At 42.7% G+C, this 288,358-nt stretch overlaps 5 protein-coding genes across 7 annotated transcripts in view; 4 read left to right on the top strand and 1 right to left on the bottom strand.

Annotated features, from left to right (window-relative positions):
• Positions 1 to 99,591, top strand: part of man1a1 (mannosidase, alpha, class 1A, member 1) — a 142,290-nt gene extending 42,699 nt beyond the window's left edge. Inside the window, exons 3-12 of the mRNA XM_079572019.1 lie at positions 18,672 to 18,787; positions 30,615 to 30,695; positions 62,593 to 62,687; positions 78,659 to 78,782; positions 78,858 to 78,951; positions 84,620 to 84,735; positions 88,507 to 88,726; positions 88,967 to 89,139; positions 89,639 to 89,754; positions 97,502 to 99,591. Of these exons, the coding sequence (XP_079428145.1) occupies positions 18,672 to 18,787; positions 30,615 to 30,695; positions 62,593 to 62,687; positions 78,659 to 78,782; positions 78,858 to 78,951; positions 84,620 to 84,735; positions 88,507 to 88,726; positions 88,967 to 89,139; positions 89,639 to 89,754; positions 97,502 to 97,628 (1,262 nt within the window). The 3' untranslated portion in view covers positions 97,629 to 99,591. The remainder of the gene's footprint in view (positions 1 to 18,671; positions 18,788 to 30,614; positions 30,696 to 62,592; positions 62,688 to 78,658; positions 78,783 to 78,857; positions 78,952 to 84,619; positions 84,736 to 88,506; positions 88,727 to 88,966; positions 89,140 to 89,638; positions 89,755 to 97,501) is intronic.
• A 15,499-nt stretch (positions 99,592 to 115,090) lies between these two features.
• On the top strand, positions 115,091 to 244,676 carry fam184ab (family with sequence similarity 184 member Ab). 2 transcript variants are annotated; one of them, XM_079572015.1, is made up of 22 exons: positions 115,091 to 115,845; positions 162,112 to 162,231; positions 164,776 to 164,934; positions 166,896 to 167,135; positions 168,121 to 168,204; positions 170,077 to 170,328; positions 180,592 to 180,727; positions 182,323 to 182,504; positions 185,607 to 185,792; positions 193,739 to 193,861; positions 195,562 to 195,723; positions 196,850 to 196,971; positions 200,577 to 200,727; positions 206,821 to 207,033; positions 214,967 to 215,120; positions 216,136 to 216,263; positions 221,397 to 221,581; positions 230,138 to 230,284; positions 236,574 to 236,691; positions 236,785 to 236,889; positions 239,955 to 240,208; positions 243,023 to 244,676. In XM_079572015.1, exons 1-22 carry the CDS (start codon positions 115,675 to 115,677, stop codon positions 243,105 to 243,107), a joined length of 3,477 nt encoding a protein of 1,158 aa, XP_079428141.1. In that variant the 5' UTR covers positions 115,091 to 115,674; the 3' UTR covers positions 243,108 to 244,676. The 2 variants fall into 2 exon arrangements, with proteins under 2 accessions (XP_079428141.1, XP_079428142.1); XM_079572016.1 differs by lacking the exon at positions 239,955 to 240,208 and having other exon boundaries at positions 115,092 to 115,845; positions 243,023 to 244,675.
• A 705-nt stretch (positions 244,677 to 245,381) lies between these two features.
• Positions 245,382 to 248,546, top strand: ptrhd1 (peptidyl-tRNA hydrolase domain containing 1). The gene is made up of 2 exons (XM_079572103.1): positions 245,382 to 245,610; positions 248,188 to 248,546. Exons 1-2 carry the CDS (start codon positions 245,401 to 245,403, stop codon positions 248,356 to 248,358), a joined length of 381 nt encoding a protein of 126 aa, XP_079428229.1. The 5' UTR covers positions 245,382 to 245,400; the 3' UTR covers positions 248,359 to 248,546.
• A 1,365-nt stretch (positions 248,547 to 249,911) lies between these two features.
• Positions 249,912 to 280,592, top strand: ncoa1 (nuclear receptor coactivator 1). 2 transcript variants are annotated; one of them, XM_079572256.1, is made up of 22 exons: positions 249,912 to 250,657; positions 258,657 to 258,833; positions 268,188 to 268,293; positions 270,324 to 270,490; positions 270,733 to 270,839; positions 271,303 to 271,480; positions 271,912 to 272,085; positions 272,227 to 272,316; positions 272,446 to 272,586; positions 272,852 to 272,999; positions 273,071 to 273,974; positions 274,117 to 274,332; positions 275,904 to 276,165; positions 276,914 to 277,078; positions 277,331 to 277,445; positions 277,544 to 277,712; positions 278,174 to 278,485; positions 278,772 to 278,873; positions 278,952 to 279,348; positions 279,504 to 279,666; positions 279,745 to 279,934; positions 280,019 to 280,592. In XM_079572256.1, exons 3-22 carry the CDS (start codon positions 268,205 to 268,207, stop codon positions 280,208 to 280,210), a joined length of 4,281 nt encoding a protein of 1,426 aa, XP_079428382.1. In that variant the 5' UTR covers positions 249,912 to 250,657; positions 258,657 to 258,833; positions 268,188 to 268,204; the 3' UTR covers positions 280,211 to 280,592. The 2 variants fall into 2 exon arrangements, with proteins under 2 accessions (XP_079428382.1, XP_079428381.1); XM_079572255.1 differs by having other exon boundaries at positions 249,913 to 250,657; positions 280,016 to 280,592.
• Positions 280,593 to 287,967: 7,375 nt separating this feature from the next.
• Positions 287,968 to 288,358, bottom strand: part of unc93a (unc-93 homolog A) — a gene marked incomplete at both ends in the record, with an annotated part of 7,141 nt that continues 6,750 nt past the window's right edge. The window contains one exon of the mRNA XM_079572564.1: positions 287,968 to 288,257. Coding sequence (XP_079428690.1) covers positions 287,968 to 288,257 — 290 coding nt within the window. The remainder of the gene's footprint in view (positions 288,258 to 288,358) is intronic.

The raw sequence follows: 288,358 nt of genomic DNA, 5'->3' as shown, positions 1-288,358 counted from the left end.
CTCTGCAGATCATATTATTTAAATGAATAAATACACAAGAGGTCATGGAGGACCATCACCAAGGCACTGACTCCACCTTATAAAATGTATGTATATGTGTTTATGTAAACACAGACACAGGGTTGATTCAGTAGAAGTCGTTTCACTTTTTTCAGAAGCTTCACAAGAGCGAAAACCTGCTTATTTAGATACAGCAGGCTTACACGTTTTGGGCACAATATGCGAAAATCCAACTTTTTCAGAATCGATAAGAGATGTTTGCGCCTTAGTCTCATTGTCATGGAGCTTGTTGTAGCTTTCCGTGTACGACAAAATACGAAAAGAACCGTTTTACTTAGGGATGCACAGATCTGATACTGGAAGTAATTCGATATCAGGTATCGGCTACAAATATCCGATACTGAACCGAGACCTGTTTTGTCTCTCACCGCTTTAAAGACACAAGTTTCACCAACTAAACCTAAAGTCAATATGCCGTATATCATTATGGAGCCCAGAACCTGGAGAATTCAATCAGCATAATGTATTTTTGATCAAAATGCCACGGCTAGCAACAGCATGCGAGCAGCTAGCGGTAGCATGCTAATGCTAACGAGAGCTAAATCAAGGCTAGTTCAGAAAGTAAGAAAGAAATTGCTAAAGAAGCTTAACAAAATAAAATCATCACTGCTGGAGCGGAAAAGTGTAGAATAACTAATCTAACATATTTGTAATGATCAGATCACTTTATGTGAGTTGTTATTAATGCAACCTGAAAGCCTGTCATGTAGCCAAAGATATGAAAAAAGTCCAGTAATCCTTGTTAAATATTTTCCATTTGTTTATTAATAGATGTGACTGATAATTGAGCTGTAACATCATGACAAGAAAAGATAAGACTTTACTGATCTTAAAATGGAGAAAAGATTAACTTTGACTTTTTCACTTAGAGAAAGACACTGTCTATCAGTATCCGAAGCATCGGTGCATCTCTAGTTCTACTGTTTTAATTTCATACAACTAAATGTTCACTATTCAACCAGTGATGGGTTGCTCTTATGTCCGCTCCAGATCTTTTGTTAGAGGATGAGAAGTTATTCCAGGACATTGCCGGTGCCCATCTGCCCCTATCATGTTTTTCTAGAACAAATACTGTCTGGTGTCGTGGCGGCAGTGCATAACAAAGTAAATAGAGGTGTTTTTATGGAAGTCGAGGTTAATAAAGAAGTCGAAAAGGAAAGTCTGACGGAACAAAATACCTGGCCCCCTACGAGGCCCGCGCTTCTGCGCAACACGGCTCGTTTCTTTATCATTACCTTCTTATGTTTAATGAGGAAATTCAATCAGCTTTGTGTAAATTCCATCCACTGTTTCATTACCGGGATTTATCACTCGCATTTGCGCGCGGAGCCGGAAGAGGCGCGCCGAATGCTAATTGCTAGATTAGCTGTGTGCTCCCCGACCATGCGTGCTGTCTGCGCTATAGGAAAAGTAAATAGGTTTTAGTCGGCTGCTCCCACATCCAGTCCCATCAGTAAATAAGACAGCGTGGCCCCAGGCGTTGTCAAAGCTGTTTCCCCACTGCTATGATGTATGACGAGGCGGCGGGACTGACTTACAATATTATGCAACCAGCCTCCCTCGCTCTCTCTCTCTCTCTCTCTCTCTGAAGGCCACGAGCTACTTTCAAAGCCTGCATTACAAATCAAGGAAGTTCACAGTTCAAGTTTTAGGATGTGTGAAGTGTCCCTCTTCTGGCATTTTAATGGACAAGCTAGTGTTTTGCTCACACTGGTCAGGCGATCTTTCTGACCTCACCTGAACTTTGGTGAACACTAAAGAGTCCTGCCACTTTGTCTCAAGAGCAATCATGTTGTTGCAGTCTGATGATTTGGTTACTTCAGCAAAAACAACCAGAGAAGGGACTGGGGTTTAGGAAAGCAGTGCAAAATGTAACAAGTGGTTGATGTTGATTTGAACGGGCTCGATCCTAGATTGATATTGCTCTGCTAATGTTTTTGGCACTGTAAGATCATTCTAGTTTCCGCCGGTTTTAATGCTGAGCAGCTGATCAACGGGAGTGGGAGTGGGATGCGCCAAAGCTCGTGTAGCTATTCCAATCGACGGTGCATAACTTTAAATCATAACAACGCCGCCCAAGAAGTGACGTCCTGTTTCGGTCCAGCACGCCAAAATAAAAGCACCATCTTATTCATTAGTTCAGCAGTTCATTAGTTCCACTTAGCTATTAACAGACAAAACACTTAAAATGTGTGTATTTAATTATATTCTTGTAATGTTGCAAGTACCTGCTGAACAAATCAATGAGACGAGCTGTGTGCTTTTATTTTTGTGCTGGATTGAAACAGGAAGTCCCTTCATGGGCGGTGTTGTTATGATTTGAAGTTATGCACAGAGACGATACGCGGATTCGGCATCTCACCGAGCGCAAAGCATGCTGGTCCAGGTTAAAGGTCAGGACTGCCCAGATCGTATCCCAAACTGTTATCATGACCGAGTGTGACACGGATATTGAATATTTTGAGCGTTGAAAATCGATGTTTTAAAAGAATTCTGTAAGAAACGGGGACACAGTGTTACTGGGAAGAGAAAAGGAACTTGCTAAACCAATAAAAAAATCTAAAACAGTTGTTGTATTAAGTAAATAGCCATATTGGTTACAAATAGTATTACTAGTTAGCTATATGTCAAATATACTAATTCATTCATGACGTTCTGGATCTTTTCTTTCAGTAGGAAATGTGATGAGTACATACGGCGGCTCGCATATACAACACTGTGAGCTTCCTTTATTGCACTCGTGAATAGAGCAAAACTCTTCCATAGAAAACCACTTTAAGCGACGCAATAGTCACTAAATAGCCGGTTGTTCTACTATGCTAGTGTGGTTTTGATGGGCTTTGTTGACACTGTGGGGAGTTGTGAACTTTGATCACTACTGACAATGCTGACTTGGCTCATTGATTTGATTTCTAGACAACTTCCTTAAATACCGTATACTATTTTTAGTTGTAACATGTGGTACTTGGGCTTCTTCAGGGTGTACTTTGGGTCATCCGCAATTTTAGACTGTATTCATTTTGATAAAAGATGTTTCTTAAGATTTTAGTTACTCATCTAAGTTTGGAGGTTTTTTGCCTTAAATGTAGATATAATTTAGCCCAATGTGTTTTAAATCCTTTTTTAAGACCCGGATTAGTCCTAATTTGATCAAGATCTGTGCCTTATAGTTTCCTAGAAGGTCAAATACTTCATGAGGCGATGCTAATGTTTGAGAACCATTGCTTTAGTATCCATCAATAGTGCTAACTTCCCAAATGTTCCCCCTGATGGAGCTTTCTTTCGAGCGTCTTTATCGAGGCGAAATAATTCTGAATCCAGACTTTTGACAGCGCGTCTCTGTTACGTGAACATCAATATCTTGTTTTAAATGTTGGATGTTGTTGTTGTTGTGTGAAGAGGACGTTTATGGACAACCTGCTTTCTGACAGAAGATCAATGAGCGGCGCCGGGCCTGAGCGGCTCATTTCCTGCACTCTCCGTTGGATCGGAGATGGACCGTGTTCAATGTGTCTGCGCCGTGGTCGTTTGCTGAAGGACGGGGGGGGGGGGGCCTTTTATGTCCGACGCTGATTTAACAACCGCCCCAACGCGTCCTCCCGGATCTGATACCAGGAGTAAACATGTTAATTGAGCAAACTCACTTCTGCTGCTTTATCTGTTTGCATAAAACGGAAGGTAGACCCAAGTAGAGCATCATTGATGAAAATGTACAAGGTTACTGGCATGGCGTTCCCAAACCAGTCTTTATAATATCTGGAATAGAAATCCACTGTGAAGGCTTTCAGGTGAACAAAGATAGCTTTAATACCTCACATGGATAGAGATGTAATAACTGGCGTTTACAATTGTAAGTTGTATCATTACTGACTGATTGTAACTACTTTTCAGGGCCACGTCGAGTTTATTTAGAACATGAAGGACCATTACTCACTCCCTCACTCTCTCTCGGCTCTTTTCGAATCAAGTAACAACATTTTTTGTAAAAAGCACATTGTTTTCGTATGTGAAGTGAAGGGGGCGGGAAAGAATTTGGTTTTGGGCTCAAAACAGCACTAAAAAAGTGAAATAAATATAAATCACATATAAATCACAACCTCATCGCTCCATCTATTTGTTGCACACACGATTACATTTGATTAAGCAAAACTGAAGCAATAATAGGTTAGTGATGAGTAAAAGCTGTAGGAAAATGGAAACTGCACTGGTATAAACTGCGTCTAAAGAGAAGCGTTTTTGCTGAGCCTTTCGCTGTTCCAGTCACGTGTTCCATTTTTGGCTATTGGTAATAATAATGTCTTTTATTTTATATAGGGCCTTTCAAGATGTCTTCAAGATGATCTGTGAGGGTTTTGTCATGTCGACCATAATCTCTCCCTCCTTTATGTATAAGCCTACACTCTCTATAGTAAAAGGGTTGAGTGGTTTTATCTTCCATTGCCCTAAATGTTTAATGACTGAATTTGGAAACAATCCACGAGGCTCTGTGAACTCTTGTCCATTAGCCCTCGTCGTCTTGAGCTGATTCACTGAAAGGCTTTTGTGCCAGATGTCACGCACCGAGCCACTGAAATGTTAAATATCCCCTGGAAGAACTAATTTCGCCAGTTCATTTGGAAGTCTCTCACATCTGGGTGGGCGGGACTGTTCTCTTTAGCCTCGAGCTGAATTCTGATTGACATTACGGGTTTATAAATGAACCTGCCTCATTATTCTCCATCGAGATTCAAGACCAAGGATTGTACCAAGAGCTATATTTGGAAATTGTGCCATCTCGACAATGTCTTGAAAATAGATAAATACCGAGGCTTCCAGAAATTCATCCCGGCCTTTTGAAGGTGTGTAATTGGGTGCTGTGCTTTGGCGGTGCAGGTTGTCCGCGATCCCTGTGTAACTGACTGCTTTGACAGGTCACTAGCTGTGCTTCAGAAGAGCCCTGACAAGCGAAAGGTTGGAGCCCAGTCTCTCCTCCCCTCTTTCTCCTCTTGTTCTCAAAGCAAAGGCCAGAGCGCGGGGGATGCCTCTCGCGTGTGCAGCGGTGCGGTAAACCCTCGCGGCGGCTGCAGGGCTTGTCTGTCTCTCCGCGCTCTTGCACCAGCCCGGGTCCGCGAAAGGTCAACGCAGAAGAGGAGAGAGGACCGGGCAATCTGAAGTGCGGTTTGTCCCATAGCCAAATCTGACCCCTTTTCCCGAATCACGTGGGGGGGGTGAGTGTGAAGCGACTTGGCGTCTGTCTCCTTTGACGTGTGCCCTGGGACGCTGAGTCAGAGCATGCGAAGGCGAGAGGGATTTCAGGCAAATTTCAGGCCGCGCGTTTGGGAGGAAGTTTGCATTTAGGCTTTGGAGTAGCTTCTTAGACACGCAAATTCAGTGTTGAGTGTGTCATCCGGTTCAAGGCACTCTTCTTTGTGGGGAATCAAGTTCTTTGCTTGAGTTTGTGATCAGTTACTGCTTGTTTCGCTGGTCCAAACCTCAACCAAGCAATTACTTTTTTATTTGCTTTTGTCTTCAACCAGTAGTGTGTAGCTCTACCACACAACTTTTGCTTGGACGGAGTAAACGTATAATGGACGGGTTAAAGTGAGGCTTTTCTCAATCTGTTTGAACCTGCTTTAAACTGCATGTGATACATTTTTGCTAAACCATATCAATTATATTTGAGATTTTGCCAAAAAATGGACACAATTTTCTTTAGTTCGACAATTTTTGTGATGTCTATAGTTTCACTTCCTTATTTGACACTGACAGGAAGTGACACAGATAGAGGCAAAGAATTTTAAATTGTTGCCCTGTCGACAATGGGCGAGGAAAGTCCTTCTCTTTGGTCCTCATGTGAGGGAGCATTGCTGTAATACCACCCCCTGGTGGCCAGGGGCGACTGCAAAAGACACTTAGTGAACGGGGTTCCAATGGTGACTTTGCACCTCCCTTACACTGCTTTAAAGCCTGGCTCCAAAGAGTTTTTTTTTTTCCTAGCAAATTGCTATGACCCATGTGACAACGGTGGGGTAGGCGTCATATTTTTAACCACCCTGGTTTATGTACATCAGCACTAAAAAGTGGAAGCCTAAACCTATGATTGACAAGCTCTGGAGCTCTGTGGAGGCTCTTAGCCGATCCACCCACCGCACAAGGCCAGGGCATCCCGCATTTTTGCCCTTTTAAAGGGGCTAGATGCAAGTTAGCCATTTTATATTCACTACTGCCACCTCAGGTCACAATTCAGCCCCGAAGTAAAACTTTTTGAGTGACAAGGAAAATACATTTTTAAACTCTGTACAGTCCCTTTAAAGAACATGCTTCGTAGGAGGAGAGTGAGCAGCCATTTCACAGACCACTCGGGCTCATTACTGTGGTGAATGGGCTGAATGGAACACTGGCTATCTCTATATCTTATATCTATGCGTACCTTACCTCTATGTCACTTCCCAACATTTCTTAAATTAAAATTGCCGATTCACTAAAATAAAATTCTAATTATGACTTACAACAGATGTTATCCTTCGAAATAAGTCCTATTTTCAACAGCACTAAAACCTGTCATATGCCCTTGAAGGTCTTATGTCATGCTTGATTCAGGCTTTATATTTGCTGTATATGTCCAGCTTTTGTCTCCAAAATTCCACAGCAGAAGAAATAACCCATTATGTTATTTGATCAAGTTATTACCGAGACGTCATCTTTAATCTTACATACCTCTCCTCTGGGCTCTGTCAGAGTTTGCCGTTTGCGGGACGTCTGAACGGGACAGTACTGGGGGCGGTGGACTGAAGAGGCGTGTTTATCTGCGGCGATGGCTCCGGCCCGCAGCAGCCTGGCCCGCGGGTGTGTAAAAAAGGCCTGTGGATGAATGCGAAGTGTCGCCGCAGTCGCCGCCAGGGCCCGGAGATGCTTTCTTTTCATTATGGTTGTTTTTTTGCACCCGTCTCCCGTGGCATTTCCTTTGCGCCAGAGCTCTCTATGGCTCGCTGTTCCCCCGAGTGACGCTGCAGATACTTATATCACCGAGCTTTAGCGGCTGCTGTCGGGGCAGTGCTTTTGTGTCACCGGCGATGTCAAAAAACTATCTTTGAGATGGTTAGAAGTTGTATTTAAACTCTTTCAAAGTGTTTATTTTCCCCCCCTCTCCGATTTTGGACACTGTCGCGGACAAATACAAACTGCTGTGTCATTCTGCGCTGAAAATGAACAAACCTGGAATGTCACAAATGAATGTGTATAAATAGCGGTTCAGCTGCAAGAGGCTGATTGCTGAAGCTTAGAGGTGCCATTGGCTCATGCGCCTCACACTGTTTCCAAACCACTTCGCGCTTTGGAGGCAGGAGTTTTTGCGTCCCCATAAATCTGTTCACAATACATTTCATTTCCTATTTTTAAGAATATAACTTTTCATCTCTCCAGTGTTCGACATGAGTAATTCTAGAACCCGCTGTAGACTTTGCGTTCATTGTCTGAAGCATTACTGGTGCAAATGTTTCCCATTTGACGTTAATCCTCAGCAGTAAGTGCAAATCCACAGGGCTGCGGCTCCAATCCCGCCTGTGCCAGAACTGATTTTTGGTTGTTGGTTAGATTCCAGCACAGATGTCTATTTAACCGGCGCTCAATGTCTCCCAGCTGGCCCTCTCCGAGCCCGTTTGGACCGTGCCCTTGATTTCGACATTGGTCTTCGTTTACAGAAAAGACGGATCGGACGAATGCCGCTAATATAATTTAAAAAGGCCCTCTCTAGTTTATCAGCGCCGTACTTCCTGAATTACTCTCCCGAAAGAGTTTGGGTCGGAGTGAGTGCACCGGCTTTGAATGGTTAAATCAATGAAAGGGGGAAGAGAGGGAGAGCTTTTTTAATCAGATCTTTATAATGCCACCCACTTGTGCTCGAGGACTTCGGGGGAGGACACAACAGATATAATTGAGAATCTAACTTAGTTTGGACTAGTTTCACTGTGGAACTGACAAGGGTTTTGTAATCAGCACAATCATTCTCCAACCGTCTTGAAAAAGTTCCCAAATCGACCGGATCTCTTATTCCTCCTTGTCCCTTATACGCCCAATGACATCAGTTTTTGCATCCATTGAGGCAAGAGATTTCAACACTAACAATTAAGGACGTAATTGCCTCATTGCACGAAGATCCAAGGTGGAATTCTCGGAGAATGGGGCCTTTTTTTGTGATCTTGTGCTTACATGATGTTTCCCTTATCAACACAAAAGAACACAGGACACTGTCGGTAATCCTGTCCAAGAACTGTTTTTTCCATTTTTCAACTATTTCAATTTGATGGATGGATGGATGGATGGATGGATGGATGGATGGATGGATGGATGGATGGATGGATGGATGGATGGATGGATGGATGGATGGATGGATGGATGGATGGATGGGTTTTGGATGGATGGATGGATGGATGGATGGATGGATGGATGGATGGATGGATGGATGGATGGATGGATGGATGGATGGATGGATGGATGGATGGATGGATGGATGTTTTCGATATATGTTTCAAAATCAAGATTGCCATGTAGCCATGCATTTGAGAGAAATGTGAACTGCTAAACTCATTGTGCCATCCTACTCAACGTAGACGTTTTGATCAGACAATGGAAATAAAATGTGGATTTAAAAACAAAACTACTCAACAAGCAACACTTACTGACATCTGTATGGTCAACAGAATAGTCTAGTGCCAAAACCATACTTATCTTTGCTGTAAACCTGGACCCCATTCATATTTTCCGGTGCTTTCTCTCACTGTCACTTAGATAGATTTGCTCGGGGAGTTTGCTTCTTGTTGTTGCCGCCAGGGTTACAAACACATTTATTGCCCACCGCTCGGAAGGCTAATATTTTTTGGTTGTCGTGCTGCTTCCAGATAAGTCATTTAGCCTGTGATATAATTTGACGTGGAGTCCTGGCCCTGCATGTGTCTGGATCAGATTTTCGCTCGCTGTAATTGAAATGGATGGAGTAATTCCGCGGGTGCCCCTCCCTAAGGTTCCTGCGTTGCTGGCAGCGCACGACTGTATTAGCAGTGATGTGAATGGCCGGGACACTGCTACTGGCTCTGCTAAAACGGGAATGTCTAATTAGGGAAATGTATTGCTCTGGCTTTGTTTTGAATGTTTGTTGGCATAAAAAGTCTTCAAGGTTGATAAAGTCTTGAAATTGATGAACTGTTGTATTGTTGTTGATCTCTGTGATTGGCTTGGGGAACTATAAGCTCATCTCACATTGGTTTGAGAATGTACAGTGTACACTGGCTGGAACTGAAGCGTGTCCCTCTCGAGAGCGGTGTTTATTTCCACAGAAAAGTGAACGAGAAAGGTAAATGCAGTCCGTTCATAGCCGGGGACTGCTGCTCTTTGGCTGGCGGTGTGTTTTTGTCGATTACATGCCTGACAGAGATTGAAGTTGCAGTGAAAGAATGGCTCACTCTCTGCGAAACAGCATTTACAAACTTTCAGACGCATGACACCATCATCGATGATCGTACGACGGTTCTGATTTTCATCCCGTTTCACTGTAGGAGTTTTTGAACTATGACAAAAGACTTTTCCCAGGACAAATTTCGTCACAGAGGCACACAATTGTGGCATATACACCAGTGACATTATTTCCGTTATTCTGGATCAAACACAAAACCAAGCATATACCTACTCATTTTTATAATCGTGGTGTAACTATTGCATATAATCTGTTTTAATAATAAGCTTCTTAAAATCCCCGATATAACTGTTCCCGTTTTTTTTTCTTTTCCCATTCTTTTCTACCTCAGTGCCGCATCAGTATTAATTAATCATGCACACACACACACGTTTGAGCAAAACAACAAGTCTATCCACCGGGGCTTTGGCTTCCCTGAGGCCTGCAAAACTCGGCAGCGCCAACCCTCCGCCCAAATGAGCACACTCCCACAGACCCTGAGTGCATCCTCCAGGGCAGCAGCCATAAATAACTAAAGAGGCAACGCCAGAGGGGCCGGACCTGCGCCGCCTGAGACGGTCACTCCGAAAAGCCAGTCCCCGAAGACGGCCAAGTTTTGACACAAATAAATGACTGCAGACTCTGCAGGGTTTGGATGTCAAGGAAAACTATTTGAGGAAAGTTCTGCTCATAAGAGATAATGGTTTGTGGCAGCAACGATTCATCACAAAATGTTAATAAGATTTTATCATTCAACACAAATTTGTTGAAAGTCATTGGGTATGCAAAATGTAACAATACAATATGGGAATACACAATATGAGAAAAATGTGATATTCTGTCTTGAATTTCACAACAATGGTGACGATTGGCAGTGGTGCTTAATTTACGATATATTGTATTGCGATATATCAATTGTGCGTCGCCTGATATTGCGAGTTTGACGAGTGTGAATGACCGGAAGTTGGGACATGTTTGGAACAGGTGTAAATGAGCCAGAACTGTAGAAATATTTACGTACCAGGGGTAGGGCTGTGCAATTAATCGAAATTCGATTACGATTTTGATTATTACACTAGACAATCACAAAAATAGCATAATCGAGAACAAACGATTATTAAGGATCCGCTCGTCCATCCAAAGCGCAAAAAGTCCGTCCTGCGCAGTTTGTGTGAAGCGTCTGATCAGCTGAAACACCAGCGCAGCGTGTCAGAACTGTAAATAATATCGTACTAATATTTTTTATACCTAACTCTTGAGATAGCGCCACTGTTAAGTGCTCACCTTGTGATGAAAGGAGAACAGCTGTTTTAGAAGCCTCGACATCCTTTGCTCATGCCCTGGTTTTGTTTAGTAGAAAAGTCTAAAACTCTTCTTCAGGAGCAAATCTCAACGGAGCTCAAACAAACTCTTATTACTTCATGCCACTGAGATGATTGTTTCTGTTCCCTTCGTATTTCACGAGCTAAAGGCTCATGCTTTGGTCTGACATAAAAACATTAGCGCTGTGTGATGATGTTATCAGGCCGTGCGGCTCTGTTGGACAGGTGTGAGGGCTGGCCAGCAGGGGGCAGGTATCCCTATAGAATTAGTTTAGAAACGTGAACATATTTTAAAGAAAAAAATGCTTTTATTGTCCAAAGAAAATGTAGTCCATCGTTGTTTTTTAAAATAATAATAAAAATGAATAAATAAAATAAAGATTTTTTTTTAAGGCAACAAATAATCGTGATTTCAATTATTACTAAAATAATCGTGATTATTACTTTTTCTATAATCGAGCAGCCCTAACCAGGGGAATCACAGTCAAAAAGCATCTCAATTTATCATATTGGGTCCTACTGTCAGATATCTCTTTGTACAACAGTCATGATTCTATAATCGATGGATAGGCTAATTGCAGCACATTTGCTAATGCTAACGCAGCTAATGCTAACGCAGCTAATGCTAACGTCCATAGGCGCTTATTACACCCACTGAGGAAAGGCTTGTTTCCTTTGCAGTGCTTCCATCTTGCCTTCAGAGCAGCGTCAGGCTTTGGTAGCTTCGAAACACACAGTTGTTATCGGGAACTCACATGGCTACTTGACCTGCATGCCCAAACAGACGTAGTTCTGTAGACGTTAGCACTAGCTGCGTTAGCATTAGCGTATGTGTTGCGATTAGCTTGTTTATTTATTATGGAATCATGACTGTGCTACAGAGATGGTATGGCCTTACATCCTGACCCAATATGATCAATTGTGATGGGTTAGACTGTGATTCCCCTGTCATGCGAATATTTCTACAGTTCTGGCTCATTTACACTTGTCCCAACAATGTCACAACTTCCAGCCGGTGTTTGAGGCTAGCAGCTCAAAGCAAACGAACACGTATTTCGGAAATGCAGAATTGATTAATTGTTTGATAAGTTGCATTCAAGAACATTTTGAATTCAGTTCAAACATTTAACAAAACATACATTTCTATCAACTCTTTCATCTTTTAAAAACATAGCCCAAGGAGGAGACCACACTGAAGCGACTTATATGGCGAAAGGTTATGATAACATGCTTTTGTCCTTATCCGTTTTCACGCTGAGCCAAGAGCTGAAAATTACATTTAAATCCATCTGACATTGCCTTTGTGTTCATTTTTTTTTTGCCACTCTATTGATAAACTCCGATAAACTGTTGTGACAAAAACGGTTTCCGCTCAACCCGCAAACCCGCAAATCTCCAGCATCAGCTCTAATCCTTTTTGTAATTCTTACTCAGCGTATAATGGTTGCTATTGCTGAAATCCCTTCCGCTCCGTCACTGCTAAACTTCTGCATGAGCTCGAACGCCTTTGAGTCCAACCTTGACAAAAGTGTTGACGCTCGAGTATCTGGCAGCAGGAGCCAATAGGTTAATACACTTTGGGACTGTGTGCGTCAAGACTTTCTTTTTTTTTTTTCTTACAATAACACGATTAGCCCAGAAGCTTCGCCATCAGTTTTCCTTTCCCTCCCCTCCATGGTCTCTGTTGGTGCAGTACGCCGTGTGGTTGGGAGGAGTAGATGTAGAGCTGGGAGCGGGGGCTAAATGGGATCACCGGGTCTGAGATCTGGATGAAAATGTAGGATTAGGGATTAGACCTGGAGTTTGCATGGAGTTTGCATTGTAAAATCACACCGAGGGGACAAGTCGGCGTAAGAAAGGCAGCCAGCAGAGAAACGCTTTCACAAATCTTTCCGTTACACACCGACTTCTTGTATACGATGTACACAATGAAACTTTTGTGAATATTGAAAGCTGAGAGGTTAATGTAGTTTTGTGGAGCTGTGCCTCGATTTTTTATTACAAGCAAAGTCAGTTCCCTGTAAACAGGTATGTATAGAAAAACATTTTGGATGCAATTCCTAAAGAAAGACCGGCATCCCAGAACAGCAAAGAAGCTAAATCTTTTATCGTGTAGTAAATGGCTAATGTCCATGTTTTTGTCGTAAATTGTATTGATGTTACTGTGAGCCTTCCTATGGCAATGCCAATAAAAAACTATTCTGATTCTGTTTTTTGTAGTACGTTTATCTGCCCCATGGGAAAATGTATTGGTTTTGATTGATTTGATTCCAAGTGCATACATAACAGGTACATGCACGGGATAGAGAGGAGGGTTGTGTCACATAAGACATTTCCTAGCTTTACTGCCAAGGTTTTTAACATTTTGCATTCTCTCTTGAACAATGAGCTCAGTCCTAGGGTTGGGTCATTATTCTGAAGGGTTGACACTAACATTATCTATGACAGGATGGTATCTTACAGAATTTGCATTGCTTATTTGGTAACAGTTAGAAGATTGAAACATGAAACAGGTCCTTCACAAAGAAAACTATATTTTTTTTAAACATAGACCCGTAAATCCGCGTTTGCCATTACTGAACTTGACTTACTCAAGGTGATGAGCACTAAGATCTACAGGAAACATAACCTACAGTACCTCCATAAAGGGGAGCAGCATTAGAACAACAGTCTCTGGATCCAGAAGTTCTAATAAGGTCTTCCTGGTCTGGGTTTGCAAATAAAACAGAAGATCCACAATAACAGACTATCCACCACTTCACTTCACGTCACTCCATAACTTGGGTACTTCACCAAAACACAATACCAGCACTGTTGGGCAAGTTACTGAAAATTGTAATATATTTTATATTGGTGATTACAGCTTTAAAAATGTAATAAGTTTGTATTACACATTACTGTTTTAAAAATGTAGCTGAGTTACACTACTTTGAGTTACTTTTGGTAAAATGTAAACTGAATTTAGTAAAAATGCCACCGAGCAAAAGTGCAGAGGGAGATTTCTTTTTCCTTCGCTTTCCCCCATTCTCTTGTGTTTTGTAAATGCAGACTAATACACCAGTGTCCAACTTGATTTGGCATGTTGCTGGTTATTTGAGGGGAGTTTGGCATTTTTTCATTCATACATTGAAGTTTGAGTTACTTGAATTGTAATGACTAATATATTCCCGTATTTTCTCTCAGTAATATGTTATATTCCTTAGTTACTGAAAAAAGCAATTTATTTTTGTAACTAGTTACTTTTGTAATACGTTACCCCAACACTGAATACCTGGTGTCAAGGGTGAAAGGCTTGGGACATCAAAGTCTTCTGTGTGACCGAACGCTCCCCACATTATTCGACCCAGTGCTCCCTATTCAGCCATTTTGTACTTTTTCACCTCGAACGAAAAAACACAACGGCATTCGACTTCGCTTATGTCTATTCATCCTGGAAATTATGAGGAATGAAAGTCATTCAATGTGAAAGCTGAGTCACACATGACAACCAGTTTTAGTTTTAGTATGTTTTTAGTTTGTCTGCTCTGGTTTACTCGTCTTTCAGGCAGCTGCCGTCCAGCTTCTATAAACATTAAGTGACATCAAACTCTCTTATTAGCTCTTCCACCATTTCAACTTAGCATATTTTGTCATTTATACCATCGGCTATTGTTTCTGTGTGGATTGTGCACGTTTCTATGCTGATACCCAAACATCATCTGACCTACAGTGGAATAGAAAATATAATTTGCTATATTTGGCTTACACAATAATTGCACTTCAAGGGTTGTAGTCTAGTGTGGGAGTTTTGGGTCAATTTTCTATTAGCGGCTCTTCTTTCTCGCCACATTAAAAAGTAGGATATTTCACAAAATACAGGCCTGGTTAGCGGAGCCGTGGAGGAAGCAGCAGCAGAAAACTAAAAAGAGAAATGCACAAATTGTGAGATGGAAGTTGCACTGTATGTAAATGCATCTTTCCGCGAGATCGTGCGGAGAATCCATCGACGTGAACGTACTTTGGATTTCGGTTAAAAGCTTTGTCAGCCTCTCAGTCATCCTAACAGCTGCCTTCGCCGCCTGATTGCGCAAAGTGACGGTTGTTTAGTAGCGAACCTGCGGCTGTCGGAGGTACAGCCCACGTTGGTAGCCGGCGCTGATGGACACTAATGGGGTTCAGCAATCAAAAGGCACCTGAACACGACTGAGTGAGTGGTTTCTTAACAGCACAGAACATGTCTCAAATCTAAATTGAAAAATTCCTAAGTCACGGTATGGAGCCATGTGGTTCAAACAGCTTTGAGTTTCTAGGATTCCTGGCACAGTTCTTCCGAGGCTCTTTATGCTACATTTTCTCGATGATGGCTAATTTTAGTCTATGGACAGTGTTTGCTCGTACCCTTTGACGGATTTCTATCATAAAGTTCCTTACATTCCTACCCAGTTAACTTCCCAAGTCATAAAACATACAGCCCTTTGAGCTATGGCAAGAGTAGCCTTTCCACAACTGCTGGGGTCACTTTTATCTCTAAAAACCAATCGCAAAGTTTTAAGAAATAAAACAAGAAAAAAGTTTTAGAACTCTCTGAATTTCCCCAAGCCATTCCTGAGCTATTGCATTTACCGAGGACAGACAGACAAATGGACAACCCAAGGTCCGGCCCCGCAGCCCGAGACGTCCGCAGCTCGGAGGCAGAAATATAAAAAGTGCCTTCAGAAGACAGGAGCCATTATCCCGGGTGGACGGAGGGGGGAAGAGCAGGGAAAAGGGGGGGGAAGCGGCGAAAGCCCAGAAGTCGTTAGCGAACAGCGTCGGTCCCTCCATTACAGTGTCTCCAAAGACCATCTATCACATTGTTCTGTACATCCGCCGCGCTCCCTCACGACACATCCATCTTTCACCTCTGTTGTTTTATTCTGAAATAAAAGAACTTTGGTTCAAATACTTGACAATCCCAAACCTATGTGCAAGACCAAAAAAAACCTTTGTGTTTAAGAAAGATTAGAATAGGAAGCATTTCACTGTGGCTTTCAGGCCTTGTAACATTTTGCAGTCCATACAGATGTTCTCTAATTTGTTTGATTTCATTTTTGAAAGTCATTAAGAACTCAAGAATCCAATTTCTGACTAGCCCAATTTCAGTGTTTTGGGAGTTCCAGTTAAACCACACCTGTCGCAGTATTTAGCTTCATTCACACAAGTTTAAAACCCCCGTTTGCCTGTTTCTTTCTCAACTTCACAAATCATTTCACATTTTGTTGTGTAATAAATGAACCATGGATGTGTCTTCAGAAATCACACACTTTCCGAGCAATTCAGTTATGTCTTTAGCCTCAAAAAAGGAAATCTTGTACTTTTTTTTTTCACCTTGGATCGTTCTCCTTGTTGCCAGCAGAAAGCACTCGAAGCATGAAAGAAGCTGCATAGAAGAGACGAGTAGTCCTTACTCATATTATGTCTCTTTCCATCATAAAATGTGAAACATAAGTGCGGAGGTGGCAAAAACTATGACGGCTGTAAAAACCGAATGCCCTATAAAACATCTGGTTGTGATTATGGATTCATAATGAGTTTACCTGTCGTGTTTATTGGTGGATTTCGCATTTCTTCTGCTCATAAAATGTGTTGCTGATCCCTCTTTAACTCTCCCACACGGTCTCGCCCATATCGTCCTGTCAGTCTCTGTGCCACAGATGTCCTCTCCTCCCCGGCCGCCTGTCCAAAAAGCCTCGGCTCTCACATTATCTTCTCGCGTTCGTCTGCTTTTTTACCGAACGGCCGCACTAGAGTCCTCGCCGGCCGCTGCTGTTTCATGTTTAACGCAAGCACCGTGCACAGAGCCATCTGTTCTTTCAGAAATACCCCGCTTCGGCCATCCTGGACAACTCCGATATCCTTGGACTTTTGGTCTTGTGTGCTTTCAGGCCGCACACGAATTTCACTTTTGCTTTAAAACTGGCAGTCCGTCTGGAGTCCAATCCGAAGCAGACGCGGAGCTGGCGTTAAAGAAGTTTTCAGGATGTCTCCGTTGTTTTTTTTTTACTCCAAGGAAACAATTCCCTGTTCCTTAATTCTGGCAGCAGTGGACAATTTTGGCGAAGTGGATGGATGTCGTGACTGACTGCACTGAATTGTCTCTCCTACATTACAACTTTGAAATATGAGTCAACATCTAGCTATAACTTCGTCTAGAGGATTTTATGGCACTACAGCCATTAGCCAAGGGGTTACTTTGCCAATCTAATAAAGCTCACGGTCCAAATACGAAACCACATCTAAGCAGCACATTTCACAATAATCCCAAAAAATATTCATTGAATTTTACGGTCAGTAAAACATTTCTCGCCGACAAATGTGAGGAGGAGAAAGAAAGAAAGCGCTGTAGACTGACAATGATTCGAGCTGCAGTCGCCGAGTTGAGATAAAAGCTGGGGGTTTGTTATTATGGTGTGAATTCTTGGCGCTTATGTCTGAGTAAAGTGGTGGGAGGATTTAAACGCGGCTAAAAGCTTTCTATTAGAGTCTGAATCATCAGCCGCTAGCACAGAGCCAGCGCTGCCCTTCAAAAACTCTGCCCACCGTCAACAATGCAGCACTAACTACTCGTTCAGCTGGCATCGAGAAAACTCACGTTTCCTCCTAATATCGGGCTAATTGGTTGCGTTCGTGTAGCATAACATTCGTCAGTCTGTAGTTCGATATTGATGTTCTGATCAGAGTTTTATGGTAGAGTTTATCTCATATTGGACCTCGATTGTCTCGGTAATCACTGGGCCAAACCGCATGAAGCAAAACTGGCACAAACCTCAATCCTTCTCTGTTGGCGAAAACGGCTTGAGGCGAAATAGTTTGTCGCTGGAGTACGAGGAAACTATGGCGTCCCATTCTTTAATTCTTCAACACCATAAAGAGATCGTGTCCTCTGTATTAGTCCATTGCCGATGTCCTTGCTGAGCTTGTGTTTGATGTACAGATGGTCAGAGAGTGAACTGAATAGTAATGTCCTGGAAAAAAAGGAAGAAGAAGACAAAGGAGGATACAAAATAAATCTTGCGAGGAGTTCAACAGAAGCAGATGGTGCTGATTTTCATATTGTTTGAAAATCTTACCAAGCCTTTTTACGGCGCAGACAATAAATACTGACGTGACGCCGGGAATGTAGAAATGGGAAGATGTGAAGGGTGGCATTAGCATTTCATTTGCATAAAGAGGCATGCAAAGACTTAAACTGTGGAGATTTTAGCTTTCAGTGGAGGAATGCCATTTCGAGATTTAAATTGGTTCCTATTAGCAAACCTTTAGTCGCTGTCCAATAATTCTCTTAAGTTCCTCTAGCGGCTGATATATCGGGGCACCCACTTCACTTTGTTTGTCTCGGTTCCATCAAGTTTGCGCGAAGAGGCCTTTCTCGTCAGTTCGTCCGCTGTTGGTCCACACGCTCCTGACTTTTGACCTCTTGTCAGATTCGCCTCGGGCTCTGTGTAGTTCTCGATGGGGTGCTTTGCCCGGAGCTCCTTCACCTGCCTGACTGAGGCGAAGGGGAGCTGCAGGCCTCATTAGTGTTTGGGGTAAAGACACTTTGAGATCCCAGTTTTGTGCTCCTCGGCGACTGCCTCCCGCTTCGGGGCTAATCACTGGAGACGAGACTCCTGACGTTTCATCAGCGCTCGTAATCGCAGCCAGCACCATCTGCTGAGGAAAATCACTTTTTTTTTTTTTCCCTCCTTGTAAACAAAACTTCTTCAGTTTACTTCTCTGGCGGCGTACGTCATCCATACCTAAAAAGCTACAAGCGATGTCTGTGTTTAAGTGCGCTGTTGAAGGGGGGTTTTGTTTTGTTCACATCATGGTCTGAGACTTTCTGCTTTCTCTGTTTCTTCCAGGGAGCATAAAGGGAGCGACGATAGTGGATGCCTTGGATACGCTCTACATCATGGAGATGTTTGAGGAGTTCGACGTTGCCACTGACTGGGTGGAGAAAAACCTCGACTTCAACATGGTAAGAATCAAAGAAATGTGTTTCATCTAACTTCACTTCAAGCTGGAGTCTGTCTCCGGAGCATAAGTTGGGTTCCAGGTCATCGAAGGGCTGACATTCATGCATAGAATTTGGCTATATATTGTGAATTCCTATTTATAGACATCAGTGACAATGATTTCTACAACACCAGATTTGTCATCTTTATTTGGAGTTTCTTATGACTCATAGAGAACATAAACATGCATTAAAATATCCCGAGTGATCTTAGCACTTCTGTCTTTGTCCTTAATCCGCTGTCGTTAGAAAGTTCCTGTTGTGTGCAGCAAACTCAAACAAACAAATATGCCTCTGGTGTCTTTGTTTACCGTCAACATCAATAATTGAAGTTCTGCGGGAAACGGTAAGGTGTACAATAATGTGTTTAAATCAAAGTATACCGTGGCCCCATTGTGCCATCCGCTGAATGTGTAATTAAACCCCGTCGCGCAGATGAGATGCATTGTTACCGTCAGTTTCGTTTTAAACAGCTTTCACTCCGCATTTCCCCGAACAACTGAGGCACCGCTCGTTACTGCTCAGAGGATTCCTCAAAGCTCTCTGCCAAGGACACACACGGCACAGCGCACTCTCAGGACCTGTAAAAGTTGGATTATGAGCTTGTGAAGTGCAGAGAATGAGTATTTACAACAGCCGCACCACGCCACTTTGTAGGTAAAACTTCAGGGCTTGGACGAAAACTTTTTGCGCAGCTCCTAGTCTCAAGGAGAGCACTTACAAAGTCACAAGCTGAAAGAAGTTCGTCCCGGAGAGTGGAGTTCACCCTTTGCATTCTCGGTTAGGTAATAATTGCGCAGGTGTACGCTGTCGATCTCTCAGGAAAAGTTGCGGATGTGTGATGCAATTCTTAACTACAGAATTGTCAGACAGTTAGATTGGTGCACTCTTATGTGTGTGGCTCTGGTCTCCCCTTGTCAGTGCCTATTGGAGTTTACATTTTAACCAAACCTCACTTCTCTGCTAGCATATGTCAACCATACCTAAAAAGTATTGAATAAATCGTTATTTAATGAACTATGGTTAAAGCAGTACTAAGTAACTTGTTTAGCTTAATAAATCCTTTTCGTAGTCCCTCTGGGGGTAATACAAGTGTTAATGGGATGACTGGGGGGTCTTTCCTCTCCCCCTGATGTCTCTCACTTTCCTGCCTCCGGGTCGGAGTCACCAATACACACTAATAGAAGAAGAAGCTAACATGCTAACAGGCAAAGCTAACTGCGGGCTAGCTCCCTTTGCCTTTTCTGTCAGCGTAGTATTTTCTCTCATGGACAATTAATGAGTAAAAAACAACGCAACATGCTACGACACCTGCAGTGGCGCTTATGGCCTCTAGGGGCATGAGTTACCAGTACTGCTTTAAAGCTGATGTGCCTGACTATTTTTTTAGTTTTAGACTTAATTTCTTTTGTCCACCATTGAGTATATTGTTTCCTGCAATGTAAGAAGAAAAACGTCCAAAAATGTGCATAGAACTGTTTATATTAAGGTTTAGGTGCAATTTATTTTCCGCGCATGGAATTTGTCCTCTTTGTTTAATCTATCCTTCGATGCCGCTGGGGCGACCTGTAAGGGGCAGAGGGCGACCCATCTCCAGATATCGAGCCCAGCTGATGGTCAGAATCACCTGGCTGGAAGATTAAACTATTGTGCATGTTTTTGGTTAATGAAGGAAACCAGAGCACCCGGATGAGGAACATACAAACTCCGCACAGTCCAGGAATTGAACTCAGGAGCGTCATGCTGTGAGTCAAGAGCCACCGTGCTGCCCTTAGAGCTAGTAATGAGTTAGGGCCACGGCCAACAGTTTAAACTATGCCTTGAAAGTCCAGCAATCTATCTTTAAGTGGCTTTCGAAAAACCTACTACCAGCTCACGTTCAACAGCACTGAGAGCTGTTTGAGAAATGAAAACTTCATAAATGCAGAAAGTTCCAGTGAATTGGTTTATCTCGGTACGCTAGTCAACGGGGAAAAAAAGTAATAATGCAACATTTGTACTTTCTTAATTCAAGCATGACTTGTTCTTCAGTCAGATTTCAAATTCACATAAATTACCGAATCAAGCCTTTTAGCAGCAACTGTGGAAATGAAGCGTGACTCGTTTCAGATTTCCGCATAATTCGAAGGACTGTCATGTTTTTAGATTTGTTATTTCAGGCCCTTTTCCGGGGTTCCTTCAAGTGATTTAAAGTCCTTCAAAAGCTTGTTCTTATCCGTTTTTCTTTCTTTTTTTTAAAGATATGTTCGTCTGGGTGGAGACACAGGCGTTAAGACTCCACAACATATTCTTCCTCTTGTCTTTTCTTATGTGATTACCGCCTTTACTCCAGCGTGGTTGTTGCTTTAACTTTGGTTTGGTTCATCCACTCTAGATTTGTTGTGACAAATGGTGCCTCGGAGAAGACGCGTAACACAGCCTCGCTCGACTTGCTCGCAGTTTCATGTCCTAAAATGACAATTCAAAGCTACATCTCCACTGTAAGGACATAGCTGTAGATGCAGACGGCTCTTCATGAAAGCGGGGGGATTTTCATCTCTGTGAATCACTTTTTGTGTTGCATTGCTCGGAGACACAAACACATCCCTGGGTACTGTCAGAGCTGCCAGACTTTCTCCACTATCCCCTGCAGTGCTTATTTTAGCTGCTCTTTGACTCTTCGTGAGTTTGGAAATCACAACTTTCTGAAATTCTAGACATTTTTTTCTTTTTTTTCTTTCAGGGGGTTCACGATCTGTTGACAGAATAACATAAAAGTTCTGACATTTCGATGGGGGGCATTTTCAACCAAAACTGACTCATGATATTGTGGGATAGACACAAATATACTCCAGCCACTAGAGGTCAGTAAACAACTTAAAGCAGTACTTTTTAACTTTTTTTTTTACTCATTAATTGTCCCTGAGGGTAAATACTACGCCGACAGAAAAGACAAAGGGAGAGAGGGACATTGTACATCCAATTACACAATGGAAATATTTTATTTCACTCAGACTTGGCTGTAAACACTGTTTAAGTGGCGCTAGCCCACAGTTAGCTTTGCCCGCTAGCCTGTATTTGTGGTTTTCTGGCCAGAGACACCAGGAGGAGATGAAAGACCCCCCAATCATCCCATTAACACTTGTATTACCCCCAGAGGGACTACGGAAAGGATTTATTAAGGTAAACAAGTTGCTTAGTACTGCTTTAAACGCTTAATTTTCTTTGGGAGATTTTTCCATTGGGCTCCAAATGATAACTAGCCATTCAAAATTCTAAAGTATATAATAGTTTGTATCAAAGAAATAAAAAGGACAAGCGGTGTTAGATCCTAACATATGCGTACAGACGACGGCTAGTTCCTTTAGCCATTAGCATTTAGCCGTCAATCATCGCAAATCGAGGATCGAGGATTAACAATGGTGTTCGAGAGGATAGATGAAAAATGTCTTATACAGGAGACATTTATTTTTCATCTGGTGCGGGACCCGGAGACATGAACTCGAGACATTGCGCTAGTCCTACCATTCAAGTCTGTCTATGCTTCCACAGAAAAGGGATAAATACCCTCTCAGAGCGTCATGGCGCCTGAGCACCACAGTCAAGGCTATGACAGAGATAGAGCGACTGTACAGCTTGACCCAGTATGATAAATAGCGATTTAATGTTATCCTCTAACAGTCTGACCAGGTCAAAGCCTCGTCAGGAATCATGAATGAATGCACAGACCTGGGATTGGACTTTAGATAAGAATTAGTGTAAAACGGTGGCCTTTGAGCTAAATGATATTCAGTAAGGTTTCTGCTCTTGTGGGGCCAGATACACACACAATTGTCACAAAACATCATCTTTTCATATGTCATTGATGGAGAAATCACAGAAATTATATATATGTCATACCTCGTCATACTTTGATACAGGGCCTGGCTTCACCATTTATTATTTGTATGGGGAACGCTCAATTCAAACAGGTCCGGGAAGTCGCTGGCTGATTGTAGTAGTCATATGATATACTGTGGGGAAAAAAGTATTTGGTCAGTTTCCTATAGACTTTCTATTGGATTTTGGCCAAATGTTTCTTTCCCCACTGTATATACAATAACTTTGTGGTTTGTATATATTTTGTATTCATGGAGAATTTGAGTCACCTCTGATCTGAACTAGATCGGTGATGTGTTTTTTTTTTACCCATTTTACCTTTCACAAAGACTTGCGTGATGATAGACTACTTACTCTTGAGGAATGCTGCTTATCTGAGCACCTTTCATTGTACTTTGAAATAACGGCCCCCTCTGCATTCACATAAAAATGACTTACTGGAAAGCACAAGATGCCACAAAGATGTCTCAAAGGTAAGCTATATACGACGTACAATTACCTTGCTTCAGAGAGGATGCAAAACAATGGGTTCCCTGCCGAGAGCGAGCGGCTTGAGTGACAGGACGACTGCTGGCAAACGCATATGAATAAGGCTGGATTATGCACAGAGCGCTGCTGGAGATAAATGCATGAAGTAACAGTTTGAAAGGATACAGTAAAGCGGATTGAAGCGTTTCCTGACAGCGCTAGAGGTTGCGTAACAACAGGCGAACATGCTTCTCGAGCCGGGCCTTGTCTTAGATCTGTAAACATATTTGTATTCAAAAGACAAATCCTCTGTCTTTCTAATGAGCAGCTTGAAGCATAATTAGGCTGCTTCTACAATGCAGGCCGACTTCAAAGGAGGAGAACGCTGCCCGTGCGAGTGGCTCTTTCTGGCTTATCAGCAGTAAGGGCGAGTCTGAAGATGTCCAATTTGAACATAGCTTTTTGATTGATGATATTGGTGCAAAATGGTCCGCGGAAGATCAAAGGCGAGAGATGTTTTTGGTTCTATAGGACTATTGATTCACCCCAAGATCAAAAGTCGTGGAGCTCGAAGCGTAATCTGCAAACATTTATGTGAAGGTAGAAAAGTATAAACATTTCTTAAAATCAACTTTCTGCTTAAGTCATATAGTTACACAAGTGAAAGTGGTCAGTGAAAGTAGCTCATGGGGTAAAAAGTTTGGAGACCTCTGTATCACAATGTAGACAGGAAAAAGATGAAATGAGCTCATTGAACTGATTCACAAATCTAATTGCACTTACGACTAGATGTTCCTCCACAGTCGTGCTTCCCTGCTCGCGTGCAGCTCTCGGGAGACTTGACTTCTGTCTTTGTCTCACCTTTTTCCAAAGCGTCTGTTATTTCTTTTTTTTACGACAGGAAGTGTTGACTTTTCTTTCTTGTTCCGACGCAGCTGAAGATCATAAGTTTCCCTTCCCGAGCGCTTCATTTCTGACAGGTCATCTCTCTGGAGGCCTATAAAACCTCGTCTCTTGCTCCTCGCCTTTAAATAGATTTAAAGGTGTTGCTCTGTTTGGCTGGAAATAAATGGCAGTGACCCGCAGTGTTACGTGCCCGGGGATTTTGTGCGACTTACGGCTACAGTCGGCTCACTTTTTCTCACGTCTTTTCTCTTGTTTGAAGAAGAGTCTTTCTCTCTTGAACTTTTGAAGTCACTAATCTACATTTAGCTCTTCATGATCCGTGTGATTCATGGTTTCACAATGTATAGAACAAGGGTTCAAGGTTTCATTACAGATTATTGGCACTGAAAGTCACTGTTAATCTGGACGCATTGGTTGATCTCTTTGTTTCCCTATCATTGCTTGTTGATAAGGATAAACCAATGCATCCCTTGAATTGCCCTGTAGAAGTGAGTAGTGTTATGAATGAGTGTCTCGATTTCAATGCAGACAAACATTAGACAAGGCATGCTAGGTGCAAAAACCTGGCGCTTCCAATATCAGTTTATATTAGATATCAGTTGTTTACATGGGTGACGCTCGAATAACGGCAATGAATGAACCGCGTTTTTTTTTTTTTTATTGCGAAACTAAACACTCTAATACACCTTATGTGTGATTTTGGTAGCTCTGTGATGAACAGAAGTGAAATAAATAACGATCGAAAACTTGCGAAAAGTCACGATCTGGACATTTTATATATTTTTGCATTTCTTTTCTCTTTTTTTTTTAGTCCGAGGGGCGTGGTGTTGAGTAGTGAACAGCTGTAAACCCAACACTTCTCTCTCGCTCTCTGGAGCGCGTTTGACAAAGCAGAGCGGCTTCCCATGTACAGATCGAAACAGTGAAGATTTTAACATTTCTCTGAGTTTTTAAATGCTTCAAATCGGTCCAGGGACGGCTGAGAAACATCCTGTTAAATTCTTCAAGCTGAGAACCAGGCTGTTTAAATGCACACGCGATCGATGACACGCGGTGTTTCAAAACCTGTGAACAATGTTGTCTTTGAAAATTGACTTGAAACAGAGATATCTAGGCATATGCCTCTTCCCATAACATTAGTGTCCGTCCAGAGAGGATAGAGGAGGAGAGGAGGAGAGGAGTTAATCAGAAAGGAGAGTGTTTCATAAAACACCAACTATCTCTGAATCTAAAATAAAAAAATTAGCCTCTGTTTAGCTTAGATTTGTCAGGAATCGAGGCACGTAGAATTAAACTGTTTTCACCTACGGAGAGCTTAGAGTCTCGTCTTTCGAACGAGCCAAAGCATGTGTCCGTAGCTATAACATAGAATACGCCGTGGTGCTACAAATATCATGAAAAATGGTCTGGATTGTTGTCACTCTACAGCTAAATCCCTAAAACTGCGCTGCACTCAACGGTAAGGCTTGAAAATAGGATGCGGCGCCTATTTAAGGAAACTCACTTTGAGGTGAACACTTAGCTTCTACAATTATGCAGGCCAACGTTAGCTATGTAAATGTACTTCTCGATCTTGACCCTCTCAACAAAGTTTACTGCGCTTTCTTTGGTCAGGCATAAGAGACCTGACTGTTTCACTGCAGAAGTGCAAAAAGTATGAATTTTCCTCGCCGCATCTGGATTCTGCAGGTGCATTCTTGATCTCAACTTCGGACCATTTGTCTCTCTGACACACACAACCGTAAGTGTCATCTATACTTCTGAAAAGAGTGCGCACATGCCTGTGTGTATGAAAATTGAAGTCCTGGATTGTTGGTACTTCTATTTGTTTTGTATTCAACGACGCAACACGATGGCATTATGTTGTTTGTATACGAAATCCGTCTATTAGACCTCAGCGCATCTGTGCCACCGGCTTTTATTGACGCCACTGTAAAACATGAGCCTCGACTCGTCAATGCACTCGTTTGCCTTTCAGACTGACAAAACACGTCTGACTCAGTGGAGGCGGACACTTCCTTTTGCTGATCGTTAAACCGTTATCTGTTGAAATCCGCCTGCGTCTCGCTCAAGCAAAGCGTACACTTAGCTTTATCATTGTTTTAATCATCCATAAAATGACGGAACATTTGGAGCACATTGTACAGCCCTGCCGTCTAACAAACAGACTTCCTCCGCAGCACGGTGTTCTCGTACCAACAAAAAAACCCTCGCAGGACGTGGTGCATTGACTCGTTCCAAACCTAATCAGGCCTGTGTGAGGAAACAGCAGTGCTTAGTCAGTTCCCGTTCCACTGTGTAAGGCTGAAAGTTGCAGCATCAGGAGACCGGAGTGCCCTGGACCCATCGTTTGTCAGGCCCCTTCAGTGCACAACAGATAACGTCAGTCTGCTGCCTACTCAGAGGAACGCCGTCTGACACTACAGCAGCGAGTACAAGTCTATTTCAGCAGTGTAAAGGTAGTCTATAGGCTGGATATAGGCTGTCTTAAGCACATGGTATTGAATAATCCGTAGGGGCATAAGATTATTTACTGGAAAATGCAGTTGGAATGGTAGAAATGAGCAAATTGAAAAAGCAGCACTTACAATAGAATGCTCTCAGCAGGGGGTACAATCTCCTTGCGCCTCCATTGAGTCTTGTGTACAAAACCTGCTGTTGTTTCCAAATGCATGCAGTTTTTTTATATTAGTTCAATGGGTAAGGGATCCAAATTGCAAGAAAGCGGCAAACCCAGGCACTCAAAAACAAATGACAATTCCTTTTGCGAAACATGTCAGATAAAATCACAGACATTTTTTTCCTAAAATCACTCTGCACTGCTAATGAGCTCTGGGGGGTACGCCAGCACTTAGCAGGGGGAATAATTTCAGATTAATTCATTCAGAAGAAAAAACAAATAGTACTTATGTGATATTTTTAAAGGAAAGTCAATAAGAAGACAGCTTGCAGTAAAAGGTCTGTGTTTTCAGAGTGTTTTGGCTTTGATTTGAACACAGCCCATCGTGTTTTTACTGCTAAATAGTAAGTGGTCGACCACTTTCCATATATCTGGCCAAGGGGTACACGAGGCAAAGAAGGTTGGGCTCCAATGGCCTGTTGCTTAAAACCTAAATATGATAAGGATAAGCATGTCTTTACTGGCCTTTGCTGAAATTTTAAAGCAGAACTAAGTAACTCATGCTCCTGGAGGCCAGCATTTTGCGTTGTATTTTTTTTTACTCATTAATCCGTGAGAGAAAAGACAAAGGGCGAGAGGGAAATTGTACATTGTGCCACAAATTAATTACACAATGGAGTTTCATTTCTGGCTGTAAATGCTGCTAAAGTGGCGATGGCACGCAGTTAGCTTTGCCCGCTAGCCTGTTAGCTTCTTCTTTGTGATTCCATTAGTGTGTATTGTGCCTCTGAGGGAAGTTGCATCATCCCATTAACACTGTATTAACCCCAGAGGGACTACAAAAAGGATTTGTTAAGGTAAACAAGTTACTCTTTAAAGTTGCATTATGCAACTTTTTGTGAGAAAAAAATAAGTTGATATTTGGGTATATTTGATCTTGTGACCTAGAGACTGTATGAGTGGTCAGAATGGCACCTTTACTTTCCATCACAGTGGTCTCTTCAATGCTCCAGGATCAATTGTTTTGTAGGTTTTCTGGTGAGCAGAGAAAACCTTTCTAACAACTGATCTTGGAGCATCATGAAAACAACTGTGATGGAATTAAAGGCGCCATTCTGACCACTCATACAGCCTCTGGGTCACAAGGTCAAATTCGCCGAAATATTAAAGAGGGGGTATTATGCTTTTTTCAATCACATAGCACCAGTCTATAGCACACTACAATGATGATGAAACCTTCTGTTGGTCTTTAAATGCAGTAAATTAGAATAACTGCCTTGTATAAAAGTGCTCTCTCAAAATGGCTGTAGTGAATGTCTTGAAATAGGCCTCTGTCTCTTTAAGAACCTCTGACTCTTTCCGACATGCCCCCTCCACACGCTTTCTGTGGCATCAGTGGGGAGGGGGTTCTGCTGAGGAGCAGTGGTTGGTTACTCGGCTGGTGATGAAAGCTCGGAGGCGTCTCCAGGAGGTGGGGGCGTTCCTAGGAGGACTCAGGCAAACCTATCCCTAAAATGGCCGCCATCAGATTTTTTACAGATTACTCAAATATACGTGAATGTGCCAAGGCAACACTTCAGGCATGTTTTTAATGAGGGAATGACATAATAACATGATGTAGATCTTGAAAAAGTCGATTTTGCATAATACCCCCGTTTAACTTTTTTTCCCCACATAAAAAGTTGCATAATGCACCTTTAAATTCAAGTCATTTACCCAAAACACCGGGACAACAACTCTGAGTTCTTGGCCAAACCTACAAAACCTCCAAGTTAATCCCTCAACATTGACAACATTTCTTTCATATCCCTTTCTGCCCGTTGGAAACCGTTAACGGCGAGATGTTGGCGTCTGTGTTCAGTAGTGTAAGCTGTGAGGCCGGGCCATTACTGGGCAGGAATCGCAGGGAAATGGCTAATTGCTTACATTTTATACATTTGCTTATAATACAGCAGTGGGAAGATATAATTGTCTTTTTTCCTTTCATATAAATTGAATTAGGATGACTCAATGGCATTGTCTGACTGCGCTAATGGCCGCTGAAAAGACATTAACTAACAGGACACATTTTGTCTTTATAGTGCTTTTCGCTCGCTATTGTCCTATCTCTCGTCGACAGCAGTGAATTATGAGAGCTGTCACTCCAACACCAAAAAAAAAAGAAAAAAAAGCCTCCAATTGTCCATAAAAGGGCTTCATTGTTCTGCAGCTATGACAAATGGCTTTGCAAACTTCCCTTTCTTTGATTTTTCTCCCAATCTGTCTTCAAACAAACGTCAGGGCAATGTATTTTTATCCACTATTCATTGCGGGCCTTAGTTTGCAGAGTAGGGATTTATTTTTCAAGTTTAAAGTTGTTTGAAGTTCAGTGTTCCCGTTTAGATACTTGTGTATAACGTGAAGTTACTTGGGCTGTAAAACATACTGAAGCTGTGTGATCTTCGTTTTAATCCTGTCAAACATATTCTCTGTTATTTATGGGCCACTGCATTCCCTGAGCTGCCCCGGTGCTATTAGTGCACATTTCTGCACACGCAGGAACGCAAGATTTCAAAACACGTCCTCATTTACAAGAAACTTCCAAGTGACTAGCTGAAAACATTTTCTTATTTGCTTAATGCTTGAAATTCATTTAAAGAAAAAAATGCTCAGTTTCCAAGTGAAGTGGCTACTTATGAAAGAGAGATTTACAACCTCTTTAGCCGCTAATTACAGCTCACACCTTTAGCCCTGTGTGAAGTAGCACGATTGACCAAAGTAAATGGTGCAAACAAAGATATAGGGCTGCACAATCTGTTTTTGAACAAAGTCGAAAAACAAGGCAGTGAAACCACAGATCAGTCATAAACTCTGCTGTCTCAGCATTCAAGCACTGCTTTGTCTCAGTTACAGAACTATAGATGATTACCTCTGTCCCATCACTTTCAGATCTTACCATCAGGGCACAGATTCAGACTTCCTTATGCCATTGACTTATTGTATATCCTTGTCCTTGATGGAAATTAGCCATGGCGTGCTTAAATAGTTTAGTTAAGTTATAGTTTATATAGTTTATAGTTATTGAGAAGTTTGTTCTCTGCATTTGACCCATCCTCAATGCCACTGGGGCGACCTGTAGGTGCAGTGAGCTGCCAGCGTGGGCAGGGGCTCGGCCATCTCTGTTTTTAATGGTAGGGGAAACCGGAGTACCCAGAGGAAAACCACACAGACACGGGGAGAACATGCAAACTCCACACAGAAAGGCCCCGTCCAGGTGGGAATGAACCCGGGACCTTCTAGCTGTGAAGCACTCATGTATTCTTTGACATGCACTGTCAGTTAAACTATAAACAAAGCAATAAATAAACAATAATAATGTTTGGAATAGCAAGTTAAAGCCAAATGATTTGCCATTGTGTCATTGATTTTGCCAAAGAGATTTATACATTTGCTGCCAACACAGCCTAAAACCCATTGTAGCTTAAAATTGTGCAGAAATTCATTTGACACAATGTGGTGGAGGAATAAAAGGTTTATGATTTCTGCCTAATTTGGTTTAGTAAAATTTTTGCAATAATGTTATTCAAAATGGTTGAATCCTTTATATATGTGTCACCTATTAAATCTTTATATTTCCATTGTTCCATTTGGTCTGTCTGAATACAAAGTTAGATCATTTAGAGACCGAGTCCAGACATACGTATAGCCCAGTGAGCGGTGGCGGTGTGTTTTGGCCATTATAATCCAAACTTCAAAGATAGAGAAGTCCGTATAATCTTCAGTGGCACAGGTCGCACTAATGAGGGACCTCTGCTGACCATATCTAATAAACACAATCAGCTGTTCCGTCTCAGTACAAAGGTCCGTTTCCATTATAATGCCACCATCTGGGACTGTCCCTGTTAAATGTATATTACTTCTCTCCTCATCTGTTGTCTATTATTTTTCTCTTTGTTGCAGAACGCGGAGGTGTCGGTGTTTGAGGTGAACATTCGTTTTGTCGGAGGCCTGCTCTCCGCCTACTACCTGTCTGGGAAAGAGGTAAGGACTTGCTCTGTGCCTTTTTATCAGCGTATCTGTGCGTCTGTGAAGCAGGAAGTGAACGGCAGGCTGCGGGCTGGCTGATGGTGCAAATGATGGAGAGTTCAGGAAATAAGCTGTGTGTTTGAAAAATAGCTGTGGTGGATGAACCTGAGCCTTCTACTGTGTATTTCACACGACTATGGCTTTTTATATTTTAGCCTCTGGGGCTTGGAATGTAGTTACACAAAACGGCAACAGAGGGTGCTAGTGTGTATGGGCAAACACAGTGAAAAGAGAAACTGTTTGGAACAATGTAATAAACATCTAAAAAACTAAGCATATGCACACATTAGGAGGCATAGAGGGAGGGAAGGAGGGAAGGAAGAGAGTTCAGCTTCCTAACAGTTTAGTACAGGGGTTACCAAATGCTTTAGGTCGTAGCCCCCAAAGCTACTCATCCAACAGCTCGATACTCGGCAGATTTTACCCAAATCTTAAAGCTTCTTGAAAAAAACATTAAAGTAGCGACACAAAAAAAAAAAACGTAAAAAAAAAAGAGCAACAAATAGGCGACAAAAATGGTTAAAAAAAAAAGCAACAAAAAGGTAGCCTGGGAATACCCATGCTGCTTTGTGAACATGAATCATTTCGAAGGGCCGGGCCTTGGGGACCATGGCCGAAATGTTCATATGGATTTGGGATCCAATTACAGAACTGGGAGGGACGACAAGACGATGACGCACCATTCGACATGCGTAAGCTTGTGGTTTGTTTACGGATCCAACATGACAGCAGCAGACACAATGCCATCTCAATGTTCTCAAAAGTTTAGCTCGAAAGTTTATTTTAAAAGAAGAACAGCGGGTACGTCATACGTCATCGGCTACAATTAACACAATTGCCTATGGGCTACGTGCACTAGGGCTGAACGATATGGACCAAATTTCATATCTCGATATTTATGCCAGATATCTCGATATCGATACAATACGATAAAACTATGGGTTTGGTGAAAACCAAGCATTTAAAAAAAAAAAAAAAAAAAACTCACAATACAAAAGAGCGCAGTTTTATTGATGAAATCTGTATTGTTTATATCTTGCTTTTTCGATGATAATATCTTGAATGTTAAGCTATATCGATACAATAACCACACCTCTTTTAAGAGAAAATGAATGGGTTTTAAAAAGTGACGACAACAAAGCAGCAACGCAAGGGAAAAGATCAGTTGGGATTAGTTTTGTTGGTCTTGGCTTTCAAATGTGATGTTACACGGGCCTATAGCTCTCCAGTCAAGGAACTTTTAGATTTGGGTAAAGCCACCAAACTAGAGAAAATGCACTTTGTTCAGGTGGGAGAGTTCAAGAGGTTAAGGAGACTACATGCAAGTTGGTCATTTTATACTCACTACTGCCACCTCAGGTCTTACGCGTAACTGCAGTCTCTATATTAAGCTTGTGCATGACGGCACTTCAGACCCAAAGTAACAACTTTTTGATTGACAGTGCAGGATTTTAGAGGCAGTTGTGGTGAACAGGTCTGGGATCATTCTACACATTAGGACATGGCTGGAACATGTAGGGGGAGGAAAATAATAAATCTGGATTAATTATGTTAGTTTCGATGCTTTATTTTGATATTTGGCACCCTAAAATAACTTTATCCTCCAAAAGTAAGAAAAGTACAAGCATGATCAAATGTAGCCGATAAAGTCAGCTCATAAATATTCAGCGTCTCGTTCTTAAAAGACTATTTGTGATAATTATGCAACACATTCCTTCTGGGCGAATCCAGTTTTGTTTTTAGGTCTCTCAGTCTGGTCTGAAGATATTTCCGTCCACCAAGGCTCCTTCAAACACTGATAATGTGGAAAGATTACCTGCGAGACCCAGACTGTTGTTTTGTTTTTCCTCGCGCGTTTAATCTCACATCTTTGGCGACAGCGGTGAACTCGCGCCGGCCTTAGAACCGTCATTTTTCACTTTTGTACTTTGCCGAGTTTTGGCGGGCGGGCGGGGGAAGGTGAATCCGCTCAGCCGTAGGGGGCACAGTTTGTCACGGCGCGTGCGAGCGCTGACAAATCACTGCTTCAGATGAGATTTATACAGAAAAATGAGAGAGGGAAGGCGTCGCGTAGCTCTGTCTATAGCCGACTGTGTTCAATGTGCTTAGCGACAAGAGACTGTGAAAATGACATCAGCGGGGCATTAGCTCTGATCTGCTTCTGCCAATAGAGGCTTTCACAAAACCTGCATTTCCCCCCCCCTTCTCTCGCTTTTACATTTCAGCGCTTGCCAAAACACCTGCATAAAAAGGCTCTGAAATTGCCATTGGGTAGATACTGAACAGTTAGGACACGGCTGAAACATTGTCTGACAGGCACAATGAGCTATGGAAGTGGAGGCAGCAGGGGGCTAACAAGAGCTGTGCGGCTAAGTGCTTTTGCTCTGAGTAGATGCATACAGACAGGTGTCGCACACATGCTGGGATATGTAAGGCTAGAAACACAAAGCGGGAATAGCGTTTTCCTGGTAGCTTTCAGAGGTATATGGTGGACATGGGTTTCACTGGAGTCAGACTCAACAGCAGTACGTTGAAGGAAAGTCTATCCTGCAATGTACCTGTAACCTGTGTTTTACTCACACAGATCTGGCACATATTTTCCGAAACTATAAGGTCTTAGCTTTCAAATGAGGCATTGCTGTGGCCTATTGGCGGTAGACAAAAGCGCAACACAGACGTGACCAAAAAGCAACAAAAGAGCCACAAAAAGTGACAAAAACATGGGGGGAAAAAAGTTTGTCAAAACTGAAAAACAAAAATAGGACAAAACAATGCTGGAAAAGCATCAAAAAAGCCACAAAGAATCACCGAAAACAATGCGACACAAAGTTTGGATCAGTTTTGTATGCAGGGGTCCCCAACTGGCGGACCTCGGTCCAGATCCGGACCTCCAGAGGCTTTAGCCCGGACCCCTAAGCCTTTTCATCCTCTCAATATACTTAATTTCTAAGGCTGAATTAAAAATGATCTAAATAATTTGAACAACATTGAAATAGAATAACATTTTTGATGAATTAATCAGTTCTGCTTTGGAAATAGACAACCTGTGTTTTAACATTTTCAAGAGCAATGACTGCTTACGTATGTCCAGACCATGGATATATGTCAAAAGTTACGAAAGAAAAGTTTGCGGACCTCAAGCTGATTTAGTTGGACACCCCTGGCCTGTTGGCTGTAAGCGCCAGTCAATAATCTTTTAGATTTGGGTAAAGCCTGGAGAAAATGCGCTCAGTTAAAGTGGGATTAAAAGGTTAAAAGGCCATAAATAAGCACAATCTCTGACATGCATGTACTGGAAATTAGGTTTTCATCTTTGGCTACTGGTTTAAAGATGACCTTACTGCATTTCAAGAATATTTTTATCTTTCTGAAATTTTGATGGTCATTCGTCTTGTTTGACAGATTGAAAATCAAAATAAAGACACATAAACACCCAAGTTTATTTATTCACATTTCTGCAAAATTCGTGTTCCATGACTCCGCTCTGATCATGTTTAGTTTAGCTCCATTTATCCTGCAGTCTCACATTTTTCCCAACATAAACAATATGCAGCCTATATACAGGGTATAAACATGTCTTAAAAATGCTTATAATGAGAGATTAATTCATGACAGAAAGAAATAGCTTATGACTTTTTACAACCCTGTCCATCAAAATGAAGGAGAGAAATTATCCCTAGCGAAACCATCGGTCCAGACAGCATGCATTTTGCTTCCAGAAAAAAACATTTCTTGCTAATATGAAGTAGATTCACTTCGAGGGGGGGCGAGGAGACATCTGGACATCATTTACTGTCAGACATTCAGGTTCAAATACACATGTGGGTCGAAGAGGTTTACGATTGTAGTAGTAGTAGCGTCAAATGTAAAAACATACACGAAAACAAGGTTGTCCATACTATGCATTACAGCACCTTGTAATTCTTGTCTTTACAGCATCTAAATCGCTGCCGAGTTCAGGTTGATACCACCAGGTACACTCTGAATTATCCAGCCTCCCCGAAAGCCACAAAAATGAAGCAAACTCGACGTTATTATTCTGACATTTTGGAGACGCGTGCACACTGTTCATTATCAGCTCTCGTACATGCGCTTTGGTGACAGCATGTCTTTTACATGATCCGAAAGCCATAATCCTCTCCAGATGAAAGACAGGTTGTGGTTTTCTCATCAGTTCTCAACAGGCACTTGAACTCCCATTTCTCCTTTTAATGAGACTCCATCAGTCTAAGGCTTTCATCACGAGGTCACACGTCACGCTGGGTCAGGGAGCAGAGATGGAAAGATGGAAAGATGGAAAGATGGGCTCCAGAAATGTCTACTGTCCTTGTGTGATACAGACAAGAGGGGTGGAGCCTGCTTTATCAGGGATGCAAGGCAGTTTTGTGGTCATACAATGTTTTTTCTTTTTTTTTTTCTTATCGTCTCTTTAAATGGACTACTCTGATATTTTTCTCTCGACTCTGATTTCCAGTCTCAAGAATCAAAACGGCACAACAACAACAACAACAGCAAATAGCTTTTAGGGACTCAGGTGGGGTGCTGAACAGTGGTGTCCTTGTCTAAATGAATGCCCGAATTTTTCCTTTTTTTCTGGAAGGAGACATGGTTGAAAAAGCTTTGGTCGTCTGCTCGCCTGCAGTTGGAAAACGTAACAGAAGTTAAAAGGTTATCATGGAAACAAACTATACGGTAACACTTTATAATAACCACACTTTATTTAACCTTAATAAATGATGAGTTAACACTTCATTTATGATCATGAACGATTAAAACTTAAAGTGCATATGACAGGTTTTAATGCTTTTGAAATATGACTTATTTAGAAGGATAACATCAGTTGCGTAATTATCCTTTTATTTCAGTGAAGCAGTAAATTTAATGAAGAAGTGGCAGGAAAGTAATTTTTATTAGATTTTTTGAATATGCTGACAGGAAGTGACATAGAAGAAGGTGAAGTTCTATACGTTTGTTGACGTCACGACTTCTACTTCCGGGTACTAGCAGACCGGCAAATATGTGAGAAAAAAACATTAAGAACTCTTAAAAACAACAATTAGTATTTCTGAAACTCAACAGAGAGTTACTGAACCTACTTATTTCTCAGACTCATTAGCCAAAAATGTCACTACTTCCGGGGTTAGCGTAGCTGCTGCACCTTTTGCATTTTTCTCCGCTAACTCGGATGTAGCAATTTTGGTAAATATTACTTTTATAGCAGTAGGTGCAACATTTTTGGCTAATGGGCCTGATAAATAAGTATGTTTAGTAACTCTCTGTTGAGTTTAAGAAATATTGATTGCGGTATTGAAGAGTTTTTTTGTAGTTTCTCGCACATCTGCCGATCTATGCGAACCTGGATGTAGAGCTGTGACGTCACCACTTAACAAACGTGTAGCAGTTTGACTCATTTCCCATTGACTTAATGGTTGGTTGGCACGGCAACAGTTTAAAATTGTTTACCTTCATCTATGTCACTTCCTGCCGGTGTCCAGTAAGGAAGTTAAACTATAAACATCACATGGCCAAACTAAAGACCGCTGGGTACAATCTTTAGCAAAATCTTAAAGCAGTATTAAGTAACTCTTGCCCCTAGAGGCCATAAGCGCAACTGCAGGTGTCGTAGCAAGTTACGATTTTTTTAACTTTGGAGAGTAAATACTACGCTGACAGGAAAGGCGAAGGGAGAGAGGGATATTGTACATCCAATTATACAATGGAAATATTTTTTTTCACTCAAACTTAGCTGTAAATACTGTTTAAAGTGACGTTAGCCTGCAGTTAACTTTACACTTAGCATGTTAGCTTCTTCTTTGTGATTCCATTAGTGTGTATTGGTGGCTCCGGTCCGGTGGCAGTCAAGTTGCAAACATGGTTTTCTGGCCAGAGACACCAGGGGGAGATGAAAGACTCTCCAATCATCCCATAAACACTTGTACTACCCCCACAGGGACTACGAAAAGGATTTATTGAGGCAAACACGTTACTTAGTACTGCTTTAAATATAATATTGTCTAATGTGTCATATGCACTTTAACTAATGAATTGTTCATGATGACTTAAGTGTTAATTCATCATTTATTAAGGCTAAATAAGGTGTAATTATTATAAAGTGTTACCTACAATTCAAATGAGTATCTACAACAGGATCTGCTTCATACCAGCCTTGATAAAAAGAAATGAAAAGTCATGTCTCGTTCTAGTATTCACTGACAAACTCCTAGTGTTTATCACGTCAGACGCCTTTTACTACGACCACAGTCATTTGGATTTTGTCTTTCCAATTGGCCTGTCCATGGGTCCAGTATTCTGTGCTGTAGAGATCATCATCCTCACCATCTGCAGCAGCCCGTCTGTCCAGCTGCTTGTTGATGCTTTCGGCCTTGTTTTAGCAAAACCAATTAAAAGAGCTATTTTGGATTCTGTGCGCGAATCAAATAAACTTTTATCCAACCCAAAAAAAAGTTCCTTCTGAAGAGATTTTTGTAATTTTGAATCTTAACACACCAATTAGAAGTGCCCTGTTAAGGAAATCGACTGCCTTCATCCAATTACACTTTGAACCACCGCATTTAGTCTTAATGAATTTCGCCGGCCTCCCTGCAAAATAAAAATAAAAGCACTAGTTGCTGTGTAGATGGCGATAATAAAGTGGCTAATTAAAACGCGTTACGCAACTCCTGTTTGTAGTCTGGGCTGCCGACCTCCCGAGAAATCTCTGGAATTCAAATCGACCTTTGGAGACAGTCACGATTTCAGCCTCTTCATCTCAGCCCTGCATTTATTACAAACAATCCATTAGAGACGGCGCTGTATATCAACAAGAACACCGCGTAAAGGTATAATTTTACCTCTTGCCGTGAGACTTTCTTCCCGCTTTCGTTCTCAGGGACTTGACGTTTTGATGAAAATTTGATCAGTGGAAGTACTAGCGCTGCGGACTTTTAACATCCCCGTCTTAGAAACTACTACTGAAAGCCAGGGGGGGGGAAAGGAAGCCATAAGATGAGGGACAGTCATCCAAATGAATAATGACGCTTTCGGCTGAGCAACAGTCTGAAACGGAGAGGAAGTAGTATAAGTAGGAGAGTATCTCACAAAAAGAAAGATTGTCACATTTAATGAAGTACTTTTTAGAGTTTTACGTGAGTTTTTAGTCTAAGAGTACAACAAGTATACAAGTATAACAGTGTACATAAAGGATTATTTGTAGTATAGTATTGTCATATTAGCTGTGTTTGCTTCTTATGTGCTTGACGTTCTCATTTTATCTTTATCTGTGGTTTTAGAACGTTTACAGCGGACAAATCATGCAGTGATGCCAGTAACAAGTTGCTTAGTGATGAGTTACTCTAATACACGAACACTTTTTCAGTAACAAAATCAGATTTGCTTATTTTTTCACATTTTCAGCATGAAGACAACTCACAACATAAACATAAGCAACAATAAAGGAGGAGAGAGATGGAAATGTGGCACTTTCTGAATCTATGGCAGCTTTATTGATTGATTCAAATGCACTTCCATTAACGCGAGTGTTGGTAAAACCAGTTCATTTGCATTTTGAGACGGAGCTGATGAATGTAACTAATAAAGTAACTTGTAATTTAACATAGTTACTTTTTTAATCAAGTAATCAGTGAAGTAACTAAGTAACTTTTTTAAGGAGTAATCAGGAATCTGTAATCACTGCATGCATAGTTGCTGCACTTACAATATTTACTTACAATAATGAGCATGAAAAAGTCACTGAACAGATTATGTTGGTTTGCATCTGAAAGTGAAGTTGGAGTGCCCTCTGCATGCAACAGTGTGACTTGTATTTAGACTGTACTTTATAAACTGTAGTTTATTTTTGTGTTTGGTGTGCCAGCAGATCAATGGCGTTGTTTTCAAAGCAGTTTGAGTGCAGTTTGAGTGGTTTGGTGTAGTTTTATGGCTTTTGAAATGCAGAGGACCATTCTGTTTTAACTAGTTATACTGTAAAATCCAGAAAACTCAGAACGGAGAGGTTCTGCAGCAGAAAATGACCAAATTAAGCACAAACCTTTTTGGTCAGACAGTGTATCTAAACTTAGGAAGATAAAGCATTGTGCATAATTGCAGCGATACAAATATCACTAATGCAGTTTGTCTGAGTTTGGGAGCTCTTCCGAGATGAGCCGCTCCAGACGCCAGCTCTTCCTGTTAATGATTGGTCTCCACGAAGCGTCCTCAGCACGAGCACGTACCTCTGCTGCACTCTGCTCTGCAATCAGCCATGCATTCATCTTCGTCTTCCTTTTTTTTTTTTTCTGATGTGAAGCTTTCATGATCAGATCGCACAATTACCCATCACTAAGACTGTTTGAAATGGACTGAGTGCAGCACAATGGAGTCTCATTAGCTCAGGGCTTTTGAACAAAATAAGAGCTTTGTTCACAAGGATATGAGGTTACTCTCCAAAAGCTAACTCCTGCAGTTCCAAACCATAGGATCATGTCGCGAACAAAATAGACTGGAATTATGGTGTACCCCGATGTGCAAAACAGTATTTTTGTAACTAACAAACATAATTTTTGGAGGGCAACCTTGTAAAAGCTTGTTCACGCTGTCACGCAAGATTGAAGTTGTTATTGTTATGTGAGTCATGAGAATGCTACAGTGATAGAGTTTGAGCATCCTCGATTACTCCAGTTTCACAAGGTGTGAAAAAGGTAGCAATGGATGGAAATAAAACTTTTTTTTTTTACAGAACCATAGTGTAACATAACCCCTTTTTGATCGTTCGCTCTGACACACCTATAAAGCCCAAGACTGTCTCGTGACAACTATTCCGTACCGGAGTTACGACGGGGTGGAGCCGACCGAGTCCTTCTGTCTCCTACCCTCAGGAAATCCCATTCACTCGCCGAGAAAATTGGCTTTGCCCGAGGCGTGCATAGAGAAAAACAAGCTCTCCATCCCCTCTCTCCCTTTGGCTCCCTGCTGCGCTCAAGTGAAGGCGTCTCACACATCCACACATTCACTCTCCCCGAGCCCACTGTAGCTTATTTACCAACCGAGGAGAATGAATTTCCTGGATATCCATCTTAATCTGTTTCCCCCGACTGGTAATCTGCTCCGAGATGGAAATGGGAGGAGTTTTACGGCTGCAGAATAACAACCGAGCCTTTTAAAAATTACAACCGCACTGCCTCATCTTTTGAAACGCCGAATTGTTCGTGCGACTTTGCCTAATTTAGGCTCCGCACCGGCATGGTTCCATCTTCCATGCTCATATATGATGCTAAACAAACGTCACGAAGGTCCTATACCTGCTCAGCAAGCCACTCTTCGCACTCTGCACTCACCAGATGTGGATCCCGCCTGCTGATACTTGTCAGTGGCAGTTATTTCTATAATCATAACTGGATTTTAGAACTAGGTGTGACTGCAGTCCAGAATGTCTCCCCAAACTCTTGACAAGTTGAATCACGAAGTGTCTAGTTGACTTATCGCTACATCGGCGACAGTTACTGGATTAGAAAAAGATCTAGACTCTTTGATTTATGTCTGTAATTTGAGTCAGTGGTGAGTAATAAATGAACTGGACTCTTGTTGAAGTAAAATCGAAGTAAAAATGATTTGGAGACGTATTTCAGCCTTGATTTGTATTATTTAGTTAGCTTGGCGTTGTCAAGGAGTCAAAATTTCTCTTTCATGCTTATCCAACGAGCTGTCAGGGAATCTAGCAAATTGTCTCTGCCTTAGGTGAAAAAAGTTGGCTTTTTTTATTTTTAATTCTCAGTGTTATCCATCCAAGTCTATGTCCATGTGTTTACCATCGGAAGACAGGCCACCTTCTGCATACTGGGGGTATGTAAAGTGGAGTTTGGTCGATTGAACTTTGTAGATGGGGGATGCGAGGAGTCCTTTATTATCTCTGTGCGAGTGAGCTGCGACTTATTCTGTTTATCTGTACACTTAGGGAGTTGGGTTTTACTTTTGAGGCTGAGTGACCAATCCCATTTCAGATTAAACCGCTGCTCAGTGGCTCAGAAGATGGAGAAAACACACAGTCAAGACACGTTTCCCCGTCTTTACGAGGACGCAACTGTTTTTCTCAAGTCCTCACTCGAACCTGGATAAAAAAAAGGCCCAGGTTTTAGTGTTTGCGCCTCAACAGGAACGGTCCGGTACCTGGACTTGCCTTTTCGCTTCAGAGCCCAAGAGGGAAAACGGGGCTGAATTGCTTTTCCGAGTTTTTTTAACGCTGGCCTTTTTAACCTCATTGTAATTCCCCGTGGAGTCAGTGTGGTGATAAGTTTAGATTGAATTAGACTGGGCTGTGATACAACTCTGCGCAAATGTCGACCCTCTTATGGTGCATGCAGAGATTAAAAGGTCACGGAGATATAAAATAATTGTTTGGATCGCTGCGTGAGAGGCGGAAATAAGACGTGCCATTAAACTGAGCAAGAGGTGTTTACCGAGAAGACATCTGTCCTTTTCAGCGGCTACATTTGCAATAAAGTTGTAAATGCCACAATACAAATAAACCTACAAGCCTGCACATGCAATGTCGGAATGTATTGTAGAAGAATAACATTGACATTCAAACATGAGGAGGCCTTATTGTAATGACGCCACTGACTGTATATCGTCTGTATCTTGCATGAATGAGATCTTGGCCCATCCCGCGGCTCTACCATTTGTGAACTGTTTCGAACGCTGTAGAAATCCTTTGAAAACATGTTCCTTCTAAAAGCATTCATTCATTCCCATCTACGGCCCTCGAGATCCTATAGAACCAGTTTGGAAATTACATTGAAGGTACTCTCTTCTCTTTTCACAATCCCAGCACCTCAATCAGTCCACAGTCAAGTCCATATGAATGCTAGGCCTCCCTTTGTTAAAGAGGGGTATTGTGCTTTTTTCAATCACATAGCACCAGTCTATAGCACACTACAATGATGACGAAACCTTCTGTTGGTCTGTAAATGCAGTAAATTAGAATAACTGCCTTGTATAAAATTGCTCTCTCAAAATGGCTCTAGCAAATGTCTTGAAATAGGCCTCTGTCTCTTTAAGAACCTCTGACCCTTTCCGACACGCCCCCTCCACACGCTGTCTGTCCATAGACTGTAAAAAAAATGGACGTCTTATGCTCACTCCTCTCCTTTACCATAATGACCACGGTTGTGGGGAAATTCATGGCGGATTTACAGACTCCCCCTCCCCAGCTCTGACGAAGCATGTTCCTAAAAAGGACATATGGGCGGGATCTTCACCGTAGACTCGGCCCTTGCGTGACGTGTAGCTTGCGCTGCTCCAATGTTCCAATGCTGACCCTCATTAAAGCAGTACTAAGTAACTCTTCCCCCTAAAGGCCATAAGCGCAACTGCAGGTGTAGTAGCAAGTTACGATTTTTTGATTTTTTTATTGTCTTGGAGAGTAAATACTACGCTGACAGAAAAGGCGAAGGGAGAGAGGGTTACTGTGCACCCAATTATAAAATGGAAATATTTTTTTTCACTCAAAGTTGGCTGTAAATACTGTTTAAAGTGACGTTAGCCCGCAGTTAGCTTTGCCTGTTAGCATGTTAGCTTCTTCTTCGTGATTACATTAGTGTGTATTGCTTTCTCCGCACCGGGGGCAGTCAAGTTGCAAACATGGTTTTCTGGCCAGAGACACCAGGGGGAGATGAAAGACCCTCCAATCATCCCATAAACACTTGTATTACCCCCACAGGGACTACGGAAAGGATTTATTAAGGTAAATAAGTTACTTAGTACTGCTTTAAGTACGAGATTTCAAAAATTCATATTACGAAAACCAGCCTGGTTTCATATATTGTGATTAACCCAGCGTTATCTCAGGAGGAATATCTAGCTTAGTCTAGTGTTGAAACAATTGAAACCAGGCTTTAAAGTAGTTTTTAACGTGTCTAAAGTCCAATGCTTTTCAATGGGGGCCTAGCGGCGATATGGAGGTACTACAGCAACGGCGGAGCAATGGCGGCCCCCACGTTTGTGGTCAAAAAGCAGGGCAGCCAGCGGCCATTGTGTCTGTGGCATCAGTGGGGAGGGGGTTCAGCTGAGGAGCAGTGGTTGGTTACTCGGCTGGTGACGAAAGCTCGGAGGCGTCTCCAGGAGGTGGGGGCGTTCCTAGGAGGACTCAGGCAAACCTATCCCTAAAATGGCTGCCATCAGAGTTTTTACAGATTACTCAAAAATACGTGAATGTGCCAAGGCAACACTTCAGGCATGTTTTTAATGAGGGAATGACATAATAGCATGATGGAAAGCTTGAAAAAGTCCATTTTGCATAATACCCCCCCTTTAAAGCTCAATGACGACGCCTTCAAATGGGGAAAGACATGTTCACATAAAACTAATGCTCCACATCTGCGGCTTAGGGCAACTCAAGTTCAGTTGCGTGTTTTTCAAACCACTAAAAGTGCATCCTGCCAATATCTATAAAATCTTGTTCAAATCTAGTTGAGATGACGTTGCTCCTTATCACATATTGCTTGTGAAACCAGAGGCAACGTTTCATCAGTTTTAGTAGAATTAGATTTCTAGAGCAGAAAACACTGTTCTCCTACAAACTACAGCGTCTTATGTTTTGTTTGCAAACTCCCATCTTTGTACGCTGTTAACAATACGCAGCACCCTCCACTGACTCCCCATGGGCCGCTGGGGCTGTTGCATTTCCCTGGTACATTATAAGCCCACTCTTTGCTGTATAGCGGCGCGACGCATAACACGGCGAGCAGCCATGGTCCGCTTGACAAGGAGAAAATTGCTTTGGTCAACGGTAGCACATTTGCCCTGCTCTTTCTTTTCTTGCTTTTATCATTCCCAACAGTTTTGGCGAACGGCTAATGCACAGACATTATGCACAGAAATCACACTCTTCCTGTGACGGACTGTGTAATTGCATCATCGCACCGTCCCCCTTTGTCCTCCATCTTTCACAAAAGAGGTTAGGGAAGGTTACCACAGCTCCATAGATATTCATCCTGCTTAACACTTGAGCCGCCGCCAGCAGGAGCAGCGCCGTACGAGGCTCGCAAGCAACGGACCACACGGCCATTCACAACGATGTGGCCGAGTCATTCAAGTCGCACGAGGGAATTCCTTTCACCACTTCTTGTTGGCACTTACTTTTCAGCGGACTCTGAAGTGTGTTAAAGGTTCCTCCCACCTGACGCTGTTGAGTTAACTGAATATCCATGTCCGTCTTGTTTTCACTAGGGATGCACCGATCCCATACTGGTATCACCCCATCTGACCTTACCGTTTAAAAACACACCTTTAACCAACTAAATCTCGGTGAATATGGACATGCAATAAGTCATTGTGAAGCTAAGAAACTGGAGAACCTGTGCAAAATGCCGCTAGCAACAGTAAGCTAATGCTAACGTCAACTAATCAAGGCCGGGACAGAAACTATGATTGAATGACCTGAAGTAATAAATCGACCAATGCTGGAGTGGCCAAGTGTTTGTATTTTAGTTTATGAAAAAACTGATCTAACATGTTTGTAATGATCAGATCACTTTATGTGTGTTGTTTAGATTAATGTAATCTAAATAACGTGCCATTTACCCGAGGACATTTAGTGTAGAAATTACATTTTATTAATAAATAGCCTCTAATTGATACTTGACATCTTGTTTGCAAGAAAATATCAGACTGTATCACAATGGAGAAAAGAGACGTTCACTTTTTCACTCAGAGAAAACCACTTTTGAGACAAAGCCTCTTGGTATCGGTTAATATCGGTATCAGAAGGAAAAAGCTGGATCAGTGCATCTCTAGTTTTCACAGATCTGCTGACAGCCAGTGCTTCGACAGGTTTTACTTATTAATAAGATGCCAACATAGAAATAAACATACTCTGCTACATGTATTTACACAAACAGCTTTAAATGAAACTTTAATGTTGCCGCTGTAGCAGCGGTTTATGCTTGCATTAGCAGCAATGATGCAATTTTTGTGATGAAATCTTTGAGATTTTCTACCCTCAGTGCACCGCTGTTTAATAATTAAGAAGCTAAACAGAAATATGTGGAAAGTGCTTATATGTTTTATGTGCAAAACTGAAACATAGTATTAATGTCAAAACATATACCATACATTAAGTTACTATTGGGTATAAGGGAATGTCTGGGTCAAGCGTAATGACATATGTTAATGTGGCACTGAATTATTCAAATTGAGTTTCCTTTATTTGAAATTCTTTTGTACTTCTATTGTACTTAAATGAATTGCCACATTTAGGAATGCATCGCTCTTCCCCTTCCCTCGATGTAAACCTCCGTACAGACGTATGCTCACAATAGAAATAGCTCCCGGTCCCGGAGGTCTTTCGAGCGACTGTTGCAGTGTTGGTTATTGTCGGAAACACTCCGAGGTCTCTGGAGTTCACGTGTTGGGGCTGTTTCTCATCTCTCGTATAGTCGGCCTGAAGGGAGACACTTTGCCTCCCAAGACCCGCTCTCATTGGCCCTTATCTGGCTCCCTTCGAGGGAGATAAGAGGAAGAAGCTATTTGCCTTGTTAATCGACTCCCCCTCCGCTCCATCGGGGCACTCTCGGCTCTCTGAGTGACAGAGGAACAACACAAGTCCCCTCCTGTTGCTCGAACATGTCAGCGTTATCATTATATTTTCTCTCATTAGCATTAAGCTCAGATGTGCCCATTGTGTTGCTACCCATTACCCTTCAATATGCGTCATCAATTGTCTTCTGTGATCTGATTTCACACTTTGAAATAGCGTTAACCAAAATTGAATGTCACTTTTAGTCATAGCATTTGCTACCTTTAAATCATTTTCCACGGCTTCTTATTACCGAAGTGTATTGCCGCGTTTAATTGTTTTTCTTACAGAACCTCCACTTTTCTCGCTTCACAAAATATTCAGCATTTGCCAAATCAGTCAATCTCCGTCTTTTGTTTACATATAATATACGATGTTACTGGTTGTGGCATCAAAGTCTTTAGGGGCAGTAATCTCCTCATTATGTTCCCCCACATTTCTAGTTATTTGTCTTGCCAGCAGCCCCCACCCCCGCCACAAGGGGTCATTAAAAACACACTTAAGGACAATTTATCGAAGTCGGGATTGAATCTTCAAAATTGAACGTTACTAGGGATGATACCGATACCACTTCTTCCAATGCCTGTGCTTTATTCATTTACCTATTTTTATTTAACAATCGTATTCGGATGGTTACTTATTACTGCAGCTAAATGGTCCCTTTTCGCCTTTACTACTACTACTACTACACCACTACACTACTACACAACTACTACTAGCTACAGCATTTTGATTGTTTTGCTCAATTTCTCTCAATATGGACATGCTGTATCTCTTTACTTGGGATTTTCTGAGTTCTTTTTAGTTGCTGGGTTAGTTTTTTTAGATGAATAAGCCCCTGGGCATAAAACGGCGTAAGAATCGGCAGAACTGTTAGCCGCGAGTTAGCAGCTAGTTAGCAACATTAGCCTGTAAACACTGCAGACTCCACGCTGCAGCGCTAACAACATTTAGCTCTGGTTAAATCCAGCACAGACTCTGATTTAGAGAGCGCCGTCTGTAATAAACTCAGCTCTATGTGGAATATTGTATTTCCACTAAAGAATTCTCCAGTTTGTTGCTATTTTCTCTCCTCGGTGGAGTAGACGTGGACATAAGTATGAGTACAAGCATGTGGTATTGGTATTGGTGCATCCCTAAACGTTACCATAGATGTCCACCTTTTTAGGGGGTGCTAAGCGTTGGTCAAACATTAACAAGAGCCATGGATGGTTTATTATCGTGGAACGCGACTGGGACCGACACAATCCTGAGCTCTATTACAACCGACTAGACACACATTAGTCTGCCCTGCACGCCGCTTCACTGCCCTTTTGTCGCCTTCCCTTTGTCCAGTTCGGTCCCATTGAGCCCGTCACACCTGATGCAACCGAAAGCTACGGCGTGATTTATTACAGAGCGTGGCGATCGTGCAAAATAACTCATTAGTATCTGTTGTAAACTTTGAGAAGTGTTTACGGGCTCCAAACGTCTCTCCTAAAAGCCCATGTAATTACTATAATACATGTCCCAACCACGGAGCGCTCCATCTGAGTCCATTGTTTTAGCTTCACATTTCCCTCCTCATTTCCTTCCCAAGTTTCTCCCAAAAGCTGTTGACCCAGAGTGTTGGAACGGGCGGCGGAATGCCACCTCGGTGTTTTTAATTACACATGGAGTAAGCCGCTGTAAACGCTGTAAATGGAGATTCAGCTGTCGTTTGCGTTGCGCAGCCACGCGAATAGGCCGTGAGCTTCCTTGGGCTATATAAGCCTCGGGCACTGCCGACTTACAGCGTACGGCAGCCCCCCATCTGAGTCAGCGAGAGATTGTAAATGGTTTTGGACCGAGAACAGAACGAGACAGATGGATTTTTAGGTGAATGTGAGAGGGCTGTAATTGCAAATGTCTTCGAGTAATTAAAGCCCATTTATAGCTTTTTCGGGATTTGCAACAACAATATTGTTTGTAGAATGGGTCCCTTCTCCCGACTTGCTTATTGTAAGTAGAATATGACTTGCTGGGTTTGCACCTGTTTGTCATAACTGGTCTACCCTCATTAGCAGAAGCTAGTTGGCAAATCAGTATAAAGTTCTGGGCAAGTTTTTAATGTGTTCTACAAAGCAGTGAGTTGGATGTAATTACTAACCTTTGTAGATGAGATGATCCGGGAGCAGAAAAAACATAATATTAAACATGGTTGACAAATCCTAATATTCAAGTACTTATATTGAAAAGGCCACTCAAGGGGGTCACATAATATTCTTGCTATATTGGAAATCCTTGCAGAAGAGGGAGAGAAGTTCGACAGTCCAACAGCCACAGGTATAAGGGCCCCCTGTGGTGCTGTGTGCTGCTCTGTGGCAGGTTCGCCCTCCCGCTGAAGGTGCTCTGGTTGGAGAGCAGGCTTTCATGCAGGGGGTGGGACAGGTTGTTCCGGATACTGCATCCTCATCCTGCTCTAAGCCGTCTCCCCGAAAAAGACTGAGGCTTCACACCAATAAAAATATAACAACTGTATTGACTCTAAAAAGTTTCTCCCTTCACTCTCATCCCTCCACCATGCGTCCTTCATTTTCTTCTTCCTCCAAGTCGCCGGCCAGAACGAGGCTCTTTGGGGTCAGCTCTTGAGATGAACCAGGCCTGATGTTTGTATCGTCTTTTGCCTCTAAAGACTCCGCCTTTTCCTCTGGGTTAAAGTGCCCAGTGCCCTGCGGCTCCGCGCTCAATATGAATGCCCCGTCCTGCAGCAGACAGCTCGCCTCCGCACGGGCCTTACAATCCAATTACATCAGCCCCAGACTCGCTTTGTTTCTGCGGGCGTCTGTTCGAGAGCGTATCAGTACATCGCTGTGTCCGAGTCCCCCTCTGATGTCTTTTTGATGCTTTTAAGGCCCCGTCTCGACACGGTGTCCAACCTGGCTTTGTGAGAGAAGGGAAAGTACTTGGCAAGTGTTGCGCAGTATGGGTGCTGTCTCGCCGCTGAGAGCTTGATGTACGGATTTTCCCCCGCTTTTCTGAGAGGAGGGTTTGATCTTTGTTGTACTCTTGTGCTGTACACACGGTCTTTAAAGGTCTGTTTGTCAGTTTAGCTGTCAACCAACTGTGTGCATGATGCTTTAGCAGTTTTACCCCGAATTCACACAATGGCTCATCAATAAGGCTGGTTTATTATAAGCCCAGTGCCAAATGTCAAACGTCAGTGCCAATCAGAAGCAAGTGGCACAATGAAATAGACAATAAACACCTTCTATCTTTCACTTTCAAGCTACCTTATTTAATGCAGTTTCTTAGCTAACAGTAACTTAGTGTGCATGCAAATGATCTAACTTTTTTTTAATAATATCACCTAAAAAAGAACGCCCTAAAATTAGTTAGGTGTGTTGCCCAATGACACAAGAAGTGTTAATCTCTAATGTTGCAAATGTTTAAAGACATATGGGGTTTAAAGCAGTACTAAGTAACTTGTTTACCCTGATAAATCCTTTCCGTAGTCCCTCTGGGGGTAATTAAAGTGTTAATGGAATGATTGGGGGGTTATTCATCTCCCCCTGGTGTCTCTGGTCAGAAAACCACAATTGCAACTTGACCAATACACACTAATGGAATCACGAAGAAGAAGCTAACAGGCTAACGGGCAAAGTTAACTGTGGGCTAGCACCACTCTAAACAGTATTACAGCCAGGTTTGAGTGAAAAAAATCATTTCCATTGTGTAATTGGATGTACATTATCCCTCTCCCCCCTCGCCTTTTCTGTCAGTGTAGTATTTACTCTCACGGACAATTATTGAGTTAAAAAATCGCAACATGCTACGACACCTGCAGTTACGCTTATGGCCTCTAGGGGCCACGAGTTACTTAGTAGTGCTATAAAAACAATATTTTGGTTGCCTCCGCATTGTACTTTTTATAATTTGAATATGTCTCCGTATTAATGAAATAAACAGGCGCAGGCAGCTCCCCCTGCAGGCAGCCGTGGTAATAACTTGGCTACAAAGTAACTTTCAGTTTCGATTTACGGTCTGGTTAACGCAGAATGCCTTCAATGGAAGGATTACTCAAATTACTTCTCCAGGTATGTTTTAACATGGTTTAAGCCCAAAAAAGACGATTTTTCACTACAGATATTCTTTTTACTGGCATCTCATTTACAAACAAACATCAAAAGTTATAGATAGAATTTTAAATCACACTGTAATCGCTCGGACGTACCAATTATTCTTTTTGAAAATATTTCTAACTATTAGTGTGTGAGCTCGTCTTCAGCATCTATCAGCTGCCCATATTTAGACTGTCACTTCCCCGTCTCGCCTGACAGTACAAAGCCCGTCGCAGAAAGCTTTTAGACTTTTCACAAACAAAGAACATCAACATGTCAAATCCACGAGAGACGCCTTTTGTCTAAATTTATCTGCTCTAAATAAAGCCATGTGGACTCCGAATCTCTGCGGGCTCCCAGCAGTTTTCCAAAGCAACACATTTCCTTTCACATACCAAGATCGTACCGCTGTAAAAGTACATGAACAGGAGATGTGAAGAAATCAAGACGATTCCGGGATTGATGTGACGGCTTCGGGGTTTTTACGGCATAGGGGCACTGACGGTATTTCTGGAGATTCTCCCCATTTTTGCTTTTAGCTGGTTGCTCAAAAAGCATATTCGTTTAAATTATTGATTGTCACAAGACGCCGATCTATTTTTAAACACGCCCATCCACTCAAAAACCTGATGAACTCTTCAAATCAAGAACCGCTTTAGTAACATGTAAGCAGGTTATGGCAAAATCAAAGATGATACATTAGATTTACAAGTGTCAGTGTCTATTATGGGGCTCGTAGCTTTTGAATGTGCACTTTGATCTTCATCATTAAAGTAAGAATCACATATTTTTACCAAATTGTTCAGCCTTTTGTCCAAATTCCCTCACATTACTTGGCTTGATGTAGTAGTTTTCCACCAGTGTTGTGAAAAACAACTATGTCTTTTTCCTTTCTACATCCCCTTCTTCTCCTGTATGCAAATTCCCACATTGGTATTCCTCTCCTGATCCTTCTGGCCTGACAATAAAAATGGCAGGTTTTGTGTTTTGTCAGCAGTTGCATTCTTCCCGGAGAATAGGCCTCTGAATGTGAGCCGTACGGCCCAATCTAATCTCGAAGCGCCCACTTGAGATACCGCTAAAATGTCAGGTGCGATTGCGTCTCAGCTGCTCAGGTGAACAAACAAAACAAAAAAATGTTTTAAGTTCCCCACTGACGCTTAATTTCACTCTTGCGTAGTTATGGAGCTCCGTGTTCACTAAAACGGCGGTATTAAAGGCGCATTTCCGAATGACACAGCAGTAAATTAAATTCCGCTTGTTGCTCACCTTGCAGTTTTCAATCCCCGGGCCCATCTCCGTGTTTCGCCGCCGCAACTTTCCTACGGAGATGGCAATTTTATATGTTAATGCCCCGCGCTCCGGTCCTGTTCATTTCCATAGCAAGTCAAAAAAAAGGGCCCAACAGGAAGGAGGATGCCGACTCAGCGAAGAAGACGACCGAATGTTATCAAGGATGCGGCAGATGGATATTGTCAGTTACACAAGGCTAGGCTAATGCTACATGGAAACATTGGTGTCTGTCAGAGGTCTCCAGCGTCGCTCAGTGTAAGACATGAAGCTAACATCGTGTGAGCGCAGTGAGGATGGAGGGAGCAAAAACATGGCTGTTCATAAAGATAGAATAGCACAATCGATGTGGATGGGCCAACCTGGGCCAAGTCACACATCTGAGGCAATAGATAGATAAAAGTCCTTTATTTAGACAGATTAAACTATTGTGTGCCCTGATGACGACCAGTTTCTTTTTTGCATATGACCCACTGATTCTTCTCCCAAAGTAAACTCGATTTGAATTGGCCCGACGACAAAAAAAGAACAGTAGTGTTTTAATTTGTTGGTTATCACCAGATTAAAAGTGTGCCTTTTCCTCGGCGGGCCCCCGAGCTGCTCTCTGAAACTACCTGCGAAAAGCAAACCTTATTTTGTAGCCAAGACTTTGAGTTAATAACTTTGAACAGACCGTTTTATTCATGAGCCGGGCGGCGAGAGCAAAGTAAACTAAAATAAACTTTGGAGGCATGCGTGAGAAGATTCAGGATGTTTTGGGACCTGGGCTGAGGCAACTTCTGTGAAATTCGAAATGTGGACGAAGTTTGAAAGTCTTTGGTTGGGGTTGCGAAGCACTTCATCATCTGATCTCGACAGGAAAATTTTAAACTAGTCTTTAAACACATCTGAAGATAAGAGCCACCAATTAAACAAAGATCATTATGTAATGCTACAGTAGCTCCAGGTCAAATCTCCCTTAAAAACCTCAAATTAAAAAGTTTCCGAAAACGAGTTTGCCTTTTCTAACATTGTTTCTTCTACTTAAAAATAGTCTGTGCCCTTATGTGATTACCCTTTAAGACAACCTTTTATAAGCGCTGGAATAATAGCAGGATTGACCCTTCAGCAGCCTTACAACACAAGAAAAAGAGTTTTAAAAGACCTTATTCCTAATCACTTTTCAGGCACATGTTGGTGATAAGCTCAACTTAAAGCCATGTTGCGGAACAGTCAAGACTGCTGCTACGACACGAGGGCAACTTTACTGTTTGTAAACTCAAAACATTCATCCCAGGGATGCCAAACATGCTCCTTACCATCAAATACACGCCAGCATAACATACAGACGGCAATGAGTCATACAAGGAGGCGTGGCCTAGCTGAGGGGGAAGAAAACCTCTTGTGGGAGTCGCAATTTTTTCACTCACTCTTTTTAGCCGTTTTCTGGCAGACCATAAATATATCAATCAGCCAAATTGTATTTGTATGTCGCCTTGCAACAGCCAGAAGGTGCCCAGGGCGCTTTCCAGTATGAAAACAAGAATCCCAAAGCATCAATTAAACATCAATAAATAAAAACACAAATGTACTTAAAAAACATCTGTCACAAAAGCTTGTCTGCAGAATAGATGTGTCTTAACTGTGATGTAAAAACGCTCAAGTCAGTGATGCTTCGAAGGTGTGCTGGTGTGGGCAAGTGGCCGGCCTCCAAACTTTTTAGATTTGATCTTGGGAGTGACCAGCGAGGTGTGTTCAGAGGAGCGCAGAGTTCTGACTGGTCTGTAGACCGTTACTAATTCGTCGAGGTGGGCCGGGGCCAGACCATTAATGGCCTTGAACACAAACAGCAGGACCTTAAACTCCACCCCACGCCGCCCCAGGACCAGTGGAGCGAGCGGAGGACTGGGGTGACGTGTGAGCGTTTGGAGGTGTTGGAGAGGAGACGTGCTGCCGCGTTTTGTACCAGTTGAAGTCGATTGAGGAGTGAGTGGTTAAGTCCAGTGTTGAGGCCATTGCCGTATCTATCCTCGAGCTGATGAAGGCGTGAACCGCCTTTTCAAGGTCAGCTCGGGACAAGAATGCTTTGGTAAAAGCTCGCCTTCACAACTGCACTCATCTGTTTGTCATAAATCATGCTGCTGTCAAAGATGACACAGGTTACGCATGGCAGGAGCAAACTGAGGTGTTAGCGGACCAAAACTGGGGGAATATATTTATCACATTCCAATAAAGTCAAGCCAAAGTCGGGTGGATGTTTTATCACTGCAAAATGTGAGAGAAACGACACTAACGTTAGCATATGTAGCATGAAGCCAACGTTAGCTTCCTGGTTAGTATTGTCCCTCTTGAAGCACTTTGCTCCTCTTCATGTCTCTGTATCTTTATTAGGTAGAAACATATATTCATAATTCAGCATTTGTTAAAGGGGCTAGATGCAAGTTGGCCATTTTATACTCACTACTGCCACCTCAGGTCATATGTGTAACTGCAGCTTCTATATAAAGCTCTAATGGTGGAGAAATGGAATAAAGTTAAGTTTTTTTCCCCTTCTTTGTTTTCCATGTTCTTCAAACATGACCATATATTGATTTATTGAGCATGTGCAGTCGTAGGCAGTAAAATGTAGCACATACATTCCTGTAAACAGTCAGCGCAGTGTGTTTAGATTAGTAAAGATGTTTACAACTGAGCACTCTACTTCTCTGCTTTGTATGGGTGTTTGTCCCGCACTGCTCCACCGTCTGACCCCCCTCACCCAGACGCCGCAGTACACTCAAACACAAACGTCTCAAAGGTAATAAAACGGTTGCTGGCCAAGTGCCTCCAGGCGAAGAATGCCGTCGACAAACCTCTCACCTGAATCGTAAGGTACAGAGCGTGACCCCTTGTGCCGGCTGCTTTTGTGGCGGCGCTTTAATGCATTCTCTCTGGGTCACTGTGGTGTTAAATGGAAGATTCTTCCATCTATGAATACCTTTTACTGTCCGAAATAATTACCGTCTCGCCCGGGCGCGATGAGCGGCGAGAGTGTGAATGTAAATGAGACGGGAGCGGAGAGGATTCGGCGGGTTTCGGCGCGGCGGTGTGTGCGGGTGTGGGGCACCTGTCAGCTGTGATAAAACAGAAAAGGACACGCAGCCTTTGAGTCGGAGGTGAGGACACAATGGGACAAAGAGGGAGCGCCGAATGAGAACGATGTCTGGGACTGCGCGGAGTTTGAATAGCCGACTGGGAGAGATTGTACTAAAAACACGAAAGGAACCATCATCAATCAGGCGGCATGGATTTCCATAATTTTAAGACATATTCGAGAGCAGACTGTGCTTGGTGCTCCACACAGGAAAGTAGTGTACATTTCTTGTCTTTTGACTAGATTTAGTAGTAATGTGGCTCAATAGTGCTACGTATATGGACTCTGTAGCATCGTTGTATGTCTTAATGTAGGTCCATAGGTTTTTATTGTTCACCTGAATTTGTCAGCACCTGGTTCCAAACTTTATCAGAGCGTTGTTATGGCTTTAGCATTTGATCAGATTACTTAGTTTTTAAGGAAGTGTACTTGTCTTGAGTAGTGTTAATGATTACTGTCAAATCTCACTGACTCACAACAAGGAAGAATGTTTTTCCCTGTCCCAAGTTGATTTTCATCGCTCTTTTTTCAACGGATTTGCAGTTTCTACTTTGAATACCTCAGTATTTCCACAGCAAATACGCAAGTAAAAATTTGACTGTACAACTAGGCCTGTCACGATGACCTGAATGAATTTGAAGTTCGATATATTGTGGCGGGAAAGTATCACGATAAACTATATTATTGACTATAACGATACTAGATACTGTCAACTCTCAGGCATGAAAATGACAGTAAACCTCAGTTCTAAAAGTGCATCATCATATCCTAAAATACCACACAAGCTCAATTTGTTTCAAGAAAGAAAAAAATAGGGGAAGTGGGGACAATAAATATCGAGCTCAAAAATGTATCGTTTATCTGTTATTTATTGAACGATAAGTCAATATAGTAATTATCGTGACAGCCCTATGTTCAACTGTTACTTATATTGGAGTAATACTTGACCAGTAGTATTTATACTTTTACTCAAGTTATGAAAGAAGTACTTTGGCCACCTCGGACCAGAGGTTTAACTTCATCCCTTTCATAATCTACTTCCTTTTTTTCACGTTTTGACCCTGATTCACAGTAGGTTGTTGTTTTTTTTGTTTAAGATTTTCTTGAATATTGTCAGCCTCATGGGAACATTGCCTAAGACATTGCCTAACCTTCATTCTACTCTCCAAATACTCCTTGTCGTAGTAGTATCACAGTTGTGAGTGGTGAAAGTTACGGTATTTGTGAATCACCTGTTTCCTTTGGAGTTTGGCGTTTGTTTACAATAGCGAGGGAGTGCGATATGGCAGCGGCTGTCACGTGGCCTTCAAAAAACCAACACTGAGACCCATTGCCCACTACAGTGTGATGAGACGCGTCGTCCAGTGCAGCTGAAGTACAGTAGGCGATGTGCTACGAGCGCGGACCTGCCCTGTGAACTGCCTGTTTGTGTCCACAGCTGTCAGACTCTCCTCGCCCGCGGCCCACAGTCATCAGGCAGCGCCGCTCAAGCACATGTATAATTCACCTGCTGAAATACGACACGTCTGGACCGCGCGGCGACACTTGAAATAGAATACGATGAAGCGGATGATCAATTTTTCACTCCAAAAGAACATAAAAGATTAAGACGGCTCTTCTACCCGCGATGCAGAGGAACGGCTGCTGATCTGGGTTTAGGATGTGTTGGATTTGGGGTATTTCTATAACCGGTGGTGCTTATGAGTACTTTTTGCGTTCATGTTTTCTTGATTTTGTTCGATAAAAGGGTGTTTTTATTTCTCCGCATTGGTCTTGCTTTAGTTGTAGCTAGTCCTGTTTACTTTGTTGGTTTGTTATTGATCTATAGCTTTATCATATGGGATTAGAACTACCTAGGGACCTCGATGATATCTTGGATTTTGCATTGCTCATAAAACAGCTGTAGCTTTTCTCTTTCAATCCATTCGCTCTGATACAGCCTCCTCCATCTAAACTTTGCACCAAACCTTACCCAAAAAAAACACCATTGACAGAACTTGAGTGGCATAATGTTATTGATTGGCAGTGTTGGGCAAGTTGCTTTAAAATTGTGATATATTCTATATTCGTAGTTGCAGTTTTAATAATGTAATATGTTTGTATTACATATTTAAAAAATGTAACTGAGCGACACTACTTTGAGTTACTTCTGAGTTACTTTTGGCAAAAGATAAGCTGAAAATAGTAAAAATGCCACTGAGAGAAAGTACTTTTCCTTCCTATCCTCCATTCTCCTGTGTTTTGTTTTGATGACATTAGCTACAACTGCAGAACTTATTTTTTCGTTCATACGTTTAAAGGAACAGGCCATGCTAAGATATGTTCTTACCTGATCTTAGACCAGTTGATGCGTACAGGTCTCGTCTTTATGCGCTCAGTCACGCAAAAAGACCAAAGATGTTGTTCGCATTCAGCCTCTCCTCTATGGGGCCTAATGGAGTGAAGTTAGAAGCGACCAAGCTCTTCCACGTTTTCCCTGGAATACCGGTACGTGAGCAGTCACACAATCCAAGAATAGATTTGCCGTCAGCGCAGTAATCACCAATATATTACTGTATTTTGTGTAAGTAATATGTTATCTTCCTTAGTTACTGAAAAAAATATAATTTGTTACCCCCAAAACAGTTGACAGGACTGATACTGTTGGACGTCTGAAAAAGTACTGAATCATATGAGGTGTTGTGGATGCCGTCTTCATGCTGTTGCGCTAGACTCCTCGCCTGTGTGAATGTGTGTAATTAATAATTAATACCACGAGATCACTTTATCGAACACTGAATTGAGAGGAAAAGTTTGAATCCAGATATTTTTGTGGAGTCACTGGAGGCAAAGTCACACAGATCTTCACGCGAGCCGAACAAAAACGAAGTGACGCAAAAGAAATGTAGTCGACACCACTTCATCCCAATGTTTTCCCCGTATTGACTTTCTGCCCTCTAGAGCTACACTAACAAGCGGCCGCAACATGGTGCAGAATGAGACTTTGGAGCACGGAAATGTCAACACTTGCTGCTTTGAAAGAGGCCTGGGTGGGGATTGGGGAGGGGGGACGGTCCAATGGGGGAAAGTGACTGTTGATGTAGATTAGGTTCAGATAGTCGGGAAAGGGTGTCCCGAAGGGGCTGCTGTAATCTGGGCCACGTGTCGCATCGGGAGGAGGTCGCCCACAGCCGGCACCGGGACATTCGTCTTTGTTAGGGAGCTGTCCGAGCGGATGGCGACGTCTCATTGTGCTCACAGTCTATAGATCCCAGCCCTCGGAAGCGGAAAATCTGAACTGCACGCAGGTAAAAACAAATTAAAAACAGACTATGTGTTTAGCTAGTAGCGTATTTGACAACACACATTTGGAGCTCCTCGTCTTCTTTTGACCAGTTATAATATATATACGTGTAATAGGCCTTTTTAATGTTCACAGGAAGCAAGGTTTACAATGAGGCAATCTCTTTTTCCTCCAACTCTTTTGTAAAGTCTTTGAAAGAAGCCCCTTGTCTTTGAATAATTCATTTTTGTGCAAACCTATAAATCTATACCTTTGCAGCAACAGCTCGACAGAAACCTTGGCTAACTTTAGTGTAGATGTATAATGGTTGCGCTGCCTGTCTGGGTTGTGTTTTCCAATACATTCTCCTGCTTGACTGAAAGAACAGGTGAGAGTAGATCCATAGCCTTCAGGAAGTGCTCAGTCATGTCTGTGTTGAAGGAGTATTGACTTATCGGATGAGCCTTGATGTTCCTTATTAAAGCCTTGTTTACCGACCTGCGCTTCATTCACACCTAATATTATTGGCCGTTATTGTGGACTAAAACACCCATAATGATCTTTAACATGCACACTAAAATGTTTGGAGCTGTCCATTATCAGATTGTGGTCATTAGCAGTTTTAGACTTTGCTCATTTTTGTAAGATCATTTCTGTTATGCTTTAGCAATGCATCTACTGGGAAGGTTGAATATTTGATGTGATGATACTTTGTGTCGAAAAGTTTGGATCATACGATTTGTAGTGAGTGGGCTTTTTTCATGCAGATCAGCACTACAGTTTAATGACTAACTAAACATAAAACGTAACTAAAGATAAAAACGCTGCAAAAAAAGCGACTGAAACACAACAAAACAGGCAATGAAAACATCACAGAAATAGCGGGAAAATAGCAACAAAAAGGTGACAAAAACGAGACTGAAAACTACAATAACGCAACAAAAACGTGACAAAAAAGCACAGGAAAAGCGTCAAACTAGTGACAAAAAACAGATTTGGGTAAAGCCGAACTTGAGAAGATGTGGGCATGGGTTAGGAGGTTAAACATGTTTACTTACAGTGCCTCTCGAAAGTACTAATACCTTGAACTTTTGCACATTTTGTCATGTTTACAACCAAAAACATTAAGATTTTATTTTGAATGTTTTAGTAAAAGTTCACACACAAGTAACAGACAGCTGTGAAGTGAAAGCAAAATGATCCATGATTCTGTTATTTTTCAAAAAATAGAAAAGTGAAAAGTGGGGTGTGCATAAGTACGTTTGTGAACAGCAGTTTTCAGGTCTTTCCACAGATTTTCAATAGGATTTAGGTCAGGACTTTGACTGGGCTGTTCTAACGCATTAATATGTTGTTGTTTTTTAAACCATTCCATTGTAGATTTAGCTTTGTGTTTAGGGTCATTGTCCTGCTGGAAGGTGAATCTCTGCCCCAGCCTCAGTTCTCTTGCTGACTCCAGCAGGTTTTCCTCCATCCATCTTCACAACTATTCTTATAGTCTCCCCAGTCCCCACTAAGGAAAATTTGACACTGGGGATGGTAATAATAATAATAATAATAATAATAATAATAATAAATTTTATTTATATTGCACTTTACATTTCAGCGAAACCTCATGGTGCACTCAGGATGATGAGCAGTGTGCTCCTTGGCCTTCATGATGTTGTTTAGTGACCACAGCTCTGAGGCCCTCACAGAAAAGCTGCAATTATACTGAGCGTAGACTACGCACAGGTGGCCTCTATTTAATGGTTAGGGCAAGGTGTGAACATTCTGCAGTCATTAGGAATGTTATAAAGGCAATTTAATGCACTCAGAAAAATGTGTATGAATACTTATGCACGCCCCACTTTTCACTTTTCTATTTTAAAAAAAATAACAGAATCATGTTTCATTTTCAGTAAAAAAAAAGAAATCTATATGTTTAGGGTTGTAAACATGACAAAATGTGCAAAAGTTCAAGGTGTATTATTACTTTTGAGAGGCCCTGTATTTGGGGACACAGGCGTGGTTTATGAAACCTTGAAAAGCATACTCTAATTTTAATTGCCCAGTGAAGCGATGCATTTTCCCTCGGCTTTGTCATCCAGCCTGTCTTCCATTTGCTTATTGAAGTCGAAGAGAATGCAATCAGCTTTAATTCCGTGAAAACAACTTGCTAAGCTTATATCCAAATGCTTTAGGAAAGTGAAAAGTAAACAAAGGCAAGTGCGCATCCTCCCGAGATGTGAAATAACACTTGTCCTGCTTTAGATCCAGCCTGTTACAGAAACAGAGCAGCCTGTTAGCATTATCAAGGGACGCAGTGTCTTTGGTCTGTCAGAAGATAAGCCGAGGAGAAACTGTAACAATATCCCACAAGACTCTGGCAGTCTATATTAAATTATTCGCTGTTGTCTTTGGACAAAACTACATGGATCGAGGTAAGAATAATAATAAACTAGTTTAACTTTGGGCTTCAAACTTCATGAAGATGTTCTGAAATAAACAATTCATGCATCTGTTCATATTCTATTCTTCTCCCAAGTAAAGCCCTTTGCTGAATGTTGATCGCAAATCTCATCATGACTGCAATACTTGTCTGACAACTCACAAGTTTGTCTAAAAATGTTCAGCTCTATCAACAACAAAGTCAGAAGGAAGTGTGTTTTGGAATACACAATTTTTCTGTCTTTTTTAGCTGTTTTCTTACAGAATATAAAGTTATTTTTCACACACAAATAAAGTAAAGTGCAAATCGGGTCCATATGGATGTTTTTTCACAGCAGACTGTTCAGTAGAAGCAAAAAAAAAAAAAACAGCAGTCATAGCTAGCGCTAGCATGTAGCATGAAGCGCCATGTTAGCATTCTCTGTTATTTATGTATTTATGGGCTGTTGAACTACTTTGCTCCTCTCCGTGTCTTTATATCTTTATTAGGTAGAAATCTATATTGACAATTCAGCTTTTGTTAAAGTAGTTTTAGAGTAATTATTATAGAAAGTTTAGATTTTTCCCGTTCAACAGCTTCAAACATGACCATATATGGGCAATTCCAGAGATGCCGTCTGTATCTATAACAAATCTAATAACTTAAAGGCACAGAACTAGAGAATATGTGTATTTCTAACAACTAGACTAGCTACAATTGCAGTCTTGACATGTTGGCTCCTCTTTGTTAAGCTTCTGTGAGCAGCGCACTTGCAGTCTTGAGAGTGTAGCACAAGGTTGCAATACAACATTCGATGCAAACAAATGAGATTTTGCTTTTTTTTCTTACAGGTGGGTTTTGAAACGCGGCGCGTGGCTTGAATCCGAAGTGTTCAATAGCATTAGCGCGCCCATATCGGCCGAGGCTACAGCACTATATTGTTGTAAAGGAGAGGGGTCCGGGGCCGCACTCGTAACCAGGCGTCAGATCCCACTGATTAATGCCTTTAATAATGCCAAGAGCACACTGAGGGGAAGAATAAAAGCACTCCCCGGGACACGCAGTCGAATAAATTAAACACACCCTGTGTCCAGGACCATCAAGCAAACTGCCAACAAGCTTTAATAAGCAACTGAATTATACAGAACCCTGGACCAGGCCTTAGTGGGGAAATGCTGAGGATTATTGCATTTCTCTCCTGTTCACCTCTGAGCAGCATGCGGCCGTCACCATCATGACGATGATGAGGAGCAGTTTTTAAATGTCATCATGCATTATTAGGGCTGAGTACTGTAAAAAAAAAAATAATAATAAACTTTAGTGCTAAACTATTTAGAACAAGGTCTAAAGCTTGATCCAAAGATGGCGTCGCGTCTGCTGCTGTCATGTTTGATCCGTCCCTCCTCGTTCTGTGATTGGTTCCCAAATCCATGCGAAATTTTCGGCCATGGTCCCCAGGCTGCTGTGCAGTTCGAAATGATTCGAGCGCACACAGCAGCATGGCGTTAGCCAGGTTACCAATTTACCATATCGTGTTCAAATCCAATGTCAAGAAATGTGTGAAATATGGGAAATAATTTGGTGAAAATTGGGAGAAATTGTGGCAGAAATAAAGAAAAAATGTGGATAAACAATTTGGAGAAAAAACTGGGAAGAAAAAAACTGGGGAAAAAAAATAAAAAACAATAATAATAAAAAACAAGCAAAAATGAGAGGGGAAAAATGGGAAAAACAAGAAAAAAATGGCCAAAAATAAAATAATAATTTATTTGAGTTGAAACGGTCACTCCCTTTAATTCTGTCCCTGGACCAACAGTGGGTCTGCAGTAGTACCTAGACTTTTTTCTGGTACCATACTGGTATCGTTTAACAGTACCCAGCCCTACTCATAATTCCGGCTTTTTTAATGACTTTTGGCAATAGATTGATAATAAACTTCTGGAACTAATGTCCTGCTCTGGCGGCCATGTTGTGTTGTCCTTCATATTTACGTGCTTTATATGTTACTTTCTGCTGCTCTTGTGTCGACGACCTGTAATAACCTGCAATATTCCGCCGTGAATTTAAAGTAAGACAATAAACCAGACAAATACTGATGTGAAACTGAACTCAACCCTTTTCCACAGAGCATTACTACACACAAACTCCCACAGCATTTTGTTTTAAGCCGTGAATCAGCAGTTGAGTGTCAAACATTCCCAGTGATGTTGTTTAGTTCAACATCGCGCTCAGCCGCTGTGATCCAGCTCCCTCTCAAGTCTACAGTCCACTATCTTATACACACACACACACACACGCGCACGCACACACAAAGCAAACAGTATGTCAGAAATCTGGCAGCCCAGCAGCGCCTCGAGAGATGCTCCACTCAGCGGGGTGTGAGAGAGACGGGGCAGAGGCGAGAAAGGATGGGGGGGGGAGGGGGGATAGAAGTGAGGCTCAGGAGGGCACTTGTCAAAACACTATGGCAACCCGCAGCTGCTCCTTTAAGAGTCCGAGACGTAAAAAGGTTACGGCGAGTCGTGTGAGGTGAGGGGAGGGAACTGGGGTTCGCCGTAGATAGAAAGGTTTCCATCGAGTGTGGAAAAACAAAGTGTCCCAGATTTGTGAATGTCCGTGCCATTGCCCACCGCGACATACTTAAACTTCGCGGAGGTGGGATTGCATCAAAACCAACTCCTGCATATTCCGTCTTTGCCTGTGGCCTCTTTCAGCGATGAAACCCACGGGGGCGGTTTTAGAGAGAAGTGTCCAATGCACCGGAGTGAATCCAAGTCCTTCACTCTGTATATTGTCACCCACTTCCAGCCCTAATTTATATCCTGTGTGTCCTTTGGCTCGAGTCTGAGCGCTGAATATTCATGCAGGTATTTAAAGCGGTGCCGGTCTTTCATTTGGTTTTTGGAATAAGTGCCGCTGTGCAAAAACTCACTTAGGTTGAACTTTTTAGTCTCCAATAATGATGGGTTTGACTCCTGCTTCTCCTGTTCACATTGTTAAAATGTCTTTGGTCTGTACACTGGTTTGTGTGAGAGCGTGATCAGTATTATCCACTGACTGAAAAGCCTGTTCCACTGTCTAGTATAACCCCCCCCTCTCATGTATTAATATTCTGTCTGTATTTTGCCAGGTGTTCCGCAGAAAAGCAGTGGAGCTCGGAGAGAAGCTGCTGCCGGCCTTTAAGACGCCCACTGGGATCCCCTGGGCCCTGCTCAACCTCAAAAGGTACGTCCTGCTGCTCCCCCCCTCACAACTCCCCATGTCCATCATCTTATGTGGAAAAGCAATCAACAGCATCGCAAACCCCTTATATGCATTCAGGATTGTTTTGACTTTTTTGCACTCCACATACCTCGCTGTGTTTGCCCGCGGAGTTCGGCGGCTGCTTCGCGAGCTCACACCAGAGGCGGTCTCCGAAGCTGCGCAAGCTAAAACTTTTGAGTGCTGTCACAGGGTTAGAGGCCGCGGCGGCTCCTATTATTACTCTGTGTCGCTGTGACAGGACTGTCCCAATAGTGTCCCCGCCGCTCCACACAACAAGCCCGCTCCGGAGCTGCCCCCAATATAATCCACTTTACATCATTATTACGGCCCCGCGCTACATCGAATACTAATCGAGGCGAGCGCAGAGAATTATATAAATATAATGTTCTTGTCTCTGGCCTTTTAGATCTACTAAATCCCACTGTGAGAAGCTTCATCATCAGATATTAGGGCTTTGAAGGCTTAACTTTCTGAAAACTTGCCGTGTCACTCTTAAAACTTTCTTTACGTAGTTATTTCCGAGTGCCGCTTTATCAAATCCAGGAGAAACTACAAAAGGGAGAAGTTGCAAAGAGGAGGGGGGAAAAAAAGCATCCTTTTGTCTGTGTGTGACCGGACTGTTGATTGATTACCAATGAGCGTCTTTTCATGTAGAGCCCACATATCGAGTCATTCTAAATTAAACCATTTGGAGCGCTTAGTTGCCGCTGCTATTTTGAGCCTGCCATTGTCGTCGATAAAAGTTCTGTGTTTTGTATTATTTAGATGGCGCCGTGACTAATTCATCGTCTCCACGTTTAATCACAGTGTGAGTCGCCGCATCATCTGTGCCGAAATACCCACATACTATTAATCCACTGAAACAGAAGGGCTCGGTGTCAGGGTCGGAGCCTCTCCCCCCCCCCGCGGTGCACCCCCAGCCTGCCCTGTCAATCAACCCGCCGTCTCGATTCACTTTTATTTCTACCCCGCGCTTCCCCCCCCCCCGAGAGAGAGACAACGGCGCTCCTCTGTTTGTCAGCCGGTAATTAAAAAGCGGCGTGTCAAGACGATAAACGCGCTGTAACAAATTAATTTTCTCTGCGTCGGGGACGGGTGACTGGACTCGGGCCCCGCTGTCACTCTCTCACGGGGGAGGGGAAAGGCGTGTGTGCAGGAGGCGCCCCGTAGGGAAAGCGGCGAGCGGTCTTACCTGCCCCTCTGTGGGAGCGCCCGCAAGGTTCTCCCTTGGGGGGCTCCCGAGCAGATCGGTGGCCATGATGACTTTATCTGCTTGAGCGAGCAGTGATAGCCTGCTGCTAACTCGCGCGTCACAGCCCCGCGCACTCACTCACAACTGCAAATGAAGATCCAACGCACGGCGGATTCAATTAGGCGTCTCATCGGACACAGAGAAGTGGCTCTAAAGGCCCTATACTGGATTTGTTTTTTTTAAAGAGGTAGCCAGGGTTGGATTTAGTTATACAGTGGGAGGAAAAAGTAAGTACACCGTTTGTAATTTCTCACATTTCTGCCTAAATTGGTCATAAAATGTGGTCTGATTCTGACAATCAAAATCATGAGAATGAATAAACAGTGTCTGTTAAAGGGCCTATACGGGGTTTGAACATTATGTATTTTCCTCCTCCTACATGTGCCAACAATGTCCTAATGTGTAGAATGAGCCCAGACCTGTTCACCACAACTGCCTCTAAAATCACTCAAAAAGTTGTTGCTTCGGGTCCGAATTGCCGTCATGCACCAGCTTAATATAGAAGGTGCAGTTACACGTATGACCTGAGGTGGCAGTAGTGAGCATAAAATGGCTAACTTGCATCTAGCCCCTTTAAACTAATACCACCCAAACAATTACATGTTATCATATTTTTAATGGCCATAACATGTAAGCATTCACAGGACAGGGAAGGATAAGTAAGTACACCCCCTGAATCTCACTGAACTGCAGCAGTTTTGTAAAGATTAATGGTCCAAGATTAATCCTGATCATTGTTAGCATCTAATCTGCAACCACAGAAAGGCAAAAGAAGAGTCAGTCAGCTATTTAATACGAGGGTTCACTTACTTATTCCACGCTGTTGTGAATGTCTGTTTTGTCACCTCAGGGCCTGGACAACGTGCGATCATCAATAGAAAAATAAATTCACAAGTTTATCAAGATATTTTGCTAAAAAAAAAAAAAAAAACTAAGACATTCACAGCATGCACACACACACAAACTGCAGTTCAGTGAGATTCAGGCGGTGTACTCACTTATTCCTCCCTGTCCTGTGAATGTTCATGTTATGGCCAATAAAAACATGATCAAATGTTAATGTTCCGATGGTATCAGTTCAAGCAGACACTGATTACTCATTATGATGATTTTAATAAAGATCAGACCATATTTTATGACCAATTCAGGCAGAAATGTGAGAAATTCCAAAAGGTGTTCTCACTTTTTTCCTCCCACTGTATCATATGTTCATTTAAAGTTTGTCCGGAAATGAAAAGTTTATAGTCGAGTGTCATAATTTAATTGCGTAGCATAATCTTCTGTGCGAGACCTTGGATTGGCGTCGAGCCTGTTCAATCGCTTTCTAATTGAAATGTTATGAAAGCGACATTTTCCTGCGGCGTGATTATCTATCTCTGCTTTTTGCTGAGTGTTTCTCGCGTAAGTGTTTTTGATTGCGCGCACACCGAGTGGCTTTCTCCACAGTGTTTCAATAAAGTTCCATCTTATCTTACAGCCCCTGAATTGCATTCGACCAGATTAGATAATAAAATAAAAACAGATTGATCGGCGTACAGTGTTCTCCGATTGCGAAAAGAGCTACAGTGCTTCCTCGGCTGGATCCTGGGCTCCACAAGTAATCGCAATCTAACTGAATATCTTGTTTCCTGTATGTGTAAACCCTGTATATTTCAAAACATGAATCGCAAATGTAATCATACTTGCTACACTTAAACTGTACTTCCTATACTATATGCTACTTACTTTCAATAAGAGGCTGTATTTTTCTTGTGCCAACCGTACTTGCTAAGTCAATGGTCACACATCTTTATTATTATGAGGAATGGACTTTTAGTGCTTTTTCACCATGTTGCAATGTTGTTCTCTCCTCAAAAACAAGCAAGGAGCTGTGTTTCGACGCACTCACGTATCTTTGTGTAATCTATAAGTCTTCTCCAGTGGCTATTCTGAGCACCGCAGCAGCAACACCTCCCAAAAAAGCTCCCCCTGTTCTCCTACGTGTTCAGGAAATGCGTTCCTCACCTCTCGACCCCTCGCTAAGCTTAATCCTTTCATCGCAAAGTAAAAAACAGTCGCCATGGCTTCACTGCAGCCGCATGAGTCGCATGCGCTAGTTTTTCTTTCTTTTTTTGTCTCTTTATTGAAACAGCTGCGCGGCAAAGGGGAGCAAGAGGATGGGAAGGTGGGAGGGGTGAGATCATCACTGTGAAAATCAGGAATTTAAACTACAGGATATTTTGTTCATAGCATTTTCTTACCAGCTGATGGAGAATTATAGAGTTAATTCAGCCATGGCACATTCCTTTCGAATCTTATCATATTGTACTGTCAAAGGGGAACATTCAGGCGCCGACCTTCTACATGACTTGTGGCCTAGTCAACGTGGCACATTGTCCGAGAGGTAGACTGTTAGTGCCTACGTGTAACCGAGGCTATATAGCTCTCTTCATGTGGAAGTATCCCCAGACTCTGAATGATCAATGCTCTGAACATTGTGTTGACTGTTCAAATGTCTCCAGGCCTGTAATACGGTAATAAACTTCTACCATGTAAGACATCCAGACCGTGTCCCGTCTCTCCATCCACATCTCCTCCGGACTCCTTTAGTATTTCCCTAACACCAGCAAAGTGTTAAAAAGTGATTAAGTTGTGAGTGGGATTATCACCAAATACCTCTTTATCATGTACCATACTGTGCAACACCATAGGGACATTATGTAGGCTAAAGAAAGTTGAAGAAATGCAAATCTAGCCCACTTCCTGTCCAGTATGGTATTGATTTGTCTGGTGCGGCGGGACCTGCTTCTGTGAGTCAACAGCAGCTACGAGTTTCCCCTTAACCTTGACCCAGATGGCTGCAGAATAAATAAGACGCGCTTGGCCCAATTATTCCTCCCGCCGTGTATTCCTCCGTCCCTTTCTTTGTACTTCTTGCATGTCCTCTGGAATACTTTGTTCTTCTCCCACTTTCCGCTCTCTCCTCAAAGCTCGCCCTCGTCCATCCGTCTTGACTGGACTGACCCAGTATCTCGTTCAGGACGTCCACTCCGGTCCCTATCTGGGCTTTTACTTCGCCTTCGCCCAGAGCTATCAGCCAAACCAGCGGGGAACTGTAGAAATAGGGACACATTCTGAAGTGTAAAAACTTTCTCTTTCTGAGCTAAATGATTGCGATAGATTTTTTTTTTTTTTTTTTGCGGTCTTCTTGGCCAGACATTGTGATCTATGACATTTGGATCATAGCCGCAGCTTCGACGTCCAGTTTTGTTGATAGCATATATTGGCAGCAGGGCCCTAAACCAGTCGCAGTGTGTGCTCGCAGTCGTGCATAGTGCCATTGATTGACACAAACCGAGCGGAAAAAGCTGCTAAGATCCCATCGATTTGTCCTATTGATCTTCGCCTCGGACTGTGGCCACACCAGAGCCGATACGGAGGCCCGGAGACGGGTAAACCGGCGGACGAATGCGTTTTAACTCACCGACCAACCATTATACGCTGGTTTTTCTGCTTAACTAGAACTAGAAACACGTCATCCGCTCTGGTCCCGTCGCTGTTCCATTAACATTCAGGCCGATAACGCTCTTGAATCACTCCCACCTCACCTCGCGCCGGCTGCCTTTAATGGGATGAGGCGCCGCGTGCGTGCGCGTGTGAGCGCGTGCGAGCGAGCTGCTTTTAAAATGCTGCTCTGTCGCCACACCGCTCAAATGTATTTTCATCTCATCTCGCCATCTGACACTTTACCCACAATGCACCTGGACTCGAGTGGGATGAAATCAGAATAGGTCGTAATTGGATACCGGTTACAAATGACTGAATGTTCAAGGGAGATCCGTCGCCGGGATTGGGGTCAAATACTGAACTTAAGTAGCATTTCCGTCCTAAATTGGATTTGATCCGTTTTTACTTTAAACATCAACAACCAGCGTTTAGAAACGTCGATTTAAACTGCATGGATGGAAGTTCAAATGTTGATCTCGAAAATTGCAATGTGAATGGTTGCAATTGATTCTGTCTGAGTCTTGATGTAAAAGTCCTGAATCATAAATCTAAGAAGAAAGAGAAAGAAGGAAAATTCGATGTATTTATTTCAGGCAAATGAAAACGACACGTTAATTTCAACAGAAGAAGAAAGAAGAAAACTTATTTAATCCCACCCCCATTTCACATTAATATACACACTGAGCTTCCCTGTTACATCTTCCATTTTCTTTCAAACTATGGAAACTCAAAACTGACTTAGCAGTCATCATTACAGTAGAATTCAATAAATCAGTAGCTGAATGACTCAAGGCGTTAACTCAAGGCGGCGTTACCATAGTAACAGTATGTAACATTTTATACCAACAATGGTAAGAAAACAAAAGCACACATCAACACTAGTAGACAAAGTGTGAATGTAATATTTAAGTCCCACTCTCTCTATATAGTGACCAGGCCTGATGTTTATAGAACAGTTTAAAGGTTGCTCTTTTTTGTTCTTATAGCCAGACCTTAGTGTTGGTTTTCGTACCTGACGGTTTCAGCTACAACTGTGGCCTTCCTCATAGGTTGTCACGTGGTATTTATACAGTTTTTGACACTGTCTGCCTGCTTGTAGTAGCAGTAAGTAGTAAGTTAGTACGCCCCCTCGACCCGGTTGGCATACCAACTTTCTAGGGCTGCAGCTAACGATTATTTTGTAATCGATTAATCTATCGGTTATTTTTACGATTAATCGATTAATCGCTTGGCTGTTGTTGGAAATGAGTGAGGAGATTCGTCTTGGCTTTAGTGTAGTTTTAATAACGGCTTTAGAGAGCAGCTTTACAACATGACCACATGTGAAGACCGGTAGGTGGAGCATGCGCAGTGGCAAGTACGGCATGAGATGTAGTACACACATTAGAGCAATGATGGTGTAGGAAAATTGTATATCTTCAATATTTTATCACATAAAGCTAAAGTGGCGCCGCTGTTGATGGAGTATTCTGCTTTCTGACTGGATGAGACACAGACAGATATTCATGAAATTTACAATGTACAAAACACTACAGACCCTAACTATAGAAACAAAGTAGGTTTTCATCAAAAATACTACATTTTCATGTCATTTTTGCACTATTTGAGTCTGTGTTAACCAGAAAGCGATTAATCGATTACTAAAATAGTTGTCGACTATTTCAATAATCGATTAGTTGTTTCAGCCCTACAACTTTCCCACACCTGGGACACAGTTCTGAAGAAGTGGGACTGCAGATGGCACTGTCAGCCTGCTACTACAAACAGGAAGACAGTGTCAAAAACTGTGTAAATCAGCTGACCAGACACATCACAGCAACACCACGTGACAACCTGTGAGGAAGAACAAAAAATAGCATCATTCTTAGAAGACCTCATGAACCTAATTGGACTATTGAAAGTTTAGATCTTGCCTGGCCTGCAAAACTACATGCTTTTTAAAAGATCTTTCAAAGACATGTAGTCTGGGACCGAACGTGATCTCAGCGATTTCCCGGTGGCCGTGATTGCCAGACTGGATCAGCCAATGAGAGAAACACTGGATTTGTTGCAGGAACAAGCGGCACCAAGCCTTATCACAAGGAACGCTTCCAATGCTGTTTCTTGTTCTGGTTCTAGGGATTTTATATTTTCCAAATGATTTAAAACAAATGAAAGAGCAGAAGAAAACAGTCTTTAATGTTTCGGAAGAGTGTGGTGACGGCTTCCGTCTCTTGATGCAATGAACTCCCACCGCTTGTGCGTGATTGGACCGATATGGGTAAAATCGAGAAATGATTGGCTGCGAGCAGCTGCCCAGACGGTTCTTCTTTTGAGCAGCCAGGCAAGTTTAAATCTGTGGTTAGTTTGGCATTGCTTGAGTTGTATATCCAGTTTGTTCCAAAGTGCTCCGCACACAGACACACAAAAACATTTCCGAGTGGATTGAGCTTTTGGCAATGTAAAATCGTCTCAAATGTTGCACTCTCTCTCGAATTGTAAAGAAACATTGTTTAGCTGTTAATATTTTGTTGAACGCTTCATGTAGGAATATTGACGTATAATAATTTACAAGATCCTTAAATTTTAGCAACTTTGACTGAATAAACAAGTTTTGTGTGTGATCTGAAAAACAATCCTTGTAAATGATCCGCACTGTAATATGATTAAAGGATTAATTGTGTTCTGCTAAGTGTTTCCCCATACTTCAACACAATGTAAGGTACACAATATGTTACGCAGTGTATTCTCATCACAGTGTGGTTTTGCTTTATTCTAAAGGCTATTGGAGATGTTTGTTTTTATATGTCGGACGTGGGGTTTTCATTTAATTATTTGCTTTTTGTTCAGCTCTTGTTCAAACTTTATCCGAGGGATCAAATGACTTCATCCACGTTGCTCACTCCCATCCAGGCAACATCTCTCTGTGTTAAGGAATTTGAGTAACGAGTTTGTAACAATTGTATTGTTTTCTTCTGTCCTGATAGAATGACCCCTTTATTTCCCTGATACAAATTTCCCCTGCATAATCCGTCCCAGTGTTGTAGTCATCACTTTTCTGCAAACAGTAGCCTATTGTTCCAGCTGCTTCTCTTTTAAAGCTCATAAACCTGCTCCGACTCTGCCACTTTACTCCCAATTAGCAGCAAAGTGGAAACACGTGTCCTTCTTCAACTCTGTGGAAGTGCCCTGGCCTCACCGCTGCACAGTCTGAGAGTGTGACTGACAGCCACGGCAGCTGTTGTTGGTCTGCGGCTCAGACCTAATTATTGTGATAAGATGTTGCTGCTTCAGTGGCCTTCTCCACAGTGCACTGACTTCTGCATAATCTCCTTCCAGAGGACAAGCCGGTCGGATTATTCCTGCACTTGCCTTCCCAAACTACTACTGCAACCGAGTCAATATTAGTCCCCAAACATTTGGACTTTAATTTGCATGCAGTTATTCGCAAGTTATTCTAAAATGGTCATTGCTTTTGGATCTTAGAGGTTATTCACAGCATTCTACAGTTTGTTGTCATGACGGATGATGTGCAATAAAGACACTTTATCCACGGAATAACATTGGTCAAAACATCTGCATTTTTGACAGTTGTAGACCACAGAATCCTGGCACTTCAATATTAAACCTTTCCACTGAAATACATTTCTTGTTTGAAATCTTTCAAAGTGCCTATGATGTGGGTTCTATATATTAATGGATTTATTCACACAGATCTATTCCATTTGATGTAGTTGTTTGATGTATTTGAAGTCTAGACGGTGCATTTAAGGTTGCAGTAACGTTGTTCTGTTTGTCATGCACAGCACATACAGAGACTCAAAACTTATGCGATCTAGATATCATATAAATGATGTAGCTACACAATTACCATCCACCATGACAACCTGGTGGATAAAGCTGTCCTTCAATTAGTTGGACCTGGCATGGATCAGGACTCCACAGAGATCTCTCTGAGAGCATAACTTGGGATGAGTATCATAACCATCTGTGCGACAGGAAGAACAGGCCTTGTCGTGATCATCTTTTACTGACAAGTCTAATTTACCTAACATTCATTTTGAGACTGCTTGTGTGTTCTGGTCCTAAGTCTACATTAATGGAAATACTTTCATGAGGAATGGCATCTGACAAAGATTACCTTAAAACCATTCCTACAAGTTATACTGAAAAGTCAACTCAAAGTATGACTTTTCCAAAACCTTTTTAGCCCCGGATTCAGCTAAATGAGTAGACGGACTAAAGTATTCCTCCTAGATTAAAGTGCACTCTGTGTAAGGCTGGCTTCATGCTCTACTTGGGCAGAGACAGTGTGCCAGTCCGGATGTGCTCCCACAAACACACTGCACGGCTCCGCCGCAGCAGTATCCTCGGGCACTGAAACCCAGCCGTGATTTAAAGCCTCTAATTAAGTTGCTAACTGTGAATCTGTGGCAATTCACATTTTCTGCGCGCCCTGAAGCTGGGGAAGTAGCATAGATTTTCTAAAGACGGGGAGGAAGAGGAATGGAAGGGAGAAGATCAGGAACAAAAGTGACTGGTCCTGGTCCTGGATGGAGGTTTTCAAACTGTGGGGCAGTTGCTGCTGATGATATGAAGCACTTTTTCGGTTTTAATCTTTGTTTTGTTTATATTGTTGTGTGTGTTTGTTTGGCGTCTACCTGCCTTAGTCCTGGTTTTCTATTTGTCCACTTTAGGCTTCAGGTTCTTGTCAATGAAAAACAAATTGTGCTCCTTAATGAACATAGAAACAACCAGTGTCTAATGAAAATCACTGTTGAAAACTCTCAAGTACAAAGCTCTCTCTGGGTGAGATTCGCCGTCACACATGTGGCCAGAGGTTTGCCCGCGGCTGCCCGTGAGCTCTCGGATAATGGGACGCTTGGACAAAAGATGAGAAAGACAGACCAAAGGCAGAAAACGCCCAGAGTACGTCCCTTTTAATGTGCAGTTCTTATAATTCACGCTGGCGACGGCCTCCGTGGCCTACATTTTTCTGGGTCGAGTCTGTGGATCTGTCACATTCAGGCCAGGGTTTAGAGCTCTTAAACAAACAGCGGCAAAGCGGAGGAAACGGGGCAATTAGGATTAATGTCCCAAGTTCAAAACCACCAGTGCAGGCTTATGTTTAGTAGTAAGTTTATTTGACTGCTGGGGGTGTTTCTGTGTTTAAGGAGGGATTTTACACTACAGCATATTGACACTTACACACAAAGATGTCCACCAACACTTTTCATTGCTGGGACTGTCAGTATAGTGATATAGAGTATGTTCAGGTGGGGGTACTGTTCCATGGGAGCTATTTAAATGAAGGTGACCCAGCAGTGTATATTCTTTCTTCTAATTTATGTTACATAATTGCATAACAGTCCCTCAGCGCATCAGTTAATGGAGCTGTATTGTGTCGCTGTAAATCACAGCCGTGCCTGTAGTTTTTCAATAGAGATGTTTTTTTTTTGTTAGTGAAGATCTATTCAGCCCATAAATAATGCTTTAGTGCTCTTAATGGAGTTACCAGGTTCGTTTGCTATTCATAAACCTGCCTTGCCGCTTTAATTTTGACCACTGATTGGAAAAGTGGACTTGGGAAGACGGAAACTTCTACAGAAATACGCCTGATGCTTTTCTAGTTCATGTAGTCCTATAGCCTCACCTTGGTTTGTCCTGCTTTGAGCCTTTTTCTCTTGTTATCTGTGGCAGAACTCGCCGCCCTATTTGAACTGGAAGCTGCGTCCAAACCCTGGATTGATTTTATAGCAAATAATTGACCAGTTTATTGTGCTGGTAAATCAGCTTGTATACTCACACTGCTGATCGAAGTTCGGACTTTATTGCAGTCATCTGTTGGCCTAAGTCGGGGCTTGACTACTCTGCCAGTTATGTTTGCACTTGCCAGAATGTAATATCAGACATGTCATTGAGGATTGTTCTGCATGTTTCCGTCTCAATAGTACACGTTTTGTGTTATTTTTACAATTTTTTGTTTACGTTCCCCTGGTCGTGATGCATTTGACTCGGAATCAGCACAAAGCTTGTGAGAGTTAACATTGTTTTTAACCCAAAGATTGCTCAACATTAACTTTTTTTACCTTAATAAATCCTTTCGTAGTCCCTCTGGGGGTAATACAAGTGTTAATAGGATGATTGGGGGGGTCTTTCATCTCCCCTGGTGTCTCAGAAAACTACACTTGAAACTCTCCCTGCCTCTGACCCAGCAGCCCCAACACACACTAATGGAAAACATCTCCCTCGCTGCACTCAGTCGTCTTCAAAATCCCTTTTGGCTATAGCATTTCTGATTTTTACGACATGGTACTGTCCTGACTGTATTGTGTCTACAGCTTTTGGTTTGCTGATGAACATTTCATAAAATGTTGTTATTTGGTTTATCACAATTGGAAGAAGCTAACTGTGGGCTAGTGCCACTTTAGCCGTATTTACAGTCAAGTTTGAGCGGAAAAAAATACCTCCATTGTATAATAGGTCTTTTCTCAGCGTAGTATTTACTCTCACTGACAATGAGTAAAAAAAATATCGCAACATGACATGACGGCTGCAGTGGCGCTTGTAGCCTCTAGGGGCAAAAGTTACATAGTTCTGCTTTAATGTCCAGCTAAAACGTATTCTTGATCCTCACCAACATCTTTAATTAATTTTCAGGTTTTTTCAAGAAGTATTATGCATATTCTAATGTCTAAGAACTTCCTAACCCCATGCTTTATCCCAAGTCATCCGTCTACAAAAAAGAAAAAAAAAAACTCCCTCGACCAATATCTATCTGATGATAAATATACTTTAATGCATCCAGCTGCGCGTGGTGTTTGTCTGTTTTACGCACCGGTCCCTCCCTGCTGGGCGGTGTTGATTCTCTTAAACAGGGATTTAGTGTTGCTCACAGCGGGGCTTCAGATGGATTTCGGAGGAGCGAAGAGAATATAGAAGGTGTGCTATTGCCGTTCTAACACATATTAAGGTGGATTTGTTGTTTATCGCCGCAGTTGTAAAAGATTTGTGGGGGGAAAAAAGGGCCCCAAAGACGGCATCAGAATAAAGATGAAACAGCATTGAGGAAGATCTGCTAGGCGTGTGGTTGCATTTTTAACGTGAGGACATTTTGCTTTCCGGAGTATTTTTGTGATGATTTCAAACTTATAAAGTGCAGCTCGTTCAAAACATCTCTTAATTTGTGCTTAAGGCTTGATTTTATTGAGAAAGTACAAGGAAATATTTACTTTTCCCCAGCTGCTACTGTTTTTTTTTTGTTTTTTTTGCCCCACAGCAAAGTATTTTCATGTGATTTAGGAGATCTTTAAGTTCACTCTAGCACATTACTGTCGGGAACGCAATCCCAGTAAATTATGTGCTCAGGCTGGACGTTCCAATTCATAGCATCAAAGCGTTGAACCTATATGGTCTTTTTTGTTCAAGTTTATTTGTATAGAATGTTTCCTTCACAAGGACAATCCAGTGCTTTACACAGAAAAACAGCTGTAAGGACATCCACAATGGAGAGTACACAGATAAACAGTTCTGTCGATTTACCACAAAAGATAGAAAAAATGTGCATCATTAGTCATAGGCTTTCTTTGAAAATATGTCCTTAGTTTGAATTCAAAGTGTTAATTCATGTCTCGAGGCAGAGATTCTTGTTGGGAAGAAAGCCAACCCTGCTTCACCATGTTATGTCTGTACTTTGTAATCTCTCACAGACCAGAGGTATTTCATCTCGAAGGCCGTTGGGGGTCACGCTGGGAATGCAAAATAAAGAAATACACATCCCAGGTCCAATGCAGCGGGCTGGACCAAAAACGTAACATGGACAAAAAAATACAAAAGATCCGCACAGGCTGCTGTTTCGGGCGTTCAGCTTAAAGGCTCTGAAACACCTGCATAATATACACGTGACTTAATTGGCGTCACCTGACTAAACAATGTCTCAAACGTAACAAAACACAACAAGTCAACTCCAGGACGAACTACATCACTCACTACTCGCGTTTCGGCAAATACTTTGAAAAAACTATTCACAAACATATGCTCATAATTCAAACGGACCTCAATCTAAGAAAATCTTGCATTGTCTTTAATAAGATAAGATAAACCTTTATTGATCTCACAAAGGAGAAATTCACTTGTTACAGTCGGCGCTACTTCACAGTCTTATTGTGCCCATCCATCGATTTTCTTCCGCTTTATCCGGGGCCGGGTCGCGGAGGCAGCAGTCTCAGCAGAGAGGCTCAGACTTCCCGATCCACGCACACCTGGGTTTTCCACGAGGCCTCCTCCCAATAGGACACCTACCGAGGGAGGCGGCCAGGAGGCATCCGAAACAGATGCCCTAGCCACCTCAGCTGGCTCCTTTCGACGTGAAGGAGCAGCGACTCTACTCCGAGCTCCTCCCGGGTTACTGAGCTCCTCACCCGATCTCAAAGGTAGCGCCCAGCCACCCTGCGAAGGAAACTCATTTCGGCCACTTGTATCCGCGATCTTGTCTTTTCGGTCATTACCCAAACCTCATGACCATAGGTGAAAGTGGGAACGTAGATCAGTCGGTAAATCAAGAGCTTTGCCCCCCTGACTCAGCTCCCTCTTCACCACAACAGTCCAATACAGCGACCTCACCGATCTGTGTATCGATCTCAAACTCCATCCGTCCCTCACTCTTGAACAAGACCCCGAGATACTTGATCTCATCCACTTGAGACAAAGACTCTCCACCGACCTGAAGAGGGGAAGCCACCTTTTTCCGGTGGAGAACCATGGCCTCGGATTTGGCTTCTTTAAAAGCAAAACCCAAATCTGAGCAACTTGCTGGTCAGAGCTGACTTACTTTCACTGATTCAACCTCATTTCTCTACAGCAAATCCCACATGGTAACTACAGTTGCAGACACTGTACTCAATGCAACTTTACACGTAAGACCAAACCCTTCAACCACCCAAGAACTGGAAAATCCTATCACATTAAAGGGACTATACGGAGTTTAAAAATGTTAAAATTAAGTATTTTCCTCCCCTACATGTACACAGTTTTCCAGTGCTACATTCGTATAGCAGAAGCAAAATGCTGGTGCTCAGTAAGCATTGTGTTTTGATGAGAAATTTCAATGCTCTAGCCTTAAACCAAATGTTCATCAGTCTGGCATTGAGCGCGGTGTTTTGAAAATGTGCACGAGCAGATAAAAGGTACGGCTGACTGTTTTCTCTCTGCGTCCTCTGCCCCCTGTGTGCACCAGCGCCACTTGTTGCTCCGTTCTCCCATGCGCTGCTCTGCATAGTTAATCTCCCCCCCCGAGCGTCTCTCATCCGTCTTTGTCTTGGATGTGATCGGTCAGTGCCGGTCTCTCAAGGCCCCCTCGCCCCGCTGTCCTTCGCCTCCTCTGCGGATCAGCAGCATCTCGCTCTCAGACATGTGAAGCTTGTTGCTCGGTGACGGCGGCAGATGTGATCGACACTTAACAGATGCCCCCGCCAGTGCCCGCAGCAGGCGCCAGCATTAGTCCTGATCCATCGTGTAACCAAAAGCTACAGCGCAATTTCAGTTCTCTACGGATAAACCTTTATACAATGACTAAGGGATTAGATTTTAGCACTCTCTGCATGCCGTGTTTTATCCATGTCACCAAACCAATGCTGCTTTTCTACCCAGAGAATGCTATTTTTTAATTCTATTACAGTATAGTTCGTAATAGCAAGGATTTGAAGAGTTTTATTCATTTACGATTGATTGTGCAGCCCCACAGTTCTTCTGTCATGTCCAATAAAGCACAGTGATGTGGAGCAAAAACATCGCTCTGGAAATAAACACAGATGAAGTGGCATTCAGTCTAAAAACGCCAACCACAGCTCCCATTATCATCAAGAATGAACCAATCAAACATGTGGACTCCCTTAAATATCTGGGTGCGACGATAGGCTGGTCATGGTCTTGGAAATACCACATTGATTTCATCTGTAGAAAGAATATATTTCCTTGGTCGCCTGCGGTCATTCGGAGCCTCTCGTCAGGTGCTGCTTCTATTGTTCACCTCTGCAGCGTCCCGCAGTACCTTAGCGCTGTGGTACGCCTGCCTTTCTGTCACTGCCACATCTGGACCGAGAGAGTTGATTCAAATCTGCTCAAAGATTGGAGGACAAGTATAAGACTGCGTACCAAAACAACAAATTGCAGCTGGCTATGCTACCTACCCTACCCTACCCTACCCTACACTACCCTACCCTACCCTACCCTACCCTACACTACCCTACCCTACCCTACACTACCCTACCCTACCCTACCCTACACTACCCTACCCTACTCTACACTACCCTACCCTACCCTACCCTACCCTACCCTACCCTACACTACCCTACCCTACCCTACCCTACCCTACCCTACCCTACCTTACACCTACCCTACCTTACACCTACCCTACCTTACACCTACCCTACCCTACCCTACCCTACCTTACCCTACCCTACCCTACCCTACCCTACCTACCCTACCTACTTTAGATGTTTCGATGTGTACATTTGGATCACTGCATGCCAACACTAGATTACATCAAAGACTTACTTTAAGAAGTACTAAGCAATGCATCCTTTTCGTAGTAGTCTCTCTGGGGGTAATACAAGTGTTAATGGGATGATTGGGGGGGATGATCTTTCACCTCCCCCCGGTGTCTCTGGCCAGAAAACCACTCTTGTAACGTTCCCTGCCACCAAGGCGGTGCCCCCAATACACACTAATGGAATCACGAAGGGGAAGCCAACAGGCTAACGGGCAAAGCTAGCTGCGGGCTAGCGCCACTTAAACAGTATTTACAGCCAAGTTTGAGTGACCAACAATGATCTCCATTGTGACACTGGATGTACAATATCCCTCTCTCCCTTTGTCTTTTCTGTCAGTGAAATATTTACTCTCACGGACAATTAATGATTAAAAAAACGTAACATGCTACGACACCTGGAGTGACACTTATGGCCTTTAGGGGCATGAGTTACTTAGTTCTGCTTTAAGCCACCAGGGGTCAAAACAAGATGTTTGCAAATGTGGTGAAAATAGTGTTAACTCCTTCATTCATGCCAAGGAATATTTAAAATATATATATTTTGATAATCATATTAATGCCCTAAAGTTACTGACACATGGATGTTTGGAAGATTGAAGTTGGCTTTTCTATTGTTGGTGATGGTGCTTCCATAGTTATTTACAGATTTGTGTTTTTGTGTTCCAGTGGTATCGGGAGGAACTGGCCCTGGGCGTCCGGAGGCAGCAGCATCCTGGCTGAATATGGAACGCTACATTTGGAGTTCATGCACCTCAGCAAACTGTCAGGAAACCCCGACTTTGCTCAGAAGGTAAATGCCTCCACCTTTTCCTGTTGTACTGAGTGCATCCTAAAATCCCTTTGATCTTTGTCTTTCCTTTCAAAGGTGATGAATATCCGAAAAGTGCTGAACAGACTGGACAAACCGCAAGGGCTGTATCCAAACTACCTGAACCCAAACAGTGGCCAGTGGGGACAACGTGAGTCTTTATGCTAATTTTATGTAAATCTGCACTGTCTGCACTAAGCAACGGCAGTCTTTGTTGATGCCCGGAATGTGTCTCTATGAAATCATTTGGTCTAAATCATTTGGTTTAAACCCTGTACTTTGAGGCTGAAAGGTAAGTCCATTTGCATAACAGTTGAAAATGTCACAAGGCTGTGCTTCTTCACCAGCGCCACTTTGAAATCGTACCAATCTCAAACGGCGTGTCTGGTTTAGCGCTCTTCAGAGTCTTTTAGAGAAAACTTTCTACACCTGTAATTTGGACTGACAGAATCCGCTGCTCCCCGTCAGGTCTGTCATTAAAATCACGATCTCTTTGAAATGTAAGGGACAAGGCCACGAAACGGAAAGTCTGAACATCTGTTTCACTCTCATGGCTTTCCTGGTCTTAGGGATGTTCAATTAATCTAACTCTAATCTCATCTAATTTGAAAGGTTGTTTAGGCTTAGCGTGTGTCTTTTTGTAATCAGCTAGCTCTGTAGTTTAGACCTTTACAAACATGTTCTGAAGTACATGGGATTTGGACTTGAACATAAATAGCAAATCGGATCGGTAGATGTTCTGATGTTTTTTCCCATTTTTTGCCAAATGTTTGCACAATTTTTCCTATTTTTTGCACTTTTTTAATATTATTTTACCCCAATTTTTTTAACTATTTTTCTTTCCTATTTTTGACACAATTGCTCTCAATTTTCCCCAAAATTATTTCCAATTTCTTGACATTGGAGATGAAACCAATTGTGCAGATCTTCCAAACATCATAGTTCTATTTTCTGGTTCTAGACGACAAATAGTATCGGAAAAAGTATCGCTGAGGTATCGGTAAACAAAGTATTGTTAGAGTAGCTGAAGTATAAAAAAAAATGTAAGAGTAGCAACATTTTACTATTAAAACTGCATCAAATAGAAAGTCAGTTAAGGGTCACTATAGTCATCACAATCCTGCGCTCTCCATGTTTGATTTCAACCCTTTTTTCCCCCACATTTTTATTCTGTTTCTTACCATTCACTCAAAAATAATCAGATCTTTCGCAGTTTCCTCTCAGCGTTATTCCACTAATGATAGCTCTCAAACCTTCCATTTCGTTGCATAACCATTACATCCATTCCTGGGGTTCGGGCTTGACTTTCTATTTTCTCTCTGAGATGTAAACATTTTTCTTTCCAGACCTCGATGTTAAAAAGTTTGACACGCTGATTCATGCTTTCAAAGTGTCTCACCCCCTCCCCCGACGCCCGCCTGCAAAATGGATACCGATAGCTCTGTTGCTTTTGTCACTTTCATTATCTCCTCAGACGGCACTATTCTGCAAAACATGACAACTGGGATTACACCCGGCTTTTAGCCACCGCGTTCTCATCCCGAGACCCGAGTCCTGAGTTTTTATACAACTCCGTCACGTGAACGCTTCCCTAAAGGTTGCGCCGTCTCACCTCTGTCATTATAATTTCACATTCAGCATCACGGGTTGAAGAGTCGGATAATGGCTTTCAAATTATAGCCTGTTGCAGCGAGGTGTCAGGCGCAGGTGCGCGCAGGGAAACCACGAGCTCGAGTCAAATGTGGAAGTGAAACAACCGCCGATGCTTGACAGTTATAGAGGAATATTACGGGTGCAATCGAGTCTATTTAAGGTGTTAGTGAGTGCATAGTATGAGCCGTATGTTGATAGGGCATGTACCATGTTCTTCTCTTGGTGCCCTCAACAAACACTGATGACCTTTGGTAAATAAAATAAAATACAAGTATATATTCACTCTTTTAAACGTCTAAATCTTCATCAAAATACACCTGCATTTTTGTTCCCAACAAAAAATAAAAACTGACTTCGTTAGTCAGTGCTTTGGGACTTTATTTTCCCTCATCTGACCGCAGCACACCATCCTCTTTGAAATGTAGGATTATTTGGGGGCAAACTGGAGACGTGTGTTTTTTTTCCATTGCATTTCTTTTTTTAAAGGGGTGTTAAAGCAGTACTAAGTAACTTATTTACCTTAATAAATCCTTTCCGAAGTCCCTGTGGGGGTAATCCAAGTGTTTATGGGATGATTGGAGGGTCTTTCATCTCCCCCTGGTGTCTCTGGCCAGAAAACCATGTTTGCAACTTGACTGCCCCCGGTGCGGAGAAAGCAATACACACTAATGTAATCACGAGGAAGAAGCTAACATGCTAACGGGCAAAGCTAACGGCGGGCTAACGTAACTTTAAACAGTATTTACAGCCAAGTTTGAGTGAAAAAAAATATTTCCGTTGTATAATTGGTTGCACAGTAACCCTCTCTCGCCTTTCCTGTCAGCGTAGTATTTACTCTCCAAGACAATTAATACATTAAAAAATCGTAACTTGCTACTACACCTGCAGTTGCGCTTATGGCCTCTGGGGGAAGAGTTACTTAGTACTGCTTTAATGTTTCCAGTAGGCACTATAGCCTAGAGCAGGGATTCCCAGACTTTCTGGGCCACGATTCCCAAAATCCAGCAACTCTGGGACCCCCCCACTGTGAAATGTATTTAGGATTCATAATAAATTCAGGTGCACAACATTTAACATCTGCTTTGATAGTACCGTATTTTCCGGACTATAAGTCACTCCAGAGTATAAGTCGCAGCAGCCTACCTGGGCATGGAAGCGTAACTGAACCGTTGACAAGCCTCTTCCGGCATTGCGTTGTTCAAGCACCCATTTGCGAACTCCTTCCTCTAGCTGTGGCCATCGCCCCTGGGTTAGGTTTTTTTATTTTCTTCATTGAAGTAAGAGCAACCTTTGCACCAGTCCCTCACAAGTTTCTCGCTCACTCCATACTTTTTTTTCTGCTGCTTGATGACCGTTTTTTAAATCTTCAGTGGTTCAGGAGTAGCAGATACTGGTTGGTACACAAGCCTAGAGCGCCCTCTAGCGGCTGTCGGTGTGAAAATAACAAACATGTGAAACTATATATTTTGATGTATGAATCGTACCTGAGTATAAGTCGCACCCACAGCCAAACTATGAACAAAAAGTGTGACTTATAGTCCGGACAATACGGTAGTTTTGATATTTGGCTCCATTTCACTACTGCTTTCAACTTCAACAAATGAATTGTTATGAATTTTCCAAAATATTGTCTTGAAATCATTTTGCGACCTCCCATCTCAGTGTCTCACACTTTGCCTAGAGCAGTGTTTCCCAACCAGGGGTAATGGGGCCCTGGGGGTATTTACCAGAGGGTCCATGTCGAACGAAAAGTATGAGCATCAGAGTGTTTTAGCTTTTTTTTCCAACTCAACACAATGTCTTTTTATTAATAAATATGTATATGAGTTGATAGCTTTCCAAATATTAAGCTGCACCCTTGAGGTAAGGCAAACAAATGACACCACGGGCATAGGGGTTAAAGCACATGCACTTATGCTGGTCACTGTGACCGGTGCAGTTCTCCGACAGTCGTTCCTCACTCTTTTTCTCCTTTTCATGCTTAAACTATCCTGTCCAATCCAAACTGTGAGTCAAAAAAATAATAATAATGTATTACGGAGGCTTCTTTTATTCAGAATATATTCAAGGACCAAGTAAATTTCTGGTGTTTTTCTTTTAAGAAACAACTGTGAAAGACGGTTAACGTTTCCCAGCTTCAATGGGAGAGTAAGGTTAAAAAATCTATTCATTTGTATGACTATTAGGCTGTTTAGAGTTGGAAATATAAATATCTAATGAATGTTTTTGAGTCATGAGGTAAGGCAATAGCCACAATGAAAGAAGATGACGAGCATAATGTCATTTTCTTTAGATTGATGATTAATTTCTTATGTTTTTGTTATTTACATTGGACATAGTGGTCTTAATACAATTTTCTGCCCACCCTTTTATTCTGGGCCTTTTTGAATTTCTCTAAAACATGTGAATCTTCCCTCAGCTCAACTCCCTGATGGTCTGATTGGCTGAAGTGTTGAATAAGCCTCTGAAAGCACACGAGTAATGGCCAGCATTAGCCAACACTTAAGCACAGACTGTGAATACGTTTTTTTTTTTTTTTAATGCAAATCACGACGCATTCAATTAGGAACAGTGAATGGAGATGACAAGTTTCATAAATATATAGAGAAAGAAAAGTGCCTGCACATTTGAGGCAGAGGTTTTCATCTTGAAGGATTGTGCAGAGTGGAGCCGGGAATGCATTTGTTGAATAAATTATGACCCGCGGATGTTTGCAGCATGATGTTCACAGAAAATATCCCTTACCCTTTGTTTCTTGGAAATGTTTATCTTGCATGAATACATACTTCTAGCTCTGAGCCTCTAATGTCGCCCACTGACACACGTTTAGACATAATATTACACATACTGCGACACTCTCCGGGGGATTTCTGACCAATGATTGACTGATCAAACACAGGCCACTGGCTTTGAAGCAGAAAATAAAAGTGATCCTAAACGTAAGATGTATTAAGCCTCTTCATCACTTGTTCTGAACCGGTTTGAGGATCATTTGATCTGCTTTCCTTTCTTCCTCCCTTAAGTCAAACCGAGCACAGACCAGAACCATTTATTTTTACACAACAGAAAAAGACTAGTGGCAGATTAGATGGGCAAAATTAAGACAGCTCAGGAGAGAATGCAGAAGAGTCCATTGTATTGTCAAATATTGTCAAATGACAACCCATTGTACAATACTTCTTCTTCTTCTCCTCCTCCTCCTCCTCCTCCTCCTCATACCGCCTTTGCTCTGCCCAATCCCGTCAGACCTTGGAAGCTAAGCAGGGAAGGGCCTGGTCAGTACTTGGATGGGAGACCATTTGGTAACACCAGGAAGCCTAGCAAATGTAGTGAGTGGTTGGTGGTGGTCGGAGGGGCCGATGGCGCAGACTGGTTGCCTCTTTTCCGTCAGTCTACCCCAGGGCAGCTGTGGCTACAATAGTAGCTTACCACCACCGAGTATGGAGTGAATGAATAGAGCAATGTAAAGCGTCTTTGAGTGTCCAGAAAAGCGCTATATAAAACCAATGCATTATTATTATTATTCATTCTTCTTCTTCTTCTTCCTCTTCCTCTTCTTCCTCTTCCTCCTCCTCTTCCTCCTCCTCCACCTTTTCTTCCCCCTCGTCTCCTTCTTCCTCCTCGTCTTCTTCTTCCTCCTCGTCTCCTTCTTCTTCTTCCTCCTCTTCTTCTTCTTCCTCTTCTTCTTCCTCCTCTTCCTCTTCCCCCTCCTCCTGTCACTTTTAATAAATTAGCGAGATATGGTATGAGACAAAAGGCAAACTAAGGACTCTTTAGACTGTTCTGATGTCCCGTGAACACAGCCTTTCGTCATGCTTCTTTTGGCAGTGCAGTTTTGTACTAATCCCTTCTATCCGCTGTTCATTGCATGTGTCGTCCCCTCTTTTGCGCCTTTTCCGTGTGCATTACCATCTGCCGTAGGTGGGCAGGCTCGCTCTCACACGCTCCAAACCCTGGGCATGCACCGGCGCCGTCCTCCCCTCTCCTTCAAAATGATGCCGTTTGACATTTAATCTCTGAGCTCCGCAAACAGGGCCGGACTCCCTTAATGACACATGCATATGGATGAGGCTTCAGCTCACCTGTGATAGCAGTCGCGGCGTTTGACAGTGTTTTGTGCCGGCGATGATCAGTCTTGAGTCTTGAACGTTTGTCCCTAATTGCAGATCACGTGTCGGTGGGCGGACTCGGAGACAGCTTCTATGAGTATCTGCTCAAGGCCTGGCTCATGTCGGATAAAACGGACGAGGAAGGAAAGAAGCTGTACTACGACGCGTTACAGGTAATGGACAAAAGCGCGGATGTTAAAGAAGGTCACACATTATGCTTTATTCAGGCTTTTCAAACTGCTTAGCCTTGGTATTTCTTTAGCATACATTAGAATAACCTTTGTGTCTGGAAAATACCCCCAGGAATAAGTGACGATGAATTTTATCATTCATAGAAATTGAGCTGAATTAACACTTTTACATTACCCACTTGCCCATTATTGTGTGCTGTTGAAAAGCCTCCATTTCCCCATACAGTATATAGAACGACATATCAGACAGCTTAGAATTTACCACTTAATGTTAAAATGATCTTATTTTGCTTCTTAAAGCAGAACTACGTAACTTTTTTACCTTAATAAATCCTTTTCGTAGTCCCTCTGAGGGCAATACAATTGTTAATGGGGTGATTGGGAGGTCTTTCATCTCCCCTGGTGTCTTTGGCCAGAAAACCACACTTGCAGCTTTCACTGCCTCCGACCCGGCAGCCCCAAAACACACTAATGGAAAACATCTCCCTCACTGATCTCACTCGTCTACAAACTTTTGACTCGCATTTCTGAGGTTTATGACATGGTACAGGTACAGTAAGTCTGCATTCTGTCTACAGCTTTCGGTTTGTTGATGAACATTTTGCAAAACGTTATTTGGTTTATCAAGATCAGAAGAAGCTAACAGGCTAACGGGCAAAGCTAACTGTGGGCTAGCGCCACTTTAGCAGTGTTTACAGCCAAGTTTGAGCGAGAAAAAAGATCTCCATTGTTTAATTGGGTTGTGGCACAAAGTACAATATCCCTCTCTCCCTTTTGTCAGCGTAGTATTTATTCTCACAGACAATTAATACGTAAACAAATGCTACATGCCAGGACAGCTGCAGTGGCGCTTGTGGCCTCTAGGGGCATGAGTTACTTAGTACTGTTGTTCACACTCATTCCCAACTTTCCAAATCCATTTTTAGTATCCCAGTTGTTGTTGTTCCTTTGCGAGGATGGGTTTATAAGTATGTTTCACATGTCTTTGGGATTCGCAACTTTACAAACTCAGTTATGCATCAACTAGCCTTTCAGCTCTCAATCAATAAAACAACTTTTTTATAATTAGATGTACAGGTCAAAGGATCAGGTCAGGATACAATGTTGTTCTCTCATCAAAAGAAGAATACCTGGAGTTGTGTTACGAGCCGCTAGCGCATGTTCTGTTATGGATCTTCACCTGAGGCTCTTCTTAGCTCTTCTCGATATTTTGCAAAGCTTAATCCTCTAGTCGCAAAGTGAAAACACTCGACGTACTATAGATACAGACAGCATCTCTGGAATCGCCCATATATGGTCATGCTTGAAAACATTGAAACTTCCTCTAATTATTCAAAAACTACTTTAACAAATGCTGAATTATGAATATAGTTTCTACTAAATAAAGATATAAAGACATGGAGAGGAGCAAGGTGGTTCAAAAGCCCATAAATACATAAAAAAAGCGGAAAATGCTAACATGACGCTACATGTTACTACATACACTCGGAGGATCAGGAAGTGAAACCACGGGATATTTTGTTTCAGCCGTTTTAGATCAATATTGAATTTTCTAATCAACAAAGTGTAAGATAGTGATATAGATGTCGACCTCCGCTTTAATGACAACTCATATTTTGTTCCAACGCTTGTGGATAAAAAAAAAAAATGGTATCCTTTGGTATCCTTTGATGTAAAACTCTGGTTATCGATTATCTTTCAACAATCTTGTCTGTAACAAACCCACACTTTTATGGATTTCCAGTATTTGACCTGAGAAATGACCATCCTCTAACAGTGTGTAATTATTAAACCATACACTGTCTCGCTGCATAGATTCTCTCCACAGCATGGCCACAAATCAAAGGCTGTTTGATTATAGTGTCCAGAAAACATGACATGTCTCCCGCCGCGCCTATCCAACCCAGCGGGGGAACCGTATTGGATTTTTGCTCCGCGCTTTTACGCCCCAGTTAAACACCCTCCCGTGCTATACGTTGATAACGGCGTCCTTTTTGATTGCCGTCTCGAGAAGCTGGCAGATTGAAGACAGACGGAGCGTGCAGGGGTTTGAGAACTTATTTGCTGGAAGACAGATGAGACTGAACGAACAGCGCGGCTCCCCTGAAGTGAAGCCGCACATTCGGAGTCGGGCGAAAAGGGCCATAGACGAATGTAAGCAGTGGTGACGGCGCTGGGGCTCAGCTGGAGGAAGCCGGATTGGCTGCTGGTTATGTAACGCAGAGCAACCGAATATGACCCGCCACTTGCTAGGTCTCAAAAGAGGGGGATAAGACGGTGACATTTAGAACACTGTATAGGTTTCAACAATATTTAAAGGTGCATTATGCAACTTTTTATGTGAAGAAAACAGTTTATATTTGTTTGTTTTTGACCTTGTTGTGACACAGCGGCTGTATGAGTGGTCATGACAGTGGTCTTTAGGTCTTTAGCTTCAGGATCAAGTGTTTGGAAGGTTTTCACTGAGGACGGAGCCTCTCACTAGAAAACCTATGGAACAAATGATCCTGGAGCATTGTAGAGACCACTGTGGTGGAAAGTAAAGGCGCCATGCTGACCCCTCATACAGCCGTACGAATGCAGCTTTAAAATCTTCTCCTTCTCCTAACATGCTCGAAATTAGCACGACTGTGAAAACTGTGGCCTCGAGAAGACATTATTATTTCTTTTATTAATGTAATTAAAAAATGTTATGCCCTTTAGCTATTACCGCAGTGATAACTCTTAATTATTCCTGGAATCCATATTACAATAATCAAGATTGTTGGATTGAAACCGGAATTATGTAACTACACAATGGAATAAAGACTAGTAGTATTAATATAAAACCTGCTATGTATGTACTGTGTATATCAGGGGTAGGCAAGTTTGCTTGGTGGAGGGCCGGTTTTCTTCATCGTCAAAAGACCAAGGGCCGATTGAAGCAATTGACTTTCTACATATGCCAGTGTTGTACATCATATACACTGGGAACATTTTCATCTTAAATTAGATCAATTACTTAAAATCGCTTGAATAAATTTGAGTCGGTTTGAACTAAACTAAGATCAGATAAAAACGCTTTTGCCAATCGAACAAATAGACATCCCACTGGAAATCAGACAATTAACTTTTACTGTAAAAAATATTTATTTATCACTTGAAATTATACGAAATAATCTGAATTAAGAAAAAACTTGAACAAAACGTGTTTGTTCCATTGGCAAGAATAGGTTTTATCTGCTCTAAGGCCAGGCCAAATCTACTCAAACTTTAGATTTAATCTCTTAATTCAAGTAGATTTAAGTCATTTCTTCCTTTAGATGATTATTCTTTTAGGATTATGGCCTAAAAGCGTGCTCTGCTTAGACATTTTAAGGAATTTACAATATTTTTCACATCTCTAGAGTACTTTAACAGGCATTTGAGGTCATATTATTTCTCAAAATCATCTCGAGGGCCAGAGTTTGATGATGGAGGGCCGGTTTTGGCCCCCGGGCCTGACGTTGCCTACCCCTGGTGTATATGTTAGATTTGCAAACAGCACACAGTGTTAGCCACGGATCCAGTGCAATTTTATGAACAAAGAAATGCCAGCTTTTTTTCGATAAGGAGACATAATTAGCTTTTGACTGGGAGGAGTTTTTCGACTCAGACTGGCAGTAGCTATCGTGCACACACATTTCCTTGCTTTTAACCTGAACAGGGTTGAACAGGGACTGAATTAGTATTTTGAGCATTTAAAAACATTGCTCTTTTCGCACCTTGTCGTAGGCGATCGAGACCAACCTGATGAGGAAGTCGAGCAGTGGTCTGACCTACATTGCCGAGTGGAAGGGTGGCCTCCTGGAGCACAAGATGGGTCACCTGACCTGTTTCGCCGGGGGAATGATCGCCCTGGGAGCCGACGGCGCCCCCACGGACAAGACCGGCCACCAGATGGAGCTAGCAGCCGAGATCGCACGCACATGCCACGAGTCGTACGCCCGGACAGGTAAAATCGAACTCTCCATTTGTAAGACCTTGGATTTTGGTCGTCCTCATGCGTCTCTATTGTTGAAAAATGACTATACATGTAAAATAGACACAAGCCACAGTTACCATAATGTTTGTCTTAATTTTCGTGTTATTATTTATTACATAATTCATATTCAGTGTGAGCGAAACCCGTGCCTCGCTGACGTCTCTTGAGTGATGTGTGCAGTTCTTTTGATGAGGTTTTATCCGTCTCTAGCTTTGAAGCTGGGTCCAGAGGCTTTCCGTTTTGATGGAGGAGTGGAGGCCATCGCTACTCGACAGAACGAGAAGTACTTCATCCTGCGTCCGGAGGTCATTGAGACGTACATGTACATGTGGAGGTTCACGCACGACCCCAAGTACAGAGAGTGGGGCTGGGAGGCTGTGCAGGTGAGAAGCAGAGCGTGGCCTCTGTATTAAAGCCAATAAGGCAGTATTTCCTGGTGTCTTTGTGCCTTTATGCTTTTTCTCCTGTATGATTTAGCAACCCCCTGAAATTATCTTGCGACCTACACGGTTGAGAATCACTGTTTGAAGACACTTATGCATGTCTTCTGCTAAATGGAAAGAAAATGTTTGTGGGCTCACAAATGAAACCGTCATTTTATATTCTTCATTTTTTAGATTGAGCATTGCAGTTGTGCGGAGAGGAAAAAGTAGATTTCACTACTCAGTGGTTTGACTCTTGCCAAATATTGAAATGGAAATTTTTTATACATACATATATATATTCAGACAGAGGGCCGTGAGCAGAGCAGAAACGGCTGCTGGCTCTAGTGATATTTCCTACGAGAATTTAAAGTGAAATGGTCAACTAAATGCTGAAAGTATAAACCAATTTATTTTAGCCTTGCAGCCCACTGTATCTTTGTACTTCTGCCGTGTCTAGGCTTTGGAGCAGCACTGTAAAGTCGAGGGAGGCTACAGCGGTCTGAGGGACGTCTACGCATCCAGCCCGAGCCACGATGATGTGCAGCAGAGCTTCTACTTGGCCGAAACGCTCAAGTAAGACATGCCTCTGTCCCCGTCACTCATGTCCACCTCATGATTGTCCTGTCACTGCATTTTACAACGGGACAGCGCTGCTTGAGCTCCACCGTGACAGCCTGTCCCGGATGTCAAGTGCACAAGATGTGATTTATCTAGCCCTGTGGGTAAGGTCAGGAGATGTCTCGCTTGTTCTGACAGACTGAGCCATTCAAAAAGGTGAGTTGGAGGTAAAATCCATTTTGAAAAATGCATCAAGTTGGCAGAACTTTATGACCGGCTCACTCAGACCGACGGCCCGACCACTCGCACTGGAGGAGGAGTCGAGTGTGCAAGCATTCAGCAGTGCATCCAAACAGCATCAGGCTAGCATTTTCATTCGCTCTTACCGTCCTGTAGAAAAGTTAGCGCCACTACCGCAGTTAAGGCCACTGTTTTTCCACACTGAGATATGTTCTTACCTGAGCTTAGACGAGTTGATTCGTACTTGTCTGGTCTTTGTGCGTGCCCTCAATCATGCAAAACGACCAAATATGTTGCTAGCATTTGGCCTCTCCCAATGTATTCCTATAGCTCCAAACGGGGTTGAAGTTGGAAGCGACCAAGCTCTTCCACGGGCACGCACAAACACCAGACAGGTACGTATCAACTCGTCTAAGCTCAGGGAAGAACATATCACAGTATGGAAGAACTGTGTGCCCTCAATCATGCAAAACGACCAGAGATGTTGTTAGCATTTGGCCTCTCCCAATGTATTCTTATAGCTCCAAACGGGGGTGAAGTTGGAAGCGACCAAGCTCTTCCACGGGCACACACAAAAACCAGACAGGTACGTATCAACTCGTCTAAGCTCAGGGAAGAACATATCACAGTATGGAAAAATGGTGGCCTGTTCCTTTAAAACTTTCGGTGTGGTTCATTGTGGTCATTTCTTTTTGGATTGAGGGTGTGGGCAGAGTTTACTTTAATATTTAGTTAATTTGCAGCAAGCCCATCAAAGAACATTAAAATATGCTAATCCAAAAATCACATGCATTCAACAACAGGTTTGTGAAGATCTAAATGACAGTGTCAGCACGTTTTATAAGATACAACCACCACTCATGAAAACAGGAGAATCTGCAAAGATCATTGTCCTGCTTCAGTGGCCTAAGTCTTTGCCAACTGCTTATTGAAAACTTCCTATTGTGATTCTGATACAACTGTTACAAACTGTGGAGCCCTGATACTTAATACAGCGCTGGACACGGCAGCTGAATGTTTTGCCCTCAGCGCGCATGCTTCACTAACGTAAGTGTGATGAAACTCTCAGCTCTCGAGGCGCGCTCCAGTTTAAAAATGATCCGTATCAATTAAAAGTCCATCAAACATCAACGTTGTGCTCGCCCCGTAAGAGCCATTCCCCGCTTGGACAATTTGCGGAATGTCACTCCCCGCTGCTTACCGCCTGTCCGATAAAACCTCCGAGGCAGAGAAATCCAGGAAGAAAAAAAAGAAACCTAACATCAGACCACAGTGGTGCACACAGGCCATGAAAAGTACAAGCACGTCTCGAGCCGCCACGAGCCACAGCCATGTCTCACTTTCTTCAAATAGTTGTTAATATTTTTACTTGTGCGGCGTTGGTGTCTATTTTTGAAAGTGTTTATGTGCGACTGTGGGCTGTGAGCTTGTGCCGCTACAAATGCGTCGCCTCCCTCGCAACGGGACGTCTGCTGGCTCCGAGGCGTGCTTCCCGAGAAGTGTGAGCTCCAAGACAGTCTGCTTAAAAAGGCAGAGTATTACACCAGTACCAAGAATTAATGACAGTCCCTTCAAATTATCTGCACATTGGTTTGGGTTTCCTCTCAGAGTGTGCTGTACTACGGCATCAGATTTAAATTGTATGTTGTTCATATAAACCTTTTTCTTTTACTTCTATTGGTACAAATTCTACACTGATTATCCTGCTATAATATATTAACCCCGAACCCCCACTTAAACCAAGTGCATTTTCTCCAGTTTCCCAAATCTTAAAGCTTTCAGCCTCAGTGTAACGCCTCATTTGAAAGCTAAGACCTACAAAACTCATCTAAATGGATCATTTTACTCGCGTTGTCGTCATTTTTTGCACTTTCATCACACATTTTTGTCACATTTTCGTCAAGTTTTTGTCACTTTTCTGTTGCGTTTACGTCACACATTTTTGTCACTTTTTCGTCACACATTTTCGCCTTTTTTTGGTCACGTTTTTGCCGCTCTTTGTTGCATTTTCATCCTCGTTTTTGTGTCATTTTTGTTGCTATTTTGACGCTTTTTTTCAAGAGGCTTTTAGATTAGACTGATTCGATTAGACTGGAGAAAATGTGCTCGGTTCAGGTGGGGGTTAAGAGGTTAAAGGGGCTAGATCCAAGTTAGCCATTTTATACTCAGTACTGCCACCTCAGGTCATACGTGTAACTGCACCTTCTATATTAAGCTCGTGCATGATGGCACTTCAGACCCGAAGTAACACCTTTTTGAGTGACAGTGCAGGATTTTAGAGGCAGGTCTGAGCTCATTCTACACATTAGAACATTGCTGGAACATGTAAGGGGAAGAAAATACTTAATTTTAACATTTTTAAACTCTGTATAGTCCCTTTAATATGGAAATGTGAGAACCTACAGCAATGAAGGCTTTTGTTAATTCCAATCTACTGCTCAGTGCTCATGGTATAAAAAGATACAGCCTCCATTTAAAAAACAATCAGACTTTACCATAAAAGATGCCTAAATTCTTCCTGAACGCCTGTTAAAGTTCTTTCCATTTTGCTCCACCATTTCAAACACCGCTCGCTCTTCCCTCTGCCTCTGAAGTTTCCCGCCTGTGCCAGTCTGCAGTGGTTGATGTTGACTCAAGGTTAGCTTAACTCGAGCTGACAGACAGCTAGTTGCCTTCCAGCTTTGACAAATATTGACTCGACTAAACATACTAAAAATCCCTCGGCTTTACTCTCCTCCTCCCTTGGTGTGGGAAAGGCTCCAAAGTGCATCCAAAAACCAACATGAAATATCACTGTTGTTTATGGCTGAACGTTTCCCAATAGAAAAGCGGCAAATGAAAACGTCTCATTACCATCATTTCACATTAAGAGCTGCCCGCGGACAACTGGAGGGAGGGGGGGGATATATGGGAGTAATTGACCACCGGCCTGGACATCACAACAATAATTGCGCCATCAGTCACCAGGCATCATATCAGCGCTAACAACATCACGGAGCCGCTAGACATTAGGAAATATTCATCCATTTAGAGGCAAACCATAACTTTAGTCCTCCTAATGTTTCTGGGGAGCATTATTGGCTCTGAGCTCTGCCACTTCCTGGATCCATCTCTGTCGCTGCCAAAGATATACTTCACACAGTCCTCAATCTCTCAACGCTGTAGCCGCCGGCGTAAAAGGCTGGCACACGGCGGCTGAGGGATGAGCCAAAAGGCAGCGGACAAACGGCCATATTTTACTCCGAGTCTATGCCGTATAATCCGGCAGTGGCGGCGTGTGTATTCAGTAGATTCATTCAGTCATCAGTCTCACTCTGTATTAGACATTTCTGGTACAGTTTTGGTAAATGATTTGTGACAGAGTAGAAAATACGTTCACTTTGTCATCGGACAGTGCAGCTCGTGTTTTAGAAAAGTTTAGCTGAAGAAAAGTGTCATGAAGTCTGTCCCACTGGAAGTAATAATGTCCTTTCTCACGTTTTGTTCCTCAAAACTGTGTTCTTTCTGTTGTGCTGTTTTAGTACATCCTGAACGCTACTTTTTTTATACCTGTGTTATTTTAATTCGATTAAAATAACTCAGGTATTGAAAAGCAGTTATCGTTAAAGTAGTGTTGGGAAAAAAAGGAAACCCAGCTGTAGTCACGACACTCATCACAGACGGTGTAGTGGAAGAATATTTGTTTCTCCGCTCCCCTGAGGTGGAGGGAAGTTGTGGGGGCTCATTTTAAAGCTCTGACTGAGCTCTTTCCAGTGCAGGAAGTGTCTATCACTTTCGGGTTCCAGAGATATTATAGCTGATATTGAAAATACCTAAATATCGGCTAGGTCAATATCAATCAGGTCCAACAAATATTGGCTTTTAGGAGTTTGCATTGCACATGAGCCACTTTAAAGTGAGCCCCCCTGTACCTCTGGTTGGGAAACACTGGTCTCCATTATCGTGGATAAAACAGAGGACTCGACTTGTAGCTCAGGAGCTATAAATAGCTCTCCAGCCCTTTCCAAGTGGCTCCACTAAAGTTTCCTACATTTCTTGCCCAGAAGCCTGATGACTCGGAATATTTTGGCGAAACAACTTGTGAGCAAACATTTTCTGTTTGTGTATGAAACGATTGGGAATGAACACTTTCTGAAACATGCAACAGTGGCTGAAACTAAGAAGCTACAGATAAACTCAGAGGAGCAGTGTGATTGTATCAAAGGCGTCATCACAAACGCTGATTAATTAATCTTTAAAGGATCTGTATCATGCTATTTCGATTAACTCCGCCCCCTCTCCCCGAGCTGATCTGCCCATACATTATTAGCAGTAAAATAAATATAAATATCACAGCAATAAGTGAAGTTACTTCACAATACAGTTATAAGGAGTTGACATCTACAACACAGCTTCATAAATGGCTAACACACATGCTAGCACACAAGCTAACACACAAGCTAACACACGTTTTGTCTCACCACCGCTCTGTCCTGGCCTCTCCATCACATTGGGGACTCACATTGGTTATAAAAGTTAATCCACTTTGATTCTGGCGAAGATTCACCAAACATCCATCAAGAGACAGTCACAGAAAAACACTATTCTGGCTGATAGTCGCTGAATCCCCGAAAGAAATTCCAACTTCTGGCGAGTGGCCTCTTCCTTAGGAAGGTTGAAAAAAGTCCTGCACCTCTCGCAGCCAAACACGCTTTTCTCCGCGACATTATCGTTAGGTAAGAATAGGACAGGCGTGTCCAGAATAGTTTAGAAAGAGCTCCATCTTCACATCCTTCAGTGCAAACATGACATCTGTTCAGACGCTCAGGGGTGCGTTTGTTTTGTGTTTGTTTTCAGCCCTGACCTGGAAGCGCTTCTTTTTTTTTTCTTCTTTTTTTTTTCTTCTTTTTTTTTTAAAGCTGTTTTAATTAAAATCAGGCCGTAAGGCACTACATTACAAAAATTGTGCTCTTCCTGTTTGACACTATGATGATAAAAAACGTCACAGTGGTTTTCCAGCAGAGGGCGGAGCAGCTGCTCAGAGAGCAGGATTCAGGAGGATTGTTGGGAACTGCGTGAATGAAGCCAAAAAAAACACCCTGGGGGTGTTTTTGAAGGAAATAGCAAAACAACATGGCTAAAAGCTCCAAAAAGTCGATTTTGCATGGTACAGGCCCTTTAACACTGAAGCCTTGGATCACCATGTATCTCATGAATCTCTGCTTTGAACGATTTTTCTTGTTTTGCTATAGAAGTCATTACAAAACTGACCACAGCGTTACATCAGTCCGTCTTTCATAAACTTGTCTCCCCTGACATTTCGTCTTTCAGCCCTGACATCGCTTTCATCACTTGTTTTTTTTTTATCGCAACCCTATGATGAAATCCACGATAAATACTGCAAACACTGACCTCAGAGGTGCGTCAACAGGCAGGGATTAACCAACTTTCATCTGGGGAGTTCTCGTAAGCTCAACGCAGCAAAGACAATCAGGAAGATTTCACTGTTTGAATTCAAAGTTATCTTGTACAATGTTTAAACTAGGTCTACAGATTATTAAAACCTAACTATTGTAATATCCCAGTTGATATAAAACTCAATCACTATTCAGTCCCTCTCCCGCGTCATCTCTCCGCTGGGCATTATAAGCTGTCAAACCTGACTATTTGTTTTTACGCTGAGGTCCGGGAGCAGCCGGCCCGTCTGCACATGGCCCAGTCATTTCTCATTCATATACGGGCCGTGGCATTTAGTGGGAAAGGGCAGAGGGCGACGGAATACAGATGAGAGGGCGTGCAGATAAATAAATTCACTCAGACGCGCTCTCCTCATCGCGCTGGGGTCTAACACAATCAGGAAGGAAGCGGAGAAAGAAAGTGCGTGTGCATGATATGTGGTGATTATTATTTAGCCCAGGCTATTAAAATGATTTACGAGCATTCAGACGGTGTATTAGACTTTAAGCTGCTACATTTTAGCTGCGATATGACTAATAATGCAAAGGTGGAAAAGCGCAGGGATTAGAACAGAGTAGATTTGTGCACTACAGTATGAGAGATGGAGCGATATACTGTACTGAATCATCAGGCCTTTTTTTACTTCAAACCAGTTCCAGCAAAGGCCGACATTTTGTTGCAGACGACTAAATGACATCCATTTTACCGACTTTATGTACATACTAGATCCACAAAACACTACGAATATTGATTTCTCTTATCTGATGGATTTCAGTGCGCTGTACCAACATTAGTAGTAGTAGTTTGAACAATTTACATACATTATTAATTTACAAAATACAAAATGCATACAACATTGTATAACATCAGTGAAAATGTACACAAGTGAAACACCTGTGTACAGCTGCACGCATTCCCCAATGGGGGTCATAATCATTGTAGTAATAGCAGCATTTCATATTCCTACAGGTTGACATTACGATGTCAGTTCTTGGGTTTTCCAGGTACAAAACACCGTACAACATTCTGTATTGTGAAAATGGTTGTCGTACTCAGGCACATACACAGTGTACATGTGCCAGTTAATAATGATTTCATAATGTTTTCTTGGGCTTGATTAACTTGGCCCCAAATTTCTGACAGAGCCTACTGATCATAGGTTGATCTAAACTTTAAAGGGACCGGGTGCAAGTTCGTCATTTTAGACTCACTACTGCCACCTCAGGTCTTGCACGTAACTGCAGTCTCTATATTAAGCTTGTGCAACTTTTTGAGTGACATTGCAGGATTACATTAGGACACATTAGGACATTGCTGCAACATGTAGGGAGGAATACATTATTGTAACATTATTAAACTCTGCATAGTCCCTTTAAACATTGGCCATGAAAAAACTTATATATGTATTAGCAAGATTGTCCATACAGGCATTACAGGTCACTTTTTGTTTATTTTGTGTTTAATATTACTGGCCACATGACACATGACACATGAAAGGGAGGGGGGTTCATTCACTCCATGCTGATGGTGGTAAGCTACATTTGTAGCCAGTTTCCCCTGGGGTAGACTGACAGAACCAACCAGAACCAACCAACCACTCACACATAGGCATTGGGTGAAGTGTTGTTGTGTCCTTACACAACGACAGTCTGCACCTGCAGGAGCTGGGATTCGAACCCCTGACCTTCCGATCATGAGATGACCCGCTCTACCATCTGTGCCACTGTCGCCCCAAAGGATTAAGTGTTACATTTAATCAACTAATCATCCAGGATTCCACATTTAACCTTTTTCCTTCATGGCCTCGTCCACTTTCCAGTTGTGCTGCAACCCACCTCCACCCCGTCACCACCTCTGCTCATCCAAGGCTTCGCCCAGCACTCATCATCCCACCACCAGCGTCCAGACTCCGGGGGGAAAACGTCCCTTACACTCATCTAGCCTGCTCATGCATATTAACAGCTATTCATAACACCATGTCTTCTTCTGTAGTCCGATTGCCAAAACATCGATTCCTGCATGTCAATAAAGCTTTCTCATTCCTGCTTTTGTTGAAATGTTGTATTCTTTTGTCCGTTTCTCCCAGGTATCTGTACCTGCTGTTCTCAGATGACGACCACCTCCCCTTCGAGCACTGGGTCTTCAACACCGAGGCCCACCCTCTACCGATCCTCAGGAGGGACAAAACGGACAGACCCAACGAGGTGGAGTAACCAAACAAGAGCACAAACCTCTCTATCCTGTGTACCTGAGCCTGCCCAGCGCCGCCCCGGGACACTGCTGGAGTGGAACGGTTTTAATTTATAAGGGGATCAAATAGGGGCCTGGAATTTGTGACTTTTCTTCTGTTTTTTTTTTTCTTTTAATTTTTCCTGGTCCATTGCTGGGCTATCACTGCCAGAGAATGCAGTCAGTCAGAATGTAACCATGACCAAGACGACCATTTGGTTTGGTGTAAATGACTCTCTTTATAGGAGATGTTCAAAGTACAATCACGCCATTCGTCCCACTGTTTTGTCGTGCGTAGCTACATCTCAAAGTGAAAGACCCAAAAGCGGTATCTGCTCTTTTCTTTTTTGACGCGGATATTCGTTTGAAACTCCTTGAGGATCGTAAGACTGACTTCACACAGCGCAACGGACCGCTCAGCTCTTCTCCAACGAGGACCACTTCCCAACGCTTTCCAACGTCTTCGGATGAACTTGTAATCTAAAACTGGGTTCCACACCAAACTTTGTGAACTGCTTTTGTGAGTTTCGGTGGGACATGAGCTCGACCTGCCTCTGACTTCAGCGTTTCCCCACTTTAAAACGTTAATTTGGTTATTGTCTTGATTTGTATTTGCACTACTGTTCCTACGGGGTTTGGCCATTACGGGTTTTCAACAATTATTACGCTTCTCCATTTGATATTATTATTGTACTGTTAATCAAATACAGTATGCTGATATTGACCCTCTTTTTTTTTTTTTTTCCAGTCCTTGCTTTTTTTTTTTTATCCTACTCTATCGGATTCAGATAGACATTTTTCTTCATTCTTATTATTTTAATTTCAAGTTAAGATACTGTAATTATTCCATTTCGTAGACATATTAGATCTGTTGTAATGTTCTTAATGTTTGTCCAAAGAGAAATCCTTCTTAATCACTGTTTTCTCTTACTGAACTAAAAATGCAGTTAGTTACAGGGCATATTTTGACTCACTTGAAGTGTGAAAATAGACCTCATTGACCTCATTTGTGTGAAGGAACAGACTAGTGATGGCCAAACCCCACTTGTTCAGTTGCTTCTCCCATGCTCCCGCTTCAGTAGGACACACTGTAAAGATGTTTCTCCTCCGTGAGGGGACAGTCACACGATTTTACTGAAGCCATATCGCCTCAGCAACGTCTTCAAACGGTTGTAGTACCCCTCGCTGTCCACTTTGTGGCACTCACACCTGAATCCTGGAGAGAAACTGGGAATGTTTAGTTTGTGTGTTTCGTTTCGTTTTGTAAACATCTCCACAGCAGCATGAGCCGGTTTAGTCTTTTATTTAGTGCCTTCTCTGTCGTAGTCCGAGGAAGTAGCAACTCATTCAAGTCCAGTTTAGATAAAGCTTTAATTGCAAGGCGTCTACTAAATTCTGCATATTGTTTTTAAAATATCAAAGAAGCCCCATTTATGTGTAAAACTATGTGAATGTAATGATTTTGTACATGGCTCAAAAGCACTTGTTCTGTATCGAAGTGTTATGTTTGCGTTGATGATTTCTCACCAGCTAATTCGTTTGACTACACTGACATCTAGTGGTGGGATGTTGACTGTGCAGTTTCCATGAGTGGGTTAACGCTGGTGTGTTCAAGTCAGTTGGGTAAATTGGGTAAAGGTTATTTATCAAAGGCTTGATATTATATGTTATCTCGTTTTGTAATTTGAGCCATGGAAATCTGATGATCTTTGTGTTGGTTAGGCTCTGTTGTTTCTCTTAATATTTTTCATTTCTAGTTGATAATATTAACACCCTCCTCTTGCACCTGTATTAGAAATCTCTTGGTAGCCATACTGTCTTTAAAAGCATCTTCTGCGAGTTCAGACCAGTATATCAGTATCAGAACTGCTCTCTTTAACCTGGGTAGATTCCTCTCAAAGAAAGGGAACCGTAAAATGGGAATTTCCTTCATTCTTTTTATAAAAACCTGCTCTTCCATAGGAGTTTGAACATCCAGTCTGCTTAACTCTCGCTGTGACCATCTTAGATATTTACTGTATGTGAATTTGTAGATCGTTGAGTGACTTTGTTACCAAATGACGGTTTAAATGCTGGGACTTGTTTGAACAACTGAAATCCAGGTTGTACAAAAATGAATGTACCGTCCAATGTGAAGTGAACCCTGTTTTTGTCACTTCTCCTGTTGTTTTTAGGATGATATGTGTTTTTGTTTTTTGTTTTGCTTTATTCTCGGGAAGCACAACGACACAGTGTGCAGCAAGACGTGCTGGGGGTTATGCACATGATGTTTAAATACTGTTGTAGGATCGACAGACAAACGGTGGATGACACTGAAGCTGCTTGAACCTTTTGCTGTCACGGTTTTAGTATTCAAAGGCGGTGAATTGTTTTTTTTGTTTTCCTACATACCTTCAGTTTATAGTGACACCTATTTGAAATGAAGGATGGCGCGTTCATCAGAGATACTGTGTTATTTAGTTGCTTTGACCAGTCAGAAATGAGTGGCCTGAGTAGACTTAAAGGTGCATTTTGCAACTTTTTATGTGAAAAAAAAAGCTGATATTTGTGCGTCTTTGACCTTGTAGTGACCCAGTGGTCAGCGTGGCGCCTTTTCTTTCCATCACAGTGGTCTCTGTTTGGAAGGTTTTCACCGCTGACGGACCCTCTCACCAGAAAACCTACAAAACAATTGATCCTAGAGTGTTGTAGAGACCACCATGATGGAAAGTAAAGGCGCCATGCTGACCATTCACACAGCCACTGGGTCACTACAAGGTGAAATACGTTTGAATATCAACTGTTATAATATATACATAAAAAGTTTCATAATGCAGCTTTAAACAGAGAACTAATATATATATATATATATATATATATATATATATATATATAAACATAATATACAAATAATTTTAAGATATTGTATTTATAAGTATTAGATATTGATCTGCTGCCCTAATGCTCTAATTTTCAGAGTGAATTAACCGCATAAATAACAAGCCACGTGTTGTAACAAGTGGGTCAATCATTAATATTATTTTTAACATTTTTTCTCATCTCTGTAAATCGACGTGCATAAATTCAAATCATAACAACGCCACCCAAGAAGTGACTTCCTGTTTCGGTCCAGCACACCAAAGTAAAAGCACACAGCTCGTCTCATTGATTATTTCAGCAGATACTTGCAACATTACAAGAATATAATTAAACACACACATTTTACTCACATTCACACTAATGAACTGCTGAACTAATGAATAAGATGGTGCTTTTATTTTGGCGTGCTGGATCGAAACAGGAAGTCACTTGGGCGGCGCTGTTATGATGTGAAGTTATATAAAATGTTGATCAAAGTCAGTCGCTCTCATCTGACAAAACACAAAGGCTGACGGTGGTAAACGTTTGGATTATTGCTGTGGTCTGTAAAAATAGGTCCCCAAGAAAGGAGATGGGATTCAAATGTGTAACCAAATCACAGTAGGAGAATTTACAACATAAACAAATCTAAAAATGTAGCAAAATCACTTATTGACTTATATATATTCCAAATGTACAGTTCCCACACGCAGGGAATGGGTGACTTCTGCTTTTGTGACTGGGGACCTGACCCATGTGACACGGCTATGGGACCCAATGTGACTTTTATTTTCCTTTTTTTTTTTTTTTTTTAAATCGTCTTTTTGGTGATTCCTGTTCACTTTCTGTTGTGTTCAATGCCTTTCTGTTGTGAATACGTGAAATGGGATGTGTTTTTGTGTGATTTTTTTTCTTTTCTTTTTTTAACAAATATCAGTCCAAAAAGCAGACTCTTGACTCAAACTGTGCTGCGTACAGGAGCTCGTGTAAATTTGAAACCTCAGAAATGTACAGGAGAATTGCTGATAATCATTCCATTGCACATTGTTGACTTTGTTCGTATGCAATATTTTTTGATTTGTGGGGAATCGTTTGTTTCTTTTCGTTGTGCTGATATTCTTAATATAATTATTATTCTAGAGAAATGTACATATTCCATTCAGGCAGATGTGCCGCTCGACATTTCTATAAAACTTCTGAGCTTATGGATATTGAAAATGTTGTAATGAGCAGCAGACTTTTTAATAAACTATATTTGTTACACTTGATTGTGAATAAAAGCTTTTAATACAGGCTGTTTCCTGGTTTTATTTTGGAATCAGTGCAACCATTGGATCAGGCAGGTTTGAAACACACTGGACAAAAGGGCAAAAGCGTTCACATTAGCCTATTTATTGTCCTACTGATAGTTTTTGCTTCCTCCTTTTGCCTTTAATGGTAATGGTATGCCCTCACGACCGTTAACGTCTAATTTGAGTGCACTGACAATAACAGTCCACCAGAGGGCTCTAGAAGACTGTTGTATTTATCTCTCTGTGGATTACTTGCCCAACACTGAATCATTATGTTTTAACAGAAGGATATCAATATGAAACCTGTTTAAAATAGGCTTAAAGTGCACATGACAGGTTTTATGGACAACATCTGTTGCAAGTTCATCAGTTGCATAATTATCATTTTATTTCAGTGAAGCAACAATTTTATGAAGAAATGTTGGGCAGAAAAAAATATTTTTATTTGAATATTTAAGCTACTGACACAAGAGGATCTGGCTGCAGCCGTTGGAGAGTCATGATCAGTGGAGCTCCAGACCTTCACAGGAAATGACATCACATCCACTTTTTTTCATGTAAAATGTATATAAGTTAACCTCAATAAAACGCCTTTTGTATACTCCACTATCTTTAAGGTTAGGTTTAGGGTTAGTTTGGAATAGTTTACACAAGCGTAGTCCTGCAGAGGTGACGTCATTTCCTGTAGAAGACTCGAGCTCCACTGATCACATGACGTGCCCCTCCACCTGCTGTATCCAGACCCTTCTCTACTGATAGGAAGTGACAAAGATAAAGGTTAAGTTCCAGAGCAGTTTGACTCAGTCATTTGCCATTGACATAACATGGTTGGCCCCTCCTGGAACCGCCACCTTAACGTGCTGGAGGGGTTTGAGCACCTGTATGATCCTGGAGCTCTGTTATCGGGGGCTTCGTGCCCCTGGTAGGGTCTCCCATGGCAAACAGGTCCAAGGTGACGGGTCAGACAAAGAGCGGTTCAGAAGCCCCTTATGAGAGACCAACAGGCCCAGTTTGAATTGTGAGGCCGTCCTTCTATGGTCCAACAGCTGCCCCTCCGACCCGGAAACAGAAAAGTGGAAGAAAATGGATGGATGAATAACATGGTTGGCACGGCAACAGTTTAAAATTGTCCTTTATCTATGTCACTTCCTGTCAGTGTCCAATAAGGAAGTGAAGCTATAAGCATCACAAAAATGGTCAAATTAAAAGAAAGCTGGGTAAAATAATTCTGTTCTCTATGTTTTGGCAAAACTGGTGTCTAATTTGTCCCGTGCTCTTTAACACTGACACTGTGTTATTTTTATATAAGCACAATGGTTTACTCAAAGAGACAGTGAGAGTGAGCTGGGTATTTCAGGGGAACTAAATATATACAGAAAATGTCTCATCACTGACGTCTCCGTGCTGCGTGTCGCGTTTGCGTCGGGCATCAGACGTCCTCCTGTTGCCATGGGAACGCCAAACAAAAGACAAGCGCGGATGAGTGTAATGTGTCCCCGAAAATAACAATAACCCAGTGTTTCAGCTTGGGATTATTGTCTTATTTATGCTTCTGTGTGAATTTAAGGCTCCAACTTTTAAGGTTCTCATCCTCTTTTGTTTTTGGGTCAATAAATGGTGTTTCCATGGAGACCGATATAAGAGGAGTCCATAGATTTATACTGAGGTGAAGGACAGTTCAATCTCCTGCACTATCTTTTGAGTAGCTGCATTTGGACTCTGCAACATAGAGTATAGAGCCCATGAGGTCCTCACAAGTGAAGAGGGGGAAAGGGATGAAGAGCGCTCTCTGCCTGGGGCCATACCCTAAATGCCCTTTGAAAGATCACAAAGCAGCAAACAAAAACAGGCACAAAGTCTAATAGGCGTTCACACTTGAGATCCTCTTGTTGTAGCTGGAGTTGGACACTGTGGAAATAACAATGCGCTTGATTAAAGTCAGTTTACCTGCGCTCACCTCTGTTTACTGCTCTGCTGTAATGAGTGGTTGCCTCAGTGTCTCTCGTGTTTAATGAACAACATGATGTTTGCTCAACATGCTAATGTGCTTGTCAGTGTCAGACTGAGTTTGTGACGGGTTGCAGTCAGCGATTCGCCTCTGGTGCCATCTGCAGTGTGTTATTTTACAATAAACTCCAGGGATAATCCGTCCCGTCAATCCCACTGTGGCACACATGAGCGACTGATGGATGCACAGCTGAGGGCTTTTACCTTGGAATACAATGAGGAAGCTTGGTGATGCCAGAAGATCCAGGAGCAGGAGACACAGCAGCAGATGACAACAGAGGACTCCGCACACGTGTTCAAACCAGCTCAGGGCGAGCCTAGAGGATGGAACAGAAATAAATGTTACGGATTCTGAGATACCAAACAGTAAAACACATCCACGGAAAGTCTGCGGTCATCTGAGCTATGATGGAGGTACGGTGTTTTGATCCACACTCACATTGATTGTTTCACAGAGAAACTCGATATATTTTGCTGTTGGACCCTCTGATATTGACTGACAAACCATTGAGCTCAGGATCTGTCCACAGCATGCCCAGGCTCATTTCTGAGCATATGGATCTTTGCACTTCCAAATAATAACACGCTATTGTATTCATTTGATTTTTCCTCCTTTGATTGTTAAAGTCTCTTCTCGTTCTAGTTTTGTGCACAGAATTGTACTTTTGCTATAAAGCTGTGTTACAAGCAAACCAATAGTAGTTCTTTTGCATGAGAATGATTAATGATTGCTTTTGTGCATATCAAAACTCTATGCTAAATACAATTACACCAATTCGTTTTATAATTCATACTTCATTAAATACATTCATGAATGCGTTTGTATAGGCTTGTACAGTTCAGTCAATGATCGTAGTCATTTGCTTCCAACAGTGACTTGAAAACTATCCCCCATTACCAACATCATTAATCTGCCTGGGGGCTCTTTTTATCCTTTTCAGTAGGATCCTGTGGTCCATTGATCCTTGTCTGTATTATTATATCTTAAAGGGATATTTCAGGATTTTTTGACATAGGGCCTCATTTCCTAGTTATCCAGAGTGTTGTTGATTTCTGGAGATATTGTTTTTTGTAATTCATGCAGTCTTTTTATTTGAAGAGCTTAGTGGCGCTAGGCTAGTGCATGTCTATGGTATCAGCTACACTGCATTAAAAACAGTCTGACTCACTCCACAGTGCACCTGAGGCAAATCACTTATAACACCAGACTAACCATATAAATGTCTGTGTCGATAGAATAATTTTTGGAATATAACTGACCTTGCATCCCATGAATGATCACATTTTCAGGGACTATTTTCCAGCAGATCACTCCGCCGCTGCGTAGCTTATACAACCACGAAGCTGATGCTGTTCAGATATAAATGCAAAACAGTTATAATTATTCTATCGGCACAGACATTTATATGGTTAGTCTGGCGTTATAAGTGATTTGCCTCTGGTGCTCTGTGGAGCGGGTCAGACTGTTTTTAATGCAGGCTAGCTGATACCATAGACATGCACTAGCCTAGCGCCACTAAGCTCTTCAAACATAAGAACTGCATGAATTACAAAAAAAAATATCTCCAGAAATCAACAACACTCTGGATAACTAGGAAATGAGGCCCTATATGTCAAAAATCCTGAAATATCCCTTTAAGTTTGCCAATTGTTTTTCTATTGCAAACTTATCTTTGCCCGAATTGAAGAGGCTTTCCAAGGCAGTGTTGTCTTTCCGGTCAGATCTACTATCTCTTCTACAACATTCGGCAGTTTCACTCAAACCTGTCATCAATATTTATGCCATGAAATTGACTATGAAATCTAAAGGAAAAGGCTAAACTTCGCTTTCTCCCGGCGGCACTTGAGATGTTCTAAATAATGTATAAACGCCACAGTCTCTCGCAGTGACTGTTCATGGACAAGACAGTATGGACTCGCTGAAGCGCTCACGATAAGGCCACGAGAGGGTATACCGTCTGGAATACATTTACATTCAGCGCACACCTGCTTTAAACCCGCCGCTGCGTTCCCCGTCAGGCCGTCACCCTCATACATATGCATACTGTTTGGCATTCACAGACACCCCTGTCAGAGCAGCTCCTCTGGGCCACCGTAGCCCCGAGAACAAGAGGTGAAAACAAGTCCAACTGTTCCCCCAATTAGTGAAAATAGTAACACCAACAATTAGTATAGCATTTTAAAAAGGGCACATTGATACAGCCCAGACTGAATGACTGTATGGGCCCATGCATGCAGACTGTGTGACAATTTAACAATAATTATATTTTTATGCAGGGCCGGCCCAAGCATTTAAGGGGCCCTAAGCAGAATTTGACCCGGGCCCCCCTGATATACTTTATACAAAAAATATCTGATAATAATAAGAAATATTGAAAGTTCCATCCATCCATCCATCCATCCATTTTCTTCCACGTTTCCGTTGCCGGGTCGTGTGGGCAGCAGTTGGTGCTGCCCATATCACATTGCACCACGCCCCTATGGCTCCTCCTGCAGGTGGTGGGTCCGCAGAAGGACGTCCTCATGCAGGGTCGGACTGGGACTGAAAAACAGCCCTGGACTCTGACTAGCCTGGCCCAAATTAGCATAATTGTGACACTTCCACAAATACATATTTTAACCTCTTACCACCCGCCTTAACACTAAAGAGTTTTATTTTATTTTTTTTGACTGGTATCATCAGCAAAAAGAACAGGAAAGGTGGTTGTAGAAACACAAGCAAAATCATTAATATAAATAGTAAATAATAATGGTCCCAAAATTGAACCTTGTGGTACACCATACTCCACGGAATTCATGTTTTTTTATACTGGGCTTTACCCAAATCTAAAAGCATCCCGACTGGAGAGCAACAATGTAACGCCTCATTCGAAAGCTAAGACCTACAAAAGTGATGGAAACTTTTCGTCACGTCGCCACATTTTTGTCATATTTTTGTTGTTTTTTAACTATTTTTTCTATCATTTTTTGTTGTGTTTTTCTCATGTTTTCATCCTCTTTTTCTCGCTATTTTGATGCTTTTCTTTTTAGCTTTTAGATTTGGGTAAAGCTCGGTTGAGGCGGGACTGGTGGCCCTAGAGCCAGTGGCCTTTCTGTGCTCTTCCAGAATGGACATATGGCCAGTCCACCCCTGGCTTCATGGTTCAAACTGTGCCTGTTGGTCTCTCATGAGGGGCTTCTGAACCGCTCTTTGTCTGACCCGTCACCTAGGACCTGTTTGCCATGAGACCCTACCAGGGGCACCAAGCCCCCGACAACAGAGCTCCAGGATCATTCGGGCGCTCAAACCCCTCCACCACGTTAAGGTGGCGGTTCCAGGAGGGGAAATATTGAAACTTATGTGTGTAAAATAAAGCTTCATTGTAATTTTTTTGTTTTTTTCTTGTGGAATTTTGCTAAGAGGGTTAAGAATAATAAGTATTAACTTCTGCCTAAACCTTTTCGGTCATTCTGCACATAGAATAATGGTAATGTTTTGGTTTTGTTTGCTGTTTGTTGCAATTTCAGGGGGCCCCTGCTGGTTACAGGGCCATTAGCAGCCGCGTAGTCTGCTTATAAGGCTGGGCCGGCCCTGGATTTATGGACAGTCACAAAATTTGCTTCACACTTCCTAAAGTTAAACACCAAAGTAGTCCAGGAGCGTGCAACACTATAGGGAAGACCCACCACACTCAGGGGTAGCAGGTAAACGTTGAGTTATGTACGGCATACTATTATAAATGAACTTTACTTCATGTAACTACACACTTACGTATCAAAAATGTCTGTGATCGCTAACTTGAGTGATCATATTACCCCACCACGCAACACTACCATAAGAGTTGTGGAATAACTCTTTTCACTGACAGGTCACGACTGGTAAATAGGCGTCTAGACAGTTTTAATGTTAACAATAACTCCAGTACTTTCCATTTTGAAATCTTCATTGGTTTACTTTTGATAGAGTCTTTGCACTTTGACAATGACAAACACCTTACTAACCAAAAAGCCAAAAGCCAATTCTTTCTCCTGCTAACAAAGGTTGTTCCATTAAGATGTTCTCAGTTGTGTTTATTTCTGCCCACAAGAAAAATATATCTATCTATTGGCAAACGCAGGCGATTTAGCACAAGGCTATATTCCCCACCAAACCGTTCTGTGTGCTGTGATCGATATCAGTGGAGCGCTTCTGTTCTGTGGGACATTTTTTGTTTGTTTTCCTTTTCCATTTGTGCACATCCACCACTGACAGCTAATCCCTGGAAGCATTTCTCTGATGCAGGCCTCCTCCGCCGCCATGTTCGGTCCAATCACAGCCATGTTTTCGAACAAAATGTTTCTGGTCCATCCCCTGGAGAAATATCCTTCCTCCATCGCCGCCATCCCTTTTCTGAAGAGGCTCGGGGTAAAGGGAGAGAAGGATGCTATTGTCTGTGAGGTTATTTCATGTTTTTCCCCCACATCCACGGAAGACTGAACAGTTATTGTTTTGTTTTTTTGTCTTTAAGTTTTTTTTTTTTCTTTTACAACTTCTAACATGAGCCGTTTTTGTTTTCTGTTTGGTCCGACTATGATTGCTTTTTCTCTCTCAATCCAGACAAGTGGATGTTGGGGAAAAAAAAAAAAAAACACGTTCTTCCAGCTACAACTTTTTAACCTGACGCGCCCACGTTTAGACACATCAGATTTCAATACATTTTTAGAAACTTTCCCCCTTTGCAAAGTTACCCTATTATGTTTCAATCTGGCAGTCGGCCCATTCATCCCAACGCCGCTCACTTTGTCCTGCGGTGGGGGAAGATTAGATTGTTGTAGTTCTTATGTTGTCAACTTTATTACTTTTTGGGGGGGGGGGGCTTCACCAGGCTTTCCTAATTGGATTGTGGTCGCCCGTATTCCCCGGCCAAGATGAAGCTCCTAGCCGGCCTGTAAAATATTCCAATTACTAAGCATGAAAAGAGAAAAAACGTGCTCCTCGGTTTGAACGGACTAAAAATAGCGGCGCAGATGGTAGCGAGCGAGTCAGAGCATCAATCCCAGTACACAATGCTGAACAATGGCAATGATCCATCACCGGGCCGCTCCAGATGCAAAAACACCATTCATTTTTTTTGGGGGGGGGGGTATCTCTCCAGCCCCCAAAGCGGCTAGTCATTCTTAATGTGTCAGAAAATACAAATAAAAGATGGCCCACTGTGCGCTACGCTAACAAATACACCATGTATCTTCATTAGCCTCACTTTGCTGTGTCATAGAGCCATTAGAGGCCAGTGAGCTGCTGGGCTGAGCTAGCATGTAGCGCGTCATTACACTGGCAGCATTAGGGTAAGGTTAAACAAGGAAATACAACTGTCAACGTTATGGGCAATAGGAGTAGTTGGCAGGACAATGGGTTTTCTTCATTTCTGTGAGCATGGAAAGGCCTGTTCACCAACCCAAAACATGCATAAGAGGCATCTGTAAAACCGTGGCTGCGTCTGAAACCATCAAATTGTAGCCTCTAAGCACTAACACTAGCAACTAATTCCTTAACCTTTCATGGGGTCGACTGTTAGATCTGTGCAGTTAGTGAACGAGAGCTTCAGCAACATTTGCACAATCCGTCCATCCTTAAACAGGGGAAAGGGAAGTGACATCACCAACAGCTGTTTTTCTTCTTCTTTAAAGTTATTGGTGGAGTGCAGGCCAAACAAAAGCGCATGTCGCCCCCTAGTGTACAGTGTCCAACAACAACATAGTGTCCAAACAAAGACATTTAAGGAGAATAATAAATCCAAATGTCCAAACATGTCCAAACAAATCCAAACATTTCCCTTTAGTGTTATTTTATTTCAACAGCTGTTTCCTAAAGCTACAGTAGCAAATGATCCATGTGGCTTAAGTTTCTACTAAATGAAAACAAAAGCATTTATTCCGTTTACTGAGTTTCCTCTTTAAAGGAATAGGCCACCGTTTTTACATACTGAGATATGCTCTTACCTCACTTTAGACGTGTTAATATATCCCCGTCTGGTCTTTGTCCGCGCGCTCTGCCAGGCAAACGGAGCACATACGCAGCCTCTCCCACATGTTACATATCGTGAGCTCCAAAAAAGCTCACGATAGAAGCTACCAAGCTCTTCCACGTGTTCCCTATTTAAATAAAGTTACGTGAAGTGTTTTCATGCGAAGTATATTTACACAGAAATGTAACGTGTCGATTTTATAAGCAAATAAAAAGGGGGACTATATTGTGAGGCGTAATGATACGAGGAGCAAAACGTCCGCGCAGTAACTCCTAAAGACTTCCCCCGCTCACTTCCGTCAATAACCTTTAGGAGTTACTGCGCGGACGTTTTGCTCCTCGTATCATTACACCTCACAATATAGTCCCTCTTTTTATTTGCTTATAAAATCGACACGTTACATTTCTGTGTAAATATACTTCGCATGAAAACACTTCACGTAATTTTATTTAAATAGGGAACACGTGGAAGAGCTTGGTAGCTTCTATCGTGAGCTTTTTTGGAGCTATGTGACATGTGGGAGAGGCTGCGTATGTGCTCCATTTGCCTGGCAGAGCGCACGGACAAAGACCAGACGGGGATATATTAACAAGTCTAAAGTGAGGTAAGACCATATCTCAGTATGTAAAAACGGTGGCCTATTCCTTTAACACTGACATGTGACTGAGCTGTGGGGACGACAACATGGATTTTGTCACTTTTATAAAGTTTGGCTTGTGCAGAATCGTATTTTTAATTATTATTATTTTTATTATTAAATGTGCTCCTGTCAATCAACAGTGGTTGCGCATGAATCACTCCAGGGTGGGGGCGAGGGGGGTGGGGGGTTTGGCGCAGTGGCTTGTGGGATGGCACATAGCTCCTAATCACCGGTTAGTTAGCACCAGAGGTCCCTATGCTAAAGTGGCCATGATAGTTAGCATCGAGGCTCCTTTTCCTAACTCCTTCCTCACTGACAGACCAATTCGGAAGCATCTTGCCATGACGGACGTTGACGGACATCCGGTTTGGCGTAAGAGCTCTTACCAATCTGCTCGTTTCGGACGCAGCACCTGATTCTGTCTCAAGACTACCATATGGGGACAGTAAAGTCTACGAATACACAACTTTTCTGTTTGGTCTGACAATGTCTTTAATGGAGAGCAGGTAACACGGTATGAATATCTATTAAGTGGGAGGCCAAATCACAATGTTTCCTCGACCATATAAGAATGGAACCGGGGAACGCGTCAGATTGATTTCCAGCGTTTGATTAAAAATGCAATCTCAGACTCTATACTGCTGTCTGCTGACAGCCAGACTCCCACAAGGTGAACAGCAGAGGTTGCCACACTTGTCTAATTGCTATTCAGCTTAAATACAGCCCACATCCTCAGTAACAGCGTTGTGGAGCTGTAGAAGGATTTTGCTTTACTTCGCTTACAAACTAAAACAGCGAAACTTATGCTAACTATTCATCCAGCATGACTCTACGCAAGAAATCACTTCGATTTGGGTAACTCAATTTCAAGCTTCGATACTGTGGAACATCTTGTCCTGCACCTCTGAATCTCAGCCAGGACACTGCACACTGACGGGGCGTGATCGGAACTTCAAATGAGCGGCTCTTGTCCCAGGACAGTTTTAATTTCTGAAGGACATAGCCTTGATGCACCTCCGCTGTTTTCGAGGGAGACAGCCTAATTTGTTCAAAAACACAAGATGCTGCTCTTTATAAGTGTATTGCACTTTCATTGATTTTTGTGAGGAGAGAAAAATAAGCATTCCCCTGCTGTCCGCTGCTATGACATACACACATCGCCAGAGGAAAGTGGAGTCAAGAGGGCCTGTGCTTACTAAAATAGACCAGAGTAGAGAAAATAACTCAATTCAGTGCACTTTCAGCATCTGTGTGTATCCCTTGCACAAATCATTAATACACTTGAATTATAATGTATAGCTGTGGCACACTGCTAATCCCTTATAGGAAAAGTCCTGTTGAAAGTATAACGTGTTGCTTCAGTGCGTGCAGTGTATTTTTGCATTTAGTGTCAAAATAATCCACCCACTGCCAATAATGATACAAACTGAAATGTTCTATACCCCATTATTTGTAACGTTGACTCCTTCACACCGCAATGATTTTAGATACCTGGGAATGTTAGCGCTTTAATGACCTCTGCCCCTTGAGGACCATCTGTATGAGCCTATAATCCGAAACAGGGCAACGCATGTATTCAGCTTCTGGAGGTCTCTAATCCCTGTATTGATGGGCCTTGGGGGTTGTTTCCTGTCTATAGCGTCAAATTAGATTCACCTTATAAATTCTTACTATTGACTTTTCCAACAAACCTATTCAGCTCTGAGACGGTGTTCTGGGGTGTTTTGATTGGGGAGAATCACAAATGCTTTCCGTGCCCTCAAGGTGTGAAGCTATTGACCTGCAACGAGACAGAGATGGATTAACTCCTACAGACTAATGTACAAAATACAATGTTATTTTATCACAGCGCTCCAATGAGAACATAGGAAATAGCTATGTTTATATAGAGCATTTGCACCAGTAATAAAAAGAATGTATTGAATTTGAATTATAGTTCACGAGGATGTTTCTCAGAGCGATGTAGTTCAGACCGATATTACTTCACTCACACACACAACAAAGTATGTAGAGGAGTAATGCTCTGTCGAATGAGCCACCTTGTCCCTGCATTCAGTTGCATAGGCTGTAGAGCTCAACCTTATTTGAACCCCGTCTGCCTCATGCGACACTTCCTGCAGTGCTGCTGTATTCAGTTCCTCTCCTCGGGTCCAGTGTAGCGGGGCTTACCTGTTACCCCTTGCCAAAAAGACTTACACCATGTTGAAAATAGAGTTCCTAGACAGACATTATAATCGGTAAATTTAGAGTCTTTGTAATAACTGTGTTTTCAAGAGCCATCACGTCTCTGCAGTGTTTTGATAACATCCACTTTGAAGCAAAATCAAATGCCCTTCTGCTGCGTCCTGCTGATGATGACTATATATGCAGTTCTGCCTGGAGCTGCCTTTACGTACAGCATTAATGTTTAATTCACCATCAGTGGTTGTGTGACATGACTAAAACTCATTCCTCAACAATGGACTTCTCTTGACTTGCCCTTTGAGATTATTCTATTATTAGCTGCTTCTGGTTTGAGTGAATAGTAATACAAGGTCCTCAGTATTACAACTTAGGTAATACATTCATAAATAAAAATTAATTAAATGTTCTGTATTTGTGTGCCTATATAGATGGGTGAATCTAAATTAGTGCTCAAGACAGAGCGAGTCCAAACAAGACTTAAACATAGTACTCAAGACAGAGCGAAATAGTGCTCAAGACAGAGCGAGTCCAAACAAGACTTAAAAATAGTGCTCAAGACAGAGCGAAATAGTGCTCAAGACAGAGCGACTCAAAACAAGACTTAAAAATAATGCTCAAGACAGAGCGAAATAGTGCTCAAGACAGAGCGACTCAAAACAAGACTTAAAAATAGTGCTCAAGACAGAGCGACTCAAAACAAGACTTAAAAATAGTGCTCAAGACAGAGCGACTCAAAACAAGACTTAAACATAGTGCTCAAGACAGAGCGAAATAGTGCTCAAGACAGAGCGAAATAGTGCTCAAGACAGAGCGAATCAAAACAAGACTTAAAAATAATGCTGAAGACAGAGTGAAATAGTGCTCAAGACAGAGCGAAATAGTGCTCAAGACAGAGTGAAATAGTGCTGAAGACAGAGTGAATCTAACCAAGACTTAAAAATGCATATAACTGAAAGTATGTTATCTACACTCTTGCCTCTTACTGTAATTGATTTATTCTATGTTGATGTTTTTATTGATTGTATATGTTTTCTTATATTTATGCAACTGTGAAGCACTTTGAATTGCCTTGTGTATGAATTGTGCTCTACAAATAAACTTGCCTTGCCTAAATTGCTCATAGGGAACCGAGTGAACAAAGGCTTCTACATTATCACTGTGTACTAGTAGTGACGATGTACTGTATCTGTTCAGGGCATAGACAAGTGAAAAACATATTGCTATTCTACACTGTCTGTGGTTCATACCGAAGTCTCTAGGTAACCTCACATTCTTGGTCACACCAAGTTGGCCCAATTAGGACCCTTTAATTCAATACGGCTTTGGCACTGGCACACTAGTTCAGAATATTTTGTTCCGAATGCAAATGTTTGAGCAAAAATGTCCCTTGTTTCTTTCATTTAATATTTAATGTGTAGTTTAATATGCTTCTTATTCTTGGAGCACGGAGGGCAAAATCACTTGACAAGTCTGAGGATAAAACATAAATTAGTGGGTCTCCTCTAATAGGAAACAGACTTAATTGTCAGGCTGAATCGTCCCTGCAGAGAACAATGCCCCACTAGTCACTTGCAGAGAAGTTTAACCTCGTGACCTCCACCTGAGCTGTGGACATTTACCCAAATCTAAAAGTTTCTCGACTGGAGTTTATACAGACTTATTTGTAAGATACTGTGAAATCGTGAAAGTCCTAGGCCTGTCACGATAAATACTACATCGACTTATCGTTCAATAACAACAACAGAAAAGCGATACATTTTTGGGCTTGATATTTATCGTATGTACATTTATTAGCATTTCCGCCCTATTCTTTCTTTGCAAAACATAATATTTCATGTTTACCGCAGCTTGTGTGATATTTTAGGATATGACCATACACTTTTAGAACAAAGGTTTAGTGTCATTTTAATGCGCAAGAGTTGACTGTATCTAGTATCGTTAGAGGCAATAATATCATTTATCGCGATACTTTCCTGCCTCAATATATCGTTATCGTGACAGCCCTCGTAACTTTCTGTGCTTTTTTTGCCACGTTTTCGTCACCTAGTTGTCGCTCATATGTGGCCTTTTTTGTTTCTTTTTTCATCACTCTTTTTATTGTGATGTTGCTTTTTCCCCCGCGCTTTTTTCCGCATTCTTGTTTGTTGCGTTTAAATCCCCGTTTTCGTCGCTACTTTGACGCTTTTTTTTCCAAGAAACGTTTTGGGTTTGGATAACGCCAAACTGGAGAAAAACGTGCTCGGTTCAGGCGGAGGTTAAGAGGTGGTGTTGCCTTTCGGTTGTCCTCGGCTACTATTGAACACATTTGTTGTCTTCCCGTAGTTAGCGCGCTACTTCGAGCTTCCAATCCAATTTTTGACGAGCTTTGCTTTGCCCCCCCGCTTCATCATAACGAGTATTCGCAGCACCTGGCTCTCCCACCGTCCGCTCTCTCACGTTGCTCTGAGTAATCACGTGCGGCCGCGTCCCTCGCTCTGATTGGTCCCATCCTCCGTGAATGCAGCACAAACTGTTGAGGGTGATCCATGGCAACACAAGAGCAGCAGCAGCAGCAGCCCGCCAGACCTCCCTCTACCCACACTCGCCTTTCTGCTTCTCCCCCCGCTAATCTCTACACCGTCGCCCCGCTGACACAACCAGCATGATGCGACGGGAGTCCGCTTGAGACATTTCCGACTATCAAGGTGACCGAGTCGGGGGGGAGGCGAGAGAGCAGCAGCGGCAGCAGCAGCGGCAGCGGCAGCAGCTGGCCCCCGGGAAAGGAACCACGCCAGCGGCAGGTGACAGCAGACAAACCACCGCTGCTGCCTTCGACATACCCACACGGCAAGATGCTACTACTAGATAGCGGTTTTGTAGCGGCTTGAAAAGTACTAGCTCACCCTTTGGCTTCTCATTATAACAACACACAAAAAAAAATGGATGTATTTAATCAAAGCTAGAGACAAAGAGAGCGAGAGACTGGTCGGTTTTTTTGTTTTTCTGTCTGACAGCCTTGACAGTGTCCCAGCTCGGGGTCGGCTCAACCAGCGCCGTCCACTTCGATCCGTGCCCCGTGTCTCGCATCTGAAGCAGCGGCGTGAAGATGGCGACTGGCGCGGGTTGGCAGCAGCCGTTCTACTCCCCGGCCGGTCAGGGGGGCAAATTCACCACCTCAACGTCGACGACCAGCCTGTCCTTCCCGTCCGGCATCACCATGGAATATACCCAAGACCTGCACCTGAAGATGAGCAAGAAAATAGCACAGCTGACTAAGGTAAGGCTGGGTTTTTTAAACACCCCCCCCCCTTGGGTCTGTCAGATTCTGCCCTCTCAGTAGTGATGAACCCGAGTGTGTGTTATTACTGTGCCTCTTTCATGAGCAAAATGACTAGTCTCGAAATGCACTCGTTTCTGTTAAAGCCACACTGATTTCACCGGAGAAAAAAAAAAATGCAAGTAGCTGGCTGGTTTTCCATTGCTGAAAGATTTCTCTAAACATGCATCCTGCACGCTTCTCCCCAGACCTGACTCGTAAACTTTGCTGGGAGCGGGACGCCACCTCCTCGTCTCCACGGAGATGTTGAAATCATTCCGTCCTCCTCCCCGAGGGCTTTGTTTTGACGACCCACTGCACGAACAGCGCTGGCGGCGTCTTATTATTGGGACCTCGTTTGTTTTGTTTGTGTGTGTTGCCAGTTTCACGACATACAGTCAAATCTGGAATGTTCCGCAGCGTGGCTTTAATAATCCAGAATGACTCGCTGTACATGTTGCGTGTGTGTATTTTGGCGATCCTCTTTCGAAGACATGGATTACAGTTCATGCTTGCCGTCTTGGTTGAACTTCAGGCAGCGTCTTAATTGCCGCCCCGAGGTCCGTCCACTGTTGTCTAGAAACTTCTGCTGTCACACAACTCCCAGAAACTCTCCTATATCGCAAAAACAAAAGCATGCAATTATCTGTATAGGTATTTCTCCCAAAACCGTGTATCCTTTGCTGCTACTACTGCTACTTCTGCCAGTGCTAGCCATATCCAGCCTCCGGGATCCATCTATACAGGATCATTAGCGGCTATATTAATTAAATCTGCCATTAATCACACACCAAGCTGTCATCCCACTTTATTTGCCAATGTTAATGTTGCTTAGAGGCCTTGTATATAATTATACAGCTAAACTTTGATTGCCCGTAATGACGAGGTTGAAAGTACGCAGATCCCCGTGCTGTTATTTATTATGGTATGTATGGCTTGCTTTGAATCCCCCTGCTTTCTGCCGGAAGGTAGGGCTTATGTGTGTGTAGAATCGAAACGGCTGCTTCTTTTGATACCTAAATATGTTAAACTATGTGTGTTGCTAATACTCAATCATCATTGGGTGCTGGAAGGGGTTTCTTAAGTTTCTGTTTTGTTTTGACCGTAATACCTGTCTGTTCAAGGGTGTTTTGAAACAGTCGCTGCCCCCAGGACCCCCGGCTTTCATCTCCCGCTCTCCAAAATGACAGCTTTGGAGCGTTCACCAAGAGTCGGAGCGCGTTTCCTGCCGCGGGTGTGCCATTATCATCAAGGTGGTGGTCCATACTCGTACCACACATGCATTTGCCAGTGGGTTTCTGAAGCGGCGTTTTTGAAAGGCTTTGACACCTCCAGCTCGCGCGGCGGGGTTTTTTTTCAATGGGATTGCGGTTCACTGAAAGGGAAGAAGCTGAAGACACAACCTTGAGTTCACTCTATGGATTTTTGACAGGTTTAGTTTTGGGGAAGATTTTTAAGCAGCGATGGTGTACTCCAGGTTATGCCGTTTCCCAGAGTTTGCGATCGCTCCCGTGCGCGTAATTCTTACATCAGTTTATCAGTTTTTCGGCAGAGCTCTATTCGTGGACTCGCCCTCAGAGGAACACGAGAAAGATCGCCAAAGCATGTTGTTTCTATTCCATTTTATTACAGCCTGTGTTTCAAGTACAATTCGCTTATCACTCCCCTCCTCTCTCCTGTTGTATCTAATTACTCTCTCGTTTCCCTGCAGAATTAGGCATGGACCTCTGCATAGAATAAATCTTTTTTTTTTTTTTTTTTTGGCCTGGTCCATTAATGTTCCTGTTGCTTTGTTCCCTGTGCTGGATAAATCAAGGGGACTTAACAATGGCGAAAGTGGCTGGGACACTTTGTGTGAGTGAGTGAATGGTGATGGTTGGAGGGGCTCTTGGCGCCAAATGACACCTGTGATTCGGTCATTTTGTCACTTTTCATTGCAATAGAAGCTTACCAGCATCCAGTGAGTGTGATAAAGTGTTGTGCTTTGAGAAACTTGTCAAGTCAAACTGGTAAAGCGCCTGCTACATAAAACATGTGATCGAACTTGCTCTTTCAAACTGATTTGACATAATTCTGAATTTCTCTCTTCAAGCAGCAGGAGAAATGGCTCTCTTTTTCTGTCTTGATTTGCTGCCGTACGATATTGACTTGAGTTCCATCATTCTGATAAACACACGATCATAGTCAGTCTTGTATTTCCCATCCAAGCAATGTTGTGTCGCATCTCGTCCCATGATTCCCTGGGGCGACACATGTGAGGCCTGTACCCCCGGTCCACGTGCCTCCAACAAACGGGCAGCGGGCCGGTAGTGCTCGAGCCATCTGCCCTCCCCCCCCATCCCGCTGGTCTTTGCCATGAAAAAAATAAGGCCCGGGACAATGTTAGGGCTGCTCTCCAACGCGCTCTAGTGTGTCTTCATCATGTAAGGACCTCTTCACACGGCCGCCTCAATATTTCATCAAGTCATTTTATAACAGGGTGTCGCTGAGTGCTGTCTGCTGCATATTTTAATCTCAAGCACTTCATCCCGTTTACATTCCCATGTTATTATTGTGCACCCCATGTCTGCAGTGAGTCAGAAGCTAGTGTAAAATCTGTGAAGTTGTGAACTATAGCTAAATGGCTTTTGGCTGTTCAAGAATGCCTGGAGTAACACACGGGCTGGTTGATACGCTTTAAAAGATATCATTATACTAGTTCAATAAGACACAGCAGCTATCTGTGAATAGATTTGACTTGTCTTTGGCTGGTGGGTGAGAATTCTCAGTAACACCATGTTAGTAGTCGTGACTTATGTTCTCTATCTTATGTTATCTACCTTATGTTATCTCTTGTCCAATCCATTACTTTGTGGAAAACCCTATCTAAGAACTGTTTCATATTAATTCTACCCTTTATTGGAAGCATAGGTAAGTTTTATTTGCTGTACATGTCGGGCTGGATTATATTTATTATTTAATTAAAAACAATACATGTAGCTGATTCATAAACTTCATGAAGACATATCTTTTATACAAACCTCAGTGCAAACAAAAACAAATGTTTTCCTCTAGTTTAATCGTGATCGTGAATGCAGGCGGACAAAATTAGTTTCCTTCACAGGGTGGGCGGGCAAACCCTTCGAGATAGGGTGAGGAACTCGGAGTAGAGTCGCTGCTCCTTCCCATCGGGCGTCTGTTTTGGATGCATTTTGGTGCCAGGCATGTTCTACTGGGAGGAAGCCTCGTGGACGACCCAGGACACGCTGAAGGGACTATGTCTGAGCTGGCCTAGTGTGACCTCGGGGTCCCCCCAGAACAGCTGGAAGAGGGATGTGTGGATTAGGAGGCCTGGGCATCTCTGTTCAGACTATGTCCGCAATCCGACCCCGGATAAAGCAGAAGAGGATGGATGGATGGATGGATGGATGGATGGATGGATGGATGGATGGATGGATGGATGGATGGGTGGATAGTTCCAATAATCACACACAAATCTTCCATTGTCTCATCGAAACTCCAAAACTAGGAACTGTTTCTGCCAAAGAAATGGCTGCAAACCTGTCGATTTATAAAGTCCCATGACAATTATTGAGATTGACCAAAGCAGAGATTGCGATTTCGATTAAATTTCAATTAATTGCACAGCCCTACACACATTCAATACTAAGCCCCAAATTTACCCAACGGTGCACTCGCTCTCTCTGTCATTCCTGCATGGGATGGAAATTCCCAGGTGTTGCGTTCTTCAGGGAGGTTGTCAGGAAAAGTCTGTCTGACCTTTTGTCCTGTAATGTTCCTTTTATTGCCTTTTTTAGTTTGAATTCTTCAGGTCTCATCTTCATTTGCGCAAAGCAGGAAAAATTGGTCTTTTGGCCGGTGTGACAGCTGCCAAGAAGCTGATTGCTACCAGATGGAAACCTCCTGACTCGATGCAGTGCCACCAATGGATATCATCATTTATGGATGCTGCATATCTGGACCCGCTACAGCTCGTGCGTGGGGCGAAGGAGGATGCCAGGGAGTTTGTGTGTGTGTGTTGTATTTGTTCACTTTGAGGAAAAAAAAAAAGGATCCATAGCCATTTGGAGAAGAAAGAATTGAAAGTGAAAGTATTGCAGCTATAAAATAGTTTGTGTATTCAACCTTTCACAGCAATTCTCCAAAATGAGCCTCCACCTGCATTCCATTTCTGCTTCGTAGTGCACTTTCATTTCTTGTGAGTGCGCCTACTGTATATCTGAGCCTCCAGTGTTCTGCGGGCATTTCACGGCCGGCCAGTTAAGTCCGTCATTGATTACAATCCCTCTGCGGTGTAAAATTTCATGATTTGTGAGGTGCGACTTGTTGGCTGTCGCTGTTATTTAAGACGTCCTGCGGTAATTTTTAATCCCACAAAGCTGCTTTGTGTTGTGCCGGCTCTGGGATTTCACTGCCATCGCCTCATTCTTTATTTATTTTGTGCCATAGCAGCGTTTCTGAATTCCTTCTCTTTGTGGTGTTTCTGTCAAGGAGGAGGCAACTCTGGGGTTTGCTGCTGCTGCTGCTGCTGCTGCTATGGAAACAAGTTTAATATAAATTGTAATTCAGGCCAGTCGCAACAGGATGCATGGGAGATTCTTTAGCATGAGCCAGGTTTGAAGGCTTTCCAGCTCGCGCTTTATAGCCTTGGGGTAATGCATGGTGGATGTGAGTCTCATCAGTGATGCCCGGCTAAACCTGAGTGCCGGAGTGTGGCTGAAATACAAGCCCTGCTCCGGGATCAAGGTCGTGTAAAATCGCCATTTGAATTCTTTTGCTGTCGGTTATTTAGGCACTACCCTGTCTTTATGGGGTCGTCTGTCACCCGCTGACCTTGATTCAAATCCCGGCCTGTTTGTGCGGATGGTGTGCTTCGATTTGAGGTGATTTGAACGCGCCAACAAACTCTGATCTGGACTAAAGAAGCGAACCCTGGTCTGGCTGAGAACGTGGGTCTACAATGGAGTGTTTAGAGACACTTCAACTGGGATTTCATGAACTGACTACCTTCTGGAGACGCAACGGCAATGGCATTCTAACCTCTTACCCTGAAACATCGCTTTAAACTGCCTTTAAAACAGTCAAAGGCAGTTTTCTTTAAATGCCCAGTAACACCAAGTTGACCTAATACATTATTCGTTTTAAGCATGGGAGCCAAAACCCTTTTTCTAAATCTACTGTCTTATCATTACTAATGCAAACCTCATTGCCCAAGGCGGCAGTCAGGAGAGAAGCAGACTTTTTCCCCAACTCTAAAAATAGTGACTTCTACGTTTTAAGTTTACCTTAAGAAGTGAAGACATGTAGTTAAATATCTGCTTACTATGACTTAACTGCAATGTCTTCTGGTTGAGGAACTCTTATCACGATGACTCTGTAAAAGAGCACTTTTAACTACACAAAGTTACTTCCTTTTAATGAGCCTGTTTCTCGTTCGACAACACTCTATACCCTGACTCAGGAGGTCCTTGGTTTGAGGGCGCTATATCTTTACAATTGCACTGCAGGAACTTGATGGATATGCCTTGGCAGAAAATGCGCGGCAGCGAAATGAAAAGTGGACAAAATAAAAGCATCCTCGCCACCAAATCCAACGTTTTGACCGAGACTGAGAGACCACATCGCGCTGGCTCGTAAAGACTACCCTTGGTGGGACAGTACATAAACTGGAGTGTGTGGATAATCCAGGGGCAGTAGGGCGGTGATCCGCGCTGGCCCGGGACGCGCGTTAGAGAGCAGATGGTCAGAGCTACACGAGTCCTGGCCTGGGACCCGAGTTTGCCGGACAGGGATTTGAGCGCTGATACTGCTCATTCAAATCCCTACAGTGTACTTAGCACGCACACTCTTTGTTTCTGCGAGATGAACGCGATGGATATGAAAGGCTGTGGCTGTTTTGGAAAGAGATGTTGCAAAGATGTCGGGACATTAGCTATATTAAATGTGAGTCTATGCGTGTATTTGTGAATCGCTCTCATAAAACGGTGAAGTAACAGTGTGGATGCTATTGCATAACCATGGCATGCAATACATACTGTGCAAATCCATCTCGCTGTAGCAGAGTATTAATATGAGCATAAGCCCCTGCTGTCGCATTGTGGTGAGGCTGCCATAAATTTATGTACAATTAGAAGCTTATGCACCGCACTAATTGGGATTTCTGTGCAAGACTGCTGTATTATTCTGTCCAAGACTGGATAAAGTTGTGGACTTGGTAACATTTGAAATCTGCAGCTAAGGTCTTATGGCATGATGGAAATCTGATTTATCCTTTGCTTACGCTGGACTTTACTTTATCAAGTTGTTGATGTATCAGCGTATTATTCATTCACTCCATATTCTGTGGGGGTAGACTGACAGAAGCGAGGCTGCCACACACTACAGTATGATAAATCTGGACATTTCATTTAGAGAGACCTTTTATTGTGATGCAGCACTTTTCTGTTTAAAACGAAATGTTCTTGTTATAAAGTATAGATCAAGATTGTAAACGCAGCCTTTGTGAAAGAAAAACAGACCGCAAACACCGTTCCAGAAGAAGAAGATTCTAACTCAGTGCCCTGTTAGGGGGGGTCCGCCTACTTTACTTCTCATCACAGTCTCTCTGAACTCCTGGCTGAATCTCGCAATCCTTTCATTGTGAAGTGAAAACACGTAGCCGTAGCTAGGCCACAAGGTCTAAGATCGAGAAGCGCCATAGGGTCTGTGAGAGCTAGAAACTCATTGTGCCTGTGGCTTTCACGATTTGGAAATGGGATATATCATGTAGTGCAGTTTTAAGTGCTACTTTTCTCACCAAGCTTTCCTCATGCTCTGAGTGGGTGATCGATGGATTTAACCAATCAGAGTGTGTGCGATGACTCAGAAGAGGCCGAACCAAAGAAACTAAAGTAAACATCATAACTGTAATTAGGTTAAAAAGTTTGTTTATTGATGATGTGTTCGTCAAAATAATGTTCAGTATCCCAGCTTAAGCTTGACATATCACTCTAATCATTGACAGTATTGATTTCATAAAAAGCATCCGTAAAAAAGGCGGGACCAACTCGTTGATCCATTCTCTAAATTCATGGAACAGGAAAGGAGCAGTCTATTTTCTCTGTTACTCCAGTGTCTCGAACAACCTGCAGTGTCAGTTTTTTTTTCCCTCCCATTTGATTAGCGTCGTATTATTTGTAACTGTCTGAAGATGACGCAACCCTCGAGCGTTCGGCGTTTCTCTCAATGGTGTTAACGGCGCTCTCCCAAAACGCTGAGTGACAGTCTGCAGCTCCTTCACACAAACAGGAAGCGCGAGCCGGCGCGCTGATGTCACCGCTCGTTCCACCGCTCTTTTCAGGATCAGACCGTCTGCCGTGATTGGCCGCCAGCTCCGCGAACGCTTTTTTCCCAATTTGTGATGTCTAAATATAATTTCGCGGAGAGAGAGCGTCTTAAGCGTGAGTAACCGCTTCCAGGATTCGAGGGGACGTCGCTGAAATGATCTCGATGGGAGGCGAGTTGTGTGCAGAGTGTTAACCCCGGCGCGTCGCTCCCCGTGCCGATTATCACAACTGTCCGTCCGATTTCATTAAGATAGGACCGCACGCTACGGGAGGAGGCCGCGCACACGCCGCGCCTCCCGGGCCGGAGATGGGGAGGGAAGGGAGGCGGTGAGTCACTCCGAATGTGTGACCTTGAGTGTTCCCAGCGCCTCTGCTGCCTGTCCCGGTATAGTGGAGTACAGCTCTGTCACAGCTATTACATAATCACCTGCTCCACGCGACGGCGGAGGGAGCCCTGCGCATGTGGGTTAGTGTGGCGTCCAAAAGTCCCGCCACTGTTCTATGTCGATACAAGAGGAGACACTTCGGCTGCTCTTGGCACGGGACGGGTGAAGATTAGGCTTACGCACGGTCGACCGCAACTGAAAGGAAATTGCGATTTGCGAATTTAAAATCAAGGATCATGCAAGGAGCGTCGGCATGCGAGAGAAGAGGTCCTGATAAAGACCCCATTGAGACCAGATAGTTTGTCGTTTGAAAAGGATGCCTCAATGCCAAGATTTGCGATTTCTTAATTAAAGCGATAGTCTGTAAGTTTGCGAAGTGAGGAGAGATAGAGTGAAATTTGAACGTGGACAATCAAATTCCTCCCCTCTTTTTAAAAAGCCCTTCGTGGTTTGCAAAATGAGGAGAGCAGGAACAGAATTTTCAAAAGTAAACGATCAAGCTCCTCCCCCTCCCTCCTGATTGGACCTGACAGGCTGGTTCACAGGAAAAGCTCGTCTCATTGGTCAACACGGGAGGATACTAGCCTCTGATTAGGTGCTGTTAGCCGGGAAGGTGGGACTTACAAAAAATAATATATGCATATTATTACTTACTTTACATCAAAATGCAAGACCAGGGGCATTTGTAAAACATTTAAACTTCCAGACTATCACTTTAACCACATTCAGTATTTTTTCTCAAATATTAATATTTTCTCCCCCTTCTCTTCCTAACCTTGGACATGAACAGTAAGCGGAACTGTCTTCCTGCTCAACAAAGCCCTGTGGTGATGGAGCCTGTCTCTACAGTAAGAGTCCAGCCCTAGTTCTTGTGTGCAGTGCAGTGTGTGCAGCTCCCTCCTCATCACTCCCCCCCCCCCCACCCCCCCCAGAGCGGCTTGAGGTGCTTCACACAAACACCTGTCTGCTCCTCTCTCGTGTTTTGGCCCAGCGTCTGGGTTCATCAGCAGCCTGGCCCGGAGCAGGTTTGTGTCTCTCCTTTTGAGCTCTCCTCGTCTCCTCTGAAGCAGCGAAAGGCCGGTACAGTCAGTGCGCCTCTGCTGTTGTTGTTGTTGCTGCTACTGCTGCTGTAAATGGCCCGGAACCAGCCCCGCTCTGTGTGTCGGGCCCGTCTCAGCGCGGGGCTTTCAGGTGATGTAACAGGCCTTCTGGTGGCCATATTGAAAAGGCTGCTGCTTGTGGGCAACAGCAGCTGTGAGAGGCTCATTGTGCCCGTTGCTCAGCATAAGTGCAGTGCTACATTAAGGACAGAAATGGCACATTATTCTGTTATAATAACCACTGATTAGCCTCGGAAAGCACTCGCAGCAATATTACAAAACAAAATCTCTTAAATGTCTATAAAGCATATTGTCATTAAGAGTTTATTTGAAATTTGTCTTTTGTCTATTGATTCTTGGGCACTACTGCTTCGGAAAAAAAACAATAGTGCCACTTTTTCCCCTTTCTCCCCCCAACTATTTCAACATCACGTCACTGATATCCAACTATTTGGCAGCTCGTAAGCGGAGAGAACCTGCTGTAACACTGGGGATTCATGCCGGCTTCACTCTGGAAAGCTTTTAGAGACTCCCAGGCCCATGTGAGCAATGCTCCTGGTGCAAATGGGGTTAACTGGTGAAGCGATGCATGGTGTTTGTCTCTCTCTGCCATCAGAAAGAGAAATAATACCAGAGTGTAGACAGGTCCCCGGTGGCCACACAGCCTCGTATCACTGCCAAGAACCGAACACAAAGTAAGAAAAGGAAAAAAAAAAAAAAGAAATCCTGTGCTTTTGAATCTTTGTGAGGATGTGTGCCAGCAGGCTCCCATCTCGCCTGAAATGTGTAGGCTGGTGTCATGCCAGGACAGCTAGTCTAAAACAAAAAATAAATGTATATATATATACGGTGAGGAGGTCCGCTTCGCTGAACACGACTCTAGTAATGAATGTATTTTTATTTAATCTTTTGAATGAATACTATGTCCATTACAACATACTTCCAATGAACAGCAGGAGCAACAATCTTTGTCTTTTTGTCAACAATAGCCACAAAAACAGTTAAGCACATCTTGTTAAAGTGATAGTCTGCTAGTTTGCAAAGTGAGGAGAGTGGATGTGAAAATTAAACAGAAACAGAATTAAAAAGTAAATGATCAAGCTCCTCCCCCTCCTCTCCTGATTGGACTGGATTGTAAGAAAAGCTTGTCTCATTGGTCAACGCGGGAGGAGACTAGACTTACTAGATACTAGAGTTCCGAGAAGGAAAAAAAAAAAAAATTACTTACTTTACATCAAAATGCAAGGCCAGGTGGTTGATTTTGCACATTTTATTACATTTGTAAAACATTTGGACTTCCATACTGTCACTTTAATCTTGAAAAAGAAAAGAGGAGCTTTTAATTTATTGCTGGCAATTATTAAATTACTGAATATTATATTATTCCTTGCTCTGTGTGTTGCCGAGGCTCTTCAGATCCATCAGCCCATGTACCCTGCCTCATACAATAGATAGCCGTAGGCCCTAATTCCCTGCAAATGAAAGTTGGCCATAATCCTGGCTGGTCAAAACCGACATCCAGACTTTCAAACCAAGACTAACACTACAAGAGTATGTTTTTATTCCTCCAACCATCTGCGCGCTACAGATTTTTATTTCTTCACTCAAGCCACTGCCAACAGGATGTGGTTGGCAGCCATATTTTGTGCAACTCTTGTAATTGCTCCATCGCTCTTCGCCGTTTCTCTTTCCTGAAGTCCATCTTGGCACTTGTTTGAAGAACTGGTCACATCTCATACCCCCATCCCCCCATCCCTGTCTCCGTTCATCTGCCTGCCCTTCCCTCCGGCAAAAGGACGTCCAAAGAACGCTCTGCCCCCGCTATGACTCCTGCCACCCTCCGCCTGTCTTTCCATTAAGATAAGACAAAACCGTCCTCCGGGGTATTTGGGGTTGTTACAAGAGCAAACATTCGCTGGACATAAATGAGACGAACCGCACGAACACAAGTAATTGCCATGTTGGAGTTGCTAGAAGTATGGCGAGCCTCCAATGTGAAATCAAAAAAAGCTCAGAAATGCTGCACTGATTTCCCACAATGCAATACACTGACAGTCCATGACTCAGCATTACTTCATCAAAACCAGTCATCTTGTTCGAAAGTCGTTTATTTTTTTATTTTTTTGTCGAATCAGTTTGACAGATCTGTCTCTGATGCCAACCCTCGTTCACTTTGCCTTGTGTACTTTGCTGTGAGTTTTCTGAATTATTCACGTGAATATGCCAGAAGTGAAAAGCTTGCAAACTTAAGAAAGCTTTAAATTAGTAAACACGAAAATGAGTCATACACATTATCAAGTTCAGTGCCGAGAGTGCCCAGTTATATTTTGGTGTTGAATAATGGCCGCTTGCTTTAGAACTTCCCAACACAAGCATCTATTCATCTGATACGCACATTAATAAATACATAACATTAACAGCTGGTCAACCAAATCCCCAAATACAAGTAATTCTTCAACCTAGAACGTACATTCAAAGAAAAACATGTTCTAAAACCGATGATAACAAATGCCTATAATGAAGTCATTGATGTTTTCCATTGCCTTGTATTGGCATTACTGGAGAGAAAATTTGTATATTATATTTTCCTTTTTAATCTTGATTTAGCACTGAACTGAATCTTGATTTTCAAAAGTTAAATCCAAAATCTAATCACAATATCCCTCCATCCGTCCCCTTTCTTCCGCTTTAGCTCCGCAATCTCTCGCATAAAGTTTGCACAGGAAACTCAATCATCAGAAAAAAAAGTTACCCTGAGATGAAAGACAAACTCATTCTCTCAAAAAGAGTAATGAAGTTTGATCATGCTAAATCCAAAAGCAAACAACCTTCAGCACGCCACCGCGGCCAAGGATAGCTTTCTCATTTCGCTTGAGAGACGCGACTGTTGCCAGGGGAAGACAAATGTGGCAACAGTTTTGATGCAGAAGTTTAATCACAGCATGCTCCGTACTTTTACCTGAAATCGCTTAGGATCGTCTCAAATCCCTGTACACGTTCAGAACTATTACTGATTCAGGTAAGAAAGGATTTTGATATTGAGGAGCTCTTGTTTTGGTAATGAAACTCTAACGATGATGCTACAAACGCGGCGGATTTTGCTCATATTGATTTTTGACGTTTGGAATTGCAGTGTGTGTATGGATTCTTTTTGAGCTTCTACCTCTCTTACGCGTTACTGTATAAATACCCGGAATAAAATGTCCTTTTTCTTTCCCAGTTTCTCGAAGCCATCATCCTAATGACGCCTGTGTTTGTCGCGCCGGTGTGCTCCCGGCTTGCGACAAAACCTCCCTCGATTCAGTAAACACAATATGTGGACAGTGAGCCGTGGATTCTTCTCCGCTTATTACCAGCCCGCCATGCTGTTTTCTGCTGCTCTGGCCGACAGCCGCGCTCCTCGCCCCTGCCGCTCGCTCCAGCAGCACATGCGTTTGATCTGATTGCTTGTTTGTATGTGTTGACAGCGAGGCAGGTGAGCTACAACTCCCTGGGCCCGTTCATTTATTTACACCATTAAGAAGCCATTTTTTACCATCGCCGAGAGCATGTTTTTAGCAAGGGTCAAGAACATTTAAACTAAAGATCCATGTGTTTGTGTTTTTTTTATTTCACTTTGTGCAGTAATGTAGAACCCACATCAAAGCTCCTGTCTTTTCTTGTTCCACACAGTCTAACTTTTCAGTTTTTTTGGCCCAGTCAACACCCACCCCCACCCCCCCAAAAAAAACCTGGCTAAAAATCAACTCGCTGTTACTTTTGCAAGACACAGCAATATCGCCTCGTCCACCAACCAGTTGATGGAGCCTTCTGTCAGTCCTGGAGCTGTACTAATTACTGAGGACGCTACTGAACACAGCTCAACATTGGAAGAAGAACAAAAAGCTAAAAAATGATTAGAAGTATTTACAAACAAACCCCAATTTACCACAAAATGGTAGATTTGTAAAATGTCTGACTGATTTCAGCCGCACCCCGGTGTTTTTGTAACAGTCTGGACAATAGCAATGATCGGAAGTATATTATACGCAGTTAAAAATCGATGCGTGGGTCTGTGTTTATGTCGAAAATGAGGGCATAATGTGCTTAGCCATGGGCTGAACCATGGTAGGAAAAAGAAGATGAATGCGCTTACCCGTCAGGACTAGCCATCACTCATCATTCTGACTTTCATATTGTTGCGCGGTAGAGCGAAGCAGATATTGCGGGCCCATATCTCCAAAGCTCCCATATTCAATAAAGAGCAGTTTTCTATCAGTTTTCTTGGCCTTTCCCGGCTGTGTTTGAACAGGGCAGAGCGGTGTCTAAAGCACAACAGAGGGATGAGATGACAGAGGCGAACGCGCACGCCCACGAGCACGCAACAAAAGACAGGCTGCAGGCTACAAGTGCTACAGACACTGATGCCGCTGCTAATGGAATTCAGTGTGTTGTGACTGCGAGCAAAGTAAAGAGGAGGAGACAGGAGGAGACGGAGCGCGAGCTGGCCAGAGCCACTTCCTCTCCTTTAACTCCCAGTGAAAAAGGATTCGATCAGATTACCATTAGCTTCTCTTCTTTAATCACTAATCTGAATCGTGTAGTATTTAACAGAATTCAAATGTTACGATCACAGGAGCTGGAAATGGTAACAACAATCGTCCTGTTATGTGCATTTGCTTTTTTTTTCGCGTGATTTGTAAATGTGGATATTTCTGAGGACATCCAGGTCTGCAGCTGATCTACGGTGTGACTCGACAGAAACTCATCACACCCTTTTAAATTATTTTCATGCTCGGGCAGCAGCGGTCCTGGGCCGCTAAAGGACACGGAGTAGGCTGTAAATTCCGAGCACACAGTGGGAGCGAGATCAGCCCGGGCACTTCATTTAACTTTATTGCTGTGGTTTATGGCAAGGGCACAGTGGACAATCTGCCCAAAAGATCAAATCACAATGTTTTCAATTAGGACCATGACCCGTCCTATGATTTGTGACCTTTTTTACAGTTTTAAAATGGACTTCAGTGCAGACTCAGAAGCTACTGAAGCTATTCATTCTGTTGGCTTTAGCTGTGCCTGCTCAGCTACTTCTTTTCATGGCCACACTTTAACTATTGTCTGTAAGTCTCAAACCTCTCTGTTTTATTACTAATCATTGGACTCTCTTATGGTCAATCCTATTGCCTATTGTAATGTTTTGAGTGTGTTATGCCATGCAGTATTGTGTGGCCTCTAAATTCCATTACATCTGACCTATAAGTAGAGTTGTTCAATCCTTTTATTTCAAATACAAAGGTACATTTCTGAAAAAGCTCATTTGCAAATTGGTAGTAAAATAGTAGCAATTGTAAAGCTGCCTCTAAGGCAGACAAAAGCTTGGAAACTGTATTGACAGCGTGACATAAAGTGACAAATCTCTGGCACTCACTGAAGCGACATTGTGGACGTGCAAGATTTATGAATGTATCAGATGCCCACACAGAGCTGATGTATTGTCTGTGTGTTGTTAAAAATAGACAGTTCAGTGTCAAACGGAGACCAAACAGCCCCCAGCAGCCAGTGACACTGCGCGAGATGGACGTGAGGACAGGACTGCATAAAGAGGAACCAAGACACTTCAAACCTGAGCCTAAAGCTCATGTGGATATGAGCTGGAGAAATACTCTGATGAATAGGGCTGGGCCACATCATACCGTTCATGATAATACCGGCAATACCAATTATGCAATTCATGTTCAAGGCTCAACAGGCTCTAAAAATGCAATAAACAGAAAAAGGATTTGTTTGCTTTGTCATGTCTTTATTTAGTCTTTAGAAAGGAAGCGGAACTTAAGGGATATCGTACTCCGAAGTAGCTTTAAATTACGGTTGGACTGACTGTATATTTTGCAAAGTGAAGACGAGACCTTTGACCTTTTGTAAGCAAAGGGGAAACGGCATCACTATTGTTCAAGGCAGTCTTCCCAAAGCAGTTATTGTAGCCACAACACCGTTTTTCATATGTCTTCCAGATAGAGCGAGACCTAGAAATCCAAGTTAATTTTACTATAATAATGGCATAAGATGGCCCTAAATGAAATTCAACCTCAAGAGACTCACAAAGACAGACTGCGTTGGAAAGGTTTTATTGAACATGAATTATGATTGGGGCTCAGATCCTGGCGGAAGATTGCAATAACGATATGGAATACATGGCATCGATGGATGATGACCAGAATCTTCCCCGGAGCCCGGACACTGTTGGTGGTAGGACGAGACCCGGGGCCGGCAGTCGACCCGATGAGCAGGCCTGAGGAGAGGCCAGTCGGAGGAGGGGCGGAGGAGGGGCGCAGCGCGGCTGGGATATGGTCGAGTGATTGACTTAACAAGGGCGATCCTGGCCGATGAATGGCTGAAGCAGGAATAAGCAGCTGCGATGATTGGCTGACGTGAAGGTGCGGCTTGACCTGGGGCCTTGATTGGATGATTGGTGAAGGTTGCCGTTGATGAGGCGATGAGTGAAGGCTGCAGGTACGTCTTCCTGGTTGAATTTGCGCTGAAGCCTCATTTCATGGTTCAGGCGTCATGTTTTTGAGTCCTTCGTCTTTACTTTGACTGGGTATAGGTGCAATGACATGTTACAAACACTAGGAAGGGAGACAGAAGTTCATGGCCTTTAAGTATCGGTGCAAACACAACACCTGGGCAGTTGTGACGCTTCCATAAAAACACATTTCAGTGGCAGGGCCTGAGTGTATTGGGGGCAGTGCTGTTTCCCAGGAGGCCGAGTGCAGCAGGTGATGGAGTGGGTCTCATTGCTCACCAGCTGCGGCCTCACAAAACCACAAAACTGCACAGTACCGCGAGGTGGGATCAGACGGGGGCTGTCGGGACTAATCGGGCATGCAATTGATTACAGCGTTTAGAGATGTCACTTTAGGATGAGAAAATTGTGAATCAGCAGTCAATCTAGTACGGAGGACGCGTTGGATCACATTCTGTGCTTTTACATGCATCTCTGCTGTTATGGCATGTTTCTGAAGAGCTAAACTTCTCCAGCAATATTGGAAATCCGTCCAACTTTATTGATAGTTTTAGCTTATAAAGTCGTCAATGGATGTACTTTGTTGCTGGCAGATTTCTTATCATAGGAAGGCTTGATAAATGTCCTAAAATGACTTCCAACATTAGGCTATTGGCAGCACATAAGGACACCTGGCCACCGTTCAGGTTTTGGCCCAAATTTTGGAATCCAAAATGACAGACATTATCGTCTTAATGCCCCTAATGGAAAAGCGCTGTGTAAAAATGGCCCGATTTCTTTGACAAAAAGTCACCATAAGGTGCAGCACAATAAGAATTTGGTCCATTTTTATGAATATTTGAAGTCTTGCATATCAGTTTTTTTCTCAGTTTCCGCCGTCTCCCTCTCTCTTGTGATGTACAACTGTAATTATGTGGCTGTAATTCGGGGCCATATTTGCCGGTCGCGCTGGTGCTTCTAGTTGTAAAATAAAGGAGAAACTGCCTCCGAAAAGTCGGTCACAGTCTGGAGAGCTGAAATTATGGAGATTTCACCCTTCATTGGTTAATTTGAATCTTCCGTGGCATTGCGGGTATCGGCGTGCCCTTTCTGAAGTTAAAGTGAAGTCCGAACATTATGACTATTCTCTCACTTGGCTGATTTGAATATCTCATATAGGAGCAGAACTATGCTGCTTGTTCTTGATTAACTTAACAGTGATCAGAGTACAGACGCTATTGGCCAAATATGAATCCAATCACAGTAAAAGTCCCTCTGTCAAATGATTACTTGCTGTACAGGACAAATCAGTTTAAGATGTGGTGATGAACATCTTTGTGCCACATTCAGTGACGGGGACAAGCTTTCTTCCTTGTTGGAAGCTTGTGGCATTGGCAGTACGGCGACACCTACTGTGCTGGAGTGTGCATCATGGAGCCTTTTTAGAAACGTAGTGGTGTAGAAAATATTGAATTTATCTTTCAAATGTAGTAGAGTGAACCTATAAAATACTGTTCAAGTAAAGTTCAGATCCTCCAAAAACAAGGCCAATACTTAACCACCTCTGATGATGAAGAAGTCTATTCTACAAAACATAGTGTACAAGATGACTCTGAAGATTTGTTTCTGCTTCTGCATTAGATTAAAACAGAATTGGGCCTGAAGCTTTGGTTCGGGCACAATTTAAAGTAAGTGAAACAACATGGAAAATGTAGCAATTAGCAAATCTCAAATACTGCTATTATTCATTTGTTCTTTAATTTTTGAACCCCATATGGTTCTCATCTACATCCTCGCCGATTTTTGGACATAACTTTGGAGTAGGAATTAAAGAGACATGCGGTCTGGAAACTTGACATTTCAAGCCCTGGTCGGCCATTCTGCAGCTCCTGGGAGCCGTGTAACATTGCAGTGAAAATGTGTACATTTATTTCAGAAGCAGAGGTTCCTCCTCCAATATACCTGTAGCATGCACGTGCCTTTTCCATATCAAAATGGTAAATATTACATAATCTCAATTTATAGTGCTATACCTGCATCAGGCAGTCAAACTGCTTCACGGCCAGGAACCAGTCACCTATTCACACTCTCATTTAGGGATGATGATAATGAAATTTGGGGTCACGATTAACAATATTGTCACGATATTTGTCTATGGTTTAAAAAATCACTGAAAATGCAGAAATGATGGGGATTTAGCGATTACTAAATATTCCTCATCATTGTCTGCTGTAAATGTCATATTGAGTGAGACAAGTAAGTATTTAAAGGCACACTGTAACATTTTGGACTATACTGTTGTCATCAATACAAAACATGCAGCTAATAAGCAGACAATGCTATTTCTGCAGTGGGTAATCAAAGATGAGGAACTAACCTACTGAAATCTTAAATACTGCTGACTCACATCTCCATGGAGACGTACCCACTCCCTGTAAAGTTACCGGCACTGGTTGTCTGATGGATTCAGTGATTATTTATTAATCAAAAAATGTGGCGATCGAATTGCCGCCTTTTTTTTCACGATTAACAATAGTATTGTTTATCGTCCCATGTCTCATATGTGTACACAGACACTGGAGGCAATGTGGGTGAAGTGTCTTGCCCAACGGCAGTGGGCATCTTCAGGAGGTGGAGACGATCCACTGCACCATCTGTGCCAATGCTGCCCCAGTGTCCAAGTGTGTCCCAAAGGATTGGGATAGAAAAACTCTTCTTTTTTTCCCCTTTTTCTTTTTTTTTTTCTTAGGGGGTCGAGGGGCCAAAAGTTCAATTGGCTACGGCCGTCCCTGACTTATTTAGCCAGGGCAATATCCTTTTGGTCAGACCAAATATCCTGCGTTCTACGGTATATCCTGGCTGACCTCTTGGACTGACGTAAAGCAAATTTTAAAAGTTGCCGATGCTATAGTTTGACCTAAAATAGCACCGGAAAGGGTTTAAATTTACCCTGTGCTGCTGTGACTGATTCTCTGGAGACACGTTCTTCTGAGCCAGTCCTTGAACAAATTGTGCTCTTAGCCCCCCCCCCCCCCAAGCAGCTTCCACAGAACAAATCCTAACATGCAAAACAGCCACGAAAATTATTTATTCGCACTGTCCGAAATAGGCAAAAAATGACGCACTTGCTCGCTTTGACGTAAGAGGCTATTTCTGAAGCTTCCGAATTTTTTTGAGATTTGGAAATTATGGATGACGTGGTTAGTCATACAGTCGTTCGCTCGCAGCTATGGAGATGACACTCCGGGGGAAACTGTATTGAATAAAGCGCGAATCAGAAGAAAGTGGAAAAAAAGGGAATGAGCGTTATCACATCAAGCCCAAAGTAGATCCGAGCGAGTTGGTTGTAGCCGCGGTGACTCATCTGACCTGATTCTGAGCAGCAACGGCATGAGACGCGATGAAAGGCTGTTCAAACGCGCATCCATCACCTCCTCGGCCCATATGCGCTGCGTCGGCCGGCGTCATTAACACACATTAGCCCTCCACGCAGTTCGGCTGCCATTGTTCTTCTCAGCGGCGTCTAAAACTAGCACCTCCAAGCCACTCCATTTATTTGTTTTCTATGGCACCTTTTTTTTACAAACAAGGCAGTTTCCAAAGTGCAGCACATGGTGAGATGAAAATAAAGAAATGCAAAATGGTCACATGCTTCATTAGATTGAAAATACTCTCAATTGGTATACATTACTACACATTATATTCAAAAATATTGTGTGAACTCGATCTTGAGTCTATTACATATTAAAATCTCCATATGTTCAGCAATACACTATTCGACATTTTGGAGCTCAGTATTTATTGTCTGTAGTAGGCTGGATTTCATTGGATTTCATGTTTATAGTGGGATGTTTTAAGATTAAGTACATTTTTAAGCATCTTTAGTTAGTTTCTATGGCATTTAAAGGTACACTGCGTAACATTTTGGACTATACTGTTGCCATCAGTACAATACATGCTCCGAATCACCAGCTCGACACAGAAAAGGCTATTACTGCAGTGAGAAATCAAAGAATGGATTTGGATGGGAACCTAACCTGTCTACATCTCAAATTCTGCTGACTTTCGTCGACATCTCCATGGAAACGAGCTGGAGACGTCCCCACTCCCGGTAATGTTATGTCATGTCTTAGGAGAGCTGAGCCGCTTACAGCAAAATCAGATGTTTGTTTGAGGTATTTTTCAGTGCGGAAAATATCGGTCATAAAATAAAAGCTCGTATTTCAATTTTATTTTTTGGGTCAAATTCTACGCGGTGTGGCTTTAAAGGTTTTCAATAATATATTTCACCGCGATATTCATGGCTCAATATATTGAACTTCAAATTGTGTTATCGTGACCGGCCTGGAGCTTTATGACGACACAATCCCAGTCTCATCAAGAACGCAAGTCCATCTGATAATATGCCTTGTCCCTTTAAGTGCAATTCTTCTTTCAGGCCTTCTTTTTGTTCTTGATGTTTTGCCTGATAACACAAATGAATAAACTGGAATACCATGAGCCGGATTTGAGTTAACATTCCCTAGTTGAAGGCGTCTTTTCAGATCAGTACATGAAAATCTGAGATTACTCAAAGTAAAAAGGCTGTGGCACCACGGGTCGCTGATGTATCAATAACCTTTAGATAGGTGTGTGCCTCAGCTTGCGGAAGGAGTCGGCGTAATTCAAGTGGTTGTAAATCCCCTCCGCATTGTGTCCCTCTGCACAGCTCCCTGGTTGCCATGGTCACACTGTTGCGTGAAAGTAAACCTTAGAAAAAGCAGAAGCTGCCTTTCTCTCTGAGCGCTGTGGGGACATTTGCTTTTTATTAAATCTTTAACCTTTTACATTTCTTAGGAAAAGTTAGAGAAAGTACAGAAAAGGTCTGACTCGCACAAACACTTATGGAACAACTAGTTCTGTCATTGTTGAGCTACAACAATGCAATCCTCAGCTTCTAATATTGAACTGTGCCCCATTCCCATTATAAACTATTAATTATCCACTATTCAGCCCCCCCCACTAATCGCTGTGTTCACAATATACTCCACGCTGGCAGAAACAAGCTGATCCTGCTTCAAGAAAACCAGTCCACAGCATTAATTGTAACTTGGACCTCTGCACAAACCATCTGCCGGCTCTGAAAACTCTGTCTGCTTAGACTTTCACTTGACATTTTGGCTCTGCCCAAGACAGAAGTTTGATCATCTGGAATGAAGCCAGCTCTCAAAGTGCGCCGAGGAGAATCTGATCTGAATGTGTAAAGTCTTTCAATGTGAGCGCAAAGTCACTGAGGATGTGTCCCGTCAAAACCACTTGGCTACCTCTGCATCCAACCAGGCAGATTTGAACAGTTATTGTTATTTAGGTTAGAGGTCGGCCGTTTTTTCTAAGGCCGATGCTGATTTTTGGGGATTTTTACTGGCCAATGCTGATGCCGATACCGATATTTTCGACCATTATTTTAATAATAATAATGCATTGGTTATATAAAGTGCTTTATACGCTTTACATTGCACTATTTGTTCACTCCATACTCGGTGGTGGTAAGCTACTATTGCCCTGGGGTAGACTGACGGAAGCCAGTCTGCGCCATCGGCCCCTCCGACCACCACCAACCACTCACTCACTACATTCGCTAGGCTTCCTGGTGTTCTTAAACGGTCTCCCATCCAATCCCATCCTGCCAGGCCCTTCCCTGCTTAGCCTCCAAGGTCTGACGGGACTGGGCATAGCAAAAGGCGGTATGGCCACAAATTTTCCTGAATTTTCTCTTCTCTTTCTTCTTTAATCCTGTAAAAACATAAATACTCCAGCAGTGGCCAATTTTATTTTATTGCTTTAGGTGACTCGATCATAGTTTCTGTCCCAGCCTCGATTAGTTGCCGTTAGCATTAGCATACTGTTGCTAGCCGCTGCATTTTGCGCAGCGATCCAAAACACAATTGCTGAGGTAAAACTAATTCAGCGATTAAATTCTCCAGGTTCTGAGCTTCCAAATGACATGCAGCATGTCCATATTGACTGAGGTTTAGTGAAACTTGTATTTAGCAAACTTGTTACTAACCAATTTTCATTGCAATCTTTCTCTGTTCCCCTGAGGCCTAGGGATTTGTGGGAAATTTTAGAACCCTGACTCCGCTCTTTCCAATGCTAAATAATTGGCTTTTATCGGCACTAGATCGGTTGATAGCCAATATTGTAAAATCCCCAAATATCAAATGCTTCTTTGAGGTTATTAACTAAATGTCTTTTTTGTCTATTTTTCTAAAACTGCTCATCCTTATGACAAACGAGCTCGGTACAATTATGTTTTAATCAGCGGGAGAATAAATTGGCCCCTATCTTTTCCATTAGCTTAATAATCATCTGTCTGCGGTGAGTTTGACAGCACCTGAGCCGCCTGGTCCTCCTGTCTCTTTTAACTCAATCACTGCTTTTACGCCGTGCGTCATCATCCCACAAAATTACAGGTTGGGGATCAGAAATGTGTCCAGCCACTCATCCGTCTGTCAGACCTTTTTTTTTTTTACCCCCGTCCCTGCTCAGGCAGCTGTGTCCGGTTTCTATAGAAACTCGGGAGAGATGAACTTTTCCGGTCACACAGTGTTGCGTGCGCGTTAAAGAAAGTTTAAAGTGGCTCTTTTACATTGTCACCTGTTGTGTGTAATTACAGCCAGCCCACTCTCAGCTAAATATACACCCCGGTCCTCAAACACAGGTGGAACTCTAGACAGGAGTTTAGCAAGCACCTCAATGCAGTTCACTCTTCCACTTTTCAGTTTTCCATTGGACACAGAGAATCTCACCTGAAGAGCTGCCAGGCCACCACAGCACAGTCCGGTGTAGGGTTTAGCTTGTTTCCCTGATGTATGGGACAGCTACACAATTGCGAAAGTAAGCCGATGTTTCCGGAGGAAGTAAGAAAAATGACCCAGAACAGGAAAAAGAACAGTGGTGCTAATCAACATGGAGACTTTACTAACTTGTCGCACATGAAAGCAGTTGGAAGTACATGTTTGATGTTAAGGAAAGCCATCGGAGGCTTGCTCAGTGTACGGCGGTCCATTGACTGCCATCTAAGCGTTCCCGTTTAAATGAGCAAAATCCTATGTTAGGTCTATTTGAGGCATTGCAATTGTGTTACAAACCTTTCAGGCTGAAGCTTAAACCACGGGCTAAACCAGATTAGGTTTGCCACTTGCTGCTTATTTGTTCTTCTTTCTTGCCACGACGGAGGGTCTATCCATCTCAACTATCCATCTCACTGCTGACTGTTAACATTTGTTTGTTTCACTGTGTGTGGCGTGTGCGTGTGTGTGTGTGTGTGTGTGTGTGTGAGTGTTTGTGCGTTTGCTGGTTTCCGAACTGCTCCCGTTTGTGTAAATCAGCAATATTCGTGCAGCCCAGTGAGGCAACTGCTGTTGTGAGATTGGGCTGTACGAAAACAACTTGATTTGATTTGATGCTGCCATATTGAAAACCGAGCGACTGCCCTGTTTCTCCCTGGTGCATGAAAGGCGCCCACATCTTTCTCGATTGAAAAGGATTGAAAAGATTGCTCAAGTCCAACGCTCAAGTCTCGTACGGAAGCAAGAGTGTACAGTAAGTGATCTGTTCAATTGGTCTGTCTATCTATCCGCTCTCACTCAACTGTCTACTGAATTCGAACGCTTGTTTTCACTCAGACAAAAGACCATTACATTTCATTCTTCTCAATCAACCAAAATAAAGCTTAGCAATTCATTAAAAAAACGTTAGCACTAGCATCCCCGTCTCCCTAATGCGGATTTAGTTTGTTCCGTCATCGGTTCCGACTCTGATCAGCTGTTTCCGTGCCATTGTTCAGTATTCAGACTTGTGTCATACCATTACACTTGTGCACCATTCAACCTGCCAGGCGATGAAACTGCAGGAGAATGGAGCTAACTGAAAGGACTCGACTTGCTTTTCAATATGTCTTTTTAACGAGAATAAAATAACTTTTGAGATTGCGCACTGAAGTCGGCACCAAAAAGAAAGAGCTTGGAAATCTCTCTCTCTTTTTTTTAATTGAATGCCATAATCTTTGACATTTTTTGCAATTCCCTTTCCATATTTGGTCGGATGAATCCAATAATATCACTAAAGATCTCACGGCCTAATCAGAAGATGAACTAAGTGGTCATGTCGAGTTCTGCTGCTGATGCTCATGCGGATCGACCTCGGTTTATTAGGGTATTCTGTTCTTATTCGGGTAAATTGAAGCGAAGACCTTTTACGGTTTGATGAGATGAGCAAACAGGATTTTCAAAGCACATCTCCTTACTCATCCTTTTTATAATTTTAGCTGGCAATCCCGTTTGTCCCAGTTCTGCCACATTAGCATAGCAACACCAGTCCAACTTGCACCACTTATTACAAAGTTAATATAGTTTTGGCTTGGTAAATTATGAATCGATATTAGTGTTTCTCAAACTGTTGGACTATACAGCTACTGTGGGTCCTCTTCAGCTGTGGTTTTTGTTTCATTTCTTAACGTTTTCTTGCTAGACCTTGTTGAAAACGTTAAAATCACATCATGTAGTGGCGTTGTTGACCTGGTTAGACCTCTTGTAATCATTTTGTTGACCTGGGGGTGATCTGGTGGGTCTTGGAAAACGATCTTTTCAGTTGTACTTGGTAGGGCTATGCAATTAATCGAAATTCGATTGCAATTTATTTTATTTATTACACTAAACGATTAGCATAACAGACTTGCATTATTTCATGGCGCTGGGATTATTGTCCCTTCACATTTCACGTGCCATGGCTCATGCTTTTGCCTGACATAAAAACAAACAGCGCTGTGTGACGATGTCAGTTTACTTGCGCAGGTGTGAGGGCTGGCCAGCAGGGGGCAGGTGTGAAACAGAGACCTCTCCTTAATCGAGGCAAAAAATCATTTGTACTTTCTTGACTGCTCAGAAAACAGAAAATATTCAGCATAGTTTTTTTTTAAATTAATAAATATATAAATTTTAAAAAGACCTTTATTTTAAAGGCAACAAATAATCGTTTGAATAATCGTGATTTCAAATATGACAAAAATAATCGAGCAGCCCTAGTACTTGGTGTGAAAACTTCGTGAACCACTGAAGTTATTTTGTTTTGTCCATAATGCTTATGTCCTCATACATTTCTATTCAGAACTGGAAAACCGACTGCAGCGCCTTCTGTTGCTTTTGGCGTAATGTCTACACGGACATGGTGAAATATTACATTCTGTCCATTTTCCACAGTTTGATCTTTTCTTATTTCTATTCCATTCGAAGACACGAGGTCCATGTTCTCCCTCTGTTCTTCGCCACACACACAGGGCCTTGGCTGCGCAATTAGCAAAGCCAACTAGTCCATCACCTGCTTTATTCACTCTCTGCCAATAAAGAATATCTCTTCGCCAGCGGTGATCACTTGTTGTACTGCACACGGCTTATTAAACTGGGACTTTACCCGCTACAGTGAGCAGCGGCGTGGTCCGGGTGATGTCTTTGAGTGAGAACACAAAGAAGAAAATCTAGCTTGTGGCGATATTTGTTATTCTTTCATTCAGGCAGGCTAATTAAACACCCTAGAGGTACAGGAATGAGGCGGCTAACACCAAGCATGGCCAGTCGCAGTAAATGCAAAGTCAATATTTGTTAGAATTGAATGGATACTTGGACATGGACAATATTTACTTCGACGCTGTGAGTTTTCGCTACATTGTCACTTCACAAATGTAATTTCACCCTTCATTTAAAGCCCCAGTGCGCCAATTGTTTCCCATTGTGCACATTATGATCTTGTTATGGTGTAGGATGGATTGAAATTAACAAGAAGTTGAGACTCGCAACTGCAATTCATGTTGTAAGACAATACTGGCAGGTGTTCTTTAATAGAGATATTTTCCATCTGAATTAAGCTTGCTATTGTTTTTCTTTAGCGTATACATCCCGCCATTATGAGTTTGGACCTTTTGTTTCAACTCGTGAAATTTGGAAAAGACAAACCTGACCTGATGAGGAGTATGGCAATAACATTACAGGGATTTATGTGTTCCTGGTTTCAAATATCAGACCTTTAATCAGAGAACATCTCAAACTGGATTCACAATGACGAGTTTACAGGTTTGCAAACTATAATACTGTGGATTTACTGGCTCAACTGTATAGAAAACCAAGATGAGCCCTGTATCTCACACAAATAATCTGCTGTAACACGATAGATCCTCTATAATATGATCCATATCCCCAAACTGAGGTATTTAATTCTTCATTCATTTGTTCTACAGTATGGCTTATTTGAACATTCCATGGGAAATGTTCATTTTAGGCCAACAATTTTTATAACCTACTTGGATTTCCTTCAAATTTGGCACAGATGATCTTGAATGTAAGAGATGCAGGGGAATAGAATCAAAGTTTCACTTAGTATTGGTAGGCGTGTATGTTCTATGTTCTGTTGCCTCTTCCGTTTAAAAAAAACAAAACGGCGCAGCAATAGCCTTTCTGAATCCTAATCTTGGTGGATCAGGTGGCTGTGTGTAAATTAGGTGATTATATGTTAATGTATTGTTTACCCACTGCTCATTTTGTGCGCCGGAAATAACCAATTACTCTTGAGATTGCCTTTTGTTTGCCATCGCGTGTGCTCTAATGACTTTAGAAAGCCCCATTTTCGCTTCTAAAATTGGCCCTATTCATATGTATGGAGTTTACCCCAGACCGGTTTAAGACCTAAATGAGGGATTTTTCGAGCCTGTTCCAAAGCTCGCGTAAGGACAGCGGCGGCGGCGGCGCTCAGACAACCATGGGGAAGACATGAAAGGCGAAAAGCAGCCGACCAAAGAGTTTAACTTCAAATGTTAAGGGGAATCAGATCTGGAGGAAGTGAGCTATGGGGGATAGTGAGATATGTCATGATGAATCTCCAATGGCTTCGTCTTCATCGGCCCTCCTGAGAGCTCTACCCTCTTTTGGAAAAGCCAGAGTCTTGTCCTGTGCGAGCTGCGTGGCTGTATCTGCTGAGACGAGCACGGTGGTGGGATGAAGAGCGAGTGGGTGCGCGGGGAGCTAAGAGCAAGAAATTACTTTTGTCTCGGTCGGAGTCATCGGAGGTGCCGCGGGGTAACGAGGCATTGGGGGGATGGGGGTGTGGCGTCGGTGGAAACGCGCATCATAAAAAGGTTCGGGCCCACGTTTGAGGAAGTCTCTCAGGGGAAATGGTGGAATTCAGCTCCCACAGGTCAAGAATAAGTTGCCTTGAAGTGATGAAAATGGGGCTGCAAAATGTCTCCGAGAGTTCATCCATGTTGTGCAAGCCCATGCGTTTTCCCCTGGACTTGTTTCTAATCATTGCAGTGCTCAAATTGCCTTACCTAGGGAGAAATCGATCGGATTTTTCAAAGGACTCACGCTCTCACTCTTGAATGATGAAAAAGATGATCAAAACATGGAAATCACAGGAACGCCGTCAGCTATCTCAGCCTGTTCCTACTAAAGCGCGCTTCCCGGACCTGTTTGAATTAAACGTTCGATCCCCACACTAACGAATGGTGAAGCCAGTCCCTGTATGGCGAGGTAAGACATGTATATTTCAAGGCATTTATATGAATCTGGCTTTTTTTTTTCTATCATTCACATGTTATGGCCAATGAAAGTGTATCGCACTTGACTGAGCTAAATGCTAAATGATACTCAGAGGACGCTTTTAATATGCTAATTCTTATCTAAAGTAAAATCTCAAAAGGTCTGTATATTTATTCGATGAGTTGGGTCTAGATCGTTCATAATTTGGGATGTTCGAACGCTAAATGCCAACGGCTACAGGAAAAATACAGTGAGCGGCCTAACGAATGCTGAAAAGTTTCCCGAACTGACCGGCTTGCTAACTGTCCGCATACATGAGGATCGAACGCCGATTCTCCTTTATATTCCTAAGGATCAAAGGTCATCAAAACGTTGTCCAAGTCATGTGACCCATGGATAGGCCCTTTTAAAGCTGCACTTCCTGAATCAAATCATGGTAGTTGAGTAAAATCTCAGCTCCGCATCCCGATTGTTGGCTTGAGTTCATCATTTCATAGCGAGACAGCGTTAACAATGCTAACACTGTGCTAATATTAGCGCGAATGTCATGGTTTGTGCTGGAGGAAAATGCTCTATATTTTGACACAGCAGTGCACGTGGTCTGTTTTTCTTTCACAATTGTCACGTTTACAATGTAGATTATTGAGCCAAATAAGCAGCCAAATGGAGTTTATTCCAATAAGAGAAAATAATTTGACTACCACAGCTTTAGTTTACTCTAAGGGCTCTGTGGTTTAATTTGACGGTATTGCATTTGTGATTTTAAATCACATCACTGGAGAATACATTCCATTGTGATGCCAAACCAATATAATTAATCATGCTTTTGTGTTAAAACAATGCCTCAGCCGTCATAAAGACTGTTATTTTGGCTTGCCATAAAAAGTCTTTGTCACCCGAGGCCATCACTCAACAACCTGTCTGTGCCCAAATGTGCTAAAGCACTGGCAGCAGGCTCTGTCCACATTACTGGAACAAACGCTTCGTCTAATGCACCGTCATGCAGCCGCCTCCTGGAGAAAATCCCAGAAAGCCTCGCTCAGCACCAGAATACTAAAATGTGCGCAAACAAAACCGAGACCCCGGGATCGATACTAGAGCCTTTCCTTCAAACTGGTCGGTAAAGGTCGCGGCGCTCTGAGCTTTCTGACTTGTTCTGGACAAATTGATACAACAGCCAGTCAAAACCTGCGACAGGGGAAGCAGCCGTGTGCATCCGCATCGATCAAAGTGGCATTTCAGCAGGTCACAGGCGACGGTTCAGCGCCAAGAGGAAAGTAAACACTATGTAAAGAGTATGGGCGCTGATGCAGGGGAAGAGATTGCGGGATCTAAAAAGCCACACACAGACGCGTGTTTAAAAGGTGCACCGCTGACAGGCCGTCCGGCACTTGGCAGATGGTGAATCTCGTTTGCCAAGTCTTACAGCTCATACTGACAGGTCAATGCAGAAAGAACCTATTTGTCCATGATCAGATTCATGGCTTTAAAACTGTGCTTTAAGTGCCACCAACCACTCTATCACTTTTATTTATTTATTTTTTAAACTATATAATTTAGCTACCCCTCATCAATGTAAAATTCATGTAAAGATGTTGTCCTTGGCTTTTTTAGTGAAAGTCAAAGTATTGTTCATTTTCCTTGAGATTCCCTGTTATTAAACAAATGTGGATAAAAAAAATACCTATTAATTTACAGCGCTGGCAATGATTCGCTCTCGATTACAATTTTAGCTCTTTCAAGTTGTCCTTAGACCTGCTTGCTACTCCCTGCAGCATGTGTACACAAAATGCAAATGAATGTTTATGCCCGGTCCACGGTCCTAAACTGTGTGTGCACGACTTTCCAAACATACCAGTAAAATAAAAGTATTACGTTGAAAGGAACTCACTTTCAGCAAGTCTTGGGTTTGCCCTTTGGTTTTAAAAAGACATTCGAAAGCCGACTGCACTCACAGGCCCAGGTTTGTAGCTGAGGGATTGCCGTTAGGATTCTGCTGAGCTCACGCAGGTCCACTCACTTTGAAATGTGCACCGCTTTTATGTAAGCATTGGCACTAATAGAGAGGAAAGAGCTTTTCAGCTAAATGAAGTTATTTTCTTTATATAAAGCTCATAGAAAATATTTTTTGATCAGTGCACAGAAACTGGAGGTCTGCAGAGGTCTCCTTGCACAGAGCGGATTTGCTCTATAGATGAGTTGGCATTATTTTGGCTTTGAGACATCAAGTGATGGTGAGCAAATTTACTTTGCAGTCGTTTGACTCTGTCCTTAGAGCAACCAAATAAAGCACATGATCCATGTCACTCTGCCACATTTCTGCATCTCTCGATCAGCATCTGTTACCCACAAATTACAGACTGTCGTTTCATAGCCTCTTCTTCTTGAGTTTAATATTCTGTTCTTAATCGCTCACTTTTACAGAGCTGATGTTAATTTCCGTATTATTGGCGTATCAAAATTTAGAATAAAAACAACACTGCTAAACCCAACAGGACGTTTGTTACTGTGGCCTTGGTTTGCTCCAAAGCCCCAATTCCCCGATAAACACTGTCTGGACTCCTCCCTAATGAAAGTATGAAATGTGACATCATTGGCACAAATTACAGTAAATTCGGACTGTCAAACATGAAGGGAAGCCCAAAATCCTGGGATTAATGCGGTACAGTGGCTGGATTCACAGGGCACTCAGAATTGGCAGAGTCTCACTCAGAGACCACTAAGACCCTCCGTCTGGTTTGTGGAAAACCCCGGCTTTGAGCCCTAATCCAGCCACGGTGTTCAGCTGTGAAAGCCTGTTCACGAAGTACTCCCTGCCTCCCTCTCCTGAACACCTGTCCGGCCAGTTTCTTCCACCACATCGAGATCTAGTTCTGTCGGTGTTTGCAGTAAATAAACATAGGGCTGTGATTCTGCAGTCCTTACTCTGATCCATTTCAGCCCATTGATATCCTCCAACAACGTAAAGACAAAACTGTACGCCTAAAATATGATCGATCTTTGCATCCGAGCCTCCCACCGAAACGGCCGTATTTCCATTGGTTTTCACTTGCCGCTACAGGCTCATAACAGGGAGGAGACATTTGACAGGGCGGAGGATGGATGTGCAGCTCGCTCACGTCATCAGTCAAGTCCAAAGTGGCGCCGCCTCCTCTCGCCTCCTCTCTCTGCCCCCGTTCCAACTCTCCTCTGCAGACCCCATTCCACCAAAGCCCAGGATGAGCCCCAGAAGTCTTTGCCCGCGCACTAGTAGCTCCACATTTCAGATCAAAGCCTCGATAGATACAGACAAAAGCCGCCCACAAGGGTTGTTGGGAGACCATCTCTTTTCCAATTCGATGTCGATACTTCGGGTTTGTAGAGTTGACAGTAACAAAGAAACAAAACATTTGCTCACAACAGACAAGATTGTATTGTAAAAAAGTGAGCTGGAGCGTGGAGTCTGCGCAGGAAACTTGAAAGAGGAGACAAAGATTAGAAGTCGGCGGCGCTCTGGTAATGAGTACACAATCCTGTCGAGAGTGGCACTGGCTTGATTCGCTTCTCTAGATTTGTTCAAACGCTCAGGGCAAGACAAAAATCAAGATCGCTGCTTGGAAAGTGACGCACAAGCAAGCAGTGTTGCCTGTCAGCGCGAGTTATTAGTCAATTAGCTCTGCGAAAATATTAGTCATTGTTGTGCGGAGATTAATGAAGATGATTTTCGGGGATAAAACCGCATCTTTTTCATACTGTTGCTACGAGAAGGCTGAAAGATTATCTCGTGCGTACACTGAGAATAGAAATCACACTGCTGCAGGTCGTGTTGCCAATTTGTGTCATTGGTTTAAGTAAGTCCAATCCTTAATAGTGTCTTCGCCATTCGTTTGTGGCTGTGAGTCATCCGAGCAGAGTCAAAACGAGCACTGGATTATTATTGGCTGTTCCCTTCTGTTAGATTTTAATGGAACTTGCTGAGGTGCCGTTTTCCCCGTCCAAGGATCTGCTATTTATCTGGCACCGCACGAACCACAAATGCCCCTGTTGCTTTAGTCCTCGATACGTCTATGCCACCGACACTCGCCTGCTCCGCCCACTTTGATTCCACTGCTGGATCCCTTGCAGTACACTGAACCTTTAGCGTCACTCGCGGTCTCACCCATAAAGTTCTTTTTAATCTAATATCGAAAACGCACGATTTATAACTTGAATCTCACAGCACTCTACGGTGAAGCAAATGTACGTTCTCCGTGCATTGCGGCCTCACAGCTCCGGGTAAATCCAGCGCTGACTGTTATGAGCTGTCCACCAGACACACAAAGCATCTCTTTGTCACTGTGTTATTGAACGGTGGCTCGGCTCAGTCTGAGTGGTCTGGATAAAGGCTCAAATTGAAAGAGCCGTGCTGCCGATTGAGGAAGAAGATTGAGGCGAGTGATTACAGGATTAATGTATAAGGAAGAACAGGAGTGTGTTAAGTCCATGTCTCATACTATGTCTCATGCCGTGGGCCTTAAGCTCTGCAATTACTGTTCTCGTGCGCATGGAGAGGTAATGTCGTTTAATATCAAAAAGTGTATCCGCGAAAATACATTGTTGCGCTTCGAACCTGGAGGGAATTCAATCACTTTTCCAAATGATTGCGTTCAACGTCCTCCAAACTAAATGTAGTACTTTGTTTACCCTTTATCCGGGGCCTGGTGGCAGGGGCAGCAGTGTCAGCAGCAAAGCAAGGACATCCTTCAGCTCTTTGCTGAAGCACAAGGCGTTCCTGGGCCACTTCAAGAAGCTCTTCTGGATGCAGAGGAGCAGGGACTCTACTCCGAGCTCATCAAGAGTGACAGCATAGGACTCTCAAAACGTAGCACCTTATTTAGGAGTGTGTACGTAAAAATATCTTTAAGCATTATTCCAACGAAGATTGACGTCATCCAGACACAACACACCTGGACATTTTCATACATAGTTGCCCGACGTTTCGAGAATCCTCCAATTCTCTTCTTCAAAGAGCCAAAGATGCAAAGTCTCATCGGATGTTAGTTTGGGTGTGGTGACATACTCGAAGCACACAGGTTTTGTGGATTGCACAGTCACCAGGCAAGACTTTCCAAACTCTAACCATTATTAGAAATGTGGTATTGTTACAAAAAAAGATTGGTTACTGAAAACATTGATTCCACCGTCGTAAGAACGTAAGAACGACCTAGAGGGATTGAAAGGTGAAAGGTTCTGTCCTTATTGCAGTCTCTACGACTTGCCCCCATACCTATACCATTACAAGTTAGCTCAACATTGCTTTAAACTTTCTTCAACTTTTGGTGCCCGAAAAGGTTATAACCGAGTGGACTGAAGCCCTCTTTCCCTCGATGGCCTTTACTCTGGCCTTACCTTTGTTGCTGATAAAACGTTGTGCTGCTTGTCCGTGTGCCGGCTCCAAAACCCCGGCACCTGATGAAAAGAGTGCAAAGCCTTGGCCGGAGAAAGAAAGAATATAGAGTGTGGGATGAAGCCCTCAGTCGGCCGTAATAAAACACAGCCAAAGAGCCTGACACTGCTAGCCCTGAGCTCAGATGAAAGTCGACAGACCAAGGACTGTAATCAACTCCACACACACACACCCGCCCTGCGCAGACACACAGAGGCAGCATCTCAATTGTATCGCTGTGATCTAAAAGCATCAGAGTGAGAAAGGGCCCGACACTGGCTTTATGTTTAGTCTTTTTGTTGACATTATTATCTTCTCCTGCTCCTCGGGAGACTTCTCTAAATATACCACTTCTACCTTTTTAAAGTCGGGGCGATTTAGAAAGCCACTCAAGGCAGTTGGAGATATGGCTTTTGTCACAGATTTACAGCACCAGTTGCGCAATCGAGGTAGCTTTAAGGTTGCCACCATGTTCTACTTCAAGTGTTTCCCCAGAAACCTATGGTGTGTTGTTATACAGAGCATGTATAATGGAAAGTAATTTGTTTGTGGTTGACATTTTTGCAATATTCAACACAGTGAACACAAGTTTCACAGTTCAGTACCAAGGACAATCCTTAGGTTATTCCACTTTAAGCACTACACTGAACCTATCGGACATTTAATTTGAAATACTTCACATAACCACACACAGTCAGACTTTAATTTCTTTTTTTATTGCTACTTTATCTACCAAGTTACTGTATCTGATTAAACTGTTCACTTGATTACATTTACTATATTACACACATGGATTTTTTGCTTCCGTTTTATTGGACTTCATGGCACATGTGGGAGGTACATGAAGGTCTCCATATGGTGCTTAGAATTTAATTAGAGGTCTCGCTACAGCCTAATAGATGTGCCTTTACATATTTGCTCACACAAGCCTTATGCTTGTGGAGAATCATTATCTTGTAGACTTTTTGCACCGTACATTTTAAAACCTATTTCTCTGCTTGGGCTACATTTTTATTATCTTCTATATTTTCAGTTTGGGCCAAAGAGGCCGTTTTGCCAGGTAACTTGCTTGTCAATTATTTGACATTATGTTTTTTTGTTTTCAGGAATTTGCTTTAAAACTTTCAAACATTTCTTGATCACTCTCTGACAATTTGTTGTAAGTGCTTCAGAAAATGCTACATTAATCTAAAACGCATATTCAAAGTTTCTGTGGATGGCACTAACAGGACGAGGTGCTCGTATCCGATCACGCTGTTTTGTAGTGGTGAAGCTTCTTTGGTATTTTCGCCTCTCGTTGCTCTGGGAACGAGGGGTAAGCTGTGCTGTGGATCAGGAGCGAAACAGAGCGCTAACTGTTAGGCAGGATGTTGCCTTGTTACAATTCAACAAGCAAATCCTCAATGAACTGCCCCATATCCAAGCTGCAGTCCGTTTGATATTTAGCAGGAAATGTGCGTAAAGAGCGCTGAACATGCTCTGAGTCTGTTGGATTTACCTTACAGCTTTGATCCCTCTTTAAAAGCATGAAGCGGAAAGGTGGCACGTGCGGTTTACATGCGTTTGAAATACTGCACAGTCCATTTAGCCGTATGCTCAATGTCAGGCTCATATCTCAAGAGCACACAGAGCTTTTGAAGGCTCACTAAATCCGTACTGTGCTAAATGCTGTAGTCACGCATTGGTGCAAATAGAACGGCACACTGCCAAAATCGGAAACCTTGATTCAGAGTGGTGACATTTTGGCTTCATCCCATATTTCTACCAAATATTAAAATATTTTTCACTTCATTCTCAACAATGAGTTGTTCTATTACAGTAGTTTGCTTTGTTGGTGTCTTCATGAAGACATTAAAGATGCTATTTCTTTCCACAAGAAGTCAGTTAAGAGAAAGTCAAGCCAATTTGGACACTGTACTGTATGAACTTTAAAATAAAAATGTCAGAGCTGCTTTTGGAAAGGAAGGAAAGAAAAGGAATGTATTTGTATAGCGCCTTTCAGACATGGCCACAAAGAGCTTTACATTGGACGATTTACATTCACTCCATACTCGGTGGTGGTAAGCTCCCTTATAGCCTCAGCTGCCCTGGGGTAGACTGACAGAAGCACGGCTGCCAATCTGCACCATTGTTCCCTCCGACCACCACCAGGCACCGAACGTCTGAGGCATGAGTGCTAACTGCTGCAGCACCATGCCGCTCAAAGTTATGGCTTGAGGAAGCTTGAGTAAAGGGTCATTTTTGCTCGAAATGTATACGGAGACGCGTGAAGGTTTCTGTCCGTGTCCCGCGTGAATCTGAACCATTTGCAAACAAAACTATCAATTCTTTTTCCCTCCTTTTCTTGTCCGTCTTCAGTAAATGTGGTGTAAAAATCACGGCGGTTAGTGCCATATTGTTTACATTTCTTCTCCCGCTTTGTATTTTCTGACGCACTTTTAAATCAGTACTAAGTAACTCTTCCCCCTAGAGGCCATTAGTGCAACTGCAGGTGTAGTAGCAAGTTACGATTTTTTTTAACTCATTAATTGTCTTGGAGAGTAAATACTACGCTGACAGGAAAGGCGAAGGGAGAGAGGGTTACTGTGCATCCAATTATACAATGGAAATATTTTTTTTCACTCAAACTTTGCTGTAAATACTGTTTAAAGTGACGTTAGCCCGCAGTTAGCTTTGCCCGTTAGCATGTTAGCTTCTTCTTCGTGATTCCATTAGTGTGTATTGCTTTCTCCGGACAGGTGGCAGTCAAGTTGCAAACATGGTTTTCTGGTCAGAGACACCAGGGGGAGATGAAAGACCCTCCAATCATCCCATAAACACTTGTATTACCCCCACAGGGACTACGAAAAGGATTTATTAAGGTGAACACGTTACTTAGTACTGCTTTAACGCCCCCTGGTGGTAAGTTTTGATTGAACACGGACACGGACTAGACATTACAAACAAGTGGAAGCATAAATGCAGTGACCGTGACTAATTACACTTGGAAGAGATTTATTTACGTACGAAATAGGAGCATAAATGAGCCTTAACTATGTATGGAACAAAGGTAGAGTATGCGCTGATTGTTGATATTGATATTTGTTAGCCCCTGGGTATCGTGATGTGCATCGGATCATGCCAAAAGTGGATCGTACCAGCCCTAATAATTTCAGCATGTAGATCTGTAAAAAGCTTTTCGCGAGGTGCTTGTTTTGAGCAGGATCCTCTTCTGGCAGCTCCTGAGCTACAGGTCAGAGACCCGTGCATTATGGAACAGTGTCGGTGCCTGCGGATGAAAGATCGAACAAAGCATTTCCATCTAGTGTATGGCAGTTTTCATTATAAACGAACCCTTTGAGGTTTATCATCTCCAAAACTGTGCTGAGTGCCCCTCTGATTTATTCAACAGTGAACAAAACAAGGCATTTGCATTAAAAGCTTTCCGCCAAAAAACGAGCAAAAAACATATCGTCGGTGTGTCGCGCTTCATTTGCCGCCTGCACTCAGCTGATGGCACCGATTCAGACAAGCAACCCACTGCTTTCATTATCTTCATCCATTTACCCACCACTGTCACTGCGCCCGCTTCAGCGAACACCACACAGATCCGCACGTCTTGACATTTTGCACGACGGAATTGATGACTCTTCACAATGGAAATAAATAAAATAGATACGGCTGCTCTTCATAATTTAGTTCAAGCCATTCATGTTGAGGAGATGTTCAATCATCTGGTGTCGGTCCTGAACATCACTGCAGTAGATTCAGGCCAAAAGTTACTCTCTGGCTAAAACCCACTTTACCAGCACTTCTTCCAGCACCGAACAGCCCATAATTAGCCGACGGATTAAGGTGCGCCTTACAGTTTAGCAGATCCCAGCTACGCATTTTAATTAACGTAATTAGACTTCCTATCTGTCTCCCTGCTCTGCTACTCACGCTCACTAAATGCATAATATTAGGGAAGGAGAAATGAGATGGCACGCTGCCTGGAGAGCACACGAGACTTCAAAACGTGGCAAAGGGAAAAGTTCAACCCGGAGCTTTACTGACGTCAAACTCTTTTTGACTTTGGGGAAAATCCCTAATCCATTAAACACCATAACTGAGAGCGAACTCTGTCTTTACTGGCATCATGATGGCAGAGAGCGCTCAAGTGTTCTGTGCGTGGATCCGATTGCAGCGCCTGAGATGGCTGTACGTTTGTTTTTAGGTGAGCCTGTCATTTTTCTTACAGATATTGTGATTAGATCTGTTCATTTGTTTTGAATTTGATCATCGTTTGACGTGGCACATCCAGGAGCATTAAAATGTGTAAATACAAAAAACAAATACAGAAAGAATTACTGAATATTCAGGTCTAAGCTGCATGTTTACACTGTACTGTATGAAACCACAGAGACAATCCTTTCCGAGGACAGAATAATACCTTAAAGAGGGGGGTATTATGCAAAATGGACTTTTTCAAGCTTTACATCATGTTATGTCATTCCCTCATTAAAAACATGCCTGAAGTGTTGCCTTGGCACATTCACGTATTTTTGAGTAATCTGTAAAAACTCTGATAGCAGCCATTTTAGGGATAGGTTTGCCTGAGTCCTCCTAGGAACGCCCCCACCTCCTGGAGACGCCTCCGAGCTTTCGTCACCAACCGAGTAACCAACCTCTGCTCCTCAGCAGAACCCCCTCCCCACTGATGCCACAGACAGTGTGTGGAGGGGGCGTGTCGGAAAGGGTCAGATGTTCTTAAAGAGACAGAGGCCTATTTCAAGACATTCACTACAGCCATTTTGAGAGAGCAATTTTATACAAGGCAGTTATTCTAAGTTACTGCATTTACAGACCAACAGAAGGTTTGGTCTAGGGATGGTCCGATATGAAAATTTTCTGCCGATACCGATATCCAATATTTGCCTCTCTGGTGTGGCCGATATCCGATATTTGCCGATATTTATTTAAACGTTAAAAATCAATAGAAAGGCTTACTCAAATGTGGTAAAGTTTGTAAATTGTTCCATTATTGGAATGTCTTATGCCTGGGACACGTCTCACACACCAGGATGAAACAATCCTTTTTATTAGAAAAATACTAAAAAGACCAATTGCAATGTTGGAGTGAAATGTCATTTTGATTTTGGCTAAATATTTACTCAGACCTACTTATTATTATACTTTCACCCATGTCCTCTATTAATGGGAAACACTGACACTGGGAATATGCTAGGTTACTATTTATTGCATTTTTTATTAAAATATGTAGCCTACCATGTTATTTAAGCTACATGTTTTAACTTTAAACAAATCTGATAAAGGACACACAGCTCTGTATGAAGCTTTGGAGTTGGAAATATCATAATGTCACTTTAACAGCAACTTATATGAACTTATGAGGCCAGACTGAATATTTAGAGTTGGTTTAGAGCTGGCAAAAAGCAAACAGTAGATTTACAAGATTAGCATGAGCTTTGAACTGCATTGTTTTCAATGATAAATGCGCAAACGATCGCAAATGCGTCTAATTAAATATGCGCGAAAATGCGACATGACATAACGCCTCGTTTTCAGGGTCATTAACATGACAAAGGTGGGCACAGTAAACGTCAATACAGACATTATCGTCACTGTAGTTAGACCTATATGATGACAGAAAGGTCATGTTTGCGTGTCGTAGCCTTTAGCCTGTTAGCAGCTATGCTAGCGCTAACAAACAAAGTTATAAATCTGGCGTCAGGACGGAGAAACTTTTGCAAAACTCACCTCAGATGTAGCGACACATAATCCATCAGAAAATGATTCCTGTTAATCCTGACTCAGAATCATGTCCATGGAGGCAGATTTAGTCCAGTTTGTTGCAGCTGTAACTTGTGGCTCTGTATCTCTGTGGTGTCCAAGTGTCCGCTCCACTTTGTTTAAACTTAGTAAAAACATATTTTCTTTTGGAGACGTGTGAATTTATGCTAGAGGTTCTTTATTTTTAGGAGCCACTGTTTATTTGAGATAATTTGAATAAATTGTTGCCCCAGTCAGGTCAGTGCAGCCCGTCTACACTGCTGCTGCTTTCAGGTGCCCTATGACATTACGGTGTAGTAAATAATTCAAAGAAAAAAAAAACATCGGCCGATATTTTCCCATATCGGACCGATACCGATATGGGGAAAAAGGACAAATATCGGCCGATAATATCGGCGGCGCCGATATATCGGCCATCCCTAGTTTGGTCATCATTGTAGTGTGCTATAGACTGGTGCTGTGTGATTGAAAAAAACATAATACCCCTCTTTAAAGTACATTTGAAACATAAGACACAATTTTAGCTAAAACATACTGGACACAATTATATTTTAAGATTTTGCTAAAGGCTTTACCCAGTTTTCTTTAGTTTGACCATTTTTTGTGGTGTTTACAGTGTCACTTCCTTATTGGACACTGACAGGAAGTGACATAGTTAGAGGCAAACAGTTTTTAACTGTCAATGGGGGAAAAAATACATTCATTAAAAGTCACTTCACTGAAATAAAATGATATTTATCACTTGCAACTGATGTTGTCCATCTAAATCAGAGGTGTTCAAACTTTTTTCACTGAGGGCCACATACAGAAAAATATGCAAACTGGGCCACACTCAGGAGAGGTCAGATATATAACTTTACCTCTATTGTTTTAAAGTTGGCAAATTCAATAAAATGTTAACTCTGCTTTTTAAACGAATATGCTTCAAGGAAAAAAAAGCCTTCCTCACAGCTTTCTATTCATGGATTTTCATTTTTTTCATTTCAAAATATATATATTTTGTCATAGTTTGGACGCCCCTGATCTAAATAAATCATATTTTCAAAAGCGTTAAAACCTGTCACTACTTTGCATTAAGTAATTCGCTTTTGTAATGTAACCATCGAAATTGGCATTTTGTTTTTGATTACAATTTAACATGAACACAGAGTAAATACATTTTTACTCAATTTCAGTCTTAAAATCTTTGTGTCTTTGCAGAAAATATGAAATAAATTATGCCTACAATATGGACACGCTTTAGCGTATCGGAGCACTTTGTATTCATTGTGCATAAGATTATTTACTGTAACTTGTTTGCACATGACCCAGTTCTTCCCTGATTGCACATTTTCCGATTATTTGCAACCCCTGAGTCTTCTCCAGCGCTAATGTAGCAAGTTAATTTCTCCATTGCCAGATCGATATCTTTTATGACATGAGCTGAATAACGTTGGGAATGTTTTCTTGTTTGCTCTTGTTTGAGCTAAAGGGTTAACGCACCAGTTCAGTGAGGGTTAAAAGAGGTCACAGACAATAACTTGTAATGATGCTGCAAATTGCTTGTTAAACAGGCTTTCCACTCGGCTGCTTATTTTCTGCAGTGGGCTGTACCTAATCTAGTGAGTAGATACGCCAATAGCTGTTCCTACAGTTAAATATACAGTCTCTCCTCGTTGCCCTTTGACACGGTTTTATCCACAGGGGCTGGAGCCATCAATGCAAAATCAAGCCGACATTATGCCGCGTGTCTTTTTTGCTGTAATCCCTTGTCATGGCAATATTTAGGTCCTTTTATGGACTCCCACTCGCTGCACTAACAAGACAAAGGCCCATTGCCACTGGCTGCGGAATGGTTCACGGCCGGCGTTAAAGCAGGGAAATGGCTGTCATTATACATCGTCATTGGCTTCAAACAGTCCCATCAGAAAAACAGAAAAGCCTTTTTAGGAGTCCGTGTGTGTGTGTTGGTGCCTGTTCAAGGGAGGATGAAGGAGATTGGGGGCTCGTAAGAGGTTTGTAGTCATTAAGCTTTGAGGTTGTGCACTCTTTAGTCGGAAACAGCAGTCTTGTTTCATCATAGGCTTCAGAGCCGTTATCCGTAGTTAAAAGACTGATCTTTGTCTCGAGAATCAGGAAGGTTTTGGTGTGTTGTTCTTTTTTTTTTATTATCTCTGTTCGGGGTTTTAGAGGTGGAGGTTTTAGGAGGCGAACCTGTAGTATAATGGGAGACTGACAAGGTGATGCTGAGGGGTTATAGTAAGTGAAATTTTAATAGCAAGACTCTCAGCATTTACTTGACCTTTTCCTGAAACTGTACATCGCATTATTTATCCTGGGTTTGAGAGCGGCACAATTTCATTTCTCTGTACGTGTTTAAAATGTGGTTAAAAGGACAATAAGCCCGACTGAACCGAAACCTCCTTCAGACTTTTACTTCTGTTCTACACAAAAGCGACATCAGACTCATCGCTAGGAGCTCACCGTTTATTACTTGTTTCTCAGTTAGCGGTGTAACAAAGTGGAACCAACAACAGACTCAGAAGATCAAGGCATATGAATGTGTAAAAAGAAAAAAAAGGTGCTTATTATAAATTGAAAGTTCTCTGTGAAGTGAACTTGAAGCAGCATTTTTGCTTTGATGCCGCGATCAAAGTATTTTGTCCTGTGACTAATGCCTCACACCTGTCACTTGAGCGCTACTGTACCGCATTCAGACGGGGACAGACTTCTTAACTGAACATTACTGAACATTTTTTGTTGTTGTTTGGTAGCATTTTTTAGTGCATGTTCAAGGGGAGAAAAAGCATAAGGACTTTGGAAAATGGCAATCCAATGACTACGCTGGCCATTTGTCTCTGAGCATGTAGACACTTAGCATGAAATGTGGAACTATGTGCTAGTCGTAGGCACTTTTCGGTCAATAATGCTACACAACAGTACAATTCATTCTGCTTGCTCGCATAAATTGGAAATCCTATGTTTGTCTTGGGAGTTGTGTTGCAGACTATAAATATGGATTTTGGTTTGCTTCAGCTCAACAGTATTTGACAAAAGGTTACGAAGTTCAAGTCGAAGTTGTCAAAACATTTCTGGGTGTGCGCACTTTTTTTTTCTTCTTCTTTTGGCAGTCGTCGCCTGTCATCGAGCGGCGGCGTGCGAGTTCAGGAGAGTTTCTGGGCTGTGACAGATGAAAATCCGCGGCATTTGGCTGCCGTCCTATCGATCCGCTCGCTTTTCCGTGTCATTTATGCAAACTCCTCCAAGGGCCTGATGAGATCGACCGCAGGGAAATGAGGAAAATATCGCCGCTGCAGCCTGCGCGTACGGACACGCACCGCGCTTGATGCTAGTTTGTCAGGAAATTGTCGTTGTGCGGCGTAAGCTCTGGACAAGGTCTTCAATCTGATGTCATGCTCTATTTGGAAATAAGGCGCTTGTTCTTTTGTTCACATTTTTGTCGAATAGAGACGAGCGGCATTGTGTCAGACTGGAGGTGTGGTCTAGCCGAGGAGGAAGAAAATTTCTTACGTTTTATTATTTAAACTATAAGCACATTTGGCACAGTTAAAATCAATATTATATTAATGTTTTGCCTCTTTCTTACATTAGAAAATGAAGCAAATTGTCCGGTAGGAGTGAAAAATCGGCACTTGAAGCTAGCCGTTAGCATGTAGCATGAAGCTAGCGTTAGAATTCTGCTGTCACCACACGCTTTTCGGGCATTAAAAAAACACCCCTAGTTGGATGCTTGTCACAATGTCAAGACGCTCTGGCCGCACGTCAGCTCAGAGTGTGTTCTTGGAAGGAGCAATTGCCTGAAAAATAACCGCTAGTCTCCCTTTTTGCTACTGCCATATCCTATGGAGCTTTAACTATACCTGCACGGTCTATGCAAGGATCTCCCCAGTATTTAAGCCTATATCCAGCCCATAGGCTTGAATAGAGGGACATATTTTGACAGGGGTGACAGTGGCGCAGATGGTAGAGCGGGTCGTCTCAGGATTGGAAGGTCGGTGGTTCGAATCCCACCTCCAGAAGGTGCACACTGTTGTTGTGTCCTTGGGCAAGACACTTCACCCACATTGCCCCCAGTGTCTGCGTACATTGGCGTATGAATGAGAGTATGAATGGGTGAGTGGATCCTTGCTCTAAAGTGCTTTGAGTGCCCAATTTGTCACCTATATAAGTTGAGACCATTTACCATTTTGTGCCAGTGGCAAGTGGCTAGGCTAAGTTAGCCCAGTTAGCTTGTTACAATCGTGCAATAAACCACAAATGCATCAAGTCAGACTCAGTGTGTGATCATAAAGGCTGCTTTATGTAGTTACCGGCTTTATTGGCATTATTAATGCATAATACTTGTTTTCACGGGATCGATTCGAGTTAGCTGCTAGCGGCTAAGCAAAACCGATCGGCTACGACCCTTTGTAGATGAAATGTGAGCAATAAACTTCAAAATCAACAAGCCCGGCTCAGTGTGTGTGATCATTGTTAAACGGTTGCTTTATGTAGATGATGGTTTTATTGACTTTATTCGTGCATATTTCTTGTTTTCACATGATCCGTCGGAGCACAGGAGGTGCGGGATGATCAATGTAAACTTGACACTTTCGACGCGAGGGCCTCGAGGGTCCTCCCCCAAAATTGTTTTAATAATCCAGAATATGGTTAGCGTTCTCTGTTATTTATGTGTTAATGGGCTATATAGTATAGTAGTAGTTGAAAGAGTAGTTATTTTCCCTATTTGTGCCCATTTGTGGGCTTCTCAGAGATGCCATCTGTTGACCTACAGAATATTGTGATATAATTTGAAACCCAGCACTTTTAACTTTTTTGCTTATAGAAACAAAATCAACAGACCTTGTAATCAGACGTAGGATAATTCAAACTGCAACAGTGTACACAAAGTAGTCTGATGCATTCTACAGCATTACAGAACGTGGTGTTTTATCTTTCAGCCAATCCAGTCCTTGGTGTGTTTCCTGTCGTGCTCATAATTGGTCAAACCCGTCGGTCTGAAGACGTGCGACACGCGCGGCGCTTGTGTCCACAGCTTCGGTGAATTGGAAGTGTGCACCATCCGCAGACAAGGCCACACAGAGTTTATGATTGGTGCGGGCTCGTGTTCAGAATGACGCTCTCAGGAACGGGGAGCGACACGTCACCCCCTCAACCCCATTTGTCTGCTCCATTCAGGTCCGGAGCTGATAAGAGCCTGAATAATTCAAACGTCTGCGCAATTTATTTTACGGCAAATTTCCTCTAGTAATTCATTTTTTCCCTCTATCTTCAGGTTTTTTATTCTGTTTGACCTTCTTTGTACAAAAGGTTGAGCGCATTGTACAAGTGGATGTACAGCAGATGCTACTGTATGAATCTGAAATGTGTGTAGTTCACTGCCAAGGGCGGTTATTAGTTCTCTTGTATCATTTAACAATCGAAAATAACGTTTGGATTATGTGTAATTGGTCAGCATGATTTCGGAATATTACCCAAATGCCATTTTGGGGGAATTTATAACAATATCTTAGTTATCTTTATCGCAAAAACCCATCTTTACTTGCTTAAAACTACCCACTTCTTTCTACTGGACTGCATATTATTACTAATTCATAATCTCCCCAGTTCAACATTGCACCAGAGTTACAAGCAGCTATTTATGTGCTGTAAAACTGTAAAAGTAATGGCCTTTTTTATGCTTAGCTTGGGTTATTTGATACAAGATATGGAGCTGTCAGCATGATGTGAGTGAACAGAAAAGAACAGAAAGAAAGTCGTGTGTCCAAAGCTTTCTTCTCGCCGCGAGGCATTAAAACTGGATGCCATTGTTTCACACCACTCGCTCTGCTTTTCCCCCTTGTAGTCTGCTCTGTATTCTCTCTCTTTTCTTGTTCTGATGACGGACTTTGGTCTTAGGCAAACAAAAGCCCTTTAGCGTCAGCGCCGTTCGATGCTCTGAATTATTGAGGGGAAAAAAAGGAGGGAAAAAGAAAAAGATGCGGCTTGCCTTTGTTTGAGGAGATGGGGAACGCACCGGGGGAACTGGGTCCCTTGGTTTTTTTTCATGTAAATTCGCCTTTCTGCCTCTGAGCCAGGATCACTGTGCGTCAGATTATAGCTCCACGGATGGCTGCGTGTATTTTTGGGTCCGGATTTAAAGGTCAATCTCATGCACAACAGTTAGCTTGTGTGTATTTTTATCCCCAGCAATACAGTGATTCTATTTGTAATGGATGACTGTAGGGCATGACTGATGCTTCCAGTGCTGATGCTACATGCATTAGCGTGCTGCGTAAGACTCCGGTGTACAGTAAATCAGACGCTTACAATCATTTGTCTTCATAGAGGACAGATGTTGTTCTCAAATGTCTCTTTGGAATAAATCGGCTTAAATGTTTAAAGATGACACTGGAAATGGACAGTAACATCTGGGCATGTAGCTCATGCAAACTTCTCAACACTTTGAAATGCTTTGCTGCTAGATGATGACATTAGCATATATTATAATTTATGGCCTCAATTAGTAATTGGCTGCAGAAGGTAGTGCTGATTTTTTTAGTTGTAGTTGACTTGTCAGTAGGGCTGTCACGATAATAACTAATAAATATCGACTTATCGTTCAATAAATAACAGATAAATTATAGATTTTTGGGAAAGGGTAGCACATCTATGCAGTAAATATATCCAGACAGAGATACTCACATATTTCTTCATTTGGTTTTTGAAGACACGCAACTCCCCTTCCTAGATATGATATATTTTTGGGCTCGATATATATCATCCTTACATTTCCCCCTATTTTTTCTTTGTAAAACTTTTTGATTTTTATCCATCCATCCATTTTCTTCCGCTTTATCCGGGGCCGGGTCGCGGGGGCAGCAGTCGCAGCAGAGATGCCCAGACTTCCCGATCCACTCACACCTCCTCCAGCTGTTCTGGGGGGACCCTGAGGCAACACCAGGCCAGCTCGGAGACATAGTCCCACCAGCGTGTCCTGGGCCTTCCAATTGAAGCAAATTGAGTTAAATTATATTTCATGTTTATTGCAGGTTGTGTATATGATATATGGTATATGACTTTTAAACAAAGGTTTGCCTTTCATTTATATGCCTGAGAGTTGACAGTATCTAGTATCAATAGAGTCAATAATATCGTTTATTGCGATACTTTCCTGCCTCAATATATCGAACTTTAAATTTGTTATCGTAACAGGACTACTTTTTGGCGATACTTTCCTAGATTATCCAACTTGCCCAAATGTGTGGTGAAAAGGAGCTCATGTATTAAACCTGGTGTTTGTCTAATTCAGCAGCAACAGCATCTCCATAGAAACAAGTTGGTGATGTCCAGGCCTGTCATGATAACAAATTTGAAATTCGATATATTGAGGCAGGAAAGTATCACGATAAACGATATTATTGACTCTAACGATACTAGATGCTGTCAACCCTTTGGCAGAAAAATGACAGTAAAGCTTTGTTCTAAAAGTGATTAATCATATCTTTAAATACCCCACAAGCTGCAATGAACAGGAAATATAGTGTAACTCAATTTTCTTCAGTTTGAAATCAAAATGCTAATAAATGTACAGCCTAAAAAGTATCTGGTATTTATTGAGGGATAAGTCGATATCGTAATTATCGTGACAACCCTATTGATGTCCCGCTTCCAGCAAACTTCTGACCGAGCCAGGTCTGAGGAAAGATGCATGTTTTTGAAGATGTTTTTCAAATTCAGCAAGAAAACAAAAAGACAAACAACTCCTTTCAATAAAAAATGAATGCTAATGTCATCTATTACCTGAAATGCTACGCAGCGTGGCCATCTTTTTTACGAGACGTGATTCTTTTGATCTATTGCCACGGAGCTGAGCAGGATCGTTGTGGGTTTGATCTGCGAGTCGAGTACCAAGCCGAGATTCCTCTCAGAGTCCACGATTATAGTCTTGCAACCTGCAGTGAATTGGTTTGTCTCATTTTTCAGGGTAAACTGCTTACAGCCTGTAGTTGCTATTGTTGGATGCTGAAAGTTTTCGAACTACACCTCTAGCATTTTCTCAAATCACGTTAGGAACAATTGCATTACATTAAACGGATTCCCGCCACCCACCCCCCACTGCCCCGAACATGTTAAACGAAAGCACACATTGTTCAAACAACATAATGGCTTCCTGACGAGAAATCTCAAACGTCCGCCTTTGTGTGTTCCAGGTTATCTATGCACTCAACACAAAAAACGACGAGCACGAGGCGGCCATTGCGACGCTGAAGGAGGCCCACGAAGAGGAGGTGCAGCAGATCCTGTCGGAGACCAGGGAGAAGATACTACAGGTCCGTTTTCCATTTCAACTTACCACCGTGCGTGCGTTTTGAGAGCCAGATTTGACCGAGAGACGGCGGTGGAAGGATTCCTCTGGATGTGTGAGCAGTAATTGTTTTGCTGCTTCCTGGAGGGAATCGATTGGACTGATTTAACGCACTGTGCATGATTAATATCGCTGAGGTCTGTGGGTAGAAAATGCGTTGAGGGAAGTCTGCTTTAGGGAGGACCGGTGCCTTGCATTAATTCAGAGTCGCGGCTGCTATTTATTATCATACAATTACTGCTATACAATGCAGTGTGTGTTATTTATTACAGGACAATGCAGCGTTCCCAACTGTGGCGTACGCTTGACTCTGCAGAGTACGCAGTTTGTTAAATAAGATCGAGATTGAACCTTAAGTGTCTTTTCAGCGGTGCTTATTGAAGAGGACCATTAAAGATCCAATATTATGCTTTTAACAGGCTTTTAGAACGACTTGTAGCTGGATTTAAGATATTGCATTTGTTTAGAAAATAACCCTAGGACTTAAGATGTTTGGAGGTGTAGTTATGCAAAACATTGGCAGATGTTTGAAACACAGAGACAATTGATAGATTTCTCCGTGGGATATTGGAAACTAGGCTGGCCTTTTGTGCGTTAGAACAGAAGGCATGCTTTTGCTGAGGATACAGTGTCTGTCACGCACTGCTCTCTGGAGGTTTGTCCACAGATCTGAACAGACAGTCCAGAATTTTCTCAGTTCTGGAAGACTTTTGTAAGGAAGAAAGGATGAATCCCTCAATCTAGAATTTGAAAACTCTTGGCTGCCTAGAAAAGTGTTTAAAGCTGTGATACTTGCTATATTTGAGGACTACGAGGTATATAGCAAGATCGGGTGAGGAGCTCAGTTACCCGGGAGGAGCTCGGAGTAGAGTTGCTGCACCGTCACGTCGAAAGGAGCCAGCTGAGGTGGCTAGGGCATCTGTTTCGGATGCCTCCTGGTCGCCTCCCTCGGGAGGTGTTCCGGGCATGTCCTATTGTTGGGACAAGGCCTTGTGGTAAGCCCAGGACGCGCTGGTGGGACTATGTCTCCGAGCTGGCCTGGTGTCGCCTCAGGGTCCCCCCAGAACAGCTGGAGGAGGTGTGTGTGGATCGGGAAGTCTGGGCATCTCTGCTGAGACTGCTGCCCCCGCGACCAGGCCCCGGATAAAGTGGAAGAAAATGGATGGATGGATGGATATAGCAAGTATCACAACTGTTTGCACATTTCCTGTCTGTTTTGTCTGCTTATCTTATCTTATTAACCTCTGCAAGTACTCAAACTTTTTCTTACTTTAATGTAATTTTGAAAATGTAAAATATTCAAATACACCCAGATTTTTTTGCCAGGAATTTAACTGTAATAATGCCTTGTGGAGATTATTTCCCCACACTTCATTGCTCACGTGAATAGAAATTTTGGCGGAACTTCCACATCCCACTATACAGTATAACATTATTCCAATTTCAAAACAGTTGATTTTGCGTCACACATAGCCCATACAGTAATTTATGTGAGTTTTCTTTTACATTTTTTGTGTCACATTACAATATACAGTATGTAAATCTATGCATTGATACCGTACACAAGTTTACTACAGAAATAAAACGTGTTACTTGCAGTAAAAGGGTGTTGTACTTTCGGATGCACCGTCTTCCTCGCGGGGATGATTTAAGTTCCCATCGCACACCTCTACACAGGGAGAGGGCTTTATCAGGAAAGAGCATGCGTTGTCAAAGCGGTGTCAAAGTCTTCGCTACACAAGTCACTTGAGAAGAAATATTCTAAACTGGAGGAAATATGTTCATAGTTGTGGAACGTCCCTCAAGCTGCGCGAGCTTGGTTTCATTTCCTCAAATATTAAAAGTCGGGGCTGCATAGCTTATTGCATATCAATTTCGACTGACACCGGGACACACCTCCCATCTTCGGGGCAACATGGCGTCAGACGATGAGCCCCCGACTTTTAGATTGTGATCCTCGTTTTATCTATTGATTAACTGCAGACGCACTGGGGAGCTGCAGGACTAGTCTCCGGCGCTGTACAGTTAATCGTCTCTTTAAGGCACAGACCTGACACTAAACTCCATCACATCTGAGCAGCAGGTTGCCATGACAACACGCCGAGTCCACCACCGGGGAGCTAATGAGTCGAGATCTTTGGAAAATGAATTTATATCAATTATTAATCCCTTTATGTGCCGCATATCGCCTCTCAAATAGGACAATTACTGGTCGCCATGACAGCGGCAGGAGCGTAAGTTCTGGGGTATTTTCTGGGCGTGCACAGGATGTAGAATGATTTGGATGGACACATATACTAAGTGCCCCCCCAAAAAGTCCTGAATGAAGTATAATAGGGCCTTTAATGAAGTAAGAAAAAATCAATATCTCCATCTCCAGTGCCCGAAAAGATTCTCTACCTTTGCAGTAACCTCAACCCAAATTAGAGAGGCCTTGAAACTCATTTACCCCTGAACTGGAGCGAGCCTTCTCGTTGGCACTGACTGGCGCCCTGGTGCTGTGTTCCAGTACAAGAGTAAGATCAGTGACGAGCTGGACCTGAAGCGGCGGATCCAGTCTTTGGAGGAGTCCATGGAGCTCCACGACAGGATGAAGAGGCAGGCGCTGACGGAGTTCGAGAGCTACAGGCAGCGAGTGGAGGACATGCAGCACTGCACCGAGGCCCAGGTAACACCACCCACTCTGTATTCTGCACATCCACGCTGAGTCAGTCTGGGACACGGAGAAACAATCTCTTTGCTCACGCCCAGGTCCCCGCAGAAGGGAAAATTGCTGATACATTTTAGAATGACTTGAGCCCAGAGCAATTATCCTTTATATTGTCTGAACTCTGAATATTTGAAGTCATTTTTAAGTAATTGTTACATTCATTCAAGTTTTCTATCAATGGTCAGAGGCTAAAACATTTGCATGGATTGAGAGAATGCATTGTTTATCCACTCAAGATTCAGCCTGACTTGAAAATGCTATAGGTCTAATATTAGCTTGTGCCTCTGCACTTTTTGTGCCCTGTGTAGTTGCCCCTGACGTGAGTTTATCGACCGGTCTTAAAGATATAAATACGATCCAAGTGGCAGAGGCTCTCTGTGTCAGCAGCTCTGAGCCCCCTCTCACTTCTGTTTGACAAGTGATGGTTACGCCAAGGAATTCACCATTCAAATAACCCCCGTGAACTTAGGCTGAACTACGGTCAATGGACGAATCCCTCACTCTCTCTAAATCAAATTAAGTCAAGCTCCGACTAAAAAGTTACATTATCCAAGCGAGGTGCACCCCACCTAAGACTCAAGACGGAGGGTGCCTGTGTCGTGTGATGGGAGTAAGCAAAAAAACACAGAGGAAAAAAATGTATGGGAGTTATTTATCTACCACCACAGACCCCCAAAATCCAAGTTAATCCATTCCAACTATGTGCCCTTGTTGCATGTGGTATTCCATCATATTCCATCTGGATTATCTTTTTTTCTCAAGTATTGCACTGTATTATTCAAGTTTACTAATTTTGTCTTGAGTTTGTTTTGGCTCTTGAATGAAATCAAGTTCCAAATTTCAAGATTACATTTTGTTTAGAGATGCACCGCTCTAGCTTTTTTGCTTCCAATTCTGATACCAATATTGGGGTCTCTGTATCGGCCTATATCTAATAGTAACCAATGCCAAGAGACTTAAAAGGCCATTCTCAAAGTGAACGCTCTCTTTTCTCCATTTTAAGATCAATTAAGTCTTATTTTTTCTTGTCATGGTGTTACAGTTCAATTATTATCTATTAATAAACTAATGGAAAGAACATTTAACAAGGATCTCTGGATTTACATCAAACAACTCGCATAAAGTAGTGATGTGACGTCCATGACCGAGCGGCTCTTTCGAACGGCTCTTTAAGGTGAACGGTTTGAGCCGGATCTTTTTTTCCTGTCGATTTTACCCAGAACTCCCGCGAACGAACACAAGAATCAGCCCAACAATGAAGCAGGCGACACGAGAGAAGCTTTTTGCTCTAAAGTCAAAGCTAAAGGCACTAAAAATTATTCATTAGTTTTTTTAGTTGTGCCGCAAGATTTGATTCACAAACACATTTTTCAAAGCGTAAATATCAGTCCAATTGTAATTTTAGATATTGTGACTTACCTGGCTGGAGTTATTAAAACTTTCTATTAAAAAGAGCCAGTCTTTTGAACATGTTCCTTGACATGAACGGATCCCAAAGACTCGGCTCCCAGTAAAGAGCCGTAAATCCTGTCACTAGCATAAAATGATCTGATCATTACAACTTGAACATAAAAATATGTTAGATCAGTTCTTCTTTAACAGCATTTCATAAACTGAAATACAAACACTTGGCCGGTTTTATATTTCTGACCAAGCCTCGATTATTTGCCGTTAGCACTAGCATGCTCCCGCTAGCTCTGTAGTTGCATTTTGCGTGGCGATCAGACATAAATTTGCGGAGGTTAAAACTCAGCGATTGAATTCTCCAGCACACCCATATTCACTTAGATTTCACAGCATTGAACTTCCCCCTTTGTCATTCTCACCGTGTTCTTTATGGTACAATTCAAACCCCCCGCTGTGTTCAAAGTGCGCTCTTTGTCTCCCCTGACGTCCCTCCCCTGCGGCCTTCCCTCCAGCACACGCAGCGGGTGGTGTCCATGTCCCGGGAGGTGGAGGAGATGCGGCGGTCGTTCGAGGACAAGCTGCGCTCCTTCAGCTCGGCCCAGTCGCAGTTCGAGCAGGAGAAGAAGGGGGCGCTGGAGGAGCTGAAGACCGAGCACAGGCAGGAAATCCAAGAGCTCCTGCGCAGCCACCAGAGTCAAAACGCCAACTACAGCAAAGACCAGGAGAAACTGGTGCAGCTACACAAAGCGGAGGTAACGCGCGGCGTGGGGAGGGGGGGGTGGGCGGGGGGTGGAAGTAGAACAGGCCTTAGGAGAGTGACGGCATCACTACAGCGAAGGCCAGGGGAAAAGTGGGACAGCCGAGTTACGAAATGCAAAGTATGCGCTTTTCATTCCAAGTATTTTTGGAGACCTGTCAACCTCACTACAGTCATAGGGATCGTCTGGGGAGAGCTTACTATGTCTAGGTTTTATTTTGTACTGTGACTTATGAAAAATGAACAATGTCCAAGAGGCAGGCTGAAATTCAATTCTTGCTATGTTCAAACCACAGGAAAACATTTTGGGGGATGTGAATCAGGGGCATCAGGGCTGTGGCTGGGTAGGGTTAAACGAAACCATTTGGAAAAAAAAGTTTAAGGGCTACCGGTATTGAAAGCAGCTATATCTTTGGATCCAAGTTTCAATGCTTTTGGTCCAGAGACAGAATAAAAGGAAGAGAGTTAATTATCCCAATTCCCATTTTTGCCCATTTCTTATTTTGCATTTCTTTTTTTTCCTATTTTTTATTTTTTTTGCCCAATGTTTCTCCCACTTTTGCTAATTTTTTATTACAAATATTTACCGTACTTCCCCCATTTTGTCCAATTTCCCCCCCAATTTATTCCTCATTTTTTTCCACCTATTTTTTGACACAATTTCTCCCAATTGTCCCCATATTATTCCCCATTTTTCACACATTTCTTGGACATTGGAGATGAACCCAATATTGTAAATTTGCAGATCTTCCACGCATTATTGTTCTGTTTTCTGGTTCTAGATGACAAATATTTGAGTATAAGGTGTCAGAAAAAGTGTTCGGTATCGAAAACCAAGTCTCATTAAAGTATTGGTATCGAAAAAAAAAATGTAACAGTACCCAGCCCTAATCAGAGCAGAAGAACATTTTGTAGAGTGAACCTTTATCTGCGGGTTGGAGAGCACTCCATTGAGTCTATGTGCTTGTGATGTCCTCCAGGTGGATTCTTTATCGGAGCGAGTGGACGAGCTCAAACAGGACAAGAAAAGGCTGGTGGAGGAGTACGAAGCCAAACTCAGCAAGGTATTGGAGCAGCATGGGGTTTTTACTTTTCGGGCTGTAACTAATGGCTACTTACTGTTGTTAAAAAACAATATGGCATCTGTGACCTTCAATTTCACAATGCGTTGTTCCGATTTGAGTGTAAAGGCTCAAAAGGACTCCCTCAAAAGCCCACATTTTTTTTCACGAGATTGTCCGCAAACTCTCTTGCCAAATCCCCTCTGAGGCTGTCAGATTGTTTGGCTCCAGTCGGTGCCCTTTCTCAAAGTGAAGCCGCTGATGTGCAGATTGTTTCCAGGCAGTAAAAAGGAAAATGGTTAAAAGGGCCGGATTTAGTGCCGCGCTGAATCCCCATAAATTTCAATAAAAGCTCAGTTAATGATATTGAACCCTGTCGGCCACTTTGTCTTCAACTTTCACTGTCGTGTTTTGACACTGAAGATGAATGTGTAGATTCTGGTCAAGAGGCTCACAGTATATTATCTTTCACTACCTAAAATCTCGTCGTTGTAATTTTACTTTTTCTAGTGCCTCTTTGCTAGGGTTGTCCAAAAAAAAAGTATTCCTCGATACTAAATTGATATTGAAAGTGGTCCCGAATAGGGCTGCACGATATTGAAGTGACTTGCAATATGCGATACGGCTGTGCGATATCGCGATTACGATATTATTGTGATATTCCACCAAATTGTGTCAAAAGAAGACTTCAAAAACACCCAATCAGGACCAAGACAAGGGTAGAATTAAACAAAGCTAGTAAATGTTCAACTAAAACTGAACTTTTACACATGACTTCAGTGCATGAGTTTGAGTTTGCAAAAAAAAAATGGGTCGATCTCAGTCAGATGAAGGCTATGGTGATGTTGCGATATATTGTGGCTCCTCGCGATACGGATATTGCATCAGCTAATATCGCGATACGATATTTTTCGCGATATATTGCGCAGCCCAAGTGTAGAGTCAAATATAAGGACTGCATGAGTTAAAAGAAAATATGTATGTATCTCCAGAAATCAACAATACTCTGGCATACTTTCATGTTGGGATATTTCCTAGTTATCCAATGTCAACTGTATAGTTACATGTTTCCCATCTGGACATGACTCATGGATATATTTAGAGGGATTTTAAAGGCCAGTCTTAACATTGTTTAGTGCTTTGAATGAATGCGCTGTTCTGCTCCTAAATGTGACTTCACTGTTCATGAAGGGGATACGGACAGTGTTTAACATGATGGTCAGGCCAAATCCAGTCTGTAAATAGTTTATACTGTAGGTTAAATTGCCAATGACTATGAGTATCGCAGCTGAAACTGCAAAAACAGTCAGAGAGAACAAATTAGAGCTTTTATTACAATGATCTGAATGAACTTATATATTGTTGAGTGTACTGTAATGCAGATGATACAGTGCAGAAGGAAAGACAAGAGTTTCCTACTTCAAATACAGTGTATATTTAAAAGGGGATTATTTTTTTTGACTGTGGTATTGAAATTGGTATTCAGAATCGAACTTTATTTTCAGTATCGAAATCAAGTTTTAATATTGTGACAACACTACTCTTTTTCACTCATGCTGGTATTCCTTTTCAAATACTTAGATACTTTGATTTCAATTTTAAGCTGGTACAGTGGTTACAAAAATCTGTCAATTCTCAATAGTGCAACAGAAAGTGCTAAAAATCATCATGTCAGTAAACCAAAAAAAAAAGGAAATTCTTACATGTTTCTCCATGGGGCTGACAGAGCTCGGTGTGCCTGAATGTCATTACACCACCGCCCCACTACTGGCACCCCGTCCTGTGTGCGAGTAAATAAATGTTTTCCCTCCTCACTCTAGATAGCTTTCTCCCATTAGTATTCACACTGTTTCTCCCCCCCCTCCGCCTCTGTAGGCACAAGCCTTTTATGAACGCGAACTAGAAGCCATGAAGCGGACGCAGCAGCTGACCGCAGACAACCTCCTGGCCTGGAAACGCACCGAGGCCGAGCTGCGGCGGGAGTTCCAGACCCAGGAAGCGGCGCTGCAGAAAACGTTGGGCAAACTGCGGACGGAGCTGGCCAGGGTGACGGACGAGGCCAGGGAAAACCGGGAGAAATCCCTCAAACTCCACACCTCGCTCAACGTGGCGGAGAGCACCATCAAGGTAGAGGGTCCGGGAGGGGCTCGTATAACGCCGCTCGTGTTTAGGAGTTTGATAGACGCGCGTTTACGAGGCCGTTTCTACTATAAGTTTTACAGACGCTCCTGAAAAATCTGTCCTCGGTGAAAGACAATGAGCGGGGACAGCTCTATCTGTTGCCTGTCCTTGTATTGAATACTGGTGGTACTTCAAATAAAAAATATATCATATAATTTTACAAGCCAGGACTCTGGAGCAAGTACTTGGGTTAGAGACTAGTCAAAGTGCCTTGTTGTTTGTTCACATCTACTACTTTTGATGTAGTAATATATTAATGCGGAGGGCTGATTTTCTTTATTGTAAATACACCGAGGGCCGAAGCCGCTGATTATTAGCCCAAAGTAAAGCACAACACGGCAATAATTACCATCTTAAATGAGATAAATGACTTAAAATTGCTTGAATAAAAGTTCTTCTATGTTGAATTTGAGTCGGTTTGAACTAATCCAAGATCCAAACGCTAGCGCCAATGGAACAAGAATAAAACCCACTTGAAATCAGACAAATAACTGTTTTTCACTCGAAATGACACAAAATTATCTGAATCAAGAGAATAACTGCTACTAAAGGCTTTATCTTGTCTAAGACCAGACCAAATCTACTCAAATCTTTGATTCAATCTGTTCATTCAAGTAGATTTTTTTCTTCCTTAAAACGATTATTCTTTTCCCAGTGCACTTCCTTCAAATGCCAGTGTTGTACATAATATATGACCTAACTGGGTGTATTGACAGTATTTCTACCTTTTTTCCTCCCATTTAAGTCTAATAATGTTAAAAGTACTCTCTGATTAGTGTAATAATGTTTCTCAAAATCATCTTGAGGGCCAGAGGTGCTGTGCTGGAGGGCCGGATGACGTTGCCTACCCCTGCCTTATGCTATCATATTAGAAGATTACGTACTGGGTTAGACCATACATGACATAATATTGATGGGAATAATGTTGTACGGTCTTTATGCCTGTACATTGACAAGACAGAAGCGGAAACATTTGTGTTTTGCCAGTGAATAAAATCTAATTATCCAACTCTTGTATCACAGAGATTGTTTACAAAAGCTGAGTTATGTATCTGTGACCGAACGCTTCAGCTTACCCCTGCTTTGTTGCAATCCACACAGATTGAAATCGTACTCAATCGTTGTATTACTTGGAACAGCGCAGCGTGAAAGTGGAGGAATGGAACGGGAGAGAATTTCAGCAAATTGTCAGAACTGGAGCGCGCGGGGAGTTTGAAAAAGCGCTCAGAAACAGAAACATCTTCTTGATCAAGCCTGTCTGTCTGCAACGCTGTTAATTTGTGTGAGGATGAAAATAAAAAATGAACCCTGTGTTTTCCCCCTCAAAAAAAAAAAATCCCTAGTCATTAGCTTCAGCAAAGTCTTCGGGAGCGACTCACAGGATTATCTGAACGCCCCAGTATAGCGTTGACGCGTGCTCCGGGGGGATTGGTAAAGTAGGTCTGTTTTGTTGTGCGGATTTGCTCAGACGGTTGTGAAATTATAGCTGATTGCACTCTTTTTTTTTTTTCCCACCGCTGCCGATCAGGGTCAGCTATGCCTGGAGTTAACAATTTCATTAGTCAGCAGTGCAATTAACTGTAACCCAGATAAGGAAGTGACAGCCTTTGTGAAGCCCTGTAACGAGGCATCAGGCTAAATAAAGGGTTGGGTACGACTCCAACCTGCTCCACACTGTATTATCATGCCATCAAATTTTGCTTGCCAGTTTAGATCATGTGTGTCTATGGAAAATACCCCTAGGACTAAAGATGTTATAGAATGTAGTTATGCAAAACGCCTGCAGTGGGCGCAAAACGTCTCTCCTACTGCTTCAATGTTCAGAGAGACTATAAAGGTTGGAGGAATTTCACAGATTCCTTTGTGTGATGTATATTAGAGTGTGGGCTGGCGTTTTGAGTGCAAAAGGATCATTCAAACTTGAACCGGGCGAAAATCTTTCTCATACCTGTTCCTCCAATTCACCAGTAATGGGCTTAACCAATCACTGAGAAGCAGCAGATGACTTTAGTTCTAAGCAATACAAAGATAAGAGGAGTTCAGTCTCATTGATTCTACTAGACTCTCATCTGGACTTGGCCTACCTGTTTTTTAAGTGCCTTTCCGGTCCATACTATCTGTGGCTGGTGAATCGTTACAAATCTCACCAATGGTGCTAGATCACCATAATCTCTTAATAAGGCCTCAGTCTGTGAATATATCTTTTAATCCCTGCTCTCCCACTGTGGGTTCATATCGGAGAAGAAATGGAGTCGAATTAACTGTAACGAGCTTGAAAGAAGGCGTTTTTAATCTTCAGATCATTCGGACTTACGCTACATTAGAGACATTTTAATAGATGATATATTTTAGACGTACTCGGTATATGGTAATCTCAGTCCACGGCTGGAGGTTGGATCTCGTACAGTGTGCAGGAGCCGACAGAAGCATTTTAGCATTTAGGGCTGCACGATGTAGGGGAAATGTGAAATTCCTTTTTTTTTTTCAAGCGTTACCATCACTTTTAGATTTGAAAAGTACAATTTGTATTTCAAATCTGGATTTAGTTCACTTCAACATTTGTGAGAAGAATGAAATATTTGTTTGTACAAGTCTAAACTACAGGGTCTGAAAGTAGACATAATCTGACCTTTGGAAAACAGAACATTAAAGGTACACTGTGTAACATTTCGGACTATACTGTTGCCATCAGTACAAAACATGCTCCTAATGACCAGCTTGACCGAGAAAATGCTATTACTGCAGTGAGAAATCAAAGAATGGATTTGGATGGGAACGTAACCTGTCTAAATCTCAAATTCTGCTGACTTTAGTCGACATCTCCATGGAAACGAGCTGGAGACGTCCCCACTCCCTGTAAAGTTATGTCATGTCTTAGGAGAGCTGAGCCGCTCACAGCAAAATCAGATGTTTCTTTGAGGTATTTTTCAGTGCTGAAAATATCTGTCATAAAATAAAAGCTTGTATTTCAATTTTATTTTGGGGTAAAATTCTACATGGTGTGGCTTTAAGATGGTCATTTATGAAGACAGGCGCTAAATAATGAGTGCAGAAATGACTCTGCTGATCCACTTGAGCACGTTTTGCACGTGAGCAAACACTTGGTAAATTACCGGCTTAATAGAATATTATACCGACAAAATAATACCATTCTTTGTGATAATCACATGTTGGAGGCTTGTTTTCGTTTAGGCTACAGTTTTAACTCAAAGCAACAGAAGTGCATTTTTCTCTCACAGCAGAGAAAAATGGCACAGAATGGAGTAAGGATGTTAGTTTAACATTTCAGTCCCAGACTAGATTGGCGCGGCCCTCTCGTCTGCGTCTCCAAACTTGAAGCTTGTTAGCTCCTATTAAAACAGTTGCTTTGATAGATACTTTACTCCGCCATTCTCCAGCAAAATTTCGGAGGCCTTTCAATTTGGTGTCTGAAGTGTTGTTCTGGCGTCTGCCGCCGCAAAATGAAAAGCCCAGTAATCTCCGGAGACATAATTACTGCTGGAAATAGAGCCATCAAATGGAGTTAACACTGGCGTGATGTGTGGGTGGCACATTATGGCGCCTTCAATCTGTGATCCCGACCTTTTACGTTAGGATATGGTCGGCAAATTGTCTGAGAAGCACACGAGATAATGCTGGATGTGCATTTGAAAGTTTTAGACGACCCACCAGAACATAGGAAGCATATGTTTTGTTTTTCTCTGGTTTGTGTTGTTTTTTATTTTGCTTCCTTTTTGGAAATGGTACAGGCTGTGACATTTGGGGGAGCACATTCACTAAAAAAAATCTTTCCTTAGTGGTATGCAATAATCTAATCCGGCCCATGTCTCTGTCTTTGAAGGTAGTGTGGACTGATGAGGACTCCCTTGACTGGTTTCAGGGAAGATAATCAGTGCTTTTTCTTATTATTTCAGTCATTTACTTGCATAGTGATAAATGATAAATCCAATAACAATGACATGTCGCCTTATGTATGGACTATTGTGTTCATAAATCTTTTTGATATTAATTTGGCAAAGTTTACTTCAGTAGTTTATTGTCATTAAATTGTTAGCAGACAGGAAAACTTCATTGGAAAGTTATATGTTTTATATTATATTATAGCATATTGTTTGTCTGTTTCTAAAATGGTTTAAATTGTTCCGTGTAAATGATCCCATCTGTGCACTATATTTGGCTTCACTACGATGTTACAGCAAATATTGTTGATGCCAAATGTGACGGTGCTCAAAAATGAACGGATTCTTGAAAGCCCACTCTTCCTGTTTTGCCACATTTTTCGAGCTGCCTGCGACTGCTTAATGAGCTGCTTCTACAGTGAAATATGTGGCAGTGTCATCAGTGCACAATTACCACCTCACCGAACGTCTCCATAAAGCTGTACAAATCCAGGAAGCCAATTTACCTGCAAGTCATTTTTGAATTTCAGAAAGTCGTGCTTGTTCATTGCAGCACAAACCCTGACACAGAGAGTGACTTTTTCTTTCGTTTAATCATTAAAAAAGACCATTTTCACTGATGATCCTGATTTGTGATTCAGAAGTTTTCATTTTGACACCTATGAAGTAAAAAGTAAAGATGACTTTTAAATTAGGATATGCTGTATTTTGTTTTCAGTGTGACGTCACGACTTCCGCTTCCGGGTCCTAGCATACTGGCTAATATGCGAGAAAAAAAAAACATTTAAAACACTCTTTAATACAACAATCAATATTTCTGAAACTCAACGGTGAGTTACTGAACCTACTTATTTCTCAGACTCATTGAAAATGCCGCACCTTACTGCAGAAAAAGTATTATGTACTAATGTCACTACTTCCGGGGTTAGCGTAGCTGCTGCGCCATTAGCATTTATCTCAGCTAAACCGGAAGTGCCGTTTTTAGTATGTTAGTATGTTCAGTCACTCCCCGTTGAGTTTCAGAAATATTGATTGTTGTATTAAAGAGTTTTTTGTAGTTTCTCACACATCTACCACTCCGGAAGTAGAGCTGTGACTTCACCACTTAACAAACGTATAAGTCACACTTTTTTTTCATAGTTTAACTGGGGTGCGATTTATATTCAGGTGCGACTTATAAATCAAAACATATGCTTTGTTATTTTCACTTACTGTACCACTGAAAATTTTAAAACGGTAATGTTTGGAGTGAGCCAGAAACGTGTGAGGGACTGGCGATGGTCACAGCGAGAGGAACGAGTTTGCAAATGGGAGCTTGAACAACGTGCTGCCGGGAGAGGCTTGTCAACGGTGCAGTTACGCCTCCAGGCCCAGGTAGTTGCCAAAAGCTGGTACGACTTATAGTAGCCTATATATTATACTTAAATGTGTTTTTTTCTTCTTCATTATACATTTTTTGGCTGCCGTGACTTAAAGTCTGGAAATTACAGTACTGCATATTATTAACAATTTATGCAATATGCTAAATTTTAAAGTTGGCTCTAAACTTAACCTCTGTGTTTCACAATAAAGGAGACTGTCTGACTCTCCCATAGTCTTTGCCAAGAGAGTTAAAGAGTTCCTAATTTAATGATGAGTTTATAACAGGTGTTCCAACAATCGTAGTCTTCATTTTTTGTAATTACACGCCATATTTATACTTAAATACAATGACAATCAGTATTTCAAAAGTATTCAAAGTATTCAGAATACAATACTCTGATGCTGATACTCTGTCTTTGTTCCTCTATAGCAGGGGTGTCCAAACTTTTTTCCCCGAGGGCTGTATATAAGGCATGTATAAGGCATGGAGGGCCACAGATCAGTGGTCAATGCATTCAAACGTTCAACTGCATGTATTTAAAGGGGGGGTATTATGCAAAATCGACTTTTTCAAGCTTTACATCATGTTATTAAGTCATTCCCTCATTAAAACCATGCCTGAAGTGTTGCCTTGGCACATTCACGTATTTTCGAGTAATCTGTAAAAACTCTGATGGCGGCCATTTTAGGGATAAAACGCCTGATTCCTTCAGGAAACGCCCTCGACCTCCAGGATACGCCTCCGACCTTTCGTCACCAGCCGAGTAACCAACCACTGCTCCTCAGCAGAACCCCATCCCCGCAGTGTCCAGCCCTAAGACGTAAACAGAGTCATCATGGAGGTTTAGCTTCATGTGTTGTGAAACGGAGCCACAGCAGACTTTTACAAAGACACACATCAGTGTTTCTGTTACCGAAACACCCAGGATTAAAACCGGTGACAAGAACGCTTATTTCAGCGGCTGGTTCTGCGCTGGGAATATAGGGCCTTGATGATGCACAGAGCCTCCGGAGAAAGCTAATGCTAAGCTAAACCTCAAGTCATGTGAAAACGAGAGATATGCACACATAAAGTCAATAAAACCACCACACACATTAAGAACCGTTTAACAATGATCACACACGGAGCCAGGCTTGTTGATTTGGACGTTTATTGCTCACATTTCATCTACAATGGGTCATAGCCGAGTGGTTTTCTCCCGGAGCTAACAAGCTAGCCACGTCAAGCTAACGGGAAAATTCACTGAATACAAGCAGCATATTATGCATTGAAAACGTCACTAAAACAGGCAACTGCCTGAAGCAGCCTTTATGATGATCACACACTGAGCCGGGCTTGTTGATTTCGTAGTTTATTGCTCACATTTCATCTACAGTGAGTCGTAGCCGAGTGGTTTTCTCCCGGAGCTAACAAGCTAGCCGCGATAAGCTAACGGGAAAATTCACTGAATACAAGCAGCATATTATGCATTGAAAACGTCACTAAAACAGGCAACTGCTTGAAGCAGCCTTTATGATGATCACACACTGAGCCGGGCTTGTTGATTTTGTAGTTTATTGCTCACATTTCATCTACAGTGAGTCGTAGCCGAGTGGTTTTCTCCCGGAGCTAAGGCACTATTAGCCGCGCCAAGCTAACAACCTTCACCTTCACAACATTCATTGAAAACAGGCAGCATATTATGCACAAATAATGTCAATAAAGCAGCAACTACTCGAAGCAGCCTTTACGATGATCACACAATTAGCCTGGCTTTACACATTTGTGGTTTATTGCAGACTTTTCATCAACAATGAGCTGTAGTCGATTATAACAAGCTAACGGGGTAACCTCGAAAAACCACTGTCCACCTGCACAGATAATGTCCGTCTTTTGAATCGTATGGGCTCCTGCAGATCCTGGTGTCGTCCATGGGGGTATAGTTAGAGATCCATAGGGCATGGCAGATGCAAAGAGATAGCCTCCAAACAGCAGTTATTTTTCAGGCAAGAGCCTCTTCCAAGCGTCCGGTGTGGAAGGTTCGTCTCCAAATAATATCCTGTGTGGCCATTGTTCACAAAGTGATAAACAGTAGCTCCTTTCCAACAATAAAAATTAAAATGCACCGATCGTAGTTTCAATACTGTTGAGACGACGAGCGCAGTGTTGTTGTGATGCCACAGACAGCGTGTGGAGGGGGCGTGTCTAAAAGGGTCAGAGGTTCTTAAAGAGACAGGGGCCTATTTCAAGTCATTTGCTAACGCCATTTTGAAAGAGCAATTTTATATAAGGCAGTTATTCTAATTTACTGCATTGACAGACCAACAGAAGGTTTCGTCATCATTGTAGTGTGATATAGACTGGTGCTATGTGGCTGAAAAAAGCATAATACCCCCTCTTTAAGAGAGGTTTAAACCATTCCACACACTTAGAACCATAATGCCAGCTCAGTCCCACAATAAATGTTCATTTTTGAGGTTTTAATCGCGTGGAATTATTAAAATTGGAGTAAAAAGACCATCTCTGGCAATGTGTGGCAATAAAACAAGAAGGCTGTGGGCCACCCAAAATTGGTATGAGGGCCGCATTTGGCCCTCGGGCCGCACTTTGGACACCCCTGCTCTATAGTTTCCTAATATGCTGCTCTACGTTTTTTTCAGTATATATATTTACACTTTTTGGTTCTTGTATCACTGATTAAAAAGACAGATTTTTTTATAGGAGATTATTCTAGCAAATATTGATGTGACTTTCTTGTTCTTGACTGACCGGCTCTTTCGAACGGCTCTTTGTGAACAGTTCAAACTGGATCTCAATTGTGAAAAGAATCTGATCTTTTTTTCTGTCAAATTGACCCAGAAACTCCCCCGAGCGAGCACAACAATCAGCCCAACAATGGAACAGGCGACACAAGTCAAAGCTAAATGCACTAAAAATATTTGTCCGACAGTTGCAGCCTCTTTTTATTAGTCGAGGTGCAAGATTTGATACACAAACACTTTTTTCACAGCGTAAATATCAGAGAAAGTGCCTTAGATATTGTGAGTTATCTGTCTCGCATTATTACATTTTTTTTTTTTTTGAAAGAGCCCGTCTTTTGAAATGAACGGCTCCCAAGGGCCCGGCTCCTAGACAAGAACCATAAATCCTAGCACTAATAGCAAATGGCTTTTTATTTTTGTATTAAAATTATTCAAATCAGTTTGCCGCTGGAAGCACAGGAACATATTTGATCAAATCTGCTCGTTGACAGAGGCTAAAGGGACTGGCTGTGCCTTCTCCAAACACAGGGGTCAATAGTTCGTCCTACCGGCCTCGGCCCCATCGGCCTCACTTGAGCTCACCTCTTCACACACGTCGGGTTTAATTTGCGAGCGGCTCCTCTGTGGTTATTATCATAGTGCGTTTCATTGTCTTTGTGGTGGCAGCGGTAATTAAGTTGGAGGCTGCCTGTTTGATAGGAGTGAAAGATGTGAAATTGCCTCTCATGATTCAGGCCGGAGGAGCGCACACCAGATTACGCCGCACCCCCCCCCCCCCCCAAGTCTGGTTCTTATTAAAAAACCAGGAGTCATCATTTATGTTCCTTGCATCAGTATGAGCGCCGCACATGCAATAACTTTTAAAACCTTGTCTTTTCAGATATTGAATAATTTTCACATTTCCTTTTTCATATTTGCATTTGTCTGTCTCCTCTTTGCCCTGTTTGAATCCTAAAACACTTTATTTATTTATTTTTAACTTTTAGACTAGACTAGACTATTTATCTGGAGCATGTTGAAATGGCAATGATTCAAACTGTGAACATTGGCGCAAAAATATACCAATTCAGTGAAGAGTTTAAGAGATTTCAAACGATATGCAGCATATGTGTTGGCAAACAATCTTTTTAATTTGCTTTTTTTATTTTGACATAAGGAAAAGCTCATTAAGTTCCAAAGATAGTTTTCGGTGACAAGTGAACAATACAAACAATACAATCGGAATGATCCACAGTTTTTAGACGGCCTGATAAATGAAGAAAAACTACAAGACGGAAACGATACTGTCATTTTACAAGACACTAGCACAAGTTTAGTTGGGAATTTAATGTTATTTAAGAAGAACTGGTAACGCTTTATTTTAAGGTGTGGTTGTTAAAGGGGCTAGACACAAGTTCATCATTTTATACTCACTACTGCCACCTCAGGTCATACGTGTAACTGCAGCTTCTATATCAAGCTCGTGCATGACGGCACTTCGGACCCGAATTAACACCTTTTTGAGTGACAGTGCAGGATTTTAGAGGCAGTTGTGGTGAACAGGTCTGAGCTCATTCTACACCTTAGGACATGGCTGGAACATGTAGGGGGAGGAAAATACATAATTTTAACATTTTTAAACTCTGTATAGTCTCTTTAAGTCTTAATAAGGTATCAATAAGCATTAATAATATGCTTGTAAAGGATTAACACACTGCTTTTTATACTTATGCCCTAACCTTAACCCCAAACCTAACCCTAAAACGATTACTAATGCTTATTAATACTTAATAAGCACACCTTAATCTAAAGCGATACCGAAGAACTTATACAAATAAACTCACTGGTTTTATTCCTGTAGTAGGTCTTTTTGACACAATTTTATATAAACAATGCCCACACTTGTATCTATCTTGAGTGAACGATGCTTCAGATAGTGCAGGGGCATCAACCTGCTAGATTTGCAACCAAGCACTGCTATACTTTTGGCTTGAAGCTTGGCCTCTGCAAAAGCCACCCAAAAATGATCAGTCAGTGTCAAATATCATTTTTCCAAGATCCGTCCAGCCACCATTTACCATCTGAAAATGAACCGTCCACTTGAACGCTCCCGTTTACTCTCCTCCCACTCTCCCGCCATTAACCTCTGCTAATCGAGCTGAGCGTACGGCCCTACAGTGTTGACTCTCTGTTCTCTTGTGCCCGCTGTTCTCTGACTCCGGTCCAGGACCTGAACAGGCAGCTGGACGAAGTGACCCAGAACTCGGAGATAGTGGAGATCCGCCAAAAGGAGGCCGAGTGTGAGCTGGAGGCATCCAGAGACCGCGTCCAGCAGCAGGCCACGGAAATCCTCCTCAAAGCCAGTACGCCTTTCACACATTTACACATCACACCCACTTAGCACTTCCCAGATGTGTAATGCGGCGCTTCCACATGGCCGTTCAGCCGGGCAGAGTAACGCCACATTCCTGTATGCAATCAATTATGCTGGGTTTTAGCGCGAGTGGCTTCCTGCATGTTACCGTCTCATTTAATATCTCACGATGGCTCTTCATTGGTTGTTCGCAGGGCTGCACCACTTTGGAAAGGAATGTAATTAACAATTTGTTGAGTTCAATAGACTTGCATGTTCTCCAGTTCGGCTTTACCCAAATCTAAAAGCTTCTCAACTGGAGCTTGCGGACTCGTATGAAAGCTAAGGCCTACGAAACTGATCTAAGCTTCTTCCTCGTTATGATCGTCGTTTTTGGTTGCACTTTTGACATGTTTTGGTCACATTTTTATGGCTTGATCAGTTACATTACATGACAAAAACAAGGCAAAAATGTGGAAAAGAAACAAGACAAAAATGTGACAAAAAATCTACAAAAACTTGATCAAAAACACATAAAAAATGACCAAAACGTGATAACAAAAACAAGAAAGAAGCTCCAGTACAGAAGTGTTAGGTTTTGGGTAAAAACTATAGAAAATGGCGAGGGTTAAGAGGTTAAACAAGAATCACACGCATCATTTGTAGAAGCCCAAACTCCCGTCTTAGCACCGCAGATTCAATGCATAATGGACACAAGATATTTCATAGAAGATATCGACCCAATGGCCTAATTAACTGCAGACCCATTTGCTGCTTGGAGTGGCTCACTGCTAAAGGGAGAGGGTTTTTTTGAGCCTGTGCGTTTGCCGGTTTACAAACATAGAAGACCAGAATGCGAAATGCGACTGACAGAGGCATTAATAAAAGTGTGAACCAACAGCTCTCATTTATATAACCTGCCAGGGCCTTTACATGACGGCAGATAACAGTGATTTATTCCGTTCATTAAAACCTGGCTGACAAATGCAGGTACATTAATGTCTTGTGCATCAGGTGGCACGACTCTGGTCATGTTTATGCATAAAACGAATCACCTGCGCTCTATGTTTATATGGAAAAACTTCTGTGGCGCACATTGTTGTATCATGTTATCAATTGTTGTTAAAATGTGCCAAAATGTAGTTATGTGTATGCAACAATGAAATGAGCCAAAAATGCAGAATAGTTTGGGATCATGGAGAGCCAAGACTGCCAATAAGGCTTGAAAGAAACAACTTGGCCAAGGCACATTGATAATTGTGGAACATAAGGCTTCTTTTAGGCAACGTTATGCCAAGAGACAGATAAGTTAGTCCTTTGGGGAGAAGATACAACACTAAGATGGGAGTTTTCCCTAAGGAATGTCAACATTGGGCTGCAATTTTTAGTAATCACTAATTTAACACCTAAAAATCAACATAAATACAAGATTCTTTATTTACAGTTTTGAAAACAAATCAAACTATAAGGTAAAAGAAACAAACAATATATAAACTGACCCATTATAGTCAAAATGGGTGTCGCCTCTGGTCTCCAAATAAACCACAGTGACATTTCACACCTCCCCTTGCCTGTGTGTGTGTGTGTGTGTGTGTTCCCCGGCAGGTCAGATCAGCAGCCTGCAGGCCACCCAGATGACCCAGGAGGCGGCCATCCGGGACCTGGACAACGAGCGCAGCCGCCTCAAGGACAAGGTGGTGCGGCTGGAGGAGGAGCGAGAGGCCACGCTCACTCAGGGCCAGGCGCTGGACGAGCGGCAGAAGCAGCAGATCCAGTCTTTAGAGAAGGTCCGCAGGCTTTTGTATTCACATCACACAGGCAGCTGGAGGGGAGCGGGATGAATAAGTAAACACTTTGTTACAATGCAGAGAGGAACTTCTGCACTTCTGCCGGCTTCAGCCCAGACTTAATGTTTTCATCTCCCAAACAGAGGATCTGGTGATGGGCATGACTTTGCATTTTGTATCCAGACAGTAGGTAGCATTCTCGACTCTGTTTGGAATGTAGAGTGGCAACATGATGCTAATTTTAACCATTATAGTCTGTCTTATTATACAGTGAACGAGCATTAGTCAGAACAACTGTAGGGATAGAAGATTTGTGTGGCTCAGCTGCGAGTCTTGCCCGGATACCTCTTCGTTTGTCTCTTTTTGATTTCCTGTAGCGCCTCTTGTGAAGCCTTCACTGTGCTGCAGGTGTATTCATTTCTAATTTACCTTAAGATTGAGGGAAAAAACTGTGATCACCATTTCATATAGAGGCCAGGGGCATGGTTCACTCTACTGTATGGGCATTTCGGTGTTTTTGAGGAAAAAAAGAACCAAGCAAATGCTGAACCTTTTTCGGAGGGTTTGGGTCCACTCATTTGTGATGTTCATCTAGCCTGCTTGATGTTCTTCCAATGGACAATTGTGCCTTTGTGATAATAATAATTCCACTTCCTTTTAATCCCCTGTTTCATGTGGATAGACCCAGTGTTTGGAGATCATCAAAACTGACTAGAACTTCTCCACAAATATAAAAGGATTCTATTCTTTGGGATTTTATGAAGCACATCAAAGCTCTTTATCTAGTGTTTACCCCGTAGTAGAGGTTTCATAAAGCCTTTAGCAGTCAGCAGATAAAGTTACTACATGAAATACTCTGGGTGTTTTCTGTGTCATCGAGGTCTAGACTCCTTGGACACGGTTAGGAAAAATGGAAATCCCTGTGACCCACTTTTAAAAGGCCTTTTCTATAAACAGCATTTGGAGTCTTTGGTAGAAATGATGTTTTTCTGTGGATTTGTTGCTTAAAGATCAGGTACAGTTTTGCTTAAATTGTTTGAACTGCTGTGGATAAAAGCAATGTGTTGTACTAAAGTGTACATCACCTGCACCCTGCAGATAATACCCCACTGCATAACCCAGCAAACAAATCACTGTTTTTCAGTCCCCGCATTTTGCTCCAAGTCTTTGTGAATAAATAAACACAGCCAAACCTCTGCACGGCTAAGACAAAGGGCGCGCATTTTACCGACTTCAGCCTCCGAACAGTAAAAGGCCAAAACAGAAATCAATTTTTCTGAGCATTGGAGCGAACCTAAAGCCTATTCGCCCTGAAAAAATACAACAAACTAGTTCTATTTTCAATCCCTTTTGCTTTATTTATTTTCGCTTTGTCACAGCAGTCTTTTTTTCCCCGTGTGCCCGGGCTTAGCCGGTTATCCCTGTGTCCTCCTGTGAGGTCACTGCTAAGCCCCTAGCACCGTGAAAGGAACATTTGACTCCCAAGTATTGTTTCACTGAGCCTACAGCGCAGGCATAGGTAAAAAACGAGAATAGTTCTGCCTTTCCTTTCCCAAGCAACATAATGAGGAAGATATACTGTAATGCATGTGTGCGTGGCATACATCTGACAATAAATGATCATAATAATCATCATAATCCCTGACTATCCCAACAAGCCTGTCCGTCACTGCGTTTTGCAACTTCGGATAGTGTAAGTATTTAGGAAAACAAAGACGCTGAAAGGTCAGATGACATTAAAAAAAAAAAGCGTGGAGTCAGCGCGGCGGTCGCAGCGGGCGGTAAATGTCAAGTGTGGCTGCCTCATGTGTGTTTGGCGGGACTTTTATGGCTGACATTTGTTCAGTGTGATCCTGTGGGAGCTGCAAAGAGCCCCCCGCCCCGCTGAGGCGAGCGCGCACACGCCAAGCCGCCGCCGCCCCCGATGACGGCAGATCGCGAAGCTGTGCGAATCAGCATCGCATCCTTAAGGTGCCCGGGGGACGAGTGCAATTTAGAGGAGCCAGTGGGATGTGGAGGTTTTTTTAGATGTAGATCCAGGCAGAATGGTTTTGTTGAGGATATAAAGGGTTTGCGCCACATTAAAGGTCAATCATTTTGAGAGGTGCACCGTCTAATGGAATAAAATGGCAAAAAGTGAGTAAATAACCAAAAAGATTCCACCTAATTAACACTCCTACCTCTTGCTCCAAAAGTAAGTCTGATGAAAATGTCAGTATTTTGTTCCATCCTTGGCCGGTGTGAAGCTGCTCTGCTCCAGTGTCCTCCCTCAGAGGAAGGCTACACGGGGCTCGGGGATGTTTTCTCTTTTGTTTATGTCACTGTGGCGGGTGGGGGGTGGCGGGTATGTTCCCTTTGGGTTTGTTTGGCCAAATGATCTCACAGCAGTAACCACGGTGATGGACGCCTCCTCACGAAAGCCCCGGGCGCAGACATGACACAAACCGAACTTTTCAATTACCGATTCTGGTGACGCCTGTTAACTTTGCCAATAAAAGTCAAGGGTAATTTGTTATTATGGTTACTGTAAAAGCTTTTGCTGGATTATTAAAATGGTTTCTGTGCCTTTATCGTTTCATACATACTTCATGAAGTACTTGTGGTTGATATTGTCTCCCGTCTAAAGCTTTTCTAACAGAATTTTAGCAGAGCAATATGGTTCTACCCTGTCTACAGACGCACTTGTGAATTAGCATGACCCCTGCGTGGCTGAATCCAACGCGCTGCTTTTTACAGCTTGTGATGCTAAAGGCAGACTAAGCCGAGCCTGTGTCAGCGCACCATCTGGATTCCACCTCATGATGTTCACTGATGATAATCAATAAGACAATTACAGCGTCCACAGATGGAGCCCGCACTCAGACACACACTGGGGTTTTACCAATAACGCAGATGAATGTAAAGCGGCAAAGGGGAATGACAGGCAGAGCTGAGATTGATCGACGGCATGTAACTGTTATAAACAATTCTGCTCTGGAGATGGAAGAAAACAGCTGAATGATACACCATTAAGTCTGGGTGCTGTATCTTCATGTCACGCCTGCTACTAACCTTAGCGTAAGCCCCTTTGCCCTAACTCGGCCCTTTGTTTTGTTCTTGCAGGTTCTTCGAGATGAGAGGACGTCCCACGAGAAGGACATCGGCAACATGCGGGCGCGTTACGAGGAGGAGGCCAGCCAGATGAAGGACGGCCAGGCCAAGACGCTGGAGGAGGTGTCCAAGAAGCACCGCCTGAGCCTGGAGAACGCGCTCAACACGGCGGAGAAGGACAAGAACCGGCTGCTGGCTGTGAGTGCTCCATACATCACACATGACAGGAGCCCGTTATGTAAGGCCACATTTAAATGGCCACGTCTCAAGTCTGAAGCCTGTGGTCTCTGCGTGTCATGGCTGCCAGACAGGGTTTTGTATATGCTTTGACAGGTTCTCCATAGGGTGAATCATACGTAACTTTTAATGCTGTAGGACTTAACAGTGTAATGCCACTGATCCTTTATGAATAATATAGTGTAAATATGAAATAGTTAATAGTTAGTAAACTATTTTATCCATATTTCGGTTCCACATTTCACCTTGCGCTGTATGATGTGGAATGTATTTTTTACTGATCGTTCAATAAATGACAGAGATAGTAATAATTGTACCAGCCCTATGGGGATGATAACCCTATGGATATATCGGGCCAATACTTGGGGATTTTACAATGTCAGCTTTCGGCCGATCTAGCGTCAATGAAAGCCGATATCGCCGGGATCGAAAGTGATGGAGACTTCCCAATTTTTGCATTTGATGGAGCGAAGTCATGGCTTTCAAGTGAGTCCTCCTAGGCCTCAGGGGAACAGAGAAACATCGTGAGGAAAATTGGTTAGCTACAAGTTTGACTAAAATTGGTTAGTTTCACTAAAAATTTGAAGCACAGAACCTGGGGAATTCAATCGCAGAGTTAGTTTTAAACCTCCGCAATAGTATTTTTGATTGCCGTGCAAAATGCCGCGGCTAGCAACAGTATGCTCATGCTAACGGCAGTATGCTAATGCTAATGGAAGTATGCTAATGCTAGTGGCAGTATACTAATGCTAATGGCAGTATGCTAATGCTAACGGAGGTATGCTAATGCTAGCAGCCACTAATCAAAGTTGGGACAGAAACTATGATTGAATCACCTAAAGTAATAAAATAAAATTTGCCAAGGCTGGATTGGCCAAAAATTAATGTTTTTACAGGATTACAGACCAGGTACAAAAATATCGGCTGAGCACATCAACATTGGCATTGAGCAAGTGTAAGCTAACATAACATTTGGCTATCCCAATTCTACCCCTGCACCTTGGTGTTTTAGTTAGCTTTAGCATTTAGCATAATGTTCAACCTTGAGCATAGTAACCTACCTGTTCCTTTAATCGCGTAGTGTTGCTTCAACCCGGCTTCACGGCATTGTTTGGTCCACTGCGAAATTTAATTAACCCCAAACGGCTTTGAAATGTTGCGTTTCAAAGTGTTTCAAAATGGACGTCATGTGAAGTTGAGCGCCTTCCGCGGTGGAGATGGCTCCGATTAATTTTGAGATTGTAGCGTGTTGTGTAATCAGCGTTTATGGCCCGCGGCGACTGAACAGCTGGAAGCTGCTTTATCGAATCATACAGACGCCTCTTCTGCTTCTGCATGGTGGAAGCACTGCTATTTTTGTGGAGCTCCAGATGTCTGGGATAAGTTTAGGGACATCACTCATGTGTATCACTACTATCATGTTGTCACGACACTCACAGACTATTTCAAAGTGTGCTGTGGCAAAGTGGCCGGCACTGCCTAAGTAAAAAAAAATTATAAATCAAGGAGACGCCTCACATCTCCCCTTATTGCCGCCACCCCAAGGCACGCATGCAACACTCATCATGAATAAATAAGCGTGTACTGTTCATGTAAAACATTATTATTCCACTGCAGGAGCACAATTTCAATCTCCCGAGGCTTCTTTAATCTAAGTTACACCCTATAAACCTTCTATGAATTTAAAGCTTGTGCTCAATTTCCATTCAATTTGAAAAGCAACTAGACATTTTTAACCTTGTACCTCTACATGGTTCTATTTTGCGTATTTCCTTCTCCGACAATTTGGAAAGTTTAAATACAGGCAGTTATTAAAAGGGAAACAATGATTTTCTGCTAACGCACAAGAGCACGGGTCAGCCGAGCAGACGGAAAAACAAACGCAGCGACTGGAAAGGAAAATAAAACATTGATGAACGGGGTGTGAAATGAGGAAAGGTTAATGGAGGGCAAGCTGCCAATGGGCGAAACAACAACAGGAATGCAAACAGCGAGGAACCATAGGGAGAAACAGAAAATGACATGTCTAATTTCTCGGCTTGTGTTTACGTTGAGGCAAAGTGAGAGAAGAGTTCAGACAGTGGCGGAAAAATGCAGATAACTAACGGCAGCTCAAACAAACACACAATTCTATCAGTTCTCGCACAAGCCGTTATGGACTATGCTTTTCTAAAATCCTGACATTCCCCAGTGTTGTGGCTCATTCTGTCTGGTGTCAGGGTAAACAGCCTGTTGGACTGCAGTGATTCTGACGGTCGGCTTTGCTGCCAGAAAACCACAGTGTTATTATGTGTTAATGAATGAGCGATGATTGTGAATGACAGACCTCCCGCCGCTGCAGCGTATGGCACATTTTGATAAACGCGGCACTGTTGACCACATGCAAAGCTGGGTTTAGCCCCCCCATGATAGTCCAATCAAAGACGCGACGATTTACAGTTTTGCGTGTGTCTTGGGCGCCCTGGTGCTGTATGAATGAGAGTGGGATTGTTTGTGAATGTGGGACAATGGACACATTAACATTTCATTTGTCTCACGTGTGTTAGCATGCACTGTCCTCACCAAATGAACAAATATTTTAGAGGTTTTTTGCACTAACCTCTACCAAGTTTTAAAAAGAACAGTTCAATGATCAATTTTTTCAAGTCAGACCATGGCACATTCCAGGTCATAAGAGCAGCTTAACTAAAACTCCAAACATGCCAGCAGTATCAATGTCAAAAGTGCTCTGAATGATAGCTACAGACAGTGATATTAGCAGGGAACTATCAAAACAAAGGAACTAAAATAGGACCTAATGAGTTTAAACATGTTATATGACCTGTCCTCACAATAAAGCAGAGATGTAGATACAGACAGCATCTTTGGAATTGCCTACATATGGTCATGTTGGAAGCAGCCAGAGGGGGAAAACTTCCTCCCATTCCTCCACCAGTGCTAAATTATCAATATATTTTTCTACTTAATAAAGATACAGCGACATGGAGGAGCAAAGTGGTTCAACAGCCCATAAATACTTAAAAAATCAGCCAATGCTAACCATGAATCTACGTTAGCTTCATGCTACATATACTAACATTAGCAACAAGTGCCGTTTTTTGCGTAAAGGATTCCCATAAGAGGTTTTCTTCCCATTCACCTAGGCCACACGTCAGTATCTGTCTAGTTTTAACCATTAAAAAACATGTGCTTTATTTATTGGGAGAAATGTTATGAAATAAATACTATGTAACTTGTTTACCTTAATAAATCCTTTTCATAGTCCCTCTGGGGGTAATACAAGTGTTAATGGGATGACTGGGGGGTCTTTCATCTCCCCCTGGCCAGAAAACCCTGCAGTGGGTTAGAGACCACCAATACACACTCATGGAATCACGAAGAAGAAGCTTGCAGGCTAAAAGGCAAAGCTAACTGCGGGCTAGCGCCACTTAAACAGTATTTACAGCCAAGTTTGAGTGATAAAAAGTATCTCCATTGTGAAATTGGATGTACAATATCCCTCTCTCCCTTTGTCTTTTCTGTCAGCGTAGTATTTGCTCTCACGGACAATTAATGAGTAAAAAACTGCAGCATGCTACGACACCTGCAGTGGTGCTTATGTCCTCTTGGGGCATGAGTTACTTAGTTCTGCTTTAAAATGGGCTACATTATGCCTTATTAGAGCAAAAGGTGAAAGTGACATGGCGATATAGAGAAAATGTTTTAGTTTTGTGATTTAATATCTATACATGGAAGCTGTAGTGCAACCGTCTACAGTCTAAAAATAGCCTATCCCCCATAGAAAGCTGTGACTGAAAAATGCCTCACACTCCTGAGAATATTGAGCACTCCCGTTCAGTACGCATTAATGTCATGTGTGCGAGAGCTCAGCCAGCCTGATTGGATAACATGATGGAGTAGATCCATGCAAAATAGATGCACAGAAATAGCCCCATATCCGTATTGCCTGCTGCTGTCAGACGTGGCATATGCTTCCACCGTCGCCTGAGTCACACAGGTGTTGGGAGTGACGCTTCGCTCTGCTATTTCTGAATGAAAGCAAATCCACTCCCACCAAACGGAGACACGACGTACGGAGGTGAGAATCAAACACACTTCACCTGAAAGAGCTTTCCGGAAAGATGTGGGACGCTTTAACTATGGCTTCCTACGAGATGCCACAGAGCTGACAGGATGGGGGCTATATATGTAGTGCTGCCAGAAGAAAAAAAAAAAGTAAAAGTCAGTTCAGTGTTACCTTTCTTAAACGTCAAGACATTCATCTGTCAAAAATAGGACAATATTTTCCAATGAGAACAAATTATTGCGATGGTTCTCAAGTGATATGTGTTTCCTATTGGGAAAAAATCTACACTGATATTCCTACAAAATGGTAAAAAGTTTTTGAAAGTATGAATTTGTCTGGGTGCAGTAAAACTCATACCTTAACTTGGTTTGTAGTCTGTTTCTAAATGTTGCCTCACATTAAAACACCATTCTTGGCCCAAACATATCATTCAACCTAATCATAAAATGACGGTTATATGACACTTGACATTTCGGGCAACTGCTGGACTTTTAATTTAAATTCATGGCGGTCTTTGCGGCAGTTTGACATTTACTGCAGGAGGAAGTGCGGTCAAAACCCATAAAACAGGCAAAGTTGTTCAAATTAAGCCACGATGATGGGACGGAGAGAGAGAGAGAGACGTACGCCATCGTCGGATGGAGAACTTCCGCCGCTGCCTCTGAATGAATGAATGCATGAAGTCCACCATGAATATTTTAGCGCTGCTTACTTAGCCCACGGAGTATACAGCCTTGTCTCACTTTATACAGAAAGTACAGTCACTTAGACAGCACTTTACTGTCACGACTGCTGAGGCTTTTTGGATCCTAAACTCTTGTATTTATTGAGTCTAGTTATATGTAAATGCCACCCAATGCACTAATATTCCGTACGTTTAAGATATTTCACTCGCAAGACGGGTTATCGGGTGGTGTGGCTTTAAATTTGAACAGTAAAGTTGACACAAAGAGGCTTTAAGGTACTGGCGCCTCTCGGAGATGCCTAATCTCCACTCCAGAGCGCCCCGGATGTACAGGCCACGTGACCAGCTCTGATCACGAATTCTCTTGCATCAAAGCTGCAATAACGAGGACATGTTTTAAATGGTTTTTCAGCGGCGAAGTGATCAGAGACGACAGCTGCTGTAGGAGCCGCATTTCCATAAGGATTACATATGCATATCCCATACACGCACGCACACATCTTCTCCACACCCCGCGGCGCTCTGATGTGCTCCGCAGACACTGTGCGCTTTCCTTCATTACCCTGTCAATGTGGAGAAGTTCTGCACCGAGCAACCAACAATTGGAAAGGTAGAAAAACGCTGTGCAAATGTGAGCATTTACCATTCATTATCGATTAAACCTCTATTCTGTCTCAAATTAAACCTAGTTAGAGTAAGTATTGATGATAAAGATAATACATTAACCTCTTACCCCCCGCCTGAACCAAGTGCATTTTTCTCCAGTTCGGCTATACCCAAATCTGACTGGAGAGCAACAGTGTAGCGCCTCATTTGAAAGCTAAGGCCTACAAAGCTGATCCTAACCTTTTGGTTTGTGTTGTCACCGTGTTTTTGCCACATTTTTGTTGTGTATTTGTAGGATTTTTTGTTGCTTTTTCATCGTTTTTTTAATGCTATTTCATCGTTTTTGTTGTTGTTGTTGTTGCTTTTTTGTCGTGGTTTTGCCACATTTTGTCACTTTTTGTGTCGCTCTTTAGTAATTTTTTGCTGTATTATTGTTTTCTGGCACGTTTTTGAAGCTCATTTGTTGCTTGTTTTTGTCACCTTTTTGTTGCGTTTTCATCCCTCAGCCTTGTTTTCGTTGCTTTATTGATGCGTTTTTCAAGAAGCTTTTAGATATGGGAGAAAATGTGCTTGGAAAGGTGGGGGTTAAAGCAGTACTAGTAACGTGTTTACCTTAATAAATCCTTTTCGTAGTCCCTGTGGGGGTAATACAAGTGTTTATGGGATGATTGGAGGGTCTTTCATCTCCCCCTGGTGTCTCTGGCCAGAAAACCATGTTTGCAACTTGACTGCCACCGGACCGGAGCAAGCAATACACACTAATAGAATTACGAAGAAGAAGCTAACATGCTAACGCGCAAAGCTAACTGTGGGCTAGCGTCACTTTAAACAGTATTTACAGCCAAGTTTGAGTGAATTTTTTTTCCATTGTGTAATTGGATGCACAATATCCCTCTCTCCCTTCGCCTTTCCTGTCAGCGTAGTATTTACTCTCCAAGACAATTAATAAGTTAAAAAAACGTAGCTTGCTACGACACCTGCAGTTGCGCTTATGGCCTCTAGGGGCAAGAGTTACTTAGTACTGCTTTAAGGGATTGATGTAAAATTAAAGCTAAATATTCTTTAATCAAACTCCCCTCTCCTGCGCCTTTATTGGCAACTAGCCTGCAGAACGTGTTTACACTTGGTATTGTTGTCAGTCAGGGACTATCGCTTGACTTTTGATTGATCGGGAAACTCTTCTCACAATAGACACTGGGGTGTAATTAAATAGTTATTAAACCTATTGTTGCAAAGTACGCAGTCCTTAAATGACACAAAGCATTGATCAGAATTTGATGATTCCTTCAACCGAAGATATTTATTCCACATGTTTTGCAAACTGCACCAGGTCGACAAACAAACATCTCCGGCTTCATTTCTGACCGCCCTGCTCCATCTTACGCCTTGCATATTCCTACCAAGGCTTTCCGAAAAGGTCGCGGATACACTTTATATCACGTCTATTGGAGGTTGATAAAAGCAGCGGCCAGGCCGATTCGTCTGAAGTTATGTCACGTCCCTTTGACCGGCTTCTTTCATCATCCCGGGTTCTTCATCTCTTTTAATATATAATGAAAGGTGTCTGCGAAATGGCCAGGTCCGCTCTAACTGAATCAATGCGTCTGCTGCCGTCTACACACGAATTAACCGGACACCGCGGCGCACACAAGTCGTCTGGGATATTATCTCAAAAAAGGCATCAATATTTAGTCCAAAATACCGGTCTAGACTGTCTCAAATATTCAGGGAATGGAGATAACATGTTTCTATAGAGCATTGGGCTGCTTTAATGGGCTGTATTTCTTATCAAATGAGTATTTTCTTTGACTTTCTTTAAAGCATATTACCGCAGATGCATCTCTTATTTTCCCAAAACTCTGCCGCGCCTTTGTAAGCAATAGCGGGGGAACACTTATTTGACATAACAGCCATTTCCTTCAGCTGTGATTGTCCTTGGGAAGCGACACTCGGTGCAGAAATCGTTCCCCATTCATCTGCCCACATAATGAGCTTTATTATAGCGGCAGGGCTCGAGCACTGTCTCTCAGCGGCGTCAAGGACAATGGCAATCATCCCTGCGCATTTCTGGCTTGTGGCTACGCATGTAATGTTCACTTCATCACCCACTTCAAGTTTAGGCCGAAAAAAAGCAAATCTTTTGGGTGAAAATGACAGATTGGTTTGCATTAAGCTTCGCGGGGCATTAACTGAGAGTCCCCTTTTTTCCCCCGTCGAAGCAAAATATGCAAACTAGTGAATCAAGCACCCTCTACATTTAGTGGAAATTCAAAACCTGGACAAAATCATACTTCAAAAAGACGTTGATTCGAAACAGCTACAATGCTACACACTGGGTCTTCAGGGTTGATTGTAATGTTGGGCGTCTCATGACAATGCTGGCTTCTCTGTGTGGAGTTTGCTTATACTTCCTGTGTCTATATTGGTTTGGTAATAGAGTCCCTTGTTAGAGATTCAGAATCTCAGCGGGACCTTCCCTGGATAAAAAGAGTAAAAAAATAAATACAAATAAAACAATGATGCCTTGTTTTGTGCCGCGGTTGTTTGCAGGAGCTGGAGCAGCAGTTTGAACGGGAGCGCCTGTCTCTGGAGGAGCAGAAGAGCCTTCTGCTGCAGCAGCTGGACGAACTCCGGGAAGAACTCACCTCTAAACTCACCACGGCCAATGAGGAGGTGCAAAGATTATTGATATTTTTGTCTTACGCCTCATTTACACTGAGAATGTGAGATTTGACGTGTGCAAAACGGGCCGTGGACCTGAAGCACTCAGTGTAAATGAGGTGTCATGCTGCTGGGAGGCTGAGTATATGTCAAAGCGTGTGTTCTGTAGCGTGTAGCGTTTAGTTTGACTAAAATTTGGTTATAAAATGTGGTCTGAACTTTTTTTAAATCACAAAAAATATTAAACAGTGTCTGCTTAAACTAATACCACCCAAACATTTACACTTAATCATATTTTTATTGACCATAGCATGTAAACATTCACAGGACAGTGTGGAATAAGTGAGTACACCTTCAGATTCAATAGCTGGTTGACCCTTTGGCAGCGATAACTTCATCCAGACACTGTTTACTCATGCTTGTGATTTTAATAAAGATCAGACCACATTTTTTATTATCAATTTCGGCAGAAATGTAAGAAATTCCAAATGGTGTACTCACTTTTTCCTCCCTCTGTAATTTAAAAAAAGACTGGGTCCGGTATCGTTCAACGGTACCCAGCCCTTAGTCAAACAATTCTCTTCAATTTTAGTCTCGTTTCAGTTGACTAAAATCACATGTAAATGTAGTCGACTAAATCTAAGAATAATTTAATCAACTTTGCATTTATTATAATTATTATAATCACATTAAATGACGGTTTTCTGCTTTATGGAGCTTCTCCCACATGAACAAAGCACATACCTCTTCCTTTGGCAGTGAATGTGAATGATCTGAGGCTCTTTCAAACTGTCAGTGGAAAGAACCTTAGTCGACGAAAATATCTGGACATTTTAGTCATAGTTTTAGTCTCACAAACAACTTTTTTTTTTAGTCAGCAAAATAAAAACATGGACTAAAATCATGACCAAATATTTTAGTCGACGAAATTAACACTGGGAGGAGGTTCCATGTTTGTCGGAACCAACTGTACTTTGGCCTCCGATTTATCATCTACCAAAACAAAGGCTCTCTGTTTTCTTACCGAAGAAGCCGCTCCAGTCCAAGTGCGTTACAAACCGCATTTAACGCCGCACCAAAGTCACAAACAGGATTTAAGGTGCATCATCCACGGCTGTTTTCAAACCCGGTCCCCTGCATCACACATTTTAAAAACCCAAAGCCAAAACTTGTCATTTATTTTCTTGTCATTTGTCACAGCTTTGGTCTGGTTGTCATAGAAACACCAGCTCTGAATAAAATATGTTTGCCGGTTAAAAAGACGGCAGAAACCTTGTTTTTCTAGTCTTTTACTCAAAATGAAAGTTGAGATATACTTCATCTGTTCTCATGGTTGTTCTCACCCCCTCCCTTTTCACCCTTTTTTTTCTAATAGAACGTTTCAATTGTTATTAATTGCGTTTTGCATAACTAATGTCCTTTGTCTGGGAGTGCCTCTGGGTCATAATGCTCCCGCCACCCACACACCGCTTTAATCAAATTAACTGTGCCACATTTATTGTACATTTTCCATGAGCAGCACCCTTTCACATATTGATGCTTGTACCTAAGCTGAAAAGCATAGAAAAACATAAACTTCCGGAGCAAACATGAGCCCCTGGAGGTGTTGCGTTGAATCTACCCTTTTTTTCACTGGGATAAACCTGTGACAATAATGTCCAGGCTGATTCCTGCAGATCGAAAGGTGGTTCACACTTGTGTTGAACCCGCAGGTGTCCCGGCTGCAGAGAGAGGTGCACCAGGGCGAACAGAAGCTCTGCGCGGCCGAGGGGCAGATCTCCTCGCTGAAAGAGGCCCAGGACAAACTGCTGGAGGAACTGGACGCTACCCGAGCCCGCCTCCGAGAGACCAGCAACCTGCTCACGGCTCTGCAGGTCACTATTCAGCCAACACTTCATACGGTCGGAGCGATTTCCTCACACAGAGGCAGTCTTGCAAATGCCGAAGAGAGGCCTGAAGTGCTTTTGTGGTTTCTGTCAGTGAGGATTCTCGGTATTCAGACTTGAGACTAACCTATTCCTTCAGTTATAGTGCAGTAAGTTCGAGACACATTTTTGTCTGAGCTACAAGTGGAATATTATTGAAGATATGGATAAATATCATAATTTTTTTAAGTTGTAAGCATTCAAACGTTTTGAAGCAGTCTTTCTTCCTGTTCTTTGTTGTTTTGTTGAGTGGCAAATACTTTTATTTTTTATTACTTTGGGCCCGATCTTGTGCCTGGCGCAAGGACAGCACAAGCTTCAAGTGCTATGTTTTCTTCCGTGTGGCGCAGCTGGTTCGCTATATGCCTACTGGCGAGAGGGCGTCGCTTATAAAAAGAGAGGAGGCGTGGTTTATTACATGTGGCACTGAGAGCGGTGCTCTGACGGCCTCGCATTCATTTCCTGCCTTGTGTTCTTCCTTAAGCATTATAGGCTCTCACAGGTCAAACCAAAAACTTTATCAACCCCATCGTGAGCTAAACAATGTCCGTGTCCAGACAGAAAGAGGTGTCGCTTACAGCCGGTCCTGCTGTGGTGCGGGTCGGCACTCACACGGCTGTAATCGTGTTAACGCGACCAAAACAAAAGCCCATGTTAACCCCTCACTCCCCCACAACCCCTCGCCTCTACACGGCCGCGGAGTCTGGTTGGAGGAAAAGGCTGTTGTACATAACATTACCTTTGGTCATGGGTGTTTCTCCCCCCCGTCTGGAGTGGCAAGATCTGAACGTGCGCTCCTACTAAGCGCAAAGTGTTACTCTATAGTCTGTATTTAAAAACACAAGATCGGGCCTAATGTATTTAATTTTGTACAGTTGGCAATTTACAGATGATTCGTATAAGTCTGTTGAATTTAGGGCTGGTAAAAACACATGTATGGAGGCAGAGCAGCAGTCTGTGGCAATCCCCCTCCCAAGCGTTTTATCCCAAAAATGGGTTTAAATGAAATATAGCCCAATAAGGATTAAGTGTCTCGGCACCAATCAGTAGGCAACGCCCTGTGTTTTTGTTTCAGGGCGAGCTGGAGACTCAGAAGCGACAGCACGAAGCCAAACTCATCACGACCAAAGAGGAGGAGAAGCTGAAGATGGACAAGATGGCGCTGGAGCTGGAGTTGAAGTGGACAGAGACGCTGAGGTGTGTACAGCCGCCGGGAGCGAAGGGTGGGGTGGGGGGTGGGGGGTAGCAGTGTGGGCCACACTCTTTGTCTCTGCATTTCAGCAGAAACACGGCGTGAAATGGAGCCCGGATGAGAAATGTTTGGAGTCCAGCAGCAAATGTGAACCGTAACAGAGCATTATCCCGAGCTGTCTGGGTGGAGTGCAGTCTCTATTATGTCTGAAGAAGTCAGCCACACAATGAAAGGAGCGTGGAGGTGGCTTGTGTTTTTTTCACATGGCAGCCTCAAATGACTCCATTAGAAGAACTCTATTATAATAACAATGCAGGGAGATGCCGCAATACACTTGAGTCATTTATTTTTTGCCGCTCTTGTTCTTTTCCCCTCAAAATCTTTCATCAGATAATCATACAATTGGCTCTTTACAAAATGTGTCTGAAATAGCTTTGTAAAACCCCAACTAATCATATTTTTTCTTGTGAATTTCCTGTTTTTAAATAAATGTAGTTTCCACATTTCAAATAAGTTTGGAAGTTTGAGAGCATGACTTGTTTTTTATGAAATATGTGTGTACGCAATGGCAGTAAATATAATTGCAAGTCCTCATGGCAGCACTGTCAGAAGCTACTTAAGATCTTGTCTGTGATTGATGCCGTCTTTGCGCTTCTATTTTTAAACACAAAAGCCAAAATAGGAGTTTGTTAAGTGTCATGTCACAGAACAAGAGAGATGAGACCCACTTTTAGGAATCGGCTTATTTTATTTTGGAGAACCGTCACAGCCTAAATCTGTCAGGGGCTCTTCACTGTGCATTTAACCTGCATGTTCTGGGACAAAGGTGCCACTTAGAAAAACATTAACCCAGGCCCCTTGCATTAACGCGCCGCGACGTTACAATCTGCATCAGAGGAACACGCTGTCCTGGGACTGATCCACTTTACCTATTTACTTATTTAAATCTTTAATTTAAAATACAGTACATGTTTCAGTAAGCAAATGGAAATGTTCAGTTGCTCTGTTCTGCTGCAGTGGTCTGATCATTTGATGCTGAGAGTAAGTATACAGTGGTTAGTGAGCCACGGGAATTAGGACCCAGGCTTTAATCCTTGTTTCACGGAGGAAGCGCACTCTTTCCCAGCTGCGGTGGCCTAATCATTGAGGAGCTCTCAGGATTACCAAACCTGCAGAGGCCGCTTCAGCTGATCCTTAACATCGGTACTACAGGAGCTTCCTCTGTTGTGGGACAATCCCTTTCCCTGATCCAGAAGTGTTACTGCTGATTAGGTGCCTTTGGAATGTGTGTTATCCGTCCCCTACTTAAAATCTTTGATATTGGATCTTAAGAAAATTTCAATCCACGCGCCACTCCTGTGCAGTCACAAATGTAAGATATGTTACTGGCTTTTTGTGCTGAACAGTAAAACAAGCACACACAAGCGAGCTCAGGTCAAATGTTAATTCATTTAGTCACTTCTTTTTGCTTGTAGCTTTGTTGATGGCAGACTTGAGGCTTGTACTTTCCAACAAAAAGCCTGTGGGTACAATTCCATTATTCACCGTGGATCCAGTTTATCATCTAAGATTATATTTGAGCATCAGCAATTCTGCTTTAGATTGCTAATGTATGAAAAGAAAACAATATTAAGTAGCATCAGAAATATGATGTCTGGATTTTAAAACTGACTTTTTTGCACCAATAGATGCAGACGGCATCGCGTCATACAAGGGGGCGTGGCCTTGCCCAGGTTGACTGAAGTGTGTTTTGGGAAACACAATTTTTCACTTTTTTTCTGGCAGAATATAAACTTATTTATCACACACAAATAAAGTCAAGTCTAAATTGTGTCCATATGGATGCTTTTTCACAGTAGATTGTTCTGTAGAAACGAAAAAACTTAGGTCATGGCGAGCGTTTGCATGTAGCATTATTTATGTAATTATGGGCTGTTGAACCACTTTACTCCTCTCCATGTCTCAGTGTCTTTATTGAATAGAAGACTATACTGGTAATTCAGCATTTGTTAAAGTAGTTTTGGAGTAATTATAGAAATGACTCCCCCTCAACTGCTTTGAATGACCATACTGTTTATGGGCCACTCCAGAGGTGCTTCCTTTGCTTCAGTGGTGCAGATCCACATGGCTGTCAAGTGTCCCGTTTTGACCGGGAAACTACAGTATTTTACCTCTTTCCTGCCGTCCTCCCATATTAGTATTATCCCATAATCGTTATCTGTCGCTCCAAACTGAATTCTGCCACTAGACTCCTGAGAAATGCCGCCTGCGGTGGCCTCGCTGGCAGTTTTCACAAACTTGCATAGCTGTCCCGTTTTGGATGGGAAGGTACCGTATTTTACCCCATCTTGGAGCTTGGTTGTGGTGATGGGACGTCTCGGAGCGGGTGTGGATCTCTTCTGATCTGGTGTTGCTGCAGTTGGTCAGGTCTACATTAACAGCTGACGACCTTAACATCTTGAATGACAAGGTTATACCATCAATGGATTTCTTCTTCCCTGATGACACGGGCATATTCCAAAATGACAGTGCCGGGATTCTTCGGGCTCATTATGAAAGAGTGGTTCAGGGAGCCCGTGACATCATTTGGAATGTGGAGTCCAGAACTTAACCCCATTGAGAATCTTTGGGGTGTGCCGGTGAAAAAATAATGCAACACTGGATATTTGGATGAATATCACAAATATCATCGATTAAATATCATATAATCTCTGGATCAGCTGCACTTTATTAACTCTGAGTGATCTTCTTGAACGCCGACTGTAACAAATGAATTTCTCCTTTGTGAGATCAATAAAGGTTTATCTTATCTTATCTTATAGAAGTTTATTGAAACAATGCCACAGAGAATGTGTGCTGGAATCAAACCTAAAGGTACTCCAACCAAACATTAGGGTGTGTGACCTTTTTTTGTGATCAGATGGTGTATTTGTTCCAGTACCTCCGAATTATGGAGCGATTCCAAAGATTAAACAACTGCTTGAGTTTTGTTTACTGAAAGTACCACCGCTTCCCATTACAGTTTAAGATAGCTCTGTGTTGGGCTATTGTCTTTTGGAGCAAACATAAAACCGCAATCAGGGAGCACAATCACCCCACTTGTGCTGATTACGTGACACACTTCCCTGCGTTAGTGATGAGCCGGCCAGTGCGCGTATGTGAGCAGTCGAGTGAGGACACGAGTGGTGCACGTGTGGAGGAAGCGGCTGCTGAACGTGACCGAGGTGGAGCCAGACTGACTGACAGAGACGTCAAAAAATACTACATTTAATAATCGACATCTCTGCTGGTGCCACACGACTTCTGCACCGCTCGTCCGACACACGGGGAGCGCCAGCAGCACAAAGAGCTCTGCCTCAAATCCACTGTGCGGCGCTGATAAGGGACTGAACTCCGGGGAATAAAGAAATTAGATTGAAAAAGTGTGTCCTAGTTAAATTATGCTGTGATTTGTATTTTATGAAACATGCTGTAATAATTCTCCAAGTTAGATATCTCTACATATGTTCTGCTCCTTCCTGGGTGCTGCGGTTTCCCCCAACCTTGAATAAATGGTATCGACTAAAGCTGTGACTCTGATCATAAGTGTCGCGTTTGGGTTGTGTTGCAGGCAGGAGTGTAAGAAGCTTCGCGAGGAGCTCCGAGAGGACCACGAGGAGGACAAGACCAACGCTCTGGCTCAGCTGTCCCAGACCAAAGACCAGGACCTGTGTAGCGCACGGGAGAGCTGGCAACGCAAAGTGGAGGACCTACTAGAACAGGTAACAGGCCATCAGTGGGTTATTTTCTTTTTTGGATGTGACATTTTTTCATAGATTGGCTGTGGGTGCGACTTATATTCAGGTGCGACTTATATATAAAAATATATAATTTCACATGTTTGTTATTTTCACCCTGACCGCCGCTGGAGGGCGCTCTAGGTTTGTGTACCAGTATCTGCTACTCCTGTACCACTGAAGATTTAAAAAACTGTCATCAAGCAGCAGAATAAAAGTGTGGAGTGAGCGAGAAACTTGTGAGGGACTGGGACTGCAATGAAGAAAACAAAAAAAGCTAACTGAGGGCTAAAAGCTATGGCCACAGCTAGAGGAACAAGTTTGCAAATGGGTGCTTGAACAACGTGCTGATAGGAGAGGCTTGTCAATGGAGCAGTTACGCCTCCATGCCCAGGTAGTTGCCAAGGCTGGAGCGACTTGTATATTTTTTTTTCCTCTTCATTATGCATTTTTTGGCTGGTACGACTTATAGTCCAGAAAATACGGTACTTCTTTTTTTTTTCCTCTTTATGAATAAACTGGGCATACCTTTTAAAATAGTAAAAGTTGTTTTGGAGGAAAATGGGTGCAAGGTAAGAATTTGCTTGTACAAGTCCTTCCATTCTGAGCGGTGGGTGTTATGACTATACATGGCAACACAAAGCAAGTTTATTTGTAGAGCGCAATTCATACACAAGGCAATTCAAAGTGCTTCAGTTACTTAAGATTACAAGACAGCAGGTAAAATGAATCGATAAAACATCAATCATTAATTAATTACATTAAAAGAGTTAAGACAAAATACTTTAAAGTGTCATATGCGCCGCTACAAACAACTGTTTTCAGCCTGGATTTGAAACATTGTCACAGTTGAGGCCTGTCTCACATCCTCATGAAGACTGTTCTCGAATTTTGCAGTGTAAAACTGAAATGCAGCCTCACCATGTTTAGTCCTTACTCTGGGAGGAGGAGACCCCCTCCCTGAGGTTCTCAGAGTCCAATGGTTCATTTGGCTCTACCATGTCTGTTATGTACTTCAGTGCTAGACCGTGGTAAGACAGGGAGCCAGTGCAGATACCTGAGCACTGGACTAATATGTATTACTATTTTTGGTGCTAGTGAGGACTCGAGAAGCAGCGATTCTGGATTCTGAATGATTGGACCCAGTGACAAAATCCCAATTCACTGCTTTTTTGTTTAATACAGGTCTATATTCAACTGTAGACACATGGTATTTACTTTCTCCTTGTCCTTTGGTGTGGAGCTCTTAGAAAATTGTGATATTATGTTTTTTTTTTTCCCAAAGCAGTCACTTTTGTATGTTCCTTAGAGTACTTTAAAAAGTCTTTCATTTTTTGTTGAGATATCGTGGTATTCGTCAGTGTTTATAGTATGAAATAATCAGAGGTATGTTTTCCACTTGGTTTAAAACCACAGAAACCTTCATTTCCGTAGCAATCTATATACATTGAATGGGAATTTCTGCGCTCACAAGATGCAGCTTTAAGGCGTCCTATTCTAAAATATGTGCAGCTTGTTATTCTTGCAGCAGTCCCGGTTTTGGCGAGCTGAACAGAAGCTCCGCTGTGAAGCCGTGTCCTTGGTCGTGTTGTGTGTCTGCTGACTCCAGTGTTGGCTCATCACTGAGGCCTGACGCTCATCGATCGCACTCAGACCCACCGCCACTAACACACTTTGTCCACCACACTGTGCCTGCTCCATACCGGCAACACAGTTCTTACTTAATCCCCTTAGCCCGTCCCGCGGATGGAGCTGTGATGACTGTGCATCTTGTACAGCTGCAAAAATGAAGGATGGGTTTATTTTAATTAATGTAGCAGCTGCGCGGCCCCGATTTACCAAAGCAAAACAGTGCATTTTTCACTCCATTTAACACCGAACATGACAATTATTTTACACCGCGCTGCCTCCTGCCTCAGTGAAGATTTGGACAAGTACTCATTATTTTATTCTGCAACAGTGGAGATCAGGTAAACTCTGACCTACATCGTCCTGTTTGAAACATTCTGAGATCTTTAACTTTGACTTTTTGCTACTGAAAACCTGTGAAAAAAGTGAATTGTGTCAAATTTTGATCATATTTCCCAAAAGTTGAACACTGAATTTCCAGTAACGAGGATTGGGCGAAACATAACACAGCTCAGCTTTCAGTAATGTGTAGTTTTCAGTAAAGTTTCCAGGAGAAACCTAGTTTTTGAAGAGCTGTACTTTACTGAAGTAGTATTTTTGTTGAGAACTTGCTACTTTTACTCCTACTTTTGAAAGATAAATATAATACTTCTCCTCTCACTCTCTAAAAATGCAAGTAAACAGTTGATTTGGCCATGTGTTTTGTTGAATTAAAAAGCCTAATGCACACACTATGAACAGTAGGAGGCGCTGTGCAGCTGTACTGTCAAATACCACCGGCTCTCACCAAGGAAGAAGTTTTGTCCCCATTGTATTGCTGCACAGAGGGCGAATTAGGGTGCAGTTTTTGTGTTTTTGAAGCTGCACATTTATTTTCCCTAACATTTATTTCAACTTATATGTACTTAAGTATTTTCTAGCAAATACTTCAGTGAGACAGAGCAGCTTTTTCTTTCATTGGAGTAATATTTGAACAATAACGACAAAATGATGTACGTTGATCACCACTGAATGGTACTTATGGTTGCAGTAGCAGGTGTTGCTATTTCTCATTGACCTTATACGCTCTGTTAACTTCTCACTTGTACACTAATACAAGAACACAACAAAATCCTCACAGCAATCAACTACCGCTTTAACATGAGGTGAATTTTCAGAGAGAAATGAAACTGCAATCCCATTGACTCCATGATTTCGGGCAGAGTGGCTGTAATTACCCCGTCTGTTGGAAAATCAATGCAGAGAAAAAGACCCTAAGTGCCTGTGTACAAAGCACCGCAGGACGTTACATCTGTGTACTGTCTCACTGGGCGCACAAAGAACACGCTAATTCCCCCATGTGAAAGGAGCATGTGGCTCTTTTATGGTCACCCTATATTTGTTTTATATTTTTACAGCGCGGGCGATTGATGCAGCGTCTACAGTGTTCAGTGACTTTCTGATGAAGCTATATTTATTCCCTGAGATGTTGTGTATAGAATTAGTGATGAAGATAAACAGAAAGCTGAATGCATCACTTTGGACTTCTGATCATTTTACTGGATAGTTATCTTTCGTTTTCTCTGCACAATCCATTGCAATTTGAAAGCTTCAATCGTACCTTTTCTGTCAAAACGTGCATAAAGTTACACTCAATTTTGTGCAGAGCCTCATACAAAAAAAGAAATCAAATGAAATTACCACTGAACTATATAAAACATGGCTCAGTCCTCCAGTTCCTTGTGGCACATAATTACCCCAAAATAGCTTGTTATTCACAATTTTCACTGTTACCATGGCAATACTCAATCAAAGCCTAGTCTGACCTTTGTTTTTTAAGAAAAAAAAAATGAACCATTGCCTCTTTGTGCTTAGAGTAAGTAATAATGAACCCAGCATTTTCAATTACATCAATGAAAAGGTAATTGCGAGGATGCCACAGATCAGTGTGTGCTTTTGTTTACCCTGCGGCGGAAGATGTAGGCCCTGGAAGAGATGATAATTTCAGGGTGATACAGTATCTATACGCTAAACCACTAATCCATTACCATTACGATAAGGAATCTGATGAGGTTTTTCTGTTTTCACTTATGACTCGACCAGCTGCTCTCAAACTATCCTTTGGCTTCTTCTCTTGGTGCGTACGGTCATCTGCAATTTGTCTTCATTTTAATTAGAGACACCATTTTTAGACCCAGTTTAGTCCTGATTTGATTTTGATCTGTCCCACCACTAGTAAGTGTTTATCACATAATGCTTTTTGTTGGCTTCTGTTTTACCTGAATTATACAGCCTCTGCTGCTTTCCACCGAGCCCTGTCAGTTCGGATATGACTGAAAGAGAGAGTAGAAGTCTGACTGCTGCTAAAAATAAACTAATGGTTGTCACACTGGGAATGGTTGACCCAGGGGTCTCCACTCAGCATCTCGATCTATAAAACTGGCCTGATAAAAAGTCCTTCTGAATACAGGCTGTTTTCAAAGGCACAAAACTCACTGGGATAAACACATTAAGGATTGGACTGCCAGAGGCTACAGCCCTTTTAATGTTTGTTTAACGCTAATTGACTCCCACCCACGCGGTTTCTTTGACTTTGCTGCAAAAGATTAAGCTCATTTGAAACGGCAAAAAACTTCTTTATGCTTTAAATGGAATATTTATTTATAACCATATCAAGATGTTGAACGAGATTACAATCCACCATAGAAGTGCAAGCTGAAATTGCATCATGTATCACATACTCTTAACTTTTTCACCCAGCTACGCCGCGTTCCAAATTATTATGCAAATTGTATTTCAGTGCCATAAAGATAAAAATAAATGGATGGTGTTGTGTCTCAGGGCTCTTTGAATCACTGACATCAATCTCAGACGCCTGGGATGATTAGTTTGTCAGGTTAGGCCCAGTTAAGGGAAAAACTACCACATTATTAAGCAGATGCGGTAGTTATTATTGCATTTTCAAGCAATAAGGGAAAGAAAAAGGATCTCCGCTGATTAAAAGCATGAAATAGTTGAATGCTTTGGTCTAAGTATGAAAACCTTCAATATTTCATGAAAGATTAAGCATAATCATTGTACTGTTAAGAGATTTGCCGCTGAAACAGAACAGAATGGGTTTGAGCAGATAAAGGCGCAATAAGGACAGTTTCTGCCAGACAAATACATCAGATTAACAGAGCAGGTGCTACAAAGCAGCATACAGGTATTTGAAGCTGCTGGTGCCTCTGGAGTCCCCCAAACATCAAAGTGTAGGACCCTCCAGAGGCTGCAGTTGTGCATAAATCTTCTATCAGGCCTCCTCTTAACTGGTAATTGAATACTCATGAACAGAAACGGCTGCAGTGGCTCAGAAATAAATGAAGACTCATTTTCAAACAGTCTTGTTCACTGATGAGGCCGTGTAACCCTGGATGGTCAGATCAATGGAGTAGTGGATGGTTGGTGAATGGCCACCATGTCTCAACAAGGCTGTGACGTCAGTAAGGAGGGGCCAAAATCATGGGCAGAGAGCTGGTCGGCTCCTTAAGGATCCCTAAAGGTGTGAAAATGACCTCTGAAAATATGTGGAGTTTCTGACTGACCACTTTCTTCCATGGTACAAAAAGAACTGTACTTTCCCTAACAAAATCATCTTCATGCATGACAACGCACCATGTCCTGCTGTAAAGAATACTTCTGTATCACTGGCTGCTATGGGCATCATAGGAGAGAAACTCATGATGTAGACCCCCTCCTCCCCTGACCTCAACCCTATTGAGAACCTTTGGAGCCTCAACAAGAAAAACATCTATGAGGATGGGAGGCAGTTTTCATCCAAACAGCAGCTCTGGGAGGCTATTCTGACATCCTGCAAAGAAATCCAAGCAGAAACTCTGCAAAAACTCACAAGCTCAATGGATTTTGAAGCTGCTCTCAAAGAAGGGCTCCTATGTTAAAATACAACTTGACCTGTGTAGATGTTTTTGATTGAAATAGCTTTTGATTTCAGTAAATATGACCTCCTAATGCTGCAAATTCAGCAAATTACCATTTTCAGTTAATTACAACCTTTAAATGTATTGAAACTATGAGATTTTGAGTTTTTTATATTGTCACTGGGAGGTTTTTTCAACCACATTCAAATGATGAAGACTTGAAAATTATGCTGACTGTCATTTGAGTTGACATTTTAGAAAATCATAGAAAAATGTCATTTGCATAATAATATGTAACACAGTGTAGTCTTGTCTTTGGACCATACTGGCTTTACTATGCCCAGGATCGGGCATAGCAAAGCCAGCTATTGCGGCCTGCTGAGGGTGGGTCTGGTGAGTAGGTAGTCTGGGTGAATGGCAGATTTATATGCATGAATTCCATCTGGCTTGTGAATTCAAGGCTATCAAAGATGAACCTTTCTAACTTTGTACTTTTGTTCTAACTTCTGAGTGACTTGTGATCACATGTGTCCTGTGCCTGTTGTTTGTGCAGATCTCGCTGTTGAAGCAGAGTCTGGAGATGCAGCTGTCCCAGTCTCAGTCGTCTCTGCAGCAGCTGCAGGCTCAGTTCAGTCAGGAGAGGGAGCACCTGCGCCTGCAGCTGGACGAACTACAGACCGAACACCAGCGCAGGCAGCACCGAATCCAGGAGAACCACTGCTGTACCCTACAGGAGCTGGAGCACTCCCGCCAAAGGGACCTCAAGGTATGCCCGAGAAGCGCACCCATCATCAACAATCACTGACTCTGAGATTAAAGGAGTTATACGGAGTTTAAAAATGCTAAAATTAAGTATTTTCCTCCCCCCTACATGTTCTAACAATGTCCTATTGTGTAGAATGAGCTCAGACCTGTTCACCACAACTGCCTCTAAAATCCTGCACTATCACTAAAAACGGTGTTACTTCGGGTCCGAATTGCCGTCATGCACGAGCTTAATATAGAAGGTGCAGCTACACATATGACCTGAGGTGGCAGTAGTGAGTATAAAATGGCTAACTTGCGTCTAGTCCAGGGGTGGCCAACCAGTCGGAGACCAAGAGCCGAAATTTTCAACCTTGATCCTGTGAAGAGCCACAAAGGCACCGACCATTAGCGAGATCCCGGGGCGGTACTTTATTGTGATTAAATAGAATGTGACCGTTTTATTTAATCACAATAAACTATAACTTTATGCCTTTTTCTTTTTTTTTTTTATAATTGTGTTAGATTGAATGGTTTTACTCCTCAACAAGATTGAAATACATGTATATTAAATGACATTTTGTGTTTCCTGTTCTGACTGAGACATAATTAAATTATTATTATTATTTTTATTTTTTTTAATGCTGGGGTGTGTTTGTATGTGGGGCCTTGCCCACTGAGCACCCTTCTCTGATTCGCCCCTGGCCTGTGCGCTCAGTGCCTGCAGCTTTGTCCTGACTGGACTGTGCAAAGAACGCACTCTAGGCTACACAAAGTTCATGAACTTTAACCAGGAGCCTCTGGAGGATCTGAGAGTCTGTTTTAAGTTGCATCTGTTAGTTATAGCACGTGTGAAAGAAAAGTCATGACTTTGCGTATTTCCGCGTTACGATGTCGCGCTTCGCATCATACGCTTAATAAGAGCTCCGCTTTTTTCCATTTCCTAATTTTGATCTTTTTCTGTGAATATGTGGCCAAATTACATCAAATAAAGAGTAGGCTGATCAGAAATCTGAAAAGCACAGAAGCTAATCCTAGTGCCACGATCTGCCTGCCTGTTGTTCAACCTACATCCCGCTGTGAGTGAGGCTGCACGGGCACCTTTTACACGCTGCCTCGAAAAGGAGGGAGATACAGACTCTCATTCATGTAGAGATGGAAACATGGTCTGCAGGACGATGGTTGGATTTTTGGTCAAAGACTGTTACAGTTTATGGGATATATTTACCAATTATTTTGCAAAGAGCCGCATTGTATTAAACATCTCCAATCATGCAAAGAGCCGCACTCTGATTGGCCAAGAGCCGCATGCGGCTCGAGAGCCGCGGGTTGGCCACCCCTGGTCTAGCCCCTTTAATAATCGTGTTGTTATGATGATTTGTGCTTTAAAAACATCCTCAAGCTACTGTTTTGCTTCAAGCGTAACAGCCATTTATGAAGTCATGCGAGTCAAAAGTCATTCCACTTTAAAATAACTAAATCCTAATGCAGCAAAACTGCTTTCTCTTGTGTTGACTTGATGCTCGTCCTGTGAAACCATGGACGACATAGTATCAGTCTGATTTTAGCTTTATGGAGTCAGGGTTGGAGTGACACAAACCCAGCATTACTCACCGACGTCAAGCCTTGTCTTCCCTTTTTACACAGTCAAAATATGCACCACGCACACGCCCCGCTGTGCCAAGAAAATGTTCTTCAATTATAATCCCCCCCATTTTACAGTCAAGGTCGATTTGGATCCGCCATACATCGTAAAAACCAAATCCTCCTCTTGGTCCGGGACTCTAATTGTATTAATGCTTCGAGGTGCCTCAGAATAGAAAAGCTGGGGGTGACTTCTTCAATGGGATTTGTCATACAAGAATCACAATTTTTTATTTTTTTTAAAAGCAGTCGTCTATTGCTACTGTCTTTTAAATTTGAGCGTTTGCCCAAGAGTAGACGTCGACGCTCATTGTTAAAGTCTGAATATAGAACATTTGGGTAGAAACGCTCCCATTTGTTGCTATTTAAGTCGTGCCATCTCCCACATATTGCTAAGTAACAGCACCTGGATATACGACTAAACTCAGAACTTGTTTGACAACTCCACAACCGAGACTCCAGAAGTCCCCATTAATTATTCAGCATGTAGATGCTAATTAGCAGCTGTAGCTACCACAGCGCCTAATTAAAGAGATAGCTATGGCGAATGTTATTTCCCAACTTTGTCAAAGACCATTTTAAGCCCGTGCAGCCGATAAAGAATGCAACAATATCCTTCTCCTCTGCTATCGGCTTAATTGTACTGCCAAGTTGGTACGATTAAATTTGTGTTCTGAATTCTGCTTGAATGCCAGGAGTAGTAGGAGTAAGAGCTACAACAACAGCCTATTTATTTTTTGTTGATTCACTTGTAGTAATGGCAGGAGAAGATGCAGTAGTACAGTATGTGTCGGTGTAATGTCTAACATCGAAAACTTCAGGTGACCGGATACTTCCTCTACAGCATCTCGGTGGCTTTTTATGGCGTGTTTATATTTCTGTCAGTGGCTCACAAAGAGAAAACTCAATTATGTGGAGTGCCGGCATCAGAGCGATGACTGGCGCTCACGCGAGATGGCAGCCACATTCAGATGGTGCCGGCGTTATCTCTTTCACAGCTCACAGACCGTTGTATCCGCGGAGTAATAAAGTCGCTGCAAATCCCCCCCGCGCTCTACAAATTTAGACGCACACGTTTGCTAAATTTAGAGATGTATTTTGGGACATAAGAGAAGCTACAGCTACAGGAAAGCGTGCTTCAGACAAGAAATGACAGCTGATATGTCTACTATCATGTCTTTAGTTGTACATTTACAACAGCCTGACAATCAAAATGGCTACCTCAATCAAAATGTTTGACTCTGGTCTACTTGCCTACTTGTAGTCACACTTTCCGGGTCATAAAATAAAAGAACACATTATGCATTGGTTAAAAGCAACAAAAAGTCTGTTGAGTTGAACATCAGTACGTGCGAGAATATTGGGCTTTTGTATGCTAATCTGAAATCTTTATCTTAAATGAAAAGATGGCCCAGCATTGTACGGACTATAACTCGCACTTGTTTTCATAGTTTGGCTCGGGGTGTGATTTATACTCAGGTGTGACTTATATATCAAAATATATCATTTCTCATGTTTGTTATTTTCACACTGAGAGCCGCTAGAGGGCGCTCTAGGCTTGTGTACCAGTATCTGCTACACCTGCACCACTGGAGATTTAAAGAAACGGTTATCGAGCAGCAAAAAGAAAGTTTGGAGTGAGCAAGAAACTTGTGAGGGACTGATGAAAAGTGGAGGTTACTCTTACCAAAAAAAGCTAATTGTGGGATAAATGTTTGATGGCGAGAGGAACGAGATCGCAAACAACGTGATGCCGGGAGAGGCTGGTGAAGCTTATACTCCAGAGTGACTTATAGTATATGTTTTTTTTTTCTTCTTCATTTTGCATTTTTGGCTGGTGCGACTTATAGTTACTAGTCTTGCAAATGTCAGAAAACCAGGTTCCCACCAGGTTCCGTTAAATGGTTGAGTTGCCGAGAACGCTTCCTACAAAACTCGAATATTTATTTCTCAAGTAATAGTTTTCCTTAGCCAGCAGTAATCAGCTAAATGTATGCACAACTTCTGCATTTTTATTGCAGCCTCCAAAAGGTCACGAGCCCAATTTATTATTATCATTCTGCAGATGTATATTATTGCCGTTTTTGGCCAAGTTTACTTTACAATGCGCACCTGCCTATATCTCCTTAGAGCTAACACTAAAATGGCTTTTTTAATGTTATCTCCCCAGAGAGTAGCCATATCTCACGGAATAGTTCTAAACTCCTTTATCTGTAATGGGCTCAGCTGGGCTCGCGCTGCTTTCTGCTTTGGGCTGAAGGAGCTTTGAGTAAAGTGGAGATCATCATAATTCAGTGCTGACTCAGACCCAGGAACAAGGCTTTTTTTTTTTTACAACTGTTTTAAAGTGTTCGTTTGGGATTCGCTGCACGGGTTTTCTCCAACAATCCCAGCAATTTACGCTCCTTAAACCACATCCTCTCCACTTCCAGCTCCACTTTAAGTTGTCCTTGGCTCCTGATAAATACTTTCTGTATACTGTCTGGATCCATTCTGGACCACTTTGTTATTGTTGGTGATTCTACTATTCTACTCTACGCCAAGAAACAGATCTCCAATGCGCCCCAGATGGAGAGAGACACGCTGGACTCAAGAGACAGCAGACACTGAAGTCGATTTGTAGATATAAGATCTCTGCGATAAGTGCAAATTAAATCAGCCTATGTGGTTTGGGGTTTGGTGGGGGTTTTTTTTGCATTGAAAGTGAAAACTTCATTTACTAAGGTGTGTTGTGGCTATGTTGGACGCACTTTACAGCACTGTAGTAACATTGTAATATGAGGGAAATTGCATGACAACAAGTGATGACAGGGAATATGTACAGTGCCTCTCGAAAGTATTCATACACCTTGAACTTTTAATAAAATCTTTATGTTTAGGATTGTAAACATGACAAAATGTGCAAATGTTCAAGGTGTATGCACTGTAAATGGCATCTCCTTCCATAGAAAGTAGTAAAACCCGGCCTTTTCTCCTTTCTGGTTGGAAAAAAAAAATCAAGAGTGCCTGCTAACTTGTAAGCCAAGGTAAGACTCGTTTATCATCCATCTTGTTGTTTGTCAAGAGTTTCATGAGCTGTCGTTGCTGGACATCGTTACCAAAAGGTTTTTAGTGCTGCAGGACGTGTTTAGTTGCTGATGGCAGGGGCTTGATGTTTCAGCATTGGCAGGTTTTGTTTTGCCTCTGCACTGACAACACACAGGACATCGCGCCTGGAGAATCATCAGTAATATGTTACCTTGCTGAATAAGACGCGGGGGAGACAAAGCCACTGCAGTCAGTAGCAGCATACCTGAACAATAACGCTCATATTTTTTCAATATTAGATTAACATAAGAAGAGAACTTACCTGGTAGTGCAAGAGCATGATGAGTCCAGTAGACTGTGCTGGTGCTTGAGGTTTTTTCCCCCCGATTTCACGAGAGACTGGCGCTTTAGCCTCAATAGTTGTCGTCACTATCACGCACTTCTCATCCGACATGTGTTAACCTCTTAACCCCATTTTCTCCAATTTGGCTTTACCCAAATCTGAAAGTTTCTATAGGCCACTGTAACGCCTCATTTGAAAGCTGCAACAAACTAATTGTAACTTTTTAACTGTAACTTTTTGTCATCAGTTTTGAATCACACTTAGTCGCTATTTTGTGGCTTTTATGCTGCTTTTTCATCACTCTTTAGGCGTACTTTTTCCCACTTTTTTTATTGTTGTATGTTTATGTTGCTCTTTTGCCACTTTTGTTGCATTTTCATCCGTGTTTTTGTCACCATTTTGTTGCTTTTTTTTCAAGCAGCTTTTAGATTTGAATAAACTGGAGAAAACTTCACTTCTTATTGTATTTTCTGAAAAGTCAAGTGACAGTCTTTGGTTTTGGTTTGGATTGGTCATATTACCATGAAAATAAATGACACTTTTAGGCACCATGTTGTTTAGAGTTTGACAGACTTTATTGATCTACTGGCATATAATGTGAATTTGTTTAGAAAAAACTGTTCAACATCAACAGAACACCAAAAAAACCTTTGCTCTTCAGATCGTCTGTCGATTGATTTAAACATATTGCTTAACTCACGGTGTCTTTCAGCCAACATCTGGATTGTCCCGCACCGAGGTGATGCAACTCTTTTGGGCTTTGGACGCTGCATGACTGCGATGTTTAATACTGTCACTTTGGGAGGCCAGCAGTGCCCCATAGACACAGCTCCAGTGACTTGTCAAATGTCTCCACAGTGTTCTGAATATTCATTTTGGGCTCATTTGCATATCGGTAAATGCCACAGCTGCTCCACTGTTGATGTGCTTTTAATTAATAATATCCAAAATGTCATACTAATATTTTACCTGCAAATCATCAGCGTGAACTTTTAGACTCGTGACACAACAAAGATCTGTAACAACACGAATGATTTAAATATGTTGGTCAAAATATTGTCGCTTTATCATTTGATGTTTTATTCATTTACTTGAATATGAATTTGAGCTTAGGTATGTGAAGCTTGTTCCCCCCGGTATCGACACATCCTCAGACTTTCCGCTGGTTTCCGTGATTGAAAGCTCGTCCTCGCACACCCCCACACTGTTGACCCAAAGCCCGTCGTCTTGCCATTGTACTCTCTCCTCATTTCTTAAACTTGTATTGTGTTTGGTTGACAGCAGGGAGAGAAATGGAGTAGTGCTGCTGATCACATGTAATTGTTCTGGCGTCAGGGCTGTCAGAGCTTTTGAGAGCTGTCTTTTCCACCGTGATGGTTTAATGCACAGATAGAGGGGGCTGCAGAGGCACTGATCAAAGCCGCAGCTGCCATGTCAGTGAGTGATCGAAGTACAAAGGATTTATATGTGTTTAGATTTCATACAGTATGTAACTATAGTCTGCTTAACACTTGCTGACAATGGTTGCACATTAAAGTTTTGTTGGTGCATATTATTACTGAACACACAGTAATGAAGGACAAGTATGTGTGACATTGTGGTGTCATTAGTGGTGGTTTGGCGAGGGATCATTTCTCTCTGTCATTTTGACGGACAGGGTCGTCAAAACTCATGAGCTTTTTTCATCCGTCATTGATTAATCTCTCATTATATGCTTTTTCTTTTAGGTGTTTAATGACATATGCCTGTTATTTATCTTAGGAAAATATTGCAGGATAAATGGAGCTAATCGGGGAAAATGAATTTTGCAGCAAAGCGTGTTTAAACTTGTGGGTAAAAGTCTCAAAGGAGGACGACTTCTTCAGAGCATCATCTGCTCGTCAATATGAAGGCTCATATTCACTGTTAGAAATGCAAATTGGAGCTTATTATTTGCATTTGCTCACTTTTAACTTAATGTTTAAGAAACACAGTAAACAAACAGGGCGATATTCAGCAGTTCGTGCATTGTGTGTCTTTGTAGTCTGCACTACAGGACACGCCCGGTCTGTGTCCTCTGACCTTTGTGCATCACACCACCTCCTCTCTCTCCTCTCTCTGTCCTTTGTGTCTTTATCTCCGTCAAAGCGCTCTCAGCTCCGATGTGAGCGTACACAGCAGTAAAAGGCTGTTTAGTTGCTGTGCCAAATGCAAACTGAAACCACTTAAATGACCGTTTGATTTTTGATCCATCAAAATGACGGACGGCCTTCAGCATTTCTCTGTCAACGCTGTAGCATATTCTGTAAATGGTAAATGGTCTCAACATAGAGAGCGCTTTTACCCAAAAGCGCTTTACATCAAGGACCCACTCACCCATTCACTCTCTCCTTCACACACCAATGTACACAGACACTGGGAGCAAGGAGGGTGAAGTGTCTTGCCCAAGGACACAACGGCACTGTGCACCTTCAGGAGCTGAGGTTCGAACCCCTGACCTTCCGATCATGAGGCGATCCGCTCTCAGTAAATGACGCAGAATCTTCGGTTAATGAACCTCCGGTCATTACAGAATAGTTCAAACATTTGCCTCAACATTTCACTGAACACATTATTCACTGCTCCACATCACTTTCGGACTCTTTCTCAGACTAACTCACACAGCTCTCCCACAGTCACATGCACTTTCTGTGAATTCACAGCGCATCAGCCGGGATCATACGAGACCTGTTCACACATGGCCAACATTTCTCGCTCTTTTTCTCACTTTTTTTTTTTTTTTTTTCACCTTTTTTTCCTGCTGCACAGGGGAGTGAAGCATGTAAAAGAAGTCGGAAACGAGACATTCTCAGCAAGAAATGTTTTCTGTGCTGAAATGATCAAAACGCAGCGGTTTGCCTGGACACAATTCATTAACCGTCAGCAAGGTTGTAAGCCTTTGTCGTTCCTCTTGTTTGTGCAGGACCTGGAGGAGCGTCTTCGCCATCACCACCACGGCGAGCTCCAGTCTCTCCGAGAGGCCCACCGCCACAGCATCGAGACGCTCAAACAGCAGTCCGAGCAGGAGCTACAGACCCTGAGATTTGAACTGGAGGACGAAGGAAAAGCCATGCTCGGTATTTTTTACACACTGCTATAGTCACCTGGTTTACAGCCGGGGTCATTACAGCTGTCAGTGGGGCATAAAACACGAGCAGCAGAGGTTGTGAAGTTTGAATGTACAAACTACCTGTGGGTTTTTATGGACTGAAGAGACAGGTTTTGGTTTGACTTTGAACTTCACTTCCAACGTTTTCAAAGTAAACTGAAAAAAAAAATATCTATTCAAAGTGCCTGGTTGATACAAAATCTGTATTTGTGGGAGTTTGGGTTTTGGGTTTGACCTGGCGTTACCTGATTTAGTTTCACTCATAAAATAAACATCACAGGGTCCTTGCGGTGTTCACAGATAGCAGTGCGCATTGTTTGAACTTCTCTGTTTTAAGAGTGTGAGTGAAAAGAGTGCATTAGCAGCAGAGTGTGTGCGCAGGTGAAAAGCAGAGCGCCGACCCCCGGATTCTCAGCGCCCGGCCCGGGTTTCACACACTCACACACACCTACACACACACGCACACCTCTGCACCTCTTTGATAAATGCACTTCCATTAACCTTCATGTCACGCCGCTGACACCGGAGAGCCGCTCCATCCGTCTCGCACTTCCCACATCCTGACACGCGCTTATTACCTCCTCCGCGGCCATCCCATCTCTGCCTTTAGCGCCACTTTATCTGCCCCCGGTGGGTAATTATACACTGGCCATCGCCGTCCGGCCAATTCAGCGCCCGGGGTTCATTATTTCGCCACATATAGCCGACGCTTTTCTTCAATTTCACATAAGTCTCACTTTGAAGGTTATACCGGTATGCGCTGCCTCTTTATGCTTCTCCCAATGAAAGCGGTTTATTGCTGTCGGCATTAGGGGCCGCTTGGGTGACGGCTGTTGCTCTTATGTTTATGCGAAAAGACAAACATGCCTTATTTATTAGCACATTAAAAAAAAAGGGACTTTTGTGTCAACAGAATAAAAAGCCGTTTTCACAGGAGAATTTGTTCCGCCTCTCAACTTTCCCCTTTTGTGGTTTCCCCTCAGCCTCGTTGCGGTCGGAGTTGAACCACACCCACGCGTCGGCCATCGAGCACATGAGGCAAACCCACCAGCAGGAGTCGTCTGCGGTCAAGGTGGAGCTGGAGAAGGTGCTGGAGAACAACAGGATACAGGTCTGTGTCTGTAAAGACTCAAGAACAATACAAAGGACATGCTTCACTGCAGATGTAGAGAACAGAAGGGATTTTCCTTTATTATAGGGGAGTTTGTGTTCATTCTGATCAGTTGGCTACGGCCGTGTTCGGAGGTGTTTTCAGAGATAATGCGCTTAAACAGATTTGCTGAGATGCAGCAAAAAGTCGAGGGAGCAGTTGGAACTAAAAACGAGAAATGTTAACAGCTGGCTATGAAAGGAGCGCCGTAGACCAACGGATTAATACACAAACAAATATAATGTATATATTTGTATGTTTGTAAAACCAGAATCAGCAATAGTAAGATGTTACCAGCCAATACGTTTGTTACAAATCTAATCTAATCTACTCTCGGGTCCAAACATCGTTCCATTGATAAACACTGTGAAAAACACATCTTCATCCTAATCTCCTGCTGAAACAACAACAGATAAAAACCCAAAACTATTTAACATCTAATTAGAATAATACAGTTCATCTTTTCTCCAGGCATTTAAAATTAGCTTTCATTGTGCATGGAAAATAAATCAATTGATTATTAGTGCCAGTGCCAGAAAAGCATCACTGAAGAAAATCCAGAGTAAATGTAATATTTCTTTGCAATCAGATGTTTAAAAAGAGCTTTGTAGTTGGCTCTACAGCAGGTTAAAATCAGTTGAATCATTTTATAGTAGTAACAAACGTATTATGTGACAGCTGATTCTCCAATACATTGCTATGGCGATTGGGGTGTATGCAGAGGCGTAAACACGTAGCGCGAGCTCTTATTTTGGTGAAAAACCAACACACCGTCACCCATTTTGAACCAGCTCCGATGCAGACCAGAACCAGCGCCTTGGTGGAAAAAGGGTAATAGTGATGTAACTATTCAGACTCTAGACCACTATACAGGAAGTACACATGAATGTCAACAAAACAACACAGGAGCAAATTGATTTTGAGGAAATGTTGAGCAGTCTCATTTGTTGTGAGTCTATTTAGGTCCAGTCTAACGAACTGGTGCCACTTTTCAGATCACACAAAGAGGATGCTTTAAAGCAGTGGTTCTCAACTGGTGGGCTGGGACAAAAGTTTGTTGTGAGCCTTTCCCAGAAAACAGTTCTTTTAATATTTATGTCCAGAAAAGGTCTGTTGGAACATTCCAGGTTCTACACCATGCTATGTTGGGTTATCGAAGTAGTTTTATCACTATAAACCCCTATGATGAAATGAATCCTGTAATATTATTCTATTTATTGGGTGAAATGCAGAGCACTTAGTTTCTGGCAGTGCATTTCTTCGATAATTAGTTTGAGCGTGGTTACTTGTGATTTAATTATTTTTTCTGCAATGGACCTTACGCACTCAGCTTGGCTCGGCTCATTAGTGTTGTCTCTAAATACCGGTTTGGGATTATTTTGTGGAATGTTTTGCTTCTACTTTGAAATGATATCAAACCCAAAACTGGCTACTTTTCATTATGAAGTATAATTTTGCAGCTGCAGAAGGGCATTGTGTTGATTGTAATCGCCACAACATCACCATTAGGGAGAGGACTCATCAACGAAACACAAAGATGCCCAGAGGATTTTCCCCATATAACAATATACTGTACATTGCTTGTCTTCATGAACATTAAATTAAACGTTATTCTTCCAAACTCAATTAACAACTTCAGAGTATTTAAACAGCTGCAGCTCTTTTAGAGTATTTCCATTAAGCAGAGCTGAGTATCTCGTCGTAAAAGTGATTTTCTAATGTGAAGTAAGGCGACAGGTGATGCATGAGCGGAGTGAACGCTGGTGTGAGTCAGTAACAAATGAGCTGCTGCCACTTTGCTGAAGAAGTTAATGAAGTATTTTGCCACAAAACACCGTGCATCACCCGCTTATCGATTTGGAGCTTTGATTAATTTTAGACCCAAACACAACAGGAGGTGTTCTCTTGTATCCAGGTTTGCTTCATTACTGCTTTGTTTGTACGTAAGGAACAATGGGACTGTTGTTTACATAAACTCGATGCAAATTTCACAAGTCAAAGAAAGTACAATTATTTGTGTGCATTTCAGAGCTGCAGTACAGAGCTATGGCTCACAATGCTAAGGCTTCAAAGACCTGACTGACTTGCATTGTGCATGAACCTACATTTCAAGTCAAATAACATTAAAATGAACCAAAGGATGTCCCGCTGCTCACAATCAGCACCACAAGCAGCTTCCAGCGGTCTGTGTGAACAAGGCCAGTGATTACACTGGACCAATGTGCCTGTGAAATTGGCCTGAAATGATTGGTTTCAAAAAGAAAGTTTTGAAGCCTGTATGCTACCCATTTTTCATTTGCATTAACTAGGCGACTTACTGTATGCCCTGAGGCTGAAAGGAAGCATGATTGAGTGTAATATCTTTCAGCCATTCTGACCGTAAGTCACTGTTGGGTCACAGAAACTACTGCCCGTTTACTTTTCAAAGGGGAGATTTTGAGCAGATGTCAGATATTTAAAGGTGCATTATGCAACTTTTTATGTGGAAAATAGAGTTGATATTGCGTGTTTTACCTTGTATTGACCCAGAGACTGTTTGAGTGGTCTTGAGCGCTTTCCATCACAGTGGTCTCGACAACGCTCCAGGATCAATTGTTTTGTATGTTTTCTGGTGAGAGGCTCCATCAGCAGCGAAAACCTTGTAAACAATTGATCCTGGAGCGTTGTCGAGACCACCGTGATGGAAAGTAAAGGTGCCATGCTGAAAGCTTAAACAGCTGCTGGGTCACTACAAATCAAATACGCAAAAAAAATTTCACATAAAAAGTTGCATAATGCACCTTTAAGTAGTTCTTGTTTGAAGGCTTCAGTTGCTAAACTTCAAGCACGTCAAAGTCAAGTCAAAAACAGTTAAAATTGTGATTCATTTTAAAACTGAGGCCAAGGTTTGCTGTGGTTTTGTTGTTGCTGATAGAAGATTTGATTAAGATGCTTTTATGGCACAAGTTAATGGTAAAAAGCCATGTTTCCACTAAAAATACAGGTCTGAGTGCAGATGATGTGCAGTCATGGAGCCGGTGTGAATTGGACAACGCCTGCTGCGCGCCTCTCGCTGAGCTGCTCCTGTCTCCTGGAAGTCGCACTAATTACAGAACCACATCCCTGTTCCTCCACCGCTGTGCCATGCACATGTTCACACCGGCACCACGCTCGCCAGTTGCCATGATACACCAGTACAAAGGGTGCGGACGATTATCCGTTTTACTTCTAGACGCTCAAATAAAACTAAAGGTTCTAGCAATACCAATCCTCAAATGCAGTTAAGGAGCAGCCTCACACATGGGTAAGGACTGCACACATCGCTGCAGTCAGTAAGGGCGGAGGACTGCAGCCTGTGGAGCGCCTGTCAGTCAGAGCTCAGGCCTAAATGCATCAGAAATGAGTTTCCCCCCAGTTTCTCAGCACCAATGAATTTGTGATGACTGTTGAAGCCCATTAGGTTCAATGCAAAGATCTGGTGCCACTTTTATAGGTGCTAGATGATAGAAAGATACAGTATTGTTTGTAGTTTGTGATTTTTCATAGCATATTACTGGTTTGTGACTTTTGTTGCCTTTAAACTCATCCGACCTTGAAGACCAAGAAAAAACACGACAGACTGGAGACAAAACACCTATTGATTAAAAAGCTTGAAAACATGTCAATATAGAGACAGATTGTTGAAAGCATGAACGATAAACAGATGTCGATCCCCAGCGTCCAGTCTCCAGTACTTTTTTTTGTACTGGCAACATCTAATTAGTTTATGACAGATGGGCAATAATGTTTAGAGTCATTGTAGTGGATTTCTTTATGGAGAAAATTAATGTACCAATTTATGTCTTTCAACTAGAGCCTGTTATTATAAAATTAATAGAAGCTGTGAACGCGCTGTTCTGCGCTGTTGAATGAAACAGTCAAGCCAATTACAACATTTTTTAACAATCTGTGTGAATTGGATTCATGGTTTTCCAATTGAAAGTTTATGATTTACTCGAAATTTCCCACTAATAAAACATGCTGCTAATGTCAGTCTAGTTTGCAGAAACTTTATCATTCCTGAAACAGAAATCGTCTTCCATTTCAGCTTAGGAATCTGAAGTAAACAACTCAACAGGCTCACAGTACTAGACAATGTGTTTAAGGAAAATGCACTCAGCTTTACCCATCTTTGTATTTGCCTGCTTTTATGTCAATCTCATCTCCACTTTGTTTATGCAAATCACTCGTTACGCTGCCAAAAATAGCTGCACTTCTCCGCTGAGGTGTTGAGCAGCGACGTCATCCAGACGGATGTGTTTACATGGATGGGTTGTTTACTACAGTGAGCTTTAATGGCACATAAAGTCAGACTTCCTCAGCTCAGTCTTTGAGGAGGAAGCACTCCCCTTTCCACAATTTTAACACTGAGTTATTTCATGTTTTATGTCTGCAATTACTCTCCACGCTGCGAGAAGAGCGGGTTGTCAGTCACGGACCTCCCTGGAGACGCGTCAAATGTTACCGTCTGTTCCTCTTCCTTTGATGGATGCAACATTTACGATTGTGTTGTGAAATGACAAGGTATTTCAGTCAGCAATTTAGATTACTTTCAAAAGACAAATGATTGGCTTGCATTCTCAGTCAGTCTGTTATGTAACTTTAGTTCCTCATCAGTTTTGGTGAATTTTACAATGGCTTTCTTTTCGATGTTCAATTTACCCCATTTTAAATCAGGGGATGTCTTGGGTCTTATAGTAAACACATTAAAAGTATGTACTCAATTTTAGCTTCGTAATTAGAAATAGTTATGTCCCAACTCGTGCTGCTCTTAAAACTTTTTGTGGTTGACATCTGGCCGACACTGTTTATTCATGCTTTGTTTTGTTCTTGACCTATTCCAAGTCTGGATAACAACACGCTATAAATAAAATATGGAGTTTATCTAATGGCTTTGTGACAGATTGAAGTGTTGGTGTCGGAGAGGCTTCTGCTCATTGGTTCACACGCTCCATTTGACTAACAAGGGCCCGCGTCCATCAGCGAAAACAGCGAGCTCATGAATGAAAGAGGCTGCTCTTTAGTATCGTGCCATAACATTTTCTCAAGCTGTGAACTTCCTGTGATTGTCCGCAGGAGCGTGAGATGAAGGGTCGGATCTCCGAGCTGCAGGAGGAGGTGTCCCGGAGAAAGAGCCACATAGCCCAGCTGGACCATCAAATCCACACGCTCAACGAGAACATCAGCTCCCTCACCAAAGAGCTGGAGATCAAGGGCAAAGAGGTGCTCAAGATCCGCAGCGAGGCCAACCAGCAGATCAGGTACGGTCGGCCAACACACGGAAACCAGGGCTCTGATTTGACTCGTGAAGTGTATCCTAGTTTTAATCCAAGACTTTTGATTCACAAAGCAAAGAGCTACCGTATTTTCCAGACTATAAGTCGCTCTGGAGTATAAGTCGCACCAGCCTTGGCAACTTCCTGGGCATGGAGGCGTAACTGCTCTGTTTTACAAGCCTCTCCCGGCATCACTTTGTTCAAGCTGTCATTTGCGAACCCGTTCCTCTAGCTGTGGCTTTTAGCCCCCGATTAGCTTTTTTTGTTTTCTTCATTGCAGTAAGACTAACCTCTGCTTTTCGCCAGTCCCTCACAAGTTTCTCGCTCACTCCAAACTTTCTTTCTGCTGCTTGATGACCGATGACCAAGCCTAGAGCGCCCTCTAGCGGCTGCCAGTGTGAAAATAACAAGCACATGAAATTACATATTTTGATATTTAAGTCGCATCTGAGTGTAAGTTGCACCCCCAGCCAAACTATGAAAAAGAGTGCGACTTTTAGTCTGGAAAATACGGTATTTGAAATAGAGAATGTGTTATGAATACTGGAAGATACACAGTGTACAAGGTTCAATGTGTGAGTCAGAAGTGTGCACATGAGTCGCCGGTCGTATTTATCATCGCAGTGTAAGCTGGCAACGAAACAGTGGAATACATTATCACTGACTTATATTAGCATTGACACGGCTGTGGACAGTAATGCATTAAAATCATAGTTTAGTCAGTCTCTTACAGTTACAGTTGTTAAGGTTCATAATTTTAGACATGAACTTCCTTTCTAGGGCTGCACGATTCGAACCTCTTAAAGCAGAACTAACTCATGCCCCTAGAGGCCATAAGCGCCACTGTAGGTGCCGTAGCATGTACGTTTTTTTATTTTAATAATCTACTCTATTAATTGTCTGTGAGAGTAGAGAGAAAAGACAGAAAAGACAAAGGGAGAGAAAAAAGTAATATTTTTTTCTCTCAAACTAACCCGCAGTTAGCTTTGGACTGCACTTAGTTAAGGCGAGAAAGCCTAATAACGATTTTTCAAACAGATATTGCGATTCGATTTTAATAAAATACCTGTCCCTCCAGGATTTTGCGATGTTGCGATCACAACTACTAACGCAAAGCAAACTCGGTGCAGCTTTGCAACTTTTCCAAAAACCCACAACTTTCCCTCAACTATTCCAATAATCCGCAATTTTCTTGACCATTTCTGTTCGGTTTAATCCATTTGAGTTGTTATAGTTTGACATTGTGAAAGTCCAAACTCTGGCTGATAGTTTTAGCATGGTTTCGTACTTATCTTTCGAATATTGCTTCGGACTACAGCAGGCATCGTTTTGGGCTATATTTTCACATTCACTTTAAATACGTGCCAAGGGAAAGTGATTTTGCAGAACAAGCTCAGAAACCAGGGAATACAGTTTGAGGCTGAACTAAGCGCCGAGAAAAGTGCACAAGCATCATAAATATTTTATAAGTAGATACAGTCAGTGTGTGCAATACTGTGCTGGAAATGAGGAAACAAACTTCAAAGACGTGCAGTAGCTTTTACCAACACATAAAATACCTTTATCTCCCTGTAAACCCACTCTCAAATCACACCTAATTAGTATTATCATCATCGATATCATTGTCTTTTTGTATTCTTTGATTAGGGAAGCAATTATTTTTACAGCAACCTCGAAATAGATTTGGCAAATTTGAACTTGATTTGGTAAACAAATATACAAAAAAACAATAATGGACTGATCTCTTCATGATTACAATTATCTCTAGCGTATTTTGCCATAAAAACACAGAGCTTGCGTTGTCCAGTTGTTGTTTTCTTCCTTTATTTTAGTTGTGTTATAGTGTTCTGTGTGTGGTCAAATCTGTGCGAAAGTCTCTGTATTAGGGATGGGACGAATAAATAATTTGCATCGATACACGGATTTGCGCATTAGAGATGCGGGTGCATCGGCAGAGAAGCCACAGATCGATGCAGTCCAGAGGATAAACACAAGATGCATCAGATTTCACGTACACATATCGGTTTTTATGCTGCAAAGCCAGTTGGGACTGCACACGTCATTTGCGTACATGACTCTTCCAATGAGGAGCGCGTGCGTAGTCGGGTTGGCTCGCAACGCGAAATAGGAAGCCAAACACAGATGAGTATTCCAAACATGGCTAAAATCAGCCATCTTCTTTTGGAATTACATCCATATACAAAAGAGTCCAAAAATCCACTTCTGCTCTGCATTTGAGTCAGGTGGGAGAACACGTGAAACTGCGCTGAGAGACAGAGGGAGCCATCAGCATAACCATGTGTGCTTTTATGTGCGCAGAACAAATGTGGAAATAATTCACACAACCTCCTTTTTCTTTTAATTTTAACAACACTCATCATAGATTAAGTAAGGATTAAACAACGAGGAGCCGTGCATTCGACGGTTATAATGCACTTCGCGGAGTAACCGCTGCGCGTCGTGGTGTTCTTGACTCCGCGTCGTGCATTATAACCGTCGAATGCACGGCTCCTCGTTGTTTAATCCTTACTTGTCCCCGAGATGCATCGTGATAATGGCCTAAATCAAATCGTATCGTGGCAGGTGTATCGAGAAGCTAATCGCATCGGACAGAGGCCTAAGATTCCCATCCCTAGATAGATTTGTCACATTTTTGTTATGTTTTCATTCTCTTTTTCGTTTTTGTTTTTCTGACACATTTTTTACTGCGTTTTCACTGCTTTTTTGCAGCATTTCGGCCACATTTTGTTTTTTATGTGTGATGATCAAGCCACAAAAAAATGACCAAAACATATCAAAAAAGCAACAAAATTGTAATGAAAACACAACCAAAAAGGATGAAACTGTATCAAGGAAGAAGCTTAGATTAGTTTTGTAGGTCTTAGCTTTCAAATGAGGCGTTACACTGTCATGCTCAACTGGAGAAAATGCACTCGGTTTTATCTAAATCACCATGTTTCTACTCTTCTTAGATGTTTTCTCTTCTCCAGACCAAACAACGATTTCCGTTGATTCGATTAGTCACATGTATCCCTTGTGGGGCCACTTCGGAATGGCCCCTGGGAGCATTTACCCTCTCTTAACCATCTGTCTATCTTTATACAGTATAGCCCGGTTGAACCATATGGTTAGAACCAGCTCCACTCCCGACTGTTAGTGTCTAAAATGACTCCCCGCAGCCCGCTATGATAAACGACCACTCCAGTAACTCTTCAGCTCTAAGTCATGGCAGGTCTCAAGTTGACATTTAATTACCATCTCCCCCTCGCTCCCCGCATATTACGGTCTCTGCGGAGCCCCTGCCATCTTTATAGTACAACTTCTAATATATTCACGTTACGCAATGCTCCCGATGAAAGAGAAAAACCCCATGTCAAGAGCGGATTGATTAGGAGGCGTGAAGGTTATTTGGGGTAACGGCAAAAAAGAATCTATAATCGTGTTGTTCCCCGCGGCGCGTTATGAATTTTTTATCGCGCCGCGCGGCTAATCTGGCCCAACTTCTTATTAGAATTCATCAGAAGCTGCCCATTCGAAAAAGCTCCCCGTGCGCGTCTGCTATAGTGACACTTGCGCTGTGATTTGGCGCGCCTTTATGTCAGTAGTCTCTCTCCTCTTCTTCTTCTTCGGTGCTTTTTGCGCTAGCGGGCTCCAGCGCGGCACATTTTCCCTACTGTTACGTAAGCGCTCGTCTGATTCCAGGGTTAAAAATAGTCAGATACATAAATAACAGGGAAATGGGAGAGAGAGAGAGAGAGAGAGAGCGAGAGTGTGGATGATGGCCTAGTCAGAGCATGCATGGAGGCAGGCGGGTTTCGGTGCACTGCTCCGTCAATGGGTTCTTCTTCAATGAAAGTTGATCAGTGCCACGTATTTATTCTATTGTATCTGGGGTCACCACAGCTAAATGACCCTATGGTAAAAGTGTGAAGGTTCCTCCACAAACATTGACCCCACCTCAGAGAACTAAGCAACTTTTGTCCCGAGAAGCCACAAGCGCCACTGCAGCTCTTGTGGAATGTTGCATTTGTTTTTTACTCATTAATTGTCCAGTAATGAGAGAAAATACTACACTGACAGAAAAGACAAAGCGGGAGGGAGATATTGTACAATTACACAATGGAGATATTTTTTCCCGCTCAAACTTGGCTGTAAATACTGTTAAAGTGGCGCTCGCCCACAGTTAGCTCTGCCCGTTAGCCTGTTAGCTTCTTCTGAGTGTGATGAACCAAATAACAACGTTTTGCAAAATGTTCATCAACAAACCGAAAGCTGTGGGCAGAATACAGTCAGGACTTGCCTGTACTGATATTTAACATAGTCTCTTGGTTTGATCATTTAACTGTCAAAAACAAAGCTAAACTTGGCAGAGTTGTTAAACAGGGCAGTAAAATAACAGGCCAAGAACAAACCAGTTTATCTCAGCATTACAGTAAAGCAGTGCGTCGTGTCTGTATTAAGATCACAGATGACGATAGCCACCCATTGTCCCATCACTTTGAGCTCCTTCCATCAGGGCAGAGATACAGGCTTCCTTGTGCCAAGAAAAATGTGTTCAGGAATTCTTTTGTTCCCTTTGCCATCAAGGAGCTGAATAAGTTGTATTAAGTATTAATATTAAGTATTAATGACGTTCAGCCAGTCTATTCCTTTTTCCTTTCCTTAATGAAGTGTACCTGCTGCTACTGTGTCTGCAGTGAACTGATTTTATAATGAACTGATTTTATTATGTACATTGCTGGGCAAATGTATTAGAATGTATGAGCAAGCCAAAGGCAAATTTCTGCCATCATTTTGCATGGTAGACAATAAAGTTTTTTCTATTCTATTCTATTCTGTACCATGCCATAAACCTCAGAAATGCCAAAAGTGATTTTGTAGACGACTGAGAGCAGCAAGGGGGATTATTTCCATTAGTGTGTATTGGGGCTTCCGGGTCGAAGGCAGGGAAAGTTGCAAGTGTGGTTTTCTGGCCGTAGACACCGGGGGAGATGGAAGACCACCCCCCCAATCATCCCATTAACACTTGTATTACCCTCAGAGGGACTACAAAAAGCATTTATTAAGGTAAAAAAGTGACTTAGCTCTGCTTTAAGGGACTATATACTATCTACCCCCTGCTTTAGGACTGAAAAAGGGCATTATTTAGTTTAGTAGTAATTATCGTTCAGTCATTGTTCTTTTACTGCTTCCTTTCAGGGATTTGTTTGTAGCTTGAGCTTAGGTACTTTGGTCTTGAGGGGGTTACCTCTTGGATACGAATAGATCTCTTGGATTTCTTGGTTTTCCTGACCGAAATCCTGACTTAAGATCTGGAAAGAGAGACCAATTTAGCAACGGCGTTTCAAAGCTGGGTCAAACGCACACATTTTCCTACTTTGTCTACGGATCAGTCTTTTTATTTTTTTACCAGAACATAAATATATATAATAAAAGATGGGTGATGAGTAAGCCCCAGTTCCCTCCTCGGAATATTGAACTTTCCCTCTTCCTGTGTGACTAATATTTTACAAGATAGTTTATAGTTCATTAATGGAGTGCCCCTTGAGACATGCCATCTCATTTTCGCGGGGGTCCATAAAAAAAAAAGAATGATAAGATTTAAAAAAGAAAATGAGCTTTTTTTCCCCTCTTCGTTGTAAAATTACCTCTTCACTTCAAATTAACAGACACTTAAAGAATTAGCCATTTTGATCCTATAAAAACAAACAACAAAAGTTTTAAACAGGCAGGGGCATGCTTAATTAACGACTTTATACTTCCTACGCTCCTATAGGTGCTTTAGTTCATGAATATTTTTATGCATCTCACATTTATAGGAACAGCGCAGTGAAAAACCCCAGCCGTCACTTCCCACGTCTCCCTTATATTCCTCTAATACAGTAATTACATTTGCGCTGTGTTATCACACAATTACGCGCCAGAACTCACTCTATGCATCCTGCCAGTATTTATCTGAACAATCCATTACGTTCACTTCTCCCCAGAGCCACGTCTGTTCCCCGCGATTAGGAGGATGAGGAAAACTCTGTCCATTTCTCACATAAATACTACTTACCTCTGAAACAGGAGGGCAGCGCAGTCAACACTGTGATGCGGGATTTTAGTTTAATCTTGAGTGTGTTCCCATTTTAGGTTTGAGCGAGAGGAAATTTAGTTGGTAACCTGTTACAACTAGAGAAATATGTAGTCATTTACTCATTCATCGATTTACTTTTATTGATAAGAAGCAACTAAATCACCTAAAACAATTATATATATAGATGCGGGGACAAAACCAAGTGACCCCGATGTTACATAAAAAAGTCCATACACCTTAAAGGAATAGGCCACCGTTTTTACATACTAAGATATGTTCTTACCTCACTTTAGCCGTGTTAATATATCCCCGTCTGGTCTTTGTCCGCGCGCTCTGTCACGCAAACGGAGCACATACGCAGCCTCTCCCACATGTCACATAGCTCCGAAAAAGCTCACGATAGAAGCTACCAAGCTCTTCCACGTGTTCCCTATTTAAATAAAGTTACGTGAAGTGTTTTCATGCGAAGTATATTTACCCAGAAATGTAGCATGTCGATTTTATAAGCAAATAAAAAGGGGGACTATATTGTGAGGCGTAATGATACGAGGAGCACAGCGTCCGCGTAGTAACTCCTAAAGACTTCCCCCGCTCACTTCTGTCAATAACCTTTAGGAGTTACTGCGCGGACGTTTTACTCCTCGTATCATTACGCCTCACAATATAGTCCCCCTTTTTATTTGCTTATAAAATCGACATGCTACATTTCTGGGTAAATATACTTCGCATGAAAACACTTCACGTAACTTTATTTAAATAGGGAACACGTGGAAGAGCTTGGTAGCTTCTATCGTGAGCTTTTTCGGAGCTATGTGACATGTGGGAGAGGCTGCGTATGTGCTCCGTTTGCGTGACAGAGCGCACGGACAAAGACCAGACGGGGATATATTAACACGTCTAAAGTGAGGTAAGAACATATCTTAGTATGTAAAAACGGTGGCCTATTCCTTTAACCGTTCACTTGTCCTGATCAGCTCTGCTTTATAAAAAAAAAAGGACTCTGAAGCAAGTGGTTAAGTTTCTTAGCCTTCCTCTGCTTCCTCCTCTGTACGTCCCTGTTCCCCAAAATGCAAAATGGAGTTTTATTGACACAAAAATCGTGTGCATTATGTGTAGAGCGTGTCGCACACTTCTCTAGCACTAGGAACCTTTTTAGCTTCATTTATCGACAAACTTGCTTCCTAATAGCATTTATATAACTTCTTTGTTTTGTTGCAGTGGAAGTGCGAGCTGACAGGCAAACTGCTGACAGCATTAGCGATGAGCGCGGATAAGATATTATTGACATGGGTGCTATTATAGGTACTGCTTATCAGTCTGGGTTCTCATCGATTCCAAATGCATTTGAAGTGCAGATAATGAGCCTGGTTTATAGCAGCGCCTTCTGTTTTTATCCCGGTGACTTAGAGCAGATTAGGAGCTATAAGCTTTGCCTATGTTGTAATGTGGCCATATTTCGCTTGATTCCATGCTGTGGATTTTACCTCGTATTGGCGGGAACAATGTTGTTAGAGAAACAGAATCTCAATGTAAAAGAAAGTACGCATTAAAGCTGCCCCATCAGTAGGTGTAGTAGCTAACCCTGCTCTGCCCCCCAAACGACATGGACATTTTGAGGGGGTTTTCAGGTCGCTCAGATTTGATCCGTTTATAAGGTCATTATCTTTTGTAAACTTTTGTAAGTATGCTAAGTTATCTAGCATCTAGCGAGGAAATGTGGGAATGCAACGATTCCCGGTGCTGGCAAAATGGAATAGCTGGGGGCGGCTTTAAACAGTAGCTTATTACTTATACCAGTGTGAATTCTTCCTGTCATAAGACCTTAAAATGCTTTTCTATGTTTTTAAGTCAACAAGGCTTCATCAAACTATGTTCTGATCATTTCAGTACTCTAATTGCATCAACTATGAGTATTTCTTACTCATAGTTACTTATTTGGTTTATTAGCTTAAAACTAAGTAACGTGTTTACCTTAATAAATCCTTTTCGTAGTCCCTCTGGGGGTAATACAAGTGTTAATGGGATGATTGGAGGGTCTTTCATCTCCCCCGGTATCTCTGGCACAATATCAATATCAACTTTCCGTGCTCCGGGTCGGAGGCGCAATACGCACTAATAGAATCACGAAGAAAAAGCTAACAGGCTAACAGGCAAAGCTAACTGCGGGCTAGTGCCACTTAAACAGTATTTACAGCCAAGTTTGAGTGAAAAAAATGATCTTCATTGTGTAATTGGCTGCACAATATCCCTCACTCCCTTTGTCTTTTCTGTCAGCATGGTATTTACAATTAATAAGTAAAAAATCGCAAAATGCTACAATACCTGCAGTGACGCTTATGGCCTCTAGGGGCATGAGTTAGTTCTGCTTTAATATACACTGCTGCAAGGCAAGCATAGGTGATTATAGACAACATAATGGACCAATGCTTTTCTAACTTTTCTTTCTTTTGTTTTGTTTGCAGGGGCCACGAGCAGGAGCTGTTGAAGCGGCACGAGCGCGAGTTGTCCGAGCTGACGATGGGGCACAGCAGAGACACGCAGAACATGTTATCGGACTTCAACAAAGCCCAGGAAGTGCTCAAAGACAAAATCTCGGCTCTCCAAATCCTGTAAGCGCCAAACATTATCTCCCTCTCCCATTCACTCGACAATCACACCCAAACGATGCCTTTCAACCTCTGCCTCACCTCATGCTTTATTCATCAAGGCACTTTTCTGAGCAGGTGGTTCGCCGTAAATAGGGATGTTTAGTATTATTTCCTCGCAATCATTTCGCTTGCATCAGACGGTATAGACAGCTGTGCCAAATAGGTCGGGCCCAATGACGAAACTGAGTCCCCATCAAAGCAAGCGACAAAGAATGAAGCTCGATTCACTGTGGGGAAGGTTTGTATACAGGAGTTTCAAAAGACACATTACTAGCGTGCTTGGTCTGTAGCGCTTTTCATGTTGCCATATTTATTTCTACCGCTCTATATTTGACTGAAAAAAAAGTTCCAAAAGTTCATGATTTCCTTTTGAATCATAGGAACACACCCGGACAGGCACTCGGCACTTCTTGTACATAGTTCTGAGGCACTGACAGACTTTTGAGCAACGCGTCGTCACACTGCGCACCTGTTGTCTCACGGAAACATCAATTTTACAGTTGTCTGCGGAGGCTGAAGTGCTCACAAAGTTTCTTTGAAGTTTGCATCGTGAATATTGCTAAAGAGCTTTGACCTTTTAGATTTTGGTCAGGTATATGCGGGTGGTGCTGATATCAAAGTCATGGTATTTTCTGTGATCATTCCTGTAGCGGTTTTTCTTTACTTTGAGTTTGAAGCTCCAGCATCCTCTGATGACCAATCACAGATAAAAGACTGATGCAAACTCGCTGTAAAGGCTATACCATAGCTGTGGTGATAGTGGGTGATGAACTGTGGCAGCTTTTCAGTCATGCAGAATGACCTCTTGATTGCATTTTAACCAAACCCGCCCTCAACAAATCCCGCTGTAATGAGGCTAAATACCTCAAGGTTACGCTTGCCATGGAGCTATAGGCTGCAGTGAGCTGAAAACGTCTGGGTGCAGCAGAAGTGGTGGATGTAGTGATTCATTAGTAATAGGAACATGCCTTTTATCCCTGCAGCGTTTGCAATATTTATGACGTGGATATATCTTGCAGTACGGGTAGTGTCGGCCACCTCGGCTGCATTAATGTATTCGAATGTAAAGTTTGAATGTAAAAAGTTAAAAAGTACACGGTGGGCTTGTATATTTAAGAGAAAGAAAATCTGCAGTACTGGGCATGGGCGCTGCCAAGGAAGTGTGAGTAATGAGTTGCATCAGAAAAAAGTCCAAGAAGAAGCCGGACGGAGCATATGGTGCTCAGTAAACTGTTTGTGAGGGACGTCCAGACAGACAGAGAACGATCTCCCCCTGAGCTGACCTGTTTTTAAGACCGACTGCAACAAGAGAGCGAAGCGCCACCTGCTGGACTTGAACCACAGCAGCGTGCACTACATAAGGCCACGGATATTCTATTGGAAATGCCTCCTGTTTGTTAAGTAGGGACGCACTGCAGATCAGGGGGAATTCATGAGGTCTCCAGCCCTTTTTTTTTCCCCCACCCATGAGCTACTTTTACAAAATCGAAAAGGACAGAGAGCTGCTTATTGTCAGCCTCTTAGCCAAAGTGTATGTCGAGCTAAATGTTTGCAGGAGCCCTTTTGACAATGTCCTTTGTTTTCCCCCGTTGCTTCAAGGAGTTAATGAAAGGTTACCGTGCAAATTGATATTTCATCTGAGGTTAATTAAAATACATTCACGGCCCCTTGCCCTATCGACCCGAATGTTTGAGACGACTTTTCCGGGACCGATCGTTGCTTTCTTTTTTTTCCTCCCCCATGCGTTCTTTGTCTTCCTCCATAAAATTGCCTTCACCCCCAGAGATGATCTGCCTCTTTCCATCTAATTACCCCCATCGCCGATCCATCTCGAACCAGCTCCTCCCGAACTAATTAATCTTTATGTGGCGACGGCGCCCCCCCCTTCTCCCCGGACTCCTCACGCCAAAACGCTTTTCCTACTTAAACCTCATTCATATTCAGCAGCGGCGCATCCAGCCGTTCCCGCGTCTGCGCCCGATCGCACATTAACGCTCAGATTAAATAAGACTTGTTGGATGCAGGGCCGACATTTTAGGAGACACGAAAGAGCGATTTGCGTTCAAAGGGAAACAGATGGTACGTTCCCTGGCAAGAGAAGAGCGCAAGAACAGGAGCGGAGCGAAGGGAAGGGCGTCCATGCTGGAAATTAATTACGATTCGGTCTTTGTAGTGGCAAACTCGTAACGTAACGGCTTTGTTATTGCGGAGATAGGCCGCAGTGATGGGAGCCGGGGTGTGATTAGCGCTATCTGCAGGTTGGACGTTGGGTTTAATCGGGTGTTGCGTGGCGTTATCGGTGACCTCGGTACAGGGAGGGTCAAATTGCCACTGCCTAATGGTTGAGATAATGAACTGTGCGGAGATTGAAGCGGTTTGTTCTTTGACTTTGGATACGCAGTTGGAACACTTCTTTGTAGTCTTTCCAATTAGTGTACACTGTTTTGTGTAATGATTTGGCAAAGGAAAGCGGGTTCCGAGCCTAATCTTCTTTCTTTATTCAAACAAGATTAGCCCAAAATGCGCACACGACTAGTTTGGGATTTTTGTTCCTCATTCAGTGTCTGTTGTTGTAGTTAAAGCCCTGCTGCGTAGCACGTAGAGTCATTTTGTTACTGGGGTTGTATTGATGGAAAAAACGAGGATGTCGACGTCCTGACTTTGCTACACAGAACAACTTGTGATAACCATGTTCAACTTTAAGATCACAAAAATGTTTTCATGTGAACTTGCCTTTGTCCATTCAAATGCACCCCTTGCCCTTGAAGCTGTGTAAACTCTCTCTTTACGGTAACTAAGCCCTTGCCTGAACCAAGGTTTTTCCAGAAGTCTATACTTTCTCTTATTGAAATAACTGGCCTCTTGAGCAGGCTGTGTCCACTTCAAAGAACTGGGTTTGAATGGATGGACGTCGAGGTTTTGGCCTTTGCTCGCCAAAGCAGCAGCGAATGTGCTTTTAAAACTGTTTCACTTTAACTGAACAAAGGATCAATGCTAACACACTTTGGGGGGGAAATAATGAGTTTTCTGCATTGTCTTCTGGAACACACGACTCTTCCTACTCCCTCCAAACAAATGGAGGAAAGCCATGGTTATAAACATGATGCTTTCGATGCATTGACCCTGACAGTTGTTTTTCTGCGTCAGTGAATCTGGGCTTATTGTCACTCTTGACTGAAGCGGCGCCACTCGAGCGTTCACTGTTGGACAGCCAGTATCTCCGGCGTACGACTGCGGGGAAAAGATGCAGCTTAAGATCCAAATAGCATTCTCTCCTGTGAAACAGAATTAAATATCATTGTATTGTTGGAGTCCCCCGTGCAGTTGTTAATAGCTGAAGTCGGACGTGCACTCCATGATAATGATGCCTTGAGGACCACGATGCAAAACAAACAGCAGAAAACTCCCCTTTATTTTGTGCCAAACAAATGAATAAATTATGGGGTTTAGATGAGTGCAACGTGCTTGGACTGCGACACTCGTTTGGTCCTAAAGATTCAGATTTTTTCACACTAATGAAATACTATATACAGTATTCTGCATTAGTCACTACCTAATTTTGTCTGGTATTACAGATAGATACATGAATTAGATAGATGGTTATTCATTGGAAAGTAGGCTAGTTTTTACACAACATTTTAATCATGGTGGTTCCATAATGTAATGTGGGATGTTTTAGTTTTGACATTGAATTAATGGCTTTGATATCACTCTTCAGATGGTGGCTCAACAATATGAAGCACATAGCTACTTTCTCAATTTTGCTTTGACTCTCCATACGCCCATTATAATGATCATAATAATGGCTTGTACACTTTGCTTGTATTTACAAGCCTGTGTTTCCAAGTTTCTTAAAGCGCTACACTGTAGTTTATTCATTCACACCAAACTCAGTGGTGGTAAGCTGCTCCAAAAACATGCTGGTCAGGTTGGCCCACAATAGCAGCGCGCTCAGTCCCAGCGGCTCAGGAGTAATGCAACACCTCAACACAATTTCATTGTACAATTGTACAATGACAAGCACTTACTTACTTACTATTGTAGCCACCTGAGGTGGACTGACGGAAGTGAGGCTGCCAATCTGCGCTCTTCAGCCCCTCCGACCACCACCACTCACTCACTCACTCACTCACTCACTCACTCACTCACTCACTCACTCACTCACTCACTCACTCACTCACTCACTCACTCACTCATTCTGGTGTATTGTACATGTTTTTTAAGTAGGGGGAACCGGAGTCCCCACAGCCACGAGAACATGATAACTCCACACAGAAAGGCCCGTGACTATGAAGCACAAGCACTAACCGCTGCGCCACCATGCCGCCCAGAATTAAAAAGTGCATTTGGCGTCAGGTGATAGTGGGGCAATAATGAACAAAGCGGGTGACCAGGTGTCACATGGATTTATTTACAAATTGGTAGTTTGATGTGTGATCCATGGTGAAAATATCTTTGTAGGCTACCTCTTACTGATGCCATACTTCTAAGTGCTTAATGAGAAACTAAACATGTTCGGGGTAATAGAAAGATCAGATCAGTTACGTTTCCTATTTGAAACTCTTTTCAGTGAAGTTTAGCTTCAGCTTGACAGTTCATTTGAAAGTCACATCACATTTGGAAGAGTTTATAGTGAAACACAGGGGCCGCAGCAGAAGGCAGTGCAGATAACTGGAGCCGTTCGCCGACACATCTGTCACTGTCAGACTGAGACCGTCGAGTCTCCGAGACAAACCAAATGACAAGTCATCTTTTTTCAGCAGCTATTAAAGGTCAGACACTTCCCAAAAATACCACGGACACCCCTGTTCAGTTGAAGCCAAGTCAAATGTCGGTCATAGCTGGTTCCTTGTGATGGAAATCAAAATGTTTTCGTGTCAGTGGCTCTCACTGCGACATGGCCTGACTTTCTGCATCTCAAAAGGAAATGAAAGCTTGAGGCCACAGAACGGCAAGATTCAACCAAACAAAGACAGACTGATGGTCAAACAGGAACCTACTATCCAGCTAAAGAGCAACGTAAACATGCTTTAATCTGCATAGTAATGTTGCAATATCCATTACTCACACCAGCTTCTGTATCAGCTGAAAGTGTAGGTGTAGTAAGAGACACCATCCAGTGGCCAGATTCCAGATTGCAGCTCTAACTCTGGGTAGAAGCTAGCCTGGCTAACGCCAGACTAAAATCACAAGTGATATTTAGTCTGGGGACCACCAATTCATTTTCTCGTAGGCTGAGGTGTAGTTTACGATCGTCCATAGCCGTTTATTGGGCGCTACGAATGTCTATCATGTGTCTGCACGTGGCCACAGCCAATCGTATCATTGTATCCGATGACGTATCCGCTGTAAACTTTTGAGCTAAACTATGTAGAACACGGCCTAAAGCTTGATTGAAAAATACCATCGCGTCTGCTGCTGTCATGTTGGATCCGTAAATAAACTTTTTATTTTTTATCCGTAACTAAACTACAAGCTTCCATATATCGAATAGCGCGTCATCGTTTTGCCGTCCCTCCTCGTTCTGTGATTGGTTCCCAAATCCATGCGAAAATTTCGGCCATGGTCCCCAGGCTGCTGTGCAGTTCGAAATGATTCGAGCGCACACAGCAGCATGGCGCTAGCCAGGTTAGGTAGAAGCAGCAATGGTTTCCCAATGCAAGCAGCACTTTTAACTTATACATAAGTAAAACTACACAGATGTTGTTGAAACATTTCCTGCTAAACGTCCACCTTTCAGAGTAGTTAGACAGTTTAAACCTCACACCTTGGGATAAATCTCAGAAATTGCCATTTGCAGAACTCGCCTCAGTGCCAATTAATCTTCAAATTAAGAAAAGAAAAAAAAAAAACGCTTATTCCCGTTGGCACCTTTTACAAAAGTCCCACTGTGGCCTGTGATCGCTTGAACAGTTTTTATGTCTGATATCAGAAGCTGTAAAATGAAGTTTTATCTGACTTATCTTCTCTCAGGGCGGTGTGAAACAAGTGGGCGGCCATTCATTCAGGAAACTCTCATAACTCCCGAAGTCAAACAACCGCTTGAATTTTTAGCGATGCTGTGGATTTGTAATAGTGATAAAAGATGGAATATAACTCAAGTTGATTAGAAAAAGGAAATACATGCAATTTAAGTTGATGTTCATGGTTTGTAAAGGAAATGGAACAAGACAACTGAGAGCAATCATGATCATCAATCATTTCATGGAGTAAGGATTGCCCTTTTTTCCCCCCCTCTTGTGTGTCTCAGATTGGAGGCGACTGAGGATAAGTTCAGGAACCGCGAGAGCCGCCCTGAAGATCTGCAGGTCATCGCTGAGCTCAAAGACATGGTTTCAGAAAGAGAATCGCTGGTCAAAAAGCTGGTGGTGAGTATCTTTTATACATCGCCGTTATACGTAAATCCTCTGGTTGACAAGTCTTCAATAGTAGCCGTGTGCTGACGCGTGCCTATCCTTCAGGACGACAAAAAGTTCTATCAGCTGGAGTTGGTGAACAGAGAGACGAACTTCAACAAAGTGTTTAACGCCAGTCCAAACGTAGGAGTCATCAACCCGCTCATCAAGGTAGGTCCAAATTCTGCTCTCATGCTAATAACCGAGAAACGCTGAGTCGCAGAGCCAAACGCTGGCAAAGTCCACCACGTCGCATTCACATCAGCCATGAGCTTTAGACATTGCATTGTTGATAATATTTGCCTATTGCTTCTTCGATTTCGACAATATAGCCATACCATGTTATCAAAAACATTACTGGAGCTGGTTTCGAGCCACTCGCACATCTTTGAGTAATCTTTCAATCTTCCTCACAGTCCATTTTTTTTTCCCCTTTATTGAAACACCTGCACAGTGAAGGGGAGCAAGAGGAGCTGATGGGGGTGGGAGGAGCTTGGGGATAATTTGCTTGAATAACCTAACCATAAAGTGAAAGTACTCTTGAGTCATTCATTTATACTCAGAGTACCCCCTAATGCTAGGGTCCTACCAAAATTTGAACATAGATTATTCAGTGTTTAGTAGAGTGTTATGTTCAAAATACTCTCAAAAAGTCAAACATTTTTTCTGAAAAACATAATGAAGCAGAACTATGTAACTCATGCCCCTAGAGGCCATAAGCCCCACTGCACGTGCCGTAGCATGTTGCGTTTTTTTACTCATTAATTGTCCGTGGGACTAAATACTACGCTGACAGAAAAGACAAAGGGAGAGAGGGATATTGTACATCCAATTACACAATGGAGATATTTTTCTTCACTCAGACATGGCTGTAAATACTGTTTAAGTGGCGCTAGTCCGCAGTTTTGCCCATTAGCCTGTTAGTTTCCTCTTCGTGATTCTATTAGTGTGTATTGCGCCTCCGATCCGGTGCAGGCAAAGTTGCAAGGGGTTTTTTTTGGCCAGAGACACTAGGGGGAGATGAAAGACCCCCCAATCATCCCATTAACACTTGTATTACCCCCAGAAGGACTACGAAAAGGATTTATTAAGGTAAACAAGTTCCTTAGTACTGCTTTTAAACTAACTTTTCTTTGAAAATAGTATTGAAATGTTACTGTTTCACCTTTTTTTTCATCTGAGGCAATTCCAAGAACCCTTTCCAATTACCCCCAGGTCCCGTATCCCTGGTTGGGAAACACTGGTGTAAGAATGCGATAAAGACGTGAAAGATGAGATTATTACCAAATACCTGCAAAAAGCTTTGCACCCCCTCTTTATCTAAGATATTAGCTTTATATGAGTAGGGGATTTTACAATATAGGCTATTGTCTGATCTTTTCTAACTGAAAAAAGCCGATATCTGCGTGACAGGAAGTGATAGTGACTTCCCGATGAAAATTGGTTAGCTACATGTTTGTAGAAATAGAAGTTTCACTAAGCCTCAGTCAGTATGGACATGCTGCTTGTCATTTTGAAGCACAGCAGAATTCAATAACAGAGTTAGTTTTAACCTTGGCAATTTCTAGTTTAGATCGCCACGCAATATGCCGTGGCTAGCAACAGTATGCTAATGCTAATGGCAGCCAGCTAATGCTAGAGGCAACTTATCAAAGCTGGGACAGAAACTATGATTGAATCACCGAAAGTAATAAATAGAATTGGTGGCCAAGTATTTCTATGTTTTTGCAGGATTATTGACCAGACATTTGGAAAAAATAGAAAAATATTGGTCAAAAATATCGGCCAAGCATATCGGCATCGGCCAATAAAAATCCCCAAAAGTCGGCTTTGACCTTAGAAAAACCTAATTACCAGAGAAGTGCTCAAAATTGTTATTGAATCACTAAAGCTAAAATAAGTTCAAGATATTTTATGAAAAGCAGTAATTAAAAAGGTTGGTGGCCTTCCCGAGATAAAGGCACGTGAACTCGAAAAAGGATCACAGAGCAGTAGTTAAAATATTAGAAGCCCTTTTTCCCGAGACGAGGTTCACGGATAGAAGAAAGAGGACATGACGTTTAATTTGCCTCATAATAAGCCTCAAATATTTAGAAGCTCTAAAACATCTTCCTTTAGTCAGTATTTCTGTCGAAGGGGGAAAAAATACCTCTCAAGGACGACTAATGGAGGAGTAGTACAAAGAGTTGAAGGTTTGTCTCTGTCGATGCCTGCGAGTTTAAAATGTTGACAGCAATTAAAGCAGCTCAAGTGTTACAACTGAAGTTCAATGCAATGTCTAAACAAGTCGAGGGCTGAATGTGAACACAAGCTTGACATGTTTAGCTCCGTCAAATATGTTGAATATAAAAATTTAACGGCCTTAGACAAACTCCTCTTTACTCGGATCGGATTCCAAAACTCATCACTTATTTGGAGTGTGGACAAGTTGTGCGGTTCATTTCATCTCCACCAACGCCGATCTCTGTGTCTATTTGCGATACTCTTGTACATTCTTCTAATTGAATTCATCAGTGTTTGTTCAGCCCTTTGCCTTCCACGCCATCTCTCCTCATTTGAACCGCTCCGAGCGACCGGTGGCGGTGGCTGTGGCGGCGGCGGTGCGCTCGAGGACCGAGAGATAACTGGATTTTTGTTGCTCATTCATTCTGCTTCCGGCCACTTTCGAATGAATCTCCTACCGCTGTACCTTGACTTCATCTGTCTTTGATTTGTCCTTTTTTTCCCCTCCATGTGTTTGATTCAACCCAGTCTCTATGTTTCTGCAAATGATTAGCTGTAGAAGTTATAACACAAAATAGTCATTGTAATGAACATGTCAGACATAGAAGAAATGACAGACAGCTACAGAGATGAATTAAGAAGATGAATTTTAATGTGTCGACTTATGGGTTTCAGAATGTGTTAAGAACTCATTTAGTTTTGCACATAACATGCTAATAAATATATTTGTGGACAAAAAGAAAGAGATACACATATTTGACAAGAATGCCTCTGTCTCCTTGAGCTTGTCTCACTACCTGATATTGTCTGCATTATATTTTACATTTTGTACAACGTCTCAACTCTTCAACATCAATGTCAGTCGCCTCCGGTTGATTTGCAGAAACAAGTAGCAGTTACTTGGAGACTTGGTTGCCGCTGTTTGTACTTTGTTCATGTTTTGTTCCGTCCTCCCTCCTGCCTCCACGTTGACCCCGGTGCCACTCCTTTTTTTTTCTTTGTTTTCTGTGTAGCAAAAGCGAAAGAATGAGAAAACCTCCTCCTCCGTCACCCGATTGAGCAGCTCTTCTAATGTCAGGGGGCTGGAGGCTGCGGGTTTAGGTGTGGCCGGCACAGGGAGCGGGCCCCTCCCGCACCCGGCCCCGCCTCAGGCCCCCAGTGGCCGCCTAGACCCCCTCCCCAACTCCCCCCTGCACCACCTTGAGCTCAACTCCAACAAACCTCTGCCCCCGCCGACCCCTCCCACCGAAACCAAGAAGTTCATGAGGTGAGATGGGCCGCACCGGTCACTCCGCTGCAGCGCTCGGACTGAGCAATGACCCGCAGTAGACAAACGGTGGCCTGTAGACCAGGTCCACTTTGATATGCATTTTACTTAAGGACGTTTAGGACGCTTTTAAAATATTTATTGTTCGAATATTTAAGTGGTACAAACAACACACAATGCAAACCTTAGGAGTGCATAACGTTATATTGTATGCACTCACATTAGGCATAAGAAACTTTAGATTAATTTGACTTTCTACTAAAAGTTTGATGACTTTTCAGCGCATTGTCTGACTAAAAAATGTTTTGATAATGTTGAGCAGCGTTAACCCCAGACAGGAGTGAAGCCATATTTGAGGAAGCTAAAAAGGCTTGTTTCAGGTTAATATTTAAAGGAAGAGGCCACCGTTTTTACATACGGAGATATGTTCTTACCTTAGCTTTGACGAGTTCTTTAGGACCTGTCTGATCTTCACCCGTGCCTTCAGTCACGTAAACACAGCGCAGACGGCGTTGGCATTTAGCCTCTCCCCCTCTCCACTATAGCTCCAAAACAGGTCAAGATAGAAGCTATCAAGCTCTCCCACGTTTTCCCTATTTAAATATGGTTACGTGAAGTGTTCCACTACAAAGTATAATACACAAAACAACAACACAACAATGTGGATTTTCTAAGCGGATAAAAGGGGGAACTATAATATAAGGCGTAATAATACCAGGAGTAATTTGGCATCCGCACAGTAAAGTGAAGATTACTGCGCAGTAAAGTGAAGATTACTGCGCGGATTTCAAACTACTCCTGGTATTATTACGCCTTACATTATAGTCCCCCCTTTTATCCGCTTAGAAAATCCACATTGTTTAATTTTGTGTAGTTATACTTTGTAGTGGAACACTTCACGTAACCATATTTAAATAGGGAAAACGTGGAAGAGCTTGGTAGCTTCTATCTTGACCTGTTTTGGAGCTATAGAGGAGAGGGGGAGAGGCTAAATGCTAACGCCGTTTGCGCTGTGTTTACGTGACTGAAGGCACGGGCGAAGACCAGACAGGTCCTAAAGAACTCGTCAAAGCTAAGGTAAGAACATATCTCAGTATGTAAAAACGGTGGCCTATTCCTTTAAGATTGAAATGCACTTATTTGTACAAACGCTGTCGATATTTATTGATATTTAAATTTTTTACCAAATCTACACTTGCCACATAGTCTTGTTCACATGTGTGTGTGTTAATGTAAAGCAGTTGTCAAACGTGCTGTGCTCTTTCTGGGTCGTGTCTATGGGCGTTTGAACCTGCTCCGGCGCCGGCCCTCTCATAAACCACTAGCAGCTCGGGTGACCGCCTTTAAAACAGTTGGTAAAGGCCATTTCATTTGCAGTTTCAACCCAAAAGACGCACATGGGGTTAGTGAAATATAGGACACAAAATATTCCAACCAAACTTTTAAGTAGGTGGGACAGGCGGGGGAAAGGCCTAAATAGCTGCAGCTAAAGAGGAACAGGTGGTCACCCTATTGGCAGCATGTAATCATTTTCACGTTCCTTGTGAATTAAGAGCCTCTGAGTGCCTTAATGTGCTTGAAAAAAACAAATGATAATAAAGTTTATGACGGCGTTTTTAAATCCACGACACAGAAAGACATTCAGATACGCCCGCTGTGGTCCCACACTGTCACTGACGCTTCAAAGAATGGCCTGGGAATGCAAAGATTTCTGTCTATGTGTTTGTTTTTGTGCATGTGGCCTCTGTTGTTTTTCCTCCCATGTGATTTTTTTTTTAATTTTGTTTTTACATTGTTCATATCTGTCACATCTCCATCTGCCATCTCATGTAATTTCAGCATGTTGCACAAGCTTCTCCTCGACTCCAAACCGAACCCTATGTTTTCTGATCCATTCGAGGTGAAGATGAAAGGGGGAATTATATATTGTCTTACGGCATATGACGGTGGGGGGGGGGGGACTGTGGCTCTTGTGTGCTGCTGGCGTCTCTTTGAATAAAAAGCCGCTCGTTCTGAACACTGTGGTGTGTGGAGCATGTTGTGGTGACCGTGGGGCTGCTGCATGCTCTGCTGCTGCTGCTGCTGCTGCTGCTGCTGCTGCTCGACAGTGACGTGCTCTGTGACGGGCCTGCGACAGAGATGTTTTAATGCCTGTCGTCGGCACGCTGTAGTGAGGGTTCATCAAAAAGAGTGAAGCCTGACAGTATATATACGTAAACGTGTATGATGGCTGCTTAAAATATATCTATACAAACTCCCACACTCTCTGAGGCTGTTAGTAATCTGCACATTTCAACCCAATGGTCAGTGAGGATATACTGTGCATTTAAAATAGTATACGCCTTATAGTCTATGAAAGAAATAAAGTTACGAGTTTATTTGAACACAAAGGAACGCTGAAGTTTTGCAAAATGTGCATTGAAACAACTATAGCGAGTTCTGAAGGCTATGCTGCCCTCTTGTGGACAAAGTATTTGCTGTAGAAAGTACTACTGATACTACAGTCACTAAATAAGTAGTAAAACCTTCTCTTCAAAGAGCTACTTACATTATAACTATTGCTACTAAAAATATTACCGTTACAATAATTTTTTTGTTGCTTAAGTTGTAAAAAATGATAGTATAGTCAAAACGAACATATTCAATTGCTTTAGTTGTATTTACTGCATCATTGAGTTATTAAAACACTATTAATAATACATTTACCATTTTATTACCAGACTGGGTGATCATGTTGCCCCACACTCAGACCATGTGGACTGCTTTGTGTGCTCCTGTCTTCACCTGTATGCTCTGATATTGTATTGTGTATAGCCCTCCTGAGAGCAAGGACCCATCCAGCCTGGACTCCCCGGACGCCCAGCGCCAGGAATGGTTCGCTCAGTACTTTTCCTTTTGACCGACCACAGACCTGCAAAACACCAGGATTCAGCATGTCAACCAAATGAGAACAAAAACATTGAAAAAGAAAAAAATCACATAAAAAGAGCAAAATGTTCAAACTATTTGTTATTTCTTGTCATAGACAGGGTCTGGGTTCAGTTCACTTTGGGCTCAGTCGATAAGAGAAGGCAACACAGAGAACTTGATGTCATGAACTTTTATGAGGTTAATTGTTACGGAGGTGCAACTTCGGCTTGAAAATATGGCTATGTTTCTGCAACATATAAAACATTTAGCATTTATGTACAGTGATGTGTGAATGCAGCACATTGTCAAGCTGGCTGACAATGGCTAGAAGGATTTGTTTACATACTGCAGTTATTTATTTTGTTGTTGAAAACGGACCATGTCGTCATCAACGCAGTCCGTATAGCAATACCTATTCAATATATATATTTATATATATATATGTCAAAGTATGTTTCTTTTTATTAACAAAGAAAACTACAAATTAAAGTGACTTGCTGACATGAACTAATAAGGCTAAAGACTATATCTATATAGAAGAATATTGTATTTATGTATTCATTCTGACTTCTTATAGTGCCATCCGACATGGGTTGTGGGCAGAGTTGAACATATATTTCTACCTCAAATTTGAACTGAAAAGTGGCATCCTTTACTGCCGAAACACACTGTCGCGCCAGATTGAATTATACTAGACCTACTTGTAATGAATGTATAAAGATGTTTATTTTCTACTTTTGTGCCAAATACTGTCCAGTTTAGATGATTTTCTGTCCCATCATCATTAGTGAAATGGCCCTCCTGTTCAAGTCCTACTTGACTAGCCAGGATAAGGTTTATCAGGGCAGTTGGTGTCTGTACATTGGTTTCTCTGACCTTTTTTATTATTATTGTGTTGCTTCAGTCTTTTTATATTATTTGTCATATTGTCATGTTTTGCCCCTTATGTTTACTCATGTTTGACTGGACTTGAATAGAAAATGTGGCTGGGCTAACTGTATTTGCAGAAACATACGGTACTTCTATGGACTCTGGGGGGGTGGGGTTGTACGCTGCTGGTTGACTGAGGTAAAGCAGAACTGAGCCCAAACTCCTCACTCTCAGATCTGATTGTTTCTCTTTGATTGTTTCACTGTGGAAGAGTTGCTCTTGTAGTACAGTGACAATGATCATCAATGTTTATCAATGTTTATTTAACATTTTGATTTTGCTATCTCTTGGATTTAGATTACGATGCGTGGTCCATTCTCATGCTGCTAAATGCCATTGTTGGACTCCAGTAAGAAATGTATATCTAAAGAATTTAAACGGTAGGTTGTTGTGCTCTCTCATCCAGCGTCTTGGACTTGGGTTGACCTGGTAACCAGCCCGATGTCGCACATTGGGGCTGGTTTTAGGACGACACCATCACGACAAGTTTGTTACAGCTGCGCTAGACGTCTCAGCAGATTTTGTTAGAATTCAAACTGTTTGTATGGTTGTCTGTCTCAACACAGATATAATGATGTCTCACCAATTTTAAAAACAAAAATAGCATATTTTATATTTATATTATAATGTGTATGCTTAATAAAGAATTATTGTGACATTTCCAGTTTGTCTTGTCTGGTAATTTAAGGTCAGTGAAAAAGCAAAACGGAAGCAGTGGCCGACTTTCCTGGTTCTTACTGTCACTTTTATGAGCTGTATTTTATTCATGCTTTTATTATTGCCTGCTATTCTGCCATTGGCCCCAGAGGGGAACCCATTGTGCATGTTTTTTGTGGTAGGGGAAACGGGAGCACCTAGAGGAAACCTACACAGACACGAGGAGAACATGCAAACTCCACACTTAAAGGCCCCGTCCAGGTGGGGTACACACTTGCAAACACACTTGCAAACAAATGTCTGAGTAAATGAGTGACTAGTTCCTTGATGTAAAAAGATAGGTGTGTGTGCGTGTTACCAGGAAAAACCACTCACCGCTGTTCCAGCCGTGTATACAATATACAGAGGGGTGTCATTCTGGATGCCAGGCGAGTGTGTGTGTGATGTGTGGTCATTTCAACGTTTAATATTGTCAAGAGATGTTCTTTGCCACTTAGATTAAATAATACACTTTCTAATAGGTAGTATAATCAATATATTGTTATTATATATATTTTAATAATTACTCTAGTGAAGGTATTGTGTAAAATCTGCCGCCTGGTGGCAGTGCGGCATTACCATGGCAACCAGAGAGGCTCCAAACCTAAACCGGAAGATAAACACTGCGGCGAGATGACGTTCCAGCTGTTGTGAAAATGGCGGCTCCTGGAGCGGGGACCCCTGCTCGGCTGGTCCAGTATGTGGTTGTACGTTCAGACCTGGTCCATAAGTTGTCGTGGCCACTGGGAGCGGTCATTACACAGGCCTGTCACGCTGCTACCGCCGCTCTCCATCTGCACTACACGGACCCGGACACTCAGCGCTACCTGGAGGAGCTGGACTCAATGCACAAAGTGGTGCTGGGGGTAAGCGCGCTTTCAGATACACGTGTACTCGAGCCCCTGACTGCCCCAACATTTAGGACCTGAACAAGCTCAAGAGCCACTGCTATCTATTATAGAAAACGCTATCTCAATGGCCGCCGCCTGGGCGCCGCCATGTTTATTTCCCATACCGACTTTGAAGCTAAGCAGGGAAGTGCCTGGTTAGAACTGGGATGGGAGACCGTTCCTCCGAAGCTAAGCAGGGAAGGGCCTGGTTAGGACTGGGATGGGAGACCGTTTGGGAACACCAGGAAGCCTGGAGACAGTACTGAGTGTGTGCGTGGACATCCGCGGCCGGCCCCCACGTGACGGTCCCACCGGCCGCGGGCATTGGCCACGGGTCCATATGGACCGCGGTGCTGCTGTCCGAGGACAACCCGCTGTCACACAAACGCGAGTGCACGCGCTCTGACTGCCGTGCGTGTGCGCGCATCCACACAGGGCGATGTGTGCGTGTGTGTGCGTGTGTGTATGTGTGTGCATGTGCGTGCGTGCCCAAAACCTGCTCAAACACGAGCCTCTAATCAAACGCGCTGCTCCGACTGATTTCTCCTCCGTGTGCGTCAAAGCGACAATGAAACCACTTAACGAGCGCATGGCCTGCACTGCGTAGTTTTTTTTCCTTTTTTTTTTTAATTTGCTGCTGTACGTTTTGTTTTCTATTTTGCTTTCACGTATTGTGAGCCCAGAGGTACATTTGATTCTAAAGCAGCTTTGAAAGCATTGCCAATTTTATTGTAAGGTTATAAATACTGTCTAATAACGATCATTAGGCTATTTCAGTTCAAAACCTACTCATTCTTTTTTTTTATTGCACACTACCGTGATGCACCAAACCACGGGTCCTGCACCGTCAACCAAACCGTTACAGCTGAACCCCTACTATTTATCCATAATTATTCCACTGTCTCTTGAATCCTGTTCCCCAAGTTTAGCGAAAATATTGCCGTACTTTATAAGAAAGGAGCACGGGTGCATCAAACACTCCAATTGCAGTTTGTTTTAACTTTTTTTGAGCCTTCATTCTTTTACTCATTTGTAGTGGCCATAGTTTTTGGAATGGGTTGGGAACCACTGGTCTACAGCTGAACTGTGTGACGGGTTGGACATTTCTTTGTCATCACTCATAATCTCAGAATATCAAATGTGGAGACTAGCGAGGCCCGGCCGAAGGCCGGGTCTCAGCTAGTAGGCATATAACCTGGCTAACACCATGCTGCTGTGTGCGCTCGAATCATTTCGAACTTGTGATTTTGGTCTGGTGTTAGCCAGGCTAATAGGCATACGCTATTGCTAAAATACTCGCACAGCTTGTAGTAGGATCGTTTTTCCATATGATCGAACTCGTTTGGGCCGGGTGCGGGCCGCATATATTGTAAAAGCCTGTGGTCTAATAAACAACGGATTACACTTATTGCGCTTTATCAGCCTTTGTGACACATTTCTCCAGGGGCGGACTGGCCATATGTCCATTCTGGAAGAGCACAGAAGGGCCACTGGCTCTAGGGCCACCAGTCCCGCCTCAACTGGGCTTTACCCAAATCTAAAAGCTAAAAAGAAAAGCATCAAAATAGCGAGAAAAAGAGGATGAAAACATGAGAAAAACACAGACAAAAAACCTACAAAAACGTGAGGAAAACACAACAAAAAAAGGTAGAAAAAATAATTAAAAAAAAACAACAAAAATGTGGAGCCGTGACGAAAAGTTACCATCACTTTTGTAGGTCTTAGCTTTCAAATGAGGCGTTACATTGTTGCTCTCCAGTCGAGAAGCTTTTAGATTTGGGTAAAGCCCAGTATAAAAAAAACATGAATCTAAAAGGAAGTAGTATGGTGTATGTGCCACAAGGTTCAATTTTGGGACCATTATTATTTATTATTTATATTAATGGTTTTGCTTCCGTTTCTACGACCACCTTTCCTGTTCTTTTTGTTGATGCCAATAAAAAATAAATAATAAAAAGCCGAACTGGGGAAAATGCACTTGTTAATGTTAAGGCGGGTGGTAAAAGGTTAAAAAATGTATTTGTGGAAGTGCACAATTACGCTAATTTGGGCCAGGCTGGTCAGAGTCCAGGGCTGTTTTTCAGTCCCAGTCCGCCCCTGCATTTCTCCAAGTGCTACATAGACACTATTAAGTCAGGTCACTCCACACTCGATGGCTGTAAGTTATTGTAGTCACAGCTACCCTGGGGCAGACTGACTATTTACCACATGGCTATAATATGCAGTTTATATCCTGATCTCTTATTACGTCAGTGCCCTCTGCTGGTCACGTGTGGAATTATTTCCTGTTTTAAATTTAAGCTGCCCCTGGGGTTAGCATTCTGGCTGTTTCTTTAAAAATCCATAACTCAGGAATGGGCTTCTTTTTTTTTTTACATACTCAGAAATTCATGCTCTACTAGGGGCCACATTACATCTTGTGGACCTTGTGTTTGACACTTCTAGATCTAGAGCTTTGGAAACAATCTAAATTCTCTTCAGTTCACACAACAGTAGGTTAAATGACATTATCTATTTAAACTGTTAATTGTATGTTTTTTATTTTTTGTCCAGGCTCCCGATGAGGCGGCTCTGAATGGACTGTCACAGACTCTGACACAGGCTGGTGTGTTGCATAAACTGTGGATCGAGCAGCCGGAGAACATCCCCACCTGCTTGGCTCTAAAACCCTATCCCAAAGACACTGTCCAGCCACTGCTGAAGAAGTTCAAACTGTTTAAATAGTTGAAGTGCAGGACTCTTCAAGAGAGGGGCAACCATAAAGTGCCAAATGGGCTTAAGGACTTGTAACAGGAAATTCATGGTGGTTTCCTGGCATACTATCAGGGGTTCCTTGGTCAGTGCTTTTATTGCTTGAAAACAGGGAATGCCATAGTATACAGTATAACCCACCATAATATGTTGTTACTAAATATTGAGTCAAATATGCACTTGAATGCATTTAGTTACTTTAAATGTATTATCTCAACGGTTTATAGAGAATAATAAACCATGCATTGTTTCTGTACGTGACTTTTGCTAGTTGAAAAGGCATACACGTTTGCAGCATACTGCACTCATAATTTGGTGACATAATTTTGGCATATCAATCTATGTAGCATTATGAAGTGTGCCCTTGAGCAAGACGCTACACCTACTTTAGGAACTGTGATGTAGGTTGCTGGCTGGATCTGTCTACCCCAACAACTCCTTATCAACAAGTTACTCAGGAGTCAGTGGATTGTTTAATAATGTGTTGTTTGAGAAACTTTGTGGAGTACTATATATATAAAACTAGTCCATATTTATCCTAAAGTTGGGATTAAACAAATTCAAATTATATTTAACTATATTAGCTCAACTCAATAACTGCTGATGTTGAATACAAATACCTAAAGCCAGCTTCACACTGGCAGTGTGACTGGTAAAGCCAGCTGAGGGCAGTAGATGAATATTATCAAATAATATCAAAGGTCACTCTTTGAATTTACGGTGCTTCACTGTAATCATTAAACAGCTTCTTTCAAGAGCCGCCCTTCAGGAGTCACGTCAACAATGTGTAACATGCCTAAAGAAAAGCCATGACTCTGCAATTATTTTTTTCTGCTGTAACCTCTCATTTAGGTTTATATGACCTTTATAGACCTTTATTGAATGGTTTAATGTTATGGGCTTACCCTGCTTGGAGTGCATTTTGTCCAATGATAATTGTATTCACTTAAGAGTTGTATAAAAAGAAAATCGTACAGTCCTTATCACAAGTGTTTGTTTGTGTACCAGTGTGGACTATATTACAGACCATTAAGTTCACGGAGGACTGCATACAGAGGGGAGAGTTGGTAAACCTCTATTTTGCTGCCAAATTGGCAAAATTACTTTCACCAAAATCTGCTGAACTCAGTTGCCACTAAAGATGGAGATAACATACATGCAGCAGTGCACGCGCAGACAGTAGAGGGCAGAGAGGGGCTGTGCAGTCCTCATGTCAGAATTTAAGCCACATGTTTACACCTTTTAGTTCACTTTAGGTTAACTTGTGCCCGTTGCCTCTAATCTTAATGTAAAATGGTAACACTCCAGCACAAGCACCTGTCACGTTGTGATGCTTCCTTCTGAGTCAGAGGTGATTCATTCTGGAAAACGAGGAGAGTAATGTTAAATAATTACTACACTGGATATAAGCGCAGCCATCGATCCCATCATAAAGCTTTCATTGCTCAGTAATAAAATGTAATGGAATCATACTCACCTTGGACCAACACGTTAATTTGCTCCTCACATTGATTGTTACATCGTGAGTTGTCTTTCCAAAGGGCAAACTGGTTCATCTTTGTGGGTAATGTATTTTCACTGCTGGGTCTTGGTTGATCTGGAGCCCTCTGCCCCCTCGTGAACGCGCCTGCCGCGTGCACGCGCAGCGCTGTTTGTTTGTGTTGAGAGAGATTGGAAATGGCGGAGAGCAGAGACCAAAGCGATAGATAACTTGGCTTTGAAAACACGAGTGCATCGTCATTGAGAGAGCAAAACCAAACGCAAGTGTTTTTTTGAGTTTGTAAACACCCTCTTCGGCTGCTGGGATATACGTCGGACGAGGCCACAGAGGATTTTAAAAACAAGGTTTGGATTTAGCGAGCTGCTGTAGCCTGCGAAGCTAACGGTGCTAGCAGAAGCAGCAGCCTGGCGCTAGCTTAGCCCCAAGTCGTGTGTGCTCCGAAACACGCAGGCTTGTTTGTCAACATAAGTTGACGTTAAATTGCTAGCCGTTGTGCTAACCTGTAACTTTTTGGGTTATTTCTGAAGCGACACATGCGGATTAATGACTCGAACCCCACCTACTGCCTGCGTTAACACTTGACGGTGAAGTAACAGTGGATAAAAGTCAAACATTTCAAGTTAAGCCTGTTAGCAGAGGAACCAACTGGCTGTGTTTACGCAGACTACGCTGCAGTTTGCATGGGAATATTACTCTAAACCGCGTGACATCTGAGGCCAGGAGCTTGCCCCGTGGATTTTTATTAGCGATCAGAGGAGGAACAACAACGAGGTAAGTGGGCCACAAATGCGCAAAACACATGACTAAAATGACACGGTGATAACAGCGGAGGGTCCGCGGCGGGCCGCCACGGCGCGCTCACTGGTGGATTTTCCATTTACTGACCACACGTATTTACCGAAACCATCCTCCGGTGTGGGATACATAACATGCTCCGCGGGCTGGGACATTGTGCTCCTTTAACACCTGCGAAGGAGCACACCAGGCTGCCCCTTATGTAAGACACGCGAGAGGCCTCAGTGGCGCTGCATTGTGCTTTTCTGACCATAACACCTCAATTTACGCTGCAAAAGTGGCGATTAGTTTGCAAATCCCTCTCACGTTGTCAGTTGTGTAACATTTGGGAATACTCAATCTTTCTGCAATGTCCCCAGTTAACAGCCCCAATAAAGTTGCCACAAATCCTCCAAATGAACCGTAATCCGTTAAAAATCCCCTCCTCTTGTGTTTTTGTGCGTGATCGTCATGTCGTAGTACGCCACATATAAACATCGCCTGTAGTCGCAGAGATGTGTCCGTGTGTTACGCACTGGTTTCCTCTGTTTAAGGTAAAGGGAAACGTTTTGGACCATCAGATCTGTCTCTGGTAGCGCTGCTATCCGATTGAATGACATCGCTGGATACTCACTGACAGCTTTCTAGGATTTGAGTTGCATAATAACCCAGATCTAGTGTTTTGGAAAAGCGCTTGAATTATTACAATAAGCGTCTGGAGAGTGCGCCGTCACAGTGTGTTGTAATGCAGGAGTGTAAGTGTTGCAAAACACAGCTTTACTCTGAAGGCTATTTATGTTACTATAGAAGATCAGCGGGGCCCTGCAGTTTCCCACGTATCTGCCACTGAAATAAGTAACTATTAAAAGGATGCTGTGTGTTGTTGTTGTATGATATCTCAGGCTGCAGAAATCAATGAATGACAACCCAACCTGGTGTTAAAGTTCATAAACTGTGAAGGTTTAAGCTCTTAAGGGGAATCCTCATTTGTTGATGCTCATAGAGAAGCCCTACACTGCCAGAGTGTGATTGTAAACACGCCAAAAGTGGTTTGAATCATGCAGCTCTTTCAAAAGCAAATGTAAAAGACCTTTACCTGATGTTTTTGTAGTCGTGGTATATATAGTGTGTTTTGCCCCTCAGTGCATTGTGAAAGCAGACATTTGTTAAAAAGAAAAAGACCTTTGTGTGTCGTCCATCTAATTGTAAGGCCTTTTTATTAATGCTGGACTAGCAGCTTCGGTGTCAGCCCTGTGAAGTGTAAGGATGTTAGAAATACTGTAGGAAAGTTAGGCTAGGGTTAGGGCTCGGCGATATGGACTAAAAGTCATATCCCCATATATTTAGGTTGAATATCGATATACGATATAGATCCCAAAGTGAGAGCTGTAAAATTAAAATCAAAGCCAAATACGAGTAGTTTTGTTGAAAACTCACTGTTTACTGTAAACATCAAAACTGTAACAAAGCTCCATAAGGTGCAATAAAAAACATATCTTGGATAAAATAGGCTATAAAATAAAATAGGCCAATCTTTTTCTGAGGGCAGCATTTATTTATAAGAGATAACAAAATAAAGTGCTCAGTTTAAGATACACTTTTTTAAAAGTCAGCTTGAGATTAACTGTTTCTTTTTGTTAATTTAGTAGCTTATCTGAATTTCAAGTATCCCGATATACACGAGGTCTAATTCTAAACCTCGTTTTAAAATATATCGATTTATCTTAAGTATCGACACTTTACACTTTCTTTCATTGTATGGAAACAAAACAAATGTGTGGCCTTCAGTGTTGACCTTTCGCCAACTTCAGTAGGAATTGTTTATTATTATAACTGTGTATTTCCCTCATAAACATGTGATTACAGCGTTAACGCATGTCACATTTCAGTATAAAGGCCCCCTTTATGGTTGAGCCGCCGGTTTTGCAGGACCTCAGTTGAGTTATGTTGCTCATTGGGGCTGAAGATTATTGCTATATAAAATGCATATGGAATTGTGATCTCCGTTTAATGGGTAAAGTGCAGCTCTGTCCTCAAACACAGAGGCGTGCGGTCCACTTTTACCACCCAGTCCCTTGTATTGACTCTGCTCTGTCATGTGCTGACCGAGTGACAGGAGGCGGGTGCAGCAAAGTGTGGACACTCTGTATGAGCAGTTAGCCTCAGTAACCTATACAATACAAATACACGCCTAATACATGTTCTTGAATCTATACAATCATGTTATCACTAAATACAGAATGTTTTATTATTATCCTACTAGACTTACTATTTACTCAGTCACAAACCAGGTGAGGCAGACTTTTCCATTATATATTCCTTGACAGTTAAGGTATTAGTAAGATTGATTTTTTTTTTTTTTTTTAGTTCTGTACGATTTGGAGGATTCCCGTTGGCCAGAAGGAGCATGTGACGTATGAGCTTTTTACACAGCGTTTACAATGACTCATCAAAACAGTTATTCCAGTCATGTGCGTCCCGGTGTGAGCTCAGTGCAGTTGTTGGTTTGAACCGGTGCCATTAGCACTACTCTGTTTGTTGCCGTTTATCTGTTTGCATAGTTGTGTGTGTGTGTGTGCACGGCGGCGACACTGGGCCCCCTCACTCTGATGGGGCAGATAAAAGGCCAGTCCAGAGCTGGAGGAGCGCGGTCCAAACTTTAAGCTACTGTCCCGCTTTCGGTGTCAGGTGACCAGGAAACAATATGTTAACTTTAGGTTTGATTTAAACCGGTGCAGGGACTATCATGTGCTGCTTTTAATTTTAGACCTAACTTCATCCCGTTGTAACCCAGTCTCGGTCTGATTCAAAGACGAGGATCATTATTATTGAAATAAAGAAGGCACGTCTCAACCGGACCTCAAACTCTTTTCGAATGACTCCTCGAATGCTCTGCCTGATTTCTTGAACTCATAACGTTTGCTTGTTTTGCTGATATTGATCTGTGGCCGACTGGACCCTTTCCCTCGAGCCTCCTATGAAGATCGGCTTCATGTGAGACGTCACGCCGACAGTATTCCATGTTTTTATTGACACATATTCATTGTAGTCATAGTTCAGTCGGATTTCCTGCAGCGCTGGTCATTTAGCGACGCGCGGCCCGTTATAAAAGCAGCTCATTTTCAGCAGTGTCCCGTGTTGTTGCGCTCGTCGGTCAGTGGGCTCTGGCTCCGCTCCAGAGACAGGGAGTCGATTGTTCAGTCGCTCTGTCTTCACTCGTGCCTCCAGAGATGTGTTTGTTCAGCGCAAAAAAAAAACCTCCTCAGCAGCAGAGCGCAGTCGGGGAATCTGCAGGATGCACAGGCCAGATTGGGACAGGTGTAAAGACACTAAAAATTATAAACATAGTCTGCTGCACTCATACAATGTGGAAATTATGAGTAGTAATCAATCAGAAGTGATCGTAATATGTGTTTTTTATTTCTAGAGATATTGAAAATCATTACTCCTACTTGTAGTTGGTGCAGCATTTCTCAGCAAAACTCATTTAGGGAGAAATGTATTGCTTTTCTAATGGTAATGTTGTTTTGTGACAGCATGTTACCTTCAGGGAAATACTTGCTCATTCTGACACTGTAGCCTTGCCTGTCCTTTTCCTGGAAAGTGGCCGGTGTGTGTGATCTTAAGCCAATATGAGGTGTTTGTTTTACTAACCCTCAGCCTGCCATCTCTTGTTTGTTTAGTTTAAGCAAGGGCATGAAATAGATCATCATTTCTCCACCGCGGTTTTCACAGATGAGTGGCGCGAGTGTAAGATTGAACAATTTCTGGTGTGAAACATGCAGCGACTTGGATGTTATTCAGCGAGTCGAGAGGCCCTCTGCGTCGGTGTAAAGGGAAAATTACATCCTCACAAAGCAGCTGTGAGCCCTCGCGCGATCGAATATTTACTCGTTTCTCAAGTGCCAACCTCGGAAAGACCTTGTAAGTTTAAATGTCACAAGTAATGACTGTTCACATAAGACCCAAGAGAAGATCTGAGAACATCAACAGTGTCATATTGTTATAGTTGTGGGGCTTATCAGGTTAATTATGGCCTTTGTTTTGAATTAATCACGTATTATTACTCTTTTATTGCACTTTATAATGTTTATTGTACAGCTCTTTGGGCAGATGTAGCTGTTTTTAAATGTGCTATAAATAAATTTGACATTGACATAAGATTTTGAGAACGCTTAAGACTTTAATGTTTTTTCCAACAAGCATCCTGGATTGTTTTATTTTATACGACGCAGAGGCGCCTCTAGCCTTCTTAATAAACTGAAGTCAGAACGAAGTCATACCCCTCACAGAGCAGCACTGCTTTCTAAAAGTTTCTAAAGCCTATTACAGCGGCAGTGATAGCTCGACCTTCTGAGATCAAAAGGCACACTTTGAATTAGGGATGCACCTATATTGGAGCGATACTGAAAAAATCTAATATCGGGAATCGGCTACAAATATCCGACATGGGCAATGCATGCTGAATGTCATTTTGAACCTGGGAATTCAGTCGCTTTTAACCTCCGTAAATGTATTTCTGATCGCTGCACAAAATGCTGCGGCTAGCAACAGCATGCTAAAGCTAGCGGCACCATGCTAATGCTAACGAAAACTAATCAAGGCTGTGTCAAAAACTAAGATAGAAATACTTAAAGTAGCCTCACAACATAAAAACACTGCTGGAGCGGCCAAGTGTTTGTGTTTTAGGTTATGAAATGCTGTTAAAGGGGCGAGATGCAAGTTGGCCATTTTATACTCACTACTGCCACCTCAGGTCATACATGTAACTGCACCTAAGCTCGTGCATGACGGACTTTTTGAGTGACAGAGCAGGATTTTAGAGGCAGTTGTGAATAGCTCTGGGCTCATTCTACACATTAGGACATTGGTGGAACATGTAGGGGGAGGGAAATACATAATTTTAACATTTTTAAACTCCTTATTGTCCCTTTTAAAGAATAGCTGATCTAACACAAGTTGTAATGATCAGATCACTGTATGAGTTATTTATATGAATGCAACCTAAAAGCCTGTCAGGTACCCAAGGATATTAGAAAAAGTCCAGTGATCCTTGTTTAATTTTTTTAATTAATTGATATAATTGATAATTTATCTGACAAGAAAAGAAAAGACTTTATTGATCTGAAAATGAAGTAAAGAGGACCTTTCACTTTTTCACACAGAGAAAGACACTTTTGACAAAGTCTCTTGGTATCGGTTGATATCGGATATCGGCTGATACTCATGCCCCCAGTATCGGTATTGGTATCGGGAGCAAAGAAGCTGTATCGGTGCATCTCTACTTTCAGTGATGTGTGTCGTTCCTGTGCATTTCAGTCTACAGAACATCTGGCTTTCCCTGCATCCGGTAGCGCTCAGTGGTGACTGCTGTGTCACTCACAGATAAACATGAAGCCTTTAATATCGTATAAATAGTTTTAGGGGTGTGAAGAACCGGTTTTCTAATGACTGCGGTTATAAAGGCTCACGGTAGGTTAAATAGAAGAATTTTAGGACACACGGTAAACCACTGTTAAGTCTCATGAGCCAAAGAAAAGCAAAGAAACAGCGTCCAGTGCTAAATACACCCCCAAATAAATGCAGTCACAGCAGGTTGAATAATCCAATGTGTTGAGAGCAAATCATCCATTTTCGCATGACAATTTTGCATGACCAAAGCCAAATGAAGAGTCCCAAAAGAACCACCAGAACCACTGTGAAAATGAAAGTGAAACTCACTTTTGCTAAAGCAATATCCGCACATTAAATACATAATATAATTTCATATTCATAACGTTTTCCGTCTTGCTTTGGGGTCAGAGTTACCAGAGCCAGCAGACAGAGGATCTCCGAGCGCTCAGAGGACACGCAGAGATGTAAAGGGCGGACTGAAAAGGATCTCTCTGGAGGGGAAAAAGAAAACCGTCTGAACCAGTTGTTGTGGTAGTTTACAGTGGAGCCCCAGTGGCCTCATTTCCAGACCAGGGCCAAGGCGCGGTAAGAGGAGCCGCCGCGCTTTTTACTGCCCCGCGCCGACTTTAGGAGGTGTTTTATGTGATGGAGAAGTAAACTCTAACACCCACAATGCATCCGGGCGATAAATAAAAAATAAAAAAAAGTCAGAGGGAGCGGCGAAAGAACAAGAGAGGGATTAAAACAGGATGCTGCTTTTTAGGGACGCGCGGTGAAGCGAATCGGCGCGTGGATGTGGCGGCTTCAGCGTGAGGCGTGTAATCCGCACCTAGAGTAAAGTGTGAATGACAAGTGTTGGCAAATACAGGCTGTGAAGTGAAGGGGTTTTGCGCCTTAGACTCGGAATACATGTGATAGTCATTCAGCAGTTTGCCGTGCGGCGTGGACATTGGTTTGCATTATTGCAGGGCTGCACGCGTTTGGGAAAATGCACAGCAAGATATGCCGTTAGCTAAAAATGAAAGCTTGTATTTTGAGTTCAAGACAGGCAATTCCCACTGGGTCCCGCAGAGGGAACCCAAGCCACACCAGATGCCAACCAACACAGTCCTTCGTGTTCAAATGCCTTTTCCACATGCTGAAAATGTTTCAACGATTGGGGTTTGTGCTGTTTTTAATTCCTCTGGTATTTGTAATGTCAAGCACATCCTGATCACTTTCTTACATGTTGTTGGTTAGAAAATGCTGTATTAAACTTGTCCCTGCCTGGTTTAACACGTGCCCTGTCCCTAAGCCTCTGTACCCCCCACCTCCTCGCTCCCCTTCATGACAAACCTCCAGTTTCCGGGGATGGTTTTGCCTGTCTGTGCTCTGCGACGTAGAGATAAGCTCCGTAACCGTTTGAGTTTTTGAGTTTTCCTGATTTCGTAGGAGCTCGGGATCAACAGAAAGATAAGCTGCAGTCGAATGGTCCTCATGAAAGATTGCAAGAATACCCTCGCGAAGTCCAGGTATCTGTTTGATGAGGGAACGACATTGTTAAGAATGCTCAAAAAGTCCATGTTGCGTTATACCTCCCCTTTAATGGTTAAACGTATCAACGCTGAGGTCATTCCTAAAGCAGGTTTCCATGCCCCAATATGAATGATATGTCCTCTTCAAGTTTCCTGTGTTGTAGGGAAACTTTACATCAGGCACTGACACTAGCATAGCTGCATGAAGCGCTTTGGGTGATCTGGTGTCATGTGAAATGAGGTGCAGTAAGATTCCATAGCATAAGAGCTGAATTAAGGTCAACCCTACGGCTGTCCTTACCTGACCCAAGACCAGCCCAATACAACACATAACACTTCCTGCTGTATTATTCAAAGTCATAACCTCCAATTGGCACTGGATATTTCTCTTCCTCTAGTTAAATATGACCAAAAGTTTCTTAATATCTAAGAACTGAAGACTAGAAATTTTCTACAGAATGGAAAGTAATGTGTAACGCAGTCATACGTCTTTATTGCTGCTGAAGGTACACAGTGTACCTTTGCCTCCTGCCTCCTGCGTCACAAACGAGAAGTCACTTTGAGATGCTTCAACGGAAACCAAATTCATATTATTGTTTACCAGCAAAACCTTTCGTACTTTGTGGCATTTGTTTTTCTTTACATGACACAAAACCTCTCGCCCCAGAGCACTTTCCCTGAGCTTTGTCACTAAACCAGTTTCCTGTGACACATTTGGGCTGAGAGTGGTTCAACACTGCGGTCGGACCGAGAGGGGAAGCCACACCTCACTGACCTGCATTTTTCACCTTTTTTTTCTTTTACTATTGACTAATTACAAATGTGGGACAATGCTGCAATTGACTTCGAGCCCACTGGTTATGTAAAAGGTTCTAGCTTGTACCACTGCTTACATAACTACATCTGCTGCAATGATGCAGCCTATGTAGTCCATATGCCGATCAATAAATGAATACTTTGAGCTCTTGTTGAGCGCAGTCCACGTCTTGCCAAGAGCAGGCGGCTATTGTCCGTAAACTTACCTGAACCGCTTCATTCCTGCAATGGTTCTAAATTCATCTATTAACCCTCTCTCTCCTCTCTTGCAGCCGGCGGTGGGGGGAAGGTGTCCACCTGGGATGGTACAATGTGAGCGGGCGGGCGTGGAGCCTTGACCTACACATCACGAGGCCCTGCTGTTCGCCCACCACCCCCTCCCCGAGCCCTGAGCCTGGACAAGGCCACCACAGCCGCCCCATGACTCACATACTCCGGCCCTAGACCAAGTAGGTGCATCTTCTCCTTCTCTGCAACAAGTGAATTAAGTGTCCTGTGTGCAGCTGTTTGGCCTCAGAGATACATGAGCGTAAATGCTTTCAAACAGTATTGTGGCCAAGATCATCGCAACAGATTACTTGTGTCAGCTCTCAGTGGTGCAGGAGTTTTCTACCATACACTGACGTTCTTTAGTGTCATCTGCAGCTTAAATAGTTGGTCATTTAAGTGTTTGATGTTTCAGCTCGCATCCTAGAAGCTTTCAACCATGTTTACCCAACCCTGATAACTTCATTACTCATTACTAGTAGTAAAGCTTCTCTTTGTCAAGCAGACTAGGGCTGTCACGGTATGAAAATTTTACCTCACGGTTATTGTGACCAAAATTATCACGGTTTTCGGTATATTCGCGGTATTTTTTTTTAATGTGTGTTAATATGTTCAGAAAGCATTGATAGTCCTACACAAACTGAAATAGTTTCAGAAAAGTTTAACAGTGCTTGTTACATAAAAAAATACAGACAAAGCCTTTTCACATCAAAGTAAAGGAACTATAACGATGTATTGTTGATCGTTTCGAGGGTATTACATGGACTATTTATAGCGTCAGAAACGAAGATAAACCGTCTATATCAGGAAAACTGTTGTTGTCCTTCCAGTGAGCTTTCACTTTGCAGATTTGGGAAAATACCATCATTATTAAATTCATAAAACTGCGGCGAGAGTGAATCTATTGCGATCTGCCACCGGGAGCCCCGTAACGCATTGTGCCATCGTTCGGAGGTATCCGCGACATGGCTTATATACTGGCGGTGGCGCTGCAGCCGCACTATGAGGCGACTCGTTACATTCTCCTTCAACCCAAAGTCCCACATCAGCATTTCAGCTAAAACGCCAACGTTAACTTACTGCTATAGAGCTGTGGGAGACGGTCACGCAGGTGAGTCAAGAGGTTCGAAGTATTGCTGCATTTGGAGACACTTTTTCTTGCACGCTCCGCAAACTGAACTCTGAGGCTGATAGATCCTGCGCGCTGTCGTGTCGGACATGATTCCAGCTTCGAGAAAGTTTTGTTTGGGTTGCAAACAACAAAGTGCGCATGCGCGGAAACTGCAGCAGATGAGACGGTGGCTGGTGAGGCTCACCGTGCCTACACCGCGGGTGCGGTTATTCACCGAGATAATAAAAAAAACACAAAACAAGACGGTAATTTTCACCGTCAAAATTTTTACCGGGGTTTACCGCTACACCGGTTACCGTGACATCCCTAAACACATACATACATACATCGAAGTATCACTACAGCTGGTCACGTGACCCATGTATCGCTTTGTTCTGGGAGTTGTGGTTCAGTGTGTCAAAGCGTTTCATTGGCTCAATGTCTTTCTGGCTCAGAGCGTTTCAGTGCGTTGCTTTGGGTTGACAGTTTGAGTGAAAACTGTTATCATGAACCTATGTTCAACAGGCAACACGCAGGTGGTGAAATGGGGCTTGGAGGGGTTTGTTTTAGGACGAGCATGAAGCACCTTGTAGAACCTTTGACGACACTTTAGGATGAGCTGTTTTCTCCTCTGGCCCCCCATTTCCATGTGTCAAGCTCTACAATTGCTCCACTGCATTTGCCTAAATCAGCTCTGCCTGAGTGAAGTAAGAAAGAGAAACACTTTGATGGGCTCTGTCGGCCTGGATTTCCATGTGTTGGTTCTTCAGTTGTGAAATGAGAAGGTGCAGTAACAATGTTTGTACACAAGATTTCAGAGTTTCAGATTGAAGCAGTACTAAAGCTCCCAATTGTTAGGGAAATACTAAAGGAGTCCGGAGGAGATGTGGATGGAGAGACGGGACACGGTCTGGATGTCTTACATGTTAGAAGTTTATTACCGTATTACAGGCCTGGAGACATTTGAACAGTCAACACAATGTTCAGAGCATTGATCATTCAGAGTCTGGGGATACTTCCACATGAAGAGAGCTATATAGCCTCGGTTAGACGTAGGCACTAACAGTCTACCTCTCGGACAATGTGCCACGTTGACTAGGCCACAAGTCATGTAGAAGGTCGGCGCCTGAATGTTCCCCTTTGACAGTACAATATGATAAGATTCGAAAGGAATGTGCTATGGCCGAATTAACTCTATAATTCTCCATCACCAATCTTTTGAGAGACTTTTACAAGGAAAGCGCCGAAGTAAGGTCAATATCAGAGTATGGTTCACTTTATTGTTCTCTGCGTTTGACCCTTCCTTTAATGGCGATGGGGGGTTTTGTAAAGAACAATGGGCGACCGCAGTTCAGTTTTGGGTCGAGCAACCAGTGGAAACCCCTCCAGGCACAGAACAGACAGACCCTAATGGTCCAGGAGTTGAACCCTGGACCTTTTACTTGCAAAATAATTAGATGGTTCGTTAGCTGAGGCCCAAGTGCCATAACTAATAATGAATATGAGAGAGACAGGGACTGCTTGTGAAATCTTATATGGATCCAGAATGTTTTCTGGTAGCTTTCACATGGTCCTAAAATGTTTTACAAACTCAGAGAAACTTTGATAGGATGTTCTTGTTTCCCTGATGAGCAAGAACTACCGACCACATTGTGCTCAGCTGGGCTCTTTGTCCAGCACATGAATTCGTTGCAATCCATAGCCCAACGCTGTTCAGCTTTTTGGTGTAATACCAAACACCGAAATGCAAGTTCAATGTGACAGCTGCTGTTGAAATCCTTGTAATACAATGTACTTGTGGAAAAAGCCTCTTGCTTCGGCTAATGGGGACTGAAGTGTCTCGATATCCTAAGATTTGGCTCAGTGGTTCGCGCTCCAGCACATGGACAAGTCGCTTGCTGCAGCATCATGAGACTGAACCCTGGCTAAACCCGGTCAAAAACTGAAAATGTCCCGCAGACCACATGAGAGAAACATGGACAACTCCTCTGTACATTTAGACCGGACCCCACAGTTTGAAAAACACTGCTGTCATTTAGTATTTAGCAAAGAATAAAGCCTTGCACTCGCGTTCCGTGCTCAATGCCTCGTCTCTCCCTGGGGGCTGCCCGGGCGTCCCAAGGCTGTAGCGTAGGCCTCCCACGGCGCGTCCCGAGGTGAAACCAGGACACACACAATCCTGCTAAAATTACACACAGTACAGTGGCGCTCAATACCGCTCTGAATATTCATGCGGGGCTCTCAGCCGCAGTGTCGAAACCAGTTTGAAAACGGCGCTGACGATTTTGCAGCGATTTGATGCATGGCCGCTCCGAGCTGTGGTCCAGACTGTCAATGCTGCTTCTTGCAGACGGAAAGACTGTCTTTGTTTTCTGTTTTAAAACCATGAAGATCAGGAAGACATTGTATGCTCTGTGCACGGCTGTTTTGTTTTGAAGGTTTTTTTTTAACAATTAAGCTTAAGGCAACACTGTGTTGCTTTGGTGTGTTGGTGCTAGAATGTCATTAATAAAAAGTCTTGCATTGTGTCCTAAGAGTAGATCGTGGATATAAATTTGAATAGAAGTTAAAAAGTTACTGAACATTTTCTATGCTCTTTAGTTATTTTCACCTTAAGAGGTTCTCACTGTGTGCTGAAACATCAAAGTGCGTCGGAAGGTTATTGTGTTCTTGGAGAGGATTCAGTCTTTGTTTACCTTGTTCTGAGAGAGTTTCATATTTTTTCGATATACACATCTCATGATACTTATGAAAGAAAAGAATCCAGTGATACAGTGAGAATGTGAAAGCCGCAGATCTCTGTGTTTCCTGTGTGCAGTGAGTCTCATTGTGCAGGGAGTGCTGTGTGGCCGGGCTGCTGCTGCTGCTGCTGGAGACGCCTGTATACATTAGCAGCTCATGTCCTATATTCTGGAGGGTGGGCCTTAGCAACAGTGACTGAGCAGCTTCGCACGGGACGTACCATGTCCCAACGCAGGCAGGGGTGCGAGTATTTACACTGCCCGGGACTGTAGAGGAACGAGGATGGGGGAATACGCTGTCATATGTCACAGAAATCTATTTGTAGGTCGATTGGCTAACTTTATATGGTCTGTCTGTTGCAGATGAGTCGACCCGTGTTTGATTATTAGCGTTATTGAAATCAAATCATGAACATGTCTTTCTCTGTAACTTGCAGCATCAGAAACAGGAGAAGGTTTTCTGACGTTTAACACAAAGCGTTCACTGAATACCAGGATATTACACTTATTTATATATATTTCTTCTAGTTTGCATCTTTCAGAGTCAGCTCTCTGTCATTCACAGATCGTAGTTTTTGCCGTTTCTTGAGGTACATGTTTGAATCAATAAGTAAATGTGGACCAGCTTCCAGAAAATGATGGTTTTGGTTCGAATCTCTGCTCCCTCTATGCGGACTGTCGTTGTGTCCTTGGGCAAACCACTTCAAGTGAATAAACAATCAGTTCAAGGCTGAGTGTCCAGAAAAGCGGAATATAAAACCAACGCATTACTTTTATCATTTTTATCATTTCTCTTTATGAAATTGCCTGAAGGATCCTGAACACTCGCGCCACATGTGATCAAATCTTCATGTCTCCTCCTGTGCTCCCTGTGGCGGAGGCGCTGTTGGTCCGCCCCGCTCCCCCTCGACAGTCTGTACATCCTGCGTGCTCCCTGTGTGCGCTCCCATCACTACGGCACGACAGCACGTGCCGTCTCAAACAGGAGGAGACATAGCCCAACGCCGCCGTGCGAGGCTGCGAGGGGGATGGAGCGGGCGTCCTCCGTCGTCTCGTTTGGATTCGTCGTTACGGAGGCTCCATCATCCGCCGCTGTCCGCATGCACGGGTCATAAGGTCTGAGCGAGGAGACATGCTGATCCCAATCGCCGTCCCCAGAGGTGCGGGGCTTTGGCCGCGTCGTTTGGCTTCCGCTCGTTTGGCACTTTGGGAAATATCGGGGTTTTGTTGGATTGTGCATTTAATCAAACTGTTATTGCGATCAATCTTGCTCATCTGCCTGGTGAGGGCAGCCCTGTGGAGCTGCAGCTCAGAGTTTGGACTTTGAGGAATTAAACTGAAGGCAATTTTGTGTTGAATGGGATGGAAGGTGAAAGCTGTTTGGAAATGTCTCTCATCAAGCAGTTTAGTAAAGGGCATTATTGTTTGTTTTCAGAATTAAATCCAGATCGATTTGTTTTGATCCTGAGGTTTTGCACAGCCCATAGTTAAAAACGATTATCTACTGTAGCTAATGGGGTGAATCAAATTGCCAAAAGAACAGACTTTCAACCATCAGTTTTTTGTTTGCAGTTGGTCAAGATAGAACCAACCCATTGAAAATAATGAATGGCAAATAAAGCACTTACTCATTAATAAAGTGTTTTGTCTTATCAAGACTTAAACAAATGCTAAACCAGGACCGAATCAGCACAAGTTTCCATTTCCTGGGGGTTTTGTTTTGCAAATCTCAATCAGATGGAGAACTTAAGTGATTTTGCGATGTATTTATGACGACTTTATGGATATTGCATTACTTAAAGGCACAATGCGTAACATTTTGGATTCTACTGTTGCCGACACAAAACATGCTCCGTATGACCGTAACAAAATGCTGTTGTTTGCTGTGGGTAAACAAAGAATTCATTTGGATAAGGACCTGTCCTGTTTAAATCTCATTTGGCAGCCTTTAGTCAACGTCTCCATGGCGATGAGCTGGAGACGTCCCGCTCCCAGTAAAGTTAGTCAGGTCTGAGGAGCTGAGCCACTCACTGCAAAGACACATTGTCGTTTTATATCGATGTTTTTCAACGATAATATAAAGAAATTGTTTCTTAATGTTTTGCAGTGTGGCTTTAATTATGTGACAATAATTTGGTGATTTGTTTTGCAGCCTTCATAGAAACATTTGTCTTTTGAGAGAAAAGTTAGAAACAACATGTATTTTATTCACTCCTATTGAAGGTTAATGATCAACACTTCTTAGTAATTAAAGAAGTGGCCATTGAGTTTTGTCCCGTACACGTAATGCAAGCTTTGACTTGTGTTATTTTCACTATTCCAAAACGGTTTTAAAGGCTGTAAACAGGGCTGCCGAGTCGTATATCAAATGCTAAAGCTAAACCTGTTGAACCCTATTCCAGCATGTGACAAATAGTACAGTAGTTACAGTATCTGTGTGAGAGAGGCCCGGACCGTAAGTCTCCTGTATTTTGTCAGCTGCGACGCCCATTTATTTATGTTTGTCTCTGAACTGTATACGGCTGCTGAATGCAAGTAAGGTAACACTTCCTCTACGGTAAATCTGAATATTTCTATAAACACTTGAGGAGCAGGTGTTTGTGTCACAGCAGGTCCATGAAGAATGCACTCTGCAGAAACATTTTATACTGTAGTTACTTGTAGTTCTGTATTTTATACATTTCCAACACACCTCACATTGACGGCTGATCATATTTTTGTTTTAAACAAAGTCGGAGGAGTTTCCTAAAGCTCTGGGACTCAAGCTTTTTGTCTTTCATGCAGTTACATTTAGAAAGATAAACTGTATAGAATGTTTTTTTTACTTATAGCAAAGGCTTCTGATACACTTTTTATCTTTAATGCTATGTTTAGACTTTCAAACAATTAAACTGTATTTATAATGTGCTTTTCATACAAACAATCGATGCACAAAGCAACTACATATTATAAAATCTCTAGATGAATTACGAAGGTCAAAGCAATTACCTTCATAAAGACTTTCCGCAAAGCGTCCCATTGGAACACATAATATGAGGACACATTGGCTGCTGATTTCTGATGTTTTCATCCAGCACAGAGTAGTGCTTTTTAGTCATTTCAGCCGTAATGTCCATCCTTCAGCACCGGTAATAATTGCCCTACACTTAGTCCAATTGTCCTCTGTGCTTAGAAGTACATGTGTACCACAGACTTACCGAAACGATCAAGGCAGAAGGAAATGAACTGTAACAAATGCAAATCGAAATCAGTTTATTTTGATATTTGTAAAGTTTATTGCACCAGGTTTGTTCATTGCAAAACTTTAAACATTTAAACATGAAAATCAGCCAAACCGTAAACAGTTCCCAGAGGCCGACTGATGTGGTTTTTTGTCAGGCCGATGCCGATATTTTGGGATTTTAATTGGCTGATCCTGATATCCCGATATTTCAAATTTCTTGTGTGTAATCCTATATGAGGCTTCTAAAGTGTAAAATGTGTTAAACTGTGACAGCAGGATGTGTTTTCTTAGGGGCATAAGGCTGATTTATTAAAAACATTCCTGTCCTAGTTTTCTCTGAGTGAAAAAGTGAATGGTCCTCTTTTCTCCAGTGTGACATCAATATATATACAGTCTTGATTTTTTCTTCCAAAAGAGATGTCATCATTTATCAATTATATCAATCGATAAAATAATGAAGAAAAAACATTAAACAAGGATCACTGGACTATTCTACATTATTTCCTTGGGGAAATGACAGGCTTAAGGTTGCACTAACATAAATGATCTCATGATATTATGTTAGATCCGTTATTTCATAATGTAAAACACAAACACTTGGCCACTGCAGCAGTGGTTTTAGTTTATTTCTTTACGTGATCCAATCATAGTTTCTGTCTCAGTCCTGCTTAGTTGATGTTAGCATTAGCATCCTTCCTCTCGCTTTGTCACACTGATGCTAACCGCAGCATTTTGCACAGCGATCAAAAATATAATTGCGGAGGTTAAAGCTAACTCAGCGATTGAATTCTCCAGGTTCTGATGTCCATATTCACTGAGGTTTAGTCTGCGAGACTTGTGTTTAAGAGGCTTTTTTCAGACCGATTTTCATTGTGATGTTTCTCAGTCCCCTTGAGGCCTAAGAGGGTGTTGTTGAGCTCATATTAAAGCTCAGACTGAGCTCTTTCCAGAGTCTCTATCACTTTCGGTTCCGGAGAGATTGGCGTTTGTCAGCATTAGATCGACATACAGCCAATATAGAACAATTCCCAAATATCGGCCCGACATATCGGTCGGCCTCTAGCACCCACGAACACGTGTGAAGTATGAACATTATAAAGCATTTCTTTTGTATTTTATGAAGAGGCGCAGCAGTATTGATAGGTTTCTCAGCCCTAAAGATCTCAAAATACACAATTGTATTATGCTGAGTTGACTTCAGACCTGCGGTCCAATTTTGGCATTTTTTTTTTTATATATATATTTACCCTCAACACCAAAGAACCCTCTAAAATGGTTTCTAAAAAGATCTAAACTCAGGTGTAATATTTGTGAATGTGTTTCCACATATAGTTGAGGGATCTGAAATACTGTCCATGCCGTACACCACGACTCACAGATCCATCTACTTTATTCCTCTGATTTTAATAACTGTATTAAACTCCCCTACACTCAGCAGCCTCCGTACGCCAGTGCCTCCCCACAAAACAAACCTTGGATGTGAGCTGGAGCGCGCAGCCATAATTCCAGTTTTATTAATAGACAAACCGAGCTTCTTCAGCGTTTATTGAATAGTGCAGCGCCTGAGCGTTTGAGGAAAGAGGCTCACTTATGTTTTTATTGAGTGCTAATGTGCTACAGTGCTCTCGCCGCGGCAGATGACTACAGTACCCTCTTTTTTTTTTTTTCTCCTCCTCATCCTCCGTGCGCGCGCTGAAGGAGGAAGGAGAGAGGGGTGAACTGAGGTGAGACGTACACACTGGCAGTCAGGAAGGATTAGCGTCCTCCGAGCGGCGCGGGCGCTCACAATGGACGCTTGTTTTTGGATTTAAAGGCGGACCCCGGGCCTATATCACTGCGTGTCCCAGGGAGCTACAAACACATTTTGGGAGGTTGTTCACCAAAAGCCACCTTGCTCTTGAGGAAGTTACATTTATGCAAAGGCTCAAGATGTAAAAGCATTTTCACCTCATTCTGTAATAAAGACGCATTTTGTAATAAACTTTCTGCATTTATGTTTTTTTTTATATAAAGGTTTTAGGTTCACGTGGCCTCTTTTACTTCTTAATCACGTCCATCTTTCTAGTTCTACACTATACACACTTCTAATGCCTTTGAATAATTGTGTTTCATTTGTTTTGGTGAACGCAGCTCGGGTTGATGCTCTCAATGAACTGTTGTACTGCTGCCTGTTGCTATAGTGACAGAGTCTGGTTCATTCAGTTGTTAACAATGAAAATTACAATAAGACAAAATAATCAAAGTCATATTTATGATAATACAGCAGTAATGAGAGTTTCCAACGCTGTATTGGGCAAATGTTTCATGATGCGTTTCTTGTTTAAATGTGAGCTCAGTCATGTTTCACAGTACATTCATTTATGCAACACCAGAAATAAGATGAGATAAACCTTTATTGTAATGTAAATGTAAATCTAACGTGACGAGCCGATCTAAATGCACTTGTTCCTGTCTTCCTCAGGCCAGTCACCGCTGAAAATGAGTACAGTCGGGGAAAGCCCCCTGGACCCTGCCACGCCAGAGTCCCGCAAGAGGAAGGGCTCACCATGCGACACGTCAGGCCAAAGGTAACCACAGGAGGAGGCGCCCATGGTGTTTTGGTCAATGCTGTTTGAAGAAGGACAACCAGCAGCACATTTCACCTGTGTCTGTGCAGTGCACCGCTCTAGAGACAAAAAACAATAGCATCAGAAATGCAGTTGCACTTGACCCTGAGACAAAAAGGTGACCCATTTGTGGGTGGTTGTCTAAACATGTCTAAACAAAACAGTTTTATAGAGAGGTCTGGGGCCGACCGTTTATAATAACCAGATAATGCTTTGCTATAATATCAGCCCCTTTATGATTATAATAACTAGGGTCTTATGCTTAAACTGGATGTGACTTGTGTCTGAACCAGAAAACACTTATTGTAAATGCCTTACTAAAGCATATATAAAATTATCTCTAATTAAATGAATAATGTCTAACATTGCGGACATTGCACCAACTGAAGAAGCGCAATAGTGCAGTAGTTTGAACTGCATTTCTTTACCAACAAATGTTTTGTCCCTCAGAGGCCACTCTAGTTCTTTTGCTGATTGAAATCAGTTTTAAAAATACTCCAAAATATTCCTTGTTTTGGAAATCATTATCTTACTATTGTACCTTCAGAGCCCTCTGATGTCCGCTGATCTAAGAGACCGGGGCTAACGGCTAATGTCCTCTTGTCCTCTTGACCGGTGCACTCACACGGCACAGCTGTCCCGCCTGAGCACCGCGTGTCCCTCTGCCCAGTGCTCTGCTGCTGACCTACTTTCACCACTGTCCCACACACACACTACATGACTCCCTGGCTTTTTTTCTCTCTCTCTCATGTTTACCACATACCTTGCTGTTCCTCCTTGGCCTCAGAGTGTATTAGTGCAATTTGAGAAGAAGATGAAGCACATGGCTTTAGTGCAGAGCGGGAGCAAAAGGCCCAGCGTGTGTTATATAATGCTGGTTTTCCCATTTACCCTCGCTTTGTTATATTTGAAAGTGAGTCAGTCAGGGCTGATCAGGGCTCATTTTGGAACGGACTTCCCCCGGACCTAAGTGATGTGACGTAAACGGGCGGAAGGCCTTTGATTTGTCTGACCAAGAAGAAGACAGCTCTCTGAAACAGGCATAGATTTCATACGCTATTTCATGGCATAACGCGGTTGTAAAAGGGGATTTTCCCAGACTTCCGAATGATAGCAATAGCCACTGTTAGCATGACATTAGCTACGTTAGCTTACCTTCATAGTTTTCTTTTAGAAGCTTCTTTCCTTTAGTGCAGAGTGCGACTGTAAATGAAACATTACAAGTACAAGGTAACGTGTACTGTTACTGTGTCCTGTGTCCTAAACTGTGTAGAATTAGACTGAGCTGTAGGAAAAAACCCTGTCCTGTCTTGTGATTGTTTACTGCACTATAGATATATGGGCGAAAGGCTGCGCACGCAAAGGAGTATTTAAACACTGTTTACTTTAAACTACTCAAATGATTTTCTTTTACTCTTTGTTCTAAAATCTTTCCTTTAAACTTTGTCACATTTTTGTTAAGTGTGATTTGACCTGTTTGTAACGTTGAGGGTTGTGTTTTTGAATGGAAAGGTGTACGTGCATATCCTGGGCTTTTTAGAATGTCACCTCTTGGCCTTAAAGTTCAAATATTTTGTTTGAACACTTCAGTGCAGGTCTACAGCAAAAGCTTCAATCCATAAATACTGTATCTTTGATGTTTAGAGTGAAACACAGTTGTAGCCAACATAACAAAAAAAACAAGCAAAAAAACATTACTATAGATTTTATTCTCACTCTTTATACTTGGGTCTGGATTTTGAGACATAGAATAGTTTTTCACTTTGACCAATAGAAATCTCACCTTACTTGACGGCTTATTGTGAATAATGTTACTGGAAAAGAGAAGGAAAGCTTTACTTGGCTATTGGAAAACCATTGGGTCAAATTGTAAATATACAGCACCAGAATCTTAACAAATCACAAGTGTCTTTCTGTCACTGATCACTCGTATAAAGCAGAAATCTGAATGAAAGTGTCTCCCGTCATAAAAGTGTGTGTGTTTTGTTCAGTGTGGAGAAGCGCAGACGGGAGCTGGAGTGCCGTTACATCGAGGAACTGGCCGAGCTGCTGTCGTCCAACATGAGCGACATCACCAGCCTCAGCGTCAAACCCGACAAGTGCCACATCCTCAAGAGCACCGTGGACCAAATCCAGCAGATCAGACGGCGCGAGCAGGGTCAGAGCTTCTACATAATGTGCTATTAATGTTGGCTGTAACGCTTTGTCAGTCTATGATTGTGTAGTCAGTGTTTTTGAGGCTCTTCTTGTTGAGCCGGGTAAGAACTGTCTTTCAAATGGGACTATAAGATTGCGCTGTACTTTTTTATAAAGTAGTATTGTCCATGTAGCTGTATATTTTCTGTCTTTAGCATACAATATGTTTAACTGACAGTATGTGTGTGTCCATTTCTCTCACAGAGAAAGCAGCTCTTCTGTCTCCAGACGACGATGTGCAGAAGAGCGACATCTCGTCCAGTAGTCAGGGGCTGATGGAGAAGGAGGCGCTGGGGCCCTTGCTGCTAGAGGTGAACAGCTAACTAGCTAACACTCTCCTGAAGGCAGACTGAAGGATATGCTAACCTCTAATTAGACTATACAACAATGACATGAGTGCTACAGGCGACATCTACTCATTTAGATTATGTATGATGCTCTGCTGCTTTTGGGTCTTCCAATCTGCTTTCACATGTGGGGGATGTGAAGTGTATTGCTCAGGCTACTTTACAATGCCCTGAAGTATTTTTCTGTTTATTGTAATGTTTTGGGTCCTTGCGCCATCTGCTGGCAACTGCGGTCTTTTTGGATATACAAACATGAGGAATTGCTTATTATTGTATTCCATGCATTTACATGTTTATGTTTTTCAACTTGAAATGTAAGGGCTAAAATCTGTCCAAATGTAGTAACGAGTTTTTCTTTCATTCACACGTGCAAACAAAGTCCATATGCAAATGTTAAGCTTTATTAATGAAACCGCTTTTCCCTCAGGCTCTTGATGGGTTCTTCTTTGTGGCGAATCGCGAGGGCCGCATCGTGTTCGTCTCTGAGAATGTGACCAGTTACCTCGGCTACACGCAGGAGGAGCTGATGACCTCCAGTGTGTACAGCATCCTCCACCTGGGAGACCACAACCAATTTGTACGCAATCTGCTGCCCAAAAGCCTTGGTAAGTGAGTTTGTATAACAGACCATCAAGGTAAGATAAAAAAAAAAAATGAAGACAAATGACACAAAAAGCTTTGAGAGCCACATCGCAGTGTTGATTTTTAATTGACGACCAACTTCTGGAGCTTGAAGGAAAATGCTCTGGCTGTGAATGTGTGAACGTACTGGTGTGACAAGTGATCGAAAGAAACAATTGCTTTTCTGTGCTGATTTCTCAAAGTTTGCTCCTTAGCGAATGAATGTTAACAAAGAGGAGGAGCCTTGATGGTTTTTATAGGAACAGATAACTGATATGCCACAAGGTTGGATCCACATTTTGTCATTTTTTATTATCACAGTTTCCCTTAGTGGGAATATTCCTACAGCAACAATAAAGTTCTTTAACCTCAGATATTTTTGATGAGGCCTCGTCTCTTTGGTGAATGTGTGCAGTAAATGGCGCGCCATGGCCCCAAGAGCAGGGTCGGAGGAGCAGCCACACGTTTAACTGTCGCATGTTGAAGAGGCCTCCGGACGAAGCGGACTCCGAGAACCAGGAGGCCCGGCAGCAGTATGAGTTCATGCAGTGCTTCACCGTGTCCCGCCCCCTGCAGGAGGAAGGAGACGGTACGGTCCCGTTATATTTTAGTTATAATCATTTGAGCAGTGGATCAGTCTTAAAATGTGTGACAACTGTAATAGGAATCTGTTTATTTCCAATCTGTTTGATGAATACATTTTCTCATGATGATCCTGTCTTGTCTTCAGACCTCCAGAGCTGCCTGATCTGTATCGCCTGTCGAGTGCCTCGGCCACAGCCCGTCACAGAGTCCTTCATCACCAAGCAGGACCCCACAGGTAATGCCATTTGTGCAGCCCTCCCCTAAAGTAAACGTTTTAGAACAAAAATAATCCATAGGAATAAGAAATAGACACCCTCCTCAAACGGCTGTATTAGAGTCATGATTATTTGCTTTGACCTTTCAGGGAAGATCATCTCCATAGAAACTAGTTCTTTGCGAGCAACGGGACGACCAGGCTGGGAAGACCTGGTCAGGAAGTGTATCTACGCTTTTTTCCAGCCGCAGGGCAAAGAGCCCTCCCACGCCAAGAAGCTGCTGCATGAGGGTGAGCCTCTTATCTCTGTCTGAGTGCCAGCTCCACACTATAGTTTTGACTGAGATATTTTCCTGTCACATAAATGAAAGCGTGTCTATTATTATTGCACACCCGAAGTAATCTGTATCAGGTGTAAACAATGACTGTGGTGTGGAATTGTGTTATCCCTTATTTGTTTATCAATGCAGTACACTTGTGTGCCTCATTGAAAACAAAGTGAGAGCAAAGTCTACCGTGGTTTCCTGTTTTGATGTGTGTGTACACTGCTCCACAGTGATGACGCATGGCACAGCTGTCAGTCCGCTCTACCATTTCACTCTGAGCGACGGCACGCCGCTCAGCGCTCAGACCCGCTGCAAGTTCTGCTGCCCCCCCAACCCTGACGTTCAGCCCTTCATCATGGGTGTCCACACTATTGACAGGTAAGACTCATTCCCTCAAGGCGCAGGTTATGACCAAAATATCTTTTGTAATGTGTGGATTGTTCTTTCAGGGAACACAACACTGCTAGCTCTCAGGAAAACACTAACCCCAGCCTTCCACTGTCCCAGGGCAGTAATGCCCAAACGCCCTCTCGGTCCCCTACCCTGCCCCCCAGCAGTAATTCATCCCTAGGCTCAGGCCTCACCACTTCGAGCCTTCACCACAACAACAGCAACGCCTCATCCCACGGACAGAGCCCGGCCACACCCACTGGGTACCTGACGCCCAATCGGACGTGTACACAGCAGGTCAACAGCCCCTCCCCTCTGAGCAGCCCACTCACAGCCACCCCTACCTCATTTATGTCGCCCAGGATGCCACGGGCCAGTCCTGGGCTAGGGGGCAGCCCTCGAGCCCCAGGGAACCCCTTCTCTCCTTCCACAGCGGGCCTCCACTCCCCTGCAGGGGGTGGGAGCAGTGGTACCAGCGGTGGGACAGCGGGGAGTTTCTCCCTGTCATCTCCTGTTCAGAGACAAGCAAGTACCCCACGGCCGTCCTCTGCCAAACCCTCAGAGGGATCGGAGGGAGGTGCAGAGGATGCTGTCAAAAATCCTGTTCCTTCAGTTTCCCCTCTGAGAACCCCTCGCCTCAACCAGCTCCTGGACAGCAACGGGGCGGGAACTGAAACCAACAACATCCACAACAGCTCAACGCCTCACCCCAACCCCCACCCCACCCCACAGTGCCCCGCATCTCACAGCACTCTGACGGAGAGACACAAGATCCTGCATCGCCTGCTGCAGGACACCAACGACTCCTCCAACTGCGCAGAGGACAGCAGCAACAAATCTGAAGTGGACATCAAGAAGGAGCCTCCTGCCAGCCCCGCTCTGGCCACAGGGGGCGCCAAATCCAGCTCCAAAGAGCCGCAGGACCACCAGCTGCTGCGCTTCCTCCTGGACACAGACGAGAAGGTATCAGCCCAGTACAGAGTGAGAAAGTATTCTGGCTGTTGCAGGTGTTAGCTCACTGCTTCACAGATCACAACAGTAACTACACATAACGGTAGACCAGGAAGCTTTGTTTTGTCTTCTAACTTTTGGTTGTGTGTTGAAGGACTTGGGGGACCTGCCGCCTCCCTCAGCCTTGAGCCTGCAGACGGTGAGAGTGAAGCTGGAGAAGAGAGCCAGCGAGTCGGAGTCATGTACTGGACCCCTTCCTACAGGGAGCTCCGCTACCTCCAAACCTCCAGGGGTCAACTGCACCCTCACGTCCGGCGTCAGCCCCAAGGCCAGTCCTAGAGACAGCCGCAAGGACAGCAGAGACTCCACGGTACAGAACCACACGGCTACTATTCTTCTCATACTTGTAAATGAGCCCTAATGTCTGTGTCATTGTGTATCCAGATGTGTTTTTTTGGTAGCCCCCTTAGTTTTAGTTTTAGTCTTCATCTTTTAGATGGAGACGAAGACGATGCGTATATATCTGCCTCACTGTATTTAACCACGAGAGAGAAGTGACCACATACACTTTCCCGTAACATCAGGGAAGTGTGCACGACTGCACGTGCGTGCGTGACGGCGCATTGACAGGTTGCTGCCGTTGTCAAGAGAATAAGTTTGTTGAGCAGCTGGTCGTTGTTTCATGGGTGATGGTGCGACGTCTGGTGTGGGCGCGTGTGAACACGGACTGAACTAACTTTGGAGTAAATCCAGTTGGAACTAGGGTGGTCTCGGGCCGATCCATAAGCCACTCCAACATGTGTGAAAACAGCCTAAGTTTCCTGGTTTTGTTTGGTTCATGTAAACACAGAATCCTGGTTTCAGTTTCATGGATAAACCTATATTCAGGTTATTACAAACCAGTACATTCTCACTGGGATATACCCACTGTTTCCAGGATACTGTACCATGTAAACACGGTGTCTTGTTTTTTTTACCATTGCTGACGTACTGAGTATGTGCAAACCTTTGAAACAGATAAGGCAAGAGCAAACACTTTCCAACAGCCATTTTATCTGGTACCTGGGCTTTTAAAACCCTGTATCTTCTAAAAATTAACATTGAAGTAACCAACAGTAACAACTTTTTTTCTCCGTGGTATCTCAGGTTGGAAGTCGGTGCTGCTTTCAGAGCAAACCAATTTTTATCTAATCTTCTTTTTTTATTCTTACGTCTGTCAATGATGTTGGCAAAGAGCTCTGCTGTTTTAAGTGCTTCATTGGATAGTTCTTGTCCTTGTGCTAGAGAAATGTCTGAAAAAATGCGTTACAACATTGCTAAAGTATTTAGCTCTTTACCATATTCGTCATTAGCTCCGCCCCTCTCTGGAGCCTAAATATCCAGGATACTGTAGTTGCTCATGTAAACAGAGATATGAGTGTCCTGGTTTCTCAGACACATGTTGACATCATATCCAGAATATTGTCATAACCAGGATATGCCTAATAACAGGTTACTCGAGTGCATGTAAACACACTCATGGAGTAATAAACAATAGTTCACAATTAACACTGTTTTTTTTATTCTTTGAGCTTTGCACTGTCGTGGCACTGGGTAATTTTCTGACAGCCGTTGTAAATCAAGGTGAATGTTTATTTTCTTGGACTTTGGCTCCACTGTAGGCTTAGCTACCAGCTGCAGCCTTTGAAGCTCCCTAACCTTTGACATTTTGTCCCCCACAACTCTCTCCTACTGTTCATTTGCCCCATTTTCTCCACCGCATTTTCAATTCACTCTTTTCCACAAATGCCACCACATTTTTTTGACACTCGCTGTTCTGTGTTTGTTGAGCAGCGTCCTATTATTTTGTTTATAATGTAAAGGTTCACAATCACTTGGAAATGTTATGAATGTACAGTTTCTCATGCAACATAAAGGTGAGTGTTTCTCTCTCTCTCTCAGATGTCCGGAGCTGCTGTTGACGTGGACCCTCTCACTCAGCTGCTGCCTGGCCTCAGAGGCCCAACTGGGGCCAAACAGGGCAGTGAGGATTCGACCCCCCAGCTCCAGTCGCCTCTGCCCCCACTACAGGCCCTGTCCCCCCAGCTGCACTCCCCCTCCCCACAGCTCAAACTACAGTCCCCTTCTCAGCTACAGCCCGCTGAGCCCAGCACTCCTCGCAACGTCAGCGTGAAGAGGGAGCCCCCAGGCACCCCCAACAGAGGTACCACCTCCACTTGACACAGTCCAGGCTGTGAAAATTACAAATGCATTTTACACACGCTTTTCACACAAGCTAAAGTTTTCACACCATTTGTTCAGACCATAGACATAATAATAATAATAGACTCAGTCTGTCTCCTCACTCCTCCCCGTTAATAACTACGGGGAGGAATTTACACACTCCCCCTACCCTGCTCTGACAGAGCATGTTCCTAAGAAGGGCATAAGGGCGGGATCTTCACTGTAGACTTGTCCTTTGCGTGACGTGTAGTTCGATCGTAGCTCAGCAGTATACGAAATTTCTAAAATGTTTCTTACGAAAACCAGCCTGATTTCTTTAATTGTAATTAACACAGCGTTATCACAGGAGCAATCTAGCTGTAAAAAGTTTCCAAAAATTACAAACCAGGCGTTGCAGTTGCTTAAAATGTGTGGAAAGTGCAATGCTAAGTAATGCAAAACTAGCTTGTTTTGCCGCCCAATGCCAGCTGTGCAACCGGCCATTGGTTCAGACCGTATGTACATCAACACCCCCTAGTGGTCGTTATATGATATTAACCCAGTTAATATCGTTGTGTGATATTAATCCGCATCTTTGGAAACAGGCTAATCATTTATTCCAATGATCTATTTACAGGTTGTTGTTGTTGTTGTTGTTGTTGTTGTTGTTGTTGTTGTTGTTTCTGTGTTAATCATCAACACTCTTTTAGTGGGAGTTCAGTTTTTAGCATGTGTCTCTGTTGGGGCAGGACTGAGCGATGGTGGACCTGCGTCTGGCTGCAGTCTTCAGAGTCAGTCCTCTTTTGACTTCAATCCTCCGACACCCAACCAGAACCAGAGCCAGAGAGACCCCTTCCTCACCCCGAAAGACAGCAGCCCCTTCCCAGAGCAGGACATCTTCAGTTCAAGCACTGGTACAGTCGCACACACCACTGGGCCATATTTGACACTGGATTTGGTGATAGTAAAACTCCTCTGGGTTTTCTTAAAGTTCATTTTTAAAGGTAATTCAAGGTGATTCACAGAGGAGTGTGAATCCAGAACTGATTTCTTAGATTATTACAATGCATCATTTTGATTATATTGTTGTTTTCTTGTTCTTTTATTACTAAAGGCCAGGGTCTTGTGTCTATCATAAAGTTAAAAGTCTCTTAAATGTTTTTCAGGCCTAACCAAGATGGACGTGGCCGACTCCCAGTTCCAGCCTTTGGGCCTGTCTGACACTTTGCCTTTTGACGTTCTGGGAAACCCTTTACAAACTCCTCTGGCATCACCACAAGAGTAAATAAACCTATTCTTTGCATGCAGTTTTTAGTCAGTCTTGAAGAAATCATAGAGTGATGAAAACACTGACTTGTTTGTGTTGATTGTTGGAGCAGACAGTGCGTGCCCTGTACACTGGATGATGTGCTTGGGCCTCCCACCACACCTGAGGTGCGGACCGACGAGAAGGCTCTGCTGGAACAGTTGGTGTCCTTTCTCAGCGGGACAGACGAGAGTGAACTGGCTGAGCTGGACAAAGCCCTTGGCATCGACAAACTGGTCCAGGTGAGTGAGAGGAGACCGTACAAACCACATCATATTCACTCACTGATCTCACACAGAGCAGCTGTGATTTATATACATGAGGAAAACAGGCTTTCTACAAACCCCTTTTTCATCTTGAATAAACTGTAAGACAACTACTCTGCTGGCAGTGGAGATCTTTTGTTCACTATATAGAAAACTAGATTTGGCATCCTGCGCTTTCACTAGCCTTTTGTTTGTGTGTCAAAGTGCTGTCACAAGACCAAACTTATGTGGACATTTTAGTTCTTGGTCACTTACTTTCTGTACAAATAATCGATTTAGTGTCTTTAGTGAAAGAGAAGATAATTGGATATAAGATGCAATGATCTCAGCAGAAAGACCCTGATACAGTACAACCACAGGAAAACACTATACTGTCTAGTTGTGTAACACTATCATTCCCTTCTGCTTTGCTAATGTCGTTCATCTTGTCTCCTCAGGGTGGCTGTTTCGAGCCTGTGCCCCAGACGTTCCCCACACAGCAGCCCACTGCCACCCCTGTGTCCCTGGACCCCAAACTGCCCTCTTACCCCTCTCAGTTCACAGCAGCCCCTCCGTTTGCTCCAGAGATGGCAGCCGTGGGGCCTCAAGTCATGAGCTTTGGGACGCCCCGCGGGGTCTTCCCTGGTGGGACGGCCTCTGTGGGTATGAGGCAGGCCATGAACAGACCCCAGGTCATGGGCCCTCAGCTTAGACAGGCCCCCAACCAACTGCGGCTGCAACTTCAGCAGAGACTACAGGGCCCGCAGCAAGTAAGTCCAGTCTGCTGTGTGTCCACTTCTGTGAACGATCCATTTGTCCAGCATTACGTCCAGGAGACGACACGAGCGCTGTGACTGATTTGTGGTAATCATTTCTTTGCTTTTCATCACTGCTCGGGACTTATTGACGCAGCTTTTTAGCGCTTTCCTCTGAGAAGTTATTAAGCTTCATATTTCATTGATTTAAGCAGTCTTCTACTTTCATCGCTCAATAAACAGGATCCTTTTGCAAATTTAAGGACTTCCTTGTAATAAATGATTTTCTTCTGTGTTTCAGATGCAAAACCGAATGGCCGGTCTGAACCAGTTTCCTGCAGGAACTCAACACATGAACGCTGGGGTTCGACAAGGAGTCCAGCAGCCGCAGATGGCTTCTCCAGTAAGTCCTAACATCACGCTCTTGTGCAGACTACATTAGTGTGAAGTGTATTGAGTTGTGTTTGTGCCGTGTCCTCAGCAGCCTCCTCTGAACGCCCAGATGGTGGCGCAGCGGCAAAGGGAACTCTACAGTAACCAACACCGGCAGAGACAGCTCTTTCAGCAGAAGGTCTTGATGATGAGACAGAACATGGCGACCGCTCCCACTGGAGGGGTGGGGCCAGTGCGGATCCCAAAACTAGCCCCTGTCACCCCACAGCCGCCTCAGCAGTTCAACTTCCCACAAGGGTACAGCCCCGTGACTGGAAACCCCCCTACCTCACCCAGTAACTTCAGCCCCATGGCGGCCGGGCCTCTGGACAACAAGCTGACTGCTCGAGTCCCACTCAACCAGGCGCTGCTGGGGGCTGTCCCGGGACAGTTCAACAATGTCAGCACGATGCAGACAGGACTGTTTCAGCAGTTTGGAGGAAACGGTGAGTGCTTGATCAAAACCTCTTACAGCGTCTTCAGTCAGATGATTTGTCTCTGCTTTTGTTTTTTGAAAATGCTCTTTATATCAAATCATATTATCCAATAAGACCTAAAACAAATACTTGCATAGGTTTGTTCATTTCTCCCATAACTTTAGTCCAAACAGACCCAGCGTTCCCTCCTGAGATGAGCCCTACCAGCCCACTATTGTCTCCCCAAAACTCCACCTCCCAGAGTCCTCTGCTGCAACAAGTCCCGCCTCCCAGCTACCAGTCTCCAGACATGAAGAGCTGGCAGCAGGCTGGCATCAACAGCAACAGGTTTCTCCTTTAATACCACTCAAACATGTCAGCGTTTTGTGTGAGCACATCATTGACCTGTGAGTTTTGCTGATGCAGCCTGTTCAGCCCGTCCGGCCAGAGCGCAGGGCAGACATTCAGCCAGCAGGAGGCCTACAACAACATGAGCATCACAGTTTCCATGGCTGGGGGCTCGGGGGGCGTGGCCTCTGTGCCTTCAATGGGGCAGCCCATCGCCATGAGCAACAACAACCTCAGCACCATCGGCCCCGTGTGCAGCGACCAGCCGGTGAGTCGAGGGTTCAATCTCCTGTTTTGCAAGAACAGAAGCTGAAGCGGATACTAAAGCCGCCGCCCGCTTTGTCTCCAGCAGGTGGCGCAGGTGCAGCAGGTGCAGGTCTTCGCCGACGTCCAGTGCACGGTGAACCTGGTGGGCAGCGACTCCTACCTGAACCCGGGCGCCATGGTGGGGGGCGGGGCCTCCCAGAAGGGGCCCGTCCCGCAGGGCTCCCAGAACGCGCAGGCCCAACAGAAGAGTCTCCTGCAACAGCTGCTGACCGAGTGACCCCTCCCTCCCTCCCCACCACACCCTCCTCCACCTCCGGCCCGCCCCCTGCTCTCTCTCTCCAGTTCTTCTCACTGATCGGTTATGTTGTGTGGGGGGGGGAGGCGGCGGCGAGGGATACGATTAAAGGGGGCTTGCGTTTCTTTGTACCGCCCAGTGACTTCTTTTTTTTTTTTTTTTTTTTTTGAACCGGATGGAGTCAGGAGGAGCAGCGGCGCGTTTTGAAACCTGCCTGTCGAAATCTGTCTGACGACCTGTCTGTCTGCCTCAGCCTATTATTTTTTTAAAAGGCAGTGTTGTCTTGCTGCTCATTCAGTGACCTTTTTTTGACTTCCTGCTTCCTGACGCCCCCCCCCCTTCAAACACCCCTCCCTCTCCGAGTGCAAAACGAGGAAAAAAAAAAAGAGAAAAAGAATTATACGTTTTTTGCCAAGTTGTCGTCACTGTCGAATCAGGGCCGACCTCCTCCTCTGGTTTAGTTTCGGTTTTTTTTTTTCCTTATCATTACTTCGGGGAGGGGGGGGGGGGGGGGGCGGGGGGGACGGTTTGCCCGATAAAGCAGTGCGTCTCGGGAGTACGGAGTCACACAGCTGCGCTTCATCACGACCCCGCACCACAGCACCTCTGGCTTTTCATCATTTTTTTTTTTCTTCTATTATTATTTTGTCGTGTCCGTTCGATCCGGCGTGTCATATCCTCTGCCTGTCTCAGCGATGTGGGAATGTTTTTTTTTTTGTTTTTTGTTTTTCTCAACAATGGTTACAGACCTCTGGCATTGTTTTTTTTTTTTTTTTTGGATAGCAGCTCTTGTTTCAGCCGGTCTGGGACTGCGTATGTGTCTATCTAGCTAATAAACAGTGCCTGGTGGAAGCGCGAGTTTCTCCCAAAAAGGAAAAAAAAAAAACACACACAAAAAAAAACAAGAAAACGCAAAACAAACGACAGACTCAAGCTTCTTCTACTTCAAAACATATTAGTCTATTTTTTATTTGTAAAACATTTTTCTCGTACATTTTTTTGTTGTTGTTGTCGTCGTCGTCGGAAAAAGAAATACTTCTGCTCTCTCTACCGTTGTCGAACTTTGCTCACCAGAAATAAGAAAAGCATTGGTGGATTGGTGCATGGATGGGAGACAGATGGGATGCTGCTCAATTTTTTATTTTATTTTTTCCTTTTTGTTTATTTTTCAAAACTATATAAAAAAATGGACTGTTATGGTTATTTAACTGTCTGTCCGTCAACATTTTAGCCCTCACCTCAGCAGCTGTGAATTATTACGGAGCCCCCCCCTTTTTTTTTTTCTTTCGTTTTTTGTTTGTTTATTATTTAAAACGGGGGTTTCACTTTTTTTCTTTCTCTGTGTATCTCATTGCTCTCTCTTTACGGCCTATCAGTGTTTATGCCATGTGCACCGTGCAGGGGGGTAAGGATTGTACAGTACAGAAGAACAAAAGACTTGGGGATGACGTGCTTTCCTTCCAAAAAAAAAAACAACCCATTGGCTTCTCAAATCTTTTAATTCAATCCACTTTTTAGTTTTGACAAAAAAAAGACAAAAAAAAACGTTACAGCCGAGGAGGGAGATTTCCCTATTATGAAATGTGAAAAGAAATTACGCTCCCTAAAACTCAAAACGGTTGGATTTGTTTCCCGTCCTCTTTCCTGGGAGCTCGTTAGCCATCTTGCTTTTCCTCTTCTTCTTCTTCTTCTTCTTCTTCTTCTTCTTCCTCTTTTGTTTTTATTCTTACGTTTGTACAATGCTTTTAAGAGACCTTTTTGTTTTGTTTTTGTTTTTTTTCCGAGAGTATGTGTTTGTAACCGTTGTATAAAAAAAAAAAAAAGAAAAGGCGCGGGACGTTGCCGGGTCTGGTGTCCAAAGCACTGTACTCCAAAAAAAAACAAAAAAAACAACAACGCGCTTTCGGATGTTGTTCCTGTATATTGACATTTAAGTAGAGGCTTTAGAGATAGAAGTTCTTTTTAGAAACGAAAAAAAGAAAAAGGTAAAGTAAATGATGTGATGGGTTAATTAAGCGTGAAATTGAAATCATGAAACCGGCGTAAAATATAGAAGAATATAGAAAACAAGAGCAAATGTGTTTAGGGGGCGGAGGGGATTTTATTTTGAGCTCTGTCCTCCTTCAGGTGACTTCACTCCACTGGCTTCAGTTCTGCCCACTACTGTCGCTCAGTCAGACACTGTCTCTCCGCAAAAAAAAACAACAATCTCTTAAGCCAAACACCCCCCCCGCTCAGATCTGGAGAACAAAACAACATTTACAGAAACCTCAAACCTTATCGGCACATCGGATTTAACCGCTAAAGCTTGTTACACTGTGCGACACATCTGTTTGTCCCGCCCCAAACGCAAGAGAAGTATAATACAATACAAATACAAACTACATGCTGTGGTGTTATAGTCAAACGTTTATGAACTAGGCTCGGTGCCCGTCCAGTTTGAGTTTTTCGAGCAATCCAGTCCAAACGTTTCACTTGTTGTACAAAATGAAAGGAATTTGGATTTGACGGACAAAAAAAAACCCAGAACAGCGTCGTTTATTATGAATTCGACACACTTTGATTGGCAACAATAATGCGAAACTAGACCCAAGCAGTGGGACGACCCAGCGCCGCTGCAGTTTCTACCTCACAGCAGGGATCCGACCCGGGAGTCCCGCTAAAAAAACAAACCTAGTGTTCCGCAGCAGAAGCACTCAGTTCAAACACTCGGGTGTGTCCACAGTGTGCGGGGCAGAGGGAGGTTTTTCCTGTAGATGCCGATGTTCTCCCGGTCGAAAACCCCGCGATGGACACAGGGCTTTTTCTCGTCGTCTTTTCCGTACCAGGCGCGCCTCCATATGCAACAATACTCCCAAAAAAAAAAAAAAACTAACAAAAACGATAGGTCTACATTCCACAGTCAGCCAAGTGACAACCACTTTGTGTTTTCAGCCGAAATGCCAGTTCTGTTCGAGAGATAACCACCCCCCCCAAACAGTGTCGCAGGAGTCCCACCCCTGCGTACGGACTCCGCGCCTCGAGCTGAGAAGAAGCTACGGATGTGTGTGTGTGGTTTTTTTCTGTTTTTTTTTTTTGTAGGTTTCGGAGCACCTTTCGATCACCCCGTCGTCGTCGTGTTAATGGAAAGCACTTGTAGCAGCCGGAAGAGCTGACTGCCAAGCACTTAAATAGATTTGAACTGTTGGGTGCAGCGGCGGCGCCCAGTTATAAAGCTTCCCTCTACCTCAAAATGGGCGTCCGCCGCTGCAGCCAACACGACTTTTTTGACCGTTCGTATTCCACTTTGAGCTTGTAAGTTATACAGAAGGACAAACCTGAATCCAAAATCCTTAGAGAAAACCGCCGTCCACATATCATGTCACGGACAGTTGGTGGAGACTGGCAGTAGATGGTCCCGTGTCACTGTTTGGTCCACACGTGTACACAAAGTGGTCAGAAGTATTTTTCGAAGGATTTCTTCTTTTTCTTTTTTTTTGGTCCGTGTCAGCCTCGTCGCCCCCCCCTCCCTCCGACCCCTTCCCTCTGTTCGGGACAGTCATTCCTATGGAACAGTTTCTTCTGTCAACCCGCGACAACATGCCAAATACAAGCGCTGCATAGGGAGACTTTAGTTTATTTTTTATGCAACAGCCATTGACAGGAACACCCCCTCCCCCCATCCTCCTCACTATGACGAACAGGTACACGGTTCGCTTCTTTTATAACTTTCAAAATGTAAACATGTAAATAACAGAGAAATGTGAATATGTATTTGTTCAGAATCAACAAAAACTAGTGCTCCGAGTTTGTGGTAAATAACTACTCGCCTCCATCATGTTTTTATTTTGATGTTTTGATTTTCTACTTTTTTATTTTTCTGCAGATGTGTGTATGTATAAGACTCTCGGTGGGCGTGTGCGTGTGTAACTGATTAATACTGTATATCTGGTGTTCTCTAATGGAAACGTGGACAATGTCCCACTTTGATTTTTTCTGTTCTTCGACTCTATGGACCCTGCACAGTACCTGTGGCTGTTCAGAAAACTATGCCAGAGAATGGTTTAGCGACTGCTGAATGTGATTTTACTGAGAAAGAAGCAGTGTGGACTGGCTTTTTGTACGGGTTAATTTAAAAAAAAAAAAAAGGCCATATTATTTAATTTTCTGTTGTCAAGCGTTTATGGCAGACACGGGAGAGTGGAGCCTTGGTTTTGTGAAGAAGCAGTGCCTTTAAGACAAGTGGGAGAAGGTTTTCGTGTTGTTTTATGTCTGACTGGCTAACTGATGTAGCCTTTTTTTTTTTTTTTTCGTTTTTGCATTCGTCAATAGTTAATGACCAAAGCTTCGACATGTTAGATGGGTATCGTATGCAAACTTCCTCATCCCCGGACAAGACACAATGTAGCGTTTCTGCTTCAGTGTTTTCACTTCACACGTCTCCACCTCCGTTCCCCTCGACGTCCCACAGCTCTCACAGGTCTCCACTTTGGCCAAGAGGTCTTCAAAGTGCTATCTCTCGTTTACAGCAAGGTAGAAAAAACCAACCGTTAGCTATGCACCTTATTCTGAACAAGCATTTCCTTTTTGTACAGAGCACGACTGGAGCCGCCCCCGTAACCCCCCCCCCCCCACCCTCTCTCTCCAGACCACTCTTCATGACTTCTACCAAACTTAAGGTGCCTCGTGTATATACTTTCTGCTATGACCTTGTTAAACCAGGGTTTTTTAAAGAAGCATTTTTTTCACATTTATAAATATTTAGAAAAAAAAAAAAGTGTATTTTAAATGACTTTTTTACTCAAGAATGAATCAAATTATTCCAGGAATTTGCAAATACAATCTGATTTTGCACTTTATCTCAGATTAACCCAGAGAGAACCGGCCTCAGTTGAAATCAGAAGATTTTGAGGAATAATTAGTAACTCGTCATTGCCCTGAATGTACGGAAAAGTCACGTGACTCGTCGACGCGTGAGCGCAGTAGACTTTGCCCGCGCAGTTGCAAGATCATTTTTGCGATTTCTTTCTCTCTCTCTCTCTCTCTCTGTCTCTCTCTACCGGTCAATCCTCAGTGAGAATCGCAGTCTGTATGAAAACATGGACAAAAGGGGGAGTTCGCTGTCAAGGAAAAAAAAGCGTAATACCTCCATTGTCCACCAGGAGAGTAGTAACCCAAGATTTTCAAAGACGATGCCATGAAATTAGTTTTACTCACAGTAAGAGTAGAGTACAAGCAGAGCCGTGGGAAGATATTTTAGTTAGGGGGCGCTGAGGGACAAAATTTACCCCCAAAATACTTTTTTCTGTGCATAAATCCTATTTATTAACCTCTTAACCCCCGCCTGAACCGAGAGCATTTTCTCCAGTTCAGCTTTACCCAAATCCTGTAGGCCAGTGTAACGCCTCATTCGAAAGACCTACAAAACTAAATTGATCTTTTTCCTCACATCAGATTTTTTTTCCTCACTTTTTTTGCCTTTTTTTTTTTTACTTTTTCGTCAAATTATTCGCATTTTTTTGTCAAATTCTTATCACTTTTTTGTCCATTTTTTCTCAATTTTTCGTCAAATTTTTCTCACTTTTTTGTTAAAAATGTTGTCACTTTTTCGTCAATGTTTTCTCACTTTTCTCACATTTTCATCCTTGTTTCCGTCTCAGTTTTGTTGCTATTTTCACACCTTTTTTCCAGCAGCTTTTGGACTGGGGGTAAAGCTGGAGAAAATGTGCTCGGTCCAGGTGGGAGTTAAGGGGTTGATATTGCCTGCAGTTCACAAACTGTCCACCAGGGGGTGCTGCAGTGCCCTCAGCACCCTGGGTTCCCACGGCCTCGAGTACAAGTATAACGGTGATACAACAAGTGCAGTTCAGAAGTGGTCCCGTTTGTCCATATTTTGGTACAGGCTGTGGTCCCGCCCTCAGCGTATGTTGGAACTACTCTGCCAGTGTTTCAGGTGACATCCTTCCTCTCTCAAACCTCTCTCCGCTCGTACATTCCGGCTCATCACCTCACTTTTAGAGCTTTACTCTCTCCGAAATGCAGTTTACTCTGGCTTTTCTTTTTACAACTCAACAGTCTGATTGTGTCCTCAATAACCTCGGCTTCCTGCTTAACCTCGACAGCGCCCCGACCGTCTGCACGCCCCCGCCGCACGGTCCTGCCCCTTCCGTCTCGCACACAGTCGATACAGCAGTTTTTATAAGTAGAGCCCCCGAATTGCTACTCACCGAAACATACATTAGTTGAACGATCCAAATCTACTACAGCAGCCATAATACGGATTAATGTGTTGTCTCTAAATGCGTCTAAACACAGACACTCGTTATATTGATCACAAACACAGCACCAGGCTGATTTCTGGTGAAGGCGTCAGGGAAGATTACAGCAAAAAATGTACATAATTTTCATAAATCAATGACCGAAAAGCGAATCGAAGTCTGGCGTGCGTCGTCCCGCCTCAGCGTCCCTCGTCCTCTCACACTTGTGTCTGAAGTGCTGCCTTATGGACGGGTGCTGGTCGTGGAGCAGAGATTTTAGGAAAAGGCTCGGTGTGAGCTCCCACTCTGTTGTCAAAATGCAATGCTTTTTCTGGAGGTAAATGAAGACCAAGGTTCCACTGTCTCCCCTGTACAAATTAATATAAATATATATATTATACATTTTACGCATTTTGTCCGGTTTTGTATATTACACTCGTGGAGTTTGTTTTTAAGAGGCATCGGAGCAGCTATTACAGACAATATGAGTGACAATGTTCATCTGGGAGATTTCTGCATGTTCTCTTTTCTTCTGTCTGATTCCCTGTTCAGGTGTGTGACGTGAAATGAATCTACCTTTTCTTTGGAATGTTGTAGACAATCAGTCTCAGGCTGGGTCCTCCTGCAGGGAGTCCATCGACAAACTTTTGTTTGACAAGTACAAATGTTTTTTTGCATCTACTGGAAGTCTAAATTTTGTTCATTCATGTTTCGTGGCTGCTCAAGTTTACACACACACTTCTCTACTACACTCAACACAAACACCTCGTGCATTTGATCCCTCTGCTTTTTATTTCCAAGGTGAGGATGCCAACGTTGAGGAAATGATGCTTTGACTAACAAATCTATAACATCTATGAATGTGGGAATGCAACACATTGCAATAAAAGCACCATTTGAAATGCAGCTGGCCTCCTGTTATTTTTAAACATTGTTGCGGTCGTTACCTTTGCCCTTTGAGTAACATTTCAGTTCTTTTATGACTTATTTTTTACTTTTTTTACTTTTACATTTTTACTTAGTATTAATGTAGAAATCACACCTTTTGTTTTAACAAATACAAATTTATCACAGAAGATGAATGCAGTCTTTTCTGAGTCTGAGGTAGCAGAGCTGGAGGCTCTTGGAGTGATGAGAGGCAGTGAAGTAGAAGCTGGGTGCTTCAGAAACAGACCAGAATGAAATGGTTTGGACTTGGTTGCTGTGAAAGTCTTCTCAGAAAAGATAGTGGAGAGGACAACGAGAAATGCTGCTGATTCGTTAAAATAAAAAGAAGATAAAAGTCTGGTTGCCTGATATACACAAACTCTAACTTCTGATACAAAACATGTTTCCTGTGATTTAAACTTCAAATAAAAGGCACTTATTAGAGTTCACACTAAAACAGGTGTTCAGCCTCTTCTGTTTGTGTGGCATTCATATAAAAATACAGTTCATTTTTTTCATTTACAATCATGTAGACAAACAGTTTATAAAAAATATCCACATATGAATACGTTCTGTCTACAACTGCGTCTGTGCCAAAATGCTTCTGTTGTCTTTCTGCATGTCCTTCTTCAGTCCGGAGTAAGTGCTCTCCTCGATGGGTGCGGTGGGGTGCTTGTGCTCGTGCCACTCCACGATGGGATAGGTGATCACAGTCACCACCAGGACGGCCACCAGAATGTACAGCTTATACTCCAGGCACAGGAAGGTGCTGTAGGCGAAGGCGATGACGAAACCCAGGGACTCCCACATCCTGTAGTTGGCGAATGCGGCCTCTTTGTCTCGAGGGAACAGGACACCGTACAGAGCTGAGACACAGGGAAACGAGGTCAGTGCGCACAGAGAGCTGACCGTGAGATGGACGGGGGCCCCTCAGCAAACTCAAATTCATATAAAACTTTGTCAATGA

The sequence above is a fragment of the Gobius niger genome (genome assembly GCF_951799975.1).
Source record: "Gobius niger genome assembly, chromosome: 15".
NCBI classification, from domain to species: Eukaryota; Metazoa; Chordata; class Actinopteri; order Gobiiformes; family Gobiidae; genus Gobius; species Gobius niger.
Note: the sequence above shows the minus strand (reverse complement) of the source record. Positions and strands in the feature narration are given on the sequence as shown.

Coding starts and splice junctions, on each gene's coding strand:
- fam184ab (XM_079572015.1), top strand. CDS start 115,675: ATGGCGACTGGCGCGGGTTGGCAGCAGCCGTTCTACTCCCCGGCCGGT. Junction 230,285..236,573: donor ATCTCGGCTCTCCAAATCCT/GTAAGCGCCAAA, acceptor TGTGTGTCTCAG/ATTGGAGGCGACTGAGGATA. Junction 240,209..243,022: donor GAAACCAAGAAGTTCATGAG/GTGAGATGGGCC, acceptor TATTGTGTATAG/CCCTCCTGAGAGCAAGGACC.
- ptrhd1 (XM_079572103.1), top strand. CDS start 245,401: ATGGCGGCTCCTGGAGCGGGGACCCCTGCTCGGCTGGTCCAGTATGTG. Junction 245,611..248,187: donor TGCACAAAGTGGTGCTGGGG/GTAAGCGCGCTT, acceptor TTTTTTGTCCAG/GCTCCCGATGAGGCGGCTCT.
- ncoa1 (XM_079572255.1), top strand. CDS start 268,205: ATGAGTACAGTCGGGGAAAGCCCCCTGGACCCTGCCACGCCAGAGTCC. Junction 268,294..270,323: donor TGCGACACGTCAGGCCAAAG/GTAACCACAGGA, acceptor TGTTTTGTTCAG/TGTGGAGAAGCGCAGACGGG. Junction 277,446..277,543: donor CCTCTGGCATCACCACAAGA/GTAAATAAACCT, acceptor TTGTTGGAGCAG/ACAGTGCGTGCCCTGTACAC.